General features: G+C 28.8%; 16 protein-coding genes, 2 long non-coding RNA genes and 1 pseudogene across 32 annotated transcripts in view; 10 read left to right on the forward strand and 9 right to left on the reverse strand.

The window, feature by feature from the left end:
• The window catches only part of LOC132934830 (uncharacterized), an 8,716-nt gene extending 7,910 nt beyond the window's left edge, over window positions 1-806 (forward strand). For both annotated transcript variants that reach the window (XM_061001211.1, XM_061001212.1), the window contains 3 exons: window positions 1-112; window positions 175-347; window positions 427-806. The exon at window positions 1-112 is cut by the window's left edge and continues 313 nt beyond it. In XM_061001211.1, the coding sequence (XP_060857194.1) occupies window positions 1-112; window positions 175-347; window positions 427-524 (383 nt within the window). In that variant the 3' untranslated portion in view covers window positions 525-806. The remainder of the gene's footprint in view (window positions 113-174; window positions 348-426) is intronic.
• Window positions 807-20,471: 19,665 nt separating this feature from the next.
• On the reverse strand, window positions 20,472-21,616 carry LOC132949373 (uncharacterized; annotated as a pseudogene).
• A 4,786-nt stretch (window positions 21,617-26,402) lies between these two features.
• On the forward strand, window positions 26,403-27,838 carry LOC132949381 (uncharacterized). The gene is given in 2 exon segments (XM_061020242.1): window positions 26,403-26,634; window positions 26,637-27,838. Coding segments are annotated over 2 exon segments (1,434 nt in total).
• Window positions 27,839-32,339: 4,501 nt separating this feature from the next.
• On the forward strand, window positions 32,340-39,363 carry LOC132936525 (protein tumorous imaginal discs, mitochondrial-like). 2 transcript variants are annotated; one of them, XM_061003265.1, is made up of 9 exons: window positions 32,341-32,643; window positions 32,717-32,937; window positions 34,363-34,608; window positions 34,676-34,844; window positions 34,914-35,045; window positions 35,737-35,930; window positions 36,020-36,233; window positions 38,788-38,916; window positions 39,070-39,363. In XM_061003265.1, exons 1-8 carry the CDS (start codon window positions 32,496-32,498, stop codon window positions 38,868-38,870), a joined length of 1,407 nt encoding a protein of 468 aa, XP_060859248.1. In that variant the 5' UTR covers window positions 32,341-32,495; the 3' UTR covers window positions 38,871-38,916; window positions 39,070-39,363. The 2 variants fall into 2 exon arrangements, with proteins under 2 accessions (XP_060859247.1, XP_060859248.1); XM_061003264.1 differs by lacking the exon at window positions 38,788-38,916 and having other exon boundaries at window positions 32,340-32,643.
• Window positions 39,364-45,090: 5,727 nt separating this feature from the next.
• Window positions 45,091-52,517, forward strand: LOC132933654 (zinc finger protein ztf-16). The gene is made up of 4 exons (XM_060999921.1): window positions 45,091-45,405; window positions 46,540-47,240; window positions 47,313-47,559; window positions 49,950-52,517. The coding sequence occupies exons 2-4, from the start codon at window positions 46,627-46,629 to the stop codon at window positions 50,550-50,552; spliced, it is 1,464 nt and encodes a 487-aa protein (XP_060855904.1). The 5' UTR covers window positions 45,091-45,405; window positions 46,540-46,626; the 3' UTR covers window positions 50,553-52,517.
• A 3,521-nt stretch (window positions 52,518-56,038) lies between these two features.
• Window positions 56,039-61,708, reverse strand: LOC132933655 (protein phosphatase 1L). The gene is made up of 5 exons (XM_060999922.1): window positions 61,566-61,708; window positions 58,994-59,509; window positions 57,438-57,867; window positions 56,748-56,878; window positions 56,039-56,652 (listed from the first exon to the last, which is right to left on the reverse strand). The coding sequence occupies exons 2-5, from the start codon at window positions 59,447-59,449 to the stop codon at window positions 56,248-56,250; spliced, it is 1,422 nt and encodes a 473-aa protein (XP_060855905.1). The 5' UTR covers window positions 59,450-59,509; window positions 61,566-61,708; the 3' UTR covers window positions 56,039-56,247.
• Window positions 61,709-73,969: 12,261 nt separating this feature from the next.
• On the forward strand, window positions 73,970-93,891 carry LOC132935458 (dihydropyrimidinase). Of its 4 annotated transcripts, none has more exons than XM_061002016.1 (14): window positions 73,970-74,064; window positions 78,822-78,877; window positions 81,958-82,052; window positions 85,486-85,559; window positions 89,284-89,394; window positions 89,457-89,584; window positions 89,749-89,928; window positions 89,990-90,103; window positions 90,981-91,231; window positions 91,320-91,545; window positions 92,045-92,155; window positions 92,272-92,415; window positions 93,134-93,317; window positions 93,396-93,891. In XM_061002016.1, the coding sequence occupies exons 2-14, from the start codon at window positions 78,830-78,832 to the stop codon at window positions 93,473-93,475; spliced, it is 1,746 nt and encodes a 581-aa protein (XP_060857999.1). In that variant the 5' UTR covers window positions 73,970-74,064; window positions 78,822-78,829; the 3' UTR covers window positions 93,476-93,891. The 4 variants fall into 4 exon arrangements, with proteins under 4 accessions (XP_060857999.1, XP_060858001.1, XP_060857998.1 ...); XM_061002015.1 differs by having other exon boundaries at window positions 74,031-74,324; XM_061002017.1 differs by lacking the exons at window positions 73,970-74,064; window positions 78,822-78,877; window positions 81,958-82,052 and adding an exon at window positions 88,036-88,170 and having other exon boundaries at window positions 85,544-85,559.
• Window positions 93,892-98,854: 4,963 nt separating this feature from the next.
• Window positions 98,855-102,234, reverse strand: LOC132936911 (calcium load-activated calcium channel). The gene is made up of 5 exons (XM_061003723.1): window positions 101,951-102,234; window positions 99,819-99,896; window positions 99,569-99,743; window positions 99,358-99,502; window positions 98,855-99,273 (listed from the first exon to the last, which is right to left on the reverse strand). The coding sequence occupies exons 1-5, from the start codon at window positions 102,009-102,011 to the stop codon at window positions 99,181-99,183; spliced, it is 552 nt and encodes a 183-aa protein (XP_060859706.1). The 5' UTR covers window positions 102,012-102,234; the 3' UTR covers window positions 98,855-99,180.
• Window positions 102,235-105,083: 2,849 nt separating this feature from the next.
• Window positions 105,084-105,894, reverse strand: LOC132933828 (uncharacterized). The gene is made up of 3 exons (XR_009662950.1): window positions 105,788-105,894; window positions 105,533-105,669; window positions 105,084-105,470 (listed from the first exon to the last, which is right to left on the reverse strand). It is a non-coding gene; the product is annotated as an uncharacterized LOC132933828 (long non-coding RNA).
• Window positions 105,895-111,726: 5,832 nt separating this feature from the next.
• LOC132934306 (mitochondrial import inner membrane translocase subunit TIM44) lies at window positions 111,727-116,011 on the forward strand. Its single transcript, XM_061000596.1, has 6 exons — window positions 111,727-112,183; window positions 112,763-112,935; window positions 112,994-113,127; window positions 113,196-113,338; window positions 113,402-113,508; window positions 115,211-116,011. Exons 1-6 carry the CDS (start codon window positions 112,139-112,141, stop codon window positions 115,836-115,838), a joined length of 1,230 nt encoding a protein of 409 aa, XP_060856579.1. The 5' UTR covers window positions 111,727-112,138; the 3' UTR covers window positions 115,839-116,011.
• An 8,808-nt stretch (window positions 116,012-124,819) lies between these two features.
• On the forward strand, window positions 124,820-151,814 carry LOC132932668 (glycogen [starch] synthase). 4 transcript variants are annotated; one of them, XM_060999165.1, is made up of 13 exons: window positions 124,820-125,307; window positions 137,859-138,002; window positions 139,481-139,665; window positions 140,845-141,036; window positions 141,416-141,613; window positions 143,359-143,621; window positions 144,757-144,877; window positions 144,956-145,122; window positions 145,213-145,405; window positions 147,025-147,199; window positions 148,731-148,942; window positions 150,574-150,789; window positions 151,637-151,814. In XM_060999165.1, the coding sequence occupies exons 2-13, from the start codon at window positions 137,864-137,866 to the stop codon at window positions 151,667-151,669; spliced, it is 2,094 nt and encodes a 697-aa protein (XP_060855148.1). In that variant the 5' UTR covers window positions 124,820-125,307; window positions 137,859-137,863; the 3' UTR covers window positions 151,670-151,814. The 4 variants fall into 4 exon arrangements, with proteins under 4 accessions (XP_060855148.1, XP_060855048.1, XP_060855094.1 ...); XM_060999065.1 differs by lacking the exon at window positions 124,820-125,307 and adding an exon at window positions 126,998-127,269; XM_060999111.1 differs by lacking the exon at window positions 124,820-125,307 and adding an exon at window positions 133,984-134,168.
• A 295-nt stretch (window positions 151,815-152,109) lies between these two features.
• LOC132932572 (low-density lipoprotein receptor-related protein 5) lies at window positions 152,110-166,965 on the reverse strand. The gene is made up of 23 exons (XM_060998983.1): window positions 166,168-166,965; window positions 163,889-163,974; window positions 163,591-163,710; window positions 163,112-163,302; window positions 162,871-163,048; window positions 162,692-162,804; window positions 162,120-162,358; window positions 161,861-162,024; window positions 161,618-161,791; window positions 161,315-161,548; window positions 160,721-161,030; window positions 160,449-160,593; window positions 159,204-159,334; window positions 158,909-159,062; window positions 158,589-158,850; window positions 158,231-158,510; window positions 157,892-158,043; window positions 157,566-157,822; window positions 157,314-157,502; window positions 156,320-156,518; window positions 153,143-153,461; window positions 152,743-153,070; window positions 152,110-152,669 (listed from the first exon to the last, which is right to left on the reverse strand). The coding sequence occupies exons 1-23, from the start codon at window positions 166,484-166,486 to the stop codon at window positions 152,234-152,236; spliced, it is 4,980 nt and encodes a 1,659-aa protein (XP_060854966.1). The 5' UTR covers window positions 166,487-166,965; the 3' UTR covers window positions 152,110-152,233.
• On the forward strand, window positions 154,644-156,365 carry LOC132932911 (piggyBac transposable element-derived protein 4-like). Its single transcript, XM_060999278.1, has one exon. The coding sequence runs from the start codon at window positions 154,878-154,880 to the stop codon at window positions 155,742-155,744; it is 867 nt and encodes a 288-aa protein (XP_060855261.1). The 5' UTR covers window positions 154,644-154,877; the 3' UTR covers window positions 155,745-156,365.
• Window positions 166,966-176,069: 9,104 nt separating the features above from the next.
• LOC132934971 (uncharacterized) lies at window positions 176,070-184,134 on the reverse strand. 3 transcript variants are annotated; one of them, XM_061001410.1, is made up of 7 exons: window positions 183,950-184,134; window positions 183,497-183,834; window positions 180,743-180,825; window positions 179,667-180,656; window positions 179,173-179,398; window positions 177,679-177,899; window positions 176,070-176,472 (listed from the first exon to the last, which is right to left on the reverse strand). In XM_061001410.1, exons 2-6 carry the CDS (start codon window positions 183,605-183,607, stop codon window positions 177,708-177,710), a joined length of 1,602 nt encoding a protein of 533 aa, XP_060857393.1. In that variant the 5' UTR covers window positions 183,608-183,834; window positions 183,950-184,134; the 3' UTR covers window positions 176,070-176,472; window positions 177,679-177,707. The 3 variants fall into 3 exon arrangements, with proteins under 3 accessions (XP_060857393.1, XP_060857392.1, XP_060857394.1); XM_061001409.1 differs by having other exon boundaries at window positions 183,497-184,134; XM_061001411.1 differs by lacking the exon at window positions 177,679-177,899 and having other exon boundaries at window positions 183,497-184,134.
• A 5,952-nt stretch (window positions 184,135-190,086) lies between these two features.
• Window positions 190,087-196,269, reverse strand: LOC132935132 (dolichyldiphosphatase 1-like). 2 transcript variants are annotated; one of them, XM_061001594.1, is made up of 6 exons: window positions 195,739-196,269; window positions 194,891-194,991; window positions 194,638-194,822; window positions 194,481-194,579; window positions 193,617-193,745; window positions 190,087-190,379 (listed from the first exon to the last, which is right to left on the reverse strand). In XM_061001594.1, exons 1-6 carry the CDS (start codon window positions 195,824-195,826, stop codon window positions 190,244-190,246), a joined length of 738 nt encoding a protein of 245 aa, XP_060857577.1. In that variant the 5' UTR covers window positions 195,827-196,269; the 3' UTR covers window positions 190,087-190,243. The 2 variants fall into 2 exon arrangements, with proteins under 2 accessions (XP_060857577.1, XP_060857578.1); XM_061001595.1 differs by having other exon boundaries at window positions 190,141-193,499.
• A 1,728-nt stretch (window positions 196,270-197,997) lies between these two features.
• Window positions 197,998-201,738, reverse strand: LOC132935900 (uncharacterized). Its single transcript, XR_009663361.1, has 4 exons — window positions 200,814-201,738; window positions 198,462-198,576; window positions 198,206-198,318; window positions 197,998-198,116 (listed from the first exon to the last, which is right to left on the reverse strand). It is a non-coding gene; the product is annotated as an uncharacterized LOC132935900 (long non-coding RNA).
• A 478-nt stretch (window positions 201,739-202,216) lies between these two features.
• LOC132936337 (sodium/hydrogen exchanger 9B2) lies at window positions 202,217-227,380 on the forward strand. Of its 4 annotated transcripts, XM_061003050.1 has the most exons (11): window positions 202,217-202,338; window positions 204,446-205,000; window positions 208,145-208,223; window positions 219,087-219,461; window positions 220,761-220,943; window positions 221,101-221,276; window positions 221,740-221,846; window positions 222,730-222,894; window positions 224,832-224,975; window positions 225,214-225,315; window positions 225,651-227,380. In XM_061003050.1, exons 2-11 carry the CDS (start codon window positions 204,718-204,720, stop codon window positions 225,978-225,980), a joined length of 1,944 nt encoding a protein of 647 aa, XP_060859033.1. In that variant the 5' UTR covers window positions 202,217-202,338; window positions 204,446-204,717; the 3' UTR covers window positions 225,981-227,380. The 4 variants fall into 4 exon arrangements, with proteins under 4 accessions (XP_060859033.1, XP_060859034.1, XP_060859036.1 ...); XM_061003051.1 differs by lacking the exon at window positions 202,217-202,338 and having other exon boundaries at window positions 204,433-205,000; XM_061003053.1 differs by lacking the exons at window positions 202,217-202,338; window positions 204,446-205,000; window positions 208,145-208,223 and adding an exon at window positions 212,297-212,436 and having other exon boundaries at window positions 225,651-227,379.
• Window positions 227,381-240,717: 13,337 nt separating this feature from the next.
• On the reverse strand, window positions 240,718-259,646 carry LOC132934340 (probable G-protein coupled receptor Mth-like 3). Its single transcript, XM_061000649.1, has 6 exons — window positions 258,630-259,646; window positions 251,524-252,065; window positions 246,459-246,537; window positions 244,721-244,899; window positions 241,355-241,532; window positions 240,718-241,139 (listed from the first exon to the last, which is right to left on the reverse strand). Exons 1-6 carry the CDS (start codon window positions 259,238-259,240, stop codon window positions 240,851-240,853), a joined length of 1,878 nt encoding a protein of 625 aa, XP_060856632.1. The 5' UTR covers window positions 259,241-259,646; the 3' UTR covers window positions 240,718-240,850.
• Window positions 259,647-283,713: 24,067 nt separating this feature from the next.
• Window positions 283,714-285,234, forward strand: LOC132949387 (TATA element modulatory factor-like; the record flags this gene model as incomplete). Its single annotated transcript, XM_061020253.1, has 6 exons — window positions 283,714-283,858; window positions 283,920-283,993; window positions 284,093-284,430; window positions 284,508-284,618; window positions 284,676-284,978; window positions 285,114-285,234. Coding segments are annotated over 6 exons (1,092 nt in total), but the record flags the coding sequence as incomplete, so codon positions are not given.
• Window positions 285,235-288,358: the final 3,124 nt, after the last annotated feature.

The following is a 288,358-nucleotide window of genomic DNA, read 5'->3' on the forward strand; positions in this document are numbered from 1 at the left end:
CTAAAATGCTTCCGCCTGAAAAATCTCTAATTGATCATGTTGAAATAAACATTGACCAAGAAAATATTGTGTTGAATCAAATTGGACCCAATAATTTGCAGGATATTCAAAAGTAAATATTTTGGTTAACATAAATTAATATTTTAAAACAAAATTATGTTATTTCATTTGCAGTATTATTGAACAAGTTGAAGAATGTCATCGACTATCTATTGATATTAAGGAAATAATATCCAATATTTTAAAACAGTCTCCTAAAAATATTTCACATTTGATGTTTACTGATATTTGCCCCATTCACGTAACTAATAGAAGATATGCTATTACAGTTTTTGTAGAGCTACTTGGTCAGTATTTGAACAAATTAAAATGTATATATTTGCAAATTAAAATGTATATATGTATTTTGAACATTTGTTTCCTCAGGACTGCATAAAAATGGAATCCTCAAATTACGTCAACCTTGTAACGCAACAAACCCTTCATCTATTTCAATTAAAATAATTAATTACAATTTTTTTTGAATGCCCTTTTTACCTTTATTTTTATGATGTTTTTTTACTGTTATATTGTACAATGATTTGCCTGTACAGTCAGTCTATGTTATATAATAATATTTAATAATTATTTTTGATGAAAATCAAGATAGCTATTTTATATATGTTAAAACGTAAACTATTAGTCCCAGTATTAATTGTGATCTCTTATCTATATTTGACTGTTCTTATTATTACTATTAGTATATTTTTTGTTTGTTTTTAAATACACTTTTCTTTTTATCATTGAGCTATTATATTTTTAATGGAAAAATTAGTTCCGAGTTCCTTAAAAAAAACTAAACAATCTGCTTTATAAATTACTTTGGGTAGAATTAGTAAAGGATTTATTAATTGAGAATATGTTAAATTGCAAGTCTAAATACAAATTTTCAATTTGAGAAACATACATACTTTTCTTAAGACTAATAACAAAATAAAAGATAGTAAAAAACTTGTGTTATTACTCAACTAACAATAAAAAATATGTTGTGAACTGTAGTATCCAAGATTGTTAATGTATCAAATTTAGATTACTATACTATTGATAATTATACAAGTAGGTATAACAAATGTCGTGCTGTTGAATAAATAATAATAATTTTTTTAATATTACAAAATACAATATATAATGTTGAATAAGTTCACTAATTAAAACTTATGTACTTGCTTAGATTTAATTAAATAATGAAAACTATACATATTAATTAACGAACAATAAAACATAATAATTATACAACAAATTAAATCAAAAAGAGTCAAAATAATTAGAAAATGTTAACATTTATGGAAAATGCTAATATAAATATTTGGTGAAAACTTTATGGGTCTATATTTGAGTAATACCAAAAAATGAAATAAATTTTTTTCAAAAATTAAGTTTTGCGTAAAAATTATGACCAACTTTTTTTTGTTTTTTTTAGCCTTCTAAAACTACTTAGAATTAAAAGAAAAATTTTACAGGCTTACAGTGTTCTTAGAATAATTTTTTTTATTTTAACTACACGTTATATAACAATTACATAATTAGAGTTGTAATCAATGTGTGGTTTTTTGAATTCTATGACATATATTTTATAAAATATTTTAATTTGTTACTGTGTATGATAAATGTCTTAATTTTTTCTGTATCACTATAATATATGAAATAGAATCTTCCACCTATTAGTTTCCAAGCTACTGACTGCAAAGACTACTCTGTTATGGAACAGCATTATAATCATTGTGGCTAAAAACTGAACTGGTCCACAAGTAGTTAGCTTGGAAACCACACATGACACATTTTTTACCTACATTTAAATTGTTATTAAAATGTGAAAAAAACAATACTAGGTACTTTAATTTATTTACAAGCTGTAAATTTATAATTGTTTTAAACACTTTCATTCAAAATTCAACTCCATCAACCCATAATGCCGTCTTTAACTATTATCCTTAAATTGCAAAGAATATTTAAAAATAATACCATTACAAACATAGGTAATATTATTCATAATCAATGGTAATACATAATAATAGTCTAAAAATAAAAATTAAATAATATTTTATTAACTACCTATCACCTATGTAAGTGATATTTTTCCTATTATGATTTTCTATCGTTTGTTTTTTAAAACATCATATACATTATGTTGATTCTGTAGTGAAGCTCAAATTGGCCGACATTTATTAGTTGTTTTACCTAAACGTATAATATTAATTGGTTCAATGTGTAGATCAATTTTCTTAAATATATTGGAAACATAATTTTTATCATCAGAGTTAGGTTGATTAGGAGTTTCAGGTATATTGAACAAAATTATAATGCGGCTTCTAGACTGGTGATTCGAAATTTCCGCAAACAAAGTTCCTGAATTATAGAAGTTGAGTTACTACTACTAACTTCAAGCTGAGATATTTTAGACTCTAGATGTTCTATTTAAGTGACAAGTGAGTTGATTTTGGCAGCTCTATGGTAGCCACATGCGAATGTCATGGCAGCCCTATGGCATTGCTTTAATAGCCCTATGTCAGCCTTATGGCAGTAACTTGTCAGCCAGAGCCATGGCAGCAGTATAGCAGTGACATGGTGGTTGTAATGCAGTGCCATGGCAGCCTCATGCCAGTGGAATGGTAGCTCTATGGCAGTGCAATGGTAGCCCTATGGAAGTGCCTTGGTGGCCCATGTATGTGCCATGGCTGCTCCATGTCAGTTCCGTGGCAGCCAATGCCATTGGAACCCTATGGCAGTAACTTGTCAACCAGTGCCATGGCAGGATTTTGGCAATGCCATGGTGGACGTAATGCAGTGTCATAGCAGCTGTATGGCGATGCATTGGCAGCCCTATGGCATTGCCTTAATAGCCTTATAGCTGAACAATGTCAGTGCAATGGTAGCCCTATGGAAATGCCTTGGCAAACTCATGTTAGTGCCATGGCAGCCCCATGTCAGTGCCGTGGCAGCCATTGCCATTGCAACCCTATGGCAGTGCCATGAGAGCAGTTTGGCAGTGCCATGGCAGCCACTCCTATGGCAGTCCCATGACAGTGCAGTGGTAGTTCTATGACAGTGCAATGGTAGCCCTATGGAAATGCTTTGGCAATCCCATGTCAGAGCCATGGCAGCCCCATGCCAGTTCCGTGGCAGCCATTGCTATTGCAACCCTATGGCAATCCAATGGCAGCAGTTTGGCAGTGCCATGGTGGACGTAATGCAGTGCCATGACCGCCCCGTGCACGTTTCATGGAACCCATGTCAGTGCCATGGATGTCCTATATATATTATGTTGATTCTGTAGTGAAGCTCGAATTGGCCGATATTTATTAGTAGTTTTACCTAAACGTATAATATTAATTGATTCAATGTGTAGATCAATTTTCTTAAATATATTGGAAAAATAATTTTTATCATCAGAGTTAGGTTGATTTGTCAGTCTCATTAAGTCCCATGCCTGTGCAATGGTAGCCCTATGGCAGTGCAATGGTATTCCTATGGAAGTGTCTTGGCAGCCCCATGTCAGTTCAGTGGCAGCCAGTGCCATGGAAGCTGTATAACAGTGGTGGCCGTAATGCAGTGTCATGGGAGCCCTGTGGCAGTTCCATGACAGCCCATGTCAGTGCCATGGCAGTTCTATATACATTATGTTGATTCGGTAGTGAAGCTCGAATTAGCCGACATTTATAAGTAGTTTTACCTAAACGTATATATTGGTTGAATGTGTAGATTAATTTTCTTAAATATATTGGAAAAATGATTTTTATCCAAGAGACAAGCCAGAGCCATGGCAGCAGTATGGCAGTGACATGGTGTTTGTAATGCAGTGACAAGGTAGCCCCATGCTAATGCCATGGAAGCCCTATAGCATTGCCTTGGCAGCCAGCCCCATGGCAGCATCATAGCATCTCTATGGCATTGCTAACCACTGTGTGACGGGGAGTATAAGACCATTCCCTCGGGGGTTATTACACCTTTAGCCATATGTCGCGAGGGCGGCTCCTTCACTCTTTTGACGACGCGGTCACATCGCTCCGACGGGTTTCGTCAGGGCGCTCAGGCGCCAGGCTGGCAGTCCCCCGCCGGCTGCTCTCGTTCGAGATAGATCGGTGGATTTCGTATTACCGCGTCAACGAGCGCTGGATTCGACCCAGTCAAATTCCTCCCCATCAACTAAGCCGCTACTCCCCACAGTCTCCGCGAGGCCATCCACATAAGTCGCGAACGCGCGGCTGGCGAGCGCGAGCACGCGAGGTACCCGCGCGCGTCGGCCGGACGCACGCCACAAAGCTCGACGGGCACTGATAACGCTCGGGCGTTAGCAATGTCGGGTTTTCAGTGGGGCTTTCCCGCCGCCCGCAGAATGAGATTGAAGGATTAGTTATCCAGAGTACTCACAACGACTCTTTTCCCACTAGCATCGGCATCGGAACAGTTTTTACGCTGCCGCGGTGCGACCTTTTTGGAGTGGTACGGTTTTCTTTTGCCGGATGCCGTGTCCGTACCGATTACTCGGTTTTGGGTGCCTGTCGACAGGTTTCTCTCAGCCGGACTTCTGTCTTGCACGTGTTCGTTCACGAGTTGGCCGGGCCCGTGAACTCTCAGTCAGGTTCGTGCTAGAAGCGCCAGCGCGCCGGCAGAGGTCCGCATCTGCTTCGCCCGTCGTGTGCTGGTGCCTCTCACTCAAGCCCACTGGTTTGTCGCAGGTGGTATGGTACCCCCACTCGGGTAGTTTGTTCCCGTGCGGAGAAGGAAGGTGCCCTCTATCACCTCGGTCGTCCTTATTCGGGGACCCACGTCGAGGTCTTCTGACGTGCCTATCAGGACTGCCCTTCCTCAGTGCGTTGATACGCCTGGAACATGGCTATTAGTTTTTCCGTGAGTCCGCGCTCTGCGATTCGGTCCGCTCCGATCGCTTGCACCTTGAGCGCGGAACTTTTTTCGTAGTTGACGGGCGGGCAGTCGTATGTGTAAGCAGATGCTCTGCGATCCATGAGGACCTGCGCTTGGCAAGTTGCCCATCTCTGGGGTATACTGTCGGAGTAGCTGGTCTGCTGAAAACTGCCTAGCCAGTCCTCTTTTCCTTCATTGATGACCCTTCCCCGTCACCACCGGTAAGTCTCTGAGACCACCTCCAGGTGCTTCCTATTACTCCGGGAAGCTCGGTTTGGAGATGCGCCCTCCACTGACGTTGAGATCGGGACGGGGTCCTTAGGTGACCCGGGGGTGCGAAGACGCCTTCCAGCCATTCGTCATCCACCCAGTCCTGCGCCCAGGCAGAACATCGTCAGCCGCGGTCTCAATCCCGCGGCTCTTTTTCGCTTCTCACGATTCTGCACAATCATGAGTAAGCATTTCGCGAGGGCGCTCGAGGGTGTAGCCTTGTTCGGGCGCCCCCCCGCCTTCCTACCCATTTCAGACCTTTTGTGACTTAGCGTGCTCTAAACCACCGGGTTGCCACCCTGGAAGGTACAGGTGGCCCAGGGAACTCGGAGGTCCTTGGTCATTTCGCTAGCACCAAGATTGACCTGCCCCGAGCCCTTGTGATTACAGTTCAGTTAACTCGAAGCTCTAGGGCTAGCTTCGTTAAGACCGTACCCCGCCTGCCCTTTTCCCGGACCAGATTAGTCAGCCAGTTTCTCAACGTGACTCGTCTTAGCGCGGTCGGTAGCAGGTGTGTACTTGTACTGGTCAGTCCACCCACCTGGCTCGTCGTGACCCGGTTGGGCCGTCCTTGCCAGGCGGGTGGACGTGCCAGTAAGTCTTCACGGGGTTAACTCTATGCCCTTTCAGCAACCTAGGTCGGACCGCTCCAGGGGCCCGCCAGCCCCTCCCCGACCGGCGAGCGCTTCACCCGTGAGGGCGCGGGAACACCGGCCCGGTGTAACCAGCAGTCCCCCGAACCTGCCCTCTCTCTGCCGCCTTCAGAGTTCTGGTGGCCTCGTGTTGTTTGTAACGGTCGGTTTCCGCGCAGCAACGGGGGATCCGAGCCCGCCGTCGCCGTCGTCACCGCAGTTTCTTTTTTTTCTTACGGCGACGGCGGGTCTTAGCACCCGTTCCCTCGCTTCTGCCTAACGTTACTAAGATGTTACCTGCCTGTAGTTCAGGTATGTGGTCCCTGGCTCCGTCCACTCATCGGTGGTTTCAGTTTTACGGTAGCAAATTGTGTGCTTGATTTGACGTCAAACTGCGTTTGCCGGCCCAGCGGGCTGGTGCGTTCAAGGTTTTGCCACTTGGCGGCGCCGTACTGTCGAGGTTGGTTCCGGTGCACAACGTCGGAGTCCTCCCTCTAAAGCGGGGTCATTTGCGAGCTGTTGACTGAATCCAGATCACCGCTTCTCCGTGGCCGGGTCGCTAGTACGCCTTCCCATCTACTCGGTTTGATCTCTCCCGCCAGGGACGCATCTTTGCACATAGCTAATGCGAACCATTTATCGGTCAAGGTACTCATGAGGGATGTTCGGAGAAGTAATCACCCGACGCGTCGCCTTAAGCATATAGGAGCTAGCGACGGCCTTCTGTGATTCTCATCTCACGCACTTCAAGCGAGACGTTCGTCAGAGACGCCGTAATTGGATCTCGTTTCACCGGTTGATTCACTTAATCAACCGTAAATGGGATGGTGGCTCGGTGTTAGCAAACTTTTCAAAGTCAGTATCCATCCGCAGGTGACGAGGACGCCCCAGCCTTCGGCAAGCGCCGCGGTCTGTCAACCCCGCGACGCCCAGCGAAACTCACAGGCCTCACCTCCTTGGCTGTGGTTTCGCTAGATGCATCTCTGTGGCAGTGGCATAGTAGCCGTATGGCAGTGCCATGGCAGCTGTATAGCAGTCGTGGCTGTAATGCAGCGTCATGTCTGCCCTGTGCCAGTTCCATGACAGCCCATGTCAGTGCCATGGTAGCCACATGCTAGTGCCATGGCAGCCACACGCCAGTGCCATGGCAGCCCAATGCCGGTGCCATGGCAGCCCCATGCCGGTGCCATGGCAGCCCCATGCCGGTGCCATGGCAGCCCCATGCCGGTGCCATGGCAGCCCCATGCCGGTGCCATGGCAGCCCCATGGCAGTGCCTTGGCAGCCCTATGGCAGCCTCATGTCAGTTCTGTGGCAGCCAGTGCCAAGGCAGCCATAATACAGCGACACGGTAGCCACATGCTAGCGCCAGAGTAGCCATATGGCATTGCCTTTACAGCCCCATATCAGCGCCATGGCAGTCTTATGTCAGTTCCGTGGCAGCCAGTGAAATGGCAACCCTATGGCAGTGCCATGGAAGAATTTTGGCAATGCCATGGTGGACGTAATTTAGTGTCATAGCAGCTCCATATGGTAGCCCAATGCCAGTGCACTGGAAGCTCATAGCATTGCCTTGGTAGCTCTATGGCAGCTCCATAGCAGCTCTTTGGCAGTGGTATAGTAGACGTATGGCAGTGCCATGGTAGCTGTATAGATGTGGTGGCTGTAATGCAGTGTCATGGAAGCCCCGTACCAGTTCCATGACAGCCCATGTCAGTTTTATGACAGTCCTATATACATTATGTTGAATCGGTAGTGAAGCTCGGATTGCCAGTCATTTATTAGTAGTTTTACCAAAACGTATATTATTCATTGGTTCAATGTATAGATTAATTTTCTTAAATATAGTGGAAAAATAATTTTTATCATCAGAGTTAGGTTGATTGGGAGTTTCAGGTATATTGAACAAAATTATAATGCGGCTTCTAGACTGGCGATTCGAAATCTCAGCAAAAAAAAGTTCCTGATTTAAAAAAGTTGAGTTACTTCAACTAACTTCAAGCTGAGATATTTTAGACTACAGATGTTCAATTTAAGTGACAAGTGAGTTGATTTTGGCAGCCCTATGTCAGTTCCATGGCAGCCCATGTCAGTGCCATGGCAGCCCTATGGCAGTAACTTATCAGCCAGAGCAATGGCAGCAGTATAGCAGTGACATGGTGGTTGTAATGCAGTGACAAGGTAGCCCTATGGCATTACATTGCTAGCCAGCCCAATGGCATGACATTGGCAGGCAGGCGCGCGCATGGCAGATCTATGACAGCCATAATGCAGTGCCATGGCAGCTCTATGGCAGTCCCATGTCAGTTCTGTGGCAGCCAGTGCCAAGAAAGCCCTATAGCATTGCCTTGGCAGCACCATGTGAGTATCATAGTTGCCTGTGCCATGGCAACCCTATGGCAGCCCCATGGCAGCTTCGTGGCAACCCTATGGCATTACATTGGCAGCCAGCCCAATGGCATGACATTGGCAGTTAGGTGCATGGCAGATCTATGGAAGCCATAATGCAGTGCCATGGCATCCCCACGCCAGTGCCATGGCAGCTGTTATGCAGCGACAAGGTAGCCCTATGGCATTGCCTTTGCAGCTCTATGGCATTGACTTTATAGCCCTTTGGCATTGTCTTAATAGCCCTATGGCAGCGCAATGTCAGTAACATGGCAGCCCTATGACAGTACCATGTTAGTGCCATAGTTTCCTGTGCCATGGAAACCCTATGGCAGTAACTTGTCAGCCAGAGCCATGACAGCCGTAATACAGTGCCATGGTAGCGCCATGCCAGTCCCATGGCAGCTGTAATGCAGTGACATGGCATTCCCATGGCATCCGTAATGCAATGACATGGCAGCCCCGTGCCAGTGCCACGACAGCACCATGCCAGTTCCATGGCAGCTGTATGGCAATGCCTTGGCAGCCAGCCCAATGGCAGCCTCATGCCAGACCCATGGAAGCCCCATAGCTTCTCTATGGCAGTGACATAGCAGCCGTATGGCAGTTGTTAAGGCCGTAACGCATATCTCGCCACCGGCTGGCACATGCATGCACTCACTCACACACACACATATCTGTTACCTGTTCGTCCCTATATTATGTTGATATTATTGTTTTTATTTTAGTATAATTGTCCGTGTCAGCTGTGAGTTATATAATATGTAGATTAGAAACTTTATTGGCCTTTACTGGGTAGAGCAAATGCACGAGCAGTCGTACGACGATGTATCGAGTGCATAAGAGCTTGCCCGCTGTAAAGGAATAGCTTTACGTACTCAATTCATGTATTAGTATATAAGTATCATAATACTCGGAGAGGCGCAGGATCCATCAAAGGAACCGACATCATATATAGGAGGGCTGGGAACACAGTAAAGACAGATGTACCTGGACCAGCAACGTAGAAGCGACTTCACGCCACTAGCCATATACAGGACGACGACGACTACTACTACTATTACCACGACGATACTATACATTTTATATTTGTTTTAATAAAACATTGTATTATAAATCTAATTTGGCTACCATTATTTCCAAATCATCTACATAGTGAATCCCTGAAGGGGCAGCACGTAACACCGCGATTTGATCAACCACTAATGGCAGTTCTTCCGAAGGATCGTCTTCAATGTGCGAGGCCGTTCACAATCACGGGTGTTGACTTTGCTGGGCCCTTTTACGTACGTAGTGGTTTAAGACGAGTATCCGCAAAAAGGCGTAGACTGCCATATTCGATTGTTTTTCTACAAAGGCTATGCATTTGGAACTGGCTGAAGATCTCTCTGCTTCTTCATTTCTAGCTGTTCTGCGCTGTTTCATTGCCTGACGAGGAAAATGTGCCAAAATCTACAGTGACAACGGCACTAATTTTGTGGGAACTCAAAGGGAACTCGTATCAATGATGAGAAGAGCTAGTGATCAAGTTGCAAAGGAAGGTATCGAATGGCACTTCAATCCTCCCTCAGCGCCACATTTTGGAGGTCTGTGGGAGAGTGCAGTTAAGAGCACCAAACGTCACTTAAAACGAGTAATGGGAGAGCACAAGCTTACGAGCACAGAGTTACGGACCCTCCTTTGTCAAATAGAAGCTTGCTTAAACTCAAGACCGATTACGCCGCTTAGCAGTGACCCGTCCGAGATTGAAGCTGTAACACCGGCTCACTTTCTAATTGGAGGTCCAATGATGATTCCAAATGAACCAGACAGCTCTGGGGAACCGACAAGTGGCCTTAAGCGTTGGAAGTTAGTTCAGAACCTCATGCAAACCTTTTGGAATATATGGTCAAAGGAGTACCTTCCACAAGTACAATCTCGCGGAAAGTGGACCAGTAAAGGAACGCAATTAAAAAAGGGAGATGTGGTGATTATCAAGGACGACTGCCTACCTCCCACCAAATGGAAGTTAGGCTTAGTGATCGAAATTCATCCTGGAGTTGATGGATTGATACGAGTAGTGACGTTAAGGACAGCAACTGGAGCTAAAATACGTCGACCAACCGTAAAGTTGTGCCGCTTTACCAGTACATGATGAGCATAATTTAGTTGAAGACCAGCAGGCTTCAACTGGGGGAGAATGTTAAGACCGTAACGCATATATCGCCACCGGCCGGCACACGCATGCACTCACACACACACACATATTTGTTACCTGTTCGTCCCTATATTATGTTGATATTATTGTTTTTATTTTAGTATAATTTTCCGTGTCAGCTGTGAGTTATATAATATGTAGATTAGAAAGGCCGGACGAGCCGGTACGTGTAGCACGGCCGCCCAAGATGTCACCAGTCCGTTACGTAGTGTTAACGTAGAACTATAATTTTTACGTGCGCAAAGCGCCGTTTTTTTTATATTATTACAATATACTATGTTGAAAATTGTGGGCGCGAATCGCCATCCTTGTATTTTTATTAATTCATTTTTAGTGAGCGCTAATTGCTACTAAAGTATTATTATAATAACATATTGTGCAAGCGCAAATCGCCAACTACTATTTATTATACCGTTGTTGTGGACGCGAATCGTCGCCGAATTTGTATTATTGTCGTTAGCGCAAATCGCCACGAAGACTTATTTTATTTATTGTCATATATTATACATAATTTGCAATTATTGTAACTTGTCAATTATTATATTTCTCATTATTTATTGTGTTAACATTGTATAGTGATTAGCTACAGGACCAGCTGGCCAGTCTGCGCTCCACGATCTGTGAGTTATTTATTGTTATTATATATTTTATATTACAGCTCAATTAGCTGCCTTCAATTATTATATTGTTCGGCCACATATTTATATTATTCTTTAGCAGCTTAAATAGCTTGCCATATTATTAGTTTATTGTATTGTTGAGCCAGTAGCTTATATTACACCTTTACGAGCTTACAGCTAAAACGGCCAATATTATTATCTATCTAGATTGTTTTTATATTTTATACTTGATGTTGCTGTGATTTATATATTACTGTTCTTGATTATTGTGTACAATACAGCAACTCATTTTTACCAGCAACCGTGTTACTCATTTATTTATTTATTAGACTTACCTTTTTTGTCACTAGTTTTTAAGCATACACACCCACACATATACACACCTTACACATCACCACACCACATAGCTCACTAGTATTTGCGCGGCGAACCCAACCAATTCTAGCTGAGCTATAACAGATATACACACAAATACATAGGTCGGTCGGTGTGTGAGCGTTGCGCGAAATCCTAGTGGTACCGGGCGCACGGTCTATATTTGTATCGTCCCGGCCCGAACAGCAGTGCTATGGCAGCTGTATAGCAGATGTATGGCAATGCTATGGCAGCCCCATTTCAGTTCCATTGTAGCCGTATGGCAGTGCCTTGGCAGCACGCATATTTTTTTATATTTTTATGACATTAAATTGTTTACTTTATAATACTGGAGAGTTAATAGCCCCATGGCACTGGCTGCTTTGGTAATGGCTGCCATGGCACTGGCTAACATACAATACGGAACTTTTGACAAGCTAATACATTCCATAACAGTTCGAGTTCAGTAATTGAATAATTCCGTTCGGCGACGTTCAACAAACGACTGGCAAACGCTATCGTCCGACGTTCACCATTATCAATTTGAAATAGTTCCACGCCAATCCCTATTTTGGACGCGTCAGCTTGAAGGAAAAATGGCTAGGTGACGTTTGGGTGGACTAGTACATGTTTACTTAGGGTGATCTGAACTTGATCGAATTGTTCTCTATTTTTCTTACTAAACGAACATGATTTATTCTTTATTAAATCAACCAACGGAGACATGTGAAGCATGATGATCAGAGAATTTTCGATAAAAATTACAAAAATCAATGAATGACTGCAATTCCTTCTTATTTCGAGGGTGAGGAAAAGTTGTTACAGCATCCAATTTAGCAGGATCCATCCAATGTGAGAAGGAGTGACAATATGACCTAGAAATTTTATTTCTTGACAAATAAACTCACACTTTGAATACTTAAGAGTCATGTTAGACTGACGGATTATTACGAAAAGATTTCTTAGCAGTTGTAAATGGGACTCATACGTTGTATTTGACACCAACTGGTGGTATGTCGATGCTAATGGTGACTTCAAGCCCTTGTCCGAAAGCAGTGTTAGAGATGTTCAAGCCAAAAGGTAATCGAGTAAAAGAATACGTTCGACCATCATATACAAAAGATACATATTTACGGACCGATGGATGTAGAGGTATCTGCCAGTAACCATATGAAAAGTCGAGACTAGAGAAGAAACGCTCGCCATGAAAACGAGCAAGTAGCTCATCGATTGGTGGAGATGCATCACGAGTCGGTACTATAATTTTATTGATCCGGTCGGCAACCAAGCTCAATCGAACGGATCCGTCAGATTTTTTTCGCATATGATAGGACTAGCATATGGGGATGAGCTTCGTTCGATTACCCCCCAATCAAGCATACGGTCGAGTTCCTGCTCTGCGGCGGGCCTTTGAGCAAATGGAATCAGATATGGGCGGATCTTGAATGGCTCATCTCGAATGACACTAAAACTACAGGTATACAGCCTGTTACACCCGGGTCGATTACTCAAGATACTATGATATTCGGATAGTAAATTGAGTAACTGTGACTTATCAGTAAGAGACAGTGATGTGATACCTTGTACACGATGTTGTATGTTATCAAATGGTTCAAGATGATCCACTGAAATGGACATGTTATTTATAACGGCATCATTTGATTTAGTAGTACAAATATGATTCAAAACTGGAACGATATACCGGCTCATATGACTCAGAAACAGACAGAGAGAACATTACCGCTGATTGATGAGTTTCTAATGGAGTACGGAATGGACACTGGAGCTACCAACATGGGAATTTGACTATATTATTTTGGTAGTCCAAAATCACTTTATACTTGGACAACGAATCATCACCCAAAATAAATGGTGTGGACAAATTCGGAACAACCAAAAATATACAGTCCACGTCAAAATTAGCAATAGAAAATGATAATAATACTTGGGATGTTACTTTCTTACTCTTGGACCGCAAAGCTGTTGAAACGGTGATTCCATTGACTGGTAATATATTTAGTGACTGACCATCGGGCAGATTGTGTTGGAGATCATTGAACGTGTTTTCCGCTATAGCCGATACAGAGACACCAGTATCAAGCAATGCATAAAAAATCTGATCAAATAATTTGATCTCTAACTCCAGACGATCTGAAAGCTTGCCTGAAGGTTGATTTGATTTCAAAGGAATTGAGGTTGATGATAGGGGGCCTTGTCTTAGATAGGAAATTACCGGAACATCGGTTTCAGTACCCTGACATGAATTAGTGGGGTCAACCAGGGATCGTCATTAAAGGTGAGACCCGTCCTCGTTTTCCGACACATCCAGTTGGTGAACATGAGACTGCTGCGGAGAAGGAGGAGATTGACGTTTTTTATCTCTGGAGTCATTAAATCATCTGTTATTGTTGTGGAATCGGCCCCGGCTAGGTTGCGGATTGCCGCTTCTTCGGGGCTGACTGTAAAATGGTTGATTATTCTGACGTTGATTGGGATTATGTTGTATATTCTGACGTCCATTGCTCTGGTATTACTCGGGTTGTGGTTGGTCCCAAAAGGACACGGTGTTCTCGAACTCCGTGAGCACTGAAACGAGCTCACTGGTCCTCGTCCTCGTACTGCAATGGCTAGTGACGAGGGGCAATGCTGAATGATGGTGCTCACTAAACTCAGTTGATGCATTGGTGGATCCAAATATTTCGCTTTATATGTGGATTACCCACATGATTGTATGAGTTGCGAGACCAGTGGGTGAACGGTATTGGTATAACGGTAACGGTATCGGTCGGACAACATCGTCATATACACGACGCTGAATGTCAATAGACCAAAACTGTGGTCGAAAACATTTAACAAATTCTTCATATGATGCTGGGCTAGGTATCAACGTATCATACCACATGTATGCATCATTCTTCAGCCTACGTTGGACAGCATTCAATTTTTGAACATCCGTAAAATATGAGTTTTCGAAGTAATTGGCCAATTAGCTAAGAAACCTTTCAGGGTGAACATCTTTAAACACTCCGGAGAACTCTGAAACGACATCGTTCATACGTTCAGTAGAACTCAAAAAGGATAGCCAGATACTGTCATATACAGTTGTCCCTGTTCCTATATTAGGCAGCAGGCTAGATGTAGATGGCATGGATGAAGACGGTAACGTTGTCCGTAGTATGGTGGTGGAAGAAATTAGTGCGGGATTGAAAGATGTAGGAACATTGATCTGCAGCAGTCTTACAGCTTCTTTCAGTGTTTCCACATCTGTGACACTGATGCCAATGTTTCTTGACAACTTTTGACCGTGGCTTGCTGATCAACCTGATTTTTGTGTAGCACAGACACATTCTTCTCTGTCTTAGATATCCGTATGTCGTGTTGATTCAAATTATTTTGGATAACTTTAAATTGTTCATCAAGACGATCAAAACGGGCCTTTTGCGATGTTATGGTTTCCTCTTGAATTTGCTTCATCATGGTCAGGATATCCGTCAAGGTAACCTCCTTGGCTGATTCCGAAAGGGAATTATTGGGTTTTTGGGTAGGCATCGTGGTCGGAGCGCCTTGCAGTACTTGGTCAATGAACCTTTTAGGAGGATTAGTTTTGCGTTGCTCTGCACTGGAGGCCATATTATATTGAACGAAGGAAATGTGAACTTTTTTTTCTTTACGGGATGATGCAGAGGTCACAACTACCAATGTCCAGAAAAAAATGGATCCCAAATAATAAAATCTTTCAACACAATATAAAATGTATTGAATTACTGAAAATTAATTCGTAGAAAAAAAATTATGATAATAATAACGCCAAAATAAAATATACCTATCGTATCCTGTAAGGTCACCAATCTGTACCATTACGGGTACTACGCCCTGGAAATATACTATAGGTCGCCAACCTATGACCCGTAAAACACCATACTGGTGAAGGAGGCCGTAGGATTTTCAAAATCGGGTAAAAGGGTAAAACAATAAAAAAAAACAAAAAAGTTAAGTTGAAATAATTGGGGGAGATTTATTTAAATTAGTGGAGAAAGCTCACTGGCGTACAACTCCAACAGTAAAAAATTAACATGAAAAAAACAGAACAATTTCGACGGGAGTTTACATCACACCGTGGTAAACCATAGAATTATATAAACACGCAACACTATACCAGTGTGATAAATATAAATAGAGTAAATAATAGTTTTCTTTATGGAACCAAATAAGTGGCCGTCGGTCCTGTGGACACGATCGGACTATTACCGACAAAATAATACATTTATAATAATAATAATAATACAGTATTCACAATTTGTGAAAATACTAACAGAAAGCTGGCCAAGGCATACAAATAAACACATAAATTGTACTTTACCCAATGGAGGTCTACGCGCCTCCGCAGCGTTTCCCCTTATATCTTGCCCGTCGGCAAAGCTAACTGCGGGAGGGATTTTTCGGTTATTTACTCCATGGTATAAATTGTGTACATTTTATTCAGAATAAACAAAAAAACAATGACACATGCAAGATTGAGCATACGGGAATAACAAAAAAAACCTTACCCGGCGTATAGTTGACCACTAATTAAATTATATCATAAGGCTAAAGGCCAAGTGTGCGATCGTATCGTCACGGGAAACCAAACCATATACAGTAAAGTGTTGGGAGGTTTCGGATATTGTTCCCCAGTCCACGCGCACGCATCGTGCAGCGAGAATACAACACCGGGAAAATAGATCACGACATCAGTGCGGGGTGCCGGTAAGATTGTGAGGTGCACAACGTTGCGTTACAAACTATTTAGCTTTTTCTCGCGCTTTACGCGCTCTTCAAAAACCCTATGATAGGTGCCTATACAAATAGCCAATTACGAGCAAACGAGAAAAAGAAAACGTTCGAAGACGAATAAACATTTCTGAAACAATGTTCCTGTTACAATGGTTTTTTTTTCTATTTTTTTTTTTACATATTTCATAAAGTTAGCTAACATACAATACGGAACGCTCGTTGACGTTATATCGTCGTAGTCCTATGATTTATAAGTATATAGTGAATGCAATATTATACTAACAATAGCAACATTAATATTGCCTGTGTATTTTAATATTTTAACTGATATTTTAATAATTTACGAGGAACCTTGTATTACATTTTCAAGCTTTTTGACCCAATGAATAACATTTTATTGACACTAATAGAAAAAAAAACTAGTAAATTTAAAACGCCCATAAAAAAACTCAAAACAAGTCAAAATATTTTGAAAATGTTATCAACTATCTTTTTCACTATTGTTAGTTATTATATAGACAGTAATAAAGTAATTAATAAATAAAATGTCCATGGTTATACGTTTTTAAACTAAAAATAATAAGAAGCTCCATGAGAAAACGAGTGCATATATCCAATTAAGTAAAACTTTGAACTTCATAATATAATATTTGTACACAAAAATTTAATTTTATATCTGGTAAACATTTTCTTTTTGATAAATTTTGTATTTAATTTTAAAATCTCAGATAGGAAATCTATAAATCTATAAAAAGGAAAATTTTTATAAAGTTCCAACTCAAAATAATTTGCAAATGTTCATATTTTTTTACGAAAATTGTCAAAATTCTAACTTTAGGCACTTAAAATTACTGTGGATAGCCGCTCAATTTTATTTTTAATTTAAGCTAACAACAACTCACGAAAACCTTGTACCTATTACATTTTCAAGTTTTATAATCTAGTGAACATTTTTTATCGACATAAATTTAAAAATGACTCAACATGAGTCAAAATATTTTGGACATTAAATGGTGTATATAAATTAATTAATGTTAACAAGAAGTAAAAATTAATTTAATGTTTTTAATTTTTTTTAAATATTAGCTTCTGAGCGGAGAGATGACAAAATACGTAAATATGACTAAGAAATGCAAAATATTTTGAGTTAGAAATTTATAAATTTTTTTTTTTTAGATCTAAGGTTTGAAAATGTAATGCCGGATTTCTCATAAATTTGTCTAACTTTATCAAAAAAAAAATGTGTACAAGAAAGTCAAATATTAAATTTTTATGAGTGTTTAAATTTCATAATTGTACAACATTGGATATTCACTCGATTTCTCATGTAGTGATTTTCTTATTTTGTTGTAATTAAAAAACCGTAGATACATGAAATTTTCACTGGTCGTTTATATTTGCATTTTCTATACACGATAAGATTTTCAAAATATTTTGATTTCATTTAAACTGTTTAAGAACATTTTCTGTTTCCAATTTTATTAGTCTTTTTTTCTATGAATGTCTATAAAACTTTATTTGTTACAATGACATTTAAAAAATATTAAAAATCCTAAGTCACAGTTTTTTTTTTATTAGCATTTAAAGTTCAAATCTTGACAAAATACGGAAAATTCACAAAAATTAGCAAATTATTTTGAATTGAGAATTCATTAAAATCTGAGTTTTGAAAATATAATACAAGATTATTCATAATTATGATTACCTTTATCAAAAAAAAGTCTACAAGCAAATCAAATTACAGTTTTATGAGCGTTTGAAGTTCATATTTTTACAATATTGAATTTTTACTCGATTTTTCATGTAAAGGATTTGTTATTCTGTTAAAATGAATAAATACACGAAAATTTTACTGAATGTTTATATTTTCATTTTCCATACATCCTAAAATTTTGTAAATATTTTGACTCTTTTTGAGCTGTTTACGGACATTGTCAGTTTTCAATTTTCAATTTTCAATTATTTAGGTTTTTTTTTATAAACATTAATAAAATTTTATTTGTTGGGTAAAAAAGCGTGAAAATTTAATGCAAGGCTCCTGATATATTGTTACAATAGCAGTTGAAAAATATTTAAAATACATAGTCACAACGGAAAAATGAGAATTTTTAAGAAAAACCAGTTTTTGACAAAATCGTTATAGTTTTTTTTTGATTTAAGTCAAAAAATAATAACCATAGATATAACTATAGATATCTTAAATTTAAACCAAATATTTATATGACAATTTAACAAAGGTATATAATTTTCAAAATATTTTGCATCTTTGTGAGCGGTTTTAGCTAGCCATGACAAATATTCGATTTTTTAAAGTTTTTTTTAAATTATTGTCGTTAAATAATTTTAAAATACCTAAAATGTAATAAACAAATACTCATAATAGTTGTTGTTAGTGGAAATTAAAAAAAAAATTTAGCGTAAATCCAAAATAATATTTTATGTGCGAATGAAGTTAGAATTTTGATAATTTTGCTGAAAAATGTGTAAATTATTTTGTATTTAGAAATTCATATTTTGTTATAATTTAAAAAAAAAGGTGGACAAGGGAGTACCACTCTGCTGTTGTAATGGATGTGTTATATTTGATTACAATAATAAATCATTGTATACGAAAAATGATTCTGAGTGGTTAGCTTAGTCCTTTATAATATTATTATTTTTTTATTTGTTGCTATGGTGATAAACAAAGCGTTAGAAATTAAAATCCCATTTTTAGTGGTTTTTCGTAACTTGTCGGTAGTTTTTCTCGACGCTTCTAAAACTACTTGGAATTTTCAATTTTGACCTCCCAAAAGTACCAACTATGTTCATTTTTTTATCAGTATAGATGCTAATCTCAAAAATCAAAGCATGCTTACTATCCAAAATGTTGCTGACAGACAGAAAAAAAAAACACACATCTTTGTAAAACCAATACATTCTTTCACTCCGCTCAGAATCTAATATTATTCGTGGGTAATTTAAAGTTTTAAGTACCTATATTATTATATTTTATACAAACAATGATATGTTTAAATGCAACTTTTTCTGGAAAAAATTATATAAACAATTACTATTTCTCGGATGTCGCAACTTGCAAACACTAATACACTAATTATTTTATGAGATAAGTTTTAATTTTTATAAGTTCTTATACTTTTTAACACAATAAATAATATATATTATATAGAAATTATGTTTAAATGTTTTTGATGGGATTGTTATGGATGTCTTATATAAAATTAGAGGACTTGATTTTCGATATTTTATTTTCAAAATCCAGCAAATCGTTTTGCATTTTTTGTTTTTTGTTTTCGCTTTTTTGATTTGTGAATAATTGCTATAATAAATTAAAATATCAAAAATCTAGTCCTATACGTAGCAGATTCAACTCTCCTCTTCAACTTTGTAACATCACAGCATTTTTTGGCGTATTATTTATTAAAAATAGTCCCCGAGCGTACCTACTCTCATACAATAGTAATTTATAAATAATAGTATCGCGCGCTGTATTATGTAACAAATATCCCCCGACCCCCACAACCTGCAGTGTTCAGTGTCCGCACGCCGTTGCTCAATGGTCATGACTTATGAAGTTAGCCCCCCCACTTTGGCGGATTCACTTCAAACCAGCGGCAATATTTAGCAAATTAATTGCAAATAATTGCAAATTGGTTTTTAGGATTTGCAAATTTAGTGCACGCTCGCAAACAAAAAAATGATTTGGGGGGGGGGCTAACTTCATGCAGCCCCCCCCCACTTTGTCCTATCCGTCAGCGCCTAGGTCGTGCTCGGCATTAGCATAATACCGGCAGAACAACCTGTCTCCAAAAATGTAATAATTAAATTATTGTAAAACGCCGACACTGACCTGCCCCACTAATTCGACGAATACACATTTTTTTCTTTTCACAACCAGCGACCTGTCTACACGTCTTTTTCGCACTGAACCCGGTTCCTCGCAGTGAAAACACCGCCATGATGGGCTAAGGGCAACGATGGGCCACTGGTGGCCAAGGCAAAACCAGGCATGGAGTCGTCACAAACCATCTGTCGTTGTATTAATATATTCCCTACCTGTCCACCGTTTACACAAACACATAAAATGTTGTACCATGATTTTGTCCGGTAATCCTGTGAGGGCGAACCATGATTGATATGGTGCGTCACCTCCCGTGGGCCGGGAAAAACATGGCCTAAATTGTTTTCTCTATGCATTGCCATGTGCCAAAATTATTATTATTATAACCTGGTAAAATACAGTAACATGATTACCTAATTTATTCTTATTCTTAATTACCCCCTTTCCCCTTAAAAAGAAATCATTAAAATTCATTTTTTAATGCGTGTATGAAAACCTATGAGTTCCACCGACTTGGCCCTCTTATTTTATTTTTCGTTGGTGGTCCAATAGTACCCAGTTGACGCTGTGCGACTTTGGTTTCGTCTGCTGCATTTTCATGCCACATCTTAGTAATCAATGTCCAAATTGTTGGATATTTGTGATTCACCTTAATTAATATTAAGCAAATTATATTGAATATTTTAATTGAATTTTAATACCTAATAATAAATAAGTACTAACTAAGTTTGAAAACCGATTATTCCATCCCTCACATACATTGTTTGTCCGATCTCCGTTGTTTAATGTTGTGTCTCTTACATTCCAGACAGATGGTGGAAAATTAGGAGATGTTTTTTGCAATTTTATACGTGTCTCCGATTGCCCGTTCCCAACTCTTTTATACGACCCATGTGCGCTCAAAATACTCGACCAAATCTGTAGCTTCTTCAGGCATGACACTTTTTAAATAATTTAAATCTTGACAAATCAAGCTATTTATAGATTATTTTTTCTAAAAAATTCGTCGACTCAAAAAGCTTGAAAATGTAATACAATGTTACTTATAAGTAAGGACTTGATGACCTAAAACGAAAGTACTATTGAATTTTCAATTGTGTGTGACGTAAGCTGAATTTCTATAAAGATGCGCCTCGAATATAAGCTTAAGAAAAACAAGGTGCAAAATGCATGAAGTTCCTGGCTCTACTCATAAGTTTTTAATATAGCAGTACAAAAAAATTTATTTCTGTAGTTACAAATTTATAAAATATTTAATACTGTGTTAGCCTACTGTATAATAAAATAAATTACTTCAATAGCGTATAATACTATCGCAAACTATGCTAAAATTAGTAAAATGTACATTAGAGGGGTACCCCTCTTCCCATCTTTTAAATTATCTAATTATAAGTCAGGCTGTCTAACATACCACAAAAATGGGAAAACTCTTCATTTGACCTGTACAATTGTTCAAGACCTAACTGTTGTATTTTTCTGGGGTACTTTGACGGAGATGAAAAAAGCATCTCTGGATTTGTACATCTTCTCCAATAACAGTTTTTATAGCGTTGATTACTATTTTTTCAAAGTCCACATTAATTATCTGTGGATCCGGAAACAAATTTCTTCGGCTCATTTATGTATTATGATTTGAAGCATTTCTTCGTAACTCAATTCTGTTTTATTTTTAAGTAAAATAAAAGCGGCAGTTATAAAAACACTATTTACTTTAACACGAATGACGTACAGTTGTTGGAATATTAGTGGAGCCATTGAACAATTTCCGTCCATATACCAGGTAGAAGTTTCAGTTAAATATTTTAAACAATTATCTGTTGCAAAAACAATTATCCGTTCAGTTTCGTAAATTCCGTTATTGTGCAACAAAAATTGTGTTGATTTGTCACCCAAATAACACCAATCATTCTCAACAACTAATTGATTAAGACAGTTAAGATTTATTTGATTGTTCTTCGATTTTTGTCTCCTAGCTTGATCTTCTTTTCACGATTTCGTCAGCTGGCATCAGAGCTTTTGTGTTACGGTCCACTTTTGCTACCACTTCAGAAAATATTTGTCCTGGCTTTTTTTCATTACGTTTTGCAAGCTGAAGCATTTCATTTACATATTTTGTGACATTGATTTTCCCTGAGTTTTTGGTACATGATCAGATGTGTTGTGATGACGTGTGGTTCAGAATAGTCCAGATCAGATTGTAATATTCCCGGACATTTTAATAAGTTTAATTTCATGCAGCGCCATGACATTTTTTTGATACCTATATATTTTATAGGGGTCTAGGCCAAAATAGCGAAACAATTTACCGCGAATGTAAAAATCGCGAATCGATAATAGCGTAAATAAAAACAGCGAATTTTAAAATAAGCGATCATGCATAATAAAGAAACTTAAAATTATATATCATTTTATATATCTCGCAGGGAAATAATTTTAGGACAAAACCCTATGCAGGTAGGTCACAATAATATCGTTATACCTACTGATATCGTCAATATGCTATCTTAATTATTATTTAACTTATACATATACTAATGAGAATAAGAACTTCATAAAAGGTACAGCATATAATTTGTCACTGAATGTCTAAATATAATTATATTTAAATTGATTATAATTATTTTATTTAAAATTATTATTATTACTACTATAAATACTTATTATTAGAACTTAACGATATTATAATTATAATGAATGTATTCAAAAACAATAAAAGAGACAAATAAACACTAAATATAATGATTTTTCATTTATATTCCATGATCACTCCATATTTTATTGTATGCTTTACTTTTTTAAATTTATTAATCTTATTTATAAACTATTTTTGTCCATTTTTTATTGTATCAAATATGTTTGATTTTTACACTGTGTCATATAAGCAACCCGACAGACAGATGTTTCTCTTTTCGCTATTTTTATTTACGCTATTATTAATTCGCGATTTTTACATTCGCGGTAATTGTTTCGCTATTTTGGCCGGATACCATTTTACAGTATACATGTGCCCACCAAATATGGCTTAAGCCACCTTTGTTCGATCTCGTTACTTCCATTTATTAGTTTTTAACAAATTTATGAACTACACTTTACTACGTTAACACGAAAACCGAACGACGTTGACGACGCTGAAGACAATAATTACGTATTATAGATTTATATGTAACGATAACTGTAATTTGTCGGAGTTTGAAAACCAGACACTAAATATAGGTAGTAATGTAATAAACTAGTATAGGTAAAGCCACAGCTTATGTCCGTATGGCTGTATAGATACGATATAACAAAAACTAATAAATAATAATCCAATAAAATCATTAAAGTCACTCACACTTGTTTTGTCGATAATTTAAACGATAAGATACCTACATACTATTATACCATGGCGTCTCGTGAAATTTCTTGGTTGAAATACTATATTATTACATTTTACCTTTATCGTAAGACCAGGGAAGATCTCAAAAAAAATCATAGGGGGGTGTATTCATCAAAATTGCCGACTAGAATTTGAAATTCAACATTTTTGTTAACTATTAAGTTATTTTTAGTTTCAATATGCTATACATTTATAATTTCTTTATTACCTTATGTTTCAATGTATGGTTAAATTAAATTTGTAGTTGAAACTTAGAAATACCTAACTTATTATTTTTAATTTATATCAGAATGAAATAATATCAACAAACATAATATGAAATAGGTAATAATTATAATTCATCATTTATTATTATTGTTGCCAAATCATTATCTTCATTATAAGAATCGTCCTCTTCTATCATAAGTCATAACCTATATAAATATAAAATAATCTCAATAATTGTAATTGCATTGTGTAGGTAGGTTACCTAATTATTTACTAATGATTTTAATCTAATTATTAAAAAATGTCATTCAATTTAATAAAAAATATTAGATTCTGGGTGAAACGAGATATGTATAATATTTTTAAAATCTATATTTTTGTATATCTATATTAATTAATCTATGTACTTATAATCTATATTTCGTAAATTATAAAAGTGATGAACCATATTATGTAGATATAAGATATTTTAAGCCTTGAAATAAACAGGGTGAGTTTTAAATGAAAAATTACAATTTACAACTCGTGGTACTTTCTAAGCCTTGTACCTGAAAATAACTTGCGAAGTAAGCACAATTATTAAAATACCGAATAAGGTGTACAACAGACTGTTGTCAACTACAGTTGTACGGACATCAAACACGCACATTATACGATACAAGATAATCGGTAATCTTCGTCTGTTGAGCGTTTCTTTGAAACGCGATTATCGCGTATTTTGGATATTCCAAAAAAAAATTATAGGTACCCTCACTCGATAACGTATTATAATATAATATTATAATCGCCCGCCTCAACCGTCGCACATGCTATTAGATCATATTATACTAGTGTCAGTGCCGCATTAAGACATTTTGCGCCCCGGTGCAAAAAAAAATTAGCACCCCTAAGCCCCGGTGAAAAAAATTTGCTCCCCCCTAAGGCCTAACAACGGAAAATATTTGAGATAGATCCTCATTAACCTTTTAGATTTTTAGCAAAGAAAATAATATTTGTTTTACAATGTGTGCTTTTTTTCAAAATATTGTTTAGTAATTGCTTGATCCTCTCTCCGCAAAGATTCATTTGAATTTATGTCCCTTAAACCTTGCTTATAATTCATCATAAAGGTTGTTTTTTTTTTTAACATTTTGAAGTAGGTACTTCATGAATAAATAAAATAAAATTATATAAAACTATGCAAATTAATATTTTATATTATTTGTATATGTATAGTATTTTATAAAAATAATGTAACTATATGTATAATATAATATTTAAATTGTTCTTCTACTCTGTAGAGTTGCAAATTCTGGAATTACTTGGTTTAAGATTTTACATATTTTAAACTATTTATTTTTGCACATTTTGATTAGGTTAAGTTAACTCTGATTAATACATAGGTAGTTATAACTTATATTGTAACTTCTAAGTATAATTTATGTTGTATAGACAAAAGACATATAGTGTAGGTATACCTATATTTACTTACAACTGTTGAGTATTTTTCACAAAACAAGTCTTGAAGTTTTTTATATTTGTTAACAACATTAAGTTGTTTTTTGTGTTTTAACAAAGTTTTTTTTCGATTTTTACTACCACTTAGCTTTTTTTACTGGTTTACTAGGTACCTAATAAGTAGTGCTGGGATTTTAATGCCCTTAAAAAATGAAAAAATGACTTAAAAACTCAAAAAATGCACTAAACAAATGCATTTAAATTATATTAATAATAGTTTAAAAATTGGAAAAAAAATTTTAAATTAAACTACAGTAATGTATTTTTTTTGTATTTTTTTTTGATAATTTATTTTACGTTACTTTTTTCGTTTTTATGCTTCTGTTTTCTTAATCATTCATTCTAAAATAATAATTTTAATATTTTAACTTGTTTTTGCTAAAAATTTTTTATAAAATTGTTATCGACAATAACTTGTACCTATGTATATGTACCTACCATATATGAATGGTGTAATAAAAATAATAATTCAAAATAGGTATATAACGGTGATAATTTTCGGAGAAAAGCCTTGCTATGATGAAATATATGAATATATGATACTATTGTAAACTCCTCCAGATGGCGGGTCGGTCCTGCCGACGATGGTGGCCCTCTCCCTGCCATCCGTGGCGAGGTTTGGCCGAGTGAGCGCTGCGGAGAGTAGTGTAGTACTAGTGTGTGTGACGATACGTCCATGTGTCGAAACGCGTCTTATTAAATGTATTGTGTTGTTATTATAAAGGTCTCTAATAAACGAGTTTAATGAATATTGCGTCCTTTACTTGTTAAGTGTAACCAAGAAGTTAACATAAATATCAGAAGTGGGATTTGTTCCGTAGAACGTAGTGCGTCGGGTTGTCGTTTTGGCTGTGCGTCATTTTGTTGAAAATAACCGATGTCCGACAAAACGCGTGGTTTTGGCTATCGGCTTAAATTACACGGCGCTGTTCGAGGTTATAGTGAAGTTCGTTCGCCGAGACTCGGAGTGGTAGTAACGTGGTAACGCTACCCGGTTGATTAGTGGGTAATCGCCGATGTCCGGAACCTTATCAACAGCTGCACTCGTGTTGAGTGGTGATAACTGGTTGGAAAAATAAAGAGATGGCGGTCGAGGACGAAAATGCTGTGGGTGCGTCATCGAATAATATAAAGGCGCCGACGTACCTCGAGTGGGTGACAATGGTGGAACAGCTCAAGCAGCAGAGTGAACGGTCGTTGGGATTGCAGTTAGAAATTGAATTCCTGCGGAAACTGATGAATGACAATAATGATGTGTCCAAGTCCGTTGTTGACAACGCGCCCGTTGCTGTTGCGACGCCCACGGTGCATCTAGAGTACCGGGTAGTTCCTGACCTAAGCCGTGCGATGACCTCGTTTTCGGGAAACGAGACCCCGCTACAGGCGGATGACTGGTTACAGGAAGTAAAAGGTATGACGACCCTAAATCATTGGCCGTTTGAATACGTGTTGCAGTACGTTAGAATGCATTTGACTGGTCCGGCAAAAGATTGGTTCTCGGGTCGGGAATTCACCGACTGGGACATGTTAGAACTAAAATTCCGGCTCGTTTTCGTGCGTGACACGTTTGCTGCCGATCGTGAGATGAGATGCGGGCGCGGAAGCAAGGACCAGTCGAGACCCTCATCTCATATCTGCAAATCAAGCTCCACATGTGCAGAGGTATCGGACACTCGTTCCAGATGTCTAAAGACTACGTCTTGCGAGGACTGAGATCCAGGGAAATGGCCCTGTACGCTGTTGGTCGGAATCACTCTTGTGACGAAGAGTTGTTGAGTGACCTGTTAAACTGGCAGCGCATGTGTGCGTTGCATGCGTCTCCGGATACGCCGAAGTATGTTGGTCCGCAAGCTGCTAAAGGGACGTCTGTCCGCCAACTACAAAAAAAGACTGAAGAGGAGTCGAACCCCAGTAAGTGGAAGAAATTTGATAAGACAGTCGAGGTGTCGAGTGGAACCCGGGTGGACGATTACTCCCCCAGCTGTTGGGTTTGCAAAAAGACTGGCCATTTGTCGCATGACTGTCCTGACAAGACGAGTCAAAAAACCGTGTGTTTTGGATGTGGGGTCGAGGGACATATCCGACCCAACTGCCCGGAAAAGGATCAAGCAAATGTCGCTGAAGCGGGACCGGTGCTTACGGGCCATCCTTACAAGAAGGTTGGTTGCGTGAACGGTAAGGAAGGGGACATGTTGCTCGACACTGGTAACCATTACTCTCTCATTAAAGAAAACGTCGCGACAAGGTGTGGCCTACGTGTGAGCCCTTCCGCACGATCACTTTACGGAATCGGAAGTACCACCGTGCCGTCGGTAAATACTGTGGGTGAAGCGATGGCAGACGTTGTGCTCGATGGTGTCAACCCGGGCGAGGTTTTGTTAGTCGTGGTGTCGGACGCTGTCCAGTCTCCCGACGTGATTGTTGGACGGTCGTGGTTGGACCTGCCGTCAGTGGCCTATCATAAAGCGCACGGACATTTGTATATCCACAACGCTGAGGCGAGTAAGGATGGTACCTCAGTGGGAACTGCTAGTCATGACAAAGAGCCCGACTACCTATCCGTCGTGGAAGTTGACAGAGATCCGCTGGTTAGGCAAATGTTGGTATTGAGCGACCCCGAGTTTGTTAACGCGGAGGTGCCAGGTAGTTCGTCGGTCAATTGCTGGAAGAAGACTATGGAAGGTCTGAAGAGCGCTTGGCCGCGGCCACTGCTAAGTTGGCCGATGCCGCACAAGTTGCTGATGAGTCTGAGCGGATCCGAGAAGCGTTGGAGAATCGGATAAATATGGAGGATGGACGAGTGGCCGTTCTCGAAGATCAATTGGTTCAAGCCAAGCTTATTGCGAGGAGGCTGACAAAACGTATGAGGAGGTTGACCGTAAATTGGTCTTGATGGAACAAGATTTGGTGACCCAACGAAGGAAGGTAGTCTACGACGTGCATCAACAAGATAACACCCATTACGCTGTGGAGGATGCAGTTGGCATGAGTCGAGAGCTGTCTTCGGATGTCTACCGATTGACGGAACTGGATGCTACTAAGGGTAGCCGGTTTGCAACGACAGCTCACGTTTCTAAGTTGATGTTGCCAGCTGATGATGAAGCTGACGGAGAACTAGATGAGCCAGAGACAGAGCCACCTGAAGATGAGGAGCCACTTCCACCTGATCCGCAAATGCCAAAGACACTGGGTACTGATGAAATGCGTTCTCAGCGAGTAGGGGGTAAGCCGGGTTGGATGAGGGATTATTCCTGGTAAGACCGTAAAAGTTGTTCCTTTATTCGGTATGTAAGAGTTGTTAATACCGAATAATCTTATTGTATTCATATCAATGATGTTAGTTATTACTTTTGTTAGATTGTTTTGAATTATTTTGGATTAATTTGTACTTTAATTGGTATGTAAAGAGTTGTTGATGCCTAATAATCCTACTGTATCCACTCAATGATGTTAATTATTATTTGTTTTGATCATTACCTTGTATTGTTAAATTGTTAAATGATGTTAGTTATTTTGAATTAATTTGTTCTTTTATTTGGTATGTAAAGAGATGTTGTTAACGAATAATCATACTATATTCTGTTGACAGGTTATTTAATTCATTTTGTTAACTATATCTGTTATTTTGAGGTAATTTGTATTACTTTGTGTCAATTTTGTATTTTAATTTACTTTTACAAGTTTATATTGTATAATAAGCGATATCTGTCGGGGACGACAGAACGTCAGGAGGGTCGCATGTAAACTCCTCCAGATGGCGGGTCGGTCCTGCTATCCGTGGTGAGGTTCGGCTTAGTGCAACTCTGAAACAAAAGACCGTAGGTACATGAAATTTTGTTTATATTACCATTTTCTATACACCATAACATTTTCCAAATATTATGACTTATTTTGAGCTGTTTACGGCCATTTTCAGTTTCCATTTTTTTTAGTTTTTTTTTCTATAAATATCAATAATATTGTATTTGTTGGTTAAAAAAGCTTGAAAATTTAATAGTAGGCTAAAGTAACCTAGGTTATTGTTTCAAAGGCAGATGAAAAAAATTAAAAAATCCTTAGTCAGGGTTTTTATTTATAAACATTTAAAGTTCAAATCTTGACAAAATACGGAAAAATCACGAAAATTAGCAAATTATTTTGAGTTGAGAATTCATAAACATTTTTCTTTCTAAGATTTGAAAATGTAATACAAGATTATCCATAAGTTAGTCTACCTTTATCAAAAAAAAATGTCTAAAAGAATGTCAAATAAAATTTTTATGAGCGTTTGAAATTCATATTTTTAAAACATTTGATATTCACTCGATTTCTCATGTAACGATTTTGCTATTTTGTTGTTATTCAAAAACGAATAACTGTGGGTACATGAAAATTTTACTGAATGTTTATATTTTCATTTTCTATATACCACACAATTTTGAAAATATTTTGACTCTTTTTGAGCTGTTTACGAACATTGTCAGTTTTCAATTTTTTAGTTTTTTTTTCTATAAATATCAATAAAATTTTATTTGTTGGGTAAAAAAGCGTGAAAATTTAATGCAAGGCTCCTGATATATCGTTCTAATAGCAGTTGAAAAATATTAAAAATATATAGGCACAATTTTTTTTTATAAGCATTTAAATTTCAAATTTTGACAAAATTTATCAAATTTATAATTGAATAATTATTTTGTAGTTAAAAATTTATAAAAGGTTCAACTTTTATAGCTAAGGATTGAAAATTTTAAATAAGGCTCCACGTAAATAGGTTATATATAAATTACTTTATTCACAATAATATCATCAAATATATTAGTAATACCATAGGCTGACTGACCGTTTTCGCTCAGAATCGTTTTTCTTATACAATGATATTATATCATTGAATTCAAATTTAACACCATCCATTACAGTGACCTACTTGTAACCTACTGTACAGCAGAGCAACATCCACTTACCCACCTTTTTTTTGTATTTAAAAGTAGAGAATATTTTGTAGGTCGGATCAAAGCCTGATTTTGAAAATTATAATTATAGAAACTGGAATATGCATTTGAATAATGCACAATATTTAATCTTTTTCAAACATATTTTTCTACTATTATTCAAAGTAAAATAAAAATTAAAGCTCTAATCCGATCTGCGTAAAACTTCTCATCTTTCAGATAAAAAAATTACCAAAATCCGACATATCAACGAGGTGTGAGGGTTTTTCCTGTAAAAGCATATTTTTTGTTCATCAAAATAGTGCTTCGATAATAGTCATCGAAGTCAATCACTGACTTGTGCATGCGTATGCGTAAATATCTTTATCTGCGCATATAATTATAGCTCACTCACACTAATATCGATTTACATACTCACATACATGCACGTTCCGCGCGAGGCCACGGTTTAAAGATAAGAATTCTATCTTAAACCATGCGCGAGGCGAATACAACATGTGAATTGAATTGCCTAAATGTTACTCCTTATAATAATGACCGACACCGACACCCTAAAGATAGGTCTCGACCAACCTTAATTTATTTATGTACCTAATACTTTTTTCTTTATAAAGCCAGTCTCGTTTATGAATCTCATTTGAGTCATAAGTTTAGGTTAAGCAATAATTATACTTAAGTATCGAGTATCGACTGACAACTGTATGAATACGGCCCTAAGTCCTAAAATTCTAAAATAAAGACATAATATATTTCTTTATCATTGATGCAATGATACCGTCACTATCATATACTCCACGATATTATAGTAGTGTATAAGACTGAGATATAATACAAGTCCCAAGATAATAAATGTATGTATAATTTATATTTTATAATATATTTATTATTATACTAATATACAGTATATCCCAGAAGTCCCGTATCACCCTTAGTATCTCCACGGAAAATCAATATATTTAAATGCAGTTTTTTTTACAGTAATAACTATAGAAACTCTGATTAAATAGCATAATATTCAATTTATTTCAAAAATTTTTTAGACTTATAAGTTTTTTAAATTTCCAAGATAGCCATTTTGTTGATCGTATTTTTTAAAACAGTTTAAAAAAAAAATATTATAATGTAATAAAAATTGCCCAAGTTAAAGCTAATTATTATTTTGAATTTCTGAGAATAATGTTACCTATGCATCCGTATGGCAAAATACGATTGGCATGATAATTATTACAATCACGCTGATTTTTCGGCTAAAATTAAAAATAATAATTAGCTTTAACTTGGGCAATTTTTATTACATTTTAATATTTTTTTTTTTTTGAACATCTTGGAAATTTAAAAAACTTAAAAGCCTAAAAAAATTTTGATAATTTTTGAATTTATGAAAAAAAATCGAATATTATGCTATTCAATCAGAATTTCCATACTTATGACTGTAAAAAAACTACATTTTAATATATTGATTTTCCACGGAGATACTAAGGGTGATACGAGACTTCTGGGACACTGTATATAGGTACCAACAATAAATTATATTTTGGTTATGCAACTGTGCGACTACCGATGCCACTATGCTAGAAGGCAGTAGCTAGAGATAATAATAATATATATTTAGCTATAGACCAATAGGCAATAGTGAAAACTCAAGTTAATTGTCTATAAGTGTCTATAAGTCTACAATAGTGAATAGACTACTGAATAGTGAGTACAGAGTTGATCATTAACCACTTTAATAGCAAAGTGTTTTGTCGAATTTACAACCGTGCACTATACTACCATAATATTTTAATATAGAGATAAAAATATGTCCAATCACTTATCAAAAATGAATATCGCGTAGGTCACAGACTTCAGCTATACTACACTTCATCTAGTCTCTACCTACTATGTTATAGAAATCTGTGGCGTAGGTAGATCATAGATATTAAAGAATTCTTTAATATTTGTGAGGTACATAAATATTTATTACATTTCTAACTTCATTCCATTATATACTTTAGAGACGGCAAATAATGGACAACTTTTAATTTATCGTACACGGTGCACCTTATATCGATATAATGTCTAATTGTTTTTACTTTTTAGTAACACTCATAAAGACCCTACGACTTTCGAATTAAAATGTATTACCAAAATCGTTTCAAATTTCATATTTACCATTAACCACGATTTAAGATAGTATACTATCTATACTGACTATACTATCTATACTATCTATACTATCTATAGTATATAAACTGTGCCACACTGCCACTTACCAGTATAATACAACATTTACCATTGTAATCGATTATATCGCAATATCGATGTTATTGTTAAATCGATTTATTGTTGCCTGGCCGGCATCTGCAGTATCATACTACGTATTATCACGCGTTCTTACTTTCATAGTTTGTACATTTTCAATATTGTTCATTTATAATTAATTTATATTTTTAAGCAGACTGTAACTTTATTAATGCATCTTGATTATATTTCTAGACCACAAAAACAGAACGATTAAAATTTTATCACAATGAACAGTATGAAAATAAAACTTTTGATTTCTTATAAACATTACTCTCCGTCACTGTTGTGTAATTTCCAAAAACTAAACCATCATCACATATTTTCATCGTCTCTCGCTTATTCTACGCTAAGTAGTAAACGTTTATTTAATCACTGTAAGTATTAATTAATTGTTGAATTTTATATTAATATTTTGGACGCCATATTTATAACTGTTTTGTGTTTCAGTTGTCAAACCACTTAATCCTTATAGTTATAAAAGTATACATACCACAAGTTATTTGAATAATAAGAAGGATTTTTATAACATATTAGGAGTACCAAAAAACGCTTCTCAAAAAGAAATTAAGAAAGCTTATTATCAACTCGCTAAAAAATTTCATCCAGATACCAACAAGGGAGATCCTAGTGCTAGCAAAAAATTTCAAGAAGTTTCTGAAGCTTACGAAGTATGCATAGTATATTTTATATTAAGTGTTCTATGTTTGTAATTGTTTGTACTTAATAAGTTAAAAGTAATAAGAGTATTGTGTTTTGGTATTGGTTTTAACATTTTAAACAGTATACCACTATTTGTTATTAATGTTATTATCATTCTTAGTTTTGGTGAGCTATATCTGTCAGTTATTTTATTACATTACAGATAATACTCTGTATAATCTTTAAAACCTCAGTTTTCAGACTAGGTAATAAATAAGTTTTTATTACACGTCTAAATAGATGTTATTTATAAATAACACTGGCTTCTGATGTTATATAGAAAAATGCCCAAGTGTGTCTATCAGTGTTTGGCAAGTTCTTTATAAAAGGAACTCGTTCCTTTGAAAAATAAATACGTTCCTTTTTTAGTTCCAAATAAAATAAAAATTCTTATTTAAAGTTAATATTTTTTTTTCATATGCATACTTCTTTAATTTTTAATTATAATATATAGGTACCTACAAGTAGGTACATATTTTATAATTCTGTTTTGAGATTTTCTTCAAAATTAAATTATTGTTTATTGTTAAAAATAATTCTATTTTATATAGATATTAATTTCTATATAATTTATTACTTATAACTAAATATTAATAAAGTGACTAATGACTAATGAGTAACGATTAATGTCGATACTCGATAACGATGACTAATTGGCAATATACATTATACATATTAAAAAAATATATATCTTAATTTCAATTATTTACATATCTGTGTAAATTATTGAAACTAGAAAGGAACAACAAATTTTGTTATTTTTTTTATAAAAAGGAATTCGTTTCAGGCATCCATTTCTTCCAAACACTGGTATGTATACATATATTAGACTTAGGCATTTTAAAATGTTCATAACTTACTTAAAACAAACTAATGAAAGATTCACTAGATAATATTCTTATTTTTAAACTTGATAATAGGTCAATTCACTTTAATATTAAACATTACCAAAGTAAATGGATTATTTAGATTATACAATTTGGTATCTTAAGTGCTTGTACCATGGAGGCAACACATTTTTTTTTTATTGGTAGTTCATAGTTATTTTTGTTTCTAAACATCATCTGTATATTATTTGAAATATACTAAATGTATGTCATTATCAATTATAAGGCAAACTGTTGTTTATAAATATTAAAGATATTTTAAAAAAAAAACTAACATAATTACTTGTACCTACTAGTTTTCAATTAAGAATAGAAATTAGCTGATGGAAAATTGTAATCTAATCAGTAATCCTATAATATTAGGATTTGTGCAATGCAATGTAAACCATACAATTTTTAAATATTGTCGCTTTGAATACTAAGCATTCCTAATAATTAAAATAATAGCAAACTAAATAATATTCTCATTTATTTTCATAGTTTTTAATAATTGTATATTATTTACAGGTGTTAGGAGATGAAAAAAAAAGAAGTACATATGACACATGGGGATCTAATGGTAATCCAAACCATATGGGTGGGCCTGGAGGAGGTACAGGAAATGATAATTTCCAAAATGCATGGAGTTACCAATCTAATGTAGATGCTGAAGAATTATTTAGGAAAATATTCAATCAAAGTGGGTTTGGAAATAATAATTCGTTTGATGAAGATTTTGCCGATTCAAAATTTGGATTTGGAGCCGCTGAAGAAGTAATGAATTATTTTTAAATGAAAAATAGATTTGAACTGATTATTCTCTATGATTAATTTCACTTAGATTGTTGTAAAAATAACATTTGAACAAGCTGCTCGAGGAGTGAACAAAGATTTAAATTTAAATGTGGTTGATATTTGTCCCAAATGTCGTGGTTCTCGTTGTGAACTAGGATATAAGGCAACAACATGTACTCATTGTAATGGAACTGGAATGGAAACTGTCTCAAGAGGTACAGTATTTATAATAAGTATTTTTTATTTTATTTTTTAATTCATTGTACAAAACATAAATGTTTTAGGCCCCTTTTTAATGAAGTCAACATGTAGACAGTGTCAAGGAACTAGAGTTATTATAAAAAATCCATGTATAGAATGTCACGGGAAAGGAAGCACTGTACAACGTAAAAAAGTAACAGTACCAATTCCAGCAGGTACATGTTGTATTTAAATTTATTTAATAGTTTAACTGTACTGATATTAAATTTAAAACTATAATTTTAATACTCATAAATCATCTTGAATATTATATGAAAATGCAATCATTTTTGCAATATCTATATATTCAATGATATCAGCAATTAAATTATTTATATTACAATACTTGTTTCCACGAGATAAAGGTACCGGTCGTTCATTGCACATTGCCCCACCTGCCTGGCATATGCCAGTGGTAACGGGGAGGGGATTTGACATCCCAGCGACCATTTGATATACACGAAACAGTTCCTTTTTCTTATGGAAAAGAGTATACAATATTTATTTTGTATTTATTGTAACTTAAATACTTTTTATAACATTCAAAATTGTTTGAATTTTTATTTTATCTTTTAAAATAATAAAAATTGTAATACCTTAAAGCTTTTTAAATTTTTTTAGTTTACTTAGGTTATTAGTTTGATTTATTTATTTAATTAAATTCTAAATGCTTGTGAATTACATGAATAATGTAAATAAATGTGTTAAAATACTATAATTTATTATATTCAAAAGTAGCTATGTAATTTCTTAGAAAATATTTATAAACACATTTGTAATATAGATACCCTCGTATATTTTTGTATTGAATTGTATAATTTTTGTATTGTATGTGTTTAATAATTGTATTATTATTGTTTTTAATAGGAATCGAAGACGGTCAATCTATTAGAATTTTGGTCAACAGAAATGAAGTTTTTGTTACTTTCAAAGTGGAAAAATCTGATTATTTTAAAAGAGATGGTTCTGATATCCATACAGATGCTAAAATTTCTATATCTCAAGCATTATTAGGAGGATCTATTAGAGTTAGAGGCATTTATGATGACCACACAGTGCAGGTAATATTTAAAAATGCTTTATTGATCCTATAAATATATACTAAATATTTATTATATTTAACGTGTCTTTTTTAAATTTGTCTTAAAAGATTGCTCCTGGTACTAGTTCACACACCAAAATTAGATTATTCAAACAAGGAATGAAAAGAGTGAATTCCAATTTACTTGGTGACCATTATGTTAATATTAAAATAGATGTTCCTAAGTCATTAACAAAGAAGCAGGAAGCATTGATTAAAGCTTATGCAGAGCTTGAAGAAAAGACACCTGGAACAATAAAAGACTTAAATCATAAAAAAGATGGTACATAACTTATTTTTATTCATATATACGTTGAGTTAACAAATAAATAATAAGTACTGTCGGGTGTAAAAAAAACTGATAAATAAAATAACTTGTTCTGATCAATATTTAAAAAAAATTGTGTTTACATAATATTATAATTATTATATTATTACATAATTATAATTTATTGCCACTTAGTGAAATTCAAAATGGCCAATTGGTTGAACTTGTTTTTAGAAAATACATCATAGTAAAAAAATTTATTTAAGTTGAGTAGCTTATTTTTACAATTAGTTTCATTCAAATAGTTTGAGTTCACCGTGTATGGAAAATTCTGATATAAATATATGGTGAACATTTAATGAGTACGGTTATTCGTTTTGAAAAGACAACAAAATATAAAAAATCGATCAATAATTTACCACTGAATATCAAATGTAATAAAAATTATAAGTTCAAAAGCTCATAAAACAATTAAGTTCCGCTTAAGTACATTTTTTTTTGTTTGTTATAGGTAGGAAAACTTATGCGAAATCTTCTATTTAAATTTTTAATCTTAGGTATGAAAAGAAAAACTTTTATGAATTTCCAACTAAATAATAATTAACAACACTTAAAAATTTCTCACGGCTATTAATGGCTGAAAAAGTTTCAAAATTGTTTGAAAATATTACCATGTAAAGATAATAGTCGTTTAACATTTAGTAAAAATTACAAGTATCTAGGGTCATTAAAACAATTTTGAAAAATGATCTAACTTGATTTTAATAAATGTTTTTTCTAAACACAATTTAAAAAAATTTAAAATTTTTTTATTTTAGTGTTAAAAAAAATGTACAATAAATGTAGAATTATTTAATTTGTCAGTTTTTTCTGTTATACACTCTGGTATTTATTATAATTATTATTCTATCATACCTACTAGCTTTGGTGCACCTTTCTTCAGATGTACAGCAAGTAGTTAGTTAAGCAAGTTAATTTAGTTTGATCGACAATGGAGATGTTGATAGTTATTTATACATTTAAATCTGATAACATCTTTGAAATTGAGGAATATAAGAGCTGTCTATCTGTGAATATAGACTTTATAAAAATGTTAATTTAGGGTGTACAGTTGTCAGTTCTTGGTAAATGGGCCATTGTTGCTAAAATTGCCATATAGATTAAAATGATATTAGTTACAGATATTATCTATATATTTATGTTGTTCTCTTAGTTTTCATAGTCTGGGAATTTGTTTAATATAGTAGTAGGTTTCTTACCATATATTATATATTAATCAAGAATACTCCTGTCTGGTTATGAAAAATAAATTAATATTATTTTTAATTCATTTCTCCTATCTATGTTTTTGGTTTAATTTGAATCAACTCTTATTTGTTAAAATTACTATTTTCATTTATGTTAATAATTTTTTTAGAGATGTTTCTTGTTTTCATTTATTTAGTACTATAATATGATGGAAACGAATTAAAAGTTTAAAGTATATTTTACGGAATTTTGTTATCATGTTAAAAAGTATAAACTATGTCCTAAAATTAAGTCATAACTTATAAAAAAAAGAACATTTGTACTCAAACTTATAACTGCATTTTTACTACTTATAATACACAAAAATGTCCTACAAACTCCAAAAAAACGTAATTAGATAGGTAAGTGAAAAAAAATTGAATTTAAAAATAATAATTATTATTAGAGATATGGGTGTGATAGTGAGTGTCAGGGTAATTTAAAATACAGGATGCCGCAGTCCAACCCGACAATTTAAAATGAACTGATGGGCGTGGCTAAAGTGGTAGAGATTTCGGGAATGTTCTTATCGCTTCTAAATTCCTGGAATTAAATTATCATGGAGCATTGGTCGAGTGAACAGCGTGCGTTCACGGTAAAAGCGTATTATAAAAGTAATGATACATGTAGTAGTAATGTGTGGCTAACCATTTGCCTAACACAATCTTTAAAAAAATAAGGTTTTAAATATATAACATAAAATTCCACTTGTGTAATTTTTATTTGTTTGGCAAAACAATATTTTTTCTAATTTTTTCAATTCGTTGGATTTGACTGCCGCACCCTGTATGAATTGTAAAATGAATAGACATTAATTAATTTAAATTTTAAGTTATTTAATTAACAATAAAAAAAATTATTAAAATTATTAAAAATGAATAAAAAAGTATAGTAGATATATCAAAAATGCATTAATAATAATATTAATAACAAAAACCCACAAATTTAAAATTTGAGAAAAATGTCCCACATTGTAAAAATACTACAAAAAATGTCTTATAATATAAAAATTAGAAAAAAATATGCAATTATCGCTAACAATAGTTATAAATGCAAAATAAAATTTGTACAATATTCTGAATCAATGGAGCACGAATTGTTAGCTTACTTGGCATTTTAAAGGATCAAAGGAAAAAAAATTGAAAATTCATCAACATCCTATCTTTAATGATAAGATATTAATATTTATTTTTATTCAATTTTAAGTTAAACAATTAAATTTAATGAAATTTGTTCGCTTAAAAAAAATTACGAATATTATACAAAAAGTTACTTTTTTTAGGCCCATCAGCTGAACAAACGCAATCAACCCAAACAGCTGATGATGGGATTTTCACAAAAATAAAAAAAGCATTATTGGGATAATTTACATTTTTTGGAACAAAATCCACTTAATCAATCATACTTCAAAGTAATTACTTTTTTTTGTACTTAATAATTTGTATCTTGCAAAATAAATTTCAAAACTTATCTGAAATCCCAGTCTATGATAAAGAAGAGATTAATATACTTATGAATGTATTATATTATGAAGGATAATAATTTAAATTGTATTTTTTTGCAGGTAGTAAATCATTTGATCAAGAATCGTCTGAAAAAAAAATGTTAGATAATTTACGATCTGCATTAGGAAACCAAAATGATATTTAAAGCTTATTTATTATTTGTGTTATACAAGAAATTATAATGTCATTGTGTAATTATCTTATACACATTTTAAAATACATTATTTGTTCTTTCATCTTTCAAATAGTTCACATAGTTTTTGTGAAGTATAATATAATTGTTTCATTAATGATTATGTGTATAACTTATAAGTAGTTTTATTTGTTAATATACGAAAACTTTTTAAAATTGATGGATCTTTGTTTATTTATCTTTGTAATATTATGAAATTCTACTATGATATTTTAAACTCGGTTGCTTGAGTATAATTAATTAGTTAAGTTTGCTAATTAAATATTACATTATTTATGATTTTTAAAATCTAATATTTTAAAGTCATTTTATTTCATAAATATAAAATAGTTCTTATAACTTTTTTTTTGCATGTAAATATACAATAAATAGGTGTAACTACCTTTGGCCTACTAATTATTGAATCAAATATTAATATTTGTATTTGTTCAACTGTGTATCTAGTAAAATATAATTCTATTAATTTATTAGTTAATCATAATTTTTGTAAGTATTTTAATATTGGGTAGTGATATAATGTCACATAGCTAGGATTTCTAAAAAGGGAAGGTTAAAAAAAACCTTATAAAATTTCTAACGCCATTTGTTACGAATTACCAATGTCCTATATTATTCCTTAGTCCAACCATACATAGTCATCTGGGCATATATTAATTACACATTATAATATCATTATATATTAGGTACTATAGTTATAACTTTCTGTCAAAATGTTAATAAAAAAATAAATATAGCTAATCGGAGTTTTATTTATTTATATAATATGCTCCCTATAAACAATTAATTTTATTTGTTATTTGTACTATTAGTTCTATACTACGAATTACGATACTCATAAAACATAAACTTTTGGTTACATCTTAAATTCATATTATAACCTCCTTGCATGACGCGTAAACATTTTTCTTTCATGAGATTGTTTTCGTATAATAATTTGGTTGTTGCATAGATCCCCGCATAATACATTACCTTTGCATCGATTACATTTTTTTATTCTTATTTTATTTTAATATAATAATAAATTATTATTTATACTGAAATCTATACCACGGTCCTTACAAAACATAAGCTTTTGGTTACATCTTGTATTCATATTATAACCTCCATGCATGACGCTTAAAATAAATAAAACCAAATCGTTTCTTTCATGAAATATTGTTTTCGTAGAATAGTCTGGTTGTTGCATAGATCCATCGAACCATATGATAACATATGTTATCATATAGTTCAATGCATAGATCCTATCCTGAATTACCTTTGCCGTGATGGCCCGATCAATGAACGCAGAGGCGTGACAAAAAATAGTATGTGTGGCTCGTGCGGGAAGGCAATTTCAGTCTTGGGCGAAATGCGGCCCTCACCTACGGCTTGTGCCGCACACGTCGCCCGCGACTGAAATAGCTAACTTCTCACCCTTGCCACACAATATACTATTGTTTATTGTTAAAATATAATTTTTTTTTTAATATTATTAATATTTAATATCTTGTATAGCCAAACTATATACTATTCCAAAATGCTTGGCACAATTCTGTACTATTTTATCTTCATGATAAAATAAATGTGGATTGTAGTGTAAAAGCAAAAAATGTATAATATGTCATTTTATGTGAAGAAGGTATATTATTTTAGATTTTGAGTGGAACGATTAATGTATTGATTTTAAAATGATGTGTGTTTTTTTTTTCTTTTTTATTTTTGTGTCTAAGTAGTCGAAATAATGATTGGATTTTCAACTTCAGTATCTTGTTCAATGAGAAAATGAATATCGTTGGTGCATTGGGGAAGTCAAAATTTAAAATTTCCAATAGTTTTCAAAAGCGCCGGGAAAAAAAACATAAAAATTAAGAAAAAACGGGAATTTTTACGCAAAATAGGTTTTCCACAAAATCGATTTTGGTTTTTGGTGTAACTCTAAAACAAATGAACGTATACACATGAAATTTTCACTGGTCATTTATATTAGCATTTTCTATACACGATAAAATTTTCAAAATATTTTCATTTGTTTTGAACTAATTAGGAACATTTTCAGTTTCCAATTTTATTAGTCTTTTTTTCTAAGGTTGTCAATAAAACTTTATTTGTTGGGTAAAGATGTTTGAAAATTTAATACAAGGCTCCTACTATATTGTTACAGTGACATTTAAAAAATATTAAAAATCCTTAGTCACAATTTTTTTTTATAAGCATTTAAAGTTCAAAAATTGACAAAATATGGAAAAATCACGAAAATTACCAAATTATTTTGAGTTAAGAAAACGTTATACCCACATGTTCTGTCTCCGTCCTACAAGTGCGTAACATAGCAAATTTTATACATCTTAAAATACTCATAACTCGCTTTAAAATTAAAATATAATATAAAGCTTATGATGTTGCCTAGATAATAATCTTACCTTTAGATTTTATAAGAGGTCAATTCGCTCTAATTTTTATACTAACGTAGCTACAAGCGTTCTGCTGAGCGTAAAATTTGCTATGTTACGCACTTGTAAGACAGAGACAACCCATGCGGGTATAACGTCCTCTTAAGAATTCATAAAAATTTTTCTTTTTAAATCTAAGATTTTAAAACGTAATACAAGATTCCTTATAAGATTATCTACCTTTATCAAAAAAAAAAAATGTCTATAAGAAAGTCAAATTAAATTTTTACGAGCGTTTGAAGTTCATATTTTCACAATATTGGATATTCACTCGATGTAGCGGTTTTGTTATTTTATTGTTATTCAAAAACGAATAACTGTAGATACATGAAAATTTTAAAATATTTTGACTTTTTTTGAGCTGCTTATGGACATAAGTTTTCAATATTTTTTGTTTTTTTTCCTATAAATATCAATAACATTTTATTTGTTGGGTAAAAATCGTGAAAATTTAATGCCAGGCTCCTGATTTATTTTTACAGTAGCAGTTGAAAAATATTAAAAATACAGAAGCACAATTTTTTTATAAAGATTTAAAGTTCGAATTTGACAAAATGTATCAAATTTAAAATTTAAAAATTTTTTTGTAGTTTAAAATTTATAAAATGTTCAAATTCTATAGCTAAGGATTGAATATTTAAAACAAGGTTTCACGTAAATAGGTTATATATAAATATAAAATACTTTATTCACAATAATATCATCAAATATATTAGTAATACCATAGGCTGACTGACCGTTTTCGCTCAGAATCGTTTTTCTTATACAATGATATTATATCATTGAATTCAAATTTAACACCATCCATTACAGTGATCCACTTGTAACCTACTGTACAGCAGAGCGACATCCATTTTTAAATTTTTATTTGTGTTTGTATTCACGATAAGTAGTCGAAATAATGTTTCGATTTTCAACTTCAGTATCTTGTTCGATGGGAAAGAGAATCTAGTTGGTGCGTTGAAAGGTAGTAGTTTTCAAAAACGCCGGAAAAACAAAAAAGGTTTTCGATAAATTTTATTTTAGTTTTTGGTGTAACTCTAAAACAAATGGCCGTAGATACATTATACAATATTATATGATATATATAATTTCACTGGTTGTTTATATTAGCATTTTCTACACACAATACAATTTTCAAAATATTTCGATTTGTTTTGAACTTTTACGGACATTTTCTGTTTCCAATTTTCATAGTTTTTTTTTCTATGAATTTCAATAAAATTTTATTTGTTGGGAAAAAAACTTGAAAATGTAGTACAAGGCTCTTAATAGATGTTACAATTACATTTGAAAAATATTAAAAATCTACAGTCACAATTTTTTTTTTAACCATTTAAAGTGAATTTTGACAAAAGGCGTAAAAATCACGAAAATGTGCAAATTAATTTGATTAGAAATTCCTAAAAAATTTTTTTTTTAAATCTGAGATTTTAAAATGTAATACAAGATTCCTTATAAGGTAATCAATAAAAAAATGTCTAAGAAAGTATAATTAGATTTGTTTGAGCGTTTGAAGTTTTTACAATTTTTACAACATTTGAATATCCAAATCTTCGATTTTCTTATTTTGTTATAATTAAAAAATGAATAGCCGTAGACACTTGAGATTCATATCATATATTTATTTTATTAATTCCTGTACTTGATAAAAAATTTTTTTTTATAAGCATTTAAGTTCTATTTTTGACATCATTTATCAAATTTACAATTTAAAAATGATTTTGTAGTAAAAAATTTATAAAATGATTGACTTTTATAGCTAAAGATTGAAAACTTACAACAAGGTCCCACGTAAGTAGGTTATTCTGTCACCAAAAATATCTCAAGAATATAAAAACACAGTTTTTTTTTTTGTAGTTATTTTATGTTCAAATTTGGAAGAAATTACATATTAAATAACTAAGAATAACGATTTAAGTTATTGTGTTGTATTTTTTTAATATTAATTGAACTTACCAGCTAGTGGCTACCGACTACCATATTAAAAATAATTAATAACAATATAAATATAAAATACTTTTCTTTATCATAAAAAATCGTTTCCTTACAATAAATACAGGCATATAGCTATAATAGTATTTACAATTTTTTGTCATAAAATAATAAAATAATTACAAACTTTAAATACAAATTAAATATTTACATTTTTTTCAAAATAAATAACAAAGGTGGGCAAGCGGGTGTCGCTCTGCTGTACAGTATGTTACAAGTGGGTCACTGTAATGGATGGTGTTAAATTTGAAATCAATGATAATATAATATCATTGTATAAGAAAAACGATTCTGAGCGAAGACGATCAAATAGCCTAAATGATAAATGATATTACTAAGTATATTTGATGATATTATTGTTAGTAAAGTAATTTATATATAACCTATTTACGTGGAGCCTTGTTTAAAATTTTCAATCCTTAGCTATAAAAGTTGAACATTTTATAAATTTTTAACTACAAAATAATTATTCAATTATACATTTTGTCAAAATTTGAACTTTAAATGCTTATAAAAAAAAATTGTGCCTATATATTTTTAATATTTTTCAACTGTTTTTGTAACAATATATCAGGAGCCTTGTATTAAGTTTTCAAGCTCCCCCATGACCCCTCTAGTTGCGCTTATGTTCACGTCCCCCTTATGACTTTGCGTTCGGTGACCTGCGCCGATGTACTTGTCATACTTTAATTAAATAATTTTGACTACTTACCTATCAAACTAGTTTTTTAAAAAAGCGCAAAAACAAATTAATTGTCTTATGCGATCTTATATTATTATACTTATATTATAAATTAAATTATTTCCATTGCCCGTCTGTCCCTGCCCAACAATTCAACTAGAGAGTAGAGATGATCGTTTAAATGTGTAAGTGTGTAACCCATATAATTATATAAAATTCAATTAGGTAGGTATAATTTCAAAACTAAGTCCGAGCGCTGAATTCTGACTTCACCAGTTCATCATTATCTTCAGTATGCTTAACTAATAACTTTAAATGTTAAAACAAATAAAAATGCAAAAAGAACGGTTTCCAGTAAAGTAGAAAAGTTCCATTTAGTTATTAAATTTACTTTGTCATGATTCTATATTTTTTTTTCTCATAATTTTTTACTAGGCAATATCTAAAGGGCAATCTAAAAGCAAACTGTTACAAAAGTTAAACAGTACGCTTATTTGATAATATATTTTAAGTACACAGGAAATCAGGAAACACAGAGTGAAGAGACCTCAGTGCCAGTCAGTGGCTGTGCCGCTGTGGAAATACTTCTAAATTTCTAAAATATCAACATTGACTTTTATCCTTATCATCAGTTTGTTTCAAATCACAAAGAATATCTACTGCAATCTAGCGGTCGACGTTGCATCGGCCTACAAAAAAAAAAACACCTGATAGATGCACCTTGCTAGTTTTTTGATAATCATTTATCAGTAATTAGTTTTTAGGTATACAGAAGTGAATAAAATTATTTTTTTACCATTATTATTTTTTTTTTTTACAATTGTTATGTTATACAATAAATGTAGGGAATTACTTTTGTTTACAATTTGTTTATATTAAATTAATTATGCGTTATAAGTCAATAGTTTTAATTCCGTTTCTGTTTAACCATCACTGGACGCATTAGAACATTTGTTCTCATTCCATTATTTTATTTTGTTTTTGCTTAATTTAGACATTTATTGCCCAATCATTTATTCTTTAATATAAAATATAAATGATACAGTTTTTATATATTGCTTTTAATTGTGATCTGGATGCTCTATGTGATTATGTGGTATGTTCTGTTTTATTTTACATAAAATTGACCTAGTTTCTAGGTATTTACAAGTATTCTGATATTGCATTCTTGCCCAATATAATCAGTACACTAACCTACATAACTTTTACCTAACTTACATAGTTAACATGACCTTAATGTAAATCATTTTATGTATTCAAATCTTATTTTATTTTTACTAATTATCATACAGTTATAACCTCATTTATAACATATTATAAATTTATAAAATATTAAATAAAAAGCTATACATAATATTATTATCATCAAATATTTGTTTGATATATTATGTAGGTATTATATATATACGCATATATTAGGTAATCATTAATTTATTCATAATAATTAATAAGTGCCTAGTACATTACATATTTTATCTAGGTATAATATTTATGATATTTAGTTTTAAATAAATTATTCTATAATACATTTTCATGTTACTTAACTATTTTATAATTTAATATTATGATAATAACACATACCTATATACCTAATGATTACATTGTAAACATGTATACAGATTACTTTAAGGTGTTTAAAATGTTTGACCTATAAACGTGTTTAATAAAAAAAAAATTGTTTTTATAGTAGTGTTTTAAAATTGAAATATTTAGGCATTAAGGTATAATAACTTGTATATTATAGAATATGTTTTTTTATGCTTTTTAATTTTTATTATGATACATTAAAATAGTTGTAAAAATATTCTAGACTCAGTTTTCATACAATATTCCATTTTTAAATTTGAAAAAAATTAAAATGATAATATTATTTCAGTTAACTCGCCATACACCATGTATCTGTTGGATTTTATGTTTTAAATTTTAATGATTATTAAATGTTCAATCATCTAATCCTCCATCAAACAGAAAATATAAATATTACAGTAGATACTTTATTGACTAATTAATTAATTAGATATGTAATACCAAAAATATTTATACATAAAAATATATTAATTATGAATAATAAACATTTTAAAAATAAGTACTTGTTACTTTAATAAAGAAAAACAATGACTTTAAAAGCTAAGAGTTTTCTAGTATTGAATTTAACTTTGTATGACTAAATATAAATATATCACTTAGAAGTAAAATTGTCAGCATGTAATTATACTTTGTTTTGTTTTAGAATCAAATAAAACTTATTTATACTTATGGTAAACGTAATTGGTCTATTTGCAATTTAATTGTTAAAACAAAAAGGCCTTAACATACCATGTCTGAAGTAGTTTCATATACACCCGTGAAAAAGGAATTTGATGTATCATCTGGAAACAATAATGATAATTCAAACAATAATTTTGAAGAAAACGGGGACATTGAAAATGATCAATCTAATTCTAATTATGACACAGTCTCAGATTGTGGAACTTCTGTTCACCGATGTGATAGATGTGATAACTATGAAACTTTAAATGAAACAAGTTTAATATCACACTTGGCAACATGTCAAGGAATAGAAAGTAATAATGAGAATGATTTACAAACAAATCGTAAATTATTTGAATGTGATATATGCAATATGAAATTTTCAAATGGTGCTAATATGAGAAGACATAAAATGAGACACACAGGAGTTAAACCTTATGAATGTAAAATTTGTCAAAAGCGTTTTTTTAGAAAAGATCATTTAGCTGAACATTTTACAACACATACAAAATCATTACCATTTCATTGTCCAATATGCAATAGAGGATTTCAACGTCAAATTGCAATGAGAGCACATTTCCAAAATGAACATGTTGGTCAACATGATATGGTTAAATCATGCCCATTATGTAATTTTAGAGCTAGTTCAATGAAAAGTTTAAGAGTTCATTTTTTTAACCGGTAAAAATATTATTTACTATATCTGATTATAGAAATATACTTTTAATTTTTCTAATATTTTTATATTTACAGACATGGAATTGACCTAGATAACCCGGGTGTTAATGTGATAAATTCTACTTTAACAAACCACATACCTATTGAATACAATAGTGGAAATGTGAGTACTAGTGGAGCTTGTAGTGACAGTGGTGATTCAATTGGAGGAAGTCGTTCGGAAAGTAATGCAACCCCACCAATGCATTTTCTTACACCCCATGTTGAAATATCAATGACAGAACCCAATCCTACAGAATGCTCATCTTTTTCCTCTTCTCAAGTAAGTATAACTGATAATTATGTCACAAATTAATAACTATTTTGACTATAAAATGTAACTATGTGATACAACTAGATAAAATAGTTAATAATTTACCTTATGGTATTAATTTTATTATTTTAATTGGAATTCATTTAGGTTTTTGGCCTAGACCAAAAACATAAAAGTTCCCAAACAATATCTACTAAGAGAGCACTACACCCGCATGCGTTCTCCCTGTTGTACAAACACATAACACAGCAAATTGTAAGCTCAGCAAATCACATTTAGCTCTGTTGGTTTAAAAATTAGAGTGAATTGACCTCTTATACAATTTAAAGGTAAGATTATTATCTAGTGAATCTTATAGGTTTTTTTTAGATTTTAATTTTGAAGTAAGTTATGAGTATTTTAAAAATGCACAAACAATTTACAATTTTAAAATACTTATAATTTGCTTTAAAATTAAATTATAAAAAAACCCCGATAAGGTTCACTAGATAATATTTTTACTACTACATTTTATAAGAGGCCAATTCACTCTAATTTTTAAACTAACAGAGCTAAACGTGATCTGCTGAGCTTACAATTTGCAATGTTATGCATTTGTGTGTGAGAGAGAGAACGCATGCGGGTGTAGCGCACTCTTAAAGAATAAACCAACTTAAAATATTGGAATATTAACAAGTTGGATTGTATACTATATAATATCTTATAAAAATATATTTAGTACTAAGTTAAAGGAATTAAGTATATAAAATAATTCCTCAATTTAAAAATGTATTAGGGATTATTGTATATTTGTATATAAGTAATTATTAATCATTATTTTTTTTTAAATCATGGGTTAATATTTTATTTATAAAATAGATCATAAAATACCTGTGTTGCCTAATGATAGTTAATATAAGTTCCTAATAATTTAAATAACTGATAAATTAAATTTATATAGAACTATATTATACTATATTAGTATATGAATTCAAATACACCAATTTATTAAGTATCTACTGCTGTGCTTTGTATGGTGCTTAATTATTTAGGAAGAGACAAAAATGTATATATCTAAATGGAGTAAAAAGAAAATCACCAATATAATCTTCCCAAAAACTATTATTATAATTATTTTTGTAGTTGTATTGTTCTAAATTGTCTTGTTACATTAAACATTTTACATCTTACACCAACTATTATTATTTTCATGTGAATCACTGCTTTTAGGACAAAGTATTAATTATTCCAATGTCTAGCTATTTATGTATAAAGTGGTTCGTATCACTTTTGTATAAGTTGTTTATTATTCTTTTACATTTTTTGAAAAATATTTTCTTTTTTTTCTATGTAAACAATTAATTTAACTGAGAAGAGTATAGTTTTTATATGATTTTTGAGTAATCTTAGAGTAAAATCACCTTTACAAAAACAATAGAAGATATTATTTATGAGGGTTTATCATATCGTTTTGAACTTTTGAAATTTAATGTGACTTAATATTTGATTTTAAAAATAAAAAAATTTGTAAAATTAAATGGATACTAAATTGTTTTGAAACAATATAAGGTAAATTGATTTGTTGTACTAGGAAAAATAATATTCACTCTAATTTTTGTAACAGGTGATTTTACTCTAAGATAACTCAAAAACATAAAAAAAATGCTTTTGCGTGAATGCGTTTTGTCTATATGGGTTTAGTGGCATATTTACAATTTCCTTCTAGGGGTAACATCAGAAAAAAATTTGGCACATCAAATAAACAGTCAGCAGTTTCCTTTAGGTTCCTTTATTCGTTATATTACATTTATGTAAAGTGCACTAATATAGGCTAATTACTAATTTTAAAATTCTTTGTTTCATTTTTTATACTACACAATAAATAATAATATCCATTCTTTGGAGTTTCTGGGCTATATCATCCAAAAAATTTTTTGTATCCACATGGATATTACAATGGATGCTTAGTATTGCCAAACCATTTAGCTTAATATTCTGAATTAGTTAATACTCAACTAACTTAGTGATAATAATTAAAATTATTATGATAGCTTCTTATTCTTATAAGAGATTGATGAAGAATATACACCTCATCTGCAAATATAAAAGTGAACACTGAGCATAAAATGAAAACACGCTGATATTGAATAAAAAACAAACAGTACGCTGACATTCTCCTAAATTAAATTATACATTTTACACGTTTATCATTTCTGATATTTTTTTTTATATATATATAGATATATATAATATTATTTTGTTCCTTGTTAGTAATTTATAAAACTTAAAATAATAGTTGTTTATAAGTGCTGAATTATTGGATGCACATATTTATTTTAATTTCTTAGTTTATACATGTTAACTTTGTTAGTTGTTAGACTTAATATATATTTTTTTAACTTTTATTTTGTTGTATTTAGGTTAATGACAATAATGTAAAAACGGAACCTATTCAAAATTTAAATAATGATGATGCTTCACAAGATAATGAATGTCCAAATTCTCCACAGTCAACAGATTCAAACTCTAATATGTCTACATTACCAATATTAGCAGGAAATAATCGACAAGAAGGTGAAGTAAGTACAATCACACCATCTGTTTCTCTCATTCCAATAAAACAAGAACAAGGAGATGAACATTTAAGAAAAAATAGTTCAAATAATGTCCAAAATGGAGAAACTGAGTCTGGACGTTTTCAGCCAGCATCAAGTTTATCATCATTAATCAAAGTATCACCTCTAAAATCATTGTTGCGTGATGAATTTAAACGTAACATAAATATGAATACCCCTGAATTATCTCAGCCTCATAACACAGATCCTGGTATTTGGAGGTACATAGCATTTCAAAAAACATTACAATGTTCCTTTTGCGGTATTACATTTCCAGACCAAACACTTTACTTTCTTCACAAGGGGTGTCATTCTGAAACAAACCCATGGAAATGCAATATTTGTGGAGAACAATGTGGTAATGTGTATGAATTTAACTCTCATTTATTAAGTAAAACCCATCAATAACTTTTATACATTATTTATTTCCAAAGAAAATTTATTCATATCATCTATAATGTAATGTTTTAGTACTTTAATTAACAATGAATCTAATTAGTAATAAGTGATAACTAAATTAAAATACTTCTAAATATATGCTACAATATTATATTATCTCTAATAAGATGTATACAACATTCACAATATTTTTGATTCATTGGTTTTGCCAATTTAGTATTTGAAAAAAATAAATTTTTATTATAAGAGTAAAAAATACAAATTTTTATATTCAATTTTAATTTACCTACCTATTTGATTTACAAACTAATAAAATTAAATATAACACAAATTATGATTCTCTATTATAAATATACGACTGATAGTCTTTATTCATCTTCTTGTATGGTACCTATTTATATTTGTTTATCAACAATTGAATATAGTATTAATTACATACCTATCAAATCAAACCAAACAAAATACCATAATGTATTGGGACATTATCATGATTTTAAAATATATATCGTTGACAGTTTATTAATTTAATTAATGTATTTATTTAAATTTCCTTCAAGCACAAATATTTCAAATGTATTTTTTATTTTATTCACCTAAATAAAGTATTAAAAATATAGATCAAGATGGTCTAGTGCACAGGTGTGGTAATTGACATTTAACAAATTGTTCAGTACAGGCATTTGAAAGTTTACACATCAATAAAAATTGTAAATGCCCAATTTTTGGTTGAATTCAATAGAGTTGTATAATAGTCATCTAGTCTTTACTATAATTATGTCTTTTAACATGTTTTAACTTAACAATTACATGAATAATACTAGGTTTTATAAAACCCATAGGTATATACCACTATAATTGATCATTGATAACAGAAACCACATTAATACAAATGTGGTAAGTGAGCACTTGCCACATTTGTGCTAGCAATATTATTTCATTGTTTATTTTGTTGTCACTTACCTTTGTTTTAAGTGACTATACCACATTTGAACACGGTACTTTTTTCAAGCCCAGTACTTATTTCAAACAACAATGCCATCTGTCGGATAAAATATAAAATATACATATACAACATTACCACACACATTAGCACTTACCACATCTGTGCACTAGACCATCTAATACCATCTACCATTACTACTTAGTAGTGGATTGGTAATAAAAATGAAATAATTTAATATTTTGAATAATTTTGAATTGAGAATTTTATTTCTAAGTACATAAAAATATGGAAAAAATTTAGGCGGCATTTACCACTTTTTTATAATAAATACATTATTTAATGATTTTGTTAAAATACTGTTACTGTAGATGTGCACTGTTACTGTAAAGTATATTTACTGAAAATAAGTTATATGAGTTATCTAAATAATTAATTGCAAGTACAAAACAATAATTATTTTATTTCGTTGAGTTATACAATTTTCCGTCCGAACAACCTTGTCAATAATTTTTAACATTAACTGTATTCTAAAATAAAATAACTAAAACTATATTTACATTATATATTTTTGGGAAAATTATGAAAAACATATTTTTAGAAAATTTTTTTAAAAAAGCCATAAAAAAACCTACTATTCGTGATATAATTATTGTGTACTAATTTTTGTAATTATTTATTTGTTTGCATTAATCTGAAAATTAATTGGAATGAATAAATAATTATTTTGTAATGGTTTCTAATTGGGTCGTTTGTTACAGATTGTGGAATAGACCATTGGCACAAATAGGAGGGGGCTAGAGGGCCTTGGTCTCCCCAATTCAAAAGTCAGTACTTAGTACTACGCATATATCATTGTAGGAGAAAATACTAGAAAATATTAGAGGGAGAGATTTAGCCCCCCTCCCCAAAAAAAAAAAAAAAATTAGGCTATTTGCACCTATGGTAGGTATAGACTAAACAACATTTATACATTTATCAATTTATCTTACATTTTATCTAATATAATTTACCACTTACACATCTGCCACCTCTATATTCTATTGTTTTTTTGTTCATGCTAAGTATGGAGAAAACATTGTGACAAAACAATTCACTGTAGTTCTACAGTTTCACGTCACGAAACACCACGGTGTATACATAGTGAACTGTATTGTCACGGCGTTTTCACCATACTCTTTGTGAGTAAAAAAAAGTGGGTAAGCTTACGGCAAATTGGGTATAGTACCTATGAATTATTATATTTATTATTATTTTTTTAAATTGTACTGTTTTATTCTTCAAAATTAAAAATATACACAATGTTTCATTCATTATCTGTTGTATCAGTAATACCACAAATTATGTGAAGGTAAAAAGAAGAAAAAATATATCAGCATTAAAATATTAATTTATTTACCTTGGCTAATAGGCATAGGTAGATTTTTTTACCAATTCAATGCCATTGACGTTTTACAAATTCCAATAATTCGATAATTTTAGAAAAATCTGTATGAACATAACTGTCATAACTCATAAGTCTTAAGTATACTATTGGAAAATTGGAAAATTTTTAGGTGGATATCTATTAATGAGTATAGTGCCGTACTGGAAAATATTCCACCTGCAACTACATATAGTTAATTGAAATAAACATGAACTTTCTGAAAAAAAAACTAGAAATCACAATACATGTATTATAAAATGATTTGTCTATGTTTAGTTCTTTTTTTCTGTGATATATCGTGAATTTTTCTATTCAAATTAATTGCAGGGTGTAAGCAGTCATTTTGTGTTCAAAATACTAACAATTGAAAAATGCACTGTACAACCTAAATGGTGAGATTTGTTAAGAGTTTTTTGGGCCAATTACCAGTCGTTCGCGACATATTAATTGTAAATTATTTAATTCAAATCTTATATTAAAATTTAACGGAATTAAGGGAATTAAATCTGTTGTGACCAAATCTACTACAGAGCTGTACCTTTTTAATTTACAAATTTCATCTTAGGTGGCGTTGGGCTGCTACTTACTATGGTTTATAATACCAATTTTTGGTACATATATACTTGCCGTTAATATCATCATTACTATGTGCAAATTAATATGGTATATTTGTGATAAGGCTGTAGGTATTTTTTAACACAAAACTTGTCAGGGCATCCAATAGTTCAATGTGTATAATATAAGTACCAAAGTAATAAATATACTGCAACTGCAGGCTCGGATAAAGACCAATGGTGCCTATACTGTTAAAAATGTGGTGTCCCTATTTTAAAATCCCTTTGTGACATTTTTTTTTATTATTTTATTTTGGTAGATACATTTATTGTATAATATTTTTACATTTTTTTAATCAATATACATAATGTTATCTTTATTAAACTTGAATAAATCATATGATAATATTTGTAACTTATTGGATATATTATTTGAACAAAAAGAAAAATAATAAAATATGTATACATAAATTTAAAGTTGTATTATGGCCTAAACGATGTAAACAGTTTTATTAAATAACAGTACAATAACTACATAGTTTTAGGTATGGGCACAAACAAATCTATTAGTTTAAAATGTACCATAAACTCTTGTACTTATAACAAAACAAATTGAAAGTAATTTGTACTTTGTATCAAAAAAAATATTTTTGCTGGCGCCCCTAGATCTGTAGTCAATTACAATTTTGTAGGCTACTGCCTACACTGCTTATGCCTAAATCTGGGCAAGTAACTTGACTTTTTTAGTTTCATAATTCTATATTGTGTTTTCATTTTATTATTTTGCATATGAAAATATTGTGATTGAACTCCAAGATACTATGTTCCACAAATCACATTGTAAATACACATTTTTACTTGATATTTTAATAATACATTTATTTTATTTTATTTTTAATAATAAAACATAATAATTCCTATACACACAATTTTTCATACCCTACCTACTCTTAATGAACTTTACTTCATTTATTTGAAATATAAACTGTATTTTGTTACTTGCAAGTATCAATGTATATAGTATTAGGCACCCACCTTTTATTAATATTGAGTTATTGTGAACCAATTCTGATTGCTAGTACAATTTTTGTAAATATATTATGAAAATTTCCATTTAGATATTTGGACAAGATGTTTTAGAGTTATTGTTTTTATATTAATTTATTGTTCTGTATTGTTGCACAATTGTATTTTCGTCCTATATCATATGTTAATTTGATTGTATTTAATGCCATTATTTTTTAGTCTAAATATCGGAATACAGGGTTTTTGATATCTAGATTAATCTTTATTTTAATATTGTAATTATTATGAACAATTCTGATTGTTAATAAAATGTTTGTAAATATATTTACAAAAATTTCAATTTTGTACACAATTTAATTATGTACACAAATTTAAAAGATTTATTTACAATTAAGCATACAACCTAATTGAGATTTTAAGATAAAAAAATAAACTGTTGAGTATTGCATTTTGTGATGATGAAAAAAAAATCTCAAATGTAACATTTATTATTTTTATGATAATGAAATTGTAACATATTATGGTATTATTTTACGGTTTATTAATATTAAATACTTTTAGTTATTCTGTTTTTTTTTAAATTGAAATTATTAATTATATTTTTATAAAATACTAAACCTGTATTATGTGATTTTCAAATTGTGACTGTAAATTCATATTCCGTCCAATCAGTATGAAATGTTAAATTTGACTAGTTTTTAATTATTTATACATTCTTAACTGTTATAATGTTAAATATTGTTAGTTAATAATGTTAATAATTAATAAATGGCAAGTGTTTTTAATATATTGCGTTGAAGTTTATTGCAATAGATTTTTGTTCTAAACTTTTTTTTTTAACTATTCCCAAGGAACCGAAGATGCAATAGATATAAACCTAAAAAATTATATCTTGTTGGAAAATGCTATTTTGCTAGTTTTTAAACGTTTTGTGATAATAAACCCGAAACTATTGACAAGCGGAAATTTAACTTTTTTTGATACTAAATGTACACAACATAACAAATTCAAGTGACTAGAAGTATGATTTACATCTTTTCATATTAGTCACATTATTTGACCTTTCATTGGTTATGTGTTGACTTGAATGATTTTAAATTTTTATTAAATTATTATATTTTATATTAATCAGGAGTATTTATTATTTTTGTAGATTGCCACTAACATTAACATAATATATAGAATATAATTTAAAAACTCGAGACTTGTATAGTATACAAGTTAATTTTATTGTAGGTATTAGCTAGTTTAAAAAAGAAGATAAAAAAGGCCGATAATTGTAATGAATAGTAATATTTCGGCAATGTTTCAATTATTTTAGATTAGGTACTCATATTTTTTTTTTTTTTTCAAACTTGATATTGTAATTTTTTTTCTATCTGTTTTGCAAGGTTGTTAATTCTAGCAATTCTGTGACACACAGTTTCAAAATTATTTATATATATTTAGTAATATTTGGCATTAATAAATTGATTTTATTTTTAATACACATTCAGGTCAGAAACAAATATTGTGCTCTAAAGCCTTATAACTAATAATTTTCCATTGCTATTCATTGAAATACAACATTTATTAATTTAAATTATACAAAACAGTAAACATAACAGTTATATTGAAAAAAAACCAAAGATTAACTTCTTAATATAAGTCACTAAAATAGGTGGGTAATCGATTAAATACAAGATTATATTAGCTTTAAAGGTAAAAAAAATTACAAAATGTTCCTATTGTGTTAAATATGCCTATAATGTTTAACAATTAATATTTACTACCACCATGATCAACTACTTGTGATTCTTTACTCCATATAGGTGGAAATTTAATGACTAGTACAGTAATGTTGTCTAGCGATCCTCTATTAAATGATTGTATTGTTAAGTATTGGGCTCCGTAAAATGAATCATCTATATGTTTTTTAATACAATCTATAGCTTCTTCATTTGTAAATGTATCCCATAAGCCATCTGATGCTAGTATTATAAATTGTGGATCATGATGTGATAAATCAAATGTTAAAACATCTGGATTGGCAATAACAAATTGTTTCTCTTTTAAAGGATAGTCTCCAAGTGCTCTAGAAGTAGCTAATACACCGGCAACTCTCCAAACACCATTAAATGATATAAAACCACCAGCTTCGGCAATACGTTTCTTTTCTCGCATCTAAATTATAAAAAATAAATAAGTATATTTTTTCATTTAAAGCATATAAGGTATATTGTAAAATTTAAATAAATATATATATTTAAAAAAAATACTTGTTGAGGTTTATGATCAAATGATAATGGTATAGCATTTCCTTTCTTATCACACATAACACCTCTTGAATCTCCAACATTTGCAACAAATAATGTAGTGCCTTCAACTAAAACAATGAGTGCTGTGCTACCTAAAATCATGTGTAAGTATATAGATAATTATGTCACATTTACAGCAAAAAGGGGAAGTAAAAAAAAAATGAAACAAAGGGTAGTTTGAATAAAATTGTTATTTACTTGTAATAAAAATAAAATAAAAGGTATTTTTTATAAACATTACAACGCCGCAGTTTAAATCGGCAACAACTCGAGTTACAACAAATTTGAATTACACCATCTTATAACAATTTCAGTTCAAGAAAGCAATGAAATACAGTTAAATTATTGTCCACGAGAGAGCATTTTCAATATTATAATTTATATTATGTTTCATAGAGAATAAATATAGAAAACACATTATACCCAAATACTAATTTTTTGAGTTATTGCAGTTTTGAACTGGGGCGTCAAATTTATATGTACTTAAATTTAAAATATTACCCTATTATATTGGTGCAAAGATCTGTAACTCGTTTAGATTAGATAGGTTCAAAAGCTTAAGAATGTAGTTTTTTTCAACTCTTATTAATTTACCAATTTATAAAAACTAAGGACTAAGATTTTACAAATATAACTTAAATAAAATATTACCGGCAATATCATAAGTTAATTTTGCTGCTTCAATTAATAGTTTGTCAGCAGCTAGAACTTCATCAATCAATATTTTTGAAAAATTAATATTTCCATCTTTTTGTAAATATGAAGAAGGATTTATGATCTCATCATCAACATTTTTTAATGTAGTTATGTCTTTTTTTAAATTTAGAGGGTCTTGTTTATGTTTATTGAGACTAATAACGCTATCATCTGCAGAAACTGTAGGTTTCATTTTTGTAGGCGTAAGTTCTTCAATTTTAGTAATTTTTGTTTTCATTTTTGGTGTTAAATTTTCAGGTGTATTTGAATTAAATATTTTCAGTTCTTCGGTTATATCAGTTTTTTGATCGAGCAATTTTTTTACTTCAATAACTTTGTTTGTAAGATTTTTCATTAAATGTGTAGTTGCATATTCTGCAGCAAACTAAAAATAACTTATTAAACTTCTATCGGCTGCGAGGAGTAAATAATTTTAAATATAGAAATCATTAAAGTTCCAAGATTACATACGTTCATTATATTTTGTATAGCTGTTAATTACACGTTATTCTAAATTTATGAGTCAATCAGAACTTGTTTTATAAAATATTTACCCCATGCGACCAAGTATTGTACCTATTATTCTTAAAGACACAATCTTTAGCGTACAATTCAGGACTACTGATTGAAAAAAACAAGATCTAATTGACTCATAAATGTAGTTAAACATGTAATCAACAGCTATAAAATATATAAAAATATTAGGTAAGTATGAAGTTTGAGAAATTTGTAATAACGTCTATATTTATAGTGATTAGATGATGTATTTAGGTTGGTGGATTATTTACCCCGCACAACCGATAACTATGATATATATATATATATACATACTTTAATTAAAATCTAAAATATACGAAAATGTGAAATTAACTGTGTGACCGATAGAATGTACAAATTTATTTGAATTATTTTACTTTTTAGTATGTTGCATATTTTGGTATGTTCAGTTTTTTGTTTAATTACTTAATGCATTTCTTTCTCTTAAAACTGTTACATAATATTATGTAAATATAAAATTAATGACTAAAACTTTAAAATCAAATAAATAATGAAGTTGAGATACTAATAGTTATAATACCTAGATTTTAATTTATATTAATTACAAAATAAAAACTGTTTTAAGTAAGAAAAATAACTTTTAAAACAGTTAACAATTGTAGTAGAAGTCTAATTTACCATAATTTATTTATAATATGCCAGTATAAGTATTTTATACATAAGGTTACACATATGTTGGTACTCTATTAAACTTAAATTTATATTTAGTGCATTTTAGAAATTAAATAAGTATATTATATTTATTTTGCAATAATAAAGTTTATTTATACGTTTTATGCGAATGAGAATATTCTTTAAATAAATAAATTATATTATAACAATAAACACATTAAAACATTACTTTTAATTAATTATAATTATAATTAAAACCTTAATAGACGTATGGCATGTCTTGTATAATATTTTTTTTTTTTTTAAACAAGCTAATACAAAATAATATTGTTATTACTTACTTCACCACCATGTCCATCAAAAATAGCAAATAATGATATACCAGTGTTCATAATATTAGTTTTTATGACATATCTATCTTCCATTTGTGATCGTCGACCTTTGATAGCATATAGAGCAACATTTTTACCATCAAATTTCCAGTTTTTACTAAGTGCATCTTTTTCATCAACCATTAATTGTTGAAAATCATTAAAACCAATGAATGACAGACTTCGATTAATTTTTTTTAAAAATCCATTTGTGCTTTGAAATAAATTACCGGAGAAAAACAGTAAACAAAGTATTAATGCTAAAAAAAATATTACTTCTGGTTTGGTAAAATAAAATTGCATATATTTCCACATGTTGTAAAAAGAGTTAACTTTGTTCTTAGCTGATGTCAGTTTTGATGATAGTAACTTCATGTGTGTCAAATAAACTTGATATATTATTTTGTCTTCAACACTATCATCCATTACAATTGACAAAATATTTGTTGACCATGAATTAAATGATTAATGTTATTTCAAAAAATCCTGTTGAAAATGTTTAGGATTAGAAATTACTTTAATAGGAATGTAAAACAGTATTGCTTATAATATAAGGTACAAGTTTACAACTAAGGTTTGGAAGTTGTAATAGTATTTCCTATACTTATTTATGTATTTTATACTCAATTATTTAACAAAAGTATTTTTATTTCTCAAGATTTGTGAAAAGAAACAAAGCGCCAATTCACTATATGTTATAGTCTACAACAAAACTTTTTAATGACGCCATATTTTTGTTATAGATATGATGATAAACGCCACATATACTTATTATTTTTCCCCTACTATTAATATCAGCTATTTTAAATAGAAAAAATATATTTAATACAGTTGTCAGTTGGATAATTTATTTTGGATTTTTTAATAATTATTCTCTTATTTTCTCTAATTATTATTTATGTTTTTTGTTATATTTTCTTAGTCATCTTATTTGTTATTTTGTGAAAAGTTGAAAAATTTGAATACCTACTGTTTTTGGTAGTGATGTTGTACGCGATCTACCCAAATAGGTGATCTACCGGTTATTCCAAATTTCCGAATTTCCAAATTATCTTGATAATTTACGACTATTTATTTATACGTTTATATGACTTCCCTTTTATAGTTCAATTAATACGATAAGATAAAATATACGATAGCCTGACGTCCAGACACATCGCCGTCACCAACTCACCACAATCGCCGTCTCTACTACGCCGAAACTACTACCCGTTTTCTACTCGTTAGACAATAGTAAATAATATTTCATTTTTTAATATTTCATTATGAGTTCAAGAATCGGACATGTTTATCATAATATTATTTGTGACGAACAAACATGTGCGAATTATTTAAAAAGCAAACAGTTGTTACCTCAAAATGAAGAAAATCATTTAACGTGCAATAAAGTGAGAGAAGGCGTCAGCTGTGGTGGAGATCTTAAAGAAACTACCAGAACAAGTAAAAAGAGAAATTCGGATGGATCATTTAAAAGAACAGTTACATTAAGATTAAGATTAAGTAAGATATAAAGAAAATACGGAAATTAAATACTATTTTTAGTGGATTTGGGTAGATCACGCACTACTTGAAAACAAGTTTGGTAGATCGCGTATGACATCACTACCCTGTTTTTAATATAATATTATGACTGTTTGGACAGTGGACACATGTATTTTTATAGTATAAAAGTGAACCATTTGTATAAAAATAGTAATGGTCTGAATATCTGAAAGGATTATAATTCTAAGGAATATTTTGAACTACATATTTCAACATTTTCTTTCTTAGTAAATTGGCTATTTTTAAGAAATTTTCAAGTTTTTATAGTTTTAAATAAGTGAGTAATGTATAAGTTTATTAAATAATGTCATACCATTAGTAGCATGTAATACACGTGATAAACAATAACAAACCAACAATTTTCTCTAATTTACTTTTTTTAATTAGAAAATTACAATAGCTACATTATTAATATAATCAACAAAAAACAATGAGTAAATAAAATAATAAAAATTGTGTTCATCAGACAAGTTCCTATTTAGTAACTATTATATTATATTTCTATGCTTATTTCTTTGACCACAAAAATGAATAAAAAAGAATCAGTTTTGATAAGCGAATTTGGGTGACCAGTAGGTAAATTTATCTGAGAGCTTTTACACATTTTTTATTTAATCGGTAATTATTGTCGTTGGCTATTGTGATTTGTGAAAAATATATTACCTTCTTCCTAAATACATTTTTTAATGTTAGAATGTGTTTATACTTAAAATAGTATAAAATTTCAATGTCCTTTGTTTATGTTTATCATACAGCAGCGGCCAATTGGCACCACACAAGATAAAAACAAAAAACAATTCCAAAGTAGACAATGAATGATTGTCATGAAATGTATATAATTTGTTATAATTGAAATTTCATACTAACGATACAGGGAACGAATTTAGATATTAATTTCTTGCCTAGACTTTGCTTTATTTATATGTTTGAGCATAATAGTTTGGTCATCTAGAAATAATAATAGTTCTACCTAAATACGCAAAAAAAAAATAATACTTACAAGAATATGTACAAAATTTACAAACAATAATGTTATTATTATGTTTTTTTTAATCTGCCGTTGTTTAATAGAAATATTTAATTGCACATTAATGTATTTAATGATGTTATACAAACATATATTTCAATAATAAATGAATAATAATTGTGATCACAATAATAATAATGATAATGATAATAGACCAGTATCACATTATCGTGGATGACAGTAGATCACAGTACCCGTTGTTCCCCACAATATCGTTTGGATCAAGGTGGATTTATAAATCCACCTTGGTTTGGATCATGATAAAATGTTTTTTATCGGGTTCGGATCACAGATATCTATATAGTATAGATCAAGGTGAATTTATAAATCCACCTTGGTACAGATCATAGAGTAATATTACTCTATGGTATAGATATAGTAGATTAGTATACACTGTGCGTTGGATCATATTGTATCATAATATATGGTATCTACTATCTAGTAGGTATCTGAGTACCAATGATTTATGAACATTATTATAATCTGGTTCAGAGTTAAAGGAGTAAATTATTAAATAGGTATAGTAAAGGACAAATATAATTTAATTAAAAGGTTAGATTTGATTAAAACGCATGTATTGTCTCCGTATTGCACACGTACAACATATCAAATTTTCACTCACCAGTTTCAATAGTGTGCTGTTAGTTTTGATAATATTAGAGTGAATATTGGCCTATTATAAAAATTAAGAGTAAGATATTTATCTTGGGCACGACGTAAACTTTTATTGATATTATTATTTTTAAGAAAATTATGATCTTTTTGAAACTAGGTACATTTTAAAATGATCATAACTTACTTAAAAATAATCTTAATGAAAAAAAAGACAAAAACACTAAGTCTGAAAAGAAAATTCCGGTGAAAATGAAGAAAAAAAGAAAAAAAGAAGAACGTGCAGAAGAACTACCTAAACTCCCAGAAAAAGAGATACTACACGGTTTTTTTGTTGGGAGAAATATAGTTTTAGACAACAAGCAAATATTCTCGATGATATTTTTTTTAAACTCAATAAAATCGAAAGATTTATTATATTTTTTGTAGGTAAGTGTATGATTTAACTCTAAAGTATCATAGTTATAACAAGTTTCTCGTATTCCACCTATGGTGGATTAATATATTCAATTAATACAAAATCCTAACCTAACCTAACCGTACTAATATCGGATGAATAAAAAAAAACCAAATTTAACCACTTTAAATTATCCAGTCTTCTACCCAGAAGTATAAGCTACACACAAACAGTAATTTATATTTATTATATATATATTGACAAAAAATAATAATTCAAATCAACAAACATACCCGATTAACCAATAGCAACCAATATATAATACACTGTTGTGCCACTGTTGTATTTTTTACATCCAGATTTCCTACTTTTCCAGTGGATTTTCCTAGTTTTTTTTTTCATAGCTGACATTAAAAATTTTAATAGAAGGTTCCCAACAAATTTTTCTACTTCTATCAAACAGAAAAAGTTCACCGGAAAGTCACACTATTTATAGCTATGAGATATTTTCGATTTTTATTTATTTTTATTTTTACATTTTAAATTTGATTATTTATATCATATTCTATATGCTAGACTGACATAAGTACACAACGACTCCGCTCACAATCGTTTTTCGTATACAATAATTTTTCATTGAATTCAAATATAACACATCCATTACAACGACATCTTCGACAACTACTGTACAGCAGGGCGTTACCTACTTGTCCACCTTTTTAACAAAAAAACCACATAAATATATACCCAAAAACGTCAAAGTATGCAAAATAAATGCACAGTTATGTATATGAATTGAAATATTCCATAAAATGATAGGCTTAAATTTTTGAAATATACTCATATTTATATATTGTTTATTATGAAAAATAAAGTTTATACCTACTAAAACAGTAAAATATCATATTCAAATGCATTATCAATCATCATTTTGGTATACTTTGATAATATGCTAAATCAATCACATTTTCCTACACAATACAAAATAGTAAAAAAATGACATTTGCAAGCATTTATATAATATGCATTAAGAGGACGTCACATCCGTATGTGTTGTCTCCGTCTTACAACATGGCAAAAAAACTATTTTGCGCGAGACAACTTTTATCTTTCTGTGTTAGTAGTAGTGGCTCCAAAATATCTGAACATATTGGGTAGAAAATTATCTATGCAGCAGCGTGCCTATATTTTAAATAACATAAATACAATAAAAGTAATTTGCTTCTAAACATTTCGTTTTTTTGTTTTTTTTATTTGCTTATAAAAAATGATTGGGTAGTGGTATTTTAAAAAAAAGCACGCTGTTGCACAGATAAAGTTGATTTTGTCTTTAATTGTTATGAAAATTTGGTAGAAAAGTTGTCTGCGCAAAATAGTTTTTGCTATGTTGTAAATTTGTTAGACGGAGACAACACATGCGGGTGTGACGTCCTCTTAAATTCATAAAATACATGCAACTAGCTGATCCCGTCCACTTCGTTGCCTGTTAAATGTACCAACTCTATATGACTCAAACTTAGTTTGATTGGATTAAAAACTTTATGAATTTTAATTAGCGTGTTTGTTTCCCCACCCCAAGAGGTATGAGAAAGTATTTTAAGAATTTTGACTGAGTGAACCTAACCTCCTTATTGCTCCATATTCACGGCCGAAGCTTTAGCCATCCTCATGGCCATTGAGACAATATTACAAGAAGCTCATTCGAATTTCATCATTCTCGGCGATTCATTAAGCACGATAAGAAGCCTGCAGAACCCTTTCAATCCCGGTGATATTGCATCCAAAATTCTGAACAACCTCACCACAGCGTCCGGTCTAGGTAAAAACATAGGTAGTCATCATGTGGATACCTGGTCACAGTGGCGGCGTGAACGGGGTTAATTTGACGCAGTTGCGTCACGAAAAAATGGGTGGTGGGTGGTGGGTGGGTGGGTAGGTGTTAAAAGTTGACGTCTGGAGTTGATTAGAAGTTAAAAACTTATTTTAACATCATCGATTAACAATATAAAATACATTTAAACATTTACATAAGCAATAGTGAACGGGACAATAGATGTTAAAGATGCTATAAAACTACATCGGACGCATCTTTGATCATGTTACGTAGCGTTATGAAACGTTTTTGTTTAAACGTGAGCGATAACAATTTTATCCCCCGGTCACCGCGCGTCTAGGTATTTACAAATTACCACCAAGTTGGGTTTTTCCTGTGTGTTTATTTTTGTCACGTCGCCCGCCTACCCGACGACGTACCTATGCACGAGTGACTGGTGTGATATTATTATAAATTTATCATTATTGAAAATTGAATAAAACGATAATAAGTAATAGCCTAATGCGGACATGCGGTTATTGCGATTTGCGGCTTAGTGTTTGATGTTTGTCAACGAGTTGATTAACTTATGCGTGTGGCGTATCTGTTTCGTATTTTATTGTGCACTGTAGTCTGTAATAACTTAATTATTACCTATTTGATATTACAAAATACCAATATTATGTTGTGCTTCTAAACTTTCACTATGAACTCTGAAATTTGTGAATGTGGGAAAAATCGTGGCAAATTGAATAACACAAATTGGACAAGGCACATTAATTCATGTACGAGTAAAAAGAGAAAAATTATGTCAAACAACAGTAATATTGCCAAGTTTTTTAAAACTACCAAAAGTGTAAAAGGTAAGTTTGAATTATTGTATACACTTATATAGTTATATAATATTTATAATACATATTTTGAGACTTGATGTACAAATACCCGATTTATGTGGGTAGTTAAGTTGCAATTGCCAAATCTAATATATTATAGTTAAAATGCAATTCATTTTTTTGTATAATAAATTTTTTTAATACATATAAAATTCATAGCTCACGTAGCTGGTATGGTATTATGTTATATTTTACCTGTATATAAATTAAATATTTTTTGTGTGTTAGAATATAAAAATTAAAAATGTATGTGCCTACATTTTCTTCAAAACTATTTTAAATTCTCAGTAAAGCAATACATATTTTGGTTTACAATCATATCACATATTTTTTTTTAATTAACTTTTATGCTAAATTGAGTTATTTTAATTTTAAATTTCCAAATATATATAAAGCTTATAAAGTATTGGCTACCATTCCACCTTCATCATCAACCGCGGAACGTACATTTTCTAAAGTATGATTTAAATTTTTAAATGTTATGTTTATAATATAAACAATAAAAAATTGTTAGATTACAAATGCCTTGTTTATTATTTATTAGCTTATAATAAAATATAGTTAATTAAAATTTGTTTTAGGTCAAATTAATAAAAACAAGGTTGCGATCAACTATGGGGCAGATAAGACTTGAAAGTTTAATGCTATTAAGCTGCGAAAAGGATATCCATGTCGACATGAATGTAGTGATCGATTCATAATATGTTCAATCAAGTGAACTTTTACAAAAATCATTATTATTCAAATAAATATAAAGATATAATAAAATATCTGTATGAATAATTATAATATATGTATTATAATTTATATATATATATTATATACACATATTATATACATACCTATATGTATATTGAAAACAATTAAATATTACTGCATCTATTTTTAGTGTCTTATGTTTTTTTTTAAATATTTCGGTGTTGATATAAAACGTGGGTGGGTGGGTATTAAAATCTTTTACTGCGTCATTGAAAAAATAAGTTCACGCCGCCACTGCCTGGTCACTCGGGAATAATAGGTAACGAAGTAGCCGACGAACACGCCTCAACAGCCATCAACAACAAAGATACCGTCTTAATTAATAAAATGTCATATGATGACGCAAAAAAAATCATAAATGAGCGCACAAAATATAAATGGCAAAAAATTAGGAACTTACAAAACACCAAATTAAACGAAATAAAAAGAGACATACATCGTTGGACAAACCCTAACATCAACCGTAAAGAAGATACTGTTCTCAATAGACTCCGTTCTGGTCACACCAGAATGACTCACGGCTTCCTGATGGCAACAGAGGAATCTCCCATATGTCAAACTTGCGGAACCTTGTTAACCGTCAAACATATAATAGCAGACTGTTTAATGTTCAACCAAGAGCGGGCCACACATAAGATATCCTATAACCTAGACTCTTCACTCGGACCCAATCAAGAAAAAAACCTTGATTTAATAAAGTTTATGAAACAAACCAAATTGTTCAATCTTATATAAAAAAAAAAAAAAATGTTTATTATTTAGTATTTAATTAATGTAACAATCCTTATTTGTAACTAATGGCCTTTGTTGTCGACGTTATTTTTTTGAGATCAATAAAAAAAAAAAAAACTTAGTTTAGTTGGTTATTTAATATACGGTGCATTGTGTTCAAAATTTATCTTAACTTTTCTGTTGCCCAATATAAAAATTCTGATACGCAGCAGTACATTATCAGGTAGGCAATCTACCGCAGGTAGATTGTGAACCCCGTGCTGTTTGTACGTAAGTGTATGATTTAACTCTTTAAGTATATCAAAGTTATACCAAGTTAGTCGTTTTTACTTAATTCCACCTACGAAGATCTGATAAGTAGTTCCAGAGTTTAGCCTGTAGAGAGATTTTCATTTAACATTTATATAGTTAGAAGATAATATATAGGTAGTGGTGCTTAAAGATCTGTTTTTTTTTACTTCGGTGTTTTTTAAGTATAACTACCTATAATTATTTGTAAGTAATTAAAAAATTATTAATTAATAAATTTCCTTTTTTTTGCATATATTGTTGTTTTTATTACATATTTTTAGCACATATTTAGCGATATTCAAGGTAATATTATGTAGCGCATATTTATGCAATTTTAAGTGCTATAAAATCCCAACCCTGCTAATAACTAATATCAAGTTTAATAACTAATACATACTAATACTAGTAATAAATAAAGTTTAACAAATTACATTAAATAAAATATAACAAATTTAAGGTATAAGGTAGTTTAATGAAGCGATATAGTCATCAGTCGATAACGAAATGAAACAAATAATAAATACATACGTGAAGTCGTGAAATAGCAATAATGTAATGCGTCGCGTACACGAAATAGAGTGGGGAACCTGACAGCACGACAAAACGAGACGCGACCGCCGTGATAAAAATTTCTTATTAAAAAGTTTTAGTAAAAGTTGAACATTTTATAAATTGATACTTATAGAAAAAAAATTTTGTTAAATTAGAAATTCCTAAAATTTTTCTTTTAAAATCTAAGATTTGAAATTGTATAATACAAGATTTTTCATAAAATTGCATACAAGAATGTTTTTTTTTTTTTAACAAAAAAATATACAATCTATATGTGTATGTGCGATAAGAGGGAAACAAATAAAACATGATTTACATAATTTGGGAAAAGAAGCCACCCACTGATGACACTTTCAACTTTATTTAAATCTTGTGTGATTTAATTATATGAGTAGTTTTAGATTCTGAGCGAAGCGATGAATGTATTGATTTTACAATGATGTGTGTTTTTTTTTTTATTTTTGTGTCTGTCATCACCTTTTAGGACAGTAAAAGTGCTTGGATTTTCTTCAATAGTAACTTTTCTGATAGGAAAGTGAATCTTGTTGGTACTTTGGGGGGTCAAAAGTAAACATTACACAAGAGACGTGAAAAACAAAAGAAAAATTAAGGAAAAACGGGAATTTTTACGCAAAATCTGTTTTCGAGAAAATCGATTTTGGTTTTTGGTGTAACTCTAAAACAAATGACCGTAGGGACATGAAATTTTGACTGAATGTTTATATTAGCATTTTCTATACACCATAAAATTTACAAAATATTTTGACTCTTTTTGAGCTGTTTACGGCCATTGTCAGTTTTAAAGTTTTTTAGTTTTTTTTTCTATAAATATCAATAAAATTTTATCTGTTGAGTAAAAAAGCTTGAAAATTTAATAGAAGGCTCCTAGGTTATTGTTTCAAAGGCAGATGAAAAAAATTAAAAATCCTTAGTCACAGTTTTTATTTATAAGCATTTAAAGTTCAAATTTTGACAAAATACGGAAAAATCACGAAAAATAGCAAATTATTTTGAGTTGAAAATTCATAAAAACTTTTCTTTTTAAATCTAAGATTTGAAAATGTAATATAAGATTACTCATAAGTTTGTCTACCTTTATCAAAAAAAAAATGTCTTGAAGAAACTTAAATTAAATTTTTATGAGCGTCTGAAATTTATATTTTTACAACATTTGATATTTACTCGATTTCTCATGTAACAATTTTCTTATTTTATTGTAATTAAAAAACGAATGACTGTAGATACTTGAAAATTTCACTGAATGTTTATATTAGCATTTTCTATACAGCATAAAATGTTGAAAATATTTTGACTCTTTTTGAGCTGTTTACGGACATTGTCAGTTTTCAATTTTTTTAGTTTTTTTTTCTATAAATATCAATAAATTTTTATTTGTTGGGTAAAAAAGCGTGAAAATTTAATATAAGGCTCCTGATATATCGTTCTAATAGCAGTTGAAAAATATTAAAAATACATATGCACAATTTTATATGTAAGCATTTAAAGTTCAAATTTTGACAACATTTATCAAATTTATAATTTATTAATTATTTTGTAGTTAAAAATGTATAAAATGTTTAACTTTTATGGCTAAGGATTGAAAATTTAATACAAGGCTCCACGTAAATAGGTTAAATATAAATTACTTTATTCACAATAATATCATCAAATATACTTGGTAAAATCATAGGCTGACTGACCGTTTTCGCTCAGAATCGTTTTTCTTATACAATGATATTATATCATTGTATTCAAATTTAACACCATCCATTACGGTGACTCACTTGTAACCTACTGTACAGCAGAGCGACATCCACTTATCCACCTTTTTTTTTAATATATATGTTAAACTAATAAATCTCTGCACCATTTACGTTTGAGCCTTGGGGGACTCTAACTGGGATTGTGAGGGATGATAAGTTCTTGATGAGAGGATTTGAATTGAAAGATAGACAGTTATGAAATTTTTTATAAAAACGTTTAGCTTCGTCATAAATAGTTTTTAAGTTACAATCTATATGTATAAGGTATGGTTTGATATGTATGGGAGGGACGTTAACTAATTTCCTTAAGGTCATATTTTGGAAAGCTTGTATATTATATTCAGTTTAGACTTTTTAGCATTTCCCCATAGCTGCAATCCGTATGTCCAGATGGGCTTTTATAAGGTTTTGTACATGAGGAGTTTGATATTAATATGGATGGTTTTGTTACCAATTAAATTCTTAAGCATATATGCTACGTAGATGTAGTCGATTGTTTAGGGATAGTCTTTTTTCACGTAGATGTTGAGCTCAGGTTAAGCGTTAATCGAGTGTTAGAGATAGGTATTTTACTGAGGGTGATGAAGGGATAGGGTTACCATAAAGTAGTACTTAATTTGGGCAAGGTGCTTGCCTTAGTTACAAGAAAGTTAAATTAAATTTTATAATCGTTTTAAGTATTTTCACAACATTGGATATTCACTCGATTATAATTCACATATAGCGATTTCCTTATTTTGTTGTAATTTAAAAACGAATAACTGTAGATACCTACATAGAAATTCCACTGAATGTTTATATTCTTATTTTTTATACACCATAAAATTAAAAAATACATAGGTATGTTTTTTTTTTATAATCATTTAAAATACAAATTTTGACGTAATTTATTAAATTGAAAATTTACAAATTATTTAGCAGTTAAAAATTTATAAAATGTTCAACTTTTAAAGTTATAAGGATATATAAAAATTTAAAACAAAGTTCCACGTAAATAGGTTAAATATAAATTACTTTATTCACAATAAAATCATCAAATAAATTTTTTTTTCTGTCATTACTGTTTGGGGCAGTAAAACTGCTTCGATTTTCTCCAAGAGTATTTTATTTGATGGGAAAGTAAATCTAGTTGGAGTATTTGGGAGGTCAAAAGCCTTTGTAAGTATTTAAAGTTTAAATTTTGACAAAAAGCGTAAAAACCACGAAAATGTGCAGTTATTTCGAGTTGTACAAGTGCAGGGTGACTGTATAATGGATGGTATTAATTGTTTTAAGTTTCCAATAAAAGTTGAACATTTTATAAATTTTTAACTACAAAATCATTTTTAAATTTTAAATTTGATAAATGTTATCAAATATCGATAAAAATATCTGTAAAAATAAATTGTGACTATGTATTTTTAAAAATTTTCAAGTGCTATTTAAGCAATATATCAGAAACCTTGTATTCAATTTTAACGCTGTTTGGCCCTACAAATAATATTTTATTAAGATTTATAGAAAAAAAATTTAAATTTGAAATTGTCCGTAAACAGCTCAAAAAGAGTCGAAATATTTTCAAAATTGTTTGGTGTATAGAAAATGAAAATATAAACATTCAATAAAATTTTTATGTATTTACAGTTATTCGTTTTTGAATTACAACAAAATAACAAAATCGCTACATGAGAAATCGAGTAAATATCCAATCTTGTAAAAATTTGAATTTTTAACTCAAAAAAAATTGCACATCTTCGTGATTTTTACGCATTTTGTCAACATTTGAAATTTAAATGCATATAAAAAAAATTATGACTAGATTTTTAATTTATTTTATTTTATTAAAAGTACAATGACGCCACCGAGGGGAGGAATTAAATCATTCATAGGCGATAAGCCCATAGCCATCCCAAAGGGAGGGGGGGGGACAAATGGGGCAAGTGCCCTAGGGCGTTTTAAGTATTATGAATTTAGGGGGTGTAATAAAAATGAATAATAAAAAGAAAAATTTGGTGTTTTTATTTCAGGTATTATTTTTCTTTTTTTACTACAATATCAATATCAAGTACCTATCAACATTCAACATTGATTAAATATACAGTTATTAAATATTAAGTATATTTAATAAATGCTATCAAATTGTATATTACTATTAAATATAAAATTAATTAGATAATGTGTTAAATCTTAATGCGACATACCTTCAATAATATATAAATATATATTAATAATATATTCAATATTCATAAAAACAAATAAAAATATTACCTAATACTTATGAGTTATAAGACTACAATAGTAATTTATTTACATGCAATATATTTTAAATATGTATACATATTATTAAAATAATTGAGTAATTTACTTATAAACTAAACTAATTCATATCTTTGGTAGTATTAAATATTTTCTTCACTTGAGGAAATTTTTTTTTCTGGTTTTGGAATCAGCAAATTTAATAAAGGACTTTTATTTTCCAAGTCTAGTTTATTAGTTAGGTACATCTTTTTCTATACCTTTTTAAAATAGCAATATTAGAAAGGTGATCCTGATTCCTGACCCATACTATTCCTCAAATAGTGATTGATTAATTTAAATGTTGAGAATGACCTTTTCACCGTCGCTACTGTCCCATGGAATATAAATTATACATACAGTTATGACATCGCAGTATGGATTACTGAAACTATTTTTAATTATAAACAATCTTAATTGTTGTGTTTAATAATCTTAATTTTTGCCTGGTAAAATATGGAGAAATGTCATCATTATGTTATATTTATAGAATAATATTTCAATAATACATCAAATATCTATACTGACAGTGTAATTTGATTCATACATAAATACCTACATTAAAATGATGTGATTTTGGTATTCGTTATCAAATACGAAAATAGGAAATTATTATAAGTTGGGCTGGGGCCCCTTCAATCTGTGGGCCTCAGTGATCAACAACCTCCACCCCCGGGTAGTTGTGCTACTGTAATTATTATACCCAAAGATATATGTATATTATGTTATAAACTTATAACCAACTCATTATCAATTTTACCCACTTCTTAAAATAAATCAAATTAGAGTAGTTTTACTGAATTCTGTAAATTATATTCACTTATATAATTTACAATGTTGACTGTTGTACACGCAGAAACGCAGAACGTATAATTTATTATAAAATCTACCAATTTATGAAAATAGTTATATATTTCTTTCTGTATCTAATGTACCCAGAATAATAAAATCGGTTCGAAAAAATTATAGAAACAAAATAAATATATTAATTAAGTAATATGATTCCAATAATAATAATAAAAAAATAAGTAGGAACCTTTAATTAATAAGTATTAAACATTCAATTTAAGGGTACGTGGTTAATTATAAGCTAAAAATGTGAAGTCAATATCTTTTTGTGGGAGGGAGAGGGGTGTCAAATATTGTTGCCCTAGGGTGTTATTGGTGGTTAGAGCGGCACTGGGCCATAAGCCCTAAGTATTTGTGCATTATCTGCCATCCAGATTTTCAAGACATTCATATAATCATATAGGAAGAGTTACAAATGATGTAATCAGTAACATTGATGATAAATGTAGTATTACAATTTAGTATTGAGTGGCCAAGTACCACAGTCGCAAAAACTAAAAAATAAAATCGTTAAATGTATAGGTAATTTGCAAATAAACAATAGTCAATAATTAAAATGTCAAGGTCCAATTATCAAGACATACTCCGTTGTTCAAGTACCACTGCTCGACTGCTCACTAGAAATAACAGTAAAAATGCAGGTGTTACTGGGCGGTAGCGTGAATAACGGCGGAGGGTAGGTTCCTACTCCGCAAGCGATTAAGCCCTCCCTCCGAAAGAAAAATCTTTACAATCCTCCTACAGAGGTCAAACGACCTAGAGGACGGTTTATATAAATAAAAACACACCGGACTCGGTCTAGTCGGTCTAGACAAATAACGATTTTTTTACTGTACCCATAGGCCATAACTGCGACGAGTATTTGTCTAAGCGACGTCGGTGTATCTACGCTCGTGCGACAACGCCAGTACCGTACCGTACACTCGTCGATAATAAGTAGGTCAGTAGTAGGTAGACCGTAGTATCTAATATCATATTATATTATTATAGCAGGTTATTGACTGTTATAATATGCACACACAATATGATACAATATGACAATAATATGATACATCAGCAGCAATAGGTAACACAATATATTTTACACTTTTGTAGCGAAAATTAATAGCGTATATTCCTTACACTGCGCGAATTCGCAATACAAAAGGGGGACGACTTTATTTTTTGAACCCGCGGAGCAACAGCCGCGTTTCAAGCGGCATCTGCCGCTCTCGACTCACTCAGCCGCCGCGTCGCGCGCCGTCGCGTTTAAATCGATGATTGTAACAAGTAGGACGGGCACACACACACACACACACACACATACACACACACACACACACACACACACACACACACACACACACACACACACACACACACACATACATACGACTGCGCAACACACATACGCACACATGCGCAGCGCTTCCGCGGAGAGCATGTCCCACTGATATCCGTCGCGGCTTATCAACGGCGGCGTATGGTTGTATACTAAAACCGAGCACTGGATACTGAAACCGAAGTATCAAGTAGTAATTGATCGCGTACGTCTCCGGTAAGTCGTGTTTCGTTCCCGTCGCACCGCACAAACAGCATTAATATTATTATAGTATTAATACGTGATATTCATAATATTATTATCTGTTGCTGTTATTATTATTATTATATTATACATTATATTATACTGCCCATTGATCGGTCGTTTTTAGAACATAGCGATATAGGTATTCCCTTCTGCTCGGTTTTTTCGATTCGACTATTTATTATTAATCAATTTACACATCGATATTACGTCTGTGTATAGTTTTATCTCTGGTGAGTTTTTTTTTAATTTACCAGTAATTATTATTTTAATCCAACATGTTCACGGTTTCCTTGAACCTACTTATAAGAAATAAATAATATTAAAAACTAAAAAGGTCGTTTAAATTTGTTACCCGATGTAGGCGTGTCTGTTATTGTTAGGGGCGGTAGGGTAGTCGTTTGACATCCTACTCCCCATAAATAATCGAGATCAAGTAGATCAACATTTAATATTTTATTCAAATGAATTTTGATTTCCTGTAAGTAAATAAGACGCCATCAACGATAATAAAAAAAACATTAAACGAAATTTTAAATAAGTTCATGCAAATAAAATTAATGTAATTAGGATTGTGTTATTTTGTGCCACACTGCCACTATAAAATATATAGGTACCTACTTATTTTTTTTCTGTCCTCTTGCCAATAACTTTATATGATCATGCCACATGATATAGATGTGCAGTGTACTGCTTGAGATAACCTATTGATTCTTAATTATTGTTGTCTATTATTGCTATTACAGATTGCCGGAGAATAAATACGAAAGTATCATTAAAATTTTCATATTATAAATTTAAAAATTAGTAATAATAGGCAATAGGTATCAGTAAATGATTGCAAATGATTGTATATACATCATGGTTTTATAGAAATTAATAGTGTGTTAACAGTTAACCTATGGTATCCATCATCCACATATTTTAATAATTTTTTTAAGTATGTAACGATTCGCAGTTTACTGACTCGTCATTTATGTCGCACTCGGCGAATTTGCTTAGGTAAACAGAAAACAGGAACGTAGAGTACGAGCATATATATTATTGGCATAGCAGCCAGTCGAGTTTTGAACCGTGAAATAGAGACTATACATCAGTCTACTATAGTCATATTTATAATATTATTAAACGTAATTAATTGATTAACTTTAAGTATATAATAACGTACCTAATAGTTAAATTATAATAATTCAGTATTGTTCAACTCGTACTCCGCTACTCCTGTTATCTTCAATATACTACCCTTAAGAACAGGGTTACTCAGGTGTTAGTGTATTTTATTGGTTATAATATTATAATTATTTTAGTCTTGAATAAAACATTGTATTCGTTGCTATATCGTGTTAATTGTGTTGGTTTATAAACGCAGGTCATAAGTTTCTAGGACCTGTAAAATATAACTCAGAAAACTTTATTTATATCAATTCAACAACCCGGATCTAAGGACCGGTTCGTGTAGTGGGAATAGCCAAATCCTTAACTCCTTAACTGGATAGAGTTAGGTATAAATATCGACAGCCACTGGGTTTGACAGCCGAGGAGGTGTGTTGCAAGTACTTATAATATGTTATCTGGAATACTTGAATCGATTGACAATTTACCCAAATATATATTATATACGTATTATTTGGACTATCTACCTTTATTTTTGCATATTTTTATATAATAATTATTAATTTACTTATAAAATAATATATAATATTGGTATACAAGGTTACACATCTGAAATAAGGTAATAACTAAGGTTCGGATTTGAAGCAAAAGCCTTTTCTTTAATAATAGAGAAATAATTTTTATATAAAAATGTGTGTCATTTAATATGTAAGATTATAAACCTTTTTTTTTTGTTCTTTTTTTTTGCGTTTTTTACTTATAAATACCTTTTCGCCCTTTTCACTTATTAATGACTTTATTGTGTTTAATTTTCAATTGATTTTAATAGATTTATACGTGACATACGTATTAGCGGTATAAATCGATAAGATTTTCTGAAGACTGCATTGTCGTTTGCAGTTAATTATTTTTAATGGATTTTATTATCGACGGTATTAATCGATATTGCTAAATACTTTATCGAGTATTTGGTATGGCCAGTTAATTTAACATTTATAAAAGTTCCCATACTACCTATCTATATATTAAAATATATTCACAATGCGTATATTCTATAGATTCAAAATTGTTTGTCAATTCCGCCCCGATAACGTTGACGTAGAAAGATCATTTTCTATGTACAAAAATAGTTTAAGCCCAAACTGTCAATGTTTTACTGAAGACAGTTTATCTAAGTATATGGTAGTGATTTTTTTTTAATAAACACTAGTTTAATATACAATACACAAACTTTTAAATTGTTTAGTACATTTTTTTGTAATTGCTCTTTTATATAAATAAATGCTTGTTTTTGCCTTTTTTGACATTTTAAATTCTTTTTTATTGTTAATATTGCCTTTTTAATCCGAATCCTAGTAATAACCATAACGTCTAATATTATACATACAACTATGAGTAAAAATATGGGTAGTTAAGGTTATAGGATATTGCAAATTTTTTAATAACACAAAATGTCTAATAATATATATTGGCCTTAATAATAATTGGTGATATGTTGACAAAAGTACTTAAAGTATGCAGTATGTATAGTTTGTTTGCTGTTTCCTTAGTGTCCGTAATTTGCAACATTCATTTTTAATATGAATTTCTGGTTATTGCCATAAAATAAACCATAATTAGTACAAATACTTTAGGAGAGAGGAGTTTGGCCACTTGTTGGAGTATGTTCAAAACATAATGAAGCCATATTGTGGAAAGATTATGGGGATCAGTAAAGTGGCACAAAAAAGTCCATAGAGGGACTGGACAACACCACTTTAATTCATATTTGCATAATTTATGTGACAACAAAATCCCATCAATGAATCTATTTGAATCTATTTTTAGAGATATTAAAAATATTTTCCTCCTTAAAAACATTACTAATTTTAGGTACCTATATTGTTTTGTTTTATTTTTAGGTATTATATTTTATATTATGTAGGTAGGTATTTGAATCATGCAATGTAATAATAGACAATAATAATATATATTAATATTTTATATTATTTTATTAATAAATAAAAATATGTAAAAATAGCGGTAGTCCAAACATTACATAATATGTACAATTATAGCATACATGATAGTCCAGTAAATCCTCGATCGATGTATGTAGTTCATGTAATACATAATTAGTTCTATCTAAATTTATCGACAGTATTCAAAAATTATGATGTGGTATTTAGCTACAGCCAAGTATTAATATTTTAGTTGTGTTTTAACTTTTAAGTATTTTAATATGTTATAGAAGTAGCTAGTAGATAAGTACCTAACTATAAAGTTCTGACAATATTCAAAAATAGCTTCTCAGCTAAGAATTAAAAAATATAAATACAATAAACATTACACCTTAAAGTTGCCGCAAAATTTCGATTTCCCCATCGTTTTCGCACTCAAAAATACCTTTGTTAGCAGAAAAAAAAAAGTTGCCCGGAAAGTAGTATTAAATTTTTTTTTTTAAATGTACTGCTTAAACACAACTTATGAATTGCTTTTGTTAACATAATATGTTAATGAATTTAGAAGGTAGTATTCAAATTATTATTTTTGTACAATAGGTACAACTACCTATAACCTAACCTATGTAATACTACAATAGGCATCTAGTCAAAAGCTTGAATATTAGTTACTTTTGACAGTGTAGCTTCGTTCAATGTAGCTAATGTCTCATCTGGCCTTGGCTGTTTTATGCAAACATAAAACATTTTATTAGTTTATTGATTTTTATTGCTATTAAAATACTTATTTATTCATAAAAGTAAGTGTTTCAAAAATGTTTACAAATAAGATTAAGATTATACAGTAATAAAAATAAAATAATAATTTATGCATGCAAAATATTAACACAAACATAGTGATTCCAAACTTTTTTATTATAATTTATAATTTAAGTTATAAGCTCTGCTGTTTAGCCGGTTTCAAATTAACCTGAAGTAGGTCACTATAATGGATATGTTGAAATATTTTTGTTAGTTTTTCCTTATTATTAATAAAAAGTACTAGTATTTCCTGCAATTGACTTCCCTAAATACCAACTAGTTCCAATTTACTAAAAAAAACCACCATCAAATATGAAGATTAAAGAACATACATCATGAAATTGTAACACGAATACCAATACATTCATCGTAGCATTCTGCAAAATCTAAAATATCAGTAAAATACGATTTGTTTTATTATACAATTCATGCATTTTGAAATTATTAATTGATACATTTTGGTTGATCAATATTAATTAATTCAGTATTTAATAATACACCTACCTAAAATCAATTCTTTTTGAACATTTTTTATACTACCTTTGTTAACAAACTTAACTGAATTATAAATTATTATAAAGACATCAGTGATTATTTTAAGCTAGTAAACTAGGCACTAAGTAGCAATATATGTCATCTAGTATATCATTATCATATAGGTACATAAACATAATTTTCCTCAATCTTGGTGAGAATATAATTTATTTATTATGAATTATCATAATAATGAAGACATCTAATAACATATCTTCCGCTTTAATAACAAGTGTAAATAATCCCCTGATATGTATAATAATTATTCTCAGCACTTCCTGTGCGTGTTAAGCTGTGAAATAGTTGTAAAATGTTATTGTTCACATATTTTAATTTTTTCAGATTAAAATATGGCCAACCAATCGAATCCTGTGAAAAAAGTTCCTATTCATTTACAGGTAATTATAATATGTTACTTTTATTTTATGTACATTGTATGAATATGTCTATGTGATACATATACATGTTTTAATACTTGGTTGTACATATTATAGTTATGAAATTAATTAATTTTCTGAGTAAAAATGTATATTTTTAATAACTACATAGTAATTTCTCACTGGACCATGTTATTTTATGTTAAATAAATTAACACTATATATTGTGTGTGATATAATAAAAGTACCTACTTCATTGTAGCTACTGTAATAATACAATTAATACATTATTATCTTATTCGACCTTCAGTACATACTATTTAATAGAATTAGTATAATATACTAAATAATTTGAATACAAATAGCAAATAATTTTTAATAATTATGTACTTTAATTATATAAATAGTTTAATATAAACATTTTTATAATATTATTTAATAATATGAAAATTGCTATTTTATTATACTTAAATATCTTAAATTTACAACAATTTCACAATTTATAGATTTAAAGAATTTAGTCATTTAGGTACCTATTCAAATAATTAATCTCCAAAATGTTTAGGTATAATTCAATAACAATTGATAAGTATTCAATACAATTACCAAACAAACTAAAAAGTTGAATATTTAAATGTTTGTATTTTGTAATACTTACATAAAAAAATATGTTCTGTCAATTTACACTAATGTTTTTTTATGTTGTTTAGGTTAAGTAACATTTAATGAATTGCATTTTTATGTGTCTGTCAACTTTAGGAACTTTAAAAAAAGAATCAATGTTTAACTTTGAGAGTGGTTTTTGGTATCTAATTTGTATTTATAGTGAGGGGGGCAAAAGTAAAACAATTCCAATACTTTAAAAAAAAAAGTCATTTAAAATTATTGAAAACCTGGAATATTCACTAGTTTTTGACAAATTTGATTTTATTTTTTTTATGTTATTCAAAAATGTGTAATATTCTAAATAGTTTGTCTCTTTTTGAACTATTTATAAACATTTGAAATTATTCGACTATTTTGTTTTTTTTTACATATATTGAAAAAAAATGTAGATTTGTCAAAATGCTTAGAAATTAATTAATTAATTAGTTTAAAAAAAAATTACTTAGAGAAAGTAATTCTAAATTAGTTCTCACTAGAATTAAAAATATAACTTTTAAGAGTTTAAATTTAAAATTTTGACAAAATTGAATATTTAAACAAAAATTAAAAGTGGCTTGACTTTGAATTAATAACATAAAAAAAGAGAATATTAAAAACATATTGTTGGTAGTATATGATGAGGGTTATGTTACGGTTAAGTTAAGGACCTGGATGATTCACTACACACTTAAGTGCTGGAGAATAATGTTAGATTCAAATATTAAAATTATACTATTACCAGATGTTTTGAGTGGTCTCGGGATCATGTATTCTAGAATTTGATAAAATAAAACATATTTATTACTAATTATACTATACAATTTAAATTTTGTGTAAATGTAACGTATATATTATTATGTGTATTACCTGGCTAGCTAGCTCATAGGTCATAGCTACCTATAAATTTTGTTAAAGTAGTATTAAGACACAAAGTAATTCCTCAAAATTTGTGAAACAAAATATTAAAACACACTGATTACCAAAGCGCGTCCGGGACAAGATAAAATATTACTTATAATCTAATATTAGTTGAAGTGATATTTATATCAAAGTACCTACATGCAGTTAAAATTCCCAGGTGGGCGCCCTTGCTAATTATTCCTCGTTAAAAGAAGTCCAGTCGTCGTGCGCAGGATTCGGTGTTGAGAGGTTGTTGCTGAGATGGCTGATGCGTATGCAAAAGGACGACCCGCGGACACGGTTATTCTGATCAGAGAGTGCGAGAGGCGGCTTTACTAAAGATTTTTTGTTAGAATTAGTAGCAGTCTTCGGCGTTAAAGACTTTTATCGGTCATCCTTTTTTCTGGAACCACATTTCCATGCTTTTTCCGTTGCATATGGATCGTCCCTTTTGTCGGCGATAAACCCATAAGCGATTTATCGAATGAGCACGTTTTTTATGTGTGACAATCTGGCCGTTATTTATTAGTCTGTTACATTTAATTAATTAAGTATGCTTGTTACAAAGATGTGTGAGCATAATGCATATTGACATATAACATATTGTAATCACTCATTACCGAGCTCATTACTAAACGTCTGAACGTAAGTTTTGGTATGTTATGCGTTTGTAAGAGTACAACAAAGCAAAAACTGTTTTGCGCTGACAACTTTACTCCCTCCGCATTTATAGTAGAATTACCAAAATTCCACAACACACAGGGAAGAACTTTATCTGTGTTGTTATTTGGATAACATTAATACATTTAAAGTTATCAGTTTGACAGCATTAAGTTTTTTCATTTAATTGTTAAAAATTATTGGTTAATGCTATCAAAAAAATTAAAAATCTTCAACATATATAAAATTCTTTGCTATACGTTGTGAAATTTTGGTAATTCTACTACAAATACAGAGGCCAGAGGGAGTTAAGTTGTCCCACGCAAAACAGTTTTTATTATGTTTTACATTCGGAAAATGGAGACAATACAAATGCGGGTGTGACGTCCTCCTCTTAAGAGAACACGGCAATTTGTTGTCTCCGTCTTACAAGTGCGTACAATTATCAAATTTACGCTAAGCAGATCACGTTTGGCATTCTTAGTTTAAAAACTAGAGTGAATATTAAATAAGTTTAAAATTATTAAAGTCTATGAAAAGAACATTATTTGAGTTTGTAAATGGGATTTTTTTTACTATAGTTGAATTTTTTAGCAAATTTTGTGTGTATAGTAAAGTGTAAATTAAAATTGCTTATAACTCACTTAACTATATTATCGTAAAAACCCTTAATACAAAGACAGATAATGTTCTTACAAACAAGTTTAATAATAGATTGATTCGCCCTAATTTTTAAACTAACGAAGCTAAACGTGATCTGCTGAGCGTGAATTTGCTAATTGTATACGCACTTGTAAGACGAAGACAACAAATACCCGTGTACTTACTCTTAATTGTGCAGATATTGGTTAGTAGATACTTAATATTTATGTAATTAACATTCAATTTTGTTTTAGAGCTCGCAAAACCGTATTTTGATCAAAAATGGCAAAATTGTTAATGCAGACAAAATGGTAGACAGCGATGTTTATATTGAAGATGGCGTCATTAAGTATGTATAAGTTTTTCTACCTTAATCAAAATAAAAAAGTTTATTGGAAAGTCACTTACATTTTTTTGGAGTGTGAACAAATTTTTACGAAATTGGATATTCATCAGTAAATTATTTTGTTGTAAATCAAAAACGAATATCCGTAGATACTTTAAGTGGATATGTATCAAATATCTATACGTCATGATACAATTTTCAAAATATTTTGGCTCTTTTTGAGCAATAATTATATAGGCATAAGAAATTTTCGATTTTTTTTAGTTATTTTTCAACTATTGTCGATAAATAATTTTTTTCCATGTTTAAACACTTTTATAGGCGAGCGCACGGGGTATGCAGGGTATGCGCTTGCATACCCTGCGGGCAGACGCATGTTTTAGGAGACAAATAAATAAACTCAGACAACACTGGACTCTCAGTCCATAAGTTCGACTGGTGGTAAATGATATAGTGATATAGATATTATATATGGTTGTATGGATTTGTTTTTAAATTTAATGTGAGCGGTTCTCAATAATTTAAGAAAATATGGGTTTTATTTTTAGTGTAGTTATTTACTATTTAGGCATTTAAAATTTTTTTATAATAAAGATATATTTTAATACATGCACAGACTGCACATAAACAGGCCTAGTATCCACTTACCCACCTTTTTTATTTTGTATATTTTGTCATAGTTTAAGTATAAAATATATGCCTAAGGCATATTATTACGTATTTTAACTTACTATAAATACAAAAAAATCATGGTTTAAGGTATATTTCATCAAAATGAGTGTACCTATAACTTAAATAAGAGGGTTATAAATTATAATGCTATAGATCACCTATTGCTATTACCGCGTCAAATTATACGTTCCTTATTTTAATTTCATGAAATCAGCGATTTTGTCTTTAACAAAATTGTAAAAATTAAGTAAAAATGGTATGAATTTATATTTTAGAAGTAAAACTAATAAGTAACAGAAATAAAAATTTATTAAAATAAAAAATAAATATAATATAAAATAACGAAAATAAAATTTACATTATTCAATTTTTTTTTAAATTATGAGATCCTATTCGATTTTTTTCACAAATAATATGGAAAGTTTGCAAATTATTGCTATATTCATTGTACCTATATTCTATTATATACGAGTGTATAATTTAGTAAATTCTAACAAAATAAAATGCAGATTTTACTATTTTTTATTGTGACATTGTGTATAAATCCTTGCCCCGGTAATAATAATTTCTTTTATTTGATAGAACCCTTCCACTGTGATCAATCTGTCACTGCATTGACCTACCTATCTAATGTTCAAAGGATATCCGCTATATTTTAAATTGGATACAATCTATTTGACTACTATCCCAAATAATAGCATACATGTGGCCTGGTTCGCCTCAGTCACTAACGTGTTCTGAGGTCAAGCATTGGCCGTTGTCGATAGCTCCCGGATGGGTGACAACCACCCGGGTTTTTAGTGACATCCTCGCCACATATACACGAGTTCCAAACCGTTCCCTTCCCCATACTATAAAAACAGATTAAAAATAACATTCGGGCTATCAAACGAATGACCTTAGATGTCGAAGCCTTAACTCAAAAAAAAAAAGCATACGTAGGTATATGTATAATTAGTAATTACAGTTAAATTACATTTCTTTTTTTTAAGATTTCAACGTCACCTCTAGGATTAGTAAAAATTATTAGATTTTAGATTCTGAGTAGAGCGATAAATGTATTGATTTTACATAATGATGTATTTTTTTTTTAAATTATTTATTTAGTTTTTTTTTTTTGCGGCTGTCATCACCGTTTGTGGTAATTAAACTACTTCGATTTTTTTCAACAGTATTTTGTTCGATGGAAAAGTAAATCTAGTTGTTGCATTCGGTAGGTCAAAATTTAAAATTTCCTCTAGTTTTAAAAAACGCAGGGAAAAACGGGAATTTTTACATAAAATTGGGTTTTTGGTGTAACTCAGAATCGTTTTTCGTATACAATGATATTATATAATTGAATTCAAATTTAATACCATCCTGTATACAGTAACCCACTTGTAACCTACCGTACGGCAGAGCGACATCCACTTATCCACCTTTTTTTATTTTGATTGTGGATTCTGATCTGAAATTGGATCTTTTGTAACATTGGGAAAAGGAAGGAGTAGAGTAAAATATTCGTTGTACCTACTTTTTAAAATAGTCCGAAAGAGCAAAAAAAATAATAACCAAAAAACGAGAATATTTACGCAGTCAGTTTTTGAAAAATATATATAAGTACTTTGTTTTTTATTGTTTTTTATTGCAGGACATTTGCACCAAATATTGAAATATTTATATTAGAATTTTCTAGCTATGATATATTTTTAAATATTTTAGATGTTGTGAGCTGTTTATAGTTTTATACATTATAATATTACACTATACGTTTATTAAATATAGTGTTTATGAGTAAAAATCACGACAGTTTGATATAATGTTCCTCATAAAGTTATTCTTACAACAATTTAAATTTATCAAATATTTATACGGTCACAATTGTTTTTTATTAAAATTTTAAATTTTAACAACATTCAACAAATTTACGACATTTTAAGATTATTTTAATTTTTTAAATATTTTTATCACAAGATTCCTCATAATTTATTGTTATTACTAGAATAAAACAAAATAAGTAACGATTTTTCACTTCATGCTTTTCTGTAATAGATTGATTAAAAGGAATAAAATGACCTAAAAATCTGAATCAATTATTTATTTGATTGAGTATAAACTAGTTTAATGGATGGCAATGACTAGCTCATTACCTATTAATTATATCTATTTCTATAATGTATTTTTTTTTATTTTACGTTCCTATTTAACGTTTACTGATAATAAAACAAAAACTGGTAAAATGGCTAATAAAACGTTTCATGATTTTGAAACGATTTTAAGTAAAATTTAAACAAAAAAAAAATCTAGACCAATACAGATGTGTTGAATCTAATTGATAAATTAAAAAAATATTTTACGTTTTAATGAAAGCGTGTATGCATATCGCGGTCGTCTTATATTAGCGAGATTACGTAGATCGATTTTACTGACACAAAAATCGCATCAGTGAACACAAAATAAAAAAAAATAATAATATGGTTAAAAAACTCTACGGTGTAAATGTTAACGTTTTGATATCTTACGACTGGAATGATTAAAGATAAACTATATAATACATGAAATAAACAGTGTCAAGGAACTCTAAAATATAGCCAAACTATATATATATATATATAAATGTCCCTGGGAAATATTCTTGTACCAAACTTAACTATCTATGTATTCAGAAACTACTCAAAAATATTTTGCAAATTCTTAAAATAATTGTGCTTTACTTCTTATAGGTACCTAATGTTTGTTCATTTTAGTTGAAAATAATATTTTTTTTTTTTTTTTATTATATTAGAATGGTTGGTTGCAATCTAATTATACCGGGAGGTACAAGAGTTATTGATGCAACATCAATGTTGGTTATGCCAGGTAATATTTTAAAGAAATTATTTAAATTTAATTTATATTATCTTGCTATAAATAGCCTCTATGTATTAATATTTGTATATAACTTTAGTATATGATTTACCATTGCTTTTGGACTTTGGTGTTAAAGTATTAAATTGCGATCTTATAAATATCAAAAAATATTAAGAGCTTTAAATTAGGTATTCAGTTTGGGAATATGTTTGTTAATTGAATATAGATATCATTAAGTACATAGTTATTAACGTCTGTATACTATCTTTATAAAGTTAAACAATCCCAATAAATATGTATATATAAGTGACTAGAAGACTAATATTATAACGTGTATAATGTGTAGATATTATATATTAATTTTTAATATAATTCATAAATATTGTTAGTAGGTACTACCATAATAGATAATGTATTAATGCTTGTATAATATTATTAAAGTCATCTCATTATTATTGATGGACTTAGCGCGTGGACTAGACATTAAGAGATCAAGTCTTATGGTTAGATAATTATTATTTATTGGACATTTTTGACTATACATCATTACAATTATCCAAATAATATTCATGATATAAATAAAACTCGTTATCTTATTATGATTTTCCTTGTCAATACTTGATAAACAAATTTCAATATTTTTAGTAAATCTATAAGGTATACCTAGTACAAATATTATTAAGTTTATATTATAAATAATTTATAAGAGGGCTTGTGACTTCATGCCCTTAAAAATCTTAAAATATACATTTATTTATGCTCTAAAATATCTCTAAATATACTATTAAAATATACAGCGTCACTTAAATATGCCTTAAAAACCGAAACATTTTGACTACTCTTAATATCAGAAAAATATTTTTTTTATGAATATCGTACCTAATAATATTATTAATTTATTTTGTAAAAAATATACGTATATGTACGTTGTTAAAAATTAAATTAATTTATTAAATCTATGTAAATTTATATTTATATTTTCAGACATCAGATATTTTTAAGCAACTATAAATGGTCCCACACATGAGTAAGACATGACCCACACTAATTTCTTTGAAGATTCTTTTAGGTACTTACATTCAATTTTTTTTACCAATTTAAAGATATTTTCAATTCTTAAAAATATGCATACAAAAAATATCCATTGAATCCGGGTATTAAGAAATAGATTTCTATATCACTAAGCTTTGTTTTGAATGAATATTAGAAAACATGCAAACTCTTATAAGTCCTTAGCCCTAGTTATTAATATATCAATTGATCCCTAAAATAAAAATAACTCGTATTGTTTTGAAAAAAAAAAATAAAAATAAAGTAACATTTTGAAAATTTTATTTAAATAACCCTTAAAAAATGTGTTTAATTGAGCAATCTTTGTAACAATCTTGATTCTTGAATCTTTCAAAATTAAATATATGCTTGGACCTATTTAAATAAGTTATAATATTATAATATTAAATCTCAGATTCTGAGTGGAATTATAAATATAGATATTTTATTAGAAATAATAATTATTAAATTTTTGTATCTCATCATGTTTCGAAACAGAAAAAATGCTTCAATCTTCAACTTTAAGGTGGTCTCTGGTAGCAACATTGAATTTAGTTGGTATTTTATAGGGGGTTTAAAGTTATTTTCTGATTTTGTTTGTAAGTCAAAACATTGATCAAATTGATCAAAGTCATGAAACTATTAATTTTAATACATAAGGCTTTGAAAATGTAATACATGATTCCCTTATGGTTATGTCAAGCCACATTCCTTTTTATTTGTTTTACTTTGCTAGTTTAAAATAAAAATATTGATGTGATTGAATATTTGTATATAATGTAATGGCTATACTTTGTAAAAGCTATTTTGTTGTTATTCAAAAAATATTATTTGTAGAAACTTGGAACTTTTCAACATTAAGTAAATTATTATTTCTTTATATAATGAAATTCAAAATATTTAAATTAATTTTAATTTCAATTCATATATAATTAAAAAGAATAATATAATTGTAATTATATGATAAATGTGATGTTTTTGGCCAAAATTAGTTCAACCTACTGTTTTATTTATAGAAAAATAAACTACTAATAGTTATATAAATAAATTTTAAAATATCCTTACTCCTTAGAATCAAAGGCTGCCTTGGTATCTATTTACATTCAGAATTGCTTTTCATGTATAATAATTTAACTTAGAATTAAAATTTAACACATTCACATTGACTCAATAACGAGGTAACGGGGTGTACTCAAAACCTACTATACAATATAGTGATTTTCCTATATTAGTGTAATTACTAATAACTAATTTTTAATTTAAAAAATAAATATAACTATAGTACAAAGTATAATAATATCTAGCTAGTTTTTCAATAATACTGATGGGACATGCCTTGCACGTTTAAAAATAATAGTTATAAGATATTAATTCTGCTTATAGCTTCAAATTAAATGTTTTACATTACCAATGACAAAGAATTATCTTATTACAGCAATGTTTATATACTGTGTAAATTATTTTGACGTCATCACCACCTCTCGGAGCGCCAAGCACAACTTCTCTGCTGGGTAAAATACAATATCGAGACGTGCATTAATTGTTTGAAATGATATCCAGACAAGTTGAGGTATAAGATTTGTTCCAAATGAACATGAATAAATTAACAGACCTAATAGATGGCAGGATGAAACACATATTATTATACTAAAACCATATTTTAAATATAATATATTAAAGATGTATACTATAAAAGTATTAAATTGATATGATTTATACAAGATATTTTTGATAAATTCTCATATGGAATATTAATTAAATATATCTTAAAAAAAACCGTTTGTATTATAAATACAATACTACAATTTCACTTGCTTGACTTATTACTAGGTAAATAAGAATTGGGTCATTCACCATACAACCTCACTGTGTAATATTTTAAATGTCAAAAATATTTACACATATTTTAAATACCCAAAAGATTTAAAAAGATCACTTATATTTTTAATAAATTGTTTTAAGTTTTGTTACTTAGCTTATATTTTACATTTATTATATTTTAGGTTAACCCTTAAAAGATAATTAGTCACAAACATTTCATTTTTTGGTATACCTTTAAAAACAATACCTATATAAAAATAAATTCATAGAAACATCTACTATATCAATTTTTACATGTATTGAAATAAAAGTTAAAGAAAAATATCAAACATTTGAATATTTTATTTAGTTTTTTCTATATTCAAATGTTTATAACCAGGTTTTAAATAATATTTTTATAAAACATATATAATCTTCCAATTGAATAAAATAAAATGATAATGGAAGCATTATAATATGAAAACTATAGACAAATTTATAATTAACGATTCTTTTTGATATTGCTGTTGGTTTTCATAATACACAACCAAAGCACAATATGTATTAAATACATAATTGTCTGATTTGCTGCGTTTTAATTTTAATGCAATTTTATAGTCTTATTTACTTTTGTCACAGTACACTGATGTAAATTAGTAAGTGTAAGTAGTGTAACAATCATCTTTTGTATTTAATCGGTAGCTATGATTAGATATGAAAAATACTTTATTTTTGTCCAAACATTCTAACAGTACATTATACATTTATAATACATTTTAAGTAAGTACAATGTATTTTAGTTTTTTTTTTATGTAGGTCATTACTTTAATAATTATTGTTATTTGTAAAACAAAAAATGTATATCAATTGCACAAAATTACAGGTGGTATAGATCCCCACACGCATTTGGAATTAGAATTTATGGGAGCAGTATCTGTGGATGATTTTTATCAAGGAACTAAAGCTGCAATAGCTGGTGGAACAACAATGATAAGTACGGTTTATTTTAATTTATATAAAATAAAGTAATTTAAATAACCATTATGTTTGTTATAGTTGATTTTGTGTTACCAAGTAAGGGCGAGTCTTTATTAGATGCTTATCATAAGTGGAGAACACGTGCAACAAATAAAGTCTGTTGTGACTATGCTTTACATATAGGTGTTACTTCATGGTCAGATGAGGTATGTTATTAACCGGAATTTAAAAAAATAAAACAAAATTACAAGTTAAATTTTTTTGTTGTTGTGTATTCAATAATACAATCTAAAATGTTAAACTTATAATTAATTGTATTAGGTATATATAACTATATATTTTATTATCAAATGTAAATTATAATATTCAGGTGAAAAGAGAAATGGAAGAACTTTGTAAATTGCATGGAGTAAACTCTTTTAAGATGTTTATGGCATATAAAGGAGTTTTTATGGTGACTGATTCTGAATTATACAACAGTTTTGAAGCATGTAAAGAGCTTGGTGCAATTCCAATGGTACATGCTGAAAATGGAGACATAGTGTTTGAAGTATGCAGTATATACAGCTATAAAATATGTATGATCAATTTTAAACTTATTTCTGTTTAAGAATACAAAACGGTTGTTAAAGTCTGGTATTAATGGACCTGATGGACATGCATTATCTCGACCTGAAGAAGTTGAAGCAGAAGCCGTTAATAGAGCTTGTACACTAGCAAATCAGGTATAATTTTTACTAGGTAAAAAATAATCATGCAGTGTTTAGATAGATTCCCACCCATTTTTTTCTTTTGCACCCTCTAGTACCTATTAATATTTTGCAAGATTATACCCCTCATTACAACTTTTAAACTTTTAAAAAACAACAATAATGTAAAAATATATATATTTCAATAATTTATATTAAGACACGAAAAAGAATAATTAATATTAAGCAACTACCAACAAACAATTCAAAATAAATAAAATATATAGTTATATAGTATAAATAAAAATCTTTCCCATACAATAATCACAGTTTGATATATATATATATTATATTATATTTATGTCTTAAACATTATTTACTCAAAATAATTTTGTGCTTTACATTTTTAAATAACAGTTATAAGCTGCTACAAACTGTTGGATTCTGAGGGGGGCCAAAATAAAATATAACTTAATTAATATTCATTTAAGTTCATGAATAATAAATAATGCTATTATGTTTGAAAATTGTTAAAAATTAATAAAACTATATGATATTGATATATATTTGAATATCATAGAGTATCTAGACACAGCGAAATAGCTATCACTGTAATGTTAAGGTAGAACGTGTTTTACACTTGTGCCTATAATATTACATCATACTGTTTTATATTTGATATTTATACTTAATAATTTATTATTTTGTGATCTAACTATCTAGAGTAAAATTGGTTGAATCAACATATGTTTAAAAACTAATAAATTCTAAATTTTTTTTAGTTTCATTCAATTATATACTTCTATTTGAAAACAAAAAATGAACTATTTTATAAAAAAATGTTAGGAGACTCATCACTACATTTAATTAATTTATGAATTTGTTTTGATATTTTAATAATATATATATTTAGGTAGGATCACCGCTGTATGTTGTACATGTTATGAGTAAGGCAGCTGCTGAAGTTTTAGCAAAACATCGTGCAAAACAAATCAAACAAAATGGGAATACTAAAATTTATGGTGAGACATTAGCTGCCGCCGTTGGAACACATTGGGATGAAAATAAATTAACATGTTGGCATGATGCTGCAGCTCATGTCTTAAGTCCGCCATTAAGAGCTGACCCTGACACTCCAAATTTTTTATTAAACATGTTAGCCAGGTAATTTGACCTTATTGAAATTTGATTGTACTAAATTTTTTTTTGTACCATACTTTGTATTAAATTTAAGTATATTTTAATATTCTAGTGATAAATTACAAACAACAGGAAGTGATAATGCAACATTTAACAAAGATCAAAAATCCATGGGTAAAGGGGATTTTACTAAAATACCTAATGGTGTTAATGGAGTAGAGGATCGTATGTCTGTTATTTGGGAAAAGGGTGTAGTTTCAGAACTTTTCGACCCATGTCGTTTTGTTGCAATTACCAGTGCAAATGCGGCAAAAATTTTTAATATTTTTCCAAGAAAAGTAAGTTTTATTTATTATGGCATACTGTATGTTTAGTTATTTGTTCCATTGATGAAATAAATCGATTTTACATTAATATTATTAATTTAATTTAAACATTAAATTTGTGGGTAGAACCTCTCCTAATGTTTTTAATTATATATTCTATACTTGATTAATATCAGCACTGATTATATATAATTGCATATATTAGATTTCACAATAAAAATTTAAAATAATATTTAAAAATTCAGAAAAACTAATACAAATTTTTAATATTGAATTAATTTTGATAAAATATTACAATTTTATCATATTATATTTAGATATGAATATAATATCTAATATGGTAGGTTTGTTTCATAGGTAAAATAATATTTTATGTAACTTAAATTCTATTGAATTGATGGTTTACTATCCTAAATTATATAATTATTTTTTTTATACAAAATCACTGATATAAATTTTTTTTTTTTGTAAGTATATATTAATAATATGAACCTGTATTAATAATTGTTAGGGTTGCATTGATGTTGGGTCAGATGCTGATATAGTTGTATGGAACCCAAAAGGAAAACGCATTATTTCTGCAAAAACTCACCACCAAGCGGTTGATTATAATATTTTTGAAGTAAATATATTGTCATATATCAATACTATAAACTTATACCAATTTAAAAACATAAATAAAATATATTTAACACAATAATCAATTTATTTAACTAAATTTTAAATTTTTTAATTTAGGGAATGGAATGTCATGGTATTCCTGAGTATGTATTAGTTGGTGGTCGTGTTTGTGTTGATGAAGGACAATTAAAAGTTGTTCAAGGTCATGGAAAATATGTTCCCACGCCTACACATTCAGAATTTGTGTACAACAATGAAAAAGTATATACTTTTTTTTAAATATATATTTATTATTTAACAAATTTTTGTAATTTTAGTTAGCGTACCCATTTACTCATTTCATCAAATAAATCAAGTTTTTCTCCCAGTTCTATAATTTTTAACAGCATAATATTATTTAATTTATTTGTTCATGTATAAACAATATTACTTTCAAGTTAAAATTTTAAAAATATATTTATTTTACCCTAATATAGTTTTAAATGACAAAAATAATTCATAGATCAAAACTTTACAAAATTATTAAGAAAATAGTTTTTTATTTGAATTTGAATTTTTAAAATTAAATATCTAATTCATCATTGGGGTTCAGTTAATTTAATTTTACCACTTTCAATTGACAAATTATTTAATTGTAGAATACAATAAACTCTCGGTAATCCAGCAGATATCAGAGCAGAGGACTGCTACATTAACAAAAACACCGAATTATTGGAGGTTCATACGATATCACATTTTTACTTATTATTGCAAAACCTAAATACCTGTGACAGACATTTTTAAATGTTTTACCTTTGAAATTTTAAAAAAGTAAATAAATAAATAAACAAATACCTTACTTACCTACTTTTAGTTTCTTTAAACTTTCTATAAATACAATAGTATTTGATTTTAATGACAAAAATATTTTAATTTATAGTAATGTATCAATTATAATCTTTTATTTCAACACTCATCTATTTTTCTTTTAAATATGCAGGTATCTGAAATAGAAGTTATTGATGAAAGCAAAGAAATAAAGGCATTGAAATTGCAAATTTCTCCACCATCGAGTGTCACTAGTGATGTGTCTACCTGTACAAAATCTCCTATGATTCATACAGGGAAAGGAATGCGTATGGAAGGACAGCGAGATCTCCAAAGCTCAACGTTTTCAATCAGTTGTAAGTAAAAATATCAATAAAAAGTTCATTTATCTTAAACAAATAATAAGTGGATAATGAGAGAAATATTGCTTTCAGCCGAGTTTAATGATCCTGTTAAGAAGTCGAGTATCCGTGTAAGAAATCCCCCTGGTGGCCAGTCTTTAGGTTTTTGGTAATAAGCTTAAATTATTCAATTATATTCTTCTCCTAGTCCAACATTTAGAAAATTGTTTTGAACATTATGTTATCTTTAAGATTAATCACTAGATTTTGTTTATACTGCTTAAATTACAACTCACGAATAATACAATATTCGAAAAGAAGTCATGTTTATTTTATCACAATTTTTAGTTTAATTGTACATTTTATTTATAACAATCTTTTTATTGACTGCATAGAAACTTTTTTAAACTATTGATATGCAATTAATTATAATTTATAACAATCTATATAAGTTAAAATTGAGTGTTACTTTAGCTATGAATTTTAAATTATTAATAATGTGTTGTGTTTTGCTTGTTATCAGTATAATATGCATTTTATATGACTTACATACATTTATTATAATTATACTCAATTGATTTAGAAATAACATTTGTTTTTACTTTTTATTATATTATCTTCAAGTTACAACTGTAGTATCCTGTATGACAACATTAAACATATTTTTAAAAAATTCATTAAAAATTTTTGAATATTTTTGACTAACAATTTTATTGTCGAGTTTATATAATAATAATATTTTTAAGGTGAGGCTCAGGAAGTTGTAATAAATTATACTTAGTAGTAACTGCCGGATAGCCAAAATATATAGGTTATTGGTGAGCTGCTAGAAAACCCACAAGAAACTTAGGTATTGGAAAACATAGAAATTATTAAACATTATTCAATAATACAAATTTGATGGTGCAAGAAGTACACTAATACGGTTTAGTTACTGTGATAAGATTATAAGAAAATAAATATACCAACACATTACACATATTCTGGTAGTCATAACCATAGATAATATAAGAATGGATAGGACCACGCCAATGCACTTTCCTATATCGATCGTGTTAAATAATGATCCTTTAGTGTCGCCTATCAGTGTGATTGTCCGTCGAAGCGCTAGTTGTGCGTTCGCCCTAGTAACGCTGGATATATTATATAATTACGAGTTACGACTTACGACGGCTATGTTGTGTATTGTCCAATGACGAATATTATTTCTTATTGACTTCTGGAATATATTGATATTGATGACATATTATATAGTAATATAGTATTTAGATCATAGACTAGTCACTATAAAATAGTATTATAAAATATTATAAAATATAAATACATAGTTAATCAAATTTTTTTTACAGTTACTGATGATTTAACACAGGAATTTCTAATCAGTATTAGATCCAATATCTACTATATTTTATTGGAAATAGCAATTGGCAGTGGTTATGTATTCATAAGTGATTAGCTTTCACGTAAAGATAATCGCTTATATAATATATAATATATGAGATAATTTTATAGTTTCAGCTTTTTGATATTTTATTTTTGCATGTAGCAAACAATTTACATAATATTGAAACCCTATTTTTATATATTATATATTTTCCTTACTATAAGTTTAAATATTCAGAATTGGCACTTGCTATTGGCTTATATGATCCAAAATTTAAAATAATGAATGTTTATTTTAACTTCTACTCAAGTACTTATGGAAGTGGGAAGTTAACTGATAGTTAAAATCTTGAATTTTTTTATTTTATATTAATATTTATGCAAGCAAGTTTTACGCTACAGTAAATGTGCAGTTTGTCGTTCAGCAACAATACAGTCTAATGTTTCATTTGAACCAGTTGCTCGTCTTACAAACATGAAATCTAGAGGATTTTTATTACGCCCAAACAAATATTTTTTTAATTTTATTTGTAAAATAGAAAATTTATTTTGTAAATATTGTATGATGGCTCATGGCCGATGTGTGTGAATTAATCTTAGCAGATTTGTTGGAGAATAATACTTTATATTTCCCTTGCTTTGAACACAGCGAACAAATAATTGCATTTAGTATTAGATATTATATTAATATGAGGATGAGACAGTTTTCTTACAAGCACAACTCGGATGTAAAGAAAGATAATATGACTAAAAAAAAAGTAGCAAAATTTACAAAAACTTAGCAATGTACCATGTTATGATTTTAATGTTGAGTTTATTTTTTTTTTTGTTAAATAATGTGTATATTATATTTAATTTGATCAAAAAAGTTAATTTTTTATTATTTGTTTTAATATTTTTCTTTTTAATCTCAAGGCTCTAACAAAATTAATACTATTTATTGTATACAAACCTAATAGTAATAACTAATAAATTATAATTGACAATATGCCTATAACAATTAATATTAAGTAATCATAGAATTTTTCAGACTTGGGTAAAATACTTTTTAAAAGTATTTCAAGTACCTGCATATTCCAAATAATTAAAAATAAGTATTCAAAATAATATGTATTTGAATACTTTATGATAATAATATTCCTAAGTATTCTAAATATTTTTCGAATACTTTTTTTAGTAGATTTAGATCTCAATAGCAAAAATATTATTTTTTTAATTCTGTGTTTAAAAATGAACATTATTATAATCTTGATAATACACACCTATATGGCTAACTATTAGTTATAAATTATATTCAAATTAGTATAATTAATAAGTAATAATTAGTAATGTATAATAGTATACATATACAAGAAAAAAGTATTCGGAATACTTAAAAATATACCGGAACACTACACTACCCAAGTCTGCTATTCTGCTAACAAAATGCACGTTAATTGGTGTATTTCGTAAATTCGTAATAATTCAAATATGAATTAACAGGGCGAACCGACTACTAGCGCTTGGTGGCGATTCTGTTTGATAACGTGACAGTAAGAATTCACTTTTCTTATCCAGTGGCCAGTCCTTATTATTATATGTTCATGGATAGGACATAAGAACTTATCACGTGAAACTTTAGTGATACTATTTTTAAGGTTATATGGGGCAAATATTGATATGATAATTGATAAATAATAATTAATATTTTTAATATTTTAAATATTTAACAAAGTTTAGAGTAATTTTCCAGGCACAAGTGGCACAACAATCAAAATACAAACTGACAAATATCTAAATATAACTGACTATCATGTTATTCATTATTATTTAATAAAATAGTTTTGCACATAACCTTAAAAACCCCCATATCGTCTTTCTCTCTTTACGTTCTCTCTCCCCCAAAAAAGCACACAGCCCCATATGGAACTGGTCCTATCCATTCTTATATTATTATCTATGGTCATAACCCATAGAATATTATACTCGACAACGCAAGTTTTATTTCAAGTAATAATTATCAACATTTCTAACCAACCACCGACTTTCCCTCGATTTTTAAGTGTGTCACATTTCTGCACGCCACTGCTGTTAACCCATGTACACAAATTAAATTAAAATGGCCAATGCGGATAACAATATTAGGTAGTATTGTTAAGAATTAATACTCTTATATAATTTACATGAGAAATACAAAATATTATGAGCTCTGAATTACTAGTGCATTTTTTATATTATAATCTAAGAGGATACAGATGATTTGGAAAAAAATTATTTATTTTATACATCCTAAAAGTTAATCAAATATGTATTATGTGTTTGAATTATTATTCTAGGTCTAACAATTAAAAATAAACTGTCATTACCAAAGAATGAAGAATTTAAAAAACAAACGTCTGTGTATGAATGAACACAATATAAAAGTTAAATATTTTTTAGATAATTATTTATGTTAATCATATTATTATACCCACAACATTACATTATTAGGTTACCTATTTGTAATTAATTACATTCCTTATGTCGTATATTATATATTATCAAAAATTGATATATTGAAAAGTCCTCAACCTTGCTGTTTATATGATCAGCATGGATCGATTTTGGATGTTTGGATTCAAATTATCAATATTTAAAAAAAATATTACATTAATTAGGTTGATAGTAAATGGACTATTGTGTTTGGTATTTGAAGTTCTGGTATTATACAGTGAAACCTCCCTTAACAGACACATCTGAATAGAGGGAAAAATTTTGGTAACCGGTATTTAGCGGTTTAACTGTATTATATTATGTTATATAATAGCTGTTGACATACTTATTCCCACTAAACATTCATTTTAATGTCTTATAGTAAAATAAAAATGCATATGCATAACCTTTTCTTTGATTATATTATAGGCCCCACTGAATACGATGGCTTACGATTTCACAATTTAAGTTAAGTATGATTTACTTATTTTTTATATATAGTTATTTTAATTACAATAAACAAAAACATTTTAAAACTAATAAGACTAAAATTATTTAAATCTTTAAATATTTAAGTAGCGTACTACTGATTTAATTTATTCTTGTTATAATATATATTTTTAAGAATCTTAAAAAAGTTATTACTACACGTCTTAAATGACTTAATATCTGATGGTAACATTAAATATATTATAGATGTTTGGACCTATATATTATAAATATATGGATTATGTTAGTTTTCTTTCAATGGTCGACACATTAGTATTAAAATAATTATCTAGTATTATTTCCATGTTCGATTAAAAGAAATTTAATATATCTTTATTTATAAATTTAAAGAACAGAAGCTTTGTAGAATATTTTTTTTTGGTATTATCTTGTTTAGATTAATTTTTAAAATTCTATTTTCAATTTTTGTTATTTGATAAGTTTATAATAATTTCATTAATAACTCCCATTATTATATAAATACCACAATTAATTATAAGGCACTAAGGCAGTATAAATTATAATAAGTTCTGATACACATATTAAATGTAAAATATTACAAACACCTACATGCATTGTCATCATCTTAAAACGCACAACAGCAAATTGTACATTTTTTCCACGTTATGTAGTATCTTATGAGTTAATTTTATTGTTACTTTAAGTTGATTTTTTTTCTAAAAGCCACAGATTTAAAATATAATATTCTCTTTGTAAATATTACAAACTTGACTATTAATTTTAATATATACATTTATTTAAAACTGTGTTGTTAAATTACTAAGTTATTTGTTAGAACATAAAAAAAAGTAGTTATTACATTTTTATGAAAAATTGCCCAGGCTTGCTAACAATGTTCAATTAATTCTAATACTAAACATAACAGAGTTAAATGGAATATTCAGGAGGTAAAATTTTTTATGTTTTGTGTTTGTAAGACAAAGATAATGCATGTGTGTTCAGGGTCCTCTTAAGAGTAGGTTAAGTCGATGTTTGTAATGCATAATGTAGGCAGGTGGGATAAATTCGCAATATTCGTTAACTTTATAATGGATTGTCAATCGAGAAGTGACCATGGCAAATATACAAGAAATAATATCGGTAAAACACTATAATTCACTGTAATAAGTTACAAACAAGGTAGGAAATCCAACACTGGTTGTTCTATTTTTCTCACGTTTTTGAAAATTCTTAATAGTTTAATTCTTGGTTAACTTTGAAACATAATATTAAGTCGCACAAATATTTTATTTTATTATTACAAATTTTATTAATTCCACCACGGACAAGGGATTCTAGACACTAAACGGTCAATAGAACCGTAACATTATAACTTATAAGTAAAGTGTGGTAAGTATCGCATATTTTAATTGTTGATATTTAAACATCCAATATGAAATTTTACATTATTTAGAGTTGCATTTAACTAATAATATCATGAAATATCTTACAAAACTTATAAAAGTACAAATATAATTTGATTTTTTTTCGTAATACAAAAAAAAACATAAATTGGTCTTTTATGTTAATACTAATTTGTTATGTCCAATTGAATTTATTTAAATTGTTGAGGTTGAGGTCCAAATAACCCACCACTTTGTTTATTAGCCATTCTTGATGGAGCAAATCCCAATAGTTTTTGAATATTCTATTATACAAAAAAAATAACCATTAATTAATTGTTTATACAATTATTAATATTACATCGTTTTAAAAAATATTTTTATCTTACTTGACGTATTGACATGGTACACAATATATACAAGAAAATAAATGAACATTCTGTGTAATTATCACCAGGTAGATTTCTATGTGATAAGCCCTGAACCCAAGGAATAGGTGTAAAAGGTAATCTTGCTACAACACGTCCATCAAATCTATGTATATGAAATATAAATTAAATATTTAAAATATTATTTTGGAAATTTACAAATAAAACTCACATGCTGTTGAACATGCTTAATAATGCTGTAAATGCAAAACCAATGGCAAACATGGACTTCATTTTTACCATTGACAAATCACGATTGTTAATTTTAAGTTTTTCCTCAACACGTTCAATTTTTTTCTTCTGTTGTTTGTCTACAGAGTCTCCATGAGCTTCTTTACGTTTTTCAACTGAAATAATAATAATATTTTTTCAATAAAATTATAAAAATGTTTGTAATGTTTTGTAAAAGTATGAAAACTTACGTTTTTTACTAGATTTTTCAATTTCCACTTTTAGTTTTTGATATTTTTCGGTTCGATATACTAATAACCATGTTAATCCTGCAAAAACATATATTTTATATAAGTTTTAATAGTTATGATTTATGAATATAAAAATACTAACAAATTTAAGCTCGTTTAAAGGAAACTAAAAACACCAATGTAATGAATAACAACTTGTAATTATCATACTTCATGCAAATGCTGTACACATAATAGCACTTAAATTAAGATTTATAAAAGCAGAAATAATAATATTCTTTATAAAATTAATTTTTACACATGAATATACGTAATACGTACTGTGTGTCTGTGTACATGAATACATGATATATGATACAAACAATAATTCTCTTAAGAAAATGTCAGCGCACTATTTGTTTTCTCTCTCTGACCCACACGCAACATAGACAAAATGCATTTACGCTGAATCATTTTTTCTGTTTTTAAGTAATCTTAGAGAAAAATCCCCATTTACAAAAAAGATAGAGAATAATGTTTTCATTTTTATAGAAATATAGAAATAATTTTAAGATAATGCGAGTAGTAAAGTAACAAATGTTAATATTATATGTAAAATAGTATGAATAATATATTATTGAACATATTAATAATACTGAATTACTATAAATATAAAATTATATACAATAATAAATATTATAAAAACAAAAAAATTATATTTTACTTAGTTAAGAGCGATTTATGACAACTCACTGGAACTAAACTTTCTTATAGCCGTTTGTATTAAGCTATTAGTAATTTACATTGATTATTTAATATAAAATAAACCGTTAGATGTTGATAAAATCCTAGTTTCAGCTATCTATAACGACTTTAATGAAATCATTTCCAGATAAATGTCCATCAGTTTAACAAATCAGAGGCATGAAAAATAGTTTTATATATAGTTTATTATGTAGTATCAATATTTTCAAAATATTATTTCTATTACAGCCAGTACAGGGTTGGTGTAGCTAAAATAAGTAGGTATTTTATATATAAATATAATTATACCAACATAATATTAAAGTTGTCGTCATTTTATCATACAAAACACAATACATAAAGTATTTATGAACAATATTTGTCATTAATTTAGTTTTATAAATATTACATATGATTATGTATTTTTTACAAACCATGAATTTTTATAACAGTAGGTATCTCAATTTTTCTTTTAAATGTAAACTTTATTAGTTACTTAAATAGTAGTTGCACTACAGAGAATTCAAGTCTATCCTGTATAAAAATAAATAAAATGAATCTTTTAAGTTGTATAATATACTCTAATAATTTTCATTCTATAAGTTTGCAACGTATTTACTTATCAAAAAAATTAATTTTTGAATGGAAATCAAACAAAAGTTCCTGCTTACAGAGAGGTACAATTGTTATATTCTATATTTTATTCTAATGGATTAATGACTACTCTTTTTAAATTACACATGCATTTTATCTACACATAAAAACATTTTTAGATACACAGAGGTTTTTGAAGTAGGGTCATTGGACCCCCCCCCTTCTATCATGCCGTAGTATGCTTTACCGTACGCATTGTATAGATTATTACAGATTGTATATATTGTTGTTTTATAATATAAAAAATAAAAGATACACAGATGAGCAAATTTTTGTAATGAACAAAATAATAAAAACAAACACATGATAACAAAATAATGATGTATATATATATAATGATAGCGTAAGAGTAGACAGTGATAGCCATAAGCCTATAACACGTGTGTAGTTGTTTTCATAATTTCATCTAAATCATTATTTAGCATGCTCTACCATCTACGGTTTTAAATGGTACAATTCGATTTCCCAATCCCCTACCAAGAAAAGTTAGAGTGCGGGACACCATGCATATTTTGATATTTGTTGGTAATGTATATTTGATATCAACACATACACAGCGTCACAGCGACCATTCATTTGAAAGTCTGTCACAAGACACAAACTACACCACACCTACCCTATATCAAACATAATTAAAAAGTGTACAAAAACGTCTAAAATCATATTTATCTGCAAAACAAATGCATCTAGTTTAATTTTAAGACAAAACACAAACGTGATAATAGATATCCCACAGTTGATAAAGCTGAATTTACCTTCTCCTAATAGAGCCGTACAAATTGAAATAAATACGATGAGAAATGTATCGGACCACATTGTTCTGAGTTCTAATGCATTGAGTGTTGAATAGGTGGTAGGTAGGTATTTTCGCGTTAAATGTCGGTTTATCGTTGGCGTTTAGACGATAGCCAATACGGGAATCATCAAAACGCGGTTCCAATTGTCTATACTACAAATTACAAAACGGTAGAAGCCGTTTCTGAATGATTTTCTCTATGAGAATAACGCTCTAATATCACAAATTCACAAACTCAAAATTCTGATGTCGTTATCATCGTGATTACTTGTTATCACGGTCGTCGTGTCGCCGCGTTGTAAGCCATTGATTAAACACGTCATCTATCGGAAACTGTCTGTTCATGCCATGAAATGTTTTGCCGGCCCGTCAAAATCCATATTTTGCGCTCGTCAAAATTGAAAATTGTAATTTGAAAAATTTAATAGGAATTACAACTCTGTCCCTACGATCATTACGATTGTATTTCGCTGACACGACATAATATTTTTAATTAAATAATACTCATTGAATTGATACAAAAATGTAAATTTCCAAATTAATAATTAATATTATAAATACATATAATATAACAAAACAATTATAAAATATTCAAAATGTGTATCGTACGCGGTTCAGGGCCGGTGTTCCGAAGGGAAGTAGGGTATGTGGGGTAGTGACGCCCGGTCATCGTAAAAAGTCGGCATTTCGGCAGCCGGAATTTTTTTGATAAAATTGACAAACTATTTGCTTTATTTACAAATTATTAATTTTAATTTTAATTTAAAACTTTTTAAATGTATTATAATTATAAAATTCTCTATTAAAATAAAAATGCAAATTATATTATTAGTAATAACTATAGAGCCCGGATTTCAATGCAAAGTGCATATTTTTTTGGTTGATCATACACAATGCTTTCCAAGTACATAATTCGTTTTATGTAACGAGGGTTTGAAAGCTACAATTTTATTTTTCATTTTTTGACGTTTTTTCGTTTTTAGAGCATTTTAAGTATTATCGAGTCATTTTGTTGGTTTTTAATGCATATTTGTTCAATATAGATATGAAGTTTAGCCTATTCAAAATATTATCTAAAGATAAATTATTTTCTTGATATTTAAGAAGGTTTATCGGGTTTTTCCATACACATTGTCCATTTTTTTTCGATTCAGTTTTTATCTTATTTATTATGATTACTGTGGAGCGTCACCAGCATTCGGTCAAATAACAAATAATCAGTCAGTTCGTGTTACATCATAGCAGCATCATAGCAGACAATATTTCAAATTTTCAGTTTTTTTTTAATAAAATAATAAATTAATAAATAATAATTATATCTCATTTATAAATTACAATTTGTATAAAAAAAATATATGCCATTTTTAAGGGCAGTTTTGTGGTAAAATGAATTTTTGGCTATTTTTTAGAGCAAATTTGTATGGTTTTAAGTGCATTTAAATCCGGGCCCTAGTAATAACAAATGCTTTAATATTTATTAATGAACACCACCTAGCAATTTCTATTATGATTTGTATTTGTATTTATATTTACAAAATAAATATATCATACAACGAATACGTATATCGGTAACATAAATCTATTTTATAGATACTATATAATAGGTATTTTTATTTTTATTCAATTTCGTATTTTGAGAATTATGTAGGTAGTCAGTGGCGTATTTGAGATAATTTTTCAGGGGCGGCAAAATACGAAAATCTCTCAGCTGTTAAAATATAAGGAAATTTGAATACAATTAATTATACATTTTAATTTTTTTTGTTAGGGTTTTAGACACTGGTTCAAACTTGTTCAGTTATAATCCAAAATAAATTCAACACAATAAAAGCACCATATTTATTGCTCAAAAGTTTAAATTTGAATATAATATAGTCTATAGTCATAGGTAGTCAATATAATTATAATATAAAATCTATATTTCTTTTTTTCGTGGCACTGTGGCAGCAAACATATCAATGACCTCATATATTTGAATGTCCCTGTGTGTATGAATATTTAGTAAAGCCAACCCAACTAAGCAATCTTGTCCCATTCTCGACCGCAACCAAGTTTTTAACCTAAGTTAAAAAAGCAAAGGATAACAAAATAATGAAATTATCATACATAAGCAAATTACCAAGTCACTATTTGGACATAAGTGTGAAATTGGTCAGTTATAACACTTATAACAGATGAGAAAATTATATTATGAATTATTAATTCAAATTATACTTAAAAATGATCAGTGATATGTGGTCAATGGTCATATAAGGTATACCTAACATAACTTTGTTATTTTATAGACTTAAAATTTAAAGTAAAATATTGCAATATACATGCAGCAAGAGATGTTAGCATAAAAGCTATGTAGTAAAGCTAGTATAAGTAATGAAACTCATTAATATAAATTATAATAGATGAATAACAGATGAACAGAAATACAGAATTAACTATTAAGACGTATTAACTTTTAGTATAAGTATAAAAAAAATAAACTATTATCACAGAATATTGACTATTGATTTTTATTACAACTTACTATACTTTATTTCTATGATTGACTCAAAACATGGGCCATGGTACCTATTAATGTTAGTTACAAAATTGGGATATCGTATTTGGTGGAAACCACCATTTAAGATACCTAATATAAATCTTATCTTAAATAGTTAAGTCGTGGTGGGAACTGGAAACGCATGTAAGCAAGTATATCCTATAAAGTCATAATACTCATAATAATGGAATTTAATTTATAACTACAGCTTCCACAAAACAGTAAAAAAAAACAAGCCTAGGGGGGGGGGGCAAATGCCCCCCTCAAATACGCCACTGTAGGTAGTAGGACATTTTAATTCTTGATCTTAGGTATGCAATTTATTATACGTTTCATGGTATAATATAGTATATAATTTTAATATGTATATAATATATAATATATTATAATAATATGAAATATATTATATAGCAGGTTTTAGGAAATAATTGGTTTTTTATGGGAATTATAATTTTGTTATTTTTTTTTTAAATATTCTACAAGAAAATAATGGTCCCCACTAAACATAGGTCATATTATTAAATTATATTGATTTATTGATTAATTTGATGGCCACGTTTAAACGGACTAATAAGAATATATTGCAAATATTTAAAAAAAAATATTTTAGATACATACCATTTTAAATGTTTTCAAAACATAACATGAAATATTTTTAAAATGATTAAAAAACATTTCGATGATTATTTTTTTTTGCGACAATAAATGTTTTTAGGATATTTTTAAAACCTAGAATGATGATTAGAAAATTATATGAAAATGTTATTCGTTTTCTAAAAAATATTTTCAAAATGTTTTTAAAATGTAATTTCGCTATGTGGGATTATTATTATCGCCATGAATTTCTTTTGTTTCAGTTATTGTAAAATTTCCCGGTGGTTTGCAATCATGGTTCTTAACTTCTTCAACCACGATATGATGAACAGGATTTCTCCTAATCCACCTAGAAAAATGTAATGTTAATACAAGTAAGTATTTAAGGGTGTCGAACAACATATTTCATACCAATTATTAGGTACTATATATTGAAATGCCTCCTGTATCTGGCCTACAATATAAAATCACACAGTCTCTTGCCAAAAATCCTATATGCCAATATCTCCCCATTCACTAAACCTTAAAATTATATCATCATCTTCCGGCTAAAAAATTACAATATTTTAGAATTATTTTGGTTATAATATTAATATTTAGTATATGTATCTTGTATTTGTACTTATTCTTATAAGTCATAATACAAAATAGAAAAATATTATTTACTATTTCATTTGTCGTCCCAGACTTGACGTACGATAACTTGTTACTTGATGTATAGGAGGAGTAATATTATGCCACTTATTATATTGTACGTATGTGATTCGGTCATTTCGCCTTCCCTTCCATTAATTATTTTCGGAAGATCTATAATAATATAAATAGTAAATTATACTAATGACTGTGAAAAAAATTATTTACTTTTTACTTTTCAAATCAGAGGCATTACCCAAACAGCGTTTTATTTTATTTTAATTAGATTCATCATATAAATATATAATACCTACGTAAAATTAATATCTTATACTTACCAAATATAATCCATGTAAAAGTACCCCGAACATAGGAATTAATAAACTGACAAAGTAGTACTGAAAACAATAACAATTTCCGGTAAGTACAGTGTGCACATTTTATTAATACGTAGATACTATTGTGTATACACTGTACATTTTAGGTAAATATCTTCAATATGGATTAATAATTATTATAATTTATAAGTTTATAACAAAATATTTTCGGATAAGACCATTATGGGTTTTTTGCATACCTTGTTTATAGTAGTCAATTTAATTGGAAATCTTTCCATACACAACATTCCATAACATTTGATAATATTCTATTATTTTGTATTTGTTTCTCTGGTTCCTCATCGTTATTTGTTATTACTGCACAATGTACAGTGTCAGACTGGCACACAAAAGGCCCATGGATCAGTTTTTTAAGGGGCCTTATCATTAAATACAAAATTTACTTGAAATTTTGGTGAATAAAAGCCCACCACCTTTTTTCCTTTAAAAATACATTTATTCAAATTCCTGATATTTTTTGTACTACTGTTAAAGAATGTCCTCTTTGTGGCTATACAAACTTCCATTTTTCAAATGAGAATCTCCTTATTTACTGAAAATTATTTAGCAGATGATGTTTTGTAAACGTAAATGCATCTATAAATTGACATTAATTTTTTTACTTTATTAAGAGAAAAAAAGGATTCCTATTTTAAAAACTGAAGTTTGTATTGTAACAATATCGTCCTTAAATAGTAAATCTTAAGTATTCAAAAATCTTCAAGAGTATTTAGAAATTCTAAAAATCAGAATTTGAATATTTTACGTTCAATTTAAGTAAAAAATAGAGCGAGCTTGCTTAAAAAATCACTCCGTATAATATTAACGCAAAGTCTAACGAGAGGAATCATTCGTTTAGTAAAATAAACTATGAAATTATTGAAATATTTAAAACTGCAAAATAATAAATAATAATTATTAATTAGGTAAACAGAAACGAAATTACGAAAACCAAAATTATATTTATATTATCTATAGAATTTTAACTTTGAAGACAAATCCATAAGCTATACATAATACATATGCATGATATTATTCACGTAAACTTTCAAAAGTAAATGTATAAATGTCAATAAAATTTCATTCGTTGGATCAAAAAGCTTGAAAAATTAATACAAGGCTCCTGATTGTTACTTTATCAGTTGAACAATATTTAAAACACACTGCAGGCACAATTTTCTTTTATAAGCATTTAAAGTTAAATAGTTAATAGGTCTATGGTGGATACATATACTTGAATATTTTAAAGTACATCAAATTAAAATTTAAATGTTTTTGGTGAAAACTAATTCAATCTACAGTTTTACTATAAAAGTATTACTTTAATAACAATACCACAAGGCACAAAATATACTTTAATACTTATATTGTAACTTGCCCACATATTTATTATTATAATAATTTTATAGAATATAATGTGAAATTATATTACAATTAGTTGTCTTTATAGTTTATTTACTTTCTACCTTTACTGTCATTTTAACATATCATATACCGCCTAAACCGGCTATACCTAATTGATAAATAAGATGCTAATTTACGAATATCTAAATATAGCTAATACTTTTTTGTTTTTAGACTAAACTAACAAAATATGTTTTTGATTTACCGCAAAAAGTTATTTTAGGACTCGTCATTATTAATCTGATTATAATTTTTTTTTCTAGTCGGTAAATATGGTATTCGGACTTCGGAGTAGGAAATTTTATATGACCCCCTCCCCCCCTTCAGATTTTTCTGGCACCGGCCACGACGAGTTGGCGATAGAGATATGATTCTGTTTTTGGTATTTTCTTCTATTTATATTTTATACCTAACATTATTGATGTATTTTATCGCTAAACTGGCCGTGGCTTGTGTATACGAGTAATACGAACGATTAGGTACTCGCGTTGTAAATGTGTAATAGCGTTTAAGCGTTAGTTTAAAGCACTTTATATATTTTATTCCAATCGTTCGTTATTTGAAACGTAAATTTGTAATTTTATACTTCACTATTTGTTGTGAGATTATGGTAGGTTACAGGTGCATCGTGTATAATGTATCAGGTATCTTCGAAAAACATCTGAAAAATAAAATGTTTCAAAACAATTGGGAAGAAGAATATTTTGTTATACCAAATAAAAACGGTTCAGCTACTTGTTTAATTTGTCAAGAAAGTATTATAACTTAAAAATATTATATTATTCGGACTAAAGTACAAAACACAAATCATTTGATAATGCTTATAGTCCCGGATCTTTGATGAAACATGAAAAGTTAGCTTTTTTAAAAAACTTATTGCAACAACAACAAAATCGTATGTCAGTGTTGTGGTCGCCTGTGGACAATACAAAACAATACAAAAATGTGCCCACTTGTTACTAACCTGAACATCAACATATCTATGTGAAACTTCATACTCAAATATTAAATATGCAAAGAATAAGTACTGAAATCGGTTTACTGATTCATTTCTTGACAATTTGTTAACTACAAACCCGATGTATCCAAAATAGAGAAAACAATTTCTCAATATCAAAAATCACACTAATTTAAAATAAATATTACATTTTTTATTATAAATTATCAAATGTTATACATATATTGTATTTAAAATTATTTGTTTTTCAAATCCATTTCCCATTCAAATTGACTTGCAGCCTGCGTAATATTTTAAAATATATTATGGGGCCCAATAAAAAAAAAAAGGGTAAGTGGATGTCACTCTGCTGTACAGTAAGTTACAAGTGGGCCACTGTAATGGATATTAGATGGTGTTCAATTTAAATTCAATGATGTAATATTTATAGTATTACGGTTCAGAGCGGGGACGGTATGACAAGCCAGGGATATTTTATATTATTATATTGTTATTATTAATAAAGTATCCGATAAGTCGACTTGATATTATATTTGCATATTGTCATATTTCAATATTTGTAAATAATAATATAATAATATACTTTAGAAGTTTCAAGTACCCACAACTAATATTTTTAAATTACAATAAAATAACTAAAATCGTTGTTCTTTATAGTTATTTAACATGTATAATTTCGTCCAAATTTGAACTTTGAAAAAAAAAAATCTGTGGTTATATATTTTTTAGATTTGTTGGTTACAGAATTATTAAGTACTTACGTGCAACCTTGTTTTAAATTTTTAATCCTATTTAACTACTATATAATTTGTAAATGTCGTCAATATTTGAACTTTAAATGCTTATAAAAAAAATGTGCCAATGTATTTTTAATATTTTTCAATTGCTGTTATAACAGTAGTAAATTGACAAGATTTTTGCCCATATGAATACAATTTTTATCGATATTTATAGAAAAAGAAACCATAAAAAATTTTAATTAAAAATGTGCTTAAACAGCTTAAAATGCAGTTTAGATTCCAAGTGATTTATTGGAATTTTTTTTTCAAACGTGTGTTTTTTCATGCTTAGTTGGATGGTACTTTAAAAAAATGTTAATCAAACTTCATTTGAATAATGCACAATATTTAATCTTTTTCAAACGTATTTTTCTACTATTATTTAAGGTAAAATAAAAATTCAAGCTCTATCTGACCTGCATAAAACTTCTCATCTTTCAGATAAAAAAATTACCAAAATCCGACCTTTTTAACGAGGCGTGAGGGTCAATTTCTCATGTAACGATTTTGCTATTTTGTTGTTATTCAAAAACGAATAACTCTAGATACATGAAAATTTTACTTAATGTTTATATTTTCATTTTCTATACACGATAAAATTTTTACTCTTTTTGAGCTGTTTACGGACATTGTCAGTTTTCAATTTTTTTAGTTTTTTTTCTATAAATATCAATTAAATTTCATTTGTTGGGTAAAAAAGCGTGAAAAATTAATGCAAGGCTCCTGATATATTGTTACAATACCATTTAAAAATATTAAAAATACATACGCACAATTTTTTTTTATAAGTATTTAAGTTTAAATGTTGACAAAATTTATCAAATTTAAAATTTAATAATTATGTTGTAGTCAAAAATGTAAATAATGTTCAACTTTTATAGCTAAGGATTGAAAATTTAAAACAAGGCTTCACGTAAATAGGCAGTGGCGTAATTACGGGGGGCAAGGGGGGCATTTGCCCCCCACAGAAATGTTTGTGAGGGCAAAAATATCATTTTGCCCCTCCAAATAATCAACATTTAAAAAGTATTCTTAACAAGACTGTTAACATATTTTTATAATATTAAAATATTTGTTTCCTCAAATAACTTTATAAAAGTTTATACTTATTTTAGGTTTCTCTTGTTGAATAATATAATGTTGACGTATTGTCAGTATTACTGTTATCGCAATAATCGTATTATTCGTGACTATTATTATCCGTGATTCGTGAACACGTTATTATCTTGAAATCGCGATTGTGATTACAGGAACAACCGAACAGGAGGTTATTTTTTTTGCCCCCTCTAGATTTTTATCCAATTACGCCACTGTAAATAGGTTATGTATAAATTACTTTATTCACAATAATATCATCAAATATACTTGGTAATAATATCATAGGCTGACTGACCGTTTTCGCTTAGAATCGTTTTTCTAATACAATGATATTATATCATTGAATTCAAATTTAACACCACCCATTACAGTGACCCACTTGTAACCTACTGTACAGCAGCGCGACATCCACTTACCCACCTTTTTTTGTTATGTAGGTTTACGTAGGGAAACTTAAGGGGAATCTTGTATTACATTTTGAAAACTTAGATAAAAATAGAAACATTTTTATGAATTTCCAATTCGAAATAATTTGTAAATTTTCGTGATTTTAATGAATTTTGTCAACATTTTAACTTCTGGCATTAGTGGCATTTATAAAAAATTATTATGAATTTACGTTTAACTTCAGTTTTAGTTTTCACTAACAACAAATACAACTTATGAAGAACGTTGTACTACATTTACAAGTTTTTTGAATGAGCATAAAATATTTTGTAGGCAATAATTAAAAAAGAACTATAATAAAACTCAAAATTTTCTTATGGCTATATAAATAGCTGAAAAAAAGTCGCAATATTTCGAACATTTTATGGTGCATATAAATAGTTAATATAAACATTTAGTGAAATTTTTAATGGTTACAACCATAACCAAAATCCATTTCGTCGCAAAAATTACCGTTTTTTCTTAATTTTTTGTTAGTTTTTCAAGACGCTTTTGACTGGGAATTTTCAATTCCATGAAAATTAAATCATTATTTTGACTACTTATCGTGTACACAGATACGTAAAAAATAGTACCTAATTAAAAAAAAATTCATCCGCTTAGTCGCTCAGAATCCAAAAATTAATGACTGTTGAGTATGGGTGTCGGGTGGTGTATATCATAAACTAGTTATAAACTTATACATTTTTATAAAACTTCTTTCGTATTCAACGTCCAAAGTCATGGAACAAACTGTTCATTTAGCCGACGATCGGGCGAACGTGGTACCGTCTGATTACTCTGAATCTGGCCGCCCAGTGGTAAGACCGTGGGATTAATAATATTATCATACCTTGGAATGATAAGTCCTGCTGCTGCTCGCTGTAGCGGACGTTTGGCCGTTCGAACAGTTGGACGTTGGGTTAAAGAGTTGTAACTTACTTTTGATCTCGTTTACACGATTTTTCGATTTTCGTGTGTTTCAATTTTGTGTGTAACATTTTTTTCTCATAAAAAAACCGAAATTCGTGATATCGATTAAGTTGAAATTAATTTTACACCCTTTCCACGGACGACGTAATCGACGTTTTCACGTATACGCGATACCTTCCACAGACAGTGTTGTGTCGCGCCCCATTCGTAATCGTCTGGAAAGTGGAAATCATGTTTTAATGTTCCTTATCATTTTTATTTCATTATCACCTCGCTCCGATTTACTTCACCGTCGTCCATCCGGTCCGGCGATCCATGTTTCGTAAATAATAAAACATTTTTTTTTTTACCCAAATGTGTGACTTTTAAAAGTTTATATTAATAATTACAAATACCAAAAACACCAACCATGTATTCTGTTTGGCGGCAGTATCAATATGTCTATAGAAATACAGTAAGTATATTATGTTTATGATGAGTTGGGTAACAAAATAAAAAAAATGTTTTATGAATATCGGAAAATAAGTTAATGTAAATATGGTTTTCTGTGAAAATTTTTATATTTTATTATTTGTGTTTCTTAATATTATAACTAAACACAATTAATTTTCATATATATAAGTATTAACATGATATTGATATGGTAGTTTATTATACAAATTGTAGGTATTGATTTAAACTTAAGTTAAACTCATGGGCTATAAATCGGCATTTTGTCTTAAAAAAAATCTTCAGGGTCTAAGTTAAGCATCGTAAGTTAAGTATTGAACCTATTTAATTTATTCAATATTATATACTATAATATTTTCTGTTAATATATATTTTGGATGTTCCGTTTATGATATTCTTAAGGGGCTTGATGTTATTTTCTTTCAGAAGCTCGTATTATTTATAAACATTTACTTAAGTTGTAAAATATAATATCCTTTTACAATTAGTTACAAATTGTAACTAATTTTGTTTTTATCAATAATTTAATTAATTTTTTTTTGTTGTAATATTTGCATTATATTAAACTTAATTGGTATTACAGCATTGCTTGAAGTATTATTCAACGTCACCTCCACAAAAACCAAATTTTGTCATGCAACTGATCTATAATATAAGGGATGAGATTTCTAAAAGCAAAGAGATGAAAAAAAATTTGGAACAATTCCGTGCTGAAAAAAAGAAATTGGAAGAATCTGATAACTTAATTAAAGCTAGGTAATATTATTGTTACTGTTCTATTAATATTTTGGTGATTAATTTATAAACATTTTAGACAGAAATTAAACACAATAGAATCAGAAACATTCAAAGTAACTCAACAAGCCAAAAATGTTGTTAATGTTGTTATGACTTCAGTGAAGAAAAAAGTAAACCAAGCTAGTGAATCTGATTTGGCAAAAAAAGCAGGTATAATTAATTTTCTTGGATATAATATATTAAAATTTATTTAAATGTTTGAACTATTGTAAATTAAGGACTATTAAGCGGAAGTATAAGCAAAACAGTACTGGAAAGTGGCACTAAAATTGGCCAGTCTGGTCCTGTCAAGACTTTTTCGAGTACCGCTGAAGCTATTTCAGCACAAATAGAAAGTGATACAACTTCATTAAATTCACATGTAAGTTTTTTTTATTTTTAATATTCGTATTTGTGTAACAATATTGATTTCTCACTTATTTAGGTTTATAAAGCACCAACAACTTTGAGAAAACGGTCAGACTTGAGTCACCAAGGAGCAGTTGTTCCTAATGAAACAGAAACTGGTATTACTGTTCATAAAGATTCAATGTAAATACATTTTACTTAAGTATTTTAATTAGATGGTTATGATTTATAATTAATTAAATTATATTATATTATATCTGAGAACGGCCCATCATTACAATTTGTATGTTATTAGGCAATTTCTAAATTGTGAGGTTATATAAATATGGAACTTTAACCAATATTTAGAATATAATATTTTATATTTCCTGTCAATATTACTATGAAAAGCAAAAGCGTAGATAGTATTCAAGATTTAATGAATTTAGGCCTCCAAATTAACTTGGACTGTATACTTGTATCTATGACCAAAAGTATGTTACTCTAATATTTCAACAGAATTAAATTAAATTGGTACGCAATTTTATAGATATTTAAATAATAAAACAATATTTGTACGTACTTTTTTATTGGTCAAAACGTGTATATTTTGCTTTCAACATTTTAAATGACTAAACTATTTAAATCAACAGTACTAAAAATTCAAACTTGTATTTCATATTTCAATTATTTTACTATAAAGTATAATTTATAATTGATTTTCAAACATTAATCATCAAATACTGTTACTATAAATTATTCCACTTATCTTAACTTAAAATACTAAACCTAAACCTATTAATATTATTAATATCCACATACGTACAGCTTATTGATCTATATTTGTGCGGTCCTCGGTTGCATTTTAATATCTTGATTTGGGATTACAATGATAATTTTACCAAAAATAATATTTTAGGTGCTGCACTAAATTTAAATTGTATTAATATTAATACCCAATCTAAATTACAACTCATCAGTATAATATTTTTCTTCGTACAAATGTTCGGTGTATAATCATTTGACTTAAAAAAATTATATAATGCAAGTTACACATAACATGTTATAAATTTGAATTATATTTTACTATTAAATATAAGTGCACCTTCAAGGTTCCTAAAGGCTAAAAGTGCTAAGCTCTATGTAACTGCTTGCACTGTTTACAGTGGTTATGATTTTTGTGTAAACAAATTTTCAAATACCTTATTGTTTTTGGATGAGTATTTATTTATTTTTTGATGAAAATTGATTAAGTCTATATAGACCTAGTTATGAAATCATAAAAGTCAATTTGTATATAAATATATTTATCTATTTTATGTAAGAAAATATTAAATATACTTACTATACTGCGGTATTACAGTTTTGCGCATGCAGACTGTAGGCATTCCCCGACTTTGTGCCATTTAGTATATGTCAAATACGTGGCGATGTGCGGAATCGAACGTGTTTTCCTCGGGCAACAGTAATACTCTCTCGTGGGCTGCAGTTTAGCTATACATTAACTATATTATGATGTCTCAAGGTCAATAATAATTATTCTCATTAATGAGAAATTTGTTAAATAGAATTACATAAATAAGTGTTATAAATTATAATATAATTATAAAAAAAAAATAAATAAATAAAACAAAATAGAATAATATAATAAATACTTATACATTAATATGGTTCTAAAAAATATTTGTTCTATGGAAATTTCATTGAATTTATGTATTAAAAATAAATGTCTTAATTCTATAATAGTCTATTGAATAAAACCAATAACCCAAACAGTTAGTTATATATTTTAATATTTTAGTTACTATGCATTATGATAAAAACTATAGTAAATTAAAATATAGAATAAATTTATTAAGCCTCAAAGTTTAATATTATAATTAATGAAATGTTTTTTTTGTTTTAGGATTTATGAAAGTTGGAAAAAATTCAAATCTGAAAATGCGTTTATGCAAAAATTATCAGACCTAAAAGAACGCTATGATGACAGTGATCATATTTTAGCACGAGCTACACGTTCAGTAACTGACACTTTATCATCAGTATTTCATAATGCTGAAATGTCAGATGTAGTAACAGAATTGTGTCGTGTTGAACCTGATTTCAGTTTAGTAAACTTTATTCGTCAGTGTGAAACTGATATCATACCAAATGTGCTAGAAGCTATAGCACGGGAAGATCTAATTATTTTGAAAGACTGGTGTTTTGAAGCTCCGTATAGAGTACTATCACATCCTGTTACCGAGCATCGACAAAAAGGTCATCAAACATACTGTAAAGTACTAGATGTACATAATGTGGATGTTGTTACTGGAAAATTAATGGAACATGGTCCTGTATTAATAATATCATTTAGTGCCCAACAAATCATGTATATTAAAGATGTGAATGGGTTAATCATTGAAGGAGATCCTCATACTGTTATCAGAGTGATGTATACTTGGGCAATGTGCAGAGATGTGAATGAGGTAAATCCAAGAGCTGCATGGAAATTATTAGACATAGCAGCAAATTCCAGTGCACAGTTATTGTAAACTGTAATTATAAGTTTTAGATTATTTGTGACAAAATATTCTTACTGTTTAAGTAAATTTCTGTTTAATATTTGATCAATTATTGTTCAAAGTTAACAAAGAACTGTATTATATTAAGGTCATACCTTAATGTGTTATTACTTATTTAGTAAAATTCTAGTTGGTTTTTATTATTTCAACTTAAAATTGAAAGAAATCCTTTACTCCAATTTGTCTTTCAACAGCTATTAATATAGAATTAATCCAGGAAAATTGTATCTACTTATTGTCTCTATCAGAAGACCAACAAGTAAAAGGTCTACAAATCTTAAGTCAATTGTATTGTAATATGCATTCATTAAGTATTCATATACACTAGCTATTAGTTTGATACTAACATGTAGTAATTTTTTCTAAATTTAACTAGAACAAATTTTTTTGAAGTCTGAGCAGTGGAATATGTACTTAATGGTGCATTATAATTTATTTATTTATAGCAACAAAATATGATAATTATTGGTAACCTTTATTGGTAACAACTAATAATATAAAACTTTTATATATTCTTATGTGATTTTTTACTCCAGTTAATCATAATATTTTAGATTCTGAGCGGTATGAAACAATGTATCATATTTACAATGGTTTTTTTTTTCAACATTAAGGGTAGTAAAAATACTCCGATTTTCGAGAACAGCGTCTTTGCTGATAGAAAAGTGAATCTATAGTTGGTACTTTTGAGTGATCAAAATTGAAAATTCCGTAAATATTTGTTAGTAACATTTTCGAAATATTTTGGCTGAGCTAGTATTATAGCCTTGAGAAATTTTTCGAAATTTCGTAAAAAAATTTTAAACTATTCTCGATAAAAACTTCTTCACTTAGTATAAAATCTAGAAAATTTAATGCAAGGTTCCTTATAAGTTTCATAAATTTAAGTTCAAAAATATTAAAGATTATCATATTTATATTGTTTATTATGAAAAAAAAGTTTATACCTACTAAAACAGTAAAATATCATATTCAAATGCATTATCAATTTGGTATAATTTGATAAAATGCCAAATCAATCACGTTTTCCTACGCAATTATAAAAAGTAAAAAAAAATAACAGTTGCATGCATTTATGTAATATGCATTAAGAGGACGTCACACCCGCATGTGTTGTCTACTTGTCTCAGTCTTACAACATAGCAAAAAACTGTTTTGCACTAGACAACTTTTATCTTTCTATGTTTGTAGTAATGGCTCCAAAGTTTCTGAACATATAGGATAGAAAATTATCTATGCAACAGCGTGCCTATATTTTAGATAACATAAATATTAAATACAATAAAAGCAATTTGCTTCTAAAGGTTTCGTTTTTTTGTTTTTTTTATTTGCTTATAAAAAATGATTAGATAGTGCTATTTAAAAAAGCACGCTGTTGCACAGATGAAGTTCTTCTTTACTTGTTGTGAAAATTTGGTAGAAAAGTTGTCCGTGCAAAACAGTTTTTGCTATGTTGTACATTTGTAAGACGGAGACAACATGTGCACATGCGGGTGTGACGTCCTCTTAAATTCATAAAATAGGTATATGCAATAATATTATGTTGTATTTAGATTATGGAGCGTTATAATGTACTTATGCAGGGGCGGATTGGCCTATCGGAAAATCGGGAATCTTCCCGATGGGCCGGTTCTTGTAAAGGCCGGCCGGGCTGCTATTATTATTATATTATAGTTACAAAAAAAAATTATATTTTTATAAATTAAGCATAAAGAGTCAAATTATTTTCAAAATTGTATGGTGTCAAAACATTCAGTGAAATTTTCTAGCATCTACAGTCATTCGTTTTTTAATTACAACAAAATGAGAAAATCGTTACATCACAAGAAATCGAGTGAATATCAAATGTTGTAAAAATATGAATTTCAAACGCTCGTAAAATTTTTAATTATACTTTCTTGTAGACAATTTTTTTTGATAAAAGTATGAAAACTTATGAGGAGTCTTGTTTTACATTTTCAAATTTTAGATTTAAAAAGAAAATTTTTTATGAATTGCTAACTCAAAATAATTTGCAAATTTTCGTCAATTTCACTTATTTTGTCAGTATTTGAACTTTAAATGTTTATAAAAAAATTGTGACTATGGATTTTTAATTTTTTAGCAATATACTAGGAGCCTTCTATTAAATTTTCAAGATTTTTAACCAATAAATACAATTTTATTGATATTATAAAAAAAAAAAACTAAAAAACATGGAAACTGAAAGTGGCCGTAAACAGCTCAAAATAAGTCAAAATATTTGAAAAATGTTATGATGTATAGAAAATGCTAATATAAACATTCAGTCAAAATGTCATGTAACTACAGTCATTTTTTCTAGATTTGCGCCAAAAACCAAAATTGATTTTCTCAAAAACAGATTTTGCTTAAAAATTCCCGTTTTTCTTTTGTTTTTCACGACGCTTTTGAAAACTACTGGGAAATTTTTACTCTTGACACCCCAAAGTACCATCTAGATTCACTTTCCTATCAGAAATGATACTGTTGAAGATAATCTAAGTATTTTTATTGACCTAAAAGGTGATGACAGACACACAAAAAAAAAATTTAAATAAAAATAACCTAAAATGTAATAAGACTAAACTTCAAGTTTAAGTTAGGACAGTCTGAACAACCACCTTATCTAACTAACCTAAAACTGTTATAGCTTTAATTATAGGTACCTATTATATATTTTACTAATTTAGGGGTGAAACTAAACAAATTTTGAAATTTGAGTAAAATTATGACTTGGGGAGGGGGCTCACATTTGCAGTGCAGGGCCGGTTTGATCCATATTTCCCAGGCCAAAAAAATTCGCCAATCCGCCCCTGTACTTATGTAGTTATGTCATGAATCGAATTTGTATGTTTTGTATGTATTCATCAACAATAAATCGTAAATATTTCATATTTGCAATCTTCCAATAATAAATACTTACCATAAGCGCAATTAGGAGGGCGGCATAGCTCCACCATAAGTTTTTAATCATATTTTAATTTAAAATAATAATTATCAGGATCTGTACTGCTGATAGAATTCTAGCCCTCCCCCCCCCAAAAAAAAAAAAAAATTCCCCGTTGTGTCTATGATTTACCCAGCTAATTGAGAATCCTAGTTGAAGTGCATAACACCACCAGACAAAGCGATGAACGGTTTTGTACCGTGAAGGGACGTCCGGCCGTGTGTTGTGTGTGTAAAACTTCCAAACGTGAACACTACGTAGTACACTACGTAGTACAAACAATACCTTCCGGCTTCCATATACATTTAATAATGAACTTGGGTCATCGTCGTCGTCAAAAATGTGTAAAACATTTTTATCAACACATTCCGTCGGTCAAGCCGTCATTTCACACACGAATGACGCACGTGTGGAAATCGAATACATCGTAACATAATTTGTATGTAATATGTATGTATGTATCATGTGTGTAATATGTGTGTATGTATGTAGTATGTATATTGCATATATAATATATAAATAAATACATTAATATTGTACCTCTTGCGTGCAGTAATCGTGTAGAAATATACATACGTTAACCTGATGACTGATAACGGCGGAGAGCACTAGAGCAGTACGTTGCCCTCGCCGGCTCTGCGGTTATCACTATTTCGTCTAGGAGCTGGCGGGATGGGCGGAAAGTAAGTTTTCACAAGTCCACGATAATACTAATATAAGCACAGTGATTATTGTTATAACTTATATTTTAATAGTCACTCGCACTATTTCATCGTCCAGAGAATATTATTCACAATGCAGTCTCGTTATCGCGCGTTATTTTTGTACAACGCGATAAAATTATATAAATATATACCTACCTACAATATGCATTTAACTATTTAAGAGTTAATAGGTAGGTACAATTTAATGTTATAATATTGCATTAATGACTGTGAATAATATGATTTAATAGTAATGTATAGGTATTTAATTACATTATTATTAGATAAAAAAAATATTAGATGATTTAATAAAATTATGATTATTATTGTTAAATCAATACATCCATCGATCCGCTCAGAATCTAAAATATATAAATAATAGGAAAACAATTTATAAAAAAATATCTTCTAAAATTTATATTTTTGAAATGTTAAATAAAATTCAGTTTTGAAAATTATAAAATATTTCTTATAATCTGATTATTAGAAAGGGTAATTTTAAAATATAAATGTTCCACGATATATAATTTACAAAGGACAGAATCAATCAGTTTTATTTAGAATTGAATTGAAATTACAGCTGTATAAAATATATAAGTTGGTATCTAATATTTTTATATATACAGTGAAACGTCCATATAACAAACTTGCATTTAACAACATTTTCCGTTTAACGAAATATTTTTGAGAACCAAACCAAATCAGAACCAAATTTGTTTAATTGTATTTGAAAAAATTCTCAATAATATGAATTTTTTTATACCCAACGAGACTGTGATATATATAATTACAGTTTGTTTTAAATGTTGGTTATCAACCTAGTCAGTTTAAAAACGAATAATGAAATTAAGAATTAAAATAAATTAAGTCTTTATTTTCCTTACATACTTTCCTGGTTTAATTAGATCGTAGTTGGCAATCTTTTCGATATGAAAAACAGTAACTATATGAACCAATACCAATTCCTATACCTATATATTATAGGAACCCAGCTCAACTTCGAGTTTCTTACACTTACAAGTTACAACTTCAAATTAGTGAAATCGATGGGATAAATTATCTGCAGCCATTTATGACGGAATCGATTAGTTTGAGTTTTGATTTTGCATGTTATTAAGTTAATTGTATTTTTGTCTTTTGGTGTACATTTTTCAACGTTCTTATTTTTTTTTTGGTAATTATAACTTTTAAATCTTTCACTAAGGTACCTGTGAACTGCGATATTATATTTGATACTGCAGCAGCCAGCAGTGCAGCATTGTACATTTGTTAATACGTAATATTATTGATTATACATATGGACTAGGTACCTATATGGGCGTTAGTATTTATAATCAATGGTAATACATAGTTATAATAATTTTGTCAATCTAATTAACATTTTTAAAACGTACCTACTATGGTTTTGATTGTATAGTAATAAATATTTTTTTAGGATCTTAACGGTGTTTTTACGTATTATATTTCTAGTGCTAAAACTAAAAACTAGAAACTATTTTCATGGTATATGAATGAGCAACAGCTTAAAACAATTAATCTAAATATTTAAAAAATGTAATTGTGTAAAGAATAATAAAATATAATAATTCACATAAAAGTTTCAAGCAGAGAAAAATATTTTTGAATTACAATAATAAATAACTAAAATCGTTATTCTTCGTTTGAATACCTATCTAATTTCGTCAAAATGTAAGCTTTAAAGTTTAAATGTCAATTTAAAAAAAAAAATGTTTCATTTGTATTTTTTTGGTTTAAGAATGAACTATAGGTAGCCGGTAGGTATTTATGAGAAACCTTGGACTAGATTTTCAAAAGAACAACTTGGGATTTTAAATTTAACTTTTAAGCTTTTTGACAGAGCCTGAATATTTTTATCTGAACAAAAAAAAAAACTAAGAAATTTTAACATTTCAAATGCATACAAATATATTTTTATAAATTGTCTAAATATTTTGAAAATATCACTGAGTACCTATAGAAAATGATAATTTAGGTAACAGTGTAATGTTACAAGTATCAATAATCGTCGATTAATATCTTTTGAATAATAACTAATAATAACAAAAATCGATATATATTGGCATATGCAGAAATGTTGCTAATGGGTGACTTTTTACCAACGTATTATCCTGCTTGTTTACTCTCTTCGAATATACGTATTGTGCTTAGTATAGATTGTGTAATTCTTGTAAAAAAAAAAAAAAATATATATATATGCCTTGAATTTTTATAATTTGGAGGTATTTCAGTATTTGTACAGGTTTTTGTTTCGTATGAACTATGAATCACGGGGCTTTCGTCAGTATACAAAAATTAAAATTTTTTCATGTGTAGGCAAGCGTAAGCATAAGTAGGTAGTCTTAGTAGTTACTTGTATATTAATATTGAACATTTTTTAATCATTTTTATTTTAACGTATAGCTGATTTTTTTTATTAAGTATTGGAAATAATATCGAGAAGAGCTGGTATGCTTGTTGAAGTTTATTGTAGATATATGTGGCCACCAGTAACTGTTGGTTAGCCTCTTGTCTAATGTGAAACCAACGTATTTGACAGACGGTTGCCAAGGCTCAAGGCATAGATTCGTTTGAAGTGTCAATTTTTATTTTCCAGATTTTACCCCATTTTGATGGTAGATATCAGAGGCGTGCCCGAGAGGTGGAAGAGCTTCAACCCCCCCTCCACCATGGACACTTAACAAATATATATGTATTTACAATTTACTTAGTATAATTATAATTATTGTATCTATTTCTCAATTTTAGATCAGGTAATTTGCTATTTTTTTTAAACCTCCTACCATTCAAAATTCCTGAACACACCTCTACTAGATCTAACTTATTTAGATTTCTGTACAGGTATAAGTTTTATTATAACTAAAAATATATTTCGCATAGATACGTATAGCCACATAGGTAGGTTATTTATTTCTCGCATGGTTTAATCCAACACTAACAGTATTACAATTAGTTAATTCTATAGCAACAACAAATATTACAATGAGAAATATAAATATTATAATATGGTATAGGTACCATTGAAATAATAATAATAATTTCTTATAATCAATGGTAACACTTAAATACTTTTACATTTATAATCGTTGATCGAAAGATTAATTTATTAGAAAAATCAAAAAACTGCTATAACGAATCTATATGAATACCGACTACAAACTGTTTTAAAAATTTGCCACCTAGAGAAGCAATTTCCCCCGTTAAACACGCCTCTGAAGTCTGAGTCTGTATAACTTGTTATAAACCCATTCATTTAGAAGTAGTAAATCGTAATGTAAGCATTTCTTATTATATCTATATTGTATATATATCCATGTATATATGTGTCCATCTATATTAGTATTAAATATATGTATCCAAGTACCCGTGGGAACGAGCACGGCGACAGCATATGACATTCCGCTGCGTGGACAGTTTTGGTAGCCACAGCGAACGGTCGTCCGCGCTCGTCCTCAAGGGGAGTCAGTCGTATTCCAGCAGAATATCTGTCCGAACCTCCCGAATTTTTAAACTGATATAGGTTAGACAGACGTCCCGTTGGCCGTTCTATACGGGAAAGTCTGCCCGGTGTTTTGACAACAGCTTTTGGGACGCTTAATTGTCCCGTTTTTATTAAAAATATGTCCCATTTTCATACTAATGAAAACTATGCGAAGAAAATTACAACCTCAGTATAGGTATTAGCCGCCAAAGATGCATCAACTTTTTCCAGTGGTTAAGCATAGATACCTATATATTAATATCATTATGTAATTAATACTTTAAAAAGGTCTTTTTTTTTTATTCAATAAAGGCTGATATTATGTTATTTTATTAAAGATAAACATTTTATTTTCGTAAATATAAAAGTATTAATTTTATTAATCCCGTATATAAATTGATATAAAAACTGCGATTTAAGTAAGATCTTGTTCTTGTATTCTGCAATTTTCCAACTTAATTACTTACAAAAGATATAATCAAAAATGTTATTATACTGAATAAATCAAAAAATAAATACCTAGCTTAAAATAGAATAAATATTTTTTAAATTTAATTGTGTAGTAATAATGCAGAATATAACAATAAAGTATGAACATAGGCTGAAATTGACATGACCAATTTTTTTGAATTAGTATCCACTATTTGTGGATCAACTAAAAATTAAGGGGTTTCAGCAACCCCAGTTTTCATTAAAATAACGCTACTGACAATGAAAGTAGAATGTTTCTAGTTTCTATAATTAATATTTTTTTCTAATTAAAATACAATAAAATAATAATGAAAAAAAAATCGTTAATTTACGTTAATTTTTTCAATATATTTTAACTTGAAACGCTCATAAAAAATAAAAATTAATGTGGTTTAATATTAAACTTTTTTTTTATAATTCCAGTAAGAAGTAAGAACCACTTATGAGAAATATCGTATACCTATTACGTATTTTTCAAGTTTTATGTTACAGAATTTTGAACTTAAAATGCTAATTAACAAATTATGACTGGTACGATTATTAGAACTTGGCTGCATACATAAATGAAAGTTGTGCTGAAAAACAATCAACAACACCCCCCCCCCCCCCCTAAAATTTGACTCATTTACAAACCATAAAAATAATTACCTACTTGATTTAATAAAAAAAAATTGCAGTTATAATTTAAAATGTAGGTAACATTTCCTTTCTCACATTTGCAGACCTTAGATGTCCCTTAGAAAACCTCTAAAACCTTAAGACTGCCAGTTATCAACTCAACTGCTATTTGGCGCAACGCGAATCGCGTCATCATTGTCGTTTAGCAAAAACGGACTTCTCGCCGAGTAGTACCGCACTGTCCACAGTCCGCACTCCGTACTACTTCACTAGCGGCTAGGACGCTAGGTAATAACTAATAAGTATTAATAATAATAATAACATTATGTATTATGTATATGGTTTTATTGCCTTATTGGTATTTAGTTTAATTTTCGTTTTTATCTCGAGTATCGGTAGGTACTCAGCAGTCGCTGCGTTATCGTGACGGCTGCGCGTGTGCCATACTGCCATGTGCGACGTGCGGCGGCGGCGACGACGACGACGACCGGTTTCTGACGTCCGTTCGCCTGGAGAGAAGGAAACGAGGAAAAAATAGAAACCATCGCCTGTGACCGTAATGCGATATAAGGCCTCCCGGGCGGCAGTGGCGGTGGTTATTGCCCGATTAAAAGCGTAACAATAATAATATATAACGACGACCGTGTTATACTATTTTACATTTCAAACCGACGCATTATGATAATACGAGTTACGACGATTTCGGGTCGTCACTCGTCTCTAGTCTATAGTCCATGCCGCCGCCACCGACCGAGTACACGCTCTTATTACAATTAATATTATTTCTATTTACATAATATTATATTATATTGTTGAACTCGCGCCCGTCAGTGTGAAAAACGGTGAACGGAATAGTATTATTTTTAAACCGTCGCCGTCGCTCGTGATTATTTTCTTCAAATTTTTCTCGCAGCTTCGTTCGCTCGCTGTCCGTCGTTTACCGTGCACGACGATTATTAATATAATAATACCTTTACAATATACACACCGTTGCATTGTCCAGTTCCGTATCGTTTTTTGTTTTCGATTCCCGGTCGCGTTTACTTTACAAACGCGCTTATGCACCACACGTATTATTATTTGTTTTACGCCTCAACTTTACTACCATCTACGCGGCGGCGCCAGTCTGTAATATTATTATTGTTACTGAACCGTAGCATCATATAATACGCACACTTGCGGCTTACTGCTGCGAAATCGGTAAGGTTTGTGCTGGTGGTTGTTGTTGTTTTTTTTTTTACAATATAATAATCATTAGTTGTAATATTATTATAAAACCAGCTAACATTAACACCGCGCGCACATAATACCATTCAACGAATAACGATTATATATTTATAGCCATATAGGTCAGCGAGCAGGGTTTGGAACTCTGAGCTACACTATTATAGAACCCTCCACTTGAGCTGTATTTAGGTATTAAGGCGTCGACGTTTGGGCAAGTGTTTAAATGTTTAATGTTTATTCCACACAAAATACTGTTTGGATGAATATAGAATAAAATAAAATCACATACCTAGGATACAATATAGCCATATTACCTATATAATTAATTTAATTTATAACGAACTCTAACTTTAAAAATATATTGCTGTTATAGTCGTATACTCGTATTATAGGTGTATAGTAATATTGTAATTTGTAATATAGTAATAATTATAGTAGCATTAGCACAGTCAAAAATTAATAAAATAAAATTACATATAATATATTATATAATAAATAATTAACAATGAACTCTAATTTTAAAAGAGATACTGGAATAATAATATTATAACACAGGCAATGTCGTTCGCATCAAAGTCCATATTATATCACACAGGTAAAAATAATTTCACTCGCTCAAACGGTATAAATTATAGTAGTCGCCCAAACCCACTGCTAATTTTTTGGTCAAAATTATTGCACTCGTCCAAACGACAGCCGCCCGTATTTTAGTAGGTACTAAGGTACTATAATAGGTATCCGTAGCTCCTACTGTTCACAATTCATATCAAGTGACACTCTTGATAGGTTCTTGTTTTATTCCGTATCTATTTATGTACATTGCAATAATAGTATTAATATTATTTAGTCGCAAAATACAAAAAATAATATTATATGCAGGGCCGGTTCAAGAGCTAGGGTAGCGAGGTATGCCCCGCGCCTTAAGTAGTATTCATTTTGTATATTATAATCTAGACCAGTGGTTTTCAAACTGGGTGCCGCGAGTATTCACTAAGTGAATACGCTTTGAAGAGCACGGTGTGCCGTGTTTAATACATGTTTGAAAGCCACTATCTAGACGTACCTATTAGTTGTGACTTGTGACGCACTACTAATAGACATCGAAGTACGGTTGGTTTGAAAACTAATGATATGTATGTAATAAACTATTAACCAGTAGGTAGTCCAGTAAGTGAAATCAGGGAGACTTATTCGTCAGACAATTTTATTTAAGCAATTATCAAGAGGCCCTAGTATTAATCGAACTACGTGCCAACGCCCAACAGCCAATTTATGTGTTTAGGAAGAGAAGCCTTTCATATCAAAAAAAATCAGCACCAGGCCCCGCGAACCCACCCTTCTACCCACACAGGAAATGTCTGTTTTGGCTATTGATAAGTAAATTATAATTCTCGGACATCGGGCCTCGTCCAAATGACTGTTTATCGAGTGTATGGGATTGTGTGTAACCTATTATATACGTAGGTAGGCATAAACATAATATAATATTATTATACCTACCTACCTATATACACATACAGGTACTTTAGGTACGCACAGAATAAGTACCTATAATATACGCGCACGCGTTCCTATCAACGCACTGTCTTATCTAATCTCGTATTATTATTTTCCGATTAAAAGGCTTGGTAATTTGGTAGGTACAGCCGTACAGGCAGTATAGGTATTAGCAGTATCATCAGCTCGTGTATCGGCGGCATTCATACGTAATAGTGTTTTCAGTGTGGTCGACCACGCGCTTTCGACATTTATTTAGATTTGTTTTTTTTTCTCATAACAGAAATGCGTTCAATAAAGAACATTTTTACAACTTGAAACTATAACGTGGTACCCAATAGTTATATGAATTTTCATTTCATTTTTTTCAAGAAATATATATAAACTCTATTAACTATTATATTTGTATATTGTCTTCACATTTTTTATAGAAAATTGGTAAGTGTTTTTTTCTCTTAAAATAATATAATATTCCTATCCAATAGCAACATTGTGCATAATGGTGTAGGTATTTATTGCCTATTTTTATACCATTAATACATATGCCATATACGCACCTACAGATATAGGTACAATAATGTAGTATAGTTCTGATTTTGTGACTTAAAATTAATACAAATATTAACCTGTTACAGCTGAATTAAAAATATGATTTTTTTGTTAATAATCGACTATTATATCTGTTGTGGAATTTCTCATAATAATATAATTTTAGTTATTAGTTTATTACTAACGCTGCCTTGGGTAGTGAAGGCGATCATAGAAGTTCCGGTAGTGGCGTAATTACGAGGGGTGATTTTGGTGTCGTATCACCCCATGGCTTTTTTTTTAAACAGACGAACCATAATTATTATTTATGGGTACTTATATAGTATTTATTTTTATAGAAACAACAAATAAAAACATAAATCCCCTATATGATAGTTGTTAAGATGATATTACTTCGTAATTAACACTAATCACTATTGCATTTTTGCATAAAAATATTGAAATAATGCAGCTTACCTCAATTTTTGGAATTTTTTTCGTAAACCTATAGCGGTATATTTCAACGAGTTAGACACAATGGTATAATCAGAATTTGTCGGTTGGACTTAGTTCCAAGGTTGTAACCCTTTAAAGTTTGCAATTTTGAGTATTTTACGCCTGCAAAGATTATTCCACGAATCTACTCGAAAAAGTACATTAAAAACCTTTATTAATCTTTAGTATGTAATTATTTATTTTCATGTATGCATCCATTTATACATGTACCTACTTACATTATACAGATTACAGATCACAATGGTTGGACTGAGGTTTTTATTATATAAACCAAATTTTCTTTTGTGGCTGGTGGGGGAGGGTAAATGTTTCAATCCCTCTTCACAAACATGACCAAATTACGCCACTGTCTCCCACCACACTAGGCCTGTTAATTGTATTGACATATTATTATTCGAATTATTATTTAAATTGAAGTTATCTATATTGTGTTACCTATTTTTAGTTCGAATGAAATAGAATTTTTTTTGTCGGTTTTCCAGTTTTTACAAAGTTATTTTCGTAAAACTTCCAATAAATACTGTATATTTGTCATTTCTTTAAGAATAGTATACTTTCAGTTCAATAATATATTTATTAAATTAATAAACCTATGCAATAATCCTAGTTCAATAATTAATAGGTTAATTAAAATTTAAAAAAGTACCTAATTAAAAATGTATAAATAGGTAGGTATATAAAATAGATTCAGTTTAATGAAAATACTATGATTTAAATGGAGTTTGATACGTTAAATAGATGTATTTCTATACTTTAAGCAAAACAACTGCCAACATTTTTATTTTCGATTTAAAAAAGACGGTGATCAGGCGGTGGTCGCACTAGTGCATTACCCGCGGCCCAGCAATGAAAAAACGATGGGTAGCCCCAGCGATCACCATATGCCTCAGTGTCTCAGTATAAATAATTGAACTGGGATAGTAGGATCAACGGCATTATAGTGCATTATCCGTTAACGTTAGCTATATTGGGTTAGCCGGTATAGGTATTTACTGATTCAATAATTATGTTCATGTCATTTATTTATATCAGCTATTTAGACAATTTAGTACTTTTTAAGAGCATTCAATTCCGAGCACTAAGATAGCCAATACGAATATTATATATTTTTTTTAATATATCCATGATGACTGTGTTGGTTTATGGCTCATTATGTTTTGAAATCCATTTTCTTATATACCAACCTAGGTAATAGAAACGTATAGAATGAAGGAATTATTATGTAGCATACTAGCATGTAATAATTTAATTTATTGGTCGTCAACAATAAATAATAAGAAATTAAACTGTATAAATATTATTGTTATTAATTATAATACAATGACTATTATCACTTATTTATGTTTTATTTAAAAACATTTATAACAGTTACTAACTGAATCACATTTAGTTAAATTAGAAATTTAGTCCAAAATCATACGAGTACACTGACTACATTGTACAATGTTCATTCAGATCATTCTGTAAGATCTATCTTATATAGGTAATATACTTAGTATATTAAAACACTATACTAATACTATTAGACGTAGGTACATTTTATTTTTGTAGTTAAATTATAATTAATAGCTAATAGGTAAAACGAACTATAATAATTTTAGATGGTACTACAGTAGGTCAAGAAAACTTAGATTTTTTTTCATGAATATACATTTTTCTTTTGTTTCTATACAATTTCTAAAAGTTATATTACAAAACTAAACAAATTATTGAAATAATACATTAACTGGTTATTAACTTAACTTTAAATAATGACTATTGCTGTGTAGGTACCTATAGCTATTTGTATTAAATAAATAATATGTTAATATATCGATTAATATGCAATAGATACCTAATATATAGATACCTAATATATACCTAACATCTAACTGATGTTTAACTATAAACTGTAGGTATTCATTTTTAATGTTAATTTAGAGCTTAATATATTGCTTTGTTTAGTTTAATAATTAAAAAATCCCTTTAAAATATCAATAACTAATAAGTAATAAACTTATGTTTCTTATGCTGTTTTGGTACCTATGCGATAAATGTATTTTGCATTGATTTTTTTTAGATTGTGAGCTAAGCGATGAACGTATTGATTTTACGATGTGTTCGTGTGTGTGTATACACGATAAATAGTCAAAATTCAAAATAATGCTTTGATTTTCAACTTTAAGTGTGGTTTCTACAATTGGATCTAGATGGTACTTTTGAAAAGTTATCATTATCTCATAATCTCAGTACCTATACTTATCAAAAGCGTTGGAAAAAATTCAAAAAAAAAATTAAGAAAAACAAGAATTTATACGCAAAATTAGTTATCGACAAAATCGATTTTGTTTTTTTTTTTTTTGGTGTTACTTAAAAACGGATAATTGAAGATAGATATTGGACATTTTCTTCAGGTGTTTATATTATCATTTTCTATACATAATAAGTAATAACATTTTCAAAATATTTTGACTCTTTTCAAGCTATTTTAAACATTTGAAATCTTTTCTTCTTTAATTGATGATAAAAAAAATTTTTGCTCGCTCAAAAAGTTTAAAAATTTATTACAAGGTTCCACCAAAATTTTTGATAAACCGTAAACAAGATTTTTTGTGTTTATCTCTGCCATCGGTGCACCTTTTGGAACAATAAATAAATAATGCTTTAATCTTCAACTTTGAAAGTGAAATCTCGTATCAAAATGGATCTTGTTACTTTGGCGGAGGGGGAGGGGTGTTATTTAGTAATAAAAGCCAGAACTTTTAGTTATTGTTTGGGAAAAACCAAAACAAAATTAGTGGAAAACGGGAATAATTTACGCAACACAAATTGAGACAATTGATTTTGTTATTTTGTTGTACTTTCAAAACGAAATATTTTTAATAAAATTTTCGATATATTCTATAATTTTCCAAATATTTTGGTTATTTTAGAGCTATTTATAGTGTTTTAAGATATGATGATAAGATAAGATAAGATGTTTTTTATAATTGGTGATTATAAGTTTTTTAAACTCTCAAAAAACTTAAATATTAAATATTAGGGTTTTTCTTAAATTGTTTTTACTAGAACTAAAAATAAAATAGTTAGATCCTCATAAAATCTTTTACATTTTAGTGAATTTGGATATTTTAACAAAAAAATAACTATAACTATTTTAGTTATTTTAATAAAATTCTGGATATTTTCAAAAAATATTGTTCGTAGTCATTTGAAAGTTATTGTTATTACATATATAATTATTTACTACACCTACACAATGATATTATCAACATATTAATGCAAGTATGTAACCTACCTATATATAGGCGCAACTAGGGTTAAAATTCTGGGAGGGCTACAGTCCACCTAACAAAACTATTTATTTAAAATATCCCACAGAGAGCTTATATCTAAATACATAAGGGGGGGGGGGCTAAGCCTAAATGTAACCTTCTGTTCTACATTAATACTATAATATAAAATATAAAATATCTTTAAAAATAAATTTTGTATTAGCTCAGAATCGTTTTTCGTATTCATTTATTTACGATTATATTTAAATTTAATACATCCATAATTGATAATAGTGATCTATCTAGGTATACTTGACACACTATACAGCAGAGCTACTATACCGGTTGTATATGTTTTTCCAATTAAGTAATGAAAGAATTAATGTATTCAGTATTGTATACAAAGTTGTAGTGTCTTATACACCGGTTTTATTAAAAACTAAGTTAAAAATGTTTAAGCTGGCCAATTAACGAATTTTATTTTAACAAAAATAAAGATGTTATAAAAATAAATTAAAACATGGGGTAATTTACATAATAATATAAAAACTTGTTTAAAGGGTTTCTTATAATATTATCAAAAAATACGTAGTCTTCAATTATATCTATTTTATCCATTGGATAAAATAGAGAGTTAATTGAAGTGTTTTCAATAAAAATATAGCCCAAAAAAAGTTTTATTGTGCGAAAATAAAAATACTCGTAGTTCGTACATTACTAAATGTAATCATCAGATATAGATTCTACCTTACACTTAATTTGTTTGGTAGGAAATCAGAATATTTATTTAATTTGAATAATTGAAAATATTTTATACTTAAATTTTAATTGGTAATAAATAATTATCGTGGAATATTTTATATCAATTCTAAAGCTATTTTTGTTAAAACCATTAATTCATAAATTCAACTAATATTTTTGCTGATGTTTAAATAACATCTTAGGGATATTGTCAGTATTTTCTAACTATAGTCCATAACATTAACCATAGTCATAAACAAATTATGTCTTATAGGTCATGGTCTATACTCTATAATATTATATCTATAAATTTAAAGATAAACTTATATATTATTATCATAAAACACATTATGACAATGAATATTATATATTTTGTGAATGTTAATACTAAACGATAACATGGTCGTATACCTAGTCTCCGTATTATCTATTTATATGAAAGAAACTACATTTAAAATGAACACACATTTTTTAAACGTTACATACTGTCTTGTTCCTTAACATCCGCTCTTACAAACGAACAAAATATGTACAATATAGCATATTTAGATCAGGAAAACCAATTTTGTGATCAAAACTTACTTTGAGTATTACCATTTACCTATAACAAGGGCGTCCGCAGGAATTTGTCAAGGAGAGGTCAAAATATTTTCCTTTTTACATTTTTTTAGAACATTTAAATCATCAATAATAATTATGATAATCAACCCAGAAAAAGCCAAGGGGGGGAGGTAACTGCACCTACTTGACCCCTTCTGTGGACGCCCTTGCCTATACCACAATAAATTTAGAAATGCATTCAAATAACGTAAAAAACCACGTTCAATATAAATATAAACCGGATATCTATTCGAAAGTCAATAATAAAACATGTGAGTTATAAAAACCATATTAAATTCTACCAAGTGGTGTTTTAATTAATTTGAAGTACCTACCTATATGATTATTTATTTATTAGATATCATTATTATTTTATAAATCTCTTGTTTGCATAAAACAAAATTAAAAAAATTTATGTAATTTAGATTATCAGTTTATATTTTTATCGTTTGAACTTTGGTCTATTGTCTCTGCAGTTACCTACGTCATAATTTTGTAGGTTTGTACCTTACACACAAAACATTGAAACACGTTTATGCAATTTTGTTTTACCAGTTTGAATATTTGTGCGTCAAAGTAATTCATAGTTTAAAATTAAAATACTCATTCTTATACAGATATTATAACACAATTTCAAGTAAATTAAGTAATTGCAAGTTTATTTAGTTGATAGTTCACAAGTGTTGATAAAACTGTTACTATTATTAACTATATATATTTTATTAATTTGTTGTAAATTTATAAGTTGTGATCATTCAAATATAATTTTAAAATGAAAAATTTTAATTGATCAAAACAAACCAGACAAGTCTTTTAAGTCAATATTCATATACGTACCTATATTATAGCTTAAATTAATTTATCTTGCATTCTTGCGAATTAAACATTTGTTTATTTAAGATTCTTTTGGAATAGATAAACATGTCAAAACTATTCTTTATGTAATTTTATATTTGACATACAAGATTAGTACATAAACCTAACCTAACCATAAATTATTGTATTATTAATTAATAAATAAATATATATTATATATATACAGAAATGTACAAATGCTAACAAACAATAAACATTTTTATTTTTATTTACATTTTCATCGTAGAAAAACATTATTTATACAACATATCAATGTTTGTATGATTCCTGAAATTAATTATTTTTGTTTTAATTGTATATAGTAATTTCGTAGATATGCCTATTAAACGGCAATACTTCGCCACGCAGAACGTTGCGTTTGTCCATTTAAGTATATAAAATATTATATCGTTGTGAGTTTGTGACGTGTGCGTGTTTTAGTATACAAAGTTCAAAACTGTATCTCTATTTAAAAAAAATTTTCCATAAATATACATATATATATATAGTATATACGGATGTAATGTTTACGCTGTTAAACGTTAATAGCGTCTGATAGTTCATGTTTTTTAGTGGTCAATTGGTTATTACATTTTATCAGCATATTGTATAGTCCTGGTTTGTTTCTGGTTCTCAGCTGTAGACGGCATTTTACTTATTTTATGTCAGTGATTACTGATAACTGATAAGTGTACGTTGTTTGTGTTTCCTTGTACAGTTGTAGCTTACTGCAGTCTTGCCGTGCTGTATTTTTCTTTAGCGCGTTCTATAACGTAAAAAAATCTTGAACATAACTAATTTAATTTGATACATATTATACTATTCATTGATGAAAACACATTAGTAAGTACCTACATAATAATCGATATGGATTTATTATCAACAATTATAAAATACATTACTAAGGATAACATAAATTAATTATATTTAACATAAATTTGAAGTTTCAATCAAAATTGTTAAGACCCATATAGTGAAATAGTTTGCAGTTTAGGAAATAGGTATACACACATACAATTAGTTTTCGCTGATTTAATTATTAGTCAGGCTAGCCACGAGTTTAAAATTTAGGTTTAAGCTATTTTTACCACAACTATTAACTTAGAAGAAATACTCACGTATTTTGTTGTCTCCGTCTACAAGTGCGTAACACAGCAAATTTACGTTCAGCAGTTTACGTTGATAGCTTCGTCTGTTTTCATATGAATTATTGACTTATTATTAAACGTAAAAGTAAGAACATTATCTGTGTTCACACTTGGATTTCTTACAATGTTTGAATTTTTAACCAAATTATGGGAAATTTTATTTAGCAATATTATACATACCCACAACTTCCTTCAACATTTAAATAACGAAAAAAACAGATCTCAGAAAATGTTACTTTTAAGTTTGAAAACAGGTCAATTTCATTCTAATATTAAAACTAAATACGTGAACAGCTGCAAAATGTGAATTTGCTCTTAAGTAAATATAAGGTACCTACGAATAATAGTAGCTTATACCTATGAAATGGGTTAAATTGTGTTTAAATGTAACGTTAAACATTTGTTTTTCAATATGAAAAGTAAATTAAAAAGATTATTTTATTATAATTAATTTATTTTTTACAACATAATATTTCTGTAATAGGTACCTATAGAAATTGAAAAAAATAAATGTTCGTAATTTGTGATAAAATGTTGAATATTTTTATTGCGAAAACCTAATTATTTTTAATAATGATTTTTATGTATACGGTGATTACTTTAAATGCCCACATTCATTATTTGGAAAAGTTTAATTTTTTTAAAATGTTATTTGATGTCAAACCAAAAAATCAAGAAAGTAATGACGAATAAAAATTGTAGAAGTATACTAAATTTCCATTAAATATTTTAAAATAATGAGTAACACATAAATGGATCACCTTGTACATGAAAAAAAAATTAAATATGTTTTAATAATGTATTATTATGTAATTGGACTATTTTTAATTCTATTTTGATGACTTTAAACAATTATTAACTTTTATCTAATAACCAGGAGTGTGAATTAAATGATTCTTCATAAATGTATAATTAAGAACTTATGACTATTGAAATTGATTCAATGTGTATCACAACAATATTCTAAATATTTTCATTTCACTTCACGCAACAATTATTAATACAATAGTCGATGGACTATAAAATAGTCAAGAAATTAGTTTTTTACCGGGCTCGTTTATTTCTAATCTGCTGATCACGACATTTGCCACATCGCCTTTTGACGTCAGTTTTAATAAATTGATAAAAAAAAATGCATCGATTTCATCTAATTGAATAGTAGTTGATCATAGCACATATTTCGTTTAACAGAACCAATATTGTGTTGTTACTTGTTAGATTAAATATTAGAGTGAATTCGCCTATTATCAAACTTTTTTTAATTTTTCATAAAATTGGCAATCTACATTCTGTTATACAATATAGAACAATAAGTAAAAAAGATGAATGACATTATGGTTTAAAAAAACCGATTTAAGAAGCCTTTCAGTGTAGCCACCTTATCAGTTATTACTTATTTATATGTATTTATATACCTATGTTTACAATGATATTATATAATACAAATTGGGCATTACCTAGGTTAGTAGGTCCCGACACCAATAATCAAACTCAAAGGTAAGAATATTATCTCATGCACCACTCAAGATTTTATTTATATTTTAATTTAAATTGAGTTACGAGAATTTTGAGATTGGAATATTTTACATAATAATTATGATTTTATAACTCACTTTCTGATTGAAATGTGGACCTATGAGGTTCCCTAGATAAGCTTCTTAGTTCTTACCTTTATGTTTAATAATAGGTCAATTCACTATATTAAAGATACTTTACAATACAAAATTGCAGGTTCTGTTGAACTCAAATGTATCGTGTTGTACGTTTGAAGACAGAGAAAATTCACGAGGGTCATGTGTCCTCGTAAAGCTATGTAACATGTTTCATTTCAACAGTACACATTTGATTCCCAAAAACATTAACAAAAATATAAATAGTCAATTATCAATGGGAACCAACAAACGTTTATTTCTTTTTAATTTTTTATCGAGTAATAATATGTATTAAGATTTTTGGTATTTATAGGTGTACCGTGTACGAGTTTTATAAAACTGTTAAGACGGGAATAATGATCCTGTTCTGTAGAATCAACCAAATTTGATAATTTTTTTTAAGTAATAGAGGGTAATATTCTACAAGCCGCATCGGACTACGTTTTTCAATATTTTAAACTCAAACTTTATAATATGTCTTCAAAAATACTACAATTTTAAGGGTATTTTTACAAATTTACTATAATATTATTTGAAATAAATAAAAAATTTGAGTTCGGTGCGGCCTGTAAGAAGTCTTCTTCTTTCAGATGAAAAATTAGTTATAAAAATCCGACAATTTTGTCGACAAGGCCTGAGATTTATTCCCGTGAAGTCACTTTTTTCGATATTATAATACTCCCTATTAACCCCCAATAAATAGGTATCGGGCAGTAGATGGCGAAAAAGTGTTAAAATGACAGTGGCAACTAAAATTTCAAATTTTATAAAATTGCGGAAAATTTTAAAAACTGGCACCGGGCGCTTTAAAAAGCATTTCAACAATTCTAAATATTATAAGTGAGACGGAGCACGTAGCTGTAAATTTAAATTTAAGGTATTATGATAAAATTTAAATAGTTTTAAATTTTTAATATCATTCAGTACGTCATTCAATTATGAAACTTAAACATTACCTAATTTGTGTCATTGAAAAAATTAATTTTGAAAAAATTCAAAACGCTTTGTCCCCGGACTTTACACTGTTTTAACTTTTGATTTTTAACCTGTGGATTGATATGAATGTATTTATATACCAATGTATATTCTTGATAAAACATTTTGTTATTAATAATTACATTACATAATACTATCAGAAAATTATCTATCGTGTATCTGAAAACTAAGATTAAACGCGTAGGCTTTTAATTGTATAATAACTATTATTCAATATTAATTCAGTTTGAAATTCATTAAATTTGTTAATTTTTATTTACTCGTGAAATTCAACATAAATTAATACTCTCCAAATGTGCTTTATAATTGTATAAATAATATTATTTATTAGTGTAAGATATTATATTAGATTAGATATTATTTCAGGTTTGTTGTTTTTAGGAAATAAAATAATGACATTTTGTATTATAATATGAAATTAAATTATATTTATTATACCTACCTATTATAAATTATTTATAATATATCATCAATTCATTAGTTTGGTAATTCTAATTCTAATTTGTTTTTTTTTTTTTTTACTTAAAATTGGGAATTTTTAATTTTGGAAGTCCTGGTTTACTGGCAACATAAATGTTTATGTATGGTTGTTTGCCAAATGCAGTATGTTGCCAAAGACTTGTCCTTGAACTAGGTTTTACTGACAGTACTTACTCACAATAAACGATATTGAAAATCATTTTCATCATTACAAACGTTTAAACTCATTTTTTTAATTCAACACAATTTCTTTCCAGGCATCATGACTAAGGATCAAGCAAGTAAACGTTTTTATCGCGTGGACAGTAATTATGATTTTACTGCATTTATGGATCGCGGCCAAACAGCTGCTTACGAAAACCGATGGGTTTTTGAAACAGCTTGGGAAGTCTGCAATAAAGGTTTGTTAAAATATACATCAGTAACATTACACCTATACATAATAATTATGTAAAATATTAGTATATATAATATATATTAAGTAAATAATTTATTCACAATAAAAGCTTGTAAATAATAATAATAATAATAATAAGAAGAAGAACTGTTAATTAGTGTAATGATATACTCGTATTGCCTATTTTCATATTAATTAAATTATTTTCACTTTTGCAATTATTGCTTACGGGTGGACTGATAAGTTGACAAGACTGTAATATGTAATAACCGTAACATAATAAAAACAATAACGTCATAATATAATAAACAATATATACATGATCAATACAATTATTTGTTAAATTACCTTATTGAACTTCTAGTAGCATATTGTTTACATAATAAATGATGAAAACAACTAAAATAAAAATTCTTTCATCGAATTTATGACAGTAAAATGTTTAAATGTACTATATTCCAGATGGTCTTTAGATATTTTAATTCGATAATAACTAAAATATTAAGTTATAAAAATGTACATGCCTACAAACATGATTTTTTAGTTTGAATAGATTATACAAATGGCGGATGTAACTATTTTTTTTTTTCGTGAACACATTCAGTTTATTTCGTGACTATTACGTTCATATTTAATAATATTATATATTATGCACTATAGTCAATTATTGGTTATTGTAAGTACAAAAACATGTTTGTAAACATATTTTGTAAGAAAAACACCAAAAATATGCTTTTATACCAGTTATACAGTTCTAATATAAATAATATTAATTTTTCGTTAAAATTGCTATAATTAGTCCCTGAAAATGTTATGATGCGTTTCATAATATAATTAAGGTATTTCATAAATACATTCATTTTAGCTTGACTTATTATTAATAATGATTGGCATTTTACTAAAATATTTCGACACTAATTGTTTTTAACATACCTATTTGTAGCTGTAAAAAAAAAGCATAACACATTATAACATTTTCTAATATCATTATATAATATATGATATTATGTAGGTACTTTTACAATTCAATAATACAATATCTATAACATTTTACTTTTATGCACTTCATTGTTTTAATTTGTAATATTTAATTATTCCCCTCGGAGTTTACATTACGTTCCTTATACAATTTTAAAGGAATAAATAGTAAAAAGTAAAATAAAAATAGAGATATAAATATCAAGGTACCTTATATACGCGTCTAATAAACAGTAATGTATATGTATAAACTATAAAGTAAAGCAGTCTTTTGATTAAACTATCGACTTTTATAAGACTTTATAATTCGTTGCCTCGGGATCTTAATTCATTTACAACATTCCAGACAACAATGTTTTAAATCATATTACTTATATTAGGTATGTACCCAATTTTAATTTATGTATTAGTAAATAGGTAGTAATGCTCTCACGTTAAAAACTTAATATTTATCAATACTATTAATTTATACTAAATGTTTGAATACGGTTTTTGTTATTTCAGTTGGTGGTATTTATACAGTTATCAGATCCAAGGCTTTTGTCTCAACTGAAGAAATGGGAGAACAATATTGTTTATTGGGTCCTTACAAAGAAAACTATGCTCGGACAGCTGTCGAGGAACTAGAATTCGAAGGAGGTTCTCCTTATCACACAGCAGTAACAAAAATGAGAGATCAAGGATTTAAGGTAAAACTTTCCTAAAGTGACAATTGATTTTGATGTTCATACCAGTTTTATTGTATATTTTCAACTACAAACTTGTTTGCAAATTTTTGACATTTTAATAAATATTGTCAACATTTGAATATATACAAAAAAATCGTTCCCATGTATCTCTAAATATTTTTCATCTGCTATTATTACAATTTTTGATGAATCTTGTACTTTTACATTTTCAAGTATTCTGACCCAAAAAACGATTTTTTATTGACATTTATAGAACAAAAAACTAACAAAATTTAAAATGTCTATAAATAGCTCAAAACTAGTCAAAATATTTTGAAAATTTTATCATGTATGTATATAGACAATTATAAAATAAATATTTAGTGAACATTTTATGATTATTAGTTTTTGAATTACAACAAGATAAGAATATTGTTCTATGAGAATTTATAAATTTACGAGTGAATATTCAATGTCTAATAACTTCAAACGATCGAAAAAAAATTAATTTGACTTTCCGGTGAAATTTTATTTGTTTGTTAAATATAGGAAAAATTATGGGGAACCTTGTATCAAATTTTCAAATCTTGATAAACATATAGAACATTTTTTATGAATTTCTAAATTTTATATTCATAGAGAAATGATAATTTTATCAACAATTTTATTTATTTGTACTTTTCTCTCTTGCGTTTTTTATTATTTTCTATACTGCAGTATGCACAATGACATTTTCAAAATATTAAGACTAATTATTAGCTAATAATAGCTTGAACATATTTACACAATTATATGGACACGGTACGTATATATAGGTATAACTTATTGACTTATTAATTTTTATACGTTAATAACGAAATTATAATAATTAATAATATAATATAATATACTAGCTAACCCCGTATAGTGAGGAGTGAAGGGCGAAGAAGAAGAAGAATATGCGTAATTTTACAACATATTTGATGTAGAATATTTATTATTAACTTTTTAGTTAAAATTATATTATTATTTATTTTCTTAAAATTTAAAATTTAAAAAACACTCTTTATATGACATTTTAATAAAATTACCCAATTTTATTAAATTAGTTCAATTAGTGTTTAGTGAGTATGAAATGAATAAAACTAGTTTCTTTTGAAAGAGTGAATTGAATACATTTTTTATTTAGTATTGTTATCCTAATAAAATGAATAAAAACAGTTGTTGACAGGTCGATGGTTAGTCGATGGTAGTCCACAAGTTATATTGTTTGACATTGGTTCAGCTGCTTGGAAATTAGACGAATACAAGCAAACTTTATGGGATACGTGCAACATAGGAATTCCACATTTAGATGTAGAAGCTAATGATGCCGTAATTTTGGGATATTTAATATCTGAATTTCTTTCAGAAGTAAGTACATTATGCAGCTCATTAAAATATTAAAATTTAATATATTATAATTATTTATACGTCTTATATATAAAGGAGACTCCAGCCATTAGTATTTATCTGTAAACGTGTGTTAGTGTTTTTTGAATATAAAAACTCTACGTAGAGTTCCTTCAAGGCTTGTAAATCATTTATGATGCATTACAACCCCCACACCCCAATAGCCTCAAAGGCTATTTGCGTCTATGCATATAAGTGCAATGTAGATACGTAATATGTTTAAGTTTAACCCTTTTTGTGTATATTTTCTAAAACCTAGAAAAGGGCAAACGTACAGTTATATCAAGTACACATATAGTTATGGATCGAAAATTATTTAAATACATTTTTGCATTTTCAGTTCCGTGTGGCAGCAGCAGCATACATTGATTCAACGCCATTGGTTGTTGCTCATTTTCACGAATGGCAAGCTGGCATAGGGTTGATAGCATTACGTACAAAAAAAGAACCAATCGCTACAGTATTTACAACTCACGCCACATTATTAGGTCGATACCTCTGTGCTGGAAATACTGACTTTTACAATAATTTAGAAAAAGTATGTTTAATTTTTTTACATTATGTTTAGTGTACTTGCTTTGAACAAATTTATTCTTATACCTATATAATTAATGCGCTTAAATAAGTTCAAATATATCCTCTTATTTTTTCCATACAAATATTTCAAGTGGTTCTTGGTCACTTTGTACGGTCGGACATTAAAAGTGCAAACGTGGACACTTTGTACTTATACAATCGGGTAAAAATTAAAGTTGAAAAACGTGGGCACCTATTGTACGGTCAGGTAAAACTTTAGATTGTAGAACGCGGACACTTTGTACTACTATAGACAAATAACAAATTATATAAACATAAACTAAAGGTATAGGTATAATATTAAAAGGCCTGATGTCATGACCAATTTTATTAAAAATGTTATAAGTTTAAATATTATTTGGTATAGATACCTAATTTTGTAATATAAATATAATTATAATTTATAGCGCTAATTATGTTCGGTTGTTACCAGCTAACCTGTACATTTAAAAAGCTTGATTATTTCGGCTTGTTTATATACTATATTTATAAAATATTTAAATAACTTTTAAATATGAAATAAATAAAATAATGTTTAAATCTAGTCAAACTGTATAACATTAATCATTATATATATACATTTCATATATGTACTTATATTTACTTAATAATATATACTTAAATACTTATGTGAATAATTATAGTTCAAAGTTCTGAAATGAAAGTTTTTACCTGCAGATCGTACAAAGTGTTTGCGTTATACATTTTAAAGAACGGAACATATAAAAAGTGACCGTTAACCATATGAAACCCAAAGTTAATCGTTATTCTTTAGTGAGTTAACACTTAAATTTGATGTAACTACCATTAAACTTATACTCTTAAAAGTACAAAAATTATAAAAATATTATTTATTGGTAAATTTTAATTTTTTATACATAATTTTTAAAATAACTAACAAAAATAAATAGCTTTAAAAATGTCCCTTGAATGAAATTATTCTACTACCTAAGTATTTGAAAAATACGAACTCTCAAAATGAATGTTTATATACCTATTTAAAGTTATGCATTTTTTAATTTTACAGTGAAACTTCCACATTACTAAGTATTATGGGCAACCAAAAAATCATGTTATAGAAAATTAAGTAAAATAGCATTAAACAATTTTTACTAATTTGGTTTAGTTCTCAAAATTTGTTAAATGGAAGTTCGTTATATCGAAGTTTCATTGTGTTATCATTTCTTATTAAATACCACTTATAAGTATCGGTACTTGAAAAATTTTCAACTTTAAAATATGCTTTTAAAACTAAAAAATCACCATTCACGTACTATAGTTTTGATATTTTTTTGTTATGTCATGGAACATTGGAACTAATTTATAGCTTACTTAGTAATAGGTACCTATTGCTAGTAACCCACAAACACATACAAATGCAACAGTTTTTGAGTCTACATTTATGTTTTATACCTAAAGTCTTCCATACATTTTTACTGTATATTTCTTATTAAAATGTATATAGTAGACGTATCACATATGCGCATAAAACAATTTTATGGTTAAATTTAAATATAAAATATAAAACACAATAATTATACAATAATTTATTATACCTATACATAATATATATTATATTTCAAGAGCGTCAGTGTACATCATATACATTCATATAATATAGGTATATGGAGTGTGATTGCAATATTTTCAATAGTTTTGATTAATTTTCAAAAAAAACTGTATTTACAACAAAGTTTTATTTTTTAGTTCAATCTAGATGAAGAAGCTGGTAAAAGACAAATTTATCACCGTTATTGTATGGAACGAGCTGCAGCACATGTTGCACACGTTTTTACCACAGTATCTGATATTACCGGAAAAGAATCCGAGTACTTACTCTCCCGGAAGCCTGATATTATAACTCCCAACGGGTTAAACGTTGTCAAATTTTCAGCATTACATGAATTTCAAAATCTTCATTCGCTGTCTAAAGAGAAGATTCACGATTTCGTCCGTGGCCATTTCCATGGGTACCTATTATAAAAATAATACATTTATATTTATTATTTACCATTAGTATAAACTATAAATAGTAGTGTATTTTATAAATATATATTGTTAATGTTGAACCTGAGATAATATCATAAGGACAATAATAATTAATAATATCACAAAACTGTTAGTACCTACATTAGCAGTTGGGTGTGAAATAATTGGGGAAGGTATGCCGTACATCTCTGTAGAATTATTCAATTAAAAAATTACAATATGTATTAAAAATTACATTGCGTTCAAAAAAATGTATCGAAATATAATACTGTAATTTCCTACAGTGAAACAAATTTATAAGAAAATCAAAAAATATTTTGATAAAATAACCAATTAGATCCGTAAATTTGATAAACGATAAATACTAAACAAAATACGACCTATACCTTATATTTATCTATGACTTGTATTTTGTTATACATTTATATAAAATATTAAATGATTAACACGTTATACTCGATAGATAGATACATACATAATTATAACGATGATATTTTATCTTTGAAAAAATTAGTAATAAATCGGGTTTCGGGCTGTAAATTAAGTGCATTAAATTTAAAACCCCTTTAAAAATGTCTTATAAATACACTAACATCTCAAAAATCTAGTATAAAATGCACTATTGAACTATAATATTTCAATTTTAATATTACAATATAAAATCTTTTAAATTAAAGATATTTTTATTATTTTTATTTTTATTAAGTAGGTGTGGCGTGCGTAGACAAAACTTGTAAAATATTTATAAGACAAAAATTTAAAAATAATTCATATTATAATGCGTGTAAAAAGTTTCAACTGACGAAAAGACATGAAAATGAAAAGAAAAGTTTCAAAATGTAATTTATTAGTAAAAAGTTCAAACTTTGTGTTAAAGTAAAAACAAATAATTTGTCTACAAATTCACTGCCCGACTAATAAGTAATAACTATTAAAGTATTATCTAATAATATAATATTTGGATTACTGGGGACTTGGATTTACGTGTAATCACTACCGGGCTTAACCGACAAATAAATAAATAATTTAATCACCGCATTTTCATTCGAATTTATTATAATATGTTTGGTTTTCATATGCTAAAATGCTAAACACACTGATTTATCTTTATAACAGACATTATAATTTCGATCTGGAGAAGACGTTATATTTCTTTACGGCTGGTAGATATGAATTTTCTAACAAAGGAGCAGACATATTTATCGAAGCGTTAGCTCGTTTAAATCATTATTTGAAAGTAAGTCAATAAACAATAGTCGGTATATCACTGATCATATTTAACCAATGAGAAACAAAAAATGATTTTCAATTACAGAATGCCAATTCAGATATGACTGTCGTAGCATTCCTTATATTTCCCGCACGAACGGATAACTTCAACGTGGAAAGTCTCCGTGGCCATGCGGTTACCAAAAGCTTACGAGACACTATACTAGAAATACAAACGAAAATCGGCCGAAGGATTTACGAAATTTGTCTAAGGTTAGTGTCAATAACGACATAATTTATGCGCGAAATACGATGTATTATAATTCTAACTCATGTAATGTTCTGTCCGGATTTGTTTTACAGGGGACGAATGCCTGTCGAAGAAGAGTTGTTGAACAAAGAAGACACCGTCAGGTTGAAACGGTGTCTGTACGCTTTACAGAGGGACGACTTGCCACCGGTAACCACTCATAACGTAGTGAATGATTGGTGCGATCCCGTACTGAACACGATACGGAGATGTAAGCTGTTCAACACCACAGCCGACAAAGTTAAAGTAAGTTATATAGGTACCTAATTTATGACTGATGTTCAAATGATGACAATTTTCAACGGTGGAAAATATTGATTCTGTACCAAAAATATAAATTATTTGGTTTTCAATAAAGACAGGAATCACCCACTACAGAAACAATAACAATTTTTTTGTCGCATTGAGACTTGAGGGCTGAGAGTATACCCATGGTTTTTAAAAAATAATTTTTAGAATATACACTATACAGCGTATACAAAGTATACCTAGTGATGTTAAAATGCGTAATTTTTTTTTTGTCTATTACCCTATAGAACCCTGAAGTAGGTAAACTTTTAACCATTGGAAATTGAACATAGGTGATAAACACTATTGTATATTTATAACTAACAACCCAATTTCAAAATGGCTTAATAATTTCAAAGAACATTTTAAAAACCACCATAACACAAGAATTATTATAACTATATATAGTAACTAGAAATAATGAAGTTACAATTCATACCTAGTAAATTTTATTCTTAATATCAAATTAATATTCTAATAATATTAACTAATATTTTATTTTTTTAATATAGGTACAATTTGTGTAAAATAATTTTATACCATGTGTACCTATATCTATACCTATATCTCATAGTATAATATAAACTCATACATCTCTAAGTATAGTACCCTATGGGAACACCATTTTACCTCCATTGTATATTGTGCCATAACCACCTCTATCAACATTCTGTGCACCGGAACAAGCCCGGATTGAGGATTAATTGGGCCCCGGGACACCTTACATTTTAGTGGGCCCTCTTTCAACTTTAACTTCAAAATAATTGAATCATTACATATTAACGACTTTATATCATTGTATAATTTTTTTCCATACAAAAAATATACAGGGTGTATCATATGTCATTGTATGCTGTTTTTTTTTTAACAATTATGAAAAGATGATATGGAATTTCGTTAAAACAAAAAAAGACGTGTTTCTTTATTTTTAATAGGCAATTTTCTTACAATTTCAAAGTTTTTAAACACGCAGTTGTACCAATAATAAAATCAACTTTATTTTTTCAAATAGTAACCACTTTATTTTTTGATGGATTCTGGTAAAACTTTTTTTCTGAATATTTTGACAGTCAAAATTTGACATAATTTAATGATCAATTTTGGTTCGCTAGGTCATTAACTATGGTCCTCTAAAGTTTAGTTTAATATGCATTAATACTTATAACTGAAATACCTAATTTACAAGAGCTAAATATTTTTTTCTTATAACTACCTTTTGTATACTTAAATAGTTCAATCTGTAAACTAAAACGCTCAAAAAAAAAAAAAAAATAAAAAAATATAACAACATTTTTGGCAAACATAGTTCATTATTTATAGTAATTTTTCGTGGTATAAAATGGAGAAAGATTTTATTTTATAACTAAATAATTAAATTATATATAATTAAATTTAATAATTGACCTACTATACCTACCTACTTAAATAATATTTTTTTTTTGAAAACTGTATTGGACGCGTTAAAAAAAATATATTTTGGGGATAAAGATGGGCCCCGGGATCCGCCCCCCATAATCCGGACTTGCACCGAAATAAACAAAAAGCTCATGTTATATTCGTCGTGTATGGTTTTATAGATTGTGTTCCACCCGGAATTTTTGTCCTCGACTAACCCACTGTTTGGATTGGACTATGAGGAATTCGTGCGCGGTTGTCACTTGGGAGTATTTCCCAGCTACTACGAACCTTGGGGATACACCCCAGCCGAATGCACGGTCATGGGAATCCCGTCAATTACTACAAACTTGTCGGGTAACTACTATTATTGTCATTATTATTAAAAATTGTTAATATTGTAAGATTATTATTAAAAAAAATTGTTTTGTAACCTTGGTCCATTTTTGCTTGGATTATATTTGATTCATTTTTTTTTCGAAAAATGTCGGTAAAAAATGATTTGGTTGGTCAAAAAGCTTAAAAATGTAATACAAGATTAGTACAAGGTTCTCATAAGTTTTTATCATAGCTATTTATAAATATTAACGATACATAGTCACGATTATTATTTTTATAAGTGTTTAAAGTTCGAATGTTGTCAAAACCATAATATTAATTTGTAGTTAAAAATTTATAAAATATTCAATTTGTACAGCTAAAGCTTCAAGATTTAAAAAATCCCTCATATAAGTACCTAGTTCTTACTGTAGCAAAAAAAAAAAAATCACTGATCATTTTAGGAAAATAGTTATGCAAATACAATGTTTTTTTGCAAAAATGAATTCAACCTACACATATTATTAGTTATTAGGTACCTACTAAAAGCAATGTTAATACAATACCAAATATCCTAGGAAATAACCTGACACACCGTTTTCGACCAGAATCAATTGTTATAAACAATGATATATCTTTGAATTCAAATTAAACACATTACTGTGGCACATTCGACACTGTACATCAGAGTAGTACCCACGATATACAATAGCTTTATAATACTTTAATACCTATAGGTATGATTTTTACGAAGTATTTTGTTTATTATAACTATGGAACGGACTTAAGTGTAATAAAAAATCAAAATATATACATACATATATGTCTACTTATTTTTATCGAAATATTTATAACAAAATTTGGCGACGATTTGGTCGCGAAATATTTTTGTACTCACTGAAACGTTCCACATCAACTGATGTAATGGGGACATACTTCATTTTGGCTTCATAAAGTGGTGCGGGTTCAACGTCCAATGATTCTGTGGGATTTAGTCCTATTTATGTATGTCTCTAATTATTTTCATATTTTTAGTCCATGATTTTTCTCACATTTTTTTAAACTAAATTAATATTTTCTATGTGTCCTTGTGATTTTTCTAGTTTATTTTGTGCTTCTTCAACAGTGCATACGCTTTCTGACAAGGGTGTATTTCTAGTTTTCCAGGTGTATTGTAACAAAAAACTAAAAATCACAGGCCCAATGTACCTAAGTTAAACTATTTTCAACCTTCTTTTTATAATGCTATTTGTAGGTATCTATAGTTAATTTTGGCTTTTGAGTGAAAAGGCAAATAATATTGTGTGTCATTATAACCGGAACATGGCGTATTAAGTTTTAATTTATATTATTATATGAATTAAATAATATCTGTGGATATTACCTGGTGTTTGCATATTATTATTACTAATCCGACATAAAAATGTAGGAACCTAAATCATGGTACCTACCTACCCAATCTGTGGAAATAGCATGCACCCCAATATATTATAATTTATAAGATAATATAATATGGATCGTATACGTATATAATATTATGTTAGTTGAATTATAATTTTGCGATTTTCAGGTTTCGGTTGTTTTATGGCCCAGCACATCGCTGATCCTTTAAGTTATGGAATTTACATCGTGGACCGTCAAAACATCAGCATCGAAGAATCTGTCAGACAACTCGCGCAGTATATGTACGATTTTGCGAGAATGAGCCGTAGACAACGAGTGATCCAGCGAAACCGTACAGAACGGTTAAGCGATTTGCTCGATTGGCGTAATTTGGGTATTGTAAGTGTACATTGTAAAACTATTACAATTATTTCGTTAGGCGATTCGATTTCGGCTGTGCTTTCTACCAAAACAATCCTATTTTATGCCAACTGTGCCGCCTATCCTGGTCATCGGATAAAACTTCTGAAAACATATTCGAATCCATCATAAAGTTAACTTGAAAACGTCTTCCATTTTTTTGAACTGAACTTAACTTAAGCCCTTAATCCTTTGAAATTAGATTATTAAATTTTGAACATAAATAATTTTAAAATGTTACTAATATTGAAGTGGAAAAATCAATTTAAAAATATAAGAAAGTTGGTCTTAAAGGGGCTGGAGCGTGATTCATTTTCGGTCGAAAACATAGCTCATGACTTCAATTACTACGCCCAATATAATGTTCTGATAAAAATTTTAAAAGAAGATTTGAATTCGTCACTGAATTATCTATGCTTTGTCAATTTCATTTTTCTGATTTAAATTTTTTTTTATTTAGAAATATACTAACAAAAAGAGTAAAAATAGATCATTTTCATAATTCAAATTTAAATACATTGATATAGAATATGAAAAATGTACGATAGTCAAAGCATAGTAAATTTAGTGGATAATAATTCAAATCTGCTTTCAGAATTTAAATAGGAACATCAAGCGTAGGGATTGAAGTCACTGATAGTATTTTTTTGAAAAAAAAATGTTTGTAATTGTATAAAGTAATATGTGGTGACATGTGCATGTGTGTAGGTAAAATGACAGACATACATAATATCCGGTCACTATGATGCCCCTACAATGTGATCGGTACTACGGAATTACACACACTTATGTTCATTTACTTTCACATTCACAAGACCCATATAACTTAATATAAAATATAAAATGCCTAGTTTTTACTCCTTAGAATGGATTACGCTCCAGCCCCCTTAAATAAATTTCACGACGAGTTCAATTAGGTAACCTAATAATATGTTTTTAGACATTATATCGGATTAATAGAGTGGTCAATACAATCGGCAAAAAATTGATACTTTTCGCCAAAATAAATAAAAACAATTAATATTCGTGTAGTGCAATATTTATTTATTTAAAATTTTAAACTTGTTGGACAGAAGCTTATTTAAGATATAGAACAGAATTTTGTATTTACAATTATAGCAATAATAAACACGAAATTGACATGTGGCGTGCATTCGAGGGAGCGTTCCACTAATTCTTTTAAGTTGGGTTTTCATTAGAGCCCGAACGCGAACAAATGCTACCGAACGAACCGCAATATGTCCGTTTGTCTAGCACTAAAGTTCGCTCCAAAGGCAGTCTGAACAAAGCTACCGTCCAGTAGCATACATAGACAAGTGTACTATACTGGTACCACCTACGGGATATTCGCTTGCATTCGTTCGTGTCCGGGCTCTAATGTTAACTCACCTTTGCGCAGTCCACTAATATTCACTTCGCACACATTAACGCAACCCGCAAGCACGCGCATCAAAATTTGCCTATACTGAACTCCTTAAAAAGTAAAAACGGTCGTCGGCAGTGTAATCGAACCTCCCCGTATCTAATACAAAATCGGTTCGCAAATTACGACGATAAACGCTTAGGCTAATATGTTGACACTTGACGTTAATAATCACATTGGTTTGCAGTATTATCGTCAGGCCAGGTTGAAGGCATTATGTCAAGTGTTCCCGGATATGTTTGATAAAGAAACAGAAACGTTATGCATCACAGAAGCATCGAGACGTCGATACAACTATCCTCGTCCTTATTCTGAACCACCGTCACCATCGAGTAGCCGACCGACCACACCTGGAGCTTCACTACACGGTTCAGATGACGAAGATATTGATGATGAGCGTGAGGTAACGAAAAATTGTTATTCGAGATGAACGGTGTTCCTTTTGTTTTTTGTGGAATCTTTATTTAGTGGACAAACATGATTAATCATATATATAGCAGAAAATAAAACTAACCCATTATTATAAGTAGGGCCCGGATGTTAATGCCCTAAAAAAACTATGAAAATGATCTTAAAAAAAATGGATTTATGACAAAAAAAACACTAATCCCCCAAATTTTATATTCATATTTTAACCAAAACTATTGTCGTCAGTACTAAGTATCACAGTTAATAGCACGGTGTGTATCAATAAAGATTAGAAAAGTATTAGAATTTAAACTGATGACCACCTAGTATCTATATTATAAATTGGTTATTATAGCCGTCGGCTGCGACTTCGATTAGGCCATGGGCGGTATTTTTCTTCGGACAAGTCACGGTGTCCGGAGAACAAGTGTCGCCATCCCCCACCCGAGCATGGCAGATACCTACGGGTGCCCAATCAAAAATTCTGCCAAACTAAACACATACGTGTTCCTCCCCCTACCGACTTAATAACCTACAGTTAAAACCAAAAAATAGCTAATGGCCTCAGGATCAATAAAAAAAAAAAAAGTAAAAAAATGCCATATACCTTCAAAAAACGACCATAAGTCACAAAAATAATCTAAAAACGAAGTAATGCATAACTTTAGAAAATAAAAACAAGTTATATAGATTTGTATGTTATTGAAAAAGGTTTTAAACTAGAAAAGCATCGTCTATGATGTTTCAAAAATAGATGCAACCCAGGCCCTAATTACAAGGTTTTCATTGTTAGTGGATAGTTTAACTGTATTCTAATCTACGCATTTTTTTTATTTTTTCAGCTTGCGGAGCTTTCGGAACATAAAAGTTATTAACTATACCTACATAGTTTGTTGCTGTAATAAATATTAAATATTATATTTAACAAATAACATAATACTTCTGAAAAATGTATTTTAAATTTTCTATGTGTAAAAAAAATTAGTTGTTTTTACTAAAAATACATATATTTTAATGAGAGTCTATGTCACAATATTTTTTTTTTCGTTTATGAAAAAAATAGAAAAATATAATTAATTGATTTAATATAAAAAAAAAAAAAAAATAGTAAAATAGTATTTTTTTCTGATATGAAAATCAGCAATAATGTATAAGTACATACATACAATAAGTCTTTAATAATGTATCTTAAATAATTATCATTAGTTGTTATGGCAATGCTCAGGTCACAAAATATAAATACACATGTACAAATAAACTTAATTATTTAAAAACGCTTACAATAATATTTTAAAAACTTAATCTAAGTAGGACATCAATTTATCAAAGCAATGATAAATAGAACAAAAATATTGTATTCTAAAAATTGTTACAAACAATGAATAAAACAACAATATACAAAATTGTAATAAAATTCAATTATTATCAAAAATAAATATTTAACAAAGCCTTTTACAGCTATTAGGCGACGGGGGTGGTGCATTTGGGCTAAAATAAGTGCTTGAAGATGGCGAATGTGATCGAGGAGTAGGGGGCGGAGGACAGGGTTCAAGAGGTAATGCAAAATCTGAATCATCATACATATCGGTGGGCAAATCAGTTTGAGAACACAATGTGGGGCAAGGAGGTTCGTAACGCTCATCATAACACAAGTATTGATTTGCTCGGATGTAATCATTTGTCTGCATCGTTAGTGTGGTTGTAGGACTCGGCGGTGGATTAAGGGGGCTACAGTTTGATGGCGAGATCAAGTCAATGTGTGTTCCATTTTGCATAGCTGTATAAGCGGATGTTGAAGAATATTGTCTGGGAACAGGTATAGTAGTGTACGTAACTATATTATTGCTAGTCAGACTTGGAGTATGATCTAGATCACTGAAAACAGATAAGAAATGTAAAATGTATAAATCAATATAATTGTACATTGAGGAAATTTTATTTTACATACCTTTTAGCACAACGATATATAATGACCAACAACAAACTGAATACAGTTACAAAGAAAATTATTGTGAAAAACAATGTGCCTTTGAATGATTTGTCGCTATTGGCACTTGTGGTATGGCCCACATTTCTAATCAACGAACAAGCCAAATAAGTTTCATCAGATCCATCTATACAATGTTTCCAACCGTCACACACTTCCTTGACCGGTATGCATGCACCATTAGAAATGCATTGATATCTATCGTTTGAAAGCAATCCGGATTCACAGCACCGAGATTCGTCTAAACCATCAGGACACTGTTTAGTACCATCACACACCCAGCTTCTATCTGAAAACGATCAAACATATAACAATTTTAACATGTTTTTGCTTTGTTAATTGATTTTTTTTATGTACACACCTATACAACGGCCATCTAAACATTTGAATTGATGTCTACTACACTCTGAACAATTAACTTCATCTGAACCATCATGACAGTCTGTTTGGCCATCACAGCGCCATATCAACGGCATACATTCTGCACTCAGTGAATTGCATATAAATTGTTCAGGGCCACAAACTGGTACATTCACACATTGGCGGTCACTCATTATGAGTCCTAGGGGACAAGAGCATTGATGGCTGTTGGATGTACTCTCATTGACTCCAGTGACAATGCACAAGTGTGAACACTGGCCATGCTTGTTCATTGCACTGCAAGGATGCAATGCTAAAATCTAAAATATTAATTTATAAATTATTTAATAAATAATGTGAACAATTTAAATTATGATAAATATACAATCAAAAAGATAATCAAAAAAAATCGCTTTCATCAAATGAAGTTGTATAAATAGTATTTAACACATTTGCTGCATTTGTCGGCTATAGCCGACGGACCTGTTTTTTCACGGTGCGTCTATCGGATATATCCGACGCGTAGGTATATGAACTGTGCGCCTGTCGGATATAGCCGACATCAGGTCTGTTGAATTAAATGTGCTATAAAATAGTGACACACTACAGTAATGTTTTTATTTTTACACACGCCTCTGCACAGAAAAATTCTCGTTATTTCAGTCCAATCTGTTTATAAATAACTTATTTGGTTGATTTTTTTTCGGTCAAACATTACGAATAGTAACTTATTTGATTATCGTTATCGCAATCTATTATTGTACATTTGTACATCGATATAATTGTTTATAATACTATGATTAGTATGATTTCTTATTCAGTTTATTTCTGTTCGTACTGTCAATCGTGTGCGTGTCTCTCGTCTGTTATACGATTATTTTTTCAACTGTCGATAATAAAATGGATGATCCAGCGGGCCTGTCTAAAAGATTACGGAAAACAACGAGCAGGGAAGGTATGTTGACTTCAGAGGATTTAAACCATATTATGAACTGATCTTCCGATGAAGATATTGATAGTGGAAGTAGTTGGAGTGGAGGTAATCGAGAATATATTGACAGTAGTGACGATGAGGAAGAAAACTCAGAACAGGCAGAACCAAATGTTGTAGTTCAACAAAATCAAGATATACAAAATGGATCTGATGTCTGGCATGAAGATAAGTACATGGCACAACCAATACCTTTTACTGGTACAACAGGTCTTATCGTTTCACCTACAGGTAACAACCCATATGATTTTTTTAAATTATGCGCGAACGAAACCCTTTTTACTTTTATAGTAGAACAAACTAATAATTATGCTGAAGAAATATTTTTAAGTGAAAATATAACGGATAAATCTAGAATTACCAAATGGAAAATCTTAACTGTAGCTGAATTCAAAGTATTTTTGGGTCTTCTTTATCATATGGGAACTATTCGTACGAATAGACTACAAGATTATTGGAAGAGGGGCTATCTTTTTGACGTGCCATGTTTTAACTCTCGTATGAGTAGAGATAGGTGGATGTTAATTTTACGTTGTTTACATTTTGCGAAAAATCCAGCACAAGATGATGCGCCCCAACCTAGCAATCGTTTGTATAAAATTAACCCTCTTCTAGATATATTTCATGAAAATATCGATCAAATTCAATATCCAACAAGAGTGTTTGCTATAGATGAGTCCTGTGGAGAGGCTGTTTGGTTTTTCGTCAATTTATTCACGGAAAAAGACATAAATATGGAATTAAAATGTATGTTCTGACAGATTCATTGGGATTTGTTTTAAAATGTATAATTTATTCTGGTTCAAATGATACTGAAGTTGGAGGTAAAGGTCATGTAACTAATGTTGTGAAAAAATTATTAGAAGGCAAATTAGGAGTTGGTCATAGCATATACATGGGTAATTATTATAATAGTGTGGAGTTAGCTCAATACCTTTTAAACAATAATACATATTGTACTGGCACTTTGCGTGCAAATAGGAAGAATAATCCTCAAGAAGTAATTAAAAAAAATTTAAACAAAGGAGAAATGATTCAAAGGTTTATTCAAGAGGATACTTGTATAATGAAGTGGAGAGATAGGAGAGACGTACTAGTAATATCAACAGAATATGATGGAACTTTGGTGGAAGAAATTAATAAAAAGGGAAACCAAATTACAAAACCGAAAGCTATACTTCAATACAACAAGTTTATGGGGGGCATAGATCATTCAGATCAAATGTTATCCTATTACTCATGTGAACATAAAACTATGAGATGGTATAAAAAACTAGGTATTCACATTCTCCAAATTATTTTAGTAAACAGCCATAATTTATTCAACAGTGGATCAAAACTTAATTTATACGATTTTCGTTTGTCTGTCATTAAAACATTGATAAAAGAAGGACTGGAAACTACTTTAGCACCACGTTTTACTCCTCAACCCAAAACAGGAAATGACTATCCTAAAATGGTCGAAAGAAATGAAAAGAAAAAGAAAAAAGTTCGTCGACGCCAAGAGTGTATTAAAACCAAAAAACGTTCGGAACCTGATATCTACTGCCCAACATGCCCAGGTGAGCCAGGACTCTGTGTCTACCCATGTTTCAAAAACTACCACCAATAAATAAAATTATTGTTTTAAATGCTCTGCAAATTAAGAAATTGTTATGTTTTTTTTTAGGTTAAGAACAAAGGTACTTTTTATTTTATTTTGAATGTTGTAATATTTTATTTAAAGGAAAATACAATAAATACATTAAAAGTTATGAATGTTGTTTTTGCTGCTAATTGCTAACAAGAACAGGGTAGTTCCAGAAACTTGATGAATGTTAACCCAAGCCCCCCCCCACCACCCTGGAACCACCCCTGAATATGTAATAACCCTTTGAAAATAAAAAATACGCCCTTTCCCAGAAATATTTATGAATAATTACATCACCAAGTGCGCCTGTCGGCGATATCTGACACTAATAAATTGTCCGAATTGGTGGCACGCTCCTAGCGAAACATCGATATATTTGTGATGCATCGAACGTGTCGCAACTAATTATTTGATGCAGTGAATGTGTAAAGGAAAATTTAAAAGCAAATGTAATAATTTAAGGTTTTAAGATTCAGACTTATGTGAGTTCAGAATCAGTTTACTTTAATTTTTTGAGAAATATTATAAAAGATAAAACAAAATAAATATTTTATTACCTCTGGAGTAGGAATATATATAGCAATTATGTCAATTAAATGAGGAGTTTGATTCATGACAGTGCCTCCTTCAGTAACATAACCAGTGGATTTATTAACTCTTTCTATCACTTGTTTTTCTTTATCAATCCAATACAAATATGGTCCAAGAACAGCTATATTAGTGATTAGTGCACCATCAAATGAAATCAATGTTTTCCTAAAATTACAAATTAGAAATAAAAATTGAATTTAAATATATTCAGTCAAATATTCTATAATAATATATATACACAAGTTTGGAGAAACAACTGAAATATATTTCAAATCAATTTAAAAAAAATGTTTTTTGTATTTGGAAATTAAGAATAAACTTTATAGGAATTGTAACTATTGGCAAGTGGTAACAATGACAAAACTAATAGAATAATATTAACTTTTAAAACAATTTTTTCGCCTAAACTTGACATAAAATATTGCTTGTTTGTACCCAACACTCAACTTATAAGACCAAATCATTAAAATTTATATGAAAGTAAGGTGGGGATAATGTGATTCTGTACAAGATATTGTCCACTCTTTTCCGCTTATCAGTATAACTGTTAGAAGTTATTGTTATAGTAATAAATATTAAAAAAATTATAGTTGTATATTATTTTTATAAAATATTCCAAGAAATAATTTACTTAAAATATTTCATTTCAAATAGTTAAAATGTATAGTTAATAATTATGTATATACATTTTGTATTTATATTTTTTTTAGTCAAAATAAATAAATTACAGTAGTACTAGTACACATTGGGTATTTTTTTAGGTAGATAGGTGTGTTTATAATACCAAATAAGCAATTTTAGTGGATATTCCATTAAGAGTCAATCTATTTTGTATATATTATTTATGTAAGTAACTATTTGATGAATTTAATTTACCATAGTTAAATTTAATTTAAAATAAACAAAAGTGCCATTCCAACTCTGATGTATATAAAACATATATATTTATTGTTTGTTTACCTTTGATAACCATGAAGATCACAAACATCTACTTTACTTGAATACGAAAAATAAACCATATTTTGTACCCTGTCAACAGTAAGTGCTTCGAGAGATAACAAATCAGAGGCGATGATAACTCTATTATGACCATCAATACGAGATCTTATTACTCTGTGTTGACTTCCCAAATCAGTCCAATAAATATAACTAGAATTTTAAAACAAATTATCTAATTAGAGAACCAAGAATCTTAAAAATACAAATGTTTACCCTTTCTCGGGATGTATTGCCAAATTTCTTGGTTTTTCCCCATCAAAACTTTTAAATACAGATCCTTGGAAGCTGCTATTTGTTAAACGAGTTACGTTGATAGTATCCGTTACAGTACAAGTCCAAAACAATAATCTGTTATATGGATCCAAAGCGAGATCATATAAATTATATGTATTGCCATTGTTTCCAATAAACATATTCGGGTTTGAACCATTCTCGTGACAACGTTTAATCATTTGTGTTCTACCATCAATCTAAAAAATACATAATTATCAAACATAAGTTGAGGTTCTTAGAAAATTAATAATATTAAATAATTTTACCCAATAAATCATGTGCGATATTGGATCATATTCAACTGCCTTTACATGTTTCAATCCTATGACAGGGAGTGAGGAATCAGAAGAATCGTCTATATCCATTACCACTCTGTAAAATGTTGTTTTCTGTGCCACAATCAAAAAACTATTTGGTGCTAAATAATAAATAATAGTAATTAGTTTCTAAATAGTATTAAAAACTAAGAATACAAATTTAATTCTTATTTTTATTAAGTTTAAACTGTGGATTGTTAAACCTTGATTAAAATATTTGAGTAGTTTTTTTTGTTGATTTGTAAATAGTTTTTATTAGTTGATATTTTTCAAACAAATTATATTTACCAGAGCAAGTGTTATTTTTAAATAATGTAAAATGTGTTTCACATGAACAGTGATATGGCAAAGGTTCATGATCTTTTGTTGATCCTTTTACAAGACACAATTGTTGGCATCCTCCATTATTTATAGCGCATGGATTTGTTCCGGTTTGACTTAATTTATCAAAGGTTATCAAATCCGTAACATGATCTAAATTTATTTTAGTTTGCTTTAAAATTGTACCACTTTGAATATCGACTTGGAAATAAGTTCCATTTGACCAATCCAACCAGTACAAGGACCCCTAATTTTTTTTAAATAATTAATACAAAAATTGACAATACATTGCAAATATTTAAATTATAATGTAACCATTTTTTACCCTGAAATATGTTATTGCAGATGGAAAACTACCAAAAGGAATAGAGACAATTTTACTTTGACGTCTTCCGTTTAAATCAATACTTTCGATAGATCCACTATTTGGCGTCAATGTTGTCCAATAAATCAGACCACTGTCATAATCTGAAGTAATGCTTACAACTCTACCAATTTTATTTATCAAACAATGTTTTCCTTCACCGTTCATAGATGATTTATGAATTGATCCAGTAATTCCATCAAATTCACTCCAATACATAAATCTAATAAATAAGAAAAATATTATAAGAATCAAATAAATGTATATTATATTATACTAACCCCTTTTTAGGATCAAGTAATAAATTTTTTGGGTTTTTAATGTCATTCCAAAGTAAAACTTTACGCATAGTTCCATCTAATCTAGATACTTCAATTCGCTTAGTGCCAGAATCACTCCAATATAAGTTACCACCAATCCAATCAACAGCTAATCCTATTAAAAAAATATATATATTAATTTGAATAATCTGTATACAATAATTTGTAAATTATAAAATGTATATTTAAACTTATTTTATAGTTTGGAATATTTTGTTATACTGCTAAATACTACAATAAATTAATAAAAAATTACCTTCTGGAGTTTGTAGGCCGAATGTAATAATTCTTTCTGCCATTGATCCATTTAAGTAAACTCTATTGATTGTTTTTAATCTGACATCAGTCCAATAAACTCGTTTATTTTTGATATCGACATCAACCGCACTACAAGTTCATAAAATAACTAATCAACATTTACCAATATTAACGTATATCATTTTAATACCCAATGGTTTAGAAACAGATTTACAAACTTGATAACAAAACATATTTAATATTATGTTTTATAATAATTATACAACATAATATTAATGTATTATTATTAACCCTAGATCACAAGCATTTCAAATATTCACTAGAATACAAGGACACAGTCTTTTTAGTTACACTCAGTACGGCAAACTATACTTAACTAGCTAAAATCTCACCGGTCACAATGAAAATAACAAACTGTCGATATCGTTTATCGAGCGGCAAAATTATTATTATAAAAGTTATTATATTGGAAAACACAATATAAAAATAACCCAGTTAATTTATGCAATCACACACACTGTCTTTTGGACAGATTTAATGTCTAGTAATTAACTTTGAATACTTATATATTACCGACATCAGATCGTATACAGTTGGGAGCAAGTTGGAGTCATATCTAATTTTTGTCTATAACCTAATTAAAAGTTACTTAGGTTATATTACGTATATATTTTTAATTCTTGAAACAATGAACAAATTTCTAAAAGCCTAGTCTTTTAGACCGTGAAGCGTGTACTCTAGGGTTAAAATTATTTTATTGCATAGATAATTTAATAATTTATCATTAAATTTCAATATACTATTATTATTTATCATAATATAGGTATGTTGTAGATTAATTTAAATAAAAATTAAAATTAAAAATCCAAATTGAGTAAACCATACTCATAATAGTTAATGTAAAAATTAATTAGGTAATTAATGGTAATAATAAATAGAATAAAATCTATGTATCAGAATTCAAAAGTATAAGATGATATAAATGTATGAACAGATTTTATCATGTAAACTTTTTTTGTGAAAATAAATTACATGTTACTAATAAAAGTTAATATACGTAATGCAGTTTCTAGATCATTAAATACATTTAAACTATATTTCAATGAGCCCTATGATCTGTGTGTACAAAGGCATTTTTTGAGTCAACTGTAACCAACTTAAAATTTAACCAATTTAACTAAATACTCTTACTAATGTTTTAGTTTTTGTGTACCTATATCATATTCTTTTTTTAAAAAATTACCTGGCTTCTTTCAATCCAGCTACAGGAATAATATCCGAATAATGACTATTCTCAGTACTTAATATTCCAATATGTTCAAATCGAGTAAATAGTAGAAATGATTCAGAGAGTATGCAAGTTTTTCCGTCCATAGCCAATTCATAATCTAGTAAAAAAATAAATAAAAATTAATGGTTTCTATAAAATGGTAATTACTAATAAGTTTTACTAATCATTTTTTTTATTGATAATACAATTTAGTTCAATAAGTTTCATAATCATACAATAATCACCTATTTCACATGCGCAAATGTAGTAGCCTTTAGGTTTATAAAAACAAAACTGACTACAATTTCCATTATTATCACCACATGGATTGCCATTAAGAGGCTCTTTTAAGTTCACAGCTTTTACACCCATTAAATTTGGTAATTGATCTATAATAATTTTTCGATCAGATCCAGTATTTTTATTAACTCTGTCAATTGTACGACGCTGCCAATCTGTCCAATAAAGGTAATCACCCAATTGAGTCAAACCAAATACATGGGGCAAATTTTCACTCACAAGTTCTTTACGGTTTTCTCCGTTCATACCAACAACCTAGGATAAAATATAATTTAAATATATATATATCAATAAAATACATGGTGATACACTTAGTTCCCGTGTTAAGGTAGTTATTTTTTGAGTTTAAATATTTTGAAATCGTTAAACGTAGATTTGAAGTTTACAGAATTACTTATATTATATTTATTTCATTCGTGTTTGATATAATAATTTGAATAAGCACATACAAAACTATTTAATAATTGAATTAACTATTTTGTGTGAAAGTTATTTTTTTTTCGACTAAGACTAATACATATAAAAATGTATTAACTTACTTCTATTCTGTCAGTTTTTGCATCACAAAAATAAAGGTTTCTTGACTTAATATCCAAAGTTATTCCATTAGGCCATCCTAAATCTTCTTTAAGTAAAACTATTCTATCATTTCCATCTAAATTGGATCGTTCAATTTTTGGTCGTTTGTCATACCAATCAGACCAAAATAGCCAACCTAATTCAGGTGCTACAGCAACACCACGAGGTTCGATTAAATCATTAGCAACAATAACCTAAAGTAAAAAAAAACTTATTATGCTTTAGAATATGATTTGTATAGATGAATATTAAAAATAAATTACTCTTCGGTGTTTCCCATTTAATCGAGCAACTTCAATCCTATCTGTTCCTGTATCTGTCCAATATATGTTTCTTGCAACCCAGTCAACGGCTACTCCATCTGGGTGATAAATCTCATTGGAAATAACAACTCCTTGATGACTACCATTCATTTTTGCTCGTTGAATCATTTTTATCTATATTAAGATATAATTTGTAATTATTAGAATTATTAGTACAACCATTATATTTTAAATAATAAGTACTTCATCGTCAGTCCAATAAATATACCCTTCAATAGGGTCATAATCAATGGCGATCGCATGAGCTAAACCAGTAAGAGGTATAGACATAATAGTATGATCTGGAGAATCTAATGATATTTGACAAATATCAGTTTTTTGTACAAGAAATAAAACTTCTTGGACACCTACAAAAAGTAATTAAAAATAATATTATATAAAACATCGAAGTAGTATTTTTTTTTAATATATAAATTTAATATTAGTATTAAGTTAAACAAACCGTCAGCACAATTATGATGGTCTATAAGCTTTACTCCAGTGGAACAAGCACACGAATATCCAGGAGAATTTGGGGAAAGAAGACACAAATCAGAACAACCTCCATTATTCTTATCACAAAGAGTAATTTTTTCTGGCTGCCGAGCAGAATTCCACACGCGTATATCCATTGGTACATTATTACTATGTATAATTTCACGGCTAGTTCCTCCTCCTCTACGATCTACTACATGAATCGACCTATCAGTAAAAGAAAAACAAATAGTACAATTATTAGTTTTAAATTTAATGCAAAAATGAATAATTTGATGAAAAAAATAAGTATTAACTTTGAAAATGAAATCATTTTGTTTTCCTGTTCAACCTTCAATTATTATAAAGAATAAAATGATTCTATAGGTTACTGTGTTTAAAATAAAGGTTTGTTTTATGTCTTAACAATAAAACTGTACTTTTTACAAGGTACCTGCTGATATATTTTGTTAACTACTTATTATATATTCATAAGTTATAAACGTATGCTTTAAATATTGAAAAACAATAGATTTATGAAAATAATATATTTTTACAAACCATGTCTTCCAATCAGTCCAGTATAGTCTATCTTGATATAGAGCAATACCATATGGATATGGTATTCCTTTTTCAAGAATAGTTTTCCTATTTCTCCCATCATAGTCCATTATCTAGATAGTATATATCAAAACAAAATATGTTTATTCAAGTACTAGAAATAAAATAAAAATACTTACATCAATAAAACCAAGTTTTCCATCAACCCAGTAGATGTGTTTGGTATGAAAATCTATAGTTAAGCCATTTGGCCAAAATATGTTATCACTAACAATGACTTTTCGTGTAGATAAGTCTCCATTCATTCCGGCACGTTCAATTTTCGGAACTTCACCCCAATCCGTCCAAAACATTATGCTGGAATAAAAAGAAATAATAATAATACATTTTGTTTATAAATAGATTAAAAATGAAACATACCCATCCATAGGAACTAAAGCAACAGCACGTGGTTGATCAATATCTTCCCAGTATAGCACTTTCCTGTATTTACCATCTAACGATGCTACTTCAATTCTGTTAGTATCTCCGTCAGTCCAATATATTTTTTTAGTAAGCCAGTCACAAGCTAAACCATCTGGTGTAATAATACCAGTATTCAATATTGCCACCTATTTTATAAAAATAATATAATAAAATATTAAAACTATACAATATTATAAAGTCAATAAAGTAAGAATATACAAAAATTAAAATATATAGGTAATCTATTAAAATACAATATAAACAACAAAATTCTCTCATATAATAAGAGTAACCTTAGGCGGCAATAGTGGGTATGGCTAATGGCAGATCGAGAGCCGTGCTCTTATTAAAATAAAATAAGTAAATTGTTTAAATATTAAATTAATAATGTATATAGTTTATAATTATCAATTAAATGAAGGAAATATTTTTACTTTGTTACTAGCGTGAGTTCCATTGTAAGAAACACATTGAATAGATTCTTGACCATGATCAGCCCAGCATATCAAAGATCCTTTATAATAGAAATCAAGTGCACTTCCTTCAATAAGATCCTGAGTATATAAAAAATGGTTAATATATTAGTTGTTCATTTTAATATAATGGTATCTAACTATTAAGGTTGAACTGGCATAATTCAAATTTTCATCTTATTATAAACTAATGAAATATCAATCTGATCATAATTAAAAATTTAAATAAATACAATTGCTGGTTTAACTAGGAACTTACTTTAACAATAACATTAATCCTGGTCGATTTTGACATATTAGCCATCCGGATATCTTTAGATGTTGTATATATCAAATTTGGATAACCTAAAAAACAAATTATCATTAGTTAAATAAAAAATTAATTTTATGATATTTTTGATAGTTATAAAGTAACAGCAGTAAAAATCAAGTGTTCAGTTATACGTAATTGGTATGTACCTATGTATATTTTGGTACTTTCCTGTTACACAGGATTGTTGCGAGTATAAAATGTAATATTATAATATATGTTAAATAATATGTATTGTGGGGATGGCCAGAATGAAATAAAGAAAAATTTTAAATACATAGTAATTATTCGTAATGTATTCTACACGGTACATGCCAAAGTGTCAAATTTGCCGCGGCGTACGGAAAACAATATAATAATAATACAAATTAGTAAATCCACAAATAAACAAGACAGGCGAGACGACTACAGCGAAATGGCTGCAGAACAATCTACTTTTATAAAAAGGTAATAATATACGTAATGATAGATATATAATATAATAAATATAATCGCGACTTATGGATATCGTTCAGCTATAACAGCTGAGATAGGCCTAAAATTCGCTAAAATAGACGGGCTTAAAATTATGCCACATTATCCCGCACCAGGTTAATGAACCATGTAATTAATAATATGGTCCAAATATCCTGGTGCATTTTTTTTCCACCAGTTTAGTCTAACGAATACCTACAGGTAGTTGCGATAATAGCTGTAGTCTCGTATAACAGGAAAGTATCATTTTGGTAGTCTTCGATAATAGGATTGTGATGATTCAAAATACAGGGTAGTCTCGTATAACAGGAAAGTAACTATTATTTGATGTTTGGACAATAATTATATTTTTGCAAATTAAGGATCAAAACATAAAATTATTAAATGTAATAAAAGCAAAATACTTATTTGAACTGATTTATATATATATATTACATTAGTTATTAGAACATTAAATTGCTTGAAAAATTCTAGTTCTCATTTTTGATTAAAAATTTAATAGATAATATTGAATCATGATGAAAATATTAGTTATAGGTATTTTATTAGTCTAAGCCAATACATAAACTGTGTATAATAATGGTTTTGTTTATGAAACTTTAGATGCAATTGTCTTTTAGTAACTGTCTGAAAATTAAACATAAATCAACAAAATAAGTTTAAAGGCCTCAAAAACATCATGACCAAATGTACAATTTAGTCGACTTCTTAATTATAAAATATAAGTATTATAACGTAGTTATGATATTTTAATTTATTTTTTATACTTTAATATTATATCAAATGAATGCCAAAATGTTACAGTGAAGATAAATTAGTTTATATCATTAATATAATATTTGAAATAATTTTATTTACAAATAAATGTAAATACTTATCTATTATTATTCTTTTATCAAAAAGCACACAAAGTGAGCACAGAGGTGAACACATAGCCAAAGTAAATAATAATGCAAAGAAACAGTACCTACCTATATTAAATAAAATATGAATAATTTTGATTTACATACATGTAATACCCTACCTATATGATATAATATGATATATATTTGAATTACAACAGGTGGGTGTTATTTTAATAAATTGTACCTGGTTCCTCAAAGCTCTGTATTACTTTATAATTTAAATACAAAATACACCAAAACAAAAATATGAATTCTTATAAATTTTCTCTTCAAAGGCAATTGATTAGATAAACTGAAAATCTAACTTTAAATGCCTATTTATGAATTGACACAATGGTACCTATGTGAAAGAATGTGATTAAATAAATGCCTTGACCATAACTCATAGAATATAATCTTATAATGTCATACAATAAAGTAAAATTGGCATGTGACGGAATTATTCGGCCATTACTGAGAACGCTACGAGAACCACCTGCGGAGTCTACATTCTAAGCCCCCGTTTATCCGTATAGCGATTGGTGTACAGTGTACTGTTTGATCTAATGTGATGCGTTATATGACAGCTATAAGCACTAGGAACTTGAACAAGCATACCAGCATACAAGAGCGAGGAGTATCATAGAAATTTCACGTAAGAAAATTAATAAATAGAAAACGAAAAATGTTAGTGAGTGGCGAAAGCTTTTCGTAAAGCATTCAAACGCCAATAAAGCTGAAGAAGGCCCTAAAAACGTCGCAACGATGGTATAATAGTTTATACAACGAGCGGCAACGATGGCGGTAAATGACGAGATAATTTCATCGAAAACCCAGCCAGCAGTAGCGTCTTCCGACACTGGGACTTACCATTCACGAGCGACATCATCACGGTACAGCACAACGTTACATAAATCCATGACGACGTCATCCTGGCGCATTTCACGGTGACTGGTGTCCGGGACGTCGCGGGTAAAACTGTGGCGATCGTTCTCCGAGCGTCCGCGGCGGTGTTACGATCGGCAACGGTGGCGGTGGCGGCGGCGGCAGGAGCAGCAACAGCACAAGGTTCACGACGGGCGGTCGTCTGACAGGACAATGGTCGTGCCGCGCATCGTCTTCGCTGTGGAGGCGGCGACGGATCAGCAACTCGGCCGACGGATTGTCGTCGCGCGTCCGGCGTCGTCATCGGCGTGTCGGTGCGGTATTATTGTCGTTGTCGTTGTCGTCGTCGTCGCCACTATCATATTTTCGGCGAACGCGGTGTTAGAAAAGCGGCGGGTAAAAACGCGCGCGCCGTGTGTGTGTGCTAGTGCGCGTGCGCTCGGCCGGTGCCTGTGCGTGCGAGCGCGCGCTACGGGGAGAAAAGAAAATATTTGCGTTCGAAGGGACCGGCGGTGGGTGGGTCACCCAGCGGGTGGCGAGAAAAAAATCAAACCTCTACCTGTACGGCTGAACAAAACCGGATGCTCGAATAACTCGAGTCGTACAACACACTCGACTTGTGTCACTGATCGCCGGCTTACCTATGATTATTTATAATTATTGTTATTCGTTTTTTATTATTTTAATATTGTTGTAATATTATCATAATGGTCAGCGTACGTACACGTTATCATCGCTGTAAACAAACGAGCATGTTGTAGGTGATGGCCGGCGACGATAACGCGGCGCACTCGGCCGTCACTAACACGAGGATTACGTGAAAATATGTTTTGCTCTCACCGCGTCGATTCGCAACGGGGCGCCTAGCCGGTGCGCTGCGTTGCGTGTCACGTCTGCCCGCCCTGTCGTTCATCTCCCCCCGTCCGCCATGCCCACGTAAACACCCGGGCATCATACCACCTAAGGGCGCAGGTGATTTTTATTTTTCTCTGGACAATGATATAGGTAATATTATAATGCCCGCATGATTTTCGAAAACGATTTCAGACCATACCGTATAGGTACCTACTGAGCGCTGGCCCAGCGGCGTAGCCAGGATTATGAAAGGGGGGGGGGGGGGGGTAAGTATAAATAAAACTTATTTTTTTCTGTATTTGTATATAAATAATTCATTCACTAGGGGATAAAAGTCATTGTGGGTGTGGGGTGTTAGGCACCTAAAACCCTCTGACTACGCCACTGAGCGCTGCTGCCTGCTGGTCAAAACATCTACAACTATGTTGTAGTAAAAATGTCAATTTTTCAAACACTATTTTTTTTAAATTTCTTTATTTTTAATTGTTCAATTAAAAGAAATATTCCAATTGAGAAGAGGCTTTAGATAAATATAAATTAACATCGGCATTACTACATTAATCGTTATTACTTAAATAAAATGGATAGGTATGGATAGGCTAGAAAACTATTAAAATGTAAAAAAAAAAATTGATTATTATTATCATGTAAAATTTAGTATCCTTGTTTATTTTTGATGGATATTTGATTGTGATCGATATTTTTGTTTTTTTTAATTCAAAGCTTAACATACCTACAATATCATATTATCTTTAATAAATGTATAAATTAAACCAGATCATTATTGCAAAATGTTTACGCATGTAAATTCGGTGCAAATAGGCTGCCGGAAAAACATATCTTTTTTATTTTGGCGGAAATGGGCTGTACCTAAAACGAATTTTTTTTTGGCACGAATGGGCAATTGAGTACATAGGTCACTGTAATGGATGTGTTAAATTTTATTTAATTTGAATAATAATAATCATTAATCATTGCAAACGAAAAACGAATCTAAATGGAGAGGCGGAAACAGTCATTGATTATCATATGTTACCCAATTATATACATATAAAACATTGCTATTAAGATGACGTGATGCCCGCATGTGTTGTCTCCGTCTTACAAGTGCGTAACATAGAACATTTTACGCTCGGCAGAACACGTGTAGCTCCGTTAGTTTAAAAATTAGACCGAATTGACCTCTTATAAAATAAAGAGATAGGATTATTATCTAGGCAACCTCATTGGCTTTTTACTATTTTTTTTAATTTTAACGCGAGTTATGACAATTTTAAAACTGTAAATTGTTTTAACATCTTAAAATACACTTAACTCGCTTTAAAATTAAAATATATTAAAAATCCCACGAGGTTACCTAGATAATAATATTACCTTAAGATTTTATAATTTTTAAACTAACAGAGCTACACGTGTTCTGCCGAGCGTAGAATTTGCAATGTTTCGCACTTGTAAGACGGAGACAACACATTCGGGTATCACGTCTTCTTAACATAGTAATTTATTTTAGTAGGTAATAGCTATTAGCTATAGTATATTGAGATAGGCTATAGAAATTAAAGGCAACAGCATAAAATTAATTTAAATAATTTAAAAATGTGATAGTGTATATAAATCAAAATAAATATAGATAGATACGTCATGCGTAAAAGATTCAAATCTTTGAATTACATTAAAATAACAAAAATTGTTGACATCAAAATATTTAAAAAATTATACCATGTGTAGAGAATTATAATACACTTATATAGTTATAGGTATCTATCATGGTTATTGGTAATTGAATTACAACAAAATATGAACATCGTTTGATTTTGATGAGAAAATCGTTAGATTACGCGTAAATATTAGTGGAATGATTAAGTTCAGCTTTTTTTTTTAAAAATATAGTAATAACAACTTGTATTAAATTTTTAAATCTTATACATATAAAAAGAAACATTATTATGAATTTTTAACTACAAAATATTTTTTTCAATTTCTATATGAACTTCATCAAAATACTAACTCTAAACGTTTATAAAAATTCAAAAAAATAAACATACTAGGTACAAACCTTCATAATTGGATCTTTAATTTTGGTATGCTATATACTTTCGAATTTTGATATCGCTTCCAGAGAAAGTTTAAATTAAACAACAATTTTTAAATTAAGAATCCAAAAATTGGTCAAAAAAATTAGTTTATAATGAAAAAAACACTAAAACATTTTATGAAGCACCTATATATAAGAATTTTGATTGCAGTGAACAATTTCAAAATGCTCTCTCCCCCCCCCCCCCCCCCCGTTAATCAAATCTCTGTTGGAGGTCGACGGGCCCTTGATCTGACCGCTAATTCAGTCTAGCCTCTTGGACACAGAATATATATACTTAAATGTAATGTTGAAAACAAAATTTTATATAATAGTGTATACGTTTTGTACATAAGTACATAAGTATATAGTTTACCTAAAGCTATTAACTATAATATTGTGTACATAAATATCAAATGTGCGTAAAAGTAGTTATTTTAGGTACATCTAATAAACTATATACGACATTTGAGTATGTATTTAATACCTATATATTATAACGTTTCCTGTTTACATCGTTTTTATATTATTTTGAATATCTACAAAGGAAGTCCTATGCGATTTCAACGGAACTAATCTGGCTTTCTTCTTCTCTGCCGGGATTATCAATTGGGCGAGAAACAGCAATAAGGCACTGCCACCGGAATCGAATAATAAATTAATAGAAAAATACATTTATTGTAATTTTTTAACCATTGAATAATGGCATCAGTATTTAGTATGGACTGTGGATGATAATATGTGCCACAATAAAATATTACATATTTTGATGTATTTACAATTAATAACTATCAAACAAGAACACGTCTTATTATGATTTTTATGCGACCTTTGATACACGCGCATACAGATAACTGTTAAGGTTAAGCAAATAAACGGATGTTGGGATGCCTGTTATTAAAAAATAAAAATACGTCTTGTATTATATTTATTTAATTATTATAATTATTTATTTAAATTTAAATTTTTTAACATTATACAAATATTTAAGATGGAAATAATTAAATGTAAATAAGTACTCAATCTATGGTTAAAAGTCGTATTTTTATTTCGTCAATTGGATTTTTTATTAAACTATGGCATAAAATGAAAACGAAACAAATAATTTAAATATTTTATAAATATTTCAATCTTAGGTTTAGGTATAATATGCTGTGGTACAACAGAACAGCTGCGTGCCTCCTGCAATCTGTAAAACATAATAATATTATATTAATATATATTATTGAACATTTGTATATATAGCCATATTTAATTTACAATATCGTCAGACGCTAAAAGATAACCTTTTGGCCCAACCTACTGCTTTGACCTTAAGTTATAGAATAAACAGAGAATGTGTTCCTAATAATATACATAAAATATAATAGCTGGTACCTATCCGGGAATATTAGGAAAAAAAAGTCAGAAATTAATATTACTTAAATTAGTTGTTATATTATATTGTATAGGTACTAGGTAGGTAGGTATTATTATTAATTTATTATGCATTTACCATTTTAATAATTCATAGCTATTATCAGATAATTTTATTATTCTGTTAAAATTATAGCTCGTAAAAAACTACCTATTAAAAACTATTTTTAAATTATTTATTGTTTTTTAAAAATATGTTATTGATAATCGCTCTGTATAGGTTACCTACTGAAAATATGTTTATCGTGCATGACGATGGAAATCATTAAGCAACTTATTTACATTAAGTTTGAATTAACAAAGCATAATATTCATATTAAACCAAACTCAAATATTGTACCTAGTTATTAGGATTAGGTACTTATTTATTTTATATTCTGAGCGGAGTGATGAATGTATTGATTTTGCAATGAATGTGTTTTTTTTTATTATTGTCTGTCATCATATTATGGGGCAGATAAAATGCTTAGAATTTCTACTTCAGCATCTTTTCTGGTAGGAAAGTGTAAATAGTTGGAACTTTGGGGCCTTGATGGGTCAAAAGTAAATGAACAAAAAACGAACATTTTTAAATTAAGGAAAACGGAGATTTTTAATAAGCCAAATCTGTTTTAACAAAATCGATTTAGTTTTTTTGTTCTAACTCAAAAACTATAAATAACTATAGATAGGTACTTTCAATTTTTACCAATGTTTATTATACAATTTTCAAAATAATTTGATTCTTATTGAGTTATTTATGTGGCCATGTGAAATTTTCAATTTTTTAAAGTTCTTTTCAAATTATTGTCAATAAATAATTATTCACACGGTCAAAAAACATAAAAGGTTGAACATAAATCTACAATAATGTTTTAATAATTTCGTCAAAATCATGAAAATTTGTAATTATATTTATAACCTTTTACGAAATATGCAACAATTTTATAGTTTCTAAGCGCAGCGATAGTTGTATTGATTTTGGAATGACGTGTTTGTTTTTTTGTGTATCTATGTCAGTAACTTTTCTGGTGAGAAAATTAATTAGATGGATCATTGGAGAGATTAAAATTTAAGAGAGTAAAATATTTCATCTACCTAATAGGTAGGTACATAATATGTTGACTTTTTTATTACATAAAAATCTGCGCTCTGATGTTGATATACAAGTATATCATGCATGTACCTACATGCAGTCAAAAGAATTTTCAATGGGGGCAATGGCCCTTTGTGCTCCCCTCCCCAGCAGACTCCCTTGATTATACTGTTACCAACAAATCTAAACTATAGGACGTATATAAACACAGTTTTTTTTTATAGATATTTTAAGTTCAAATTTGGACGAATTTAGATAGATATTTAAACAAAGAATAACGTTTTTAGTTATTTTGTTGTAATATGAAATTATTATTCGCGTTTATCGTTATTTTGTATTAGCACATTAGCTTATTGTACTTACACATTTTTAATGAATTCAATACCTATATATAATCTGAATAATATGAAGTCCATAGGTAATCGTGAAAACGTTTTTAACTCTTTCGTATAGTAAGTATATAAATAAGGTGTCTGGATTTAATGGAAAATGTTCAAAGCACAAACAGTCTAGTGCCATATATTTTTTTAAACATTTTCAACCATGAAAGTTAAAATAGGGTGTCTGGGCCCAAAATCCTCCCTCGGGTACGCCCATATGACTTATGAATTGTTTGGTGGTATTTTTAAGTTATTACAACAACCATATAAGTATAAACAAAGATTAAATAGACCATAGAAACTACCTACCAGTATACTGGTAATATATTACCATATAAGTTACCTACGTTATTTTATTACCAACCAATAAAAATACGTGAATACGTCATTATCTATTTGATTAATTATTATTACCTACATTAAGTATCAAGTATGTATAAAACTATCAAAACTAATTAAACTTATACCTACCTAAATATAATAAATAATACATTTGTGCTGTTTCTATCAATTATTAATTAATTTGAACAATGTATTAAGTAGGTAGGTCCCTATTTGTGATCTAATAAATTGGAATAAAAAACATTAAAATAAAATTGTGTGCAGGTATGTTAAGGGGATTCCATACCGTGATTTTCTGTTTTTGTCTAACACACGCGCGACATAGGGTTTTAGACGGATTCTTTGCCAAACATATCAATTGATCTAATGATAAGTGATAAGAATTCTGAAAAATGATTTGAATTTGTCGTCAAGTCTACTTGAAACTTTCCCACAATTTTGATTTTTTGATTTTAGCTTCTCCAAAAATTGAAACACAAAAATGTTTAAATACTCTTTTTTAATATGACGTTTTCTGGAATTTGTGTTTTAATTAATTTTTATAATTATATTTATATCGACTAATAATGTAACATCAGTCATCAGTAATTATAATTACAATAATAGATTAATAATTTATTTACATATAATAAACTAAAATAATCATTATGATTTATGAGTAGGATTTTAGTACCGTGGACTGTGGATCAGTCTAGCATACGAGAGGTCACTCAAGTAACATATCTTATAGGTGTGTTCGTAAACCACTAAATTAATTTCATATTTTCAAAACGAAACAATGTATTTACCACAAAAACTTGGACAAAAATATAATTCGTTATTGTTTTAATGTTTTAGATACTGAGCGGAGCTATGAATGTATTGATTAATGATTTTACAATATGTGTTTTTTATTTTTTTGTGTCTGTCATAACCGTTTGGGGCTGCTTCGATTTTCTCCAACAGTATATTGTTTGATGGGAAAGTGAATCTAGTTGATGCTGCATTTTGCAGGAGGTCAAAATTTAAAATTCCCAATAGTTTTCAAAAGTGCCGGGAAAAACAGAATAAAAATTAAGGTAAAACGAGAAGCTTGGAAATTTAATACAAGGCTAATAATATATTGTTACAATGCCATTTGAAAAATGTTAAAAATCCATATTCACAATTTTTTGATAGGCATTTAAAGTTCAAATCTTTTCAAAATACGTAAATATCATGAAAATGTGCAAAATTATTTAGGGGTAGAAATTTATAAAAACTTTTCTTTTTAAATGTAAGATTTAAAAATGTAATACAAGATTAGTAATATAAGTTTGTCTACCTTTATCAAAAAAAAAAATGTCTACAAGAAAGTCAAATTAAATTTTTATGAGCGTTTGAAGTTCATATTTGTACAAGATTAGAGATTCACTCGATTATGTACCGATATTCTTATTTTGTTGTAATTCAAAAACAAATAACTTTAAATACATTAAAATTTGACTGAATGATTTTATATTAATTTTCTATGCACCATACTAAAATTTTGAAAATATTTTGACTTGTTTTGAGCTGTTTGCAGACAATTTTTTAGTTTTTTTTCTATAAATATCAATAAAATTTTATTTGTTGGGGGTCAAAAAGCGTGAAAAATTAATACAAAGCTCCTAATATATTTAAATTATAGTAGGTAGTTGAATAATAATAAAAATACATAGGCTCAGTTTTTTTTATGAGCATTTAAAGATCAAATTTTGACAAAATGTATCAAATTTAAAATTTAATATTTATTTTGTAGTTAAAAACGTATTAACTATTGAATGTTGAACTTTTATAGCTGAGAGTTAAAAATTTTAAATAAAGTCCCAAATAAATAGGTTAAATATAAATTACTTTATCCACAATAATATCATCAAATATACTTATTAATATCCAGGGGCGTAATTTCAATGAGAAATCTGAGAACTGGGGGTGCTAAAGCCCTTACCTATTTTATTTAATGTTATTTTATGGTTATGGAAATCAGCTTAAAATGTAAAATTACATGAACAAATTAAAAAAAATTGGGGTGCTAAGCACACCGAAGCCCCCCTAAAATTGCGACACCATCTTGCCCACCTTTTTTTATACTGATTAAAATTCAGTAGGTAGGTACCTAATATTTACTTGGAAAGGTTATTCCAATATATATTGGTTGGAAATTTGGGTACCTATGTTATTAATGTCAATTTTCTAATAACGCAAATTTAAGTATAAAATTATAAATCAACCCACTCTCGCACCCACGTGTGATAATATTGTCTCCGTCTTACGTGCTTACTAGTACCATAACACATACACATTTGCATCCATTTGTGCTGTTAGCTTTAATATTAGAACAAATTTACCTAGGTATTATGAAACTTATACTGATTAACCTAAAAACATAATCTTGGATCGAACATTTACATATTAAGCTGAGCGAATTAGCATGAATGTATGAGTTTTACTATGAGAAGTGGCGTCATTTGGAGGGCGGCAGGGTGTGCATTTCCCCCCCACCCTTGTCGTTAGCTCATAGACTGATTAACCTAAGAACGTCATCTTGGATTGCATGTTTACATATTGAGCTGAGTGAATGAGCATGAATGACGTATTAGTTTTACCATGAGCAGTGCCCAGTGGTGTCATTTGGGAGGGGGGAAGGTGGAGATTTGCCCTCCCCCCCATATCATTAGCGAGCGGCTGTCAGACCGGGTATGTGCTAGTTTTGGGCCTTCATATAGTAGCTAATAAGTAATGCGTTTAGGTATTCCCCTACATATTATTAATTATTCAGTCATTTATTTTCTTTAAAAAAATGGGTTATTTATACCTATGATAGTAACAAAGATTATCTCAGATAACCGTGATGGTAACTAGTAAGTATAAAATTATATAAGAAAGCTATATTTGTTTTGAAATAAAATTGCGATTGTACTGTAATGTAATGTGATTATTAGCGACCGGTTTTTTCTAGTGTTATTATGAGTCGGTCAAAAATGTTGCCCCTCTCCCTAATCTAAAAAACTGAAATGACACCACTGCAATTTTCTTAATTTGTTGTAATTCAAAAATAAATCACTGTAAATACATGCAAATTTAACTGAACGTTTTATTTTCAATACACCATACAGTTTTGAAAATATTTTGACTCATTTTAAGCTGTTTACAAACAATTTCAAATTTCAATTTTTTTAGTTTTTTTTTAATAAATGTCATTAAAATTGTATTTGTTGGGTTAAAAATTAATACAAGGCTTATATATTGTTACAATAGTAGTTGAATATTAAAAATACATAGGCACAACTTTTTTTTATAAGCATTTAATGTTCAATTTTTGACAACATTTTTCAAATTTTAAATTTAAAATGATTTGTAGTAAAAAGTTTATTAAATATTCAACTTTTATAGCAAGGTTCCACATTAGTAGGCTATTCCGTAACCAAAAATCTCAAAAATATAAAAACACAGTACTTTTTTAGTTATTTTATGTTCGAATTTGGACGAAATTACATATTAAATAACCAACATTATACAATATTTTCAAAATATTAAGACTAATTTTAACCCACAAAATTAAAATAATTGAAATAACATACTTTTTACTATAATATTAATCAAAATAATTTATTTTAAATATAAGGATTAAGGAATTAAAGAATGAGGATAATATACACTTTTATCATTATTCTTAATTATTTTTGTTTTATTGTCAAATAAAATAATTAAAAAAAAAACACAATATTTTTATAACTAACTTTTATCGGTTTGTAATTAATTAACAATTTCATATTGATCATATGTTGTCCAGCAATTAATCAATACCAACATATTTATTAATTAGCTAGTAACATGTAGGTCCTATCATTAGAATATATTTTTATGAGGTACAATGCTTACCAAAAATTAAATCATCACCTATTTATTATAATTATTAAAACAACTAAATTTCATACAGTAGCAACAGTTTAAAAATTAAAAAAAAATAAATATGTTTCTAAAACAAATATTATAAAATCTATTACATCAAGTATGAATGTTAAAATTAAAAAAAAAATTCCATACCAAAAAAAAAAAAATTAATTTAATTAATATAATATGTAATTGGTTGTGTGAATAAAATAAAATCAGTCATAGAAAAGTGAAAACGCAGTTGACAGCACTATCTGAAAAACACATTAAAAAAAATTAAATTATTAAAATCAAATCAAGTGGGTATAAATTATTTACATAAAAATTAATTGATGTTTAAATGTAATTTGTAGGTAGTAGGTGAATGGTCTAATATTGTAATATTATTTACAGAGGACAGTATTTGACTAAAACAAAATATCAAGATACAATTGATATTATGATTTATAATTATAATAGAGATGCTTTGACTAAAATGTATATTAAAAAATGATACCAGTGTTACAGCTAGTTTATAGCTTTTAAACAATTTAATGCATTCTTAAAATTGGTCTCTAACACTTAAGGCCTAAAGAGTTATAAATTATGAGTTATAATTAACACTATTACCTAAAGTGCCTAAATTTACTTTTAGTTGTTGTAATGCAATATAGGGTGTAACAGGAATACCTGACAAAAGAAATAACTTTTGTTCTAATTATTTTATTTTTTCATATAATTTACAGACACAATTGCGCTACATGTATAAAATAACATTTTTTATTTTTTAATATTGAAAATAAAATATTTTAAATCTGGTTATTAAAAAATTATGATTGTAAAAACATTTATTTAAGTCATGTAGTTTACTATTAAAATATTTTTGAAATCTCACTATTTTTGTTAAATAAAGTTAAACAAGTCGTAAGACATTTAAAACTCAAAAAGTATAAACTTTTTTTAAAAATTTTATGAGAATTTTTAGATAGGTACTTGTTAAAGATTAATATTTATTTTTTTTTAAAGTTATTACTTTTAAAATTAATGAGCCTTACTTAAAAAAATTTTATATTTTAATAAATCATATTAAATAAACCACTTTATTTAGATAAATGTTTTTACAATCAAAAGTTTTCTAAAAACCAGATTTACAATTTTTTTATTTTCAGTATTATGAAATAAAAATAAAAAATGTTATATCATACACAAATCAATACGTTCTATAGAAAAAACAAAATATTATTGATTTGAACAAAAGTTATTTCAATTGTCCGGTCTTCTCGTTACATCCTACAAAATGTTTATTAAATATTATAGTCAAATGAGCTATGTCAATATTACAAAAAATGTTATGACTATAGACACATTATATTTAAAATCCAGGAACAATGAAAAGCATATACAATTTTGTGTTAACATTTTTGATAAACTAGAAAAAATAATTACTCTTAGTATAATAATATGTTATAACAATGTCTTACTACATTATTGAGGTAAACTAATTCGATCATTAGTAACGTAAATTACGGACAACACCTTCCCGAAACAAACTTTTGTTTGGACGTTTGTATGTATCAATAACTCCATATGACCGTGTTGTTTTCTCGGACTTTGTTTGAGTTTTACTAAAAACCGGAGTTCGGACAGTAGATGTAATGTTATGTACTTGTTTTTCAAAATCCATTTCTAATGATTTAATTTCCTTTAAACAATGAAATTAAACTGTTCAGTCTTAGTTATTTTTATTTTATAATAGGTAAAAGTTATATTATCTATACCTAACATCTTTCGAGCAAAATACTATAAACAAGCACCTTTTTTTTAAAGACTTTACCATAAATTGTTTTTATCAAATTTTGAAAATTTTGAACTAATCCTAATTATAATATATCATCATTAATTCTATTCATAAGAACACATGAAAATAATATTAGTTGAACAAAATATATAAAAAAAAAGAGCAACAGAATGATGAAAAATTGAAGTAAATAATTATTTTAAATCAAGAAAGGAAAAAATTCCTATGCATGCATACATTTTTGAAAATTATATTTCTATATTTATGAAAATTATTGCCTTGAAAAAAAAGAGCATAATTCAGTTTTTTTTCAAGAAAAATTAAAAATTATTTAAATACCAATACTATATATTTTACAGATTTACATGTTAGATATGCCAGTCCTGTTATTGGTTGTTGCATATTTGAAAAATTATCTAATAATTAATTCTAATACATTGATGCAGATCGGCTATTAGCGTTCAAATTTAATTATAAAATCAAAAGAGGATAATATTTTGGAAGAATATAACTTAAGTAACCTATCTGTTTTTAAATATATAATAATTAATATTAATTTTACCTTTTTAAACAGCTGTATTTTTTTTGTCATACCTACATAGTGACTTTTATAATAATGTAGCTACATTATTATAAAAGACGGACATGTCATAATCTCTAAAATATTGTTTACTTTAAATGGTAATTTTTATTCTAAAATAATTATTAAACGAGTTACCTACTGTTCTCCATATGTAGGTATATTTTAAGACTAACAACTTGGGGGATGGTATTTTTAAAATGTTGTAGACAACAATTTAATTATACTTTAGTCATAAACTTAGATAATATGGACTGGAAACGATGTGGCTGGTGGTAAGGGGGGGGGGGGGTCCGGTCCGGTTTCGTATGGATTTTGTGTGGAAGGGGAAATTGACAGACAACCTGGTGGTGAATTATTATAATTATTATTTTGTCATAGAGATTTGCATAAATAAATAAGAGATTAAATATATGTTTAGGACTATGGGAATTAGGTGCCAGAACAATAAAAGTTACTTAGATGGCACAGTAGCCCCCCAATTTCTTCGTCTACTGAATGTACGTATGCTACGTAGAGCCACCAATACGAGTATTGTTTTCAGTCCAAATAATTATCTTAGTTCATGATTTTAGCATTGAATATGATATTAATTACCTGCGTAATGGAATCTATGTCTTTTATAAGCCTCCCTGTGTATTTGATCTTTTGTTTATCATTGTAATGTCCCCAAGATTTGGCATATGCTTCTAAAATGTTAATTTTCTCAATTTCAATTTGTTTGTTTTCAATTTCCATTTGATTACATTTGAGCTGATACTCGGCCAATTCATTTTCAAGATGACACAAATCTGTTTTCAACTGTCTGTTATATTTGTCGTGACTGAAGGAACAAAAAATCAAAACATCATAGTATAAACAATCAATACAATAAAAGATATTTAACTTACATGAGAAATTAAAAATATTAATAACTAACCCAACCTAACCCAACAGTCATTTAATATTATTTAGTCAAGTACCTACATATTTTAAATATATTTGAATCAATTCTCAAATTAATTTACACTATGTTGTTTGTATATACTTCTTATATACCTATTCACAATTATTATAAAGGTCATCTAAATAAAACAAAAAAATTAATTTACCTGTGGTATTCTATTTGAAGATCTTCTAATTCTTGATCAATATCTTGAGCTCTTTGAGTTTGCATAACTATTTCTTGACTAGTATCCATTTCATCCCAATGTTGTTGAATCATCGATTCATTTTGATTTAATAATTCTTCTTTTTTCTCCACAACTTCGATTTCTGTCATAGCCTTTAGTTCAAGCTCCTTCCTATTATTTTCCATTTCATCAAGTTGTAACTTCAAACCAATTTTCTGCATGTTGAGTGAAATGATTTTATTTGTCAGGTATTGATGTTTCTGGAACAAATCCTTCACTAATTCCCACAAGCCAATCATATTCTCTAAATTATGTTCACCATCCTGAGTGATTTTCAACAAACCGATATTTTCAACGGCAGAATTACAGTCAAGTGGTACATTGAATAGGAAATTTTGTAGATTGTAAATGGTGTGTTTTATTGTACCATTAAAATCTTTCTCATTCATTAATGCGTAAGACAGCTCTCTGATAGTAGCTTTCTCAATGACACTAATACATTTGTCACAACCAGATTTGAGCTGTTTGACTGCTTTAACTAACAGACAATCTTCTTCCAAATTGATTAAACATGAATGTAGTTTATCCTGATTAGATTTAAAAACGGATATTTTATCCAAAACACAACTGACTAACATCATACTTTTATAAAGTACATTTGGAGCATGTTCTTCACAAAACTGTTGCATGGTGTCACGCTTCCACTTGGTTTCGTTAAGCGCCATCGTAAGCGAGTTAATAATTTTCAATTTTTCCGAATTGTACAGTTGCAAGTTTTCAATCTTGACTGTTTTCAAGTCAATATTTTCTTCCAGCTGTACAACTTGACTTAGTAAACTGTCAACAACCTCTTGGAAATATTTTCTTTCTACTAATATGTTTTCACTAATGAGCTCCATGTTTTCTTCTAACGTAATCTCTTTGTTTTTAAAATATTGGAAGCCATTTAAACAAATGAATCTTGAATCACTAAAAAACAACCATTATAAGTGAAAAGGACTTGCTTGATAAACCATTTAATGATTTCTATAAATATAATAATACACTTAACAAACCTTAAAGAACACTGTGTCTTTATGGAACCAAATGATAATCGTTTTAGTTCCGGTGTTAAGGTTAGCTTTTTTCTTCCCGAAATCTAAAACAAATTAATATAAATATATAGAGTATTTAATTTTTAATTATTTATAAATTCATTGATTATATGATTTTTTTAATGTGCTGAAGCAATTAATAATTACTAGTTATACAGTTAGTTATATATTTTTAAATACAATTTAAATACCTATTAAAAAATATATAATCATGTCTCATTTTATAATTAATTAATAACTTAAGTATTAGTGCTCAAACATTTTAATAGATACTATTTTTGGATTAAGTTAATTCTTATGCATAGATATTAAATATATTTCACATGAAGTAACTCAAAGTAGGTAATCCAATTACTTTTCGTTTTTCTTATAAGTTAAACACATTTCATGTTTTATATTTTTTATATTATGTAGATCAGGCGTGTCCAACTCAAAGTATTAACAGGGCCAAATATATTGAATAGTTTACTAAGCCACACATAACAATTTATCCAGTGGCGTACATAGGAATTAATTTCGGGGGAGGGGGGGATTATAAAAAAAAACGTATTTAATTATTATTATAAATTAACTTTATTAATAATAAATTATAAAAACTAGAATATTATATAAATTAAATTAAAGCAAAAAATCTAATTTTCAAGGCAGGTTTGCAAAATTATTAATCACTTCTTCAGTGTCTTGAAATATTGCGATGAATTGACATAAGGGTTAAATCCTGTTAGTCGATTTTCACTTGTACTTTTTCTCAAGTACAACTTCAATCTTTTTAACATTGAAAATGATCTTTCTGATGATGCTGTTGATACCGGTAAAGTTACTAATATTGACATCAAGCACCATATATTTGGAAAAAAATCGACGGATACTTTATTAAAAGTATCAATAGCAGGCTTTGGACACTCATTCTGAGGAACTTTTTTCCAGTTTTCTATTCATACTTTTAATTCTGATTCAAATGTATTGTAACTGGGTAAAACATGTTTATAAAAGTCTATACATTTTTAATAATCATTATAACTAGATTTAAATTTGTTGAGGAGATTTGGTAATACAGAAATAATTTCATCGACGACGGTCCATCATTATCTTAATTACCTATTTCATATAAATTAAGTGAACAACTATTTTTATTTATACGCCACACCTGGAATTTTCATTTTTGTTTTATCCCGTATTGCCATGTTGGGTTTTAGTCAATACATTGATTAAATAAATTTGTATGAGTACCGTACCAACAAAAAAATATGGAGGGGGGATATATATTTATTATATTATATTATTTTTTTTTTATGGGCCACTAAATCATGTTTAAGGGACCATTATTGATTGATTCATTAAATGTTTAGTGATTGTTCATGCAACCCGGAATTAGTATTACAATTTTAATAGTTATTAAACTACATATAAGACACCTTGTTAGATTCTGAGCGGAGCCAGGAAGCTAGTAGTTTTACAATGGTGTTTATTATTTTTTTTTTTATATCCTGTACAAAATTTCTACTAGAAGAAGTGCTTTGATTTCAACATATTATAGTACCTTATCTTTTAGTCAATTGGATCAAAATGGTACTTTAGAGAGGACATTTTTCGATTTTCTCAATAGTTATTTAATGCCACAGGAAAAGCTACTGACAAATTACGAAAAACCGCTTTAAATGGGATTTGTTTATCACTGTAGCAACAAATAAAAAATTATAACATTATAATATTAATTCTACTTAAAGGCTATAATAAATAGTAAAAATTTAAAAAATCCAGATTGATAAACCATCTCCGCTCAGAATCGCTTTTCTCATACAATGATATTATATCATTGAATTCAAGTTTAATACAATCCATTATACATTGTCCCACTTGTAACCTACTGTACAGCAGAGCAACATCCACTTACCCGCTTTTTTAAATTTTAAAACCTTAGCTGTAAAAAATTTAACATTTTATACATTTTAGATTCTGGGCGGAGCGATGATTGTATTGATTTTACAATGTGTATTTTTTTTTGTATCTGTCATCACCGTTTGGGGCAGTAAAACTGCTTCGATTATCTTCAACAGTATCTTGTTTGGTGGAAAAGTGAATCTAATTGGTGCATTTGGGAGATAAAAATTTAAAATTCCCAATAGTTTTCAAAAGCACTGGGAAAAACAGAATAACAAACAGGAATTTTTACATAAGATAGGTTTTTGGTTTTTGGTGTAACTCTAAAAAAATGACTGTAAATACATGACATTTTCACTGGTGTTTATATTCAAATTTTCTACACGATAACATATTGAAAATATTTTAACTTATTTTGAGCTGTTTGTGGACATTTTGAGTTTTCAATTTTTTTTCTTTAATTGTCAATTACATTTATTTGTTGGGTAAAAAAGCGTGAAAATTTAATACAAGACTCCTGATATATTGTTACAGTAGCAGTTACAAAAAAAAAAAAAAATAATACAGGCACATAAAGTGAAACTTTGGGTTCTTCGATTTATCAGGGTTCCCTATAATGTAGTTAGTGTTTACTCAAAGGACAAACAATAACAATTTTTTTTTCACATTATACTTTTTTAATTATTAGCTCGATTATTAGTTATATAAAATATTATAAACAACATCTACATATAACTTAAAAGGAGATGTTATACAATAATTATATCCTATAAAAAGCACTTGTTAAAAGCATTATAATAAATATGCACGATATATAAATATGAACGATTTTACCTTGTTGTTTTTACCGGGCGGCCGACACGAAATATCATTCTCGATCGCCGTCGTTGTGTTGCTGCAATCGTTGAAAACCGACGCTACCGTGGGGTTATTCACAGTCGACATTGTTTTATATTAATGTTATGTTAATTTGTATCGCGTACTTTTCTCAACGATTGAGAACAAAAATCGAAAAAATAAAATAGATTTATCGGAATAATATTATTAAGAATAATGAGTGTATTACATTCGATCGATTTTATTCCGTCAGAAACGTATTAGGTAGGTATATAATATAATAACATATTATATTGTCTGATTGAGTAAGCGTGGATTATTTTTCAACGGGTGGACTACAACGAGTAATAAATAAATAATAATTATCAATATAATAATATTATGTATACAATATATTATATATGTATATAATATAATAAATATATATATATAATATATGCACCTAAATACCTAGTTGAATAATAATAATATGTTTTTGATGAAACTCAAATCGACTAACTCATATGCACGGCGATTTTCGGTTATTCACTGTCAAAACGGTCCGCGGCGAAAGTAATATTTGTATAATCGGTAATAATACTAAGCAAGCTGTATTGCTGTTGAGGTTGGTGTGCGGAGGAGAGGCGACCCAACGATGTTCGTTAATAATTTATAATAATAATGACGTTATGGAAACCCCACGCTGCCACACGCAATCACCTAATATTAGATACGAGTGCAGGTGGACAGATTGTGAGATTACCAGCGACGGCGGCGGCGATAATATTGGTATAATAAATAAATAAATAATACCTATAATAATAATCCACGAGTCGACGAGACGTGAAAACCGTTTATCGTCGTCACTGATCGTCATCGCTGAACGCAGTTGCGGACGATGGAAGACGGGTGACGGTTTACGGTTTTCAGGCGCAAATAGGCAACTAAATTTACGGAGGTTTGAGCAGTTGACCCATAGTAGCAATCCGCAGGGGCGTCAAGGGTACCGCCAACTCTAGATCTAACACCACAAATCCAATACCCGTGATTATAGTACAACATTTATCATAATAATGATATAACTGTTAGTTCTTATACAAATTCGCCCAACATTTTCAAAATGTTTTGACTTGTTTTCAGCTTTTTACAGACATTTTCAGTTTCCGATTTATTTAGTTTTTTATTCTATAAATATCAATAGAATTTTACTTGTTGGGTAAAAAAGCTTGACAATTTAATAGAAGGCTCTTAATATATTGTTTTAAAGTCAGATGAAACTTATTAAAAATACAGTCACAATTTTTTTTTATAAGAATTTAAAGTTCAAATATTGACAAAATACGTAAAATTCACGAAAATGTGGAAATTATTTTGTGTTAGAAATTCATAAAATTTTTCTTATTAAATCTAAGACTTTAAAAAGTAATACAAGATTTCTCATACGTTTGTCTACCTTTATCAAAAAAATGTCTACAAGCAAGTCAAATTAAATCATATTTTTACAACATTGGATATTCACTCGATTTCTCATGTAACGATTTTCTTATTTTGTTGTGATTCAAAAACAAATAACTGTAGATACATGAAAATTTCACTGAATGTTTATTTTGTCAATTTCTATACTTGATAAAATGTTCAAATATTTTGATCATTTTGAGCAGTTAACGGACAATTGCAAATTTCAATTTTTTTTAGTTTTCTTTCTATAAATATCAATAAAATTTTATTTTTTGGGCCAAAAAGAGTAAAAATGTAACACATTGCTCTTGATATATTGTTACAATAGCAGTTGAAAAATATTAAAATTACATGGGCACAATTTTTTTTATTAGCATTTAAAGTTCAAATTTTGACACCATTTATCAAATTTAAAATTTAATAATTATTTTGTAGTTAAAAATTTATAAAATGATCAACTTTCCACGTAAATAGGTTATGTATAAATTACTATATTCACAATAATATCATCAAATATACTTTGTCTCAATTCAATTTTAATAATTTTATAATTGGTATTTTTTCTCTAGACCAAAATTTAGCGAGTTCTACTCAGACTGCGTAAACGCGTTTTGTCTATGTCGAAGTGTGTAAGACAGAGACAACACATACAGGTGTGACGTCCTCTTAAAGAAATTAATTTTACTACCTAGGTATAGTTATAACACTATTGTGGTAGATTGATTGATTTTTTTCTAAAAACATTGCAATTATTATATTATTATATAAACATACATGGCGTAGGTACCTATATCATAAAATTATATTTAATGTTGTTAACTTTTGAATCAATACCGCCTTACTGTAGAATGGTGTGAATAGGTTTGATATAAATAGGCAATAACATTAGTTTTAATGTTTTTAAAATGTCATTGGGTGTAAAAATATATAACAATATCATATTAATGTACCTAAGGTACGTAATAGTATCATGGCCCACGAATAATATTTTTAAATTACGACAAAATATTTAAAATTGTTAATCTTCGTTTAAACATCTAAATAAACTACCTATAAGGAACCTTGTAATTCATTTTCAAGTTTGACAAAGAAAAAACATTTTTATCTGCATTTATAAAAAAAAAAAAATTAAAATTTCAAATGTCTATACATATGTAATAATACTCAAAAAGAGTAAACATATATTTTGAAAATTGTACACGAAAAAAAAAATGTATAACAATTATTAAAAAAAGCGATTTTTGTTTCTATTGAAAGTAAGGCCATACTTAATAATCTCTCCTGAACAATTGTAAATCTTAAGTAAGTTTCTATCAATTTAAGTTTGCTAAAACTTCTTTCACATGAAGCTATAGTGACGAGCATCAAGAAAAAATCCTTAAGAGGACCGCATACACGGGCATTTATTGTTTTTGTCTTACAAACGAATACATGGCAAATTTTACGTTTACAATAACACATTTTACTCTGTAATTTCTAAAATTAGAGTGAATTTAAAATTTAAAGGTGAGATTGTAAGAATATTATCTAGAGAATCTTGGTGGATTTTATTGATATTATTATTTTTAAGTAAGTTTTGATTATTTAAAAATGTAAAGTTTAAAAAAAAGATGGGCAAGTGGATGTTGCTCTGCTGTACAGTAGGATACAATTGGGTCATTGTAATGGATGGTGTTAAATTTTAATTCAATGATATAATATTATCATTGTATAAGAAAAACGATTCTCAGCGAAGACGGTCAGTCAGCCTATGATATAACTAAGTATATTTGATGATATAATTGTGAATAAAGTAATTTATAGTGAATTTATATATAACCTATTTACGTGGAACTTTGTTTTAAATATTCAATCCTTAGATATAAAAGTTGAACATTTTATAAATTTTTAACTACAAAATAATTATTAAGTTTTAAATTTGATAAATTTTGTGAAAATTCGAAATTTAAATGTGCCTATGTATTTTTAATATTTTTCAACTCCTATTGTAACAACATATCAGGAGCATTGTATTACATTTTCACGCTTTTTTACCCAACAAATAAAATTTTATTGATATTTATAGAAAAAAAAACTAAAAAATTGAAAACTGACATGTTCGTAAACAGCTCAAAAAGTGTAAAATTATTTTCAAAATTGTATGGTGTATATAAAACGCTAATATAAACATTCAGTGAAATTTTCAAGTATCTATTAATTACGTACATTTGATGATAATATTGTGAATAAAGTTATTGCATGATATATTATACATCATTCATGTGGAACTTTATTTTAAGTTTTCAATCCTTAGCTATAAAAGTTGAACATTTTATAAATTTTTAACTACAAAATAATTATTAAATTTTAAATTTCAAAACTTGAAATGGTTATAAAAAAAATTGTGCCTATGTATTTTTAATACTTTTCAACTGCTAAAGTAACATTATAATATCAAGAGCCTTGTTTTCAATTTTCACGTTTGTTTACCCAACAAATAACATTTTATTGACAATTAATGAAAAAAAATTGAAAACTCAAAATGTCAATGGGCGCTTTTGAAAATTACTGGGAATTTTAAATACTGACCTCTCAAATGCATTAACTAGATTCACTTTCCCATCGAACAAGATATGGTGAAGAAAATCGGGTGCTGCTCGGATATGCGGTCTACCGACGGGACGCGGTCTACAATCATGTATGTAGACCCCATATCTGAGCAGCGATAAAAAAAAAAACATTAAAAGATACAATTGACCCAAATATAATTTGCTGTAATATAATGTCTAATGTCTATAACTACACAACGGTAGAAACAGTGGACGAAGAGTCGATGGACCTTAGGTTTTTGGGCTTAAAAATAGTTCTGACTGTCGATATTTTTATGTTCTTCGAAGAGACAAAAACACATTACTACCAATTATTCTACGAGAGTGTGAAGCTGGCTCTGTTATTCATTCAGACGAGTGGGCAGCCTATAGATGTTTGAAAGATAATGGATATATTCATAACACTGTTAACCACCAGCAAAACTACGTTGATCCTTTGACGAAAGCTCACACTCAGAGCATAGAGAGATCATGGTTGGATGCAAAAACAAAAATCATGAAAACGATGAGAGGCACAACCATGGAACTTTTGCAATTGCATCTCGACCACTATTGTTGGAAAGTTGCTAGAAAAGAAGAACCTGATTTATTTATTGCATTTTTGAGGGACATTAAAGCAGTTTATCGTTAAGGTTTTTATACCTTTATAAAACTTTTATACTTTATACTTTTATAATTATTTTTAATATTTTTTACATAATTTTTAATTTTCTTAGTAAGATTTTTTTGCTTTTTTAAAAAATATTTTTGACTTATGACATTGCGTATTGTATTATTTATTTACCATTATTTTTAATGATTTTTACTAATATACTAATAATTAAAATATTTGATTATTATTTTAATTTGGTTATTTATTTACATACTAATATTACTATTTACTGCGTATTATAGGTGTGCGGTCTACATATTATGTAGACCGCATATCTGAGCAGAAAAATGTCAGGAGACCGCATATGCGAGCAGCACCGAAAATCGAAGAAAACAAAAAACAATTGACAAATAAATATAATTGAAAATAGAAATTATTTGTGTTAGATGTAGTTAGTACTAAAATAGAATGCTTCCAATAATAATTATTAATAAAGCAAATGAAGAATTCAAAAATGTATTAAATGGATTTAGTACATTCAATACGATTCATTTAACATTTCAAAAATCTTTTCAATCTTAAATATTGTATGATAATAAATGCTCTTTTAAATATTGTATCATATTTAGTATTTAAATCTAGAAAGTTGTATATCAAATACATACTTAATAGTACAAACTATTATAATAACTACAAAAGTAACAGTGGTGCGTGATTTACAAACAATTGTTGACTGAACGAGCAAGGACCTCTAGCCTAAATATATTATATTCAGTACCTATTGATAATAATAAATAATTTTACAATAATTGAACAATCATAGACATTTCAGTAAACATAATATACATATTCATGTGTAATATATCAGAATTGGATATGTATATTATATGTATATTATATAATATTAAAAGCACGATAAATTGTTCTATAAGTTTATCATATATTCATATCCAATAAATTGATATTGGCATAATAAAATTATATTGAAAATAGAAAAGATACTCTTAATCAATCAATGATTCAATATCTTTAATAAATCTGCCATTTTTATTTTGAACTGATGATGATATAGTAATAGTTTTCACAGCGTTTTCCTTATATATCCACACTTAGTACTATGGTACATATTATTGCATTATTATACATTTTATAATTTTATTATTAAATGCAATAAAATACATTTATCAGGCACAACAAAATAGTTTATACTATAATATTATGCTACTATACTCAATAAGTTGTACATTTATTTGATAAAAATGATTATATTTAATAACACTTACACTATGTACATTAAATGTATTAAAAAATAATATTTTACTTAATCGTATTATACATGTAGGCGTACACCCCACAGAGAATATTATACTATTAATAATAGTACATTTATAACCATTATTTGATTATTCATACAAATTGATTACTCTCTCAATCAAAAAAAAATAGTGTGGATAATCAATGCTCTACTTTAACATTTCTAACAACATTACTCTAAAATATATTGTATACATAAATACATTCAAATTAGTAAACAAACTTAAACATATTATTTATATATATTATAAACCACATTATCAAAAATTGTAATTTAAATTAATGTTATTAAATATATTTTTAAATTATTCAGTATAGAAATGTGAGTTTAACCTAATTAAAATAGTTTTGCAATAAATAGTTAAATTCAACATCAACATTTAAAGTTTAACTCTGTCTCACAAAACAGAATAAAATTAATTAGTAACTAATTGAGTGTATTCAAACATTTTATAATAAAATTGAAATAAATGATTGTACTTGTGCAAGTTATTATTATGTTTAAATAAATAATATTATTGTATTTATAGAGCATACTATTCAAAATTAATTTAAATGTACTGACAATTTTAAATAATAAATTTAATTTTCATGGTATTTATAAAACAGTAGGTACCAGGGTACCCTGGTACCTATTAGATATTATAAAATATAAATGAACAAATTATTTAGGTATTATAATCATACATAAACATGTCACAAACAACACATATTATAAAAATAACAGTATACTGTGAATTTATTATTTCACATAATTACAAATGCTTGGAAAGGTTAGTCATATTATTTTAATGCACTCTTTCAAAATATTAGTCATTGAGATTTTGCAGAAATTGATTTTCGACGTCTGGCTCTAGCCCCTGCTTCATGACGAATATTTGTGTATTCAAACCATAAGACATTGGGAATTAACGTAGTGTCTCTCAACAAAAACAGTTCTGATATTTTCCTAAATAAAAAAAAGAATTCATTATTTTAATAAATACTTAAATATTTAACTAAGAACACACTAAAGCATAGTTTTACCCATATTACCAGAAGAAAAAAAAATCAATCAATACAATTAAAGATGTTCATTTAATATTGCGCACACATTTTATAAAGTGTATTAAAAAAGATAGGAAACTTTTAAATATTATAGTTTTCATTCTTTTTAGACCACTAGTACAAGCCACAGCGAAGCGTCAATTATCTAACCTAATTAAAACTGATGAGGGATTTTGTACTTTTATTATTTATTATAATTTGTTCATCATATTATGTCAAATGATTTTTGATATAATATATAACACAAAGTTAAGCTTTACAGATAAAAGACGCTCAATTATATACAATAAAATAATAAGGCAAGTTAAAAAAAAAAATGTATTTTTACTTGTTAAAAATAGCATCATTAGTTATAATTTAAATGATACAAATAATTTAATATGAATAATATTGTAAATGTATGTACAGTTTATTGAATTACAAAATACAGTGGAGCCGATGTTACTTTCATATGGTATGAATATACCTCTATGTTTCTATAGTACCCACCTTAGATCATGATCTAAGGTACTCACAGCCCACAGGCCAAAAGTCACAACCATGTACCAGTGTACCACCCGCCACCAATCACCACGGCACCACCTACCACCCACCTAAATTAAGTATTGCACCCGCAATACCTTAACATAGGGAATGGCGGCACTGACAAAATAAGCCTGTTATTAGTTATTACAGTTAGAACTTAAAACATAATATTCAAATAAGTTGTATGTAGTATTTTCATACTGGTTATTTTAAGTCAATAATAATAACATTTCAAAAACCATTTGTAATTTAATTTATATAAAAATACATGGACAGCCTATAAATATTTATATTCAAGAATAAATAAAAATATGTTTGTTTGCTTGATTATTTTAAATAAACTTAAATTAATGTTAATATAATAGTTTGACATACAGAGAACCTATCAATATTTTAAAATTGTATGATATTATAGTGGCTCTTTGGAAATACATTTTTATTGATTTATCTTTGAACTTATTTTTTGGTTCTATTGCAAATAAAATATAAATAGGTCTTGGAATTACATGAACCAAAAAATTACGAAATATGTTCCAAAAAATATGAGTTTATGTACTAAATATAACCTAAAATTTCATAAAATGTGTTTAAATTAATATAAAATAACTTACAGCAGTATTTATCTGTTCAATTTTTGTTGAATAGCTAATAATTCACCTCCTTCCTCCAAAAAATAACAGGGTAGGTAGACTTAGAATTTATTTTTTTAGCTTATACTGATTTTGCAGTTTTAATTAAAATCTTTATTTTTATTTTTGAAACATTGCATGTTGTTTTTACTCAAAATACAAAATAGCAATATGCCGTAAAAAACCAAAGATGATCTTAAAATATCGTGAATTATGCACTTAATACTGTTAAATGTTAAAATATTAAACTAAAAATTTTTTTGTATTTTTTGTCATAATTTTAAGAAACATAATTTGTGTTTACTAACCATAAAATACGATCAACCCGTAATAATATAAAAATGCATACCCATCCGAGCTTAAGAAGATGTTAGCGTACTATTTTTTTTTTTTTTTTCTGGACATAGACAAAACGCATTAACGCAAAATCATTTTTTCTATGTTCTTAAGAAATCTTTGAGTAAAATCACCAATTACAAAAAAGATAGAGAATAATATTTTTAGAGAATGACTTATCGATTTTATATTTTATTGTTATTTGACTTTGTATTCGACTATCAAAAGAAACAAAAAAATGTTGTAAATTTAAATTATGTTTAAATTGTTTTGAGACAATATTTAGACAAATCGATATGTCATTCCCTCAAAAATATTATTCTCTATCTTTTTTGTAATAGATGATTTTACTCTAAGATTATTTGAAAACATAGAAAAAATGATTCTGCGTAAATGCATTTTGTCTATGTTGCGCGTGGGCCAGAGAGAGAAAACAAATAGTGCACTGACATCCTCTTAATAAATCAACTTTATTTTCATTTTTTTTTTTATCCATATTCTTTATTTATTTTATACAATTCACTACAAAATTATTATTCTAATATATCTAGATGAATATATTTTTAATATAATGTACTGGACATTTTTTTCATTAATCAAGTTAGTTAATAAACGTATAACTACATGAATTTTAGTATGCAGTATATTTTATTTTGTTTATGGATCAAACCATATCATCTATATTTCTTTCCACTTTATAGTTGGTATAAATTAGGGCTGGCTGTATTTCAAATTTTGATACCGGTATCTACGGTATTATCGGTTATACGGTATTTTCGGTAATTATCAAAAACACCGTACTTCAGTAGTTATTAAAAATACCATACCTCGGCAAATTTGTTTGTGTTTCTAAACTGAGACAGGGCTATTATATTATGCCATTAGTCATTACGATTATATAAAAATAATAAATAATAAAAGTAGATGTACGGTATTTTTGGTAACTACGATAATTACTGATTCACAGTATACTAAAATTTATTATACTAAATAGTATTCTAAAATAACTAAAAATACCGGAAATTGGCAATTTTTTAAATACCGCCACTCGCCAGCCCTAGTTTTGATCTCAAATGATCATAATTTAATTAATGTACATTATTTTTTGGTAAGGCTTCTATAGTTTAATGTAATAAATAGTATTTAACATTTATTAATAAATATATTTTTTTATTTAGCTTTGTTATAAACTTATGATAGTTCAATGAATAAGCTTTTAGTATGTATAATGTTTGTATAATTCAACACTAAAATCTGGAGACAAAACAACTAGACATTAAACACATTTTTGAATGGTAGAATATGGTACATTTAATTTTTAAATGTATCATTGAAATAAACATGATATCATAATATGTGCTGATAATGATGTAAATACGTGAAGTATTTCAAAGCAAAACAAACAAAAATTATTTTAGCACTTCATAGAACTCAAGTTTCAAGGCCAAAGCAAATTAATAATTATAAAAAATTAAACTAATGTTGGACACAGTAGTAGAATCCATACTCCAGATTGAACATACTGATGATGTCTATAATTTTTACAAAAAAAATCACTAGTGTTATTTTGGATAAAACATTAAGTAAATAAATATATTATTTTAAATTGATAAAATTATATAATATGAAATATGTATAATTAAACATACCAAGATATAACTGTTGGAAAATAGGGTGTCAATATCACATTAACTATGGTAAACCAAATAGTCCCTATAATAATACCAAATAGTGCTCCATATATTACTTGCTTCCATGTATGGTATTGTAGAAAGATTCTAAAAAAGTAAAATCGTTATAATGTTGGTAATAACAAAAACATGTTAAAATATTAATAAACAAAAATTATCCTATTAAATATACATATTTTACTACACCAATCATGAAATTGATTATTATTTAAAATATTTAATTGTTATTTAGATTATGAACAAAAATATTGAAAGATCATTTTCAAAAAAAATTGCAATAGTAGAATAAAAATGCAACAACTACATGTTAGGTACTGTAATTAAGAGAAAGGGTAGATATGGAATAAGAACCAATTTAATAATATGAAAACAGTAGGAAGTCATTGTTAAAAACATTGCTATACATACAATCAGTAGCACTGAACATGTACTTCAGGTAGTTTAATTGAACTGACTTAAAAATTGGGTCGTGGATGGGTAAATAATAAAGTATACTTCCTTGTTTTTCTGCTATAATTTTTTATTAAATACAGTAATGTCATTAGATTATTAACACATAATTAGGTAAGCCCATTTCTCAGTTGTTTGAAGGAGTGGGTGGGTCAATCGAAATGTTTGAACTGCTAGTTTTAATTTCATTCACCACTAATGTATATTATGATATTATATTCCTCAGATTATTTGTTATACTATGAAGGGGTTGGTAAAAATGTAACTTTTTTTACAAATCTAAAACTTCATCTACTCTCTCGTGTATTAAAAATAATATATAATTATAATGTTATAAATTATAATATAAAACAGTAATTGTTGTCTAAATACCTGCTATAAGAAACTATACAGGCAATAGCAATGCATGATACAGCTCCAGCTACTTTCCAGAAAAACTCTTTAAATGCCTTGCTGTTAGCATACTGTAACCTAAACAATTACAATTATTATAAATAAGTCTTACTCTTTATATTTATTTGAAATATACCTAATAAATGTGAAGTATAACATGTATGATGCAAAAAACCACATAAATTGAGAATGAGATGAAGGCATGCCATATTCAGAGTACAACAAATTTGTATTTCTAGCTAAGGGTCTAGGTTCACGTAATATATGTTTAAGAACAGTATTGCATATCTCATTGAGTAACACACCAAAGAAAAAAGTTATCTAAAAAAAAAAAAATTACTATAGACAGAATATAAGTAATGATAGTATTAATTTAAATGTTTACTTACTGTATGTAAATCTCGACGAAATAGAATTAAAGAAATGAAACCAGACAGAATGACAAAAGGTGTCAAACTAAACAGTGCCAATAATTTTCCAAATATATTCCCTTAAACATAAAAATTAAATTATTAGGTAGGTAGGTAACATTAATAATATGTTAATCAATGAGTGTAAAAGTATATTTAAAAATAATAAATAAATGATTATAACTATAATATTATTATTGAATGGAATAGCTACCTACGAATTAATATTATTGAAATGTGTCACAAAATCACGGAAACTAATGAATAAATATGGAATTTACTATATTAGTCTATAATATAAGTTTAGGTTATAAATATTTAATTTGCTTAATTGTTTCACTATTTTAAGAATACTTTGTAAAAAGTGTTCCAGCAGTTATTATAGGGCAACCTTTAATTTATTTTTATAATAACAATATATTTAATATTATTATGTAAAACACTTTATTCAGTCTTTTTGAAGATGGATACTTTTGAAAAAATAAACCTGTTCATTTCACAATGATATTGTTTAATAAATATATAAAACTTTATTTGGTTTTAAAACCACTACTATAATAAAGGTATCCAACCATTAAGAAGATAAAGTAATCTTATTAGTTTTATTTATACTACTGTGACTTGGCTTCTCCGCAATTATGACTCAGATTATAAAAATGTCTAAAGGACAAATAAACTAAATAATTTGAGTTACAGTAGTATATCGTTCAAATAAATATTTCTGTAACACTAATGGAACGTTTGAAACATTTTCCGGAGTCAGTGTAAATATGTATTATGATCGGTATGTACAGTTTACATAGTGCACAACTGCTTAATTCACTCACCCTTTGGATATTCAACAAACGTCAGAGATAATGGTACCCAGTCAATGGATTGATCATACTCGCTACTGTTAGAGACAATCGAGTCCATACTTGAAAAGAAAAAAGGACTACTGTAGCGTGGCGTCTTCTACATGATAACTACCAAGTACTAGCAATATAATATTATGTTCTCAGTGGAATGTTGACAAACTAAATAACCTGAGTAATTCAGTCTTTCAGCTGGCAAACAATATACAAAGCGTATAAAAAAAATTTACTCTTTTTGCAAACACAAATTATTTAGTCAACAATTTTAAAATTGAGCGAAAAAATATTAATTTAATAGACACGATTGGCGATTGATCCACTTATAGTCCGAATGTGCTTAACTTAAAAACTTCGTACAGTATCTCCTCGTGTGCATATAAGCGTTTATATCGCAGGTAATATTATTAAATAATTTAAGTAATAAAAACGAATTCAGTAATTCACCGAAGATACAGCTTAATGATCAAAATTAGATTATTATAGTAAGTTTAACAAGTAACTATTTATTTATCAACAAATTATGTCACATATTTTGAACGATAACTGATAACAAAACACCAGCTGTATGAATGATAACAATATATGCTTATATATATACTATCAATAATATACTATATACCATATACGTATATAATAGTATTTGATATCACTGCGATACCTACATATTTTTATTATAATATTAAGGGGATTCGATACCTTGATTTTCTGTTTTTGTCCAACATACGCGTGACATAGTATTTTAGACGTGTTTTTTGGCAAACACTCCAATTGATCTATTGAAGCGATAAGAATTCTGAAAACAGATTTGAATTCACCGTCAAGTCTACTTGAAATCGACTTTCCCACATTTTTGATATTATCCCCCAAATTCCAGAAAACGTCATATTAAAAAAGAGTGTTTAAACATTTTTGTATTTAAATTTTTGGAGAAGCCAAAATCAAAAAATCAAAATTGTGGGAAAGTTGATTTCAAGTAGACTTGACGACGAATTCAAATCTGTTTTCAGAATTCTCATCACTTCATTAGATCAATTGATATGTTTGGCAAAGAATCCGTCAAAAATCCTATGTCGCGTGTGTGTTAGACAAAAAAAGAAAATCATCCCCTTAATATGAATTGTAATAATAGGCAATTAAACTTAACAGATGCGGTTACCTAGGTATGTATATAAAATAGGTACATTGGTGAAAAAAAAAAAAACGAAAACAAATATTTCCCCCGCTCTTTGTACCCTGTATTTAGTAACCCAACTATAATATGGACATTTCTGGCGTGTCTTGTCAGAACTCCACTCGACGACAGTTAAACGTTATCGTTGTCAGAAGTTTGAACAAATCGGGTCAATCTAATGCAAGTCGCAAGAGCTACCGGTAATCTCTGCCTACTCATTTATTACAAAACGATATTCCATATTTTATTAGCTGTCTCCATTTATAGTCGGACAGTCGTCAGGTACCGTAGTTGACATGTATTTTATCCAGGTTTAACTTCATGGTTTGAATCTACTTGAGCTTATTGGTTTAGTTAGTAGTTTAGTGCCTATAATAGGTATGCATTTATAACCATGGTTGATATTGCCACTTATTAGTTAGCTACCTACCTACCTATCTATTACTGAACAATTATTGTTCTACTTCAGTAGGCACCTAATACCAAAAGGTAATAGGTATGCAATATTGTATGTAATTTCTCCAGTCTTAACATTGTTAAAGTGGTACATTGTGACTGTTGAGATAATATTAATGATTATTAAAAGTGTGTGATTATGTTTTTTCTATGAGGTTTTCTAATTTTCTATTAGTCAGGACTCAGGACTTTAGGAGTCACCTAATGGTTTCTTGTAGACAAATAATTGTATCTGGCCCACGGAAAAGAAATTTATTTTTTAATTAGGTATAGTTTTTATACTGAACTAAATGATATTTTTATTTGTTTTTTTTTTTATTTTGTATTTACATTTTTTGGTTAAATAATAAATACTAAGTACCTACTAAGTACTATGACACCAAATACATTAAGTTTGTAAGAGCCCAAAAATTTTCTAAATTCCTAATATGGCTCCCCAAAAGTTTGATAAAGGCGTAAACTATTACCTAATAAACTAGTCTTATATTAAATTCATAAATTAGGTACTAAATAGGTAAAAAAAAAACAACCGTAAAACTGACAATATGTTTTTGTATAAAATTATTATAGCCTTATAGGAATAATACAATAAATTGTGGTAACATTTAGTACTTACTAATACCCATCATAATAATGTAATAGGTACTTACTATTCGATAGATCATGTTTCTTGTTCGACGACACCGAATAAGTCATAATAACGTCGGCAATAATTTGTCAATTTCTATAAATCGTGTAGAATTAAAAAATTAAAATTAAATAATATACCTTTGCGCCACCACACATGACGATTTATCGATTTACGTTAACTACCTATGTAATAGGTTCCTATAATCCTAAAGATTATGACGTCCAAACTCCAAATGGTAGCTCCACGATCTCATAGACTGTATACCTACCAGTTGATTTAAGAAAAATTAAATCAACTGCGGATTAAAAAACATTGGTTAGTTTGGTACTTAAATCCAATGGGTAATATTAAAAAAATGCGTATATAGTATGAAGTATGAACTATATATTAAAAATTGAAATAGTATAATATAGGTAGGTATAGTTGATAAATACTCACCAGTACACACAACTAGGTATTTAAGTCAAACCACTTTCGCCGACGTCTAAAATCCAAATATGTTTTTACGACTTGATAAACGGTTGGCTACAATTCATTTCAATCCACGTCCGTTCTGTGGTGAAAAAATAAATAAATTTTCCCATATAGTTCCGATTGACTGTGGGAAAGTAGCTAGACCTAGGTATTGTGTTAATTTCCCGTGAGTTGTAAATTGATAGTTAGATAAAATAATTATAGAAAACTTACTTTAACATTGTATGGTCGTGTATAATAAAATAGTGTAGGTAATATATATATTGTTAAGCGTCCTATATAACGGTAATTGGCCAATAAGTTTTGATTTGTACATAGGTAATCACAAGGTAGTAGGTACTATAGCCACTATGGGTACAAGGTACCTATATATTTATAATAACCTGAACTGTGCATTGAGACGATGAATATAAATATAATTATAAATATTTTATACAATTTCGTGATAGCAAGTTTACAATAGGGTATTCATTACTATTCAATAAGAAAATATATAGAAATTATAGCAGAATATTGTATGGAAAATATATTAATATGCGAATTAACTGGAAAGCACCCACCTTGGCACCTTGTAAAATGAATAACTTAAAAAGGATCTAAAAATAAAATCAGTTGATGGAATATACAGTAGGTATATAATATATACAATAAACTAATCCACAAATCTTACGCTTGACAGTTATATTTGTGGATTATCAGATTAACTGCTGATGAATATTAATCGGGTGTTTTATTTGAAAGCCATTATTCATATTATAGTTACAAGACTAAAAAGCTGGCCAGGTGGGTGTCGCTCTGTTGTACAGTAGCAAGTAGGTTACAAGTGGGTCACTGTAGTAATGGATGGTAGTAAAAGCTATATTATAATATTATACTTCAATCAACTTGCATCTAAAATCGTTTTCGACTACAAAACAAAATATGTGGGTTATTATTAATAAATTAAATATAATAAACCATATATAATTTTATTTAAATTTAATTCAGATATTATTTCCAAGATGAGAATATTTATAATGTCAAACAATTTGAACTTCAAATGCTCATAAAAAATTAATTGGACTTTCCGGTGAACTTTTTTTATAAAAGATATAAAAACTTATCAGAAATCATGTATTAAACGCTCAACTTTTTTTTTAATTGCCACTATAGTAGCAACTTATGAGGAACCTTGTATTCAATTTTCAAATGCTTTGATCAAAAACTGATTTTGTGTAAAAATTCTTGTTTTCTTTAATTTTTTTTTTTGACACATCATTGTAAAACCAATACATTCATCATAATACTCTTTGAATCTAAAAACGTTAAAATGGGAAAATGGTATCAAAGGCATAACGATAAAGGAAAGTTCATGAATAATGGGTGGGTCACGGGCATAGACGCATAGTCCGGCGGAGGGTACCGGTTTGGCGATAGATAACTTTGAGGAGGGAGAGGCGAGAAGTATACGTCAACGGAGATCTTGCCTGGCCTAGTGTATCGTGGACAGGCGATGTATTATGTAATGGTTTAGCTATATTTTGCTCTCCTCGTCAACTAAAAACCAACCACAATTCGTTTTATAAATTGTTTTATTTTATGTTATTGTATTGTATATTTTACTATTTTACTAAGTATGTAGGAATAAGTTTTTACTCTTTAGTTTTTACTATAAATCAAGAATTTGATTTTGATTCTGACAATAACAAAATCGTTGTAAAATATGTGGGCATTTCCAATGATAGGTAATGTCTGTAGCAAATTGTTGTAAATAGGAAGGAACTACACACATTACGTACCTAGATATAAACATATAATATGCCTATAGCCTATGTTCATTTATGAATGAAAATCGTACGCAGGTTATAGCAGACCTTGAACTATAACTATAACCGAATAGAATTAATTTTTGGAACAGTAGTTGTTTAATATATTTTGTATTAAACACATTTATGAAAAAGTAAAAACGTTTAAGACGTTTAGGTACCTATTTACCTATGTTCTGTATAATATATTCCTAATGAATAAGCACAATAGGTATTATATTATAGGTAGGTAGGTACCTAATTTTTGAAATATGTTTTATTATATAAATTATGCTAGGTATATAGATGCTTGAAATTGCTTATTATGTAAAATAAGATTTAAATATTACTATTTTATTGACAATTTAATTTTGAATAATTCACATATTATCTATCTATACAACACTCAAGTATTCAAGTTGTCTCTGCTGTTTCTAGTAAGTCATAACTCGTAAGTACCTATATAGTATATATATATATATATATACATTATCGAAATGCAATTACATTTAATAATAATTTTAATAGTTACCTAATATCAATATTCTGAGTGTTTCTGCTGGGTGACTTCTCTCTTCACGTCTCCACGTATTGTATATATACATATTTTTCGCACATATGCTTATTGTAAATACCATTACAAATTATATATACCAATAAAAAAATCCAATAAAAAAAAATTAATTTTTGCTTTTTATTTTCTTCACCGTTTTTTCGTTGAAAATTTGCTTCTACTTAGGAAGACGCTAACCATACATTTGTTGTCTCCGTCTTATACACGTACGACATAGCAAATTGTTGTCCACTAGTTTCAATAGTGTGCTGTTAGTTTTGATACTAGAGTGAATTGACCTATTATAAAACTTTTAGGTAAGAACATTATCTGTGCTTAAGCGTTGCCTATTTTTCGAAATTTTAATTTTCAAGCAAGATATGGGTATGTAAATTATCAAAAATTAAAAATGCTCATATCTCGCTTGAAAATTAAAATATCGAATAAAAGCCAATGTTTAAGCACAGATAATGTTATTAGCTAAAAAATTGATTATAGGTCAAATCACTCTAATATTAAAACTAACAGCACACTATTGAAACTAGTGAATGAAAATTTGCTATGTCGTACGTGTGTAAGGCGGAGACAACAAATGCATGAGTAGCATCCTCTCAAGCACAATATTATCGTGTTAAATTTCTTATCTACATAAGTTAAATTAATTTTACAGCACCTAAAAACGTGTTTCCGAAAAAACACACATTTTTTTAAAAATTATAAAAATATAACTATAACTATTAATCTCACTATACGTTAAAAATATAAAATTGTGTGCATAATAACTTACCTATAGACCACAGTGAAAAAATGTAAACAATAATACCTTGCAGTTAATTGGAAATATAATTTCTGTACTTAACTATTTTCAACAGTAAATAGACGCAGCTATACACGCAGGTACATGTACAATACTATAGTATAAACCTATTATAAAATATATTATATTACTTCTATGAAGTTACTTGTGATTTGTGAATATAAAAATTACAATACTACAATGAATACAATAATACTAAACCTTTTGTACAAATAAGTTTTCTTTATAATTTAAAGAATATTTAGTATAGTATTATACTATTATTATACTACCTGACATACCTATTATTCAGCGAACAATACGCGAATAATACTATAATATGGGTATTAAAAGAATATTGCGCACGTTTTATGAAAATATCAAGATACACATCTAAAAGCAGTATAAATAAATAATAATATATTATGTATCGACACCTACTTAATTTTTGAAGAATACGTCATACATTGTTCAAGAATTTTGTAAATTTTCACCTTTTTTGATAGGTATCTATTTTAAATCTGTGTTTATAGTTTCGTAATAGATAGGTATTTAACTTTTGATGCTTCATTTGAAATGCGTCCATCATAGAGCTAACAGTTAAAAGTATTATAATTGTATTATGTTATCGTTCGAAATTCTTAAATTAATTTGTTCTACCTATATATATTTTTTTCGGACACAGCCACACAGGCCACAAACAGCTAGGTGAGTGCGCATACAATACGTGGTAGATGTAATAAATTTAAAACTAATATAATATTATATAAATGTATAGTAAAAACGTTGTACAATTTAGAAGTTATTTTGAAAAAGTATTTTATTTTTGATATTTTCAGCAATACCTTGAATGCTAGGGGCTTATTAAAATTTAAAACTTAAACAAACATCAAACATATTTTATATTGTCAAAAAATATGGTAAATAAATAATATAAGTTATGTATACAACTATATAGTTGGTATACTAAATAAAAAATAAAATGTAGATGCCTAACAAATTAAAAAACTTTTAATAATGTTTCAAAATAATTCAAATACATTTTTATTTTTTAATGATTACACATTTGTCTTAAGACTCGGAATAGAATTTTAAACGTTTTCAGAAAACTTTCATAAATGTGCATAATGCATTTCGGTATACAATATATTATTATAATTTCATATTATGTATAATTTAATATAATATTATCATTTTTACAACACAATAATTGTTTGCTAGAAAATAGATATAGTTTCTTAAAATAACTAATTTTGTTAATTTTATTTAAAGTTGATACCTACCGTAAATCCAAACAATGTATTGTTATTGCTATACCAAATTAGAGAGCATATTATGTCAGATCAGTGGAAGTCAAATTGGGGGGAGGGGGATGAAATTAGTGAAGAAAATTATTGACTATTAATATTTTTTCCATAACAAAACAATCCTCAAAAACATAATATTATCTATGTAGAGTTAATAAAAAGCGTTACCCACATACCTGATTTTTGAATTATATTTATGGCCTTGTTATTAATCTTGAAAACGTGTGCTGCATTGACGATATGTTACAATAAGTATTCATTTTTTATTTAATAGTTAATACCTACAATAAATCTAGATAGAGAGAAAACAATAATACAAAATTGCAAAAATAATGTCACATTTTTTTTTAATAATGTATTAAATATTATATTAGTTATTGTTAGAAAGTATTTCTAAAAGGTTTCTATACATTTTGTTATTTTTGATCTTCGTGTTAGCTTTGATCAATGTTTTTGTATATTAATTTATTGTTTTATATTCGTACATTTGTCTGAAATTGTGAGGCCAAGTATATAATATATTGTGTATTAGGTCTGAATTGTAATTTTAATTTTGACCAAGATTACAATTAGGTGGTTATAAAAGGTACAGTTTTAAAAATAGACAATATAGTTGTAATAATTATTGTATAATATGGAATACAAATTATTTTAAAGATGCAATATGTTTCTTATGAAACAAGCTACTAGGTACCTGCATAGATATTGGCATTCAACAATAACTGATTTTGGTAAGCATTGTACTCAAACAAATCGGAATTAAGACATATATTTTACTGTCACACATTTTTAAGCGTGTTAATGCATTCGGCCGTCATGCGTATATATCTAGGTATACAGGGTGATCTATTTACATGGCTAAACTAATTTACTAAGCCAGTTATTGTGTGTTGGTTTTTTGATTAAATTGTTGATGCCAATCTATATATTTATACTTTCATGATCAGAAGCAGAATACTTTTTTAAAACATTTTTTCGTAAAAATATCGAATAAGTATCAAATAAATAGTTGTTTAAAATGTTATGAAAAATAGAAAGAGGTCCCTCACAATAGTTGTGGTTGAACACTCCAAATCCTATTTGATCAATGAGTATTCGATATTTATAACTCAATATTAAAAAAAAATTATTTTGATTCTAATTGCCAATTGGTAAACTAATATTATAGGTTGTTATTAAAATAATTTAATAACTGATAAGAAATAGTAAAATATTATTTTTTTTTTTTGTAAGATGTAGCTAGGTATATAGATAGTGTTATAAATAGTGACATAGCGCGCATAGATAAATCGTAGAATTCGGCTTGGCGGTTAGAGTGTTAAATTTCATAAAAACGTGAATAGTTGAATAGATCACCCTGTTGGTATGCTCATTACGACCGACGGTAAGTATATTCTAATAATTTCAATTCTTATATTATATAATATAATACGTGAGCTCCGTTACATAATAATATATTTTATGTATAAAAACTCAGCATGTTATTGGTCTGTATATTATAACTATAGTTATTTACTCATACACCGATTATGGTAATATTTCGCGAACCGTGCGACAGCCGGATCCAATATCAAGTCGAATCGCAGTCATTGTTGCTGAATCGGCGTCGAAAAACTAAAAAAACCGTCTCCGAAATACTCGTCGGTCGTTACCTTTAATAGGTACTGCCGTTCCGATTCCGGTGGCTGTGTACGTCTGCCCCGCGAAATTTCCGTGTATTCTCGTCGTATCACCGCCGTGACATTGCAGTTATCTATTCATAATATTTGTGTACATTAAAATGGCCGGCGTGTACATCCGGAGACACGGAAGTGTCTTCGTTGACTCGTCGTCACCGCGGTCGGCGGTTCAATCGCGCAATCTGCAGACTCCAGCGGCGGCGGCGGCGGCTTTGCGATGGCGGTCAGACTCGTACCAAGTGAACGGTCCCTGCAAAAGCCTCGACCAGCTCGGAAACATTCCACGGCCGGCTGAGCCCGGGGTGGTCGTCGAGCTGACTAAGCTCCCGCACAGCTGCGGCGCACACGACGAAGACCTGCAGTCATCTCACCATAATCAGCAAGGTAGATTAAAAATGTATAGTGCGTATTGATGTGTATAAAGCGTATTTAGGTACAATTAATTCTAATTTATAACACAATGACTAATAGTCATTGACTATAACACGATTTTAATTCAAATGTCATTGATTTCCACGATAACCAGTGTTATTCTATGATGTATTACCACTATGCCCCAGATAGAAATTTAATTTAAATGTTTATAATATTATTTATCATCTTAAATTATAGTACGTAATCAAAGAATTTAGAATAATAATATAAGGTAAATAATTTTTAATAATCTATAGTCTATATTATAATTTATATTTTTTTTTATTTTACTCTTGTAAGATAAAATTTGTTTATCCCCCAACGACCATAGAAAAAACTGTGGCAAGCACTGACTTTTGTCAGGCTGTTATGTTCAAATCGTCATTTAATAAAAATCTTGTGGCAACCATTTTAAGTGTAATAATTGGATGAAAAGTGGTATAGTTTGCTCTGTGTTGTGTTATATATGGCTATACTCTATACCACTGCACATATTATGCAATATATATATATTCTAAATAGTTCTGGCTTACCGATCGATTAATGCAATAAAGACTGTTGAAACATCTGAAACGGCATATTTGAATAAGTGAAATTAGATTTTTATGTCATCAACTTACCGAAAGAATTGAAAGTGTTTAAGTAACTATTATTTCCAATAATAATACTCTGTTGTGGCCATTAGAGAAATAAATACAAAAAGGTGGTAAGTGGATATCGCTCTGCTGTACAGTAGGTTACAGGTAGATCACATGTATAATGGATGGTATTAAATTAGAATTCAATGATATAATATCATTGTATACGAAAATCGATTCTGAGCGGTGACGGTTTTTCAGTGTGGATATTTTATATTATAATAATTATATTTATACTGTTATTACTTATTAATTATTATTAATAGAGTAGCCGGTAAATTGAATTAATATTATCAACAAAATAACTAAAATCGTTATTCTTGGTTATTGTATATGTAATTTTCTCCAAATTTGAAACATTTTTCATTTCATAAATGTTGTCAAAAATCGAGCTCTAAATTATAATAAAAAAATTGTGCCTATGTATTTTTAATAATTTTCAACTGCTACAATAAGAATATATCAGGAACCTTGTATCAAATTTTCACGCTTTTTTACCCAACAAATAACATTTTATTAATTATTATAGAAAAAAAAATTGAAAACTGAAAATGTCCCTAAACAGCTCAAAACGAGTCAAAATGTTATGGTGTATAGAAAATGAAAATGTAAAAATTCAGTGAAATTTAAATGAGAAATCGAGTGAATATCCAATGTTGTGAAAACTTGAACTTCAAACTCTCAAAAAAATTAAATTTGATTTTCTTAGACATTTTTTTTTTTTATAAAGGTAGATAGTCTTATATTGAATTTTAAAATCAACAAAATTTTTTAGGTATTTATAACTCAAAATAATTTTAACATTTTCGTAATTTTAACGCTTTATGTCAAAATTCAAACTTTATCAAATTCAAAGTTGATCAAAAAAAAAATTGTGACGCAATTTTTAATATTTTTCAAATGCCAGTGTAAAAATATATTTAGAGCCTTGTTCAATTTTCAAGCTTTTTTTACCCGATAAATAAAATTTTATTGACATTCATAGAAAAAAAAACTAAAAAAATTTGAAACTGTATATGTCCGTAAACAGTTTAAAACAAACCCAAATAATTTGAACATTTTATCGTGTATAGAAAATGATGATAATATAAACAACCAGTGAAAATTGCATGTATCTACGATTATTTGTTTTAGAGTTACACCAAAAACCAATTATGCGTAAAAATCCCCTTTTTACCTCAATTTTTATTTTGTTTTTTCGGGCGTTTTTGAAAACTATAGGGAATTTTAAATTTTGACCTACTGAATGCACCAATTAGTTTCACTTTCCTATCAAAAAAGATACTGTTGAAGAAAATCGAAGCAGTTTTACTGTCCCAAACGGTGGTAAAGGACACAAAAAAAAAATCATCATTGTAAAATCAATACATTCATCGCTCCTCTCAGAATCTAAAATGATCTCGAGACTTTTTTCAGAATACTTAGGTACTGTATTATTGGATTGAATTGCGCAAGTTAAAGTTTTAGTTTCTAAATGTATTGGTTTTGCTAAATAAGGTTTTTTAAACATTTTTATGTGAAGACATAAATAGACATTAGTAGACAATAATACTTTCATTTTCAACTACCATGGTAGTTTCTGGTAGAAAATTGAAATTAGTTGGTACTTTATGGGATCAAAAGTAAAAATTCAGTTACTTTCTTCTTTACATATTAATCTGGAAAAATTATAGAGAAATACTGAAAATTCAGAAATATTTATAGTACCATTCAGTGGTGTGTAGAACATTTTTTGTGTGTGAGACCCAATGCACTTTTTTTTTACTACCACCACCACTACTTTTATAAGTACAAACTTTACAGTTTACAAGTCCCCTATCATCCCAACGGTTTTTTATTAGTTAACATTTAATTCTCTATTATGACAAGTCAATCTCATATTATTCTCATGGTCTCACATCAGTTCACCCCACCACCCACCAATTTATGTTGAGGCACAGGCCTCAACAAATTATTTTCACCACGCGAGAGACGAGAATCATTTACCGATTTCGGTTCGTCCTTACCACGGACCGTATTTTCCCTTTATTTAAACATTTTTTTTTTTATCATGTTTAGGCCATCGACAACCAAATATAAATTATCATGTTATCACGTCATGTTTAACCTATTTTGTCATGATAATATAATAAAAATTATTAGTTTATGACATTTTAAAATGTTGACGTCCCTCTAAAATGCGGTAGCCGGATACGCCTTAAATTCGTCCCTGACTACAATAAATTTGACAATTTAAATTACATTTGAAACAAATGTTTTGCAAAAGTATTTAGTGATTAATATTTAAAATTATATTATATGCGAGGTATTTTAAATACAATTTTTCAAATGCTCATGTCACGAATCACAATGATATATAGTTTCACTTATTACATTTAAGAATTAAATAGGTAACACTATTATGCATGTATAAATATTATTTTTTAGTTGCATCAGTGAGGAGTTACTTATACAATTTCTGATTTTAATATTGCAGGATTTATCTCTGTGATCAGTGAAAATAGAAAATCAATAACATTTCAAAATAGTAACGAGCCACAATCAAGTACAGAGCTGTAAGTATATTATATACAAGATATATTTTAATGTCAACGTGGCCGGCATAAGTATTTTAAATTTGTTGCTTTTTTTTAAACTTAAGCTAGTGCAGAGAATGCAGTAACCAGGTACATATATTGGTATTGGTTATGCGTTTATGAGTTATGACTACTAAAAACTTTACAACAAATAGTTTAGTTACCTATAATATATTTCAAAACTAGGTCAACCATTTAAAATGAAAATTACTTATACCTAAATATGTATGAAATGTTTTAATTACGAAATATTGCATTGTACCTATAATATGTAGAAATATGTAGTACCCACCTATACAAATTGTATACTCGGTCATATAACTTACTATAAAAATATTTATAGTTGTTTTAGATTCTGAGCGTAGAGCGTAGCGATTGAAGTGATGTGTGTGTTTTTTATAATTCCATCACATTTAGGAAATACGATTAACAACAACGTTATTATATTATATTCATATATGAACTCCATCCTGAGGAGGGTTTCAGGTATAAACTGATATCTTTTACTAGGTACTTGTGGGCGTCAAACGTAAAAATGACCGATATTTTTTTAAATAATTGGTAAAAAAATGTATAAAACACCAATTTTTGACAAAATTAATTTTGTTTTTGCTTGTATAATATAAAAATAAATAACCGTGGATACTTGACATTTTTATATTAATATTAATATTTTCTAGACATGATATAGTTTTCAAAATCTTTTGTTGCTCATTAGGTACAGACATTTGAAATTTTCTACAAGTCAAAAATGTTTGGCATTTTATACAAAGTTTTTCATAAGTAAAATTATAAAATACTAATTCTGCCCATTTTAGATTCTGAGCGGAGCGATGAATATATAGTTTTTACAATGATGTGTGTTTTTAATTTTTTTTTCTGTGTGCACCATCTATTGGAGTGGTAAAACTGATTCGATTTCAAGAGTCTATGGTTATTCGTTTTTGAATTACAACAAAATAAGAAAATCGCTACATGAGAAATCGAGTGAATATCCAATGTTGTAAAAATATGAACTCAAACGCTTATAAAAATTTAATTTGACTTTTCGGTAGAGATTTTTTTTTTTGATAAAGATAGACAATTAACTTATAATTAATATTAAATTATTAAATTTTCAAATCTTAGATTTAAAAAGAAATTTTTTTATGAATTTTCAACTCAAAATAATTTGATAATTTTCGTGATTTTTCCGTCTTTTGTCAAGATTTGTACTTTAAATGCTTATAAAAAAAAAAAAAACTGTGACAAAGGATTTTTAATATTTTTCAGATGTCATTGTAACAATATAGCAGCAGCCTTGCATTAAATGTATTCAACAAATAAAGTTTTATTGACATTTATAGAAAAAAAACTAAAAAAAATGGAAACTGATAATGTCAGTAAACAGCTAAAAATAAGTCAAAATATTTGGAAAATGTTATGGTGTATAGAAAATGCTGATATAAATATTCAGTCAAAATTTTATGTACCTACGGTAATTTGTTTTAGAGTTGCACCAAAAACCAAAATTTTGTCAAAAACTGATTATGCGTCAAAATCCCCGTTTTTCCTTAATTTTTATTTTATTTTTCACGGCGTTTTTGAAAACTACTGGGAAATTTTTACTTTTGGCCCACAAAGTACCAACTAGATTCACTTTCCTATCAGAAAAGATACTGTTAAAGAAAATCAAAGCATTTTTACTGTCCTAAAAAATGATGACAGACACAAAAATTAAAAAATATTAAAAAATTAAATTAAAAAAGGTGGATAAGTGGATGTCGCTCGAATGTACAGTAGGTTACAAGTGGGTCACTGTAATGGATGGTGTTAAATTTGAATTCAATGATATAATATCATTGTATAAGAAAAACGATTCTGAGCGAAAACGGTCAGTCAGCCTATGATATTACCAAGTATATTTGATGATATTATTGTGAATAAAGTAATTTATATATAACCTATTTACGTGGAGCCTTGTTTTAAATTTTAAATCCTTAGCCATAAAAGTTAAACATTTTATACATTTTTAACCACAAAATAATTAATAAATTATAAATTTGATAAATGTTGTCAAAATTTGAACTTTAAATGCTTATAAAAAAAAATTGTGCCTATGTATTTTTAATATTTTTCAACTGCTATTAGAACGATATATCAGGAGCCTTATATTAAATTTTCACGCTTTTATACCCAACAAATAAAAATTTATTGATATTTATAGAAAAAAAAACTAAAAAAATTGAAAACTGACAATGTCCGTAAACAGCTCAAAAAGAGTCAAAATATTTTCAACATTTTATGGTGTATAGAAAATGCTAATATAAACATTCAGTGAAATTTTCAAGTATCTACAGTCATTCGTTTTTTAATTACAATAAAATAAGAAAATTGTTACATGAGAAATCGAGTAAATATCAAATGTTGTAAAAAATATAAATTTCAGACGCTCATAAAAATTTAATTTAAGTTTCTTGTAGACATTTTTTTTTTTGATAAAGGTAGACAAACTTATAAATAATCTTATATTACATTTTCAAATCTTAGATTTAAAAAGAAAAATTTTTATGAATTCTCAACTCAAAATAATTTGCTAATTTTTGTGATTTTTCCGTATTTTGTCAACATTTGAACTTTAAATGCTTATAAATAAAAACTGTGACTAAGGATTTTTAATTTTTTTCATCTGCCTTTGAAACAATAACCCAGGAGCCTTTTATTCAATTGTCAAGCTTTTTTACTCAACAGATAAAATTTTATTGATATTTATAGAAAAAAAAACAAAAAAAATTGAAAACTGACAATGGCCGTAAACTGCTCAAAAAGAGTCAAAATATTTTGTAAATTTTATGGTGTATAGAAAATGCTAATATAAACATTCAGTCAAAATTTCATGTCCCTACGGTCATTTGTTTTAGAGTTACACCAAAAACCAAAATCGATTTTCTCGAAAACAGATTTTGCGTAAAAATTCCCGTTTTTCCTTAATTTTTCTTTTGTTTTTCACGTCGCTTGTGAAAACTACTGAGAAATTTTTACTTTTGACCCCCCAAAGTACCAACTAGATTCACTTTCCTATCAGAAAAGTTACTATTGAAGAAAATCCATGCACTTTTACTGTCCTAAAAGGTGATGACAGACACAAAAATAAAAAAAAATAAAAAAAAAACACACATCATTGTAAAATCAATACATTCATCGCTTCGCTCAGAATCTAAAAAAATTAAATATTAAAAAAAAAACACAAATTATTGTAAAATCAATACTTTTGTCGCTCCGCTTAGAATCTAAAATGTTGAAGATACATTTACGATTTTTTTTGTTAATCATTTAAAGTTCAAATGTTGACAACATTTTTCAAAATTACGAATATATTTTGAATATTATGTCGTACCTAGTTAATAATTTATAAAGTGTTCAATTTTTATATCTAAGTATCAAACATTTAGTTTACAGTTTCGTATAAGTAATTTATAGTGTAACCAAGAAATCTAAATATATATATACATTCCTTTTTGTTTTATGGAAATTTGAAGTTCAAATTTGGACAAAATTTGATGTTTAATGAAGAATAACAATTTTAGTTTTTTTGCATTTAAAAATATTATTTGTGCGTTTTTGAAACTTTGTATGTATAATATTATTATATTTTAAACATACAGTGCCGTTTTCAAATGCAGTAGAAATATATCATAAAATATACTTTATAGATAGGCTGACAGATCGTTTTCGCTCAGAATCGTTTTTCGTATACAAAGAATTTAAATGTCTCATATACATAACAGTATACTTACTTAATGGCGAGGTACACTCACACATACTGTACATCTGACTGGTTACCTACTTTCCCCCTTTTTTACAATTATAAATTATAATTTTACTGTGCAAACATTATATTATATAATTTGTATTATGTACACTACGTATATTTGAACACCTATAGGTAGGCATTTGCAGAACAAAAAATCCACTGACAATATTTTAACTAAATAATTTATGCAAACAAAATATTAACTGTTACTAATATGTGTTAAAATAAAAACTGGGAGGTACCTACTTGCGCCAGTTATCTATTATATAATATATATATAATACTGGTATTCGGGAAAGTGATGTGTACAAGTGATAATTGACTATAATATTATATCAACATTGATAAAATAATGCTCAATCAATCTCGAAGATCGAAAAAGGCTACAACTAAGTCTGAGTGAGCACCTTAATGTTACGATTTATGCTGTTTCTACTTACGTGCATAATAAATTGAATAATGTACAATAATGTATGTTAAATCTTAAATTATTATCTTTAGAATTAATAATTAATATTGTGAATTTTTAGTCCAAGCTGGACTTGATTTAGTTATTTTAACTTAATTAAGCTAAGATGAAGGTTGTCAGATAACTATTAATTGACTCCCTGTCTAGATTAAAATTGATTTTAAAGTTAAATGGAAATAATAATATGATGTATAACTTAAATATAAGATAACTATTTAATCTTCATTGTAGTCTGTGGGATATCCTATTGGCTATTTTATCAAAAATATAAAATTGATTTGTCTTTTTAGATTACCTATTAAGGTTATTTGAGATTTTCAGGATTCTTGAATGCTAGTAATAATAAAATAATTGGTTTGACAGTTTTATATTTACCATTATGTACTTTGGTACTATTAAGTTATATATTACCTATATTGTTTTAAGTTCTTTACTAAATCTCCAAGTGTTTAATTCAGGGCTTGAAACCGTTATTAATTTAATCGAACTGACGCGGTAACCGAAAATTTTTTGAATACCGGTCCTGTTATTAGCGGTAACCAATTACCGGTACTAGATTCAAAATTACAGGTTACCGTTAAGTGATAACCGCTTCCAAAAATGCCGGTTACTGGTAACCAATTGAATACCGGTTTTCTAAAAAAAAATTGTACTACACCTTTGTACCCGTATACTTAATACAATATTCGTGTTGTTATAGGAATCAAGCTATTTTTAGATTTCCCAGTACAATATACGATGAGGGAGACCGGGACTATCGCTTATCGAGTACCGTCATTACTCATTACCAACTAACGATATTTTATGTTATAGGTAGGTAGGAAATAGAAATGTAGAACACCAATTATTTGAATTATTATTACAAGAATTGAGACTAGGGAAAAAAAACGAAGATATAATAGTATTATTTAAGGATAGTTTTAAGAAGTTATTATTTATTATACCGTAGCTACGAGCGTATAATCATTTATGTAGCTAAAATAAATTAAACATAATATTATTATAGTTCGTTACGTAACGGTAGTCAATATTTATAAATACCGGTAATCGGTTCATAACCGGTTAAAACATATTACGTTATTATAACGTTTTATGTTAGCTGAAAATTGTCACGGTAACCGGTAACCGATAACCGGGAGTACAAATAGGTTTATAATAACGGTAACCGATTATAGGTTCCCCAAAATTTCGGGAAATTACCGGTTTTCGATAAAAACCGGTAACCTGTTTCAAGCCCTGGTTTAATTTTATATGACTGTTTATACTTTTTTTGCAATAAAGCGTTTATAAACACGTACGCTTGTTTATTGTAGATTCTGGTGGTTTTTTCTAATTTTTCACGTGTAACTATAGTTAACTGTTAAGCGAAGTGTATTAAATTTACTATTTATAAGTATTAACTCGTATAGGTAGTTAATTTTCGTACCTACCTCATTACCTAAAAAAGAATTACTTTCTATATTTATCTCTAACTTCCCAAACCATAATGAAAAACTTCTGCAAATCAAAGAAATTGGTTTTAAGATATTTTGTTTTGGAAATTTTATTTTAATTGAGTTTTGTGTAGGTATTTATGATTACAATTTTAACAAAAACTCGAAGCAGAGGGAGTGGTTACTTGATTAATAGTTGTTGATACTCATATCATCTGATATGCATAAATAACTTTTTTGATATTTCAATAATCTTCTTAGTTAATTTTTTTTTATCAACCATTTTACATTTAAATGTATGGTTATCCAACTAAAATTATCTTGTCAGCCAAACAATTTTTGAATACCATGATTTATATTGTTGCTTTAAAGTTTACAGTAAATAATACCTATGTACCTATGTACTGTTAAAATAGGAAATATACTCAGATCTGGCAGCAATAATGTGAACACGAAAAATTTACTAAACGAATGCCAAAAATGTGTTAGACTGTAACAGTACCTAGTATACATGACAAGAAATAGGTAATATTTTATGATAATTACTAACACCCATTTGTTATTTTTCCGCACTTCACGAGGCAATTTCAATAAAACAAACAGGTGTTTTGTTGTATAATTTATTTAAAAAAAAAAAAAAAATATATAACAAAAATAAAGTCAGTTGACTGGAATAAAAAAAAATATGAAATGATTGGTTTATTACTCTTACACACGGTATGAGTAATGTGTGCGTTCAACACAAAATAGTGTTACACCCGTTTTTCAGTTCGTATAGTATATTATTACACTAACGCTGCTTTTTAGTTTAATGCTATCATTACAACGATACGTTTAATAGTTCTATTTGTTTACTTTTATAATTAAATATAGGTAATAAGATTGTTTTTTTAAATGAATTCTCCTAAACATAGTACGGAATACATTTCTGCTATTAATGTTAAACAAACCAGCGATGAAGTCTACAAATTCAATTTCAGCACAAACGACGGAGAAAAAAAGTAATCTTCTGCATTTTATTGCGCGTATTTTTCTATATCCGAGTACAAATAATAAACACTCAACAGTGAAATTTTTATGACGAGTAATACTGTATTAGCATATTATAAAGGTATTTCGTTTTTTAAAACTTGTAAAATAACGTATAATTTTTACAAGCCGTAGACGTATAAATTATATTTTTGAAATTTCTAACAATATATAATTTTGTTGTTTCGTAAAAAATTTTATTTAACCTAAAATATTTATTTTTATTACAAGAAGTTTTTTAAATTTAATTTTGTACTTATAAATTATAATAATATTATTAGTGAAACTAGTTATATAGCAGTATAGTTAGATACATAATTAATGTCTATGAGTTCACCAAAATATTTTTTAGATTTTTGTTTTGTTTGACACTTCGCATTTAGGCTTACAAATTATTTAAATTATTGATGATTATTAACTATTTGTTTTTAAATATATGTGACTATGTGAGGAAAAAATAAGTGATTTTAATGCAATGTTCTTTGTGCATAAAAATACGAATCTTAACCACCAAGATTTTATGTTATTATTGGGCTTGAAAATAATAAAATGGGCTATGTTTAGTACTAGCATATTATTATATATCTAATTTATAGTATAAATCAAAACATAGTACCTAATAATATTATTCATTTAAGTCGTTTTACACATGTAATTTTAATGATCACCTGCCAACTGACTTATCACTAAAATGCAATTAAAAAAATAATTAAATATATTTGTTTCTTTAATTTTTAATGATAATTCAAATTTTTTATGCATGCAGGAACCAACAAAATAATCAACTTAATATTTTTAAGGTTTACAACTCTTTTAAGTTTTCAAGTTGTGATTTTTTTTCTGATAATCTTTATGTTTGAATCACAACTATGGTTCACTAAAATTCATTAATAGTTTTGGTTAAAATAATTAGAATATATAAAATATATTAATTTTTAGGATAGCTACATTTTAGATTAATAAATAAGTATTCATTTCAATTAATTCAGTTAAAACTATTAAAATATTAAAAAATCACTAAATAGCCTTTAACATAATTATTATAAAAAATAATTAAGTAAGTTTATTTGCTGTTGGTACAAATGCGTGCTTAATTAAAAAAAATCTTTTCGAAAATAAAGAAGCATGCGTTTTAAAATTAATTTGGTTATTCTATTTTATCAATACATAGAATCATTAAAAAACCATTAGTACAACGACATATAAGATGTACCCTATATAATATAGGTAGGTACATTTCATATAATGAGTGTGCACCTGTGGACGTACACGATATCGTTATAACAATATTATGTTAAAATGAAAATTAATGAATTATACGAAAAGTGTTGAGTCCACATTAATTATCTGATATTACTAGCTATTATAGTCCCACGAACTGATATAAACACATATTTATTTTATTTAATGAAAATGAAATGAAACGTCCTAGCCGTCATGTGCATTGCGTTTATAAATTAATGAATTATTACTGTAATAGTTACATTATAATATATTAATGACAATTTTATGATAAATAAAACACCATTATACTTTTGTACATACTTTTTTGGTATATGCTTATAATATACACGTTTTAACAAATTATTATTTGTTTATTATTATTATTGTTGTCGTTTGATGATGACGAAATTCTATTAAACTCGTTTTAATAATAATAAAAATTTTATAGGTATGGATAGGCATTTTAAACATAAAAATGAACTTAAAATATATTTTAAAATCATAATATAAGATATCAATAGTATAATAATACAAATTCGCCATTCATAAAACTGAGAAGCAGTATTAATTTTTTATGGCAATTAAAAAAAAAAATGTATGTTTTCAATGTTAATAGCATAATTCGGGTCAATACAAGTTGTTCTTATTTATTTGTACAAAGCCACAAATTGAGAAATTCCACATTTTAATAGCATCTACTAATGAAATAACTTAACAATTATAATTTTATGTTCATACGATTATTAAAATAAGATTTAATACATACATTTAAGTTTGTTTTTAGTAGAAATGTCTCAAAAATAATACATTCAATTACGTATTTCAAAATAAACTAGGTATTTGTTTTCTTTTAATTTAATGTAGATACCTAGGTGCATATAGATTCGTTTTCTCTAATGATTAGGAAAAGTGTTAAAGTGTTTTAAAGTTACAACTATCGATTTCTTTTTTTACCATAAGATAAATTGAAGTTTGAAAATCGAAGGATTTTTAAGATAAAGTTATAGGTACATGATTCATATTCAAATATTCATTTATTTTAAGTATATATTTTTCAATTGCTCAAATGCTTAGATTTGATTTAGAGTAATAGAAAGTCTAAAAATTAAAAAATGTTTTCCAAAAATCATTTTTGATAAGTTTTAACAAGGAAAAATCCTTTAACAGTTTCACATCAAGTAGAGGACGCAGACATTTTAACTAAATTGTACATTTCAATCATCAATATTTTCATTATTGACCTGTACCTATATAATAGCTGTGTAATATACTATACAAAATGTATTTTATTTATTTCATAATAAATATATAAATCTATAAAATATGTAGACACAGTTATTTAATATTTTTTATTGCTTATGTTATTTTATACGCATTTTATCAAAATAAATATAACGATCATACATTCAGAATATTGTCTTTGTGACACTTTATTAGAAAAGGTTGTGTTGGCGTGGGTGAACGGACGTCTCTCCTCATAAATTATAGGACATTTGGCCTCCCCAAGAGTTATAAGACGTTATTTAGTCATAGTTTACTTATATTATTTAAAATTAAATTTTACTGACGAAAATTATATTGTTGGTAATATTATAATATTTTATTAATATAAATTATACTGAAATTTTAAGTTTTATAAAAAGGATTGAAATTTTAAATAAAAATAAGCGGTTTAAACTTGATTTAAACTACTGGTGGATCAATAAGTCCTATCCTAATAATTAACTGAGACGAAACGTCCGTGGACTGGTTTTTTTGACAAGGACGAAACGGCGGGGACGAATCTTCCGCGATTTGTTAGAGTGATAGATAATAATATTATGTTATATATTATTATATTGCCTTGAGATATATGTTTAAGATTGATTTAGTTGAACATTACGTATAATAAAACAATAATAATATGACTTTTGACTATATAGGAGTATGATTATTAGTTTTTAAAATATGAACATAAATTCATCATTTTATAGTACCAAACGTTCATAGTTCGATTGCCATATATTTTATTTTAAAAGAACTGTCGTTCATTGAAAAAATACTTTGTGCAAAATGTGATATGAAGATTGATAGGTATCACATTTATATTGATGGGCACTAGGCAGACTGCAGAGTCAACAAAAACAACATTATAAAAGTGTTAAATTATGTGAGTTAGTTTGGTGTTTGAATATTATCGTAGAATATATATGGATCAATTATTAAAATCTTTGTAAATGGTTTTATCGTACCTACATGATATTAAAATGTCCGTTATCATAGGTAATACATTTTAAAAGCAATCTCTCATATCATACAGAAAAAAATGATTTATTACGTTTATACTGTTTATAGGTTACGTTTTGTTTTATTTTAAGTTTTAGCCTATAATGGGACATAATAATTGTCAATCACTATGAAAAATGTAAATATATTTATGTTTGTTATAACTATAGATTCTGAGTAAAAAATGTATTAATCTTACAGTTATGTGTTTGTTTTATTGTGTTTTTTGTGAAGACTATTTTGAATAGAGTCCACACTCCACAGGCATGCTTAAATCTTGCGTGTACTTTAATTTCGATTGTTTTAGTAGTTTTCAGTAATTGCACAATAATTAGACATAAATTGTCACATGCCTACATTACCTTAAAAAAAAAATATTGCAATATTAGAATTACGCGGCGTTATAGCTAGGCAATTTAGCTACACCACATGTGTCAATTTTTCCAATATTTTTTCACCACATAAAGAAATTACCATAATATTATATTTCAAAACGATTTTTTTGTCAGTAATCACGGTGGAGTGTGAATTCACCTTTTTACTTTATCAAGTTTCACGATGACGTGTAAGGTGTAACCCATTGTAATCACATGGTATAATATGGTATAATGGTCACGTTGTCGTTTCAGCTCCTGGTGGTATATATTCTGCCTGAAATGCCGTCAGAAGGAAGTGGGACCCGGATGGGAGCCGAGATGTTGGCCGAAGACGTGCCCACATCCTTACTGCCCTTCGTTCCGGCACGTGGCCCGGATCCTGGCGCTACTCGTCACCGTCACGCTGTGCTGGGGTGTGGTGCTGGCCGTGATGGGTTCAGCCGCCAAACCGGGCGGGCAGTTGTTCAACATCGCCGTGCTAGTGGTATTTGCTTACCTGGGCGGATGGGTGTTTCGCATGCTCACCTTGCCCGCACTCGTTGGCATGCTTCTGGTCGGAATTATCTACAAGAACGTCGGCCTCATCGAAATAGATGACCAGTACAAGGATTTCGTGTCCATCTTGAGGTACATGTCTAAAAAAACGAGGGCCCGCTCAAATTATTGCTTCTGGTTTGGACCCTTGAATCACTCTACGTTGTTTTGTTGTTGTTGTTGTGGGCGATGAGTTAGTAATGGAATGTAATAGGTAGCCCGTTTTCACAAAATTATCTGTACAAAAATGGCTAAAACTATTTGGAACATGCAAAAAAGTACAAGTACAATATTACTTTGAAACGCCATAGAAAGTTTACATAGAAAAAAAAGGTTGTAGGTAGGTAAGAACTTACTAAACAAAAATGTCGTTACATTATATTATTATATATTTACTAATCATAATCATTACTAAATCCCATAATCAATATTTTTATTTTAAAACAAGGGGCCGTAATACATTTTTTAGTATAAAAATTATCATGTAATAATAATTATTGTTATTTTACTATTATTAATTATCAGTCTATCAGAGGTCAAAAACTTTTTCATATTTTTGATAACTAAAAAATTAAATACATTTTTTTGTTAATAATTTAATTTTGTTTTTAATATTATTGTTTAAATCCGTTTGTTATACTGTAAGTATGGTCACCACATGTTTTTCTTTAATAATTAATTAAATTTAATACAAACTACTTGTACCTACCTATTGCAAATTGCTAAAGAGATGTTTTTTCTACTATAACTAAGTATAAATACAGTCTATTAATTTAATGATAAAACATTTGTGTGTAAGAGGGCTTGAGGGAGAACGATCGTTTGAAGCCTCTTCTACTTTTTTTTAAAAACATTTTATCAATTTTACTTCATATTGTTCACTTAGTTCACGTGTAGGTAGATAAAGCGTCAATACGATATCTACGGTTTATTTTATATAGGTATAGGTACTAAAATATACGATCTATATTAACTGCAGACGACGGGTAGTATAACCAGCAAGTCACAACCCACACACCACCATATTAGGACTACGTACAATACCGTTTAATGTCTTTACCGCCGACAGGGGGACACGTATCAGTTTATCAGTTATTTTTATAATGTATAATGTATAATATACTAATATAGCTAATATATAGGGTTTCGAGAGCAGAGTTCCAGTGGGCACATTTGTTTAATATTATGGTTGGGCTCAAGCCACTCCCCATTCCCCTCTGCAAAGACTTAGGAGCTAATTACGCCACTAGGTTTGGTTGTGATGATTTTTTTTTGTTCACCACCCAATCTCACCGTTGAAGCTGTACGTCTTATTCCTTGACCAATAAGTATAGGCAACCTTTGTGTAAAATAAAAACATACGTGTGGATTGCAAGTAGAAATTTTTTTCAGAAAAATAGCGTTAGTGGTAATATTCACGAGAGCGGGTTTGGACTTGGACCCAGTAGCGTTGAAAAAACTATACTGTAGAGTGTTGTTCCTTGCTCTCATTCCGTGGTGTACCGAAGCAGCCGTAATCGCGGTGACTGTTCACTATCTATTGAGTTTACCGTGGAAATTCGCTATACTTTGCGGGTGAGTATCGTATAATATTATTATTATGAGTTATTATTCGACTAAATATTTTTGTTCTATGCATACCTAATGATTTTCATGTAATAACACAGTAATCGTATACCAATCGTAATACCTATATTATAACACGACTTTTGGCCCCTGCCCACTGTCGTAGATCAATTATCGCTGCCGTGGCTCCAGCTGTAGTAGTCCCTTGCCTATTTCGTTTGAGAACGAAGGGTTATGGTGTGGCCAAAGGGATCCCGACGTTGATCATAGCAGTCGCTGGGATTGATGACGCCGCATCCGTCATAGCTTTTGGAGTGGGCACCAGTATGATTTTTGGAAAAAGTACGTACACTTATAAAATGTTTGCGATAAACATAGTAATAAACTAAATTAACTACAATATTCTTCTTCAATGTAAGTATCAAATTTAATTCATAATATATTTAAATTAAATATAATATTCTTTTGCTTTAGGTATCTGCTTGGATTATATGTTTCAGGTCATTTATAGCCATGTCATTTTTATACATATTATTTTTGTAGTAAAAATGTAAAATATTACTATTTGAATATTAAAATAAATTTAGCCATTATTAATGGTATGTCGTATTTGTATACTGTATACCGTGTGTCTGCAGTATAATCCTATTTTGTTTATAGTTTCAAATTCCATGCTATTTAAGTAAACTCATAATTTATGTTTTGCCATTTAAAATTTTATTTTTGTACCAAAATAAAACTGTGCCATAATTTTTTGCTGGTTATTTTTATATGCTATTACCTAATAAATAATCATGTCTTTCAGATCCAGTTAGTTATGATTTAATGTTAAGTCCAATATCAATAGCAGTTGGGATATTGTACGGCGTAGTTTGGGGTTTTATTGTTAAATATGTTCCAGAACGAACTGATGTAAGTATTATTGTAAAATATATTGTTAAAAATAATCAAATAATTGTTTTAGTAATTGTCTAGGGTTTTAGAGCCATAGCAACTACCTACGGAGTATAATACATTTTAAATGATTTTGTTTTTGTAATATTTCCCATCTGTGATGTATATAAATGTTATAGGGACAGAGGACTAGGGTCTAGGATAGAACTTTGTAGGTTACTCCATATTTTGTAAGAAATAATATAGTTTTTAAAAATAATATATGGTAATTTTTATAATACTTTAATTAGGTACACTACGTTTTGTTTTGTATCAATCAATAATATGTTATTTTAATAATTTAATAACTTATTATAATATTATTAACTAGCTGATCCCCATAAAAATGACAACTTAAAAAAAAAATTGTGATTGTTTTGGGTGCATCTCAGCTTCCCTGGTAGGCAATCCGTCTAGGTACGTCGGATCGCGGACAATGTGCAACAGTATATCAAGTAGGAAATGTCTGAAAATTTAATTTGATGAATGCTTGCACCTAATCCACCAAAATAACCAACGGCAACCAATAAAATAACAAATACTAATTTCTATTAATTATTTCTCCTATAACCAATAGTAACCATTTATAAACAAAAATGTTCACCGTAAATCTCAAAGTTTCAGCACCTCCCCGGGTTGGATCTACCGGGTCCAATTTCGAATCTAAATCATTCCGTTAACCACTCAAACACACACAAAAAATGTCATAAAAATCGGTCCAGCTGTTTAGGAATGCATAAAGGACACACACACATGGATAGATTCATTTTTATATATTTAGATAATATACAAGTACTAAGTTAAGTTTTTCCTTGACGAATTAATACATTTATTGTCTATAATTGTTGTTCTGTTTATATAGCCTTACGTAGTACCACTGCGCATTTTAATGTTGACTGGAGGTGGATTATTAGCTGTATTGGGTTTTGAAGGTGCACATTTAGAAGGCGCAGGTCCATTAGCTGTGATCATCTCATCGTTCACATCAATTTATTTTTGGACTAAACAAGGATGGAATATTGAAGATGTATGTTAATGGTTAAGTATAAATAATAGTTTTGAAATAACATACATTTAAAAGTTAATGTTTATTTAAAACAATTTTTATTGGGTAATAATATTGGTTTAGAAAAATTATACGATAATTGAAGATATTGGTACAATTATTTATAGTTTATAAGCTACAATAGGTATGTTATTATATTGATAATATATAGAAAATTTGAAATTACATTTTTAGAATATTATACGAAAAATAGAAAAAAAATTATTAATTAATAATTAAAAATAAATATATTACTATCGATATAAAGTATAAACTGTTAAAAGTCACGTGTTTTTCCTACTATACATATGTATACCTAATTATTGCTATTATCGGATTATTTTAGAATAATATAGATTCCAAGGGGGAAGCGATGAATGTATTAGTTTTAAATGATGTGTGTTTTTTTAAATTGTCTTAACAGCAATTTAAAAATATCGAAAAGTATGGGTATAATAACATTTTTTATAAGCGTTTGAAGTTTAAATATTGACAATATTTTGTTGAAACCACAAAAATTAACAATTTATTTTGTAGTTAAGAATTCATAAACATTTTAATTTTGATCAGCAAAAGTCTTCACGATTTATTACAAAGTTTCTTTTAAATTGTTTCCAACAGAAATTCAAAAACGCGTGAGTCCGATTCACAACGGCTGCGAACAATAATAATAATAATAATAATAATAATAATAATAATAATAATAATAATGCTCACAATAAAAAAATTTGAGTAAGTGGATGTCGCTCTGCTGTACAGTAGTTTACACGTGGGTCACTGCATAATAGATAGTATTAAATTTGAATTCAATAATATAATAATATCATTATATACAATAAACGATTCTGAGCGAAAACGGTTTGTCAGTGTGGATATTTTATATTATGTTTATATAGGTACCTATTGTGATTACTGATTACTATTATTATTAATACGGTAGCCGGTAAGTTGAATTAATATTATAAAATGACAACAAAATAACTAAAATTGTAATTCTTGGTTATTTAATATGTAATTTCATCCTAATTTGAACTTAAAATAACTTTAAAAAACTGTGTTTTTATATTTTTGAGATTTTTTAGTTATAGAATAAGGAGAACCTTATTTTAAATTTTCAATCCTTAGCTATAAAAGTTGAACATTTTATAAATTTTTAACTACAAAATCATTTTAAAATTTAAAATTTGATAATTGTTTTAATAATTGAACCTTAAAATGCTTATAACAAAAATGGTGCTTATGTATTTTTAATAAATTTCAACTGCTACAATAATATATCAAGGGCCTTGTATAAAAATACTCAATTACGTTAATTAACAACACGTTAACAAATTTATCTTCCATTGCATTTAAAAGTTGAAATGTTTAAGCAGTTTAACTATAAAAGTCAATAAACACACATTCCATGCTTTGTAATTTTAACACTTACATATATATATATATATATAAGTATAAGTACCGTCAATTTGCTCCTGCATAGTGAATGGTAGTGCAATAATTTTTGAACTTTCCACAAATTTAGCATTATTTTATGTAATAATTTTGAAACAAATTTTGTTTTATCAATCATGGCTACATGCACGTCATGGATAATGTTGGTCAAGTACTTGATTCAGTATTTAGGTACTTAAGTCTTAAGGTTATGTTTCTTAGGTACCCTCATTTGCAAAAACCAATAGCTTGAAATAACTAAACACAAACGGTTCAACCGCTGCAGATGCGTAATGTCAAGTAGTTGCTTTGTTATAACGACTTAATGTTAGTGCTATACAAATTATTTGTACAAGATGTGGCTTTGTACACAACAATAGCCTTTAGCAGGATTTAGAATGAGATTTTTTTTAAGTTATGCGAGTTATATCATTGTCATACTCGTACAATATTTAACGTGATAATGTTTTCGATTGATCCTATACTAGAACCCAGTGGCCACGGCTTTTGAAATATTTTGGATGATTTTCGAACCAATACTGTTTGGATTGACAGGCACACAAATTATACTCAATGAACTTGACCTGGCATTCGTAACGGCAATTGTTATGTGTGTCGCCATCGCTTTTGTGGTACGTAAAAATAAAAGTGGTCGTCGACCATGTGTTTATATTGGTTATTTCAACCAATATTAATACCTACCTAATGTTCAAAAATTAAAATTGAATGTGACACATGAGTTTTTACCGTGCCATTCAACGTAATAAATAACAATAATACTATTATTATTATTTGTGTTCTATATTATACACACTATGCGAAATCGGGCCAAATAAATTATAATTCATGGCATTTCATTATTCATTTTAGTCACGGATTTTAATAACGATCATAGTAGCGTCCGGGAGTTCTCTGAATTTTAAAGAAAAACTGTTTATCGCATTATCGTGGATGGCCAAAGCATCTGTTCAAGTAAATAATTATTTATTTTATTCTTATAGTGTTGATCTAATATTAGCTCGCCGAATTAAGAGATTTGCAGTTAAAAAACAAACAAAATTATTTCCAAAAGCGCAACGCTGAGGTTATGACGTTTCATTTTAATTGTTAAAAAAAAATGTTGTGTGGAAAAAAGTATAAACATCCTCAAACCATAATAATATTGTATCAAAATATAATCAACTATATTTTGTATTCGCCGTTTACCTTGTCGTATAATGTCGTCCTCGGTTAAACTATTAGATCTCACTCACAATAATTCGCTGTCTCATATTTTTCTTGAAAAACGCTCGCGGTATCGTTTTCAGGCCGCTCTGGGTCCGGCCGTACTTGAGGTTGCTACTAGCCAAAATCAAGACGTAGGATACTCCCAGACGATCGTGATGGTGTGCATCATCTCCATCCTGTTGACTGCCCCGGCGGGTGCGATCATCGTCTCGCTGTCCGGCCCCAAGCTGCTGACCAAGGCCAAGCCCAGCAACGAACAGTGGCGCCGTGGGCCCAGACCATCGATTCGCGATATCACGCTGAACAGCGAGGACGAGGATAACGGCACCAGCGTGAGCAACGATCAGGCGCAGGAGTGCGACGGGGTGAAAGCGGACTGCACGGCCGAGGTCCAGAGCGAAAAGATTTGAGTATACCACGGTCACAGGAATAACATTGAAAAAAATTCATTATCGCGTCATATTATACAACACAATATATTGTATTGTAATATAATATACAGGGTGATTCACTAAGCACGCTCAATAATGAATTTCAAGTTCTAATTTTTGCAATTCTTAAATATACTTAAATATCATATATTAAAGTTCTTGGGGATTTTTTGTACTACTTAGGGAGTGTCCTGTGGCAATACAAGTTATTATTTAAACCTCATTTCTACTGTAAATTATTAAGCGGATCATTTTTCTGGAAATTTTGTGTACCCTAATTCAAAATTCAAACGAATATTTTTTTAATATGTACCTATAAAATAAGGATAATATTCCTTAAAAAAGGTTTTACAAAAATATAAATTATACGTAATATTTAATTTAGTATTTATTATGCTAAGACCATTTTTAAAAATTATAAATTATTATAGATTAACATTATTTACTAAAATGTTCAAATCACTAAAGCCCCCACATCTTCCAAACCCATCATCAAAGATATTTTATCCTTGGTAAACAAAGTTAAAAAATTCAAAAACTACTCGTTAGAATTTTGATTTTGATACAATAATATTTTCGGTAAAATTATCTGCTAAATAATTCATAGTGGAATATGGGGATGTCATTTGAAAAACAGAAGCTTGTATAACTCTACAAAACTCCTTAAATAGAACAAATATCTTAATAATTTGAAAATATGATCTTTAAGTATACTTAAAATTTCCAAAACTTAGATTTTATGTAACTACATTATCGAAGAAAAAAAGGTTCGAGTACCTAACCTTGGTAAATCACCTTGCTGTATAATATGTGGCAGTAAGTGAATCTCGATTTCCGATTTCCTGATCGGACAATTTTGTTTTAATTTTTATAATTCCTCTTTATAAAATCTATATTATAATATTCTGTTACGATGTTTCATATTTTATAGACGGGTTATAGATTATAGTTGTATTCATTATGAGATGGTTTCAAATTTAAATATTTTATATTTTTATGCATAAAACTCAACCAAAATGTTTGGTTTATGTGATAATAATTATTTATGTCCATTATAATACTACGCAGCGCAAAACGGTCCAATTCACTTAATACTGGACAATATAGAGTAGGTACCTTAATATTTTCCCCCATTTCATGAAATACTGAAATTGTTCACTTCTTCGTTATTTTAAATGTGTTAAATAATACTTTTAAGTTAATAGGAGGTACTTAATTAATAATTAGTGTTTGTTAATTTATTTCACTAGAATAAAGAAAAAAAATTTTGTTTTAAAAAATATTATTACTTATGATTGTGTTAGTTAGGTTTCACTTTATTTGATGTTGAACAACTCAATATTGTTTATAATAAACAACTCCACAACTCCACTATTTAATATGTATACCTATATATGTTACGGCGGTAAATTAAGTCAATAGGAAAATAAAGCTATTAGAGTTACTGACTAAATACATGTACCTATTTAAAATTATATTTACATATATTTAGACCACCCTTGACGAAACACATTGGCATATTCTCTGGCCGATGAAGAAGGGGAATAGGGTCAGTTTTACTCCTGAAATTGTATAGAGGGGCAGAGGTATTACATCGTTTTTCCATGCTTTTCTAAGCTCTAATTTTTAAGTTTCTATATTGCATTATTGCAAAACTTATAACACTTTTTTTTTTTTAAGCATTTTACTTGAATATTATATTTCTGTATGCGTCATATGTAGGTACCTACTAAATTACTAGATAGTCATTGAAATATTTATCAAATGTAATTAACTTGAATACTTGATTGATTTTAACTATGTCAACTTTTGACGAAAGTACGTCGAGAAATAACTTAATATTACGTACGTTACCTCGCCCCTACCCAATTTTACTTTTACAATTTTCTTTATGTCAATAATTAGTACTCAATTCCTGCAAATTCCTGACCAGGTTTTTACAGTTCTTGCTCTAACGGGTTTCCCAGAAAGTCAATCTAAAAGTTGATATGGACAAAATATTAATATAACTCAGTTAAAAACAATTTACCTAATTCGTTTTTTTTTTTACCCAAATCACACATTAGAGCATTATTCATTATTTATCGAACATTTATCAATTTTTTAAATAATTAACCTTTATGTTTTTTAGTTTATTAGTTATTTAGTTTATCCTATATTTCTACTGTTTCTTCTCATTGCACATTAGCTATAATAATATAATGGCTTAGGCAATCATAAGTTTGTGTCCACTAAAGTATTAAACAAGAAGAATTATGTATTTATATTTACTTTTGCTTAAAATCATTGCATCTACTGCGTGATTAAATCAAAAAATATTTAATTAACTTGTAATTTTAACCAGATTTGTATAATACTATTATAATACATAGGTACATTTTTGATTAGGTAGGAGTCTATTATCTTTAAAATTAACCGAAAAAGGTAAAGTTACAATTGACAATAGTTATATTGTATCATTAGGTACTCTTTGTAATTTTTGCAACATATAAGCATTGCAAGAAAACAGAGTTCACACTATCTGACCATTCTGACCGTATTCAGACATACACACTAATTGTCCAACTCTTTTGTCACGTTATTCAAATTCAATTATACTCTAAGGAAATTGAATATGATATATGTATAATATAATATAATATTTATGGCTGGTATAGTTAGTCACTAAAATTGTGTACAAAAATTATACATTTCTGTAACAGTGACAATTTTACAATATTTTTGCAAAATTAGCCTCAACGCAATATTATATAATATAGAATGACGTACCTAGGTAACTTTAAGGATCTATATATATATAATTTAATAAATTCCCTGGTTTCAAAATTATAAGGAGCACACAATTAGAAATTTTCGTCTTGAAAATTGTATTTAAAATAATATGTTATTGATGGTGTTTTATAATAGACGTATACAATTCCAAGGTGATTCTTTTATCATGAAACATTCATTATTTCAAAAAGTATTAACGTTTTTAAAAATATTTTTTTATATAGTTTTAAGTTGTTAAAAATACAACGTAAATCATATTTTTAAATATTTTTTATCCTTATATTTTTTAAAAATTTTTACTTTTTTGAATTACAACATAAAGTTTTAATTTCATATTACAAAGCAGAATATTTTTCTTAGTATTTTGATTCATAAATATTTAATTTAGGACGAGTAGTTTATGAGTTATAAGTATTTAAAGTTTTGACAAGCGGAGTAGTGGACAAACATTTTGTGGGGTAACCTCGTACTACTCCTCTCCACCCCACTAGATTTTAAATACTTATAACTCGTAATTATAATATATTATTTCGAATTATGCATATTGTATTACATTTGATGTCTTTTCTTATTTACGATAGTTGGGAACCTTTTTTTTCTTGATCTTGTCTCTTACATATTTTTCATTATACTGTGCTATTAGCGACTCTTATTACTGACCACCACTATATAATATATGCATATAGGCACGTGATACAATTTTTATATAGGAACTCAACATAAGCCACCTTATTGGAACAAGTCTAGGTCCAAACCCAGACAACGAAATCAACACAATAGAATTCTTCAAAACAATAAAAATATTAACCTAATATAAGATAAAACCAAAAATTGTAATGTACATAAATAACTAAATTGTTTTCAAAACTTTATGTATTTAATAAATAAATTGTTTTTTCTTCTATTTTACTAAAAATGTAACGCTAATGGCCTTAGTTGTCGAAGCAGAGATTTAGCATCTATAATTTCAAGAACAATAAAAAATATAAAATTAAAAAATTAATATTATAAATTATATTTAGTATATTGTGGTTCTAAAATATTGGGAATCTAAAATAATCAGGATTCAATAATTTTTATCGTTTAAAATTAGGATCAATCTTTGTGACATGTTTATACGTTGGTTGTTTTTACTAAATAACATTTTAATAATATGCAGTCAGGCACCACACCCAACGGTTGTGTGACTAACGGCTGGTGGAAACCCTATACGTTAGCTTTTTGTTATTTGAGTAATTCATTATCGTTACTATTATTATTTTTTTTTTTTTTTGTAAAGAATTTAACTATGGTAAGTACCTACCTTTATATATATAACATTGCAGTATAAACATTTATAAATATGTATATACTTTTTGCATAGATACTTAATAATGCAGGGCCGTGTTCAGGATTCCGGAGCCACCAGGCACATACCTATAGGTATTATTTATGTCACCTCTAATATAACAATTTATCAATATCTACTACACTTATTTTATCCACGATGTTTATCGAGATCTTTTAATATTTCCTTGACATTTAATCCTCGTAATATTTTTATACTAATTATGTATCATTCAATAATAAAACCATTTTATAACTCAACTCATGTGATAGTATGCGTACTACGGGTAAGATGCAAATATAAATAAGGGAGGCAAAATGAGGCGAGTAGACAGTAAGCATTAATACAAATCGAAGAATAAATTCATCATTTTTATATAATATTATACATAGATATGTATAGGGATTACCTATTTACGATATTCAATAAAATAATATACATACAATAACTAGATACCTAATGAGTGTTCATTCTATACATAGCTGAAGGTCTAGCGATTCTAAAAGCCCTACAGATCAACATGGACAACACTAAATATATTATTCTTAGTAGTGACACACTGACACCTTAAGCGTAATAAACAGCATAAAAACCAAAACAAATCCAAGTGATATCGCAATCTTTATACAAATTAAGCTCGACGAAGCAAAATTTAAAAAAAATAACAAATATCACTCATAATATGGATACCTTGCCAAACCGGCAGCAAGGGAAACGAAACCGCAGACTAACATTCCAAAATAGCTGTATCAAACATAAACGATATTAGAAAAGGTTTTTACGATTTTTTTTAGAAATGAACATTAGACACAAATGGCATACTTTTTCTCTAGAATAATCAAAAGACAAAACTGAATCAAATTATAAGAAGTTAAAATTCAGATAGGAAAACCCAAATCTCATTAAAAATGAATAAAATATTTAAATTTGATTAAGAATTGGATGCAATAAACTAACCCGTTAAAAAAAATATAGGTACTATATGGGTATTATATGGGCACTATATGGATACTAACGGAATATCAACGATATGAACAGTCATGTTCGACTCAATATCGCCATGCCCGAAAGCCTTGGACCAAACCTTGAACAAAACAAGACTTTTAACTTTTTGAAATTAAACAAAATATAACTAACATAATTATAATGTAATCTATTATCCAAGTAGGTTAGGTATACCTAACCGTAACTAATGACGTATTGGCCTTTGATGTCGAGTTGCAGTTGGTTGAAAAACCAATAAAAATGTACGAGTAAAAATTTTATATTTAGACTACAAAACAGCTCTTTATATGTAAGGGATTCCTGAAACAAGGAAAACATTTTGGGTATGAATAAAATAATGTAAGTTTCCAATGTTATAGTGACTGGAATAAATAATATACGTGTATACGAATGAAAAATAAATAAATTTGTATTTCTCAATATAAATAAATAAATTACAATAGATAAGTAAACATTTATGAACAATAAGTAATGGTGACAAAGAAATATTAATGAAGGATTGGTAAGCAACCTGCAGTTTAATCTTGTGGTCTCTACGGAGGTTATATTATTTGTTGCGATTGCAGTTTGAATATATAGAAACGAAAATGTATTAGAGATATATTCACTTAAATCCATCCCTCGTGGCACGATAGGGCTACAACTATCTTATACCGATGGTCGATATTGCTCAGGTAAATATTATATTGATACGTAACTAGAAAATTATTATTTTTATATTAGACCATTGTTCGTTAAACGTGTCAAATGAACGAATGAATGTTGTATGGCATTACAAAGGGTGCAATTTAATAAAATTGAAACTTTTTCAAAATATCTTGCGTTTTGTCATGACTCGTGGCCTTGTTGAGAATGTAGTGCTAAAATGGTTTAAATGTTTTTAACATGGTCGTAAAAATAAAATGTTTTATCATTATTAAATTGTACAAATTTTGTAACCATGTAGGTATAATACCTATGTGCATACATAATCGCATATTACATTTCCCATGTCGAGGGGACAATAATTAGGGTCTGCGTAATATCATACGAACAATACTAACGAATAGCTAGCATAATATATTAAAAAAAAAAAATGGGTAGTTATATAAGTGTTTTCAGAGGTCAGTAGATTATAATCGTTATACACTCGTTGCAGGTCATCGGGTATGGTCCCGACGGCCAACACAAAATGTATTTATTATTTTTAGTTTATTTTCGCACCAAGTGAGCAAACACCTGTGGGCTGTGGTATTAAAAAGTGTATGGTAAAATGAGACTCCAAGTTTATAAATAGTTTTTCTTACATCGATCGTAAACAAAATCTGAAGTATGCTTCACATTTCACAAATAATATATAATTATTTATAATAATAAATTATAATATCGCGTTATTGTTTTTATGTATTTTAGCTTAGAACCTAGGCATTTGTTTGGCCAGACCACCAACGTCCGGAAGTCCGTCGATCGACTAATGACTTCGCGATCCAAGTCCTAAAAGAACGCATTACGAAAATATTGAGACGTAGCGTCGTACGTAGGTAAATATTGAAATCTGAGGATTTAGGACCACTACGCAAGATTCACAGTGACATAATGCCCAATTTCAAAACGAACCTGAGTGCCATCGATGCCAGAAGTCACGGCAGGGTATCGAGTGCCCACAGATAAGATATTAAAATTTAGCCTATTATTAAACTGTTTTTGATTTACATTATTATGGATAAAGTAGGTAATACAAAGTAAAAAATCGAGTATCGTACGAAAAATTGTTATCAAACCAAAGCAAAAATATAGACAGATTATTAAAATTAAATTATAAATATTGTACTAGGTAAGACAATTTAAATATACATAATAATTGTTAAACTTGGGTACTGTTCAATTAATTATTTTTTAAGACTGATAATAATTTGAATGTCATTAATTAGAATTAATATAACTATAATACAATTTTAATTTAAGTAAATAGATATATACAATGTAATGCATTGATATTTTATACAAAGAAATAAATTAAACCAGAGGGTAGGTATTACAAAAACTTATTATAAACAGCTACCTAGCTAGTATAAATATTATATTTCAAAATTATTATTATATTGTATTCTTTCGCGAGCTGTCAAACCACTAAATTATGTCTTTATAAATTTTAATTCTGTTAAACTTAAAATGTATTTTCATACAGTCGACATTTTTTGACATTGCATAGTTTGCATATATTTTCGTGAATATAAATCTATATGTTAGGAAAAGTGATGTTTATACAATTTTGTTAAACTTTTATTTTTAATTGTTTGAAATTCGTCTTCAAACCCTTGCAGGCTAATTAAAGGTAAAATTTATAGATTGTTGATTATCGTATAAGATAAATATAAAGTTTAAAAGCATTCAATGCTCAAACCACAATTTTGTCCCGTCGACTAACATACAAATATTATTTTAATGATGTATAACAGATGTTGGATCATTATATGGTACTAGTTTACAGAAATCTCAAGTAGGTAGTTAAAAATATCGGTATAGAACTATATGTTTTATAAACAAGTGTCAAATGATATAATTACAGACATTGAGCAAGAGTATTCATTGCAAATATTATAGTAAAATAAAGTATGATAATACTACATATGGATAATATTGTAAACGATTACTTAATAGTCATATTAAATTAAATGTCTTTCAGGGCTTGCAAACGTTATAATAACGTTATATTTGACAAATATTATAAAGTATATTATGTATTATTAAACAAAACATAACGCAAAACGTAATTTATAGAATATCATTAAACGAAAAATAACGCAAAACGAAATTTTTTAAAATCTATTTATTTAAAAGGTCTATTAGTTTCGTAGAAACATTTATTTCGTGCAAACAATCTAAGAATCTAAGAATTGATTATATTATATTCTGTATCTGGGCCTATCAGCATTAGTAATGATTTTTAAATTTAATAGGTATTAACACTATTTTAAATAACGATAAACGCAAAACTTGAATAACGTTTTAATTCTGTTTAACGATAAACGCAAAACTTGGATAACGTTTTAATTCGGAATAACGATAAACGCAATACTTGAATAACGTTTTAATTCTGTTTAACGATAAACGCAAAACTTGGATAACGTTTTAATTCGGAATAACGATAAACGCAAAAGTTGAACAACGTTTTAATTCTAAATAACGATAAACGCAAAAATTGTGTAACGTTTTAATTGTAAATAACACAAAACGGAATTTTTTTTCAAATGCAAGTCCTGATGTCATTATATCAATATAGCCAATAGGTCTACTCGTTCAGTCTAGAATTAGATAACTTACATGGAAAGTGTTCGTTAATTTTGTGAAAAGTATGCCTACTTATTAATTTCGGTTGATGCGTATGGCTTATACAAATTATATTGGGATCAGGTACGGTCCAACCCCTTATATTATCAATGTAGGTATATATATATATATGATAATAATAATAATAAATAAGCACATATTAATGCATTTTGATTTACTGTATACCGCAGTAATACACGTATTTAGTAGTGACTTCGACAACTTTTCATGAAAAGATCGATTTAACGAAGTGCTTATGCCATATACAAGATCGACTCAAGCGAAAATAGTGAACTAGGCAAAATCAAATTTTGCCACCACTAACAATATTATCCTATAATATTATCAGAATTTTGAAAATGCCACCATCTTACTAAATTATTGCTGCTTAAGTGCAGCCTAGACATGAGCCTATGTTACCTACCCCTTGAGCCGGCCTGGCCATATAATATATTTAAACTATACTAGCTGTAGGGTAGTGCTGTAGTGGACCACTTATGTCCTTCTGTCCTGTATAGATTGTAGAACAGTTGTAGGCATTCATACTGGGAGGGTCCTTTTTTTATATGGATGCCTTAAATACAAGATTGCCATTAAAAAGTAATTTTACTATCGTTTTATTGCATCGGATAACATTAAACGTGATTTCTGAATTCGGTAATAGAACAACATCAGTAATTAATTGCACCACAGTTAGCACTTAGCATTATAATGGTAGTTTCGTTTAGTTATTTTTATCTTCTACAATCTGTCGTAGCAGTACAACAGTCACACTTATCAAACATATTATGGATTCTTTTAATTTTTACTAGCTCATCTATTACTTAAACTATCATTATCTTAATATTGATTATTAATATTTAATATTGACCCGTTTTATTGATTATTGAATAATTATAATTCAATAAAAAAAAAAAAAATATTATAATGTATAATATAATTATTATAATATTAATATATACATATATTTTTTTATTGATTAACCTGTGGCAACTTAGGCCAATGAGTGGATATAATATATTAATATTCATTAATTTAGGTTTTTTGTATATTTTACTTTTTAACAATTTGTTATTTTACATTTACCCTATTAACTAATGCAATTTCTTATGATATACCTACTATTTATATTAATATATAAAACATGTTCTGTTCTGCCAGCGTTCTTCGTGCCAAAGATTTATATGTAGCCATAAATGACTACAAAAAAAGAGTCAAAATTTTTTGAAAATGTTATTATGTATAGAGAATGTTTATTTTAATAATCGTTGAAAATTTAAAGTAGCTACAGTTATTAACTATCAAGTTACACCAGAAAAATTAAATAAAATCGATTTTGCGTAAAAAATCTAATTTTTTCTGATTTCATTTTTATTATTCCCAGCGTTTTTTGAAAATTATATATATTATACAAATTTAAGAATTTTCAATTTTGACATTACTAATATACCAACTAGATTCACTTTCCTATCAGAAAAAATGCTGACGTAGAAAATCTGAGAATTTTTCTACCTAAAACGTTTATGAAAGACAGAAAAAAAGCAACTAAGTGGAAGTAGGCAGTAACTCTGCTGTACAGTAGGTTACAAGTGGATTACTGTAATGGATGGTGTTAAATTTGAATTCAATAATATAAATTCATTGCATACGAAAAACGTTTTAAGCGAAGATGGTCTGTCTATCTATAATATTAATAAGTATATTTGATAATATTATCGTGATTAAAGTAATTTATTTTACTATTATAGGCATTAGTACTTAGTACAATAGGTTAAATTCCTTTTTGCCAAACTGTGTGTATAAAATATAATAACATACTCTAAAAGTTTCATACATCCACGAATAATATTTTTAAATACAACAAAATAACTAAAATCGTTATTCTTGGTTTTAATATGTAATTTTGTTCAAATTTGAATTTAAAATGTCAGTATAAAAAAAATGTGTTTATATATTTTTAGATTTTTTGGTCACAGTATAAACTATTTATGATAATTTTTGTTTTATATTTTCTATACTTAGCTATAAAAATTGAACATTTTATAATTTTCGAGATTTTGATAATTTTTTTCAAAATATGAACTTTAAATACTTGTAAAAAAATAGTGCAAATAGATCATTAATATTTAACAACTGATATTATATCAACTTATAAGGATCCTTGTATTACATATTCAATCTTTTTGACTAAACAAATAAAATGATATTGACATTTATAGAATAAAAACTAAACAAAATTGAAAATTGAAAATATCTATAAATAATTCAAACGAGTTGAAATATTTCAAAAATGTTTTCATGTCTATAAATGATAAATAAAACATTTCATGATAATTTCTAGTACCTACTTACGATTATTAGTTATTGAATAACTACAAAATAAGGAAATCGTTGTAGGTATGAGTATTTATTAATTTACGGGTGAATATTCAATGTCTAGCTTCCACAGCTCATCAAAAATTAATTTGACTTTCCGGTAAACTTATTTTTTTTTGTTTAATGTAGGAAAACTGAAGTGGAATCTTATATTACATTTTCAAAGCTTAGATATAAATAGACCATTTTTTATGAATTTCTAACTCCAAATAATCAGCCAATTTTCGTGATTTTTATAAATTATGTCAAAATGTCAACGTTGGACGCTCATAAAATATTATTGTGTATTTATTACACTCAATTTTTTTTTTACTTCCACCAACATCTACTTTTGAGGAACGTGGTATTACATTTTCAATTTTTTTGACCGACCGAATAATTTTGAATCGATAATAGTTAAAAAATATCGAATTGTATAGGTAGATATAACATGAGAACTGAACACTTAAGCTTGATGTTATAAGTCCCATAAATATTAATACCGTAATAATGTAAATATAATACTTCCATAATCCATACATTTATTTATAGTAATTTTTTTTTACCATCGTGTAATAGCATTTCGCTTGGAGACGTGCGGTAATAACCACTACCGCGTTATGACTCAGACGCTCAGTAGGTACGCATAGCTTTAGCCTACGGGCGATGGGTAGGTACAGCGTAAATAATTTAATAATATTCATTCGTAGAGTATATAATAAGGTAAATGATAATTATTCTTCGGATGTAATTATTCATTATACCTAAAGTTTTAACTGGTTTTTGATTTCTTTCGACGAGTCTGTTTAATTAATTTACGTTAGCACGTTTTGTATACTTATATCTACTCGCTATCATCAATAGAAGCCAAACATTACAAACAATTATAATTTTTTGTTTCGCCTTTTAAGTAAAAGCATCGATTATAAATACTAGTAAATACTATTATTTATAATCAATGAGGTAATAGTTATTATAGTTAGTCAATAGGTACTCTGTATAAAAATGTAGGTACGTGTCTACAAAGATGCGTCTTAATATTTTGAAGCGAAACCAGCTACACCGAAATGTACCTATATAAACGTGTGTGAAGTTGCCCCCCGTTTGTGGGGGCCCCCATATCGAGCAAATCGATCCGGACCAATTGTAAGTTAAAGATATTCATTTGTAAGTTGGTTTTTGGAATTTGTAAGTTGGTCCTCACTGAGGTATCTACAGCCCTAGATATTAACCATCAGCCCCCCCCCCCCCCCATACCGGCCGAATCGATCCGGACCGATTGTAAGTTGAAGATATTCATTTGTAAGTAATTGTCAGTTGGTTTTCAGAGTTTGTAAGTTAAACACCTACCCTATGGCGAATTTCCAAAAATCCGCCCCAGCCCCCCATGTCAGCCGAATCGATCCGGACCGATTGTAAGTTAAAGATATTCATTTGTAAGTATTTGTAAGTAGGCCTTCAGAATTTGGAAGTTAAACCCCTACCCTCTGGCGAATTTTCAAAAATACTTCACCCATTCTGCAGAAAATCTGGTTTTTCGACTGTAGTACAATCCACTACCACGGGAAAACTAATTTTTATCTACATAATATCAAAGAAAATTGTTGAATAACATAAATCAAAACAATTGATTAATGAAACTATAATATGTCAAAACAATTAATGAAACTAAGCTGTTAATACATTAATAATATTTAAAAATAATTGTGTTCATTTTTTTTATAAATAGTTTTTTTTAACAAATATTGATTTTTTTATCTGACTTATCAAATGTACATTTTTTTATTAAAAGGATTTTCTTAATGAATAGATTTTTTTGTCAAGTATAGATTTTTTAACTACCATAGATTGAACGTAGATTTATAAAGTCAATTTTAAAAAGCTTATTGCGATGAAATTAAGAAGTACTAAATTCAATAAACAAATTAAATAGATTTTTTAATGTATATTTATAATTAATAATAAATTGATACTTTAAAATATTAAAGAATGACTAAAAAAAATTAACTTATCAAATATACATTTTTTTATTAAAAAGATTTTCTTAATGAATAGATTTTTTTGTCAAGTATACATTTTTTAACTACTATAGATTGAATGTAGATTTATAAAGCCAAATTTAATATAAAATCTGAGTAAAATAAAGAAATGTTGTTTGAATAAGATATCTTAGTTTTTATAAAACCGATAAAGATATAAAAAATCGTGTTATAAATCTATATCAATAAAAAGTCTATACTATACTTATTTCATGAAAAATTTTTTTTAACAAAAATATCCTGATTGAATTAAACAATAAAATAATAATTATTGATTGAAAATAATTAATATAACTGACTCTTATAGAACGAGTAAAAATTAATGTATATTTATAATTAACATGAATATAAAATTTCAAAAAATGATAAAAATGATTCATATAGATAAAATCTATATTTGTTAAAAAAAACTATTCATAAAAAAAATGAACACAATTATTTTTAAATATTATTAATGTATTAACAGCTTAGTTTAATTAATTGTTTTGACATATTATAGTTTCATTAATTAATTGTTTTGATTTATGTTATTCAACAATTTTCTTTGATATTATGTAGATAAAAATTAGTTTTTCCGTGGTAGTGGATGGTACTACAGTTGAAAAACCAGATTTTCTGGAGAATGGGTGAAGTATTTTGAAATTTGCCAGAGGGTAGGGGCTTAACTTACAAACTCTGAAAACCAACTTACAAATACTTACAAATGAATATCTTCAACTTACAATCGGTCTGGATCAATTCGGCCGATATGAGGGGGGCTGATGGTTAATATCTAGGGCTGTAGATAACTCAGTGGGGACCAACTTACAAATTCCATAAACCAACTTACAAATACTTACAAATGAATATCTTTAACTTACATTTGGTCCGGATCGGTTTGCTCGATATGGGGGGGGGGGGGCACTTCACACACGACCTATATAAATATAATATCATGTTATAAACATTATAATTTAATGGTACTTATTGTAAAGGTATATCGTATATAGGTAATATGTGTATATACAATTTTTATTTCTGAAATATACCTATTTATGCAACTTAATAAATTATATAGTTTAAATTGTATTTGCAACGATTATTGAATTCACTGTAATTTGGTTTTGCTAAATCTGTATAGAATTATTAATGTACCTAATACATAATATATTAAGTAATATATTGCTGTTACAACAATTTGTGCTCTATAGATATCAAAATATTTATAATTTGAGCTAAACACATTCTAAAAATAAAATTTTCATATGACTCTGTATTAATACGTTTCAAATGCATTTTTTAAAAGGATATGGTTAATCTTTTCTTATTTTTATTAGGCCATAAATCTTAAAACGACGGTTGAGCTGAATAGGTAGTGATTTAACACCATATGTAATATTCGAAATGTTCTTTTTTCCAACTAAAATAATAATAAATGTAACAATATTATTGTGGTTCAAAATGTATTTGTGTTAAAAATACATTTTAATTTATTAAAAATGATAAAAAGTAAAAAGCTCATCAATTATGCATGCTAATAGTAAACGGGTGTATATAAAAGGTAGTTAATTAATATTACTATGATACCTATATTAAATTACTATGGTATAAATCTGTGTGTTTATACTTACTATATATACTTATTGAATTATGGAATTGCTGGTAGCACAAAACTTGATGCTTATATTTTCTTTACAAAATATTTTTTGTAGTTTATTGGAAATGAATAAAAGTGAACATTAAAATTCAAGAAATAGATTAATTAAACAATTAAAAATTGTTTTTGTTTTTTTATTAGATAGGATTTATCCATTTTTTTTTTATAAATAATATATACTATGTATATTGTATTTAGACCAAACATAAATTATTTGAGGAAAATATAACATATCTAATATAAAATTAAATAAACCGTATTTTTGAATCATTAAATATTATTTTATTTTTATAATAAGCACAAAAAACAAAAACGTAATATTTAAAGGCACAAAAATAATAATTTTTTTATGCCCTAGGGCCTAGTCTTAATACTACATAATTTTATTTTTATATACATATTGAAGTTAGAAATCATTAAAACTTTTATTAACACTGCCGTTGTGTGACAAACCAGAGGTAGTGGTCATTTTTGTTGATTCACTGTGATACATTGAACCTCTAAGCCTTTTTTGTAAATTCATAATAACTTTGCTCTTGGCCACAAATATAATAAATATCATCACTCCTTGTAGTGCGTTAATTTCATCTAAAATAACCCATAATATGATCCATTGATTTTTGAAGAATTTAGATATCATCTCAAATGACCATGGAATTCCCATAACCAGAAATAGTTTAATGCTCATTATAAATCTGTCAAAAAACAATAAATTTAAAGTTATTTTTAGTCAAATGAAAATATTTCAAACAATTTTAGCCCAATAAATCAAAATTTGTTTAGAAGATTTATATTATCTAGTGGAGAAGACGGAAATTACTAACTTTAAATTTATCAAACTTTTAGATTAATGAGTATGTTAATAGGTACTTAAAAATAGGTAATTAATAATAGGTACGGTAGTACTTACTTCTCTTTGTCAACAAGAAATCTTTGTGTTTTTAAATCATCGGTTCGTTTGAATTTATTGAGTTCAGATTTAATTCTTGAACAGTGAATAGCAGTTAGCGAGAACAAAATTAAATTGGCAGTCAGCATAACAGACACGGGTATTATGAAGAAAATCAAGGTTCCGTAGCCAATTGGTTCTGGAAAATATTATATATAAATTAATAATTATATATTTATAACCATGTAATATACAATTAATTTAATATAGAAAACCAGTGGCGCCGATGTTCATTCAAAGTTATACTGCAAAATCTTAAACTTTATACAAACACCTATACCGTCGAATTATTAATTTTTTCCCCTTTATGAATCCACCAAAAACTTTTTTTCACAACCATAAAAATAAGTTAATAATATAAACGTTATTAATTGCAAATAAAATATATAAATAACAAATATTTTTTAATCAAAATTAAATTCATATTTTAAAATTGTAGGTAACAAAGATAGGTATGTATCTACTTTTCTTTGAAAAATAATCTGTTAAACTGCATATTATGGGCGTACCTATGTATTTTTGTTTTGTGTAAGCAAATAGATAATAATTAAAAACTAATAAGCAATGTCATGTATTAATATTAAACTTATAATCATACCAACAATTTTTATCTTCAAGTTAAACATTTAAAACAAGCCATTAATATTAGCTTGTATAGGTACCATAATCGCCCACCACCCACACAAAACGAATCTAAGAATAAAAATCCCCAAAGCTATACCTAACCCTACTGTTGGGTACAGCTGTCAAAAATAATAATTAATAATATTACAAATATATAAAATTTGAATGATAATTATTATATTATTATTATTATAATATTGATAAATAGGTACCTATTATGATATATAATATTGCTATATAAATATTTATTTATTTGTTTATTAATTAACGGATAGGTATACCCTTTGGTAATAAAAATTAAAAGTAAAGTAAGTTGAATCTCAATTTGACAAATATTATACTGAAATTAAATAATACTATATTATAAATGAGTTAATATTTTTAAAATTAATCGTATTCCTGTTTATGAATCCTAACATCTTAAATAATTTTTTAGCTTAAGTATTAATATGTAATATACTATATATAATTATCAATTTTATAATAAAAGTCATTATAATAAAACTTATAACATTATCTAGACGAAAAAAAGTAATAACACCGCAATTATTTATATTTAGTGGGAGGTAATTTCGACAAATATATAAGTAACAAATTTGCTTAGATTTTACTGTAAAATTAAAGTATCATTTGATATAGTCAATCATATTATATAGCATTATAATGGCTCACCCCAAAAATTATTTCTATATACGCCACTGGAGTGAATTGACTTCATATAAAATTTAAAGTTAAGATTATTTTTTATTATCTAGGCAATATCATAGAGTTTTATATTATATTTTAATTTTAAAGCGATTTAAGAGTATGTTTTATGATGTACAATTATATAAAAGTATTTGCTTTGGGGATTTGCTTTTGGATTTATTTTTCCGTGGATTTTTTTTCCGATTACCCTCAAAACATGTATTGCGGCCGCTGTAGCTAGGGTTAGGCGCCACTGTAGAGAACGAATACCGAACGATTAAGGTAGCAAATAGTTTGTTTGAATAAAATAACAACCAAATGCATTTTTATAAGACTTAGTTAATCAGTTTAAATATTGAAAATTAAATTAAACAATTATTTTTGAGTTTAAAAGTTAGGTTACTGCAGTCTTACATCTCAGTGGATTGCTGTGCATTGCCGTGCACTGCAGTGGTGAAGTATTTAAAATTGTTCACAGGAACAGATAATTGGCTTAAGGTATTGATACAAAATAATTTAAAACAACATTTTATTTTTAAAGCTTTGTTTCAATTCTGAGAATACTTAATAATACTTAAATAGTGTCATTCAAATTTTTGTCACTGAATGCATATAAAATGTCCATGCTCAATAACGTTGGTTTTTTTTATTTTTTACAGTTTATATGGTTTTTTGTTTATGGAGGGGGAATCACATATGCATTCACCTAGAATCATTCAACTCTTATGCAAACTGATTAGATTAATTTAGAAAGAGTAGTGTAATATTCTTATTTCTAAACAATTTGTATTTAAAACAATAGGTATTTGTAAAATAATAGTTGCCAAATTTCAAATTGTTATTTTTTTCATGAAAATATTTTTTAATAACATAGGCAGGTACTTTGTCCAACAGAAATATAAAATATACATACATATAATTACTAACCACTGTGTGACGGGGAGTTATAATAACCATACATATAATATATATTTTTTTTTTATTGAACTTAAGCCCGTTGAAAATATACATTTATTTAATAGCTTAAAGAAAAAGTTTAAGCATTTTAGTTGGCATAATATTCATGCAGTAAGAAATATTGGCGTAATATTTAAACAGAAAAACTCATTTCATAAATAAATTCTTAAAAACACATTATTATGTATTGTAGGTATATTTTTTTATAACTTATATTTGATGTTTATGGGGATTTAAGTTTGGAAACAGTCCAAATTCTTCCTCAACAGTCAAAAGTATTTAATGGTACAAATGTATAATTTATTGGCCAATAAATAAACATAATATACAGGATGTGCCATGAGGATATACCAATTAACCTTAGAGGTAGACTCGCCGCCCGGATCAAAACCTGTTTTTTACCGTTTTACCTATAAACTAAAAAAATATTAAAAATCATGAGATTAATGAAAATAAAATGTTGAAAAGTCAAAATGTTCACAAAAAAAAAAAACTTTATAAGTAAAATGGCTATTGTTTCAAAAATTAAAAAAATATTTTTTAAACTATTTTAGCAACAAATGTAATTAAATTAAAAAATAAAATATGTGTTGTCTTTGTTTCTGTGAGTAATAAAAAAAACATATTTATGTTGTATTTATTATCTCAGGAGATATCGCAATGTGAAAATCCTCACAGGACATCCTGTATACACCTACCGCATAAATACAATTTCCACAAATATTTTAAGAGGATTTGCTAGCACAATGTACTGTAGCTTATTATGCAAATACCTACTTGTATAAACCTGTCTACCCAGTTCATAAAATATGATGGTTAACAGATGAAGGTATAATAAATCAAAATTATGTATCAAACGTTAACCATTTACACGTTTTTAATGTAGACATATATCGTATGGTTTTAATGAAATATACAATATTCCAGTTTATTACAAATGATTACATTATTTTGTGGTCATATGACATTAACCTACGATGAGCTAAAATTTACAATATTTGATCTGAGAAAATAAAAACGTTGAAATTAATTAATTTTAAAATAATTATGTGAACTTACCGAAAAACCAGCAACTACGGTGACCAATATCGGGTGCAAATTTCAGTAGCGTTTTGTGTTGTGAACGTTGAAATAAATAACCAGTACACACCCATATACTTGAAAATCCCCAACAGTAAATATGGTACATAATGGTACGTACTGATATTGATCTATGTCTGCTTATTGAATTGTTGTATCTAAATTAAAAATGTGTTGAAAATATTATATGCAGTTGTATGAACTGTTATACTTTGTACTTTTAGGTTTTAGAAGCAGCACCTTATATAATGATATGGTATTTCTGGACATATATAATACTATATACCTAAACTAGATATTGAAATCGAAATAAAATATTTTGATTTCAATTTTGCTCATTGATATTATTTTTTTCTGATTTCAATTAAAAATTATATATTGATTTTATAATTTTATGAACTTAATTATTTTATTTTTGTTTTTTTGTTTTGTTGCACAATATCGATTAAATCTTTTCTGACATTTTTTTTTGATTTAAAATGTCGCTTTTACATTTTTACGATTTAAATTTTGATTTCTACCTACGAGCCATACGTGTAGGATTTCCGTATGCATGTTTCATATATGCTTGGATGTTAAACGGTCTTGAGAAAACGAAAATTTCTACTGATGAACATACATAATTTTTACAATTTAAATCGATTTTTAATAAAAATTATCAAACGATTATTATTTTGATTTTAATTTCAATATAAATATACCTATCATTATATATAAAAATTTCAGCTTTGATATTACTATTGATTTCATAGAGGAATTTTATTGATATATTTAATTGAATAATAAATTACCAAAAAGCAATAGGTTGGAAATATAATAAATATACTATACGTAAATATATAATTAACTATTATATTTAACAACATATATTAATATACTCCATACGTAGATACTAGATAATATGTACCTACCTATTTAATTATAATACTTGATTCTTTTGTTGTTACATTACTGAAGTGTACGAATTTCTCACACGACTTTAATATAATAACTGCTATTGATATACCTTTTCCGATTATTATTTAATCCAAACGATTACATACTTATTTGAATATACGACCCGGGGCAGTTCTCGACAAGTCTAGGGAGAGGAGCGAAAATATTTTGCATTTATCTATACATATTTTAATTTTTTTTTTTACTTTTGATAGTAGGGCCATGATCAGTAATTATACACTTATATTAACTTTTATTATATACTTCATATTTATAGGTATATTATGAAATAAATTGTATTTATAGCTTATCAATGTTTGACGTTTTGATGAATATTAAATTTACACATTTGCACATGCCAGGGAGTGGGGCCACCCATCGCCCTCCACCTCAACCATAAAACTGACACTGGTTATGACAGTAAAAATAGTCCAAGGTATAATAAATATTAAATTGATTTTATGAAAAAGCTTACACTATAACAATAATTTTATGTAACCCACAAATATGCAGTAAGTGGTGCCATTTATGTTACCACTCTACACTCTTAAACTTAAAAAATTATAGTGATATCAAACGATTTGTAAGTCTTATCTCGTACCCGTATAATTCTAATAGAAAACTATAAGTTATATAAGTTATTACTTATAACTTATAAGTTTAATTATAATTACCTGCCTACTTATTTGTAGCTTGGAAGTTTATAACACCACATAAGTATATACAATTTATTGTTTTACACATTTTTTGACCATATTATATAAGAATATAATTTACATACCTTAACATCCAGTAAATATCGAAGCATATTACGTTTAACCAGCAAAATGATGTCAGAAATGCAAATAATGTAAAATAACCTAAAATTACACTATAAATTAATTCAAAATACATAAACAAATAAAATAATAATTAATATAGTAAATATTATAACATGGAAGTCAAAACATGTATAAAGACAAAATGTGTAAGATAAGACAAATAATAACAGCAATATTTCTATTTATAATTGTTTAGTTTTTAAATGCATAGACAATTAGTGATTTAGTTGCATGAAGTTGCCCACTCCCCACGTTGCCATTTTGACTTCAAACCTTCACCAATATTTTGGAATTCATTTGGATCTAATTGGAACTTAGTTTTCTTAATTGGGAACTTAAAACTTTTTCTGGTGCATTTTTTTTCCGTTGACGTATTTTAATTATAATTTATTAATTATTAAGTTCCAACTATCTTGATATATTATAGTCAAACCCAGTGGAATTCACCAGTCCACTCTCCAACTTTTATTTAAGGTGGGCCTAATCTGAAATACTGTTCGGAATCGCCGACCAATACTGATTATAGAGGGATAGAAAGTAAAAGAAATTTAAGAAAGATAAGAATAATTGTATTGATGTGAAAACATCTATAGGTACGCGCCATCTACCAGAAAATGTATGGCTGTAGTAATTTCGTGAAACGAACGAAACAAACGCAAAAGTTGCTATCGTCTGAAACAACTTGAATGGTTTCAATAAAAGTTACATCAATACATTTCTCAAGACTATGAGGGTGTTCTTAGATTTTTTTTAACCCCTATAATTTGCAGGTATAGCCTATAGAGTGGCTCACACCTCACGCATGAATTTCATTTTGGCACACAAGTTAGGTAACTTAAATTGGTTCAGCTGATCGAAAATGTGCTATCTTGTACATTTGTAAGAAGTAGACTACGTAATCGGGTTGAAGGTCATCATAATGTATGTAATTTTCTAGGAATTATATATTATAATGTTTGAATGCGCAAAAAAAAAAAATTATCAAATTCAAGTACAAAAATTAAATTTTTTACTGTTTTGTAATGATACAATATTGTATTTAATATTATTATTAAAAATAATAATAATAAAAGAAGTGATGAATCTATATGTTATGTATCCACAGCTGAAACTTGAAATTAAATTAGAAATGCACAATATTTTATATTAGTAATAATAGTAATACATTAATACTGCGAGGATATCAGACATATTATAGTATAGAGATAATTGTTGTAGTTTTGGGTGTCACAGGACGTTTAGATCAGGATTTCGGACCACATAAATAATAGGTACATCTTATTTGATGTATGAATACATGAATCTCATAGGTATTATATTCGCAAATTAAGTTAAGGCATGACATTTTAATTTTGTTTTGCTTAAGTCAACATTTTTACTACACATTTTATACAATATTATAATATTTTAAAACCAATTCGCCAATCCTCAAAATAATTATTCGCAATATTATATGATAGCACATAATTTGTTTTGACAGTGCGTCATTAATTTTAATACCTAGATAGTAGTTCCAAAAAAATTAAATTCCTAAAAAATAGTTTTTTGGAAAATAAGCCTTGGAAGTGCCGTAATTTATTGAAGATTTTTCAATAACCTGATACTTAGTCGGATTTTGTTGAATACTGTAAAATGATTTATGTGAATGAATTAGAGTCTACGACAAAATATTCCGGTCATAATGTCTCCAAAAAACCCAAAATATTCCACATAAATATTAATTTAAAAATTAAAATTTTAATCAATTATTAAAGTTGCTATCAGAATATTCTCAATTCATCTAAAATGATTATGTTTTTTATTATTTTGATAATGGTGTCATAAATGTCATGTTTTTGTGTATTGTAATATAACCGTTATTACTTTATTTATTTATTATTAAATTATTTAGAGCTTCAACAATTTTAGAATTTGTTCAGACGATGTCTGCAGGAAGCTAAAATTGACCAACAAATAGCTGAAGAAACTCAAAAATAAAGCAAAAATATAAAAATGTTGATGAGCGATTAAACGAATTTGTAACAAGTTATAATATAACTAATACATATAAATATATTTAATAAATTGAAAATAATTTGGGATTATACTTTAAAGCTTAAGTAATATTTTATTTAATTTATTTGTACATCTCAAAATAATTAATTAAAAAATGTATTTTAATACTTATCAATAATTATTTTTTGAGTACCATGCATAATATTATATGAAAAGTTTACATTTTCCAAAAAAATGTAAAACTAATTAGTTAATTACCTACGATATAATTTATAAAATGTGTTTTTAGATGGAAATTATTTACATACAATGTTATTGCTACCTATAAATAATTAAAAATATACTTCACCTAAAAAAGAAAAATGCTAGATTTTATTATTAAGTCAATGATACCTACCTATAATAATCGGATTATTTTCACGTGTCAACCCCAAGTAAGCATTAAAATAATTGCCATCCAATACTCCTAATAAAAGGAGTGCTTTCAACCCCAATGAGATATACTGGCACATCGTAACATTTTAATACATACTTGCACGCGACGACCGACAGGTATTATAATAATTTATAATAACTGTAGAACGGGCATGTCACGGTGTATATATAATTATTATTACGGATGCTGATGACTTTTTAGTCTCAAAAAATACTTTCCTATATAAAAATACGTAATAGGAATTCAGTAAACTAATTTTTATGTTTTAGGTGATTTTTAACACTATTTTCCACCCGCTGCGTGAATAAATCCATTTGGTTGGTTTTTGAGGTGTTCGATGAGTTATGTTGTAGAATTTTGGTTTAAAACAATAATTAAAAATTTGCCTTCAGGCTGTGCCAAAAATGTTTTTTTTCTTTAGGGATTGCAATTTTTTATTTTAGGTTACTGAAGTCCGAAAAACTATTAATTTGTAACAAATCTGAGTAAACATAATATTATACCATAGGTAGTAGGTACTAATAAATTAAATTGATAAAAATCCAAGGTTAAAAATGCCAACAGATTCGACAAAAACTGAAACTAAAAAAAAAAAAAAGGTGGGTAAGTGGATGTCGCTCTGCTGTACAGTAGGTTACAAGTGGATCACTGTAATGGTGTTAAATTCGAATTCAATGATATAATATCATTGTACCTATATAGAAAAACGATTCTGAGCGGAAACGGTCAGTCAGCCTATGATATAACTAAGTATATTTGATGATATTACTGTGAATAAAGTAATTTATATATTTACTTATTTACGTGGAACCTTGTTTTAAATTTTCAATCCTTAGCTACAAAAGTTGAACATTTTATAAATTTTTAACTACAAAATAATTATTACATTTTAAATTTGATATAACCTTAAAATAATATAGTTAGAATATAGTAGTATAATAATACATTTTAGATAATAAAGGTTGGTACTAAAATTATGATGATAAGATAAAAGAAAATAATATATATAATATATTAAAATGAAATTAGAATTGGGACGATTTGTAGGTAATAGTTAAACATTATAGAAATAAATTATCATTATTATTATATTTCTTATAAGACAGACATGCACTAAAAATGAGGTCGATAAATGAAAAAAAGAATGTTTTCATAAGTACTTACTAGGAACACTTAAATTATTAGTTTCTTTTAATCATGTCAAAAATAGATAGTGATTATTTCTAATTTCAAACACATCCGTAAGTTAAATCATAGTTTTTAATCAACAATTACACCAATAAGGTATTTTTTAATTGTTTGATCGAATAAGTGATTATAGATAACTTATAGTTATAAGTTATAATTTATAGTTAGATGATGAGGGTATTTTTTTCAAAAAAATAAATAAAGTGATATTTATTTGAATTAATAGCCAATCCATTAGAATCACGTCAATTGTTAAGGGGATTCGATACAGTGATTTTCTGTTTTTGTCTAACACACGCGCGACATAGTATTTTAGACGTCTTTTTTGCCAAACATTCCAATTGATCTATTGAAGCGATACAAATTCTGAAAACAGACTTGAATTCGTCGTCAAGTCTACTTGAAATCAACTTTCCCACATTTTTGATAATATCCCCCAAATTCCAGAAAACGTCATATTAAAAAAGAGTATTTAAACATTTTTGTGTTTCAATTTTTGGAGAAGCTAAAATCAAAAAATCAAAATTATGGGAAAGTCGATTTCAAGTAGACTTGACGACGAATTCAAATCTGTTTTCAGAATTCTCATCACTTCATTAGATCGATTGATATGTTTGGCAAAGAATCCGTCAGAAATCCTATGTCACGCGTGTGTTAAACAAAAACAGAAAATCACGGTACGGAATCCCCTTAATAAATAAAATTGTTAATATTATCATTATCCAAATTATTTTGCAAGAGTATAGCGAAATAGTTGCATCATCAGCAAAGAGCAAAATATAAGAACTATTTAAAGTTAAAAAATATCATTAATAAATAAATTAAAGACAAAATGTGAGAGGTGGTTACTTTGGGGGACACCTGGAGTGACAGAAATACAATTGTTTTATTTAACAAACTGAGATCTACTTATTAAAAATGAGTTTAGTCAGTATATAAGAGAATAAGCAAAGTCAATTTTTTCGAGTTTCAAAATTAAAAGCAAGTGGTAAATTCTATGAAACCGCTTTTTTACAAAATAAATATTGCCGTAGGATACCTATATTATACGGTATTATTAAAAAGAGAAGAAATAGTTTGCAATTAGTTATTTATGGATAAATAGGACGATAGTTTTATTTATTAATTTTTTTTAAAATAACATTTTTTGGGGGATTTTTTATGCTATCTGTTGATTTTTTAACCCTGGATTTGTTATACAATAAATACATTGACTTGGATGTATTGGTACAGCGTATTTTGTCCTTGGATATTTTTCCCAAAACAATTTATTACATATTACCCAGATGGTGTCTTTAGAGTCTTAGATATTGCTATATTATGTGGACATGTGGTATGAAATATGTGGTATGTGGAAATGTGGTTGGAATTAATCAAATAACGATAACAATGTAGGTAAGACATACCGGATAGAATGCACAAGTTGCTGTTCATGGCTTCCTGTGCCCACTGGAGAATCATTAGGCAGATGAACGACACGAGCAGGCAGGCCACGTAGCACATGACGTAGTAGCCGTGGACGTTCCGGAGGCTGGGCAGTATGGCGTACACGAGCAGCGTGAGCGTCAAGCACACGACAGAAGGCACGAAACCGGCCAGAGTGACGAAGTACTTCCAGCTGCCACGGGTGTCCTCGTCCATGGCCTGCAGTGGTTCGTCCGAGGCGCACACGAACGCCTGCAGGACGGCGGCCGCCTGTAGCCCGGCCACGGCGTAATAATCCACGCAGTACCCGGTTTCCGGTACGCGTTTGCCGTCGCCGTTAAGGTAAAGGCTGCCATCCGTGGTCAACATGAAACCGTCGTCCACCCTGTCCCTGTCGAAACACTTGAGTTGTAAATAGTACGGCAGCACCGTGCTGTTCGATTGGCCCACCGGACGGCCGTCCAGGTTTGTTTCATAGGCGGACATCGTGAACGGCTTCTCGCTCTGCTTGCACTTCCGACCACTGCATGATATATTATACTCGTTAGTGTAATTTGGAGGAGATGATGCTCCGGTGCAAAGTAACGTTTACTAATAATGGTATTTATAATGGTAATTAAAATTTTTTCTTTTTACAAGATTTAAGCCACATTTAATTGATATGTTGTCATTATTACTTAGGCCTGTCTCAATAGAGGGTGTAAAAGTACCACCAGTCCGACCCAAATACCCGATTACAGAAAAAAAAATTAAAACTAAAATTATTAAAAGAGAATACTGATAAGGAAGTAGAGCTAGCTAAAATCAAAAGAAAATATAACCAGTAATGGAGAATATCATATTAATAGAATCTTATTGCGCTATATTTTGTTTTCTATCTCTCTCTGACCCACCCACGCATGGATAATTATCGTAACTTTATGTTTAACAAAATGTCAATTCACTCTAACATTAAATCTAACAACATAAGATTGGTTCTGCTGAATGCACATGTTCGGTGGTATGCGTGGTTGAGAGAGAAAACAAATAAGTCGTGTGCTGACCAGCAGTTAGCGCAGGAATTTGTTTTTTTGGGGGGGAGGGGGGAGGGGGGGGGGTTTAAAATAATTTATATAATATAATATTTATACTACATTTAAAAGTTAACCTTGACTACCCAGTTGTATTTCTTATTTACGTGTTTAAACCAGGGCTTTCATTTGAAAAAAATTCCGTTTATCGTTATTCGAAAATAAAACGTTATCCAAGTTTTGTGTTTATCGTTATTTAAAATAGTGTTAATACCTAATAAATTTAAAAATAATAACTAATGCGGGTAGGTAATGGTCAGGAATATAATATAACGAATTCTTAGATTGTTTGCACGAAATAAATGTTTCTACGAAACCAATAGACCTTTAAAATAGATAGATTTTAAAATATTTCGTTTTGCGTTATTTTTTGTTTAATGATAATCTATAAATTACATTTTGCGTTATTTTTCGTTTAATGATATTCTATAAATTGCGTTTTGTGTTATGTTTGGTTTAATGATACATAATATATTTTGTTAATCGTTATGGTTTATTTTGCGGTATTTTATATTTTTGATTATCGCTTTACGTTATAATTAGGTTTACAAATTTCAATCATTTTTTTGTCAAATATAACGTTATTATAACGTTTGCAAGCCCTGGTTTAAACGTTTAAGCGTGGATAAACGTCCTAAATCCATTCATGTGAAGGTATAAAAATAGACCCATGGAGGGATATTATGTTTCCCATCATCCCCTATACGCACACCACTGGTGCTTATATCCTTTTATACAATCTTATACAGTGATAAAAATAAAATATATACATAATTAACTGATATCCATAATAATATGTTTAGTTTACAGCTGCTATGATTGGTTTACTCTAGAAAATACATTTTATAAATAATATAAAATAAAATAATGATGTGAAATTATATAAATTATTTTATTTGATGTAAGAAAAACCTGTGGAAATCTTTGCTTAGAAGGTATAGACGGTGTCGAGTGAAGGTACCTCGTTATTTACCAGTACGCTAAAATGGATTTGTTAAATTTGAGTTCAATAATAAATCATTGATTACAAAAAACGATTCTGAGCAATGACAATCCTGTCAGCCAATATTTTAAATTAAATTTAACTTATATTTTTGTATTAATAATAATATGGTAGGTTGTACGAATACTTTGAAAACTTTATAAATATTATCAATATCGGAATGAAGTGGAATTTATATGGAAAAAAATATTCTTCATACCTATATGTTTATATGTTTAATCATGTTCAAGGGACACTTTTTGGCTCACTATTGATTCGTTAGGTAAATGTTTAGTGATTGTTTATACAACGCGGCATTATAATCGTAAAATGTATTAAAAAGTTTGCAAATTATTTTGAGAATACAAATTTATCATTTTTAATTTTTATAAAAAAACATTTTGTTATAACTGAAAATACAAAGTTTCTCAATAATTGTATTCTTACAAGGACCTTAAAATTTCAAAAATACATATTATACACAAAAACACTTTAAAAAATATTTCTAGTTCAATTTTGTACGAAATCATTTGATATTTAAAAAAAAAGATTTTAGTTATTTTATTGAAATTTAAAAATATAATTCGTAAGGACTTTATATTTTTCACCATAAACCTATATTATTATTTCCTATACACAATGAAATTTTCAGAAATTTACACCATGAACCAATTCACACCGTTCTATGGTATTTATCTACGTTGGTTGACTTGGAAGTTAATAGTAGCTACGTATAGTAATATTTTTAATAATTATTACCTACAACATAAAATTTGTTTTACTTTTTTTAAATTTGATTAAATTACCGTATTGCCGACTCACAGAAAAAAAAATTGCTCATAGCAACGAAATAATAATGCTTGTAACAAATTATTATACTTAGTGACATATATAATAGGCAGACAGAGTTCTGTCTCTACTTAGAATTTTTCATCGTATACAATGATTCATTGGTCATTTAATTCAAATATTTTGAATATGTTATCGTGTATACAAAATAATAATTTAAGTAAAAGTAGAATGTTTGTAGATAAATCGTTATCTTAAATGTGAATATCAATTATTATAATTTGTAGTTCAAACATACTCATAAAAAATGAATGTGCCTTTACATTTACCTACATCAAATTGTGTTTTATAATTTCAGAAAGAAAAACTTATGATTCATCTTGTTTTAAATTTTCAAATCTCGTGTATTAAAATGAAATATTATGAATTTTGAAATACAAAATAATTCATGATTTTTACGAGTTTCGTCAATTTTAAAACTACAAACACTCATAAAAAATAAGTTATCAATATAATGATAATACATAATAAAGTATAAGTTTGTGTGTTTGTATAGGTAAATCATGAGATGATTTATTTGTTTTACATTCAATAGGTACGTCAAATTAACATGTTTAGGTATCCAGACAAAATTTTTCTTTGTACTTTGCCTGAGTATATTTAAGTAAATGTTTGATTATAATTTATATTTCTATACATAAAATGCAATTAGCAGATACTAAATACCTACTAGATATTATATTAAGTTTACCAACCAACAGTAAAATAAGTATAAAGAACTCTTATCAAATTATCTTGAACAATATTATTCCCTGTGGATTTTAGACTTTTTCTTATTCGCTTTGGTTAACCCTAGGATACATATAGAGAAATTTAAAATTGTAAGTTTATATCGAACGCGGAATAATCATTATAGTTCTGTCTTTTACAATAGTTATAAAGTAGATCTTATAGAATATACAAACAATGGTGGTAAAAGTAGTCCGAGCTCTATTATTATTACGATCAAGAAAATAGGTTTGATATGGGTTCAATAATTTTACAAACACAATCGGATAATATCGCATTCAAAACAACAACTACTATTCATAGTGTTATTGTGTTATGAGTAAAATCAAAAAGTTGTAATATTATACTACAATATCATAATTTCGTTTGAATTCGACTTTTTAAAAAATATAAAATATTTTTAACATATTGCGTCTTAGTCTTAGTCATGATGCGGAAAATGTATAAAATATCTAGATTATAATTTATATAATATTATTTATCCTCTTTATTTAGTTAGTCAATAAAGTACCTACATAGTTCATGAAATAACACCATTTCATACTTTATGGTAACATATTGGTATACCTTAGTGGCTTAGTCCATCTAGCTATACATAGGTAACTAAATAGATTAAAAAAATTTCCGTGTCTCAGTATTCGTACTTCATTGCTTATGCCATATTATATTCGATACAAATGTCCATATGCATAGTAAATTTCTGTGACCATAAATTAAATATGCATACGACTCTAACAGTGTTGAGCTCAGATTTGTTATCTGAACAAAGAAAATATCTAGATAAGATACAGATAATTCCACAAACAATTATCTAGAGACAGATAAAGATAAGTATAAAACGTTATTATCTAGAATCTAGATAATAAAATAGATAAATTCAAATATTTGCATACCTATCCATTACAAAACACTGGATATTAGTAGTTTAATTTTTCAAGATTTGATTTATTCAATTAAATTTACTATTTCATACCTAAAGGCTAAATGCATGATGTTTAGTGGTTTAGCCTACAAGCTCAATTATAAAAATAACGTTTTGGAAATAAGAAAATCTATTGTAATTAATAATTATATTCTAAAACAATATCAATTGGATCGTCAGAATTATTAATATCTATTAATATAGAGTTATTTAATAACTATAACACCATAGCACACCATAGTATTGTTTGCGTGAACTGTGAACACAGAATAACAATTGTCAGTTATTTTATCTTGTTGGCTAAAATTGCAGGTATGTGTGACTATACCTCTGTACCTATGTTATGTTGTCAAATAACCGAAAACATACACACTACTGCATAATACTTCTTAAGACGACGTCACACCCGCATGTGTTGTATCCGTCTTACACACGTACAGCATAGACAAAATGCATTTACGCAGTTTGAGTAGAACTCATTCAATTTTGGTTTTAGAGTGAAAAATACTTATTATAAAATTGAATTGCGTCAATATTTCCGAGGGCAAGTTGTTGCGTTTTTTATATCGTTAAGAAATAGAAAAAAATTACAACATTTTTAAAATACCTTTAACTTTTCAAAATTTAAATTTAAATAAAAACTGATCCCGTGCACTTTGTCGCCCAAAAATTATAAGAACTTAAAAAAAAAATTGTGATTGTTCAAAACTTTTTTTGAATGTAACTCAGACTATGTCGGATCGCGGAAAATTTCGGAGGGTGAAAAATACTTTACGACCTATTCTTATACCTATCAATTAATATACAACAGTCGAGCCGTTTCATAATTATTTTCGTTACACGGTAATCTGAGTTACCACCATGATTTTGTACCTGATCTGTCAGAATAACCAAAGACAACCAATAGGTAATAAAAAAAATATACTAATTTCTATAAATTATTTCTCCTACCTATATAACCATTAACAGCCATTTATAAACAAAAACTTCCACCGTAAATCTCTAAATCACTGTTTGAGCTCTTCCCTGGATGGGAGGGTAGGTATGGTGGTAGGAGGGTGAAAAATACTTGAAGACCTATTCTCAGACCTACTGAATATACACACTAAATTTCATAAAAATCGGTCAAGCCGTTAGGTACGGAGGAGTGCGACCACTAACACTGTGACACGAGAATTATATATATTAAGAGAGATGTTCATTTTAAGTACGCTGTAATGAACAAAATTCATGAACACTAAGGTTTTGCATGATTATAACAACTTTGGTCTATAAAATATTACAGTAGGTTTTATTATTTTCTATCGTCAATATTGTTGGGAGTAGAGTGGTTAGTATGATTACTGCTTGCGCCGGTAAAATAGTTTACGAGCATCTTTGTTTTATTACGCTGCATTCCAGACACGTATCATTTTGAAAACTATATTGCTATTTTTTTTCAAATCATATAGGACTATTGCAGGTATAATGTATATATCATTATATAATATATGAAAATAATTAATTTAAACGAAATAAGAGAAGTCAACAGTTCATCGTTTTTCCTCAATCGTTATTATGTTGTTACCATTGACTTGTATTATGTACCTGTCAAATGCGTTTGCAAAAAATTAGTAGACATGAATTTTATTGTTGGCATAGGCACATGTTTTTGAAGATTACTATAGTCACAAAATCGAAACTGAAAAACATTTAAAATAAAATAGACGTATTAAATATATATGCATATTATAATTGGGGACAGGGTTACGATTCAAGTTCAAATCAGTCATCCCAGAAAAAAAATAAAAAAAAAATATATGTCTACAGAAATGTATTGTAATAAGTAGTGCCCCTCACAATATACCAGTAGAATTTCGCAAAAATGTTTTCAATTTATGACCATGTTATTTATTCATTTATAGTTTACCTATACTATATAGTTTCTACCAATCTTAATTTAATCAGCAACCAAAACAACCACATGATATAAAAAGATTGCAAAATCGCAAAAGATGAGCTTTTTAAAATGTTTGCTCATTTTTTTGCGAAGCAGCTATCAAAAAGATTGACAAAAAATATATTTTACTTATCTACCTTAATATATTACAGCCCTCTAAGACACGTACACACACACGTACACATTATGCGTGAGCAGTACCGACTGCTAGCGCAAATTGTATGAACTGGTGCCACCTTTAATAGTAGATAATATCATCTTTCCTCTATCCACTACTTATTACAAAAATTTACTACACTGTTACAAATAAATTAACTTAAAACCGTGGTAGTAAAAAACTGAAATAAGTTGTGTTTGTTATAGGTAATTTTAAAATCTGTTTTCTAAATTCTATAATAATTATATTTGTAATAAATGGAACTCATATCAGTTATCCTACTAAAAATGTACACATACATTCGGGACAACTCCTTACCTCCACCATCCTTTTCCCGCCAAATAACCACGCGGCACCAGCTACAGCTGTAGATACGCATGGTAAAAGCTTTATATTATAATACTACTTTATACTTAATCATAGGCCGCCGTGAACTTACTTGGCGCCGTCGACTATCATCCGGTCGCGCTTGCAGCACTTGTTGACGCACGTGTAACGGCCCCGGCCGCAGTACTGGTCGCGTGGCCGGCACGTCCGGGCCACCAGCTCATCGGACGGCGTCAGGTCGAAGCAGTAGCCCGGCGGCAACTCGACGGCCGACGGATCCGCTTCCATCAACCCGCGCACCTCCACGGCGGGCACGTCGGCTAGCACGTACGCGGGGTCGCACAGTGGCTGCTCATAGTTGTAACCCACCATCACCGCATCGGCCATCGCCCGGAATCCGTTCCGCAGTCGCTGCATCATCCGCCGCAGGTACTCGTCGCCGTCCGCCCCGGCCGGTCCGCAAAACCGCACTTCCGGATCGTACGACTGGCCCGGCGGACAGCACTTCCGAACCGGCACAGCCGTCCGGTTGTCATCGCACGTGCCGCTGTCGATCGCCTCGACCAGGTGGAACGTCCGATTTTCGTTCTGGCAAGACGCGACTCCGCTTCCGCTCGCGACTGAACTGCTGTTACAACAGACCACGCCGTCGGCAGCCCACCAGCCGATCGTGAAAACGAGAAACGAGACGATTGCGGCGAAACACGATCGGACGGTATTCATCGTGTGCGCACACTGTTTGGGCGACTTCGGCACGTTCGCTATCGCGACTGTCGGCCGTCGCGTGTGTCCGCAATCGCGACCGTTCGACGCGCCGCCGCTACCGACAGCCGCGCTCGTATGTTATATTATTATAAAAATGTAATATAATATTATTGTTTTTCGTCGCCTAAATATTATTGTATTGTTGTGTAATGAATTATGATTATTATTTATATCATTTTAGGTTTTACGAATATTGTCAATATTATTATTAGATATTATTATGCCCGGACGGGTTAACGCGTAAATTATTATAATATTATATTGTACGTACCTATTTTATACTGCGATGACCGTGATCTGGTGCAGCAATATTGTCATTATAACCGATATATTCCACATGCCGTCCATACCACTGAAACATTCTGTAGGCGCACAATATTGTGCGAGGTTATTATTGTTTCTTTTTTTATTACATTATCGTTGCCTAACCTAACCTGCAACGATTTGAAGCCTGATCATTTTTTTCCAATTATTATGGAATTATTTTAGTGTTAGGTATACTGTAAAAGACCAGGGATGGAAAACGTTTTTCTTTTTTTCGTTTTTGTTTATTGATTTAAAAGGTATCGTTTTTGATTATTACGTTTTTAAAAACGTTATTTTTCTATAACGTTTTCGATAATTTTGGTTTTTTTAATATAATTATTATATTTTTATAACTTATAAGTTATAATAGTAACGCGCAATACAGGAATTCACTTAAAAGTTAAAATGTATTATTCTTAATATTTAAATGTTAAATCAAAATTATAATTTATATGAAAATTCAAAAATTTTAAATTTTAAGATAAAAGGTTTTTAAATTTTGAAAGTGCATTAGTTAAGACTAAATACGTAAGGTTATTTAAGATTTCTAGAGTAAATAACTGAAATAATAAAAAGTTTTTATTTGCTTAATAATCCATCCCCGAAACGACGTTAAGTACTTTGTTTTTAACGTGTTACATAATTTCGTTGGAATTGTTTTCTAGTAACGAAAATTACTTTTGTTAACTGATTCCTATAACGCTTAATCGTTTCAAAAATTAAAAAAAAATGTAGTTAGGTAACATTTATATTTTAAAGTTTTTTTAAATGTCTATATAATTTAGGGTTTGACGGAATATTGGCGGGTATACAACACAAATATACATATATACTTAATTTTTACTCATCACAAATTCACAATTTAGTTTTCAATGATTTGGACTGTCTTCCTACTATGTAGATTACAAAAAAAGTTAAGTAAAAATAATTTAATTTAGTTTAAGTAGGTGCTGTAAATACACCGAATGTGTTCTATATACCTATGTCCCGTGGATTGGTGTTATTTTATATTTATATATATGTTTTGAAAGTAATAACTATATTGCATATTTTAGTACAATAGTACCTATAGGTATTAACTATTAACTAGTATATTTTCATAGTTAAAATGTAATACAAGGTTCCTCATAAGTTGTTATAATAGATATTTAATAATATTAAAGATAATATAATATATGGGATTTTTTTTAAGCATATCTAATTACATGAATACTCATATGAATTTCATATTTTGACATAATTTGTTAAGATCACGAAAATTGGAGTAATTAGACATTTTTTAGTTAAAAGTATATTAAATTTTCAACTTTTATAACGAAGTCTCAAAAACTTATTACAAGTATAAACTTGTAATAAGTTTTCAGATGTAAAAATAACTGGATACAAAAAATCCAACCAATCGCTTTTTAACCAAGTGTAAACATTTTCTTCAAATTCCTATACTTAAAATGCATAAAAATAGCTTAAAACGAGTCTTAATATATTTTGTATAGAAAATTACAATTTAAGAATTGTGGAATGTCTTAAATTTTTGAGATTAAAGAGGGCGTGCTATAAGTTATAACCTGTATGTGTGTTTCCGTCTTACAAATGTAGATACAACATAGCCAAAAACTGTATTTTGGGTAACAACTTTACTCACTCTGTATTTATAGGAGAATTACCAAAATTGTACAACGCATAGGAAAGAACTTTATCTGTGTTAATTTTTTGATAACACTGACCAATCATTTTTAATAATTAAATGAAAATAAAACAAACAAAACAAAATGATCTCAAACTGATAACTATAATTGAATTTATGTCGTCCAAAAAATAAAAACGCTACGTTACAGACAAAGTTCTTCCCTACGCGTTATGGAATTTGGTACCCAATTCTACTATAAATACAGAGGGAGTAAAGTTGTTACGCGCAAAGTAGTTTTTCGCTATGTTGTACATTTGTAAGACGGAGACAACACATGCGGGTAGAACGTATTAATATTTTTTGAATACTAACAAAATAATAAAAATCATTATAAATATAGTAACGTTTGAATATATAATGTCATCAAAATTAGAAATTATCATGCATAACTTTACTATATTATAGATTGAAAATATTTATTATAAATAGCATAAAAAAAGACAATGTGTCTTAAATATGATGTCATGTATTACTTTCAGAGTGACAGACACAAAAACCGATAGGTATTATTGCTACGTTCAGAATTCAAAATATCTGAGAATTTGAAATTGAAGGCCTCGGTGCAAAAACCGGATACGTCTACATTTTTCAAAAATCGGTTTTTGTTATAGAAAAGTTCGGAAAAAAAATCTCTATCGATGGGTGCAAAAACCAAATACGTCCGATGAATAGTATTGAAATAAAATGATAAAAATTGATTTTTAAATTTCTGTTGGGTGCAATAACCAGATACGTCCGGACGTATTCATTGAAATAGTATATATCCATTTTTTTTTTGCGCCCGACACTTCCATATAAATTTTAATCTTTCATTGATTGTAATGACCAGATATAAAGAGTTCTATTTTATTTTATGTAAATTTATAACATTAAAATACATATTTTTATTAGTTAAAAATATAGCAGGATTATTATTTGACATACATAATAATAATAGTGGACGTATTGACTACAGTAAAATATTTTGTATTGTAGGTGTATAAATCGATTACATTTTGTATTGATTCTTAATTATCTAATATCTAGTATAAAAATAGGGAGATAAAAATCGCCAACCTTTTCCAATAATTGAGCTACATTAAAAATGTTAAGCATCTGGTGATCGACCTCTATTTATTTAGGTACCTACTTATTATATTTATATTATTACACGCATAATAATAATATTCTTATTTTATTATTTCTCCATCGGAATACCTAATATTATATTGGTATAGTTAATCTTTAATAAGATCTACCAATATTCCTCTAGAGATCGTCCAGTCGATTGGAAGGCGACCGCTGACCTATAGCTTATTTTCTAATAGGATTTTGTACAGTTCATTGAGCAGAGTAGATTTTACGTGGAATCCACATTGGTAATTATATTTTAAGATTCAACATTATTTATAAATATTCCAGTATGGTACACTATACACGAGTACGTGTACTAGTATTCGGTATTTAAATATACCTACCTACATGGATAAAGCTCTAAGAAATAATATATACTACTCCCAAATATTAAATTAAGATTTAATAGTAATTTGAAAAAGCTAAGAAATCTTAGGATTGGTTTTAGCTTTTTTACCTGGGGTTAAACATTTGAAAATTGCATTTATAAAAATTACTGCAAGAAAAATACCGAAATTAAATTTACTGAAAAAATATTCGCGGACAATAGCCGGGGCAGGGGGCTTGTGGCCAAAAATGAAAACCACTGTGTTTACATTATAAATATTGGCGAGGCGGTATATCGCAATCATAAAAATAATACCTTCCCATGTAGTATAAAATATAATACATAGGTGCGTATAATAAGTAATGATATATTATATGTACCGCGTCTTGATTATATATTATAGGCAGCGCACTCCGCCGGACGCAACGTTTAAAATCAATCACCCCGCCAAGAATGTATACAATTGCCGATTTAACATTTATGTACATATAGGCGTATGCACTACACAATAATATGCGATTTGTAATCGACGATATCAATTTATGGTCACGGCTATTGGGATTTCGTGGTTTGCATATCGCATTATATCGTTACATATATCTACATCATAATAATATAATATTGACTTGGACGTTATTATAATGGCACAGCGTAAGACATACAATGCTATTTATATAGGTATATCGTATATAATATATACAGATAATAGCTGGTACTACTGGTATATACATAAAACTATTCAGGTCATTTTGAAAGTCGTGAAAACGATACATTTTGTATATATACAAGGTATAGGTTACATACTAGGTACCTATACACAATAATATGTGATTTGTAATCGAAGATCATTATTATCATATATAACGATTTTACAAATATTCATGGTTTTTCATATCGCATTGTAAACAGTGATTCTCCTGTCAGCATTGCTCACATACACTTTAGATTCTGAGTGGGACTTGGGTGGTTAAAAGTAAAAAACGTGGAGAAAAACAACATACAAATTAAGGAAATACGGAGATTTTGACATCAAACCAGTTTTTGTATAGTGAACATTAAAATTCATATTGGTGGTACCGCAATAACGATTAATTGTACATACATTTAATGTATATTTCAACAATTTTGTAAACAATTTTCTACTTTACAAATTTAATTAAAAATTTTTTTTTTGTACAACCAGTATAAAGTGAAATATTAACGTAAAGGCTATTTGTTTTTAGTGAAAAAAATTATATTTCTTTAAAAGTTTGAACTTTGTAAGCCACAAAATACTAAAAAATACCTTTTACGTGAAAAAGTAATTTTACTTTTTTTGTAGTTAAATACTTTCTCTATAATTTTTTATCGTACAACCAATAAAAAGCAAGATATTTAAAAAAATGGAATTTCGTGATTTTTGACTTCGAATAACCTTGGAAGTGCACATGATTTCGAAGTAAACTTTTTACACATTATTTATGGCTATGTTATAAAGGTGTATGCCAAAATTCATATTGGTGGAATTTTTTCCGTACAGAAAATCAAATTTAACAGGCCTACGTAAATTATAAGTTATAACGAATACTAACCGTTTATCTTTGTTTGAATAATTTTGATGGAAATTGTATCGTTATTTATTGAAAAAAACCTAGATAAATAAAATTGAAAATGTCTATAAATAACTTAAAAAGACTGAAAATATTTTGAAATTTGTATCATGTGCAGAAAATGTTAATTTAAACATAAGGTATTTAAAAAATGCAAGGATGTAAATTTATTCATTTTTGAGTTACACCAAAAAAACAAAATCGATTTTGTCAAAAACTGATTTTGCTTAAAAATTCTTATTGTTTTAAAAATGTATTCTCTAGTGAAAATAAATTTCATATAATTTAAAAATATTCGTTCAAATCTGAGTAACTTATAATTTCATATTGTATAATTTACACATTAATATTTTAAAATTGTATATTAAATTGTTAATATTGAATAACGATTTGTAGCTGTAAAACGTAAATGGTTTAGCTGGTTTACTATACCTACTAGTTATAATGGTTGGTTCTGATAAATCATTTTAGTTTTTATTTTCCATAGGTAAGGAAATTTGTAGGTACAGTGAGCCGTATAGGTTACAATACGTGACTGATTTAAGTGTGAAGTCGTGTAGATAATCATGAAACATTTAAGACACATGGTATTATGTTTTAGAACGAACGATTGGTTATTTAATATGTTAAATAGTATAAAAATGAGCAAATATAAAAATAAATTGGGTAATTAATTTTAAAAGAAATCTGTAGGTTCATTCTTTGTTCGTTGAACAATTTATGACAATTTTAGTAAGAATATGAACACTATCATACTACCAGTGCTCTCCCATTCACTGCTGGCATTCATTACGTACCACAATATGAATTATCACAAAATGTTTTTATTTTATGTGATGATATAAAATATATTTTATAAAACATTTAACATTTGGTGAGCAACTAAATATGTGTAAGTTCTGTCATTAAGATAGTTATTACTAACTTTACAGTGGCGGTTTAACGTGTGGCGGAGCCCCTCTTGGCCACTGTAAATGTACCTATATAACTTCGTTAGTAGTAACTCTAATAGTCATCACTCATCATATAGTGATAAAATCTTAAACATTTATTATGAATAAAAGTGATTTCATGATTAACTATAAAATGTAAAGCACATAAGGTACTTCTTATTTGGTAGGTAGGAAATAGTATATAATATAGAATACGCGATAAAAAAAAGATGTGTGCGTAAAATGTGTGTGTATAATTTAGTCATTACACGTATAATACAAAAAAAATTATTTTTACTTTTTAGTTAATTCATTTTTTTTTAAGGAATCGATGATTTAACAACTAATGATATTTCATGTATACGCAGAGGAATTTATATGGCCAGAGAAGATATTACCAACTCTACCAAAAAATATCAAAGAAGTACATGAAATAATCGAATTGTTAAACATAAAAACTATTCAAGGTGAACCATTTGTATTAATTAATGATAGAGTAAATAATATAATCATGTTTTCGTGTACTAGTAACTTACAAGCATTAAACTTAGTAAAAGAGATATTCGTGGACGGTACATTCCGATGTAGTACAAAATATTACTTACAGTTATTAACTGTTAATACGTATTATAGGTATATGCTACCATTTAAATTGAATAGTCGTGTTACAATTAAGGTCGTTATTAAGAAGTGGGTATCAGGGACTGGAACCTTTAGGATTTTTCAGGTTCTGGTTCCGGTTCGGTTCTTATAAAAAAATATAATAGGTTCTGGCTCCGATTCCGGTTATTAATTACAAAATATGGGTTCCGGTTCCGGTTAATTCCGGTTCTTACCGGTTCTTAAAAATGAATTTTTTCAAACATTTTTGAAAGGTTTTTACTCATAAAGTCATAACGTGGCCCAGTCTTATAAAAGATACTTTTAAAATTTTATTTAAATACAAATACAAATACTTCCATTCAAAAAGTATTTAAAATACATTCCAAATACTTTTTTAATTTTACTCAATTTATTTCAGTTTGCAAAATTAATTTTATAATTGCTAATTTAAAATAGTGTAATGTTAGTTTGTTACATTCATCCAGATATTATTAGAACTTTTTGAACCTCTTTCTTAAATTTATACTGGACAATGAAAACTAATAAAACTGGCTATATAATAATTTTGAAATCATTTATTATTAGGTGGGTAATTAAAGAATTAAACAGTTATTAATAAAATCAGAAATTAATTTAATAGTTTTACTAGGTAAGAAATTATTAATTTAAGGAGTGTATTCATTTTTAAAAAATGATTTTAATTAATTAACAAGTGTACTGGATTTAGGTCTTAGAAGTTGCTAATAACTAATAAGCAAAACATAAAATTACAGTATGACCATAAGATTAATAAATCGTAAATTACTCGTATGTGTTAATGTGTGAGTGTGTGACTGTGTTTGAGAATGTGAGACAGAGTTATAAATAAATATATTAATATTATTTCTCGTAATAGTCGTAGATATTTGGTAAAGATTGTACAAAAACACATCATTGTTGTCGACCATTCTCGGTACATTACCAATGAAAAATGCAACCCGTATGAGTGTAAATTAATCAGTCTCGGTCGTACCTATAATACGATTATTTCGAGTTAAAATATTAAAATACCACATCTTACTATGTACAAAACAAAAATATTTCTATGAAAAATAATTATTTGATTACAACAAAAACCAATTTAAATAAATATAGGACTTTTTCTTAGATCCGATAAGAATCTAAAAGAACCGGAAAACTTATTGTATATTAAATTGTGGTTCCGGTTCTAATTCCGGTTCTAAGCATTGTAAAATATGGATTCCGGTTCCGTTTCCGGTTCTTAGATTTTCTGCAAGGTCCCTGGTGGGTATACGATGGTTACCCTGTGAAAAATATTGAGTTGGTATTGCATAGCAAGTCGAGGGATATTTTCCATTTTTTTGTCCGGGTGCAGCGCAACGAGCGAGTGGCAACGCGGGCATCACTGAAGTGGTATACGTATAACGGATTAGATCCGAGTTATCTATTCACCCCTTAAATGATCAACTCAGACAATTTACTGATTATTTAATTGATAACTATATTGATTCAAATTCTGCCATTGTCATAATATTGATATTTGATAAACTAACGAATTGTAGTTATTTTATCTTTTAATTTCTGATAACCAATCAGTCGCCGAGTCCGAGTATTAGGACCTGCAGTTTACCTGCAGGTGGGCGTTCACACGTTTAAATTTTAGACACAACAACAAACTGGTACACTGCAAAATACGTACTGCGTACAAATGTTTTACTAAATACTGATCTTGTGAAGCGTCGTACGACAAAATGTTACAATACCCACCATTAGCTAAATATAACATATTAACATAATCTATATATATAAAAATGGAGACAAACAATTCGAAATTGCATCAGTTGAGAACGGCTGGGCTGATTTTGCTAAAATTTTTTTTAAATGATAGAGAATGTCGGGGAGCGGGTTTATAGCATAAATTATGGACCTAACTGATGATGAGTTAGAAATTTAGAGACAAAAACTGAGTTACACTAGTGGTGCCATCTAGCAGAAAAAAATATAAATAATATAAAAATAATAATAATAATAAATAAATAATACAAATATCGATAATATCTGGGCTTGAAATCGATTAATATCGATAAAAATCGAAAAAAATAATATATTTTTATATTCTGGTTGATATACATTTTTTATTTTAGACACTCATAACTCTAAGCATAAAAATCTCTCCAAAAAACAATAGTCGTTTTTGATTGAAAAAGTTCTTAGATAACATTAAACGATAATGTTTCAAAATAAAATGAATAATGTGCCAACTATTATATTTGTTTACTCTAGAGTTATGAGTGTCTAAAATAAAAAATGTATATCAACCAGAATATAAAAATATATTATTTTTTTTCGATTTTTATCGATATTAATCGATTTCAAGCCCAGCTATTATCGATATTTGTATTATTTATTTATATTATATATTATTATTATTATTTTATAAAGCTGTAGAGTTTGTTTGTTTGTTTGTTTGAACACGCTAATCTCAGGAACTACCGGTTCGAATTGAAAAATATATTTTTTGTTGGATAGTCCATTTATCGAGGAAGGCTATAGAACACCACACTACGATAAATTAATAGAAGCCTGGGGAAGTGATCAAACAGGGATTTTGAGACTTACGGTGGAAATGTTTGTTTATATATATGGTCGTTATTGGATATAGAAGAAATAATTAATAGATAAAATATTTATTTATTTTTTAAAAAGGGTTGATTTTTTTTTAAAGAAATGATTATTTTTAGAAATGGTTGAATTTTAAGAAAGGATTAATTTTTAGAAAGGGTTAAATTTTAGGGGAAAATGTCAAAAATTTACTTTTTACTTTTTTAAAAAGGGCTAAATTTCCTTTTTTACTTTTTACTTTTTTATCAAAGTTATACCAAGTAAAAACGACAAACTTGGTATGACTTTGATACTTTAGAGTTAATTCATACACTTACGTACAAACAGCACGGGGTCCGCGATCTACCGCAGGTAGATTGCCTACTTGATAATAACTGCTGCGAATTAGAATTTTTATCTCGGGGCAGCAAAAAATTTGGTTGATACCGAGTTGCGGTCGAGATTATAACAGGTAAAAAAAAAAAATCCGAGTTGCCGTCGGGATCAAAACAGGTTAAATATCAAAATAGGTAAAAATCCTAGTTGCGGTAAAAAAATATGATTGATAATTATTATGTTTTAAATATTGACATAGTTACATATTATTATGCTAAATACAAAAATAAAACGGTCAAAATACAAATTTTGAATATAAAATATAAAGTAAAGAAATGCATAAAGAAAAAACTGTATTTATTCATACAATTTTGAAATCAAAAACATTAGAACAAGATAATGCTTTCTTGATAAATTAAAAATATTTGAAGATTTTATTTGTCATACGTTTACATGGCAATAGTAAAATTCTATTAAACCTATTAGGTACGTAAACAACATTTATTAATATGACAAATATTTAAAATTTCAAAAAAGGGGGACCCTCGTGTTAATACCCCTCACTTTGTTTTTTGGATAGCGCTGGGAGTTTTTGTGCACAAACGTCGGGATCTGGTGCACATTTCTGCACAAACGATGCACAAACGTTTGGAGTGGTCAGAAGCTTGATAACCGGATACTGACCGCAATTAAGACGTTAATTTTACCTTCAATATTATTAAGACCGCAATTCGTCTATTGCGACCGCAACTCAGACAATACCGAAAATTTAAGATAAATATAGAATATCAAACACCGAATATTTAATAACGCATTGAACAAAGTTTGTACATTTAACGGGTAACGAAGTGCACGGTATCAGCTAGTATAATATAAAGTTAATAATTATATTTAATTTACATGATTAGGTAGTTATTTTTTACCATAGCGGCATATTTTGTATATTTGGATGTGACTTAACTGCTTAAGTGCTAACTAGCTTACTGTTTATAATTCAGTATTAAAAAGCATTTATTATTTACTTACACATTGCTCAATAGTCCAATTTGACTTTATATTAAATATTTGACAAAATTGTTTATACTTAACACATCAAAATTTAGTATGTGATGATCAAATATCTGAATAATTACCACCCTTCACACTCCGTAGCGTGAAAAAAATGTTGAATCGGCAAATCAGTGAGTGGTTGCCCTAGAGGCTAGTCTAACAACAACTGAAATCACGCCACTGTCACACACAATGCATAAAAGTACGTCTATGGTTTATCGTCAGTGTGCGTCCGCCGGTGTGCCGTCAATACTTTGTTATTGCTAAACGTCATATCACACACGTCCCACGGGAACTGTCTCCTAATATTGCACGTCCTCTGACTAACAGCGAAATTGTTAATTTTAACACTGTTAAATGTTAATACTTAATTCCGTTGCATGTGTCCTTAAAACCAGAGGCGGATCCAGACCAAGATAACGGGAGGGCGAATTTTACAAGGCCCACACCGTGACATTATTTAGGGGAAGGCAAGGTGGGTATTTGTCCCGGTCTGATTTTAAAGGCATCCCAATGGGTCCAGCGGTTTTGAAAATTTACAAATTATATTATATTAGCGCAAAACATGTCTATATTTATAGGAAAATATTATATTGCTTAGGTACTAAGAATTTATTGTCACAATCAGTGACGTGTCAAGGCAGTTTTTTTTAAGTGAGTGGGTGGGTAGGTTGATGGATAAAATATATTTGGTTCCTTCAGTTAAAATTGTTCACCACTGGGCACAATGATAAATTGTTAATTAATAGTTGGAATAATATTTATATTTATACGCATGTGTGGACGTGCCTAAAATTTGGTATGTATTTATGTACCTATGTGTTTTATGAAAGAAAAAAAGAACATAATATAAGTGTTTGCGAGCGGTTGTTTTTTTAAATTACCTACCCTGCTACCTATTAGGGCTGCTCAAAACGTTTGCCCCCCTCTATTAAAACCTGAAAAGACGCCTCCGATGACACATGATATAGATAAAATTAAAAATATTAATTTTGATATAGGCGAATCCTTTCTAAAGTATTTATTTAGGTATACATACATAATATGTTAGTTTTTTGGAGCTTATCACTTCCTTTGGAGCAGTAAATATGCTTTGAGTATCAGCTCAAAGTAATCCTGGTTGAAATTAGTTTCTGGTGGCAAATCGGATCAAGAATGTCTTTGGAAGTCAAAAATTAAAAATTGATATCATTTTCAAAAAATATTTGTTCTTTTTGCACTATTAAATGTATTAAAAATATTTTAAAATGTCAAACTTTTTAGTTTTTTTTTATTTATGTACGATAACGTTTTTGTTACCTATCGAGTATCATAGTTAAAAATTTAATAAAAGGTTCCTCTGAAGTTATTCATTCCCAATTAAAAAACCTGAGCCAATGTACAGCTAATCTTCTATGAAATATTTTACCTTTTTATAGAATAGTTTTGGAAGTCTGTTAATAATATTACTCAAACGGAACTCTATCAAAATGTTGGATATCAAACCCACATATGACGTATGATGGGTATATCGCGTCTCCCCGTTTGTTTGTCATAAATGTACCACCTGCATTTATTTAGTAATTACATAACTACATGGTTCCCTACCAATTATTATAATGCGATGCGGTTGCTTAGCTACAGCCATCGTATTGTTATACACAAAACACGCAAGATAAACGCTACAAATCTAAAAAATTGTTTTTGAAGAACAAGTAAAATCAAAAATTACGATAAAAAGTTTCAAATCGATAAAAACAACATAATATGACGTGTGCAACAGAAAAGCTCTATCAATTGGAGTTCGTGGTGAAGACGATGACACGGTGCGGCCGACCGGAAGACGAGGGCTGCGGCACGGCCGTTGGCATCAGGTTTCTTGGCAACCAGGAACAGATGGTGTGCGAGATCCCGGCGGCCGTGGACTGTTCTGGGTCTACGGTGACCTCCGTGAATGCCGGCAATAAGTACACGTTTCCTATGCCCGGCGTTGGCAAGTGTGACCCGCGGTCGATGCGCGTGTCCGTCCGGCTGCACCGGATATTTGGTGCGGACACGTTACCCGGGCGCGTAGAACTGGCATCCGGCGAACTGGAAGTGCCGGTGACTATGAGACCGGACGAACGACGGCGCCGACGGCCGGCCTCTAGCGCCGGCGGAGCATGTGCCACTGATTGCGATGACAACGCCTCAGATGACGGCTGCGAGATGACCGTCCCGATGACCAGTTGCCATGACGGACGAACGGTGGCTGTGCTGGTTATAAGGGCGCGGGTGTGGTGCTTCGGTCCAATGATGGCTGCGCCGATCACGTGCCCTGCCCCGTGTCCTGTCTCGTGCCCGGCTCCCTGCCCAGTCCCCTGTCCGATCCCCTGCCCGGTTCCTTGTGGCTCCCGGCCGGCCAGATGTCCTACCCCTTGCCCAGTGAAGTGTGTGGTTCCCTGCCCGGTGAAATGTCCTACCCCCTGCCCGGCGAAGTGTCCGATACCCTGCCCGGGCAAGTGTCCGGTACCATGCCCAGCCAAGTGTCCAGTACCCTGCCCGGCCAAGTGTCCAATACCCTGCCCGGCCAAGTGTCCGACCCCCTGTCCAGCAAAGTGTCCGATCCCCTGTCCAGCCAAGTGTCCGATCCCCTGTCCAGCCAAGTGTCCGATCCCCTGTCCAGCCAAGTGCCCCATTCCCTGCCCGACCAAGTGTCCGGTTCGTTGCTCCCCACCACCCGACCCCTGCTGCCAGAAGAAGACGATTACCATCCCGTGTTGTCCGACAGGTTGCCCGCAACCACGGCCGTGTCGTCGAACCTGCTGCATCACGACCACCGGGCCCAGTTGCCCTCAGCAACAGTACGAGACGGTGTCGTGCGAGATCGACGGCCACAAGATGGACTTGCGCGTGCGCAAGAAAAACTTCGAGACGTGCTCAGTTCAGCGGCGAATTGCCAACGAAGCAGAGGCGTTCGCTTGCCGAGTCATGGGAGTTGTGAAAGACATGCACGGTCTCATCATGGACTCGTCCAATAGTGGCGGAAATTGACGATATCATTACAATGAACACATCGACTTTTTATCACAGCAATGTTTATTACCGTATGCAAATTTTTTGTAAATAAAACCAATAGGTCTGTTTATATGATGGTGTTTTCTATTCAAAATAGATAAAAGTGTAAATCGTATGCAGGGCTGGATCTTAACTTTTTAACATCCTAGAAAAATAAAAAATATACACGCATTTCTGTTTATGTTATTTTTCATTAAACACCCATCATAGGCACGTTCTGTTGTCTGTTTCACTATGGTAAGAACATCAGATTCTTTCACAATAATATATTAATATGTAATAAAGACAAGTTAATCCAGGTATTCACCTTCTTTTAATAATATATACTTTCTCACCTGTCTCAAAAACAAATTTTCTTTTGTCAATTTGAAACTGAAAGCGCTTAAAGTGTTCTTAAACTGTTCGTCGCCTTGAAGCATGGTTAAGGTATTCTATGATCGAGAGACAATTAAATAGGCTTGTTTTATGACTTATAAAATCCTTATGCAGAAATTTATTTAACATACCTATAAAATATAGGTAGGTAATTAAAAGATAAGTCAATCAAGAAAATCATTGTTAAGTAATTATTCTTTAACTTAAATAATTGTAAACACCCACTATAAATGATAGGTAATGTAATATTCTTAATGGAATATAAAATATTAAATTAATATTGAGCTTTATTATACATTATCAATTCAGTAATTAAAAAAAAAATGTGGACAAGTCATACCGAACAGTAGTAGTACAGTAGTTGTCGAGCATGCCATTGTAATGAATGTGTTATATTTGAAATTAATGATAAATCATTGCATACGAAAAACAATTCTGAGCAGGGAAGATTTGTCAGCCTAGAATACTTGTAGTAATAATCAAATATTTAATAGTTAAAAAAAAATTAATAAAAATCGTAAATATCTCATGGCTAAAAATAGCGTAACTTTCCTGTGAAATTTTATTTTTGATAGAGATAGAAATCTCGATGGGAACATTCTATAAAAATTTCTTATATTAAGTATAGAAAAAAAACTTTTATGAATGTCTAACTGAAAAATAAATGACAAAATTTGAAAAATTTTCTCATGGTTATAAATGTGCACATAAAGAGTCAAAAATCGCTTGAAAATTTTTCTATGTATGGATAATGCTAATATAAATATTTGGTGAACATTTTAAGAGTCTACGGTTATTCGTTATGCAAATACAACAAAATATCAAAAATCGATTAATGCGTATTTGATAATTTACAATCATTTTAACACGCATACTGGAAACTGCTGCATAAATTATACAAAGACGAGTTAGCTGTCGTAAAAATCCAGGATAACGTTGAAAAAGCAAAAAGAAATAAAGGAGTTAGTCAAGGATGCACGATATTCCAAATTATATTCAACGCATATATTCAAGAAGCAATAGGTAAGATAAAAGAAGATACCAACCTAGGCTTTATCCCTATTAACGGTCAGAAAATAATTATTTTGCGTTTCGCCCTATGACATAGCTTTAATTACTGAAAATAAAGAAGATTTGGATCAACTAATCAAAACTTTAGATGAAATATTCATTAGGGATTTGCGTATGAAAATAAATGTGCAAAAAAAAAAAGTACAAAAGTACGGAAGAGAGAATAAAACCAGAGCACAGATAAAACTATGAGGAAACCAATCAGTAAAACAAGTAAATGCAGTACGTGTTTGACCACCGACCCAAGCACACGTGTTCCTTATTTCTTAGCTCCCGATAGCAGTACCAGCATATACATGCACAAAATAATTAACAGCGAAAAAGGTATGTAATCTTATCTTACTCGTAATCGCTATGCCTAATTACATCGGTCGTCCGTACACCGCGGCCAATTACATCAATACAAATTCCAAGGATATTAACCCAACATGAATATCCAAGAGCTATCCTATTTCACATCACTACCAAAAACAAACAACTCAAACACTTTTACTGAAACAACAGCCAACACAATGTTTCCCAAAAAAGAACAAGCCATTTTATTTAACACTATAAACGAAATACAGCAAATATAATATGTTAAATCATTTGGCAAAATAACACCACCTGAATATATCACTTTCACATCCCGTATATCAAACACCAGATATTGTATATATTTCAGAGACAAAAATATTGTTGACGAACTGGTACAAAACTATTCGTTCATATCAGTAAACGATAATCAAATTTCATTTTGACGCTTGTAAACCCAGCTAAAAGATTTATAATATCTAATGCCCACCCGATAATACCACATGAAGTAATCGCTGAACACCTACTATTAGAAAGTATTATAAGACACTAACACCAATATCCTTTTTAAATGCAGGCTTCAAAGATGAGCTCACACACATCAGTAGTTTCAGAAGACAGGTTTATATACATCCTGATAATGTAGCAAACGTACCTGGTTCGCTAATAATCAAATATGACGATACAGACTTCAGAATATTCTTAACCGAGGATTCGCTCACGTGCTACACATGCAAACAAATTGGACACACTTCTAATCACTGCAAAAAATAACCGAATACCTTGTTATTTATTTATAAATATAATACACACAAACCAACAATAGAAGAAAAACACACACCTCTGTCTTCAATTATACAAATGAAGGAAATACAATCGAAGAAACTATTAACACCAGCCAAAAAAATATCCAAAACTTAAATATATTAAGCCTACCAAAGACCAAAACAAACCTACCCAATGAACAAATCAAAAGACCCATTCCAGCATCAAGCTGTCCTACATCACCAACAACCTCGGAGCAACCAGACACGCAGCTAAATATTGAAAAACCAAACTAAACTAAAAACTAAACTCACCAAATTAGCTAACCTATAATTTCAATCATCTCCACAAGAATAAAACATGTTTAGACTCGATCCAAATGAATATCAATTAAAATAAGTTAAGTAAGTCATAATGAATAGTATCCCGAAAGAAAAAAAACACATACACAACACAAAATTAATACAATGGAATCTTAATGGATTTTATAAAAAAATATTAACAGTACTTTCCTAACCTCATATGTTAACAAGAAACCAATTTTACCAACCAATTCTATAAATCATTACGGAATTATACAAGTTACACGAAGATCAGAACCAATAGTTGAAGAGCCAGTGGTGGTGTCGCAATCTATGTCAAGACATTCTTTCCCAACAAACAAATAAACATAAATACACATATTGAGGCTACTGCCATTTCGGTACAACTTAATGAAACAAATGTAAATATATATAATTTGTATTCACCCAATCAAACTAAAATCAAATGATCTGATATTGATAATATCACCAAACAACTTCTAAAGCCATTTATTATATTAGGCGACTACAAAGCATATAGCACAATGTGGAGGTCCGAAAAAACAGACTATAGAGAGCAAGATAATTGAAAAACTATTAGAAAACGACAATACTGTATTGCTAAATGACACACCCCCCACTCATGTAAATCTAGCAAACGGAAACTTATCCAGTATTGACTTAACCATATGCACATCCACCCTAGCCTAAAGACTCAAGTGGAAAGTGCTGCCTGATATTTATAACAGCAACCACCTTCCAATACTCACAAACTTCATGTCTAGGATAGGTGACACAAATAAAATTAAAAGTCGTAGATGGAATTTAAAAACGTCAAACTGGTCACTATTTAGCGATATTATAGAAATTTAAATTACCAAAAAACCACACAATGATCAATCAAATATCGAAAACACAATTAAAACATTTACTGCCATGATTACCTCTGCTGCAGGTATAGCAATAGGTAGTTCTATACACCACACCATAATACCCAAAGTTCCCTGGTGGAACTACGATATAAAAGGGCTATACTCAATTAAAATTCCCTAAATACATATAAAAAACATAAAACCTTAGAAAATTTCATACAACTTAAAAACTTAGAGCTCAAGCCAAATTTCTGATAAAAAAAAGTAAAAAAAACTCATGAAAATAATTTACATCAACCATCAGCCTCAAAACTAACTGACACAAGATATGGATCAAAATTCATTCATTGAAAGGTCTAAATCGTAATCAAGAAATACACATATATGATGCACAAGGAACAACATCATCCCCAGAAGATATCCCTGAAAAATTCGGTACATACTTCCAAGCAAATTTTAGAAATTAAATTTACAAACAACAATTTATAGATAAAATATAAATACCATCCAAAAACACACCAATAATCTCAACGATAAACCCATACAACAGTGAAAAAATTGACCTGAACTCTAGTATAACACTCGATGATATGGAAACTGTCCTAAAAAAATGTCAGAGCAAAAGTCCAGGTCCCGACAGCATACCTTATTCTTTTATTATAAACTTCGGTAAACCAGCAAAAAAATTCCTATTAGCTGAATACTTACGATAATATATGGCACTCAGGAGTTATACCTAAAGAATGGAAAAAGGGAATAATAATTCCTATTCTCAAACCAGGGAAAAACAAACATTCCACTGAAGGATACAGACCTATAACACTCCTAAATACAATAACAAAAATCATGGAAAAGATCATAAACCTAAGAATAATATGGTTTCTAGAAAAAAAATGAAATATTATCCAAAGAGCAAAGCGGGTTTCGACACGCCAGATATATCAACAATGGAAACGTAATAACAATAAAAACAGAAATCAAAAATACATTCAAACATAAACAAATACTTGGAATGATCAGTCTAGATATAACCAAGGATTATGATTCCGTATGGAGACATAAAATATTAACTATATTAAGCAAAATTTTAACAAATGGCAACATGTTCAAATATGTAACAAACTTCCTAAAAGAAAGACAATTTCAGGTCAAAGTATCCAATACGTTCTATCAAGAAAACGGTATTCCACAAGGATCATCTCTGGCAGTTACATTTTTTCTCTTGGCTATTAATGACATCGTTGAAACAATACAAGTTCCTATAAAAGCCAACCTTTTGCCAACGACTTCATCATACTATGTAAAAGCAATAACCGAAAAACAGTGCAAGAGTTTCTCCAAAAAAGTGCGAACAGCTTAATAGATTTGTAAAAAAAACAGGCTTCTCATTCTCTAACCTCAAATCACAAAGCATCTTCTTCACAAAACAAAGAAAAATAAAACCTTTCAATTTACACTAGATAACCTTGATATACCCAAAAAAGATGAAATTTAAATACTAGGAATTACATTCGACTCCAAATTAAATTGGTTACCGTACCTTAAAAATATCTGTGATTCACTATCTCAAAAACTCAATATAATTAAAAAAAATTGCCCACACATCATGGGGTGGGAACAGCTCATCTCGTATAATGATCTACAAACCATTAATCAGATCCGAAACAGACTACGGCTCTATATTATTCAACAATGTCAACACCTCCCACTTAAATATGATCCAAACCAAACTTAATACTGCCATAAGATTATCAATCAGGGGATTCAAATCCAGCCCAATTGAGAGCATTAAAATATTGCTAATGAAATTTCGCCTAACCTCAGAAGAGAAAAACTACTCCTATTATATTGCACCGGAACCAAAAGAAACATAAATAACCCAGCCATAAAAATAATAAATACATTTATACAGGAAGCTGGAAAAGAAAATATGAAAATAAACAATATTTTAGAAAGAAAACCTTATATATCCCCCCCCCCCCCCCCCCCCAACAACATTTAACGTTAACCTTAGCGACTTAATAATACTTAGTGACTCACTAAGCAACCTAATAGCAATCACAAATACACGTAACCCGCCCGATATCACAAAGCTCATCCAAGAAAAAACTGTACAGGCTGGAAAACAAGGGAAACAAATTCAATTTGTATGAATCCATGGGCATATTGGCATAGGTACAGGGAAACGAAATAGCTGATCAAGAAGCACACAATGCTATCGTTTCTACATCAACCACAACTATAAATGTCATTACATTCGCTGACAGGAAGATCGAAATTAACGCTCACACAAATAATAAATGACACTCCCACTGGCGAAAACTCAACACTAAACTCAACCAAATTAAAAACAACATAAACCTATGGAAAAACCCAGAACTCAATAAAAAATAAGAAACCATAATTATCGACTTCGAATAGGACACACACACCTAACGCACAGCTACTTGATGAGTAACCTCCTATATGCGACACATGCAGCGCCCTTCTAACGGTCAAACACATCATCGCCGAATGCTATAAATACAATTAGTACCACAATCAATTCCACATCTCCGAACAAATCTGCCAAGCACTTTGACCAAACCCACAAGACACAAACAACTTAATTTTATTCTTAAAAAAATCAGAATTGTAAAATCTAATTTTAAAAATAATAATGTAAATAACATCTAACTTAACACCTAACATAACACCAATGTACTAATGACTTAAATGTCGATTTATTTAAAATAATAAAAAAAAAACAAAGTAGAATTATTTGCATACCTGGTGAGCACAATCAGCAATGGTGGAAGAAATAGGAGTGAAATAATAAAACGCATCTGTCAAGCTAAAATAGCCTTTAACAATAGGAAACTCTACTTGCATCAAAAAACAAGAAAGAATCTATTGAAGATGAATGTATGGGGTATAGCCTTTTATGGATGTGAAACTTGGACAACATCAACGGAAGAGCGAAAAAGGCTAGAGTAGTTTGAAATGTGGTGCTACAGAAGAATGTTAAGGATAAGTTGGATGGACAGAGTAAACAATGTAGAGGCACTGAAAAAAATAGCAGAAGGAAAGTTATTATGGAAAATATAGTTAGAAGATGAAACGAATTGATAAGCCATTATAATATTATAATGCTGCACGAAGGATCGCTAAAACATGTAGAAACAAAAAGAAAAGCGGATAATAGAGAAGAATGGAAGATGGCTGCAAACCAATCCATGGATTGAAACTATAGAGAGAGAAACACAAACATGAAAAAGAAGATAACTCTTACCACTGCCCTCCTGTCATCATCACGACTTACACTTGTATCGGCATTATCACATATTGTTAGTATAATTATTATTATTTATGCGTTTATCGGCGATTGCTTCGGGTTCTCCGTCACAGAATACGGCATCGATGACCCGCCGCTTAGTCACAGTCCACAGAACACAAGACCGCCGAAAATAATCGTGGATAACAACGTATAAAAGGCCGCACGACCAACCACCAGTAATGCAGTGACCCACTCGGGCAGATTTGTGCAGTTCGGGAGAATAGATTCCCTCCTAAACCTATTGAATGGTGTTTATAATTTATATCGGTCAATATAAGTGGAATAGACAGAGGATTCTGGCATTGCTCCGATTATTATACCATTCGGTATGTTTTATACCTAAATAGTCGAGGTTACGTTACATATATTATTAGATATCTTGTTGTATCATATTATCGGTGCCATGTAATTGTATGGAAATAATTTGGCAACTGTAAAATTAATTATGATATAAATAAATAATAATATTGTTACATGTTTGACTTATGACAATGCTAACCAATGAATTTCATCAAAATTGGTGTTTTCTGTATTGATTGTTATGAACATTGTTTGAAGCTTTATCTACAGAACTTAAAGCCGAATACAATAGTTATAGAAAATAAATTAGTTTGTGACATAATATAGGTACAAAACATTTTACATGCAAGCTGTAGCCTGTAAGCAGAAGGTAATAACGCTAGAAGGCAAAAATTATTAATAATTATTGTTTTCACTATATAATATAATGATACTAATTTTTACTTTGATGAATATTTCAAGTAACTACAGTTAATTGCTTTAAAGGGAATTCGATACCGTGATTTTCTGTTTTTGTCTAACACACGCGCGACATAGGATTTTAGACGGGTTTTTTGCCAAACATATCAATTGATATAATGAAGCAATAAGAATTCTGAAAACAGATTTGAATTTTTCGTCAAGTCTACTTGAAATTGACTTTCCCACAGTTTTGTTTTTTTGATTTTAACATTTCCAAAAATTGAAATAAGACAATTTTTAATTACTCATTTTTAAAATGATGTTTTTAGAAGTTTGGAGGATAATATCAAATTTTTGAGAAAGCCGTTTTTTAGTTAACTTGAAGATAAATTCAAATCTGTTTTCAGAATTCTTATGGTATGTCTGGCAAAAAAACACGTCTACAATACTATGTCGCGCGTGTGTTAGACAAAGACAGAAAATCACCGGGTGGAATCCCCTTAAGTTAAAACAAAAAAACCTAAATCATTTTGTCAAAAATTGGTTTTGATTAAAAATTTCCAATTTTCTTAATTTTTTTCCCCAACGATTTTCAAAACTACTGGTATTTTAATCCCACTACCCTCAAAGTGTCAACAAAATTCACTTGACAACCAAAAAAAATAATGAAGTAGAAAATCTAAGCAATTTTATTGCTCCAAATCACCTTCCGTGTTGGTCACGAAAAAAAAACACAATTTTTAAATCAGTTAATGTGTTAAATTTTTGCTTCTGTAAAATTAAATCAGCGATTTGTTAGGATATACCTGTATGACTATGACAAAGGGCTATGCTTTACATTAAAACTTGTTATCGGTGCATACTTAAAAATGATTAAAATGCTGGTGCATAATATTGTTAATTGGGAAATCGTTAAAATGAATGCTCTCGCCTTGAATTATTTAAAAAAAAAAAAATAAATATCTTTCACAAATTATCCAGTATTTTGTCATTTTCACATTTTTTTTTAATAGTACCTAGTTTATTTTATTAGTTTCATTTCTAGAAATAATATTTAAAGAATTTTCAACTCTTGCTATTTTTAATGCTTTTTGAAGTAGAATTTTTGTTAATGTTTCTAGCTTTTTAATATTTTCAATAATAATTGAAAAGTTGGCTTTAGTATTATATAGGCAAGATCAGGTTTAACATTGGATTTATTCAGAATTAATTTACAGATTTTAATGTTATATGCGTCATCTTGTAGAATTTGAATAAGAATTTTGAATTCTTCAAAATTATATGCATGTAATAATTGCAGATTATATGACTATAACTTATAACCAGGGCTTGCATTTGAAAAAAAAATCCGTTTTACGTTATTTACAATTAAAACGTTACACAATTTTTTCGTTTATCGTTGTTCAGAATTAAAACGTTACACAATTTTTGCGTTTATTGTTATTCAGAATTAAAACGTTATCCAAGTTTTGAATTTATCATTATTAAGAATAAAAACGTTATTTTACCCAACATTTTCCAACAATCCAGTAAATAATTTACTACTTAATTTTTTCCAACATCGTTACCAGAAAATTATAATTTATTATTTTATTAATATTCAATATTGGTATAAATGGTATTCTATATACCAAACACCTAGGTATTTTATATAATTACGTTGGTACCTATACTATACCAATTATTATTTAATATTTTTATTTAATAAATTACCTAGGAATTATATAAAATCACTACACATTATATTACCTATAATAGCAAAAATAAAACCATTAATTATTATTTTTTTAAATGTATTATACATTTATACCTAATTGATCATCAATCATTATTATTTATTTATAGTTTTATAAGTTTTAGAATTATATAGTCATTTTTACAACATTTCATATTATGTAAATATCATTTAAAATTAGACAGTAATTTATGTTTTACACATTTGCACCGATTAGTTTGACATATACCTGAAATGTACATGAAATACATTACTTGAAATGTATTTATACCTTGCTACAATTGCCTAATAAATTATAGAAATATTGAGTATAGACTATAATATTATAGTATTCCTATTACTATATACACAAATAATGGAATAAATACTGACACCAATATGTAAGTAAATAGTAATGTATTCAAGTATATATATGATACTACCCATGATAGCGTTTTTGTTTTAATATTTAGCTAGGTAATATAAATAAAACTATAAGACTACAGAGTAGACAAAGTACAGAGTGAATAGTGAATACAAAATAAGCCTATACTCTAACTCTATACTTCTACAGCGCAATTATCGGGGCATTATTAATCATTATTAATAATAATAATAATTATTATTATTATTATTATTATACTAGGTATTAGCTATTAACAATTCAGTTTAAAAGTTATCAATAACTCCAAAAAAATGCGGGTAGGTAATGTCCCAGATACGGAATATAATATAATCAATTCTTAGATTTTTTTCTAAGACAAAAATAAATAGCATGAAATAAAATATATTTCTACGAAACCAATATACCTTAAATACCTTTAAATAAATGGATTTTAAATTTTCAAATAATTTTGTTTTGCGTTATTTTTCGTAATGATATTCTATAAATTACGTTTTGCGATATTTTTTGTTTAATGATATATTATATATATTGTTAATCGTTATGTTTTGTTTTGCGGTATTTAATTATTTTTGATTATCGTTTTCCGTTATAATTACGTTTACAAATTTCAATCGTTATTTGTAAAATATAACGTTATAATCATAACGTTATTATAACGTTTGCAAGCCCTGCTTATAACCATATAAAAATCTAAACAAAACTGGTTGACAGTCATATTTATGTGTATAGAAATGCCAAACCTGCAACAAAACGTCCTGCTAAAAACAACAAAATAATAAAGGTTTATAAAAAAAATATATCAATAATGCATCGTTATATTTTAGTGTTTTACGTTGCTGAGCTACAAACACTTAAAATGTAGTAAATATTGAGAGCATATTTATTTTATCATTGTTGACAAAATAAAATAAAATTGTTTTTATTACACTGACTACCAAAATATGAAAAAAGTAATTCAAATAAATTCAAAAAATTTAAAATAACATTTTTTGATACTGTTAAGTATTAATTTATTGATATTAATGCACGAATATTACAGGTAGCTGAACAATTCCCAAAACAGAAAGCAAATATTCGAAAAAATTCTTTTATAATGCAAAAAGTCAAATCAAAAATTAATACAAACTTATTAAAAAATGAAAATATTCCAAATAAATGTGTATCAGATATGGATGAAGGTTAAAGTTGGTATTTTGGGCTTAAATTTCAAATATTAACTTATAAAATATTATATTACAGCTATATTACGATGGGAGAAGCTAAAGTCAAAAAGTAAAGTGTCTGGCGATGGCCAGGAAGTTGCTACCACTGGGGTAATTACCACTAAAATATAATATGACGATTAATCATCAATAACCTGTACATTTTGTGGTTAGCATATTTTTATCTTATACTAATTACATACATTGCAGAGTCACATTAACAGTCACAAAAACGTGATGAAGTCTGATGTAAATAAAAAAAATGTTAATTTATCGAAGACCAATGACCTTGAGCCATTGAAGGTCGAAATGGAAAAGATGAACAATTTTATGGAACAGTTCAATAATAAATTAAATACAGTCACGATGGAGATGTCAAATGAGAAACGTAGTAATATTGAGTTGATGAATTCGGTTACAGTGGTCTTGGATAAGAATTTTGAGTTGGAACAGAAAATACTTGAAGGATTTTCCTACAAAGAAAAACTGGATTCGACGATTATGGAATTAGAAAATGTCGTCAATGAAAAAATAGACCTTCTAAAACGGTATACACAAAAATATGAACACAATAGTGACAATGGTGTATAAAAAATAGTTTTAAAAAAAAAATCCTTATTATTAGTTTGGAAGAGGCGGAGGTTGCGTTAGCTAATGCGAGGGAAAAGATTCATGTCCTATCGGAAAAATCTGATGACAGTGAATACGTTGAAAAAATTAAGGAAATAGAAGATGAGTAAATATAGTAAAATCAACTGTCTTAAATAGACAAGTAAAATATTTTTTTTTTTAGGCGTTTAGAATGGAATACATATCAAATACAACTGGAGAATCAGATCGCCGAAGATCATAAAGCCTTGAACCGCAAAGAACAGTACATTAAAAACCAAGATTACATGATAGAAAACTTGATGCAAGAAAAACAGAATTTGGAAATACGGTTGAACAATCCTGTGGTAGAATTAAAATCGCATCAATCAGAAAAAATAGAAAAATATCAAAACGAAATAAGACAACTTTCTGTAATTATAGCAGACACGAAGAAGACGTTGGTAGCAACCAAAGAGTTCCACAAAATAGAGATGTCGGAAATGAGGTATACATTTATAATAAGTTAATAACACTGCAAATGTAATATTACAACTGAGTAGATAATACATCATATGTTTAGGTTAATTTTATCATATTAATGTTATGTATAAAAAATAATATATAAGTGTGTGATTTATAGGGATCGTCTTAAGGAATTGGAGAAATTAGTAGATACAAAAAACGATTTAATTTATCAGCAAAACATGACATTAGAATTGATGAGGGAAATAACTCCGTCAAAAAACGATATAATTCGATAATGAAACGCAGATGGCCACAAGAATCTTATGACAAGACTATTACGAATTACAAGAATACGAATCACTTACATTTTTATTTTTGCTAATCAATATATTGTGTTATATTTGGCGAGATGCGAACAGGAATTTTTATAACTTTGTTTGCATAATGATACCTAATAAGTTTGTATTTTATTTATAGATGCAATTAAGTTTGCATGTGTAAACTATACATAACATAAAATACATGATGTACTTTCACTCTTACCAGCGAAGGTGGCATTAACTTAACTAGTTAATTATTTTTGTTTTTAACTTATTCAGTTAAAATGTTTATTTGTTTTTTATTGTAACTTAACTTTTTATAGTTAATTATCATTTTCGTGCAGTTAAGTTAATTTACTTTTCGTGTTATCCAGAACCAGATAGACAATACTGATTCGTTTCATTATCTAATTATTATATTATTATAATAATCTAATTTTTTATACAGTGTTAAACGTCTTGGTAAATGTTTGTGTAAATCAAAGACTTAAGAATATGGTAATTGAGTTAAGTTAATTTTATTTTCTATTTTAACTTTAAACTTATCCAGTTAATTTTTTTTGTTAACTTTTAAACTTTTTAACTGAAGGCAATTTAATTGAACTGATTTAACTTGCCACAGTTAATTATTTTCAGTAACTTGCCCACATTTGCTTACCTAGTATGATTTCATACGCAAAATCGGATAGATTTATCACTGAGAATACCACATATGGAGTCTGATAAAAAAATATGGCTCAAATAGTCTTTCTGCTGACCATTGAAAAACATGCGTAACACATTGACGGTTACATTTGCGCCTGAAGCAACGGAAGCCTATAAACTGTTACTTTTGATAATCCCTTGTTCTTGAGCTACGTATCTCTTGAGATGAGGTTGTTGACATCGATATTGTAAAAACTTTTATGAATGAATGCCAATGGATTCAAAGGTGCTCATCGCGAGCCCGAACGGTCCAGTACAGCGGAAGTGGTAGTATCACTGATAATATCAACTGATTGCAGTGAATACATCACCGTCCATTTGAAGGAATGTCTTCAACGAGTGGGTAGCGGACATAACTTGACAGTTGGCCTAGTCAGGAGACCTGCTGCAGTTCGAACTGTGGCAACGTGGGAAATACGATCTGACTCAGGGTACAGCTTCAGGATTTTTCCGAGGCGCCAATGAAATGTGGCTTCTTTGATCAGGACAAGATCACCGAAAGTCAATTTTCCGCGTGTGATTGCCAGACCATTTGATACGGTGTTGGAGGCTGGACAAGTACTCGTTTCTCCGTCTCACCCAGAAATGGCGATTGTGATCACTGATGAGACGTCATCGTTGCAATTTAGATAATAGAATGTTCAGAGTAATTGCAATTTGATTCAATTTTTAATATATTTATAATATCAGAAGCTTTACCAAACACCTTACATGGAAAATGTAAAGAAATATTTGGGAGTGAATCTAAACCTGAAAGCGATGATGGAAGTTACAAAGTAGATAATGATTCAGAAAATATTCTATCAAACATTAAAAACAATTCAGGAAGTTTACTACCAATTTTTCAAATATTTTAAATAAAGGTTTAATATCAGCTGATATTCCCAAATATTTATAATGTTAAAGATAGGATTGACATTACCGGTAACTAGTGCTAGTCCTGAAAGATGTTTTTGAAGATGAAAATAGTGAAGAATCGACTTCGTTTACTATGGGACAAGAGAGATTACAAGGACTAATGAGAATAACTTGTGAAAAAGATATAATTATAAATTTTGAAAATATCAACTACACATTTTTTTTTTAAAAAAAAGTATTTTTTTAGTTTTTTTTCTATAATTGTCAATAAAATTTTAGTTGTTGTGTAAAAATGCGTGCAATTTAATACGAGCTTCCTGATGTATAGTTACAATAGCAATTGAAAAATATTACAAATACATAGGCACAAATTTTTTTTATCAGCATTTAAAATTTAACAGTTATTTTGTAGTTAAAAATGTATAAAATTCTCAACTTTTATATCTAAGAATTGAAAATTTAAAACAAAGTTCGATGTAAATAGGATATATATATAAATTACTTTATTCAGAATATTGTCATAAAATATACTTAGTAATATCATAGGCTGAGTGACCGTCTTCGCTCAGAATCATTTTTCTTATATAATGATATTATATCATTGAATTAAAATTTAACACCATCCATTACAGTGATCCACTTGTAACCTACTGTACAGCAGAGCGACATCCACTTACCCACCTTTTTTAATATTTATAATTAAATGATAGTTTGTCTTTAACACAGTTCTAGCATTTACTGGAAAATGATTAAAACACCTACGATGAGTCTTTAAGATCTTTAATAATGCTGAGAATGCAGATAAAGTAACATTATTTTCAACTGTCCAATGCGTTAATAATTTAAGAATGGAATTATCATTATCAAAAATAATATTTCCATTTGACATACATTCATAGTCAGAATCTGAGCTATAATATATTCAAATTCTAGTTTGTTTACACTATTATCATCAAAATCAATAATTTAAAATGTGCTCCCTGTTATTCACATTTACACTACTGATCAATGATGGTAAATTTTGACTCGCGGTAAGCAAATTTGTAACATTAATCTGGGGTGTACAGTGTATTTGTTAATTGTGGTAAAAATTGTTCTTGGTTTTCAATAATAAAATCAACTGTTTCCACCTCTTCCAAATATCTTCTACGCTTAGTAGATTTACTAACTGAGAATCGAATATATTCTTATATTCTTTTATTTGTTTATTGTAAATGAAACAATAATAAACTTTAAGGCGGATGCTAAGTAATAAATACATGTAAGTCCAGTGTCACGAGCGTCAAGGCTGTACTACAACCGATTAACACGTAATTACGTAAATAACGTGTATATTACGAAGGGTTGTAGAAAAATAATTTTGTATTTAAAACCAAAAATCTAGACAAAACTGTGGCAATTTGGTTTGCCGGATTTCAATTTTAAAAATGGATTAGGATTGATTAACAAAATGACTATTTAGTATTATCGAGGCGATTTTTAATGTTCCGAAAATTGTTAGTGTAAATATGAATACAAATATCGTATTTTATATTTA

This window comes from Metopolophium dirhodum, chromosome 1, assembly GCF_019925205.1.
Source record: "Metopolophium dirhodum isolate CAU chromosome 1, ASM1992520v1, whole genome shotgun sequence".
Lineage (NCBI taxonomy): Eukaryota > Metazoa > Arthropoda > Insecta > Hemiptera > Aphididae > Metopolophium > Metopolophium dirhodum.

Excerpts from the sequence above, each read along its gene's own strand:
- LOC132936525 (XM_061003264.1), top strand. The coding sequence starts at position 32,496 with ATGAACAGTATGAAAATAAAACTTTTGATTTCTTATAAACATTACTCT. Across the intron at positions 35,931-36,019 it reads ATGATGACCACACAGTGCAG|ATTGCTCCTGGTACTAGTTC; the intron begins GTAATATTTAAA and ends TTGTCTTAAAAG. Across the intron at positions 36,234-39,069 it reads CTTAAATCATAAAAAAGATG|GTAGTAAATCATTTGATCAA; the intron begins GTACATAACTTA and ends ATTTTTTTGCAG.
- LOC132933654 (XM_060999921.1), top strand. The coding sequence starts at position 46,627 with ATGTCTGAAGTAGTTTCATATACACCCGTGAAAAAGGAATTTGATGTA. Across the intron at positions 47,241-47,312 it reads AGAGTTCATTTTTTTAACCG|ACATGGAATTGACCTAGATA; the intron begins GTAAAAATATTA and ends TTATATTTACAG. Across the intron at positions 47,560-49,949 it reads CATCTTTTTCCTCTTCTCAA|GTTAATGACAATAATGTAAA; the intron begins GTAAGTATAACT and ends TGTTGTATTTAG.
- LOC132933655 (XM_060999922.1), bottom strand. The coding sequence starts at position 59,449 with ATGGATGATAGTGTTGAAGACAAAATAATATATCAAGTTTATTTGACA. Across the intron at positions 57,868-58,993 it reads TTGATGGACATGGTGGTGAA|TTTGCTGCAGAATATGCAAC; the intron begins GTAAGTAATAAC and ends AGTTATTTTTAG. Across the intron at positions 56,653-56,747 it reads TTGATCATAAACCTCAACAA|ATGCGAGAAAAGAAACGTAT; the intron begins GTATTTTTTTTA and ends TTTATAATTTAG.
- LOC132935458 (XM_061002016.1), top strand. The coding sequence starts at position 78,830 with ATGGCCAACCAATCGAATCCTGTGAAAAAAGTTCCTATTCATTTACAG. Across the intron at positions 91,546-92,044 it reads TTAATATTTTTCCAAGAAAA|GGTTGCATTGATGTTGGGTC; the intron begins GTAAGTTTTATT and ends AATAATTGTTAG. Across the intron at positions 92,416-93,133 it reads TTGTGTACAACAATGAAAAA|GTATCTGAAATAGAAGTTAT; the intron begins GTATATACTTTT and ends TTAAATATGCAG.
- LOC132936911 (XM_061003723.1), bottom strand. The coding sequence starts at position 102,011 with ATGTGGTCCGATACATTTCTCATCGTATTTATTTCAATTTGTACGGCT. Across the intron at positions 99,897-101,950 it reads TACGGCTCTATTAGGAGAAG|GATTAACATGGTTATTAGTA; the intron begins GTAAATTCAGCT and ends ATGTTTTTGCAG. Across the intron at positions 99,744-99,818 it reads TGAAAAATCTAGTAAAAAAC|TTGAAAAACGTAAAGAAGCT; the intron begins GTAAGTTTTCAT and ends TTATTATTTCAG.
- LOC132934306 (XM_061000596.1), top strand. The coding sequence starts at position 112,139 with ATGTATTCTGTTTGGCGGCAGTATCAATATGTCTATAGAAATACA. Across the intron at positions 112,936-112,993 it reads GATAACTTAATTAAAGCTAG|ACAGAAATTAAACACAATAG; the intron begins GTAATATTATTG and ends TAAACATTTTAG. Across the intron at positions 113,128-113,195 it reads TGATTTGGCAAAAAAAGCAG|GACTATTAAGCGGAAGTATA; the intron begins GTATAATTAATT and ends TTGTAAATTAAG.
- LOC132932668 (XM_060999165.1), top strand. The coding sequence starts at position 137,864 with ATGACTAAGGATCAAGCAAGTAAACGTTTTTATCGCGTGGACAGTAAT. Across the intron at positions 145,406-147,024 it reads CCACAGCCGACAAAGTTAAA|ATTGTGTTCCACCCGGAATT; the intron begins GTAAGTTATATA and ends ATGGTTTTATAG. Across the intron at positions 147,200-148,730 it reads AATTACTACAAACTTGTCGG|GTTTCGGTTGTTTTATGGCC; the intron begins GTAACTACTATT and ends TGCGATTTTCAG.
- LOC132932911 (XM_060999278.1), top strand. The coding sequence starts at position 154,878 with ATGTATGTTCTGACAGATTCATTGGGATTTGTTTTAAAATGTATAATT.
- LOC132932572 (XM_060998983.1), bottom strand. The coding sequence starts at position 166,486 with ATGACGACGCCGGACGCGCGACGACAATCCGTCGGCCGAGTTGCTGAT. Across the intron at positions 159,063-159,203 it reads CGGCCTACAAACTCCAGAAG|GATTAGCTGTTGATTGGATT; the intron begins GTAATTTTTTAT and ends TTTTTTTAATAG. Across the intron at positions 153,462-156,319 it reads TATATATTCCTACTCCAGAG|ATTTTAGCATTGCATCCTTG; the intron begins GTAATAAAATAT and ends TTAATATTTTAG.
- LOC132934971 (XM_061001410.1), bottom strand. The coding sequence starts at position 183,607 with ATGTCGACTGTGAATAACCCCACGGTAGCGTCGGTTTTCAACGATTGC. Across the intron at positions 180,826-183,496 it reads CGCCCGGTAAAAACAACAAG|ATTTCGGGAAGAAAAAAGCT; the intron begins GTAAAATCGTTC and ends AATTTGTTTTAG. Across the intron at positions 180,657-180,742 it reads AAGACACAGTGTTCTTTAAG|TGATTCAAGATTCATTTGTT; the intron begins GTTTGTTAAGTG and ends GTTGTTTTTTAG.
- LOC132935132 (XM_061001594.1), bottom strand. The coding sequence starts at position 195,826 with ATGGACTCGATTGTCTCTAACAGTAGCGAGTATGATCAATCCATTGAC. Across the intron at positions 194,580-194,637 it reads TTATACTTCACATTTATTAG|GTTACAGTATGCTAACAGCA; the intron begins GTATATTTCAAA and ends GTAATTGTTTAG. Across the intron at positions 193,746-194,480 it reads TGTATAGTTTCTTATAGCAG|AATCTTTCTACAATACCATA; the intron begins GTATTTAGACAA and ends TTACTTTTTTAG.
- LOC132936337 (XM_061003050.1), top strand. The coding sequence starts at position 204,718 with ATGGCCGGCGTGTACATCCGGAGACACGGAAGTGTCTTCGTTGACTCG. Across the intron at positions 205,001-208,144 it reads ATCTCACCATAATCAGCAAG|GATTTATCTCTGTGATCAGT; the intron begins GTAGATTAAAAA and ends TTAATATTGCAG. Across the intron at positions 208,224-219,086 it reads CCACAATCAAGTACAGAGCT|CTCCTGGTGGTATATATTCT; the intron begins GTAAGTATATTA and ends TTGTCGTTTCAG.
- LOC132934340 (XM_061000649.1), bottom strand. The coding sequence starts at position 259,240 with ATGAATACCGTCCGATCGTGTTTCGCCGCAATCGTCTCGTTTCTCGTT. Across the intron at positions 252,066-258,629 it reads ATGATAGTCGACGGCGCCAA|TGGTCGGAAGTGCAAGCAGA; the intron begins GTAAGTTCACGG and ends TATATCATGCAG. Across the intron at positions 241,140-241,354 it reads TTTCTTGTTGACAAAGAGAA|ATTTATAATGAGCATTAAAC; the intron begins GTAAGTACTACC and ends GTTTTTTGACAG.